Source organism: Odontesthes bonariensis, chromosome 6 (genome assembly GCF_027942865.1).
Source record: "Odontesthes bonariensis isolate fOdoBon6 chromosome 6, fOdoBon6.hap1, whole genome shotgun sequence".
NCBI classification, from domain to species: domain Eukaryota; kingdom Metazoa; phylum Chordata; class Actinopteri; order Atheriniformes; family Atherinopsidae; genus Odontesthes; species Odontesthes bonariensis.
The window spans coordinates 32,952,072-33,240,429 of record NC_134511.1 but is presented as its reverse complement, the minus strand read 5'-3'; the positions used below and the strand labels follow the sequence as shown (position 1 = coordinate 33,240,429).

At 39.8% G+C, this 288,358-nt stretch overlaps 3 protein-coding genes across 3 annotated transcripts in view; 1 reads left to right on the top strand and 2 right to left on the bottom strand.

Annotated features, from left to right (window-relative positions):
• Positions 1-6,780, top strand: part of htr7c (5-hydroxytryptamine (serotonin) receptor 7c) — a 23,271-nt gene extending 16,491 nt beyond the window's left edge. Inside the window, exon 2 of the mRNA XM_075469086.1 lies at positions 4,880-6,780. Coding sequence (XP_075325201.1) covers positions 4,880-5,618 — 739 coding nt within the window. The 3' untranslated portion in view covers positions 5,619-6,780. The remainder of the gene's footprint in view (positions 1-4,879) is intronic.
• A 64,025-nt stretch (positions 6,781-70,805) lies between these two features.
• atad1a (ATPase family AAA domain containing 1a) lies at positions 70,806-79,745 on the bottom strand. The gene is made up of 10 exons (XM_075468389.1): positions 79,676-79,745; positions 78,761-78,961; positions 78,552-78,650; positions 78,343-78,463; positions 76,663-76,863; positions 75,929-76,035; positions 75,747-75,836; positions 75,395-75,445; positions 74,985-75,157; positions 70,806-73,329 (listed from the first exon to the last, which is right to left on the bottom strand). Exons 2-10 carry the CDS (start codon positions 78,932-78,934, stop codon positions 73,200-73,202), a joined length of 1,146 nt encoding a protein of 381 aa, XP_075324504.1. The 5' UTR covers positions 78,935-78,961; positions 79,676-79,745; the 3' UTR covers positions 70,806-73,199.
• A 41,523-nt stretch (positions 79,746-121,268) lies between these two features.
• Positions 121,269-256,076, bottom strand: galnt9 (polypeptide N-acetylgalactosaminyltransferase 9). The gene is made up of 11 exons (XM_075468387.1): positions 255,199-256,076; positions 241,994-242,174; positions 212,407-212,573; positions 195,760-195,934; positions 181,853-182,050; positions 172,478-172,595; positions 143,892-144,077; positions 142,231-142,368; positions 139,302-139,397; positions 122,387-122,554; positions 121,269-122,230 (listed from the first exon to the last, which is right to left on the bottom strand). The coding sequence occupies exons 1-11, from the start codon at positions 255,437-255,439 to the stop codon at positions 122,084-122,086; spliced, it is 1,815 nt and encodes a 604-aa protein (XP_075324502.1). The 5' UTR covers positions 255,440-256,076; the 3' UTR covers positions 121,269-122,083.
• Positions 256,077-288,358: the final 32,282 nt, after the last annotated feature.

Here is a 288,358-nt window from a genome sequence, read left to right as displayed (position 1 = left end):
TAAGTAATGGCAGTAATGGCTGGCTTTGAAAGCTGACACCTAATGAAGTCCAGTTGGAGTTTTATGCTCTGAGGTGATTGGATGACACTTTTCTTTGTCTGGGCTACAACGCAGAAGGAATCACCTTCAGCTGTTGTCTTTAAGCGTAATGTGCCGTCGATATCATCTTTCATTTGACCCTAGTCTCTACCCTGATCAACACCCTGTAAAGGCTGTAGGGTAAAGACAGCCATCTCAGAAACCAACAGCTACCCATCATTACTATTGCGGTTAGAGCCAGTAAACATCCCTAAACTGACAGGTGGTGAGCAGAGCTGAGAAGGCCATAAAATATCCAATCCAGTGCTTTCCAACAATCAGGAGGAAGTAAAACAGACATCATAAAGATCTTTCAGACTTCAAGGCCAGAGCTATTTATAGAATACATAGCTGGCCAGAGGTTTTGAATCAAGCCAAGGGAGAGAAATGAACTGCATATGTATAATGCTTGTCTAGTATTGCAGAGCCTTTTCTTTGTCATACACACACTCAATACACAACTCAGGCCAATGAAGGCATCAGTGGTAATGTGGGGTTCAATGTCTTGGTCAAGAGCTCTTTAACATGTGGACTGAGGAAGCCGTGACAGAGAACCCCCAACCTTTCAACTGGCAGATGATGACTCTGCCTTCTGAACCACTGCAAGTGTAACCACTTCTATAAAAGCAGATGTGTTGGCAATTTTCTGGTCTAGACCATTAAGGTATGTGTCCAATGCCAAAGAGGAAAGACATCAGCAATAATCTAAGAGAAGCAATTTGCCGCCCATTAGTCAGGTGTTACAAGGTCATTTCGAAACAATTTGGAGGAACATAATTAGCAAGCAATGTAATGTTTTAGGGATGATTAAAAACTATCTTTGATTATCATGAAACCAAGTATGTGGAACGTAAATTTAATTCTGTTTTTGTACCATGAAGTTGTCTGTCCTTAATATACAGTTGTTTTCTGCATTTTGTTTTTCTGAATAGCACAGCTCTGCCAGGCTTTAGACAACACTATAGACAGACTCATTCCAAGGCATGCCAAGTTTTTCTGCTGACAAGTCAAACAGCAACTTGAAGCGCTAGATGAAATGATTGCTAAAGTTCCTGAGAATCTTTGTGCAAAACAATTTTGGCCAATCATCAAACACCTGAGATGTTCCAGGTTGCTCTAAGGCTGACATTGTCATCACAGAGGCTGTAAATACAAGCTGAAACAAGAAGTGTCTCCAGAAATGACACACTTTCATTTATGTACGAGTCTACTGTAAGTGAGATTTTGAAAAAGACTAAGCAGAAGTTTTGGACAACAAAAGAGAACCTGACCTACAGAGGTAGCCAGTGCGAACTACAAAAAATATGCTAGAATGCTGAGTAAAGCACAAAATTGAAATATTGAAAGAAATTACAACTCAACTAATGTTGTGTGCTGTGCCCTGTGATAGAAGCAGCTCAGTGTGTGTTGTGCGGTTGTTCTTCAGATAGAAAAGGAGAGCTGAAGTGCTCCTTCAGGGCTGAGGATGTTGTCTGATGTCGGAGAAATCCCAGAGCTCTCAGTAGAAAGCTGTTGTGTTTTCAGTGTGACTCAGAATAAATAAATGCAGTTGATAAAATGAACAGAGTTGATCGCTTTTTTTTTAAAATTTATTTCTGCCTGAGGGGCAACTTTATAAAGTATTTGACTGATTGCAAACTGATATAATCATCAAGGACTGAAGCTTTACTCTCATATATTTTTCAGATATCTGACCAACGGTTGATTGGGGAATTTTGTGTTTTCAGATTTTCACTGTTTTCAGCACTCTCAGTCACTTCATATAAAACAAACCAAGCATAAAAACAGTGACACCCTCAGCTGACTGCGGGATGAAAAGCACCCAAGCTGCACTTTTTAGTTCTTAAAGAGACAGCTCTTCACCAAAAATGGTTTAATTTCTGGCGACATCGACATCTCTGTGATCTCTGTCACTTGAATTTTAAGACTTACTTGAATTGGCCACCAGTGCGATGACACAAGATTAAAGTGAATGATAGATCTCTCAGAGGATAGTTTCTAAAGGAACAATGTCATATGACAGACTGCTTTTCCAACTTGTTACTTTTTTCTATTTTTTTCTAAATTTATCACTTTGCCCCCACAAACCGGCTGCTGCATAGTTAATATTTCATCATGTATGCCCCTCTCAGATGTAAAAGGTTTGTGAAGCACCACTGCGGATGACTGAAGACTCTAGCACACCAGGGCCGCTTACGGTCTTCAGTGCAGAAAATAGTTTACTTTACTGTGCTCTAGCTGGTAGCCTGGCAGAAATAATAACATTTTCCATTAGCCTGGGCATGCTTTTTTTTTGTGCAGTGGCTGGGTAATCCCTGGGGGCTGCTGTGGATATGCCCCAAATCCTCTGGAGATCTGAAAAAAGCCCTCTAAATTCTCTCTGTGTGCGTGTAACTCCTTCTTTACAGCTCATGTTGTTTCATGCGAGGTGATTATAATCTGATGCCACAGGTTTTAGCATGATTCTGTGCTTCTGTGATATTATATGATCCATATGGTTCTATGTATTTTGCAATGTGTACTGCAATTTAATTTGGACTTGACTTTTGCATTTGAGTCTTTCTAGTTTTCACTGTACACTTTTCTGAAAACATACTATATTCTTAAGCTTATTGTTTTTGTTTTATGACCTACAGCTGCCCTTTTCTGCCTCTCACAGCTCCCATTAACACTATTTTCATCTGTAACAAGACAGAATTTCTCAACTCTACACATCAACTGCACGTTACCTGCCTAACAATGAAATAGTTTTTAATCCCAGGGGAGCATTTTGCAGTAAAAAGCCAGCTGGATCTAAAACAGAATGAATAATGGACTTACATGAGGTACATAGAGACCCAACCCTGAATAAATTACGTTGCTCTTTCTTACCTGCACACTGGGGATATTGGGCTATTGTTGTGTCAACTTCAGCTTCTAACAGGCTGAAAATGAGTCTTAGTTATGGAGAACTGCCCTCCACAACTCCAGACACAAATATCCTTCCTCATCATTGAATAATGCTGCCAGAGAGGACTACTGCATTACTGGTAATCCATTATGTATTCCTAAGAATTCCCAAAGCTTGGAGTTCACCCATCTGTGCGTCTGTCTTGTATCTATTTGACATTGCTCATCTGGCTGTATTAAGTCACTGCCACATAGCTTAAGTGCATTTTAAGTGAGGGCTGTAGACTAGTCAGAGAAGTGGTTAAAGGCATAGGAGAATTGAAATTGTTGCACTTAGTGCAGCTAACCCGAGCCAAGGGATCTTTAAGATGTACACAACAATAGTGTATAGCACCTCAGATTAAATGGCAATATCTGCTGTGATTCCAATGTCACTTACATCCACTGGCAAATATCACTTGCAGCAATGTAAAAAACAAGTCTGTTGTTTATTTTTGACTGACATGAAAGGTGTGTGTTGAGGTTCTTGTGTGTCATTTTTTCTGTGCCACTACCACCCTACATATGTTGTCTCATATCAATTCTGGAAGAGGGATTATGCTGATGAATTCTGTGTGTCTGCATATTTAGAATTGAGCGCTTTCATCTACAATGCATTAAAGCCCTATTGTCTATTCTTTTTTTTTTTTTTTAATGTTTTTTTGGGGCTTTTTATGCCTTTAATGATAGGACAGTTGGAGAGAGACAGGAATGCAAGGGGCAGAGAGAGGGGAGACATGCAGCAAAGGGCCGCTTGGTGCGGGACTCGAACCGGGGCCAGCTGCAGCGAGGACTGTAGCCTCTGTACATGGGGTGGCTGCTTAACCCACTACGCCACCGACCACCCCCCTATTGTCTATTCTAAGTGATTCTGTTTTACATCAGTTCCACCTCCTCTATAAATTGCAGGCTATAACATGCAGTGGAGGAGTTGTCATAAAGTACTCTTAAAGTTTGAAATGGATCTCAGAATGAGAAGCATTTAACAGGTTTGACAGCCAAGTTGTCTGTCCTCAATCTGAATTTAAGAGCAGATTCCAAAGAGCACCATGCCATCTTTGACAAGCACAAAACTCTGGTGTAGACACATTGAAGCTAATCTACAAAGAGAAAGTATGGTTTTAGGACTGGATCTGACTAATTTGAATTCAACATCTGAAAACAACTTGAGAGGGCGGAGAATCCTTCTCAAGTTGACAGAGCTGAGTTTGATTCCCACACTTCCACAGAGTTTGATGGCGTCACTCCCGAATGACAAGGTGAATTGGCCAGCGCTATGCGGGCCTATTTAATTTTTATTATAGAGTGGAAACAAGAATAAAAACTTCAAGACTTAAGTGTACAACTTTCATCAATGGCACATTTGATGCTGTGTAAATCCAGCCAAAAGAAAAGTATGCACAGATTTATTGTGTTTTGAAAATAGTGGATATTTTCTCAGTTCAGTTCAAATCAAAGCTTTTTACAGTTATTTTGATTTCTGACACCTCGAGCTGCTTTTGAAACTGCTTAGCTGCCTGTTTGTTTGACAGCTCCTCCTCCCCACATTAAGCTCTAAGAGTCTGAATAAAGGAGCAATAACCCTCTAGGCTATCACAGAGCTTATGCTTTGTCATGAATATATCTGTCTTGGAAATGAGTGGACTGTATTTGATGTTACAGCTGGATGCTGGAACTGCAAGTTCCAGTGTGTGATTGCATTGCTGGTCATAAGCGATCATCCATACTTTTTTTAAAGATGAAACACCAACTGTATTGGAGACTGTTAGAGTTTTAGAGAAAATGTCAATGCAGCTTCAACAGCTTTTAGTCCTTTGTTAGAAAGCTGCCTGAAGCCTAAAAGTAACACTTCTTCTGCCTCTTTCTCATGCAGGTATCTGGGAATCACACGTCCTTTGACCTATCCAGCACGGCAGAATGGTCAGCTGATGGCCAAGATGATTGCAGGAGTGTGGCTGGTGTCAGCATCCATCACTCTGCCACCTTTCTGTGGCTGGGCCAAAAACGTCAACACAGCCGGTGTGTGCCTCATTAGCCAAGACTTTGGTTACACCATCTATTCTACAGCTGTAGCCTTTTACATCCCCATGCTGGTGATGCTTGTCATGTACTACAAGATTTTCAGGGCTGCTCGTAAGAGCGGCGCCAAACACCGCTTCACTGACCTGTCACGCCGCGAGCGTCTTGAAACAGTGGCCAACGAGGCAATGCGCATGCAGGGCCTGAAGCCTCCAGGTGTGGTGGAGGAATGCGCCGCCTTGTCCCGCCTGCTGAATCGTGACCGCAAAAACATCTCAATCTTCAAGCGGGAGCAGAAAGCAGCCACGACACTTGGGGTGATTGTGGGGGTTTTTGCTGTGTGCTGGCTGCCATTCTTTATCCTGTCCACTGCTAGGCCCTTTGTCTGTGGAGTGGAGTGTAGCTGTGTCCCCATTTGGCTGGAGCGCACGCTGCTCTGGTTAGGCTACGCCAACTCCCTCATGAACCCCTTCATCTACGCCTTCTTCAATCGAGACCTGCGCTCCACTTATCGTGACCTTCTGCGCTGCCGTTACCGCAACATCAACCGCCGGCTGTCTGCTGTGGGTGTACATGAGGCTCTCAAGATGTAAACATGCATGGTGAAGCAGTGTATATTTTGGTGTATGGTGACCCTGTGCTTGTACAATACACTTGGTGCTTAAAGGGCATAGTGTACACAGCTGGCCTGAAGATAAGACTCAGACTGACAGAATGGGAGTCGCTGTTGGTGGCTTTCAAGACACAGAGACAGCACAATTACTTCAGTTTGTGGGTGACTCAGTCATTCTATTCTTGGAAAGAAAATCATAGAGTCTGCTTGATTGGCCATTCAAGCAGACACAGCTTTTGTGCATATGCCACAATTACTTCGCAGCTCCAGATTTTTGGTGTGATACTCCAGCCACAAAGAAAATGACATATATACACAAACAGTTTCCCTAGGGCTTTTAAAGAGACTACAAAGCAAACAAACAGATTTCTGTAAATTAACAAAATTGATGTTTTATGAGGAAAAACATTTGTTGCAGTGTCTTTCGAGCATCTTCATTTCAACATGAGTGTATCCCAGATTCATTTTAACACAGGAGCTTTCACTTTGAGGTGTGTTTTTGCCAAGGTTACCGTATATATTGTTTATATCACTTTATGTTCCGTCATAGCTTTCAATTTGGACCTCTCACTAAATTCCATGGTAGCACCTTGAATGTTTAAAAATTGGTGATAACAAGGAGAAGAGAGTGCGATCACTGAAGGACAGTTTGTCAGATTTGTGATATAGTGTTTGGTTTAACCCAACACTATATCACACATTTGAATCAAACATGAACTCATTACAGTAAGTGTCAGAAACCACAGTACTATGGAGTTTACTCTTGTCATCATGCCTTGATCATCACTGGCTCCTGACCTTTTCACTTGAAAAAACAACATCTTGGCACTCTTCAGTTTCACTGGTTGTCAACTGTGTTTCTGTCTCCCCTTTGAATCAAGATGCGGTCACTTCCCTCATGACTGCTCTCATGGTTTGAACTTTTCTGTGACCTGAACAAGCCCTTGTCAAATGTCATCAGTCGAGCAGAGTGTGCTTTTTCTACCTCGATTTTGTGAAAAGACTGTACATTTCATTCAAACAGATGTCCTGCTGTATCATTTTGTAATTGACCTCTTTTTTTATTGTGTAAATTGATGTATCGACAGATGTGCATGACTGCTCTGTCTGACGGCTTTGTCATTACTTTGGGAAAACAGTCTGAGGCTGTGGCAAAGTATTTAATCACTTTGTAAATAAAGAAACACCCCAAATGTCACTGTGGCTTAAATCAGTAACATCGCATGGTACACTTCCACACAAACTGGATAGAATTCTTGGCCGAGAAGCCTTTGTATTTCCACAAATTTTCAGATTTAGCATTTTTCTTTTAAAATTCACTACACTTACCCAGCATTGATAGGTCTTTCATGAAATATAAATATGCATCTTGAGGCAACATAAAAGCTTTCATAGTATATTTTTGTGGTCATTGTGCTACTTGCAAGGACTCTGAAAAGATGCGCTAGAGAATGTTGACCCAAATATAGATGCCACACTGTTAGCTTAGAGCAAGATCTTTTATTCAAAGTCTAGCTGACAGTTCTCTGCTTGCTGTCTTGACTGAAACTGTCCTGAGAAACAAGGACGAAGTAGAGTCTAACATGCGAGCAGGTTTTAGCTTAAGGTCAGAAACAATATTTTTGACTTTCAGTTAAAAATAACAGGGTGGAACAGGAGGAAAAACAAACACACAGCATAATGTTATCAGACACGTATCTCTGCCTGTTTATGTTGAACAATAAATTGAGCAGTATCATTTGCTTATTCTATATACATTTTTTTACATTAGGTTCTGGTTTATTTGCAGCATTTCCTAGATACTTAAAACCAAGAAAGAGTTATTATGGGTTGTTATGGTGTGGAATCTGAACAAATGTGTGCTCCATCACGGTTAAATGTATTTGGTTTGATTGATAGTAAAATTTTCCATCTTGCTTATGAAATGGGCTCAATTAATCATTACATATAGCAAATTGATATTCTGTTTTTGGGATGATATTTGATCAGCTGTAAGTGCAGTGTCACACCTCCTGTTCTGCCCAGCACAACCTGACAATAAGTCTCTGACCTAAAAGTGGTTATTTTAACCCTTAAAAAGGCAGTCCAAAAATCTTTAAGATGGCTAAAACTCACATCAATTTTTGATTTGTAATGCCATTCACACTTCTAGAACTGAAATCTAAAATGAAATGGCTGAAATATCAAGGGAAAATATGCTTCTTTTTAGTCTGAAAAGGTATTTCTTCTTCCTACGCTGCTTTTATGGAAGAGCTTTTCTCTTTAATCAAAAAACTTTATACTTGTTTTAAGAAATCTTGGCAAGTACAATCTTCTTATTCTGATGGCAGATATTATACATATTTTAAGTAATACATACTTAAGGTTAGGGTTATATTTTATTCATATTTACCTGTGTTGCCATTCCAGCTCAGAGCAGGAAAACTTGAATTTAGCATTTTAAATCAAAGAAATGAAAGATCTTCCAGGGCCCAGATGCACATGCAATGCGTACACACAGAATTCATGTGTATGCTTTTTCCAACACACAAAGGCTATTTATAAAGGAAGAAATTTGGCCAAGAATATGTGACCAGGCCAGTGTAGCTCTGATATGAAGTGGGAAAAGGGTCAACATAATCTAACTTAAAACATAACAGTTTTATGGAGCTTACCCAGAGTGATATGCTTTGTTTGTTACTGTTATTCTTCATCACATGCTCAAATTTATTTGTAGGGGTCATCAACAACTGCATCACGGTCAAGTGCAATGGCTAAGGAATGAGACTAAGAAAAAAATCGGTATTGAGAGACAGTTCTGATATTTTGGCAAAGGATTAGCCCATACTCTGCCACATGCTTCAATGGGCTTTTTAATAAATCAATAAAAACACCCTAATCTGTCTGTACATGGGACTCCCTCCTGATAATATTTTATTTCTTTTTTGTACCTCTGGAGGGTCCGTTCCCTATAACGAGAGCAACATGACCGCTACTGTTACTATAGTCAGTTCAATAGCTTTTGGGAGGTTCTTTGACCTCCCAATAAAACAGATTTAATTTCACCTATTTCTTTGTTGAGTGTCTCAATTTTTTATGCAGTTGCTTTGATTTCTATTTTGTTGTGATGCAAACAAGCTTTTTGCATTGAAATGACTAATTAGTCGAGTGCCTGCTGCCTACATCTGTTGATAGGTAGAATTGGATTGAAAATCAGGTTTGTGTATGTAAGTATCGCAATGATTGAGGTTTGTAAAACAGAACCATGTATGCGTAGCTTTAAAAATCTGGAAAAAAAACAATTCATATGCACAACAAACCCAGAGTAACTTTTTATCAGCAAAAGGCAATACTTAATCTTAATATTCATGAGTCCACTATGAGGAGAAGGCTCAAAAACAATGGTGTGTATGGAATGACTACAGCAAGAAAACCATTCCGCCCCAATAAATAAATACAAGACCAAATACCAGCCAACAACAGCATCTCTAGAGTGGCTGGCATAGCCGAGGTTACTGCGGCTGTTCATGATTTTCCCAAAGAAAGCAAGTAAACGTAATTGCATTTTAATAGAAACCTTACCTTTTTTTAAAAAAAATATGGATCTTGTTGCTTTACATAATTAAATCATGCTTGTGGTAACATTTCTGCATCTTCATAGAAATTTCCTCTCTGATATTTTTCTCATATTTACAACATATTCTAAGATTTGAACAGTCATGATATAAAATAATTTGGATCTGTGCGATTAATGCCATCTGCCGAATGATTTGGTGGGAAAGTTCCCAAATGAACACTGAATCCTTATGAGGGTCCCAGACACAATATTTAATGTAATCCAGCTTTCTGGACTAATATTTTATTTATTTCGGGCACAGTTACATAAAAATGTTACTAACTCCCTGATGTAAATATAAGGAACATGGCCTAAACTAACTTGTGGACATTTTGTTTTATCACAAAGAACAGTAAACCTGGTGAACCTTGCACATTGCTCCGAACTGGTCCACTCCCCCAAGCAGCCTTGTAAACAAGCGTTACTCTTGGGGGATGAGCACCATTGTGACTGGGAGGAGTGCCTGCTCTCCCTGTCAGTGTGACTTGCCTCGTTTAGAGGCGCCTGATGTGTGTCATCACTATCAATGAACAGAAGAAGATAGAGAAATATCTATGTGTGAAGAAGTCGATAGATTCATCAAAGGGAGGAGGATAGTAGCAGATGAGTGTTTCACATTTGCTGTCACAGGCCAGTTCTGACAGGCTGTGTGGGTTGATGGGGGAATAGACACTCTAGGCTCACTGTATTATCTAACACAGTATTTAAGTGGAGATGCTTTGACCAAACATCGAAATGTATCTAAGAAGTGCAATATCATCATCTTGCAATGTCTCCCTTACACCTCAAAGATCCAGTTACTAGAACAAGGCCTTTGTGTGACACAGCATTCAGCAACTCCACTGCATTTACTGGGGAATCCTGTTTGTGATTCTTTTTTATGTAGAGAATTTCTGTACCCAAATATGGGCAAAATATGTTAAATGTAATCTAGACGTATAGTCTTTGTACAAGCGTGCTTCCCAGCAACAGTGGGATGAGACGAAGGATAATAAGACCTATTATCAAGTGAAAAATAAGAACAAAATAAATGTGTTTGAATAGAATTATGAGCATTGGTTTTAAAAAGTCTTTGGTTTTCGTTTCTCACGGCACCTTTTTTTGAAAGACCAAAAGACAATGGAAAACCTCCAACACTGCTGGCTGAATCGTATGGAATTCATGTTTATATAGACTAGTCCCTTCATCCTGAAAGGTGAAAGGTAATCAACATATACTGTATATCAATAACCACGAGATTTGAGACATACGTCAACACATGTTGACAGTAAAATTCAGGTTTTTAAATCTGAAGAAATATCATTCGAATGACGTAATGTATATTTGCCTTTGTTATTTAACTTTATTTTCAATACCTACATTTATTTGTACTCATTGTTACATGGGTTTCCTTTGGAAACATTTTAAATACAAGTCTTTTACTTGCAAGAGAGTTCTTTTGCCTTGTGATATTAGCACTTAACTAACTGAAGTGCAGAATCTGAATACGTCCAGCACTGCATGTAACATTAACACGGTTGTTCCTTCAACTACGGCTGGGATTTGCAAGGCCATATCACTCATTCTCAATTTCAATGAATTAATTTGCATACAGTGCATCAAATTAATTAGTCTATATGGCAGTGTTGGCGTAAGTATCCAGCAGTCATATCTGCAATATAATTTGACTGTGGATGTACCCATGCTCCTCACTTTCCAACTAAATGGAAGCTATAAATAAACCAGTAAATATGTCAATTATATGATAATCCGATTTATGTTGGGTGTCCTGAAATATCAACTTCCTCCCACGGCCATCACCAGCAACAAATCACAGCACGCAAGTCTGCTGTTTGTTTGTGCCCCTTCCTGCGGGGATGGGACTGAAGCAAAGGAACATGTAAAGAACTTATCTGTCCCTCTTTTATTTTCTGGAGGCAGAATTCAGTAATTATGCTCTCTTATTCGGCTGGAGAAATTTTTTTTTACTTTTTAAGGTTTCCAGATGTAAAGGGACAGTACACAAGGACACACCCCTTCCTCATGCACTTTAAAGGAAGCTCTCTGCTTATGTCATAGATTTTGCAAATCAAGTATTTTTTGTTTTCCGCGAGCTGTGAAGTTTCTAATAAATTACTCAGAGCCTTGTTTTCTCACACATGTTCACATTGCTGTCTGCCAAGAGATCCTCCTACGCAGCGAGTATCTGATGAATCTGTCTGATGTTTGACACTTTATCAGTGATGTCAGTCTGTAAGTGTGTGAGTACAAAGGGACTAACATCCATAAGTGCAGGTTGTCACCTCCACCTCATAACACACAGACTCTTAGATTGAATGTACAGGGTTTTTGAAAGGCTGCAATTTATGCTCAGGCATCATGTTTGCTTCACCGGCTCAAGACTGCTCAGCTGGTGAGTTGCCTGATTTAGGGGCCTATGGCAGAGAATTTCAGAAGTCTTGTAAGATTAACAGTAAAAAAACATTTAATACCGGCCTGCATGAAATTCACAATCCTGTAGAGTTTTTAGGAAATACCTGCTGGCAAGCCCTGAACTGTCTGATATCAACCACTTCCTCTCCAAATATACTTTCTTGTTGTCGAGCAGACTTGATTGAGAGGAGAATCTGCACTATCTTGACCCATTTGATATTTGCAATAATAACAAACAAACAAAGTGGATAAGTGAAGATGAGGAAAAAAAAAAGATCAAGAAAAAATAAAAACAAAGAATCTGTATGAGACTGGAAGAAGAAGAAGAAGAAACTGGAATTTCGTTGTACAGAAAAACCAAAGCACTTAAAAATACGCTTCAGTGGACCTGGGTATTAATCACTGCGGGCACCAAGCGATAATGAAGGGAACACAACAGCCTGGAGCTAATTTTCAATAAGGGTAATGCACTTGTGGCTACAAGAATGGACATAACTCTCTTTCTTTACAGAAACACACATTTACACACAGTATGGCCTCACATGCAGCCTTTGAAACTCACAGAAACAGCAAGCACACAAAGAAGACAAGACTGATTCATTTAATTTTTTATTACCATTTTTTCATCCCAGCCTGGCTGTTAATTCTCAGTCTCATTGCGTGGGACCAACTTCTGTGGTCTCACCAAAAATAAATTAGTCAAATTTTCCCAGAAAGTTGTGCTCTCTCAAATTGAATTAAGGGCAGCGCTCTTATGCACTCATATAGGTAACTGTCACAGGTTTGTTTTTTCTATCTTTTAATTCAAATATACATTTTCTGAAGTGGAAGAAACATCCTTCTTTTCCAGAATTTAAAACTCCCTCATGATGGAGGTAGTTGGGACAGATATTTACATCCGAACTGCTAAATTTACTCTAAAAAAATACAGCATATTGCCTAAAAGTAAGAACTATATTCTGATGAAAAAAAGACACATTTGTTGAACCCACTTTCTCGCTGGGTTTTTGAGTTACCTAATACATTAAATGTTTATTTTCGTCAAAATGTCTTCTCAGCCACCGTCAGAGAGCCATCATTTTGCTCGTACACCTTGTACAGAGTCGGCGGGGCTGGTCAGCTGCTTGTTGTCTGCTCAAACTACCTTGATGCCTCTCTTTCTGCCTCTTGAGAAAAGTGATAGAAAACAGAAGCTAGGTAAATATAACAGACTGTATTGTGCACTCAGCCGTCAAGGTATGCTGCCTATGAAATTACAGTAAATAGCTCAACCTGTAAAGAACATCACCAGCTGTCACCTCATTCTCTATCACTAGCTGTCACCACTACTATCGCTGAGGCCTGGGCTCGACTCTTAATGGTGTCTTAATGGTCTTAATGGTCTTGGGCCATCTTATTTATCTTATCTGCTTTTAAATTATGAGCCCTTGTGGACCCTGAGATCCTCTGGTACCGGCATTTTAGTTGTTCCTAAAGTTCGAACAAAAACTTATGGTGAGACGCCGTTCCACTATTATGGACCTCATTGGTGGGCTGGCTTCCTGTGTGTGTGTGTGTGTGTGTGTGTGTGTGTGCGTGTGTGTGTGCTGCTTTTTTTTGTAGTGCTATAAAGTGCTATATAAATAAAGTTTGATTTCATTTCATTAACAGGAACTGAGTTTCCAAATGCTCTTAAATATATTCTTGACTTGGTTGTTTGCCAGTTAGGTTCCAGACGTCAACACAATTTTCTAATCTCAGTTGTATGAACAGTTTTAAAGTTGAGTTTTTAATAAATGTTATTAGGAGCATGTTAATTTTGTCTCTATATTTGACCTTATTGTTGTTTCATTGTGTCTACAGACAGAATAATTGCTCTATTGCCAGCATCTGCACATTATATCTTTGTCTTAGTAAAATACACACACTGTTTACTTTCCGTTACAAAGTTTTTTTCTACTTAATTGAAAACCAGTCAGAGCTTAAGTGCTGTCAAGAACTATAAAGATTATACTGCTGAGATGTTCTTAGACACATTTGTTGAAATGGTGCTTGGTAACACCAAAAAGAATGCACAGTTTGTGTTAATCAGCATGAATGTAGAATTTTGACTCTTGACTTCATCTCACTCTTTTTTCTTTGTCATGAGACCAGGTTGCAGTGATTCCATTACCAAACACCTATAGACTTTGCCACATGTTAGAACTGATAAACACTTCTTATATGACGGTTTGAAAAAATGCCACTAGACTGCACTCCCCTTTGAATGATTTCCTATTATTTTCTGCTATGAAGACAGCTGTGAGACTGTGGTACAATTCCTCTTGCTTTTTCCCCTCTGAAATCTCCAAATTATATCTGGGCTTCATTCGTGTACATTACAGAACACAGTAGTCTGAGCAACGATTTAGATATACAGTATATTCATCACATTCGTCAGTGTAGTTTATTTTGAATGAATGCATCTAACTCAAATGAAATATACGATTTGTTAAACCTGACTGCATCCAATAAAAGTGAATTATCAATATCAATATTTGGATCCATTTCTAATCTGGACCCTGTCAATAGCAGTACAAAAGTTGCTCCGTGTGAGTGTGTGTGAAAGCAGTGTGAGATTTGAGTGAAATTGTGAAGTGTGGGTGAGGTGGGAACTAAACTGCACAGCTTGCCTTTGTCAGATTGTTAAGACTCTGGCAGTGCAGCAGGATACCAAATTAGAACTGACAGCAGTTGGTCTGAGAGAATATAAACTCCAGTACTCACTCTCAGGTGTTCCTCTCCTGTCTAAACCAGTTACAGTTAGAGCCAACCTGCACCTGCCTCTTGTCACTGCACATTGCCACTGATTTGTAAGGTCGAGCCGATGCAAGGATTTCTCATCCTGACACCTCGTGTAACTGCTCTCAAATCTCAACTCTGCTCGATCCTGTCGACTCCCGCAGAGCACTGACCCGCACTCACTGTGATATGCTGTCAGTGGTGAGTAAGACGAGCAAGGAAACATGAAGGTCTTTCTTAAAGCACCTCCCCTACATCCAATCACTACTTGTTTTCTGCACAGTAAAAAGCTTGAAGATAAAATCTCATTATTAGTCCGGTTGGTGTCTTCATTAATCTCAACCAGTGATTCACAGCCGTGATTCAAGTATTGTGTGGTAGTTCATCAATGATACTGTGTATTTGTAGGACACAATTAGATACTTTCCAGGAAAATTGTTCTGGCATTGAATAATTGTATTTGATGTTTCTGCTTTACTGTTGTAAAAATACAGTGGTTAGAATAGCATGACAAGACTATATCAACATGGTAAAAACAACTATATTAGACAGTAACTGGGTTTCCATTCGCTGGAACAGCAAATCTGATGAAATTTGCTGAAAAAACGGAAAAAAGAATGCAACTCAGGCATCTTTCTATAGAGCCGTTTCAACCAAAGCAATTTCAGCTGCTTAATGCCACTAAAGGGTGATGGTAGAATTTTGTTGTTTGTCGTTATAATTAAGTAGAAGAAGCAGTTTTCCAAACAATTATTAAACCTCAAGGAAGGAACAAAAAGACTGAAGTGGACATTCATATAAGAAAAATGGAATTAGTTTAATCTCTCGGAATAGCTGGCATATTTAATCAAATCTGGGAAGATGCTGGTCTTGTGTTTACTGTTTGCTGCCTCAGGCCAGAAACAGCTGGTGAGTTGCATATTTCAATCTTTGCCAAAACACATTCTGTAGTTGTACAGTAGAACGTGACTGGTTTACTACCTATTCTGCCTGACAGGTTGAAGACTGCAGACACTTGAGCAACTCAATGTGAGCAAGTCAGCTGTTAACAACCACCAACCACACAACAGTGAAACTTAAATCATTCTGAATATTTACAGATTATTGCTTTTAAATGATCTCTTTCTGATGAGATGTGTCATTTGATGCACACTTTTTTACCATATTGATTTTCCACTGTGTGATCCTACATGCTTTGATAGCAGTGATGAGACACCGGCTTTGTGATATAGCATTCATGACCTTTTCGTGGGCAGCAGTGCTTTGCAGAGGTTGAATTCAACTCTTGCAGGCCAAATAACCTTCAACAAACAAGCTTCAAAGGATGGCACTGGTTACTATTTCCATCTTGAGATTTCAGTGCTCACTAATACATGAGGTTTGTCCTCCTGGCCTATGTAGCATCTTATACAGCTGTCTCTTCTATGCTTATTGATTTGAAAACACGGAGGAGCAGAGCTAATCGTGGTAATTAGTTGTTATGGCTCCAGAACCAACTGTTTTGTTGCTGGGAAATTAAAAGTTCATATATGGCTCATACCACCAGCAATATTGTTTTTTCTTTTGCGAGATATCACAGAAGCTTATTGACTCACCAGAATGATCAAAAATAATTCACTGCCTCCTTGCTTGAGTGCATCACACCATCAGCAAGGTGACAGTGGTTTTTGTGCAAAGTCTTGTTTTTCACAAAATAAGTAGAAGTGCAGGTTATGATCAGTAATACAGGCAGAGACGTTTTCTTTTTCAGTTGAAGGCTATTATCTGTGCAGTCCCTAAAAATCCTTTACAGTCAATGTTCACACAATGTTTACTTTATCACATGTATAAAAGGACAGCTTGTTTCATATTGTGGTAACGTGACAACATGAAAACATGTGTCATTCTCTTTTGAGTTTAGGACATTGTCAATTTGTTGGATCAAGTCAGACACAAGAATGTTTGGAATCCATGAAGAATGTCATTATGGGACAAAACAAAGTTACACACAGATCTGGCTATGCATCTTTTGAGGTTTTGAATTTATTTCCATGTGTAAAGCTTTTTCTAGTTGGCTCTTTTCTCACACAGATTGGGCAATGATGCCACTAAGATGACTCCCAACCTGTTGTGCTGCAGTTGGTTGTCTTCACTTATTCTCACTGAACAAAACAGAAGTGGCTGTAAGGCCATCACAGCATGTGCCTGCAAACAGCGCGCCTGCATTGTTGAAGAAGAGGTTATAACACAGCGGCAGCGTGACAGGACCTGATGGGACACTCACTTCAGAGCTGATTCAAAGATGCAGTGACAATTTGTCCCCTTACATACAGAACAGCAAGGCTAAAAAGGGACTTTACTTCACTTAGTGTTGGTAGCTCTTTAAATGTTTTTTTCTCTTCCTTTTATTTAGTTATTTTTTTAGAGATCTATGTGCGTTCCCAGGTGGCCCTTTGTTTGATTTATACTTTGAGCTGCATGTATTTCTTCAGGCAGATTACATAGAAAGGCGGATGTGAGGATGGTCTTCTTCAAGTGCCTGCGAGAGGATTCTTGTGCACTGCTGATTTGAGATTGGTGTAGTCCTTCATAGAATGTGCCTCAAAATCCAGGAGTGCATAAAAGTCTTTCAACAAGTCAATCACAGCCAAGGGGTTGGGGGGGGGGGGCTCATGCAAGATTCCTGGATGGAAGTTCATATGGTTGTCAATTCATTCATCCGTCTATCTATCCATCCATTTTCTATATCCGCTTCATCCAATTCGGGAGGGGGGCTGAAGCCCATTCCAGTTGGGACACATACTGACTGGTCCCATATGGCATTGGAGAAGAACTGTAAAAATAACTTAAAAATTACAAATTTTAGACTGGATAAGGGTTTATACATTACATCATATGTACCGATGATATAATTTGCATTGTAATCAGTGGTGTCAAAAGTACACACATTTGTTACTTAAGTAGAAGTATAGATACTGCAGTTTAAAAACACTCTGGTAAAAGTTGAAGTATCAACTTGACCTCTTCACTCAAGTAAAAGTGAAAAAATATGTGCTCCAAAACCTACTTAAAGTATAAAAGTATAAAGTAACCTTTAAATAAATTTAAAAAAAACAAAAAAAACCCACACACAAAAAGGTAGATGCCACTATATGAATTGTACCGAGCCCTTAAAATGACATGGGAGAGTAAAATAAAACCCAAGGGTTTCTCGTGCCCACGCGAAACTTTCTCGTGCGCGCGAGAAAGTTCCTTACTGCCTGAAAAATTCAAAGAAAAAAGATATACACACGCACGTTCCCCCTTTGTCATGGCTGACAGTCAAGACAAAAACTGAAAGGAAAATTAGCTCTTTATCACTACATACAGACCTAAAACGCTCTGAAAATGGCACGGAGTAGGAGAGTGCAACAATTTTGCATACACATTAAGATTATGTTAGACGCTTCGCGCAGCTTGGCGTTTGCAGTTTGTAGAACACCTGCTTGCTTCTGACGAATGATGATTTCCTTGTGTGTCAGCAGCACAAATTTGACGAATAGCCTAACCAATGAGTGTTTGCGTTATATGATTCATCCAATTACACTCGTTCTCACTAGGTGTGGATGGCGCCACTGATCTGTATTGGATGGCGCACATAACGTGAAATACATTATTAAACTGAAGCCAAGAGTAACTAGGCTGTTTGTTTTGAAAATGTAAGGAATAGAAAGTACAGATACTTGTGTGAAAATGTAATGAGTAGAAGTCAGAAGTAGGCAGAAAAATAAGTAATGGAGTAAAGTACAGATACCTAAAAAGTGTACTTAAGTACAGTAACGAAGTATTTGTACTTCGTTACTTGACACCTCTGATTGTAATATTTTTTTGAATGCTTTTGTGAGAGTCAAATTGTGAACGTGCAGGTCTTTGATCAGATAGATCGGTCTTTACCAGCAATCTGGTTACTTTGGAGCGGTCATGTCTCAAACAGGTTGACAACCACTCTTTTAGAATATTGTGCCTGGTTTCTAAAGGTTTTCCAAATGTACGTGAACAGATTTTAAGACACGAGGTACTAAACTGATTCAATTGAAGAGTTTGCTCCAAAGCTGTTTAAAACAAATGGACTAACATTTTGAAAGGATTTTGTTTTATAAGGGTCCAAATTTAGGGAAAATGAACAAAGATTTAAAAAAAAGATGCACTTGTCAATTGAGTTGTGATCTCTTATGTTGAATAGATATTTTGTCAGAGGATAAAAATAAAAGGCTTAAAAAATGGGTTAATTTTAAATTAAATTTTATTTTAATTTATTGTTGTCATATTGGTTATGTCCGTAATTCTAGTATTAATTCTATCCACCATGAGGAAAATTATGGCAAGCCGGTTCAGTGAAAGAACCTGAAATGATTAGCACACAATACAAGAATTAATATGTCTGGTTTGATTGTGTGTTGTTCTAAGGTGACATCACACACATTCTTGTGACTTGTGACTGATTTATTGCATTCCTCAGTATCTTACCGTAACCTTAACCGTTCCCACTGAATGTCTAACCTGAAAAGTCAATAAAGCAATCATAATTTAGTCTCCTTTACTTCTCCTTCACACATTAGGGATCCCTGAATGACATACTGGCCTGTGTATCACCTTTGATTCTATACTCTAAACTATCAACTTGTCAGAATAAAATGGGGACAGTCATCAAGATAATTTTCTATCAAAGTCAAAGTCAAAGTCAACTTTATTGTCAGATCTGTATACGTACAGGACATACACAGGCTTGAAATGACGTTTCTCTCAAACTCAGTAGTTCAGCGCAGCGGTTGCATTTAACTTAAATTAACACTTTAATACAAGGCAGAAATAAACTATGGTAACCGGTAAACAGAGTGACAGCACAATGTGGATATATATTAGGGCTGAACGATATGGACAAAATTTCATATCTCGATATTCATGCCAGATATCTCGATATCGATACGATACGATATGACTACGGGTTCGGTGAAAACCAAGCATTTTTCAGAAAAATAAAAACATCATAAAACAAAAGAGTGCAGTTTTATTGATTAATTTTCGCCAAGCATGACCTGCACAACACCTCGCTCTGGTCGACATCATCCTTTCTAAATCCAAAATACCTCCAAATAATGGAGGATGATTTATGTTTTGGCACAAAATTAGATTCTGCACTGCCACCGGCCGAATTATCTTCCACGCTCATGTCACTTTTCTTTCGTTTCTTCGTTTTGATTTCGCCATGAATTCCCCGTGAATGTGTGTGGCTGTGTGCGTCTCAGTCTACTTCTCCCTCACTCCCACCCTCCTATGTTTGTCATTGGTTGGCTTCAGCTGTCGATCCACAGCATGCGTGAAATAAGCTTTGTGGTTGGCTGGCGGTGGGGTGCGTTCAAGCGCAATCTTAAAAGTAATGTTTATGGTGACTGCCGGAGCTGTATAAGCAGGGCGAGCGCGGGGGAAATATATCGTTTATATCGTTGCTTTTTCGAAATTACTTTCTTGAATGTTCATATCTCGATATAGATACGATAACGATATATCGTTCAGCCCTAATACATATATATACAAAGTCTCTGATATTGACATCAGAGTAAAGTGGCATATGCAGAAGTAAGTAAAATAAAATAAATATGTTTATGTGCAAATATATACGTGCAAAGTAAATGTAAAGGTCCTTGATGTATTCTACGACTGAAATTATGGTATGCAGTGGGTTGGAGTAGTGCAAGTATAACAGTAGTGCAAATAATGTTCAGTTTTGTACAGAGATGAGTGCAAAAACAGTTCTTAATGAGTATGGTGTTGAATTTGTGAGTTATGTAGAGTCATTGTTTCAGACGTGTGTTTTAAGATGAGGTTAGAAAGGCAGAGCAGGGAGGGAGTTGATCCTCCTGACTGCCTGGTGAACGAAGCTGTCCCTCAGTCTGCTGGTTTTGGCTCGGAGGCTCCGCAGTCTCCTCCCTGATGGCAGCAGGCTGAAGAAGCCGTATAGAGGGTGTGTAAGATCGCCCGCTATGCTGAGGGCCTTTCGAGTGAGGCGGGTGTTATGAAGGTCCTGAAGAGAAGGGAATGAGGTGCCGAAAATCTTCTCAGCTACTCTCACAATGCGCTGGAGGGACTTGCGACAGGATGCTGTGTAGTTGCCGTACCACACTGTGATGCAGCTGGTCATGATGCTCTCAATGGCACCTTTGTAAAAGGTGCACAAGATGGAGGTTGGAGCTCTGGCTCTTTTCAGCTTGCGGAGAAAGTATAGGCGCTGGTGGGCCTTCTTGGCCAGTGATGCAGTGTTTATACTCCAGGACAGGTCCTCCAAGATGTCTACATCCAGGAACCTGGTGCTACTCACTCTCTCCACAGCAGTACCATTGATGGTTAGAGGAGCATGCTGGGAGGGCAGCTCCCTAAAGTCCACAACTATCTCCTTTGTTTTTTCCACATTCAGAGAAAGATTGTTGTGTCCACACCACTGGACTAGGCGGCTCACCTCACTCCTGTAGTTTGTCTCATCACCGACCCACCTGCTCCTTCTGGCACTTGGGTTCAACTGAGACTTCATTATTGTTCTCATGGTTGATCAGTGTACTGGAAGGGATAGAGAACTTGATTGCAGATGGTTGCTGGTTCAAAACCAGATGAAACCTGGAATCTCCTTAACTTGGGACATGTGACAAGCAAATGAGAAATGGCAAAAGTAATATGTGGAAGAAGTAAAAGTAAATAAATAAAACTGAATAAAAGGAATTTTATATTGAAGAAAATTTCTAGAAGAAAACTGAAAATCAATAGATTGATATACATGTTATTAATTCATAAATGTTTTTGAATATATAAGTATAGACACAAACAAACACAATAACACTGATATATGAAAAGTAGCTAATAATGGCTGTATTTTAGGGAAGTAGAGAGCGATTAATCAAGCCATTTTCACATGATATCAAATTGATGTATTAAAATTCATTGAGGTATCTGAAGTTTTTCTCAAGATCAAGACTTGTTGTAATCTGATATAGTGAGAAAACATGCTTTGGTTTCTCGAGAAAACAATGTCATTCAGGTTAACTTGAAAATGAGAACGGGGTAAACACCATTTAATCATTGTGACAGCTGGGGAGAATCTATAACATTAAGTCAAGGCATGCATGTGCACCTCTGTTGTCTGTAGTGAGTCATGTAAATACCTGTCTTGAGAGACGCCTGTGGGCATATGTAAGAGTTTAACCAACTCCATTTCAGCGAGTAGCTGCCCCAATAATCGATCCCATTGGTTTTGATGATGGAAAAACAAACTTCACAAGAACAAAGTAACAAAACAGATTTACCTGTTACTGAAAAAATGAGATTATCTTGAGATAACAGCATGAATTTATCCACTGTCACAACAAAACAATCATCCCAAAGTAATTAGTTAACTTAATTAACTTATGATCTTGAGATAACAATACTGAAAACATTTGCACATTTATATATTCTCTTTGAACTTCCAAATGTATTTTTCTTGATCTTTCTTGTGGTGCTGCCTTGTGTTCAAATTTACAGCAGTGGCACCTCTTTGTCAGAAAAGTTTCCAGGAGTTAGTCTGTGAAAACTGGTTTCCAACAGATGTATAAGGGTATCCTTATTCTACTATAATGATATTATACTTTCAACCAGGCCACGGAAGCTTGGAGACAAATTTTAGTAATGGTTACAGCACATAGCTGTAATCACATGGTATCCTAATCTTAACTGCTTGAAGTGAAGGTCAGCCTGCTTTTCTTTTCTTTTGTTTAATTAAGTTATAGACAAACAACATAAAAGCCAATACAACTGATCATTCCACATTTTGAAATTCACAAAAGAAGGCAAACTGTCTTTGCTAATGCAGCACACACTCACTTAATCGTAGATCTGGCAAAATGAGTAAGGTTAAACTGTGATATGATGATATCATCCGAAGTAAGGGTTAACAGGCCAATGGTGCTGACTCCTACGCTGGTTAAAAGGTCAAATAAAAACTTGGAACAGATTTAATAGTGGAGATTTTCTCTGCTTATAGCTCAGCTTTTATTACTTATCCTCCAAAGGACAGCTCAGCATGGTCTGAATTGGTACACTGACTTGAGTTTACAGTCATGTCTGTTTGATAGATGTTTCTACTCTGAAACAAGCACTTTATTAGTTTGTGAGGTATTAAACAGGAAGACCGTAGATACAACTATCCATCACTTTTCTTTGACATGCATTTATTTGCATAACCTCTCCCAAAAGATGCTGTACTATCATTATCTTATAAATACGTTTGTAACATACAAAATTCCTTGGTGCATAGTCCCCCTCCCTCCCACCTCTCTTTTTCCACAGATTTATTTTTATTTTGTCACCAATGTGCACTTGATTTAACATTTCAAATGTTGAAAATGTCAGAGACTTTTTAATACAGATCTTGCATGTGTTTGATATGTATATTACATATAAGTGGACACACACTCATGGTACAGAAATTACTGTCTCAGTTTGGTAAACATTTGGTATTCTTTGCTGGTACTTTCATTGTCACGTCTATTTAGTTGCGGTCAAACAATGATCAAATGGGGGGAGAGTCCACATTGATTCATGCTTAAAGATGGAAGTGGAAATCAGGTGAGAGATAGAACTAAACTCATTAAAAGAAGGTATATGCATTTGTCTATCTTGTTTTAATCATTAAACTATAAAGTTTTTAAAAATCTGACCCCAGTTTGAGGTATAAGTTCTATACCTCAAATACCTAGTTATATACCTAGTTTGAGGTACAGAACTTATACCTCAAACTAGGTATAATATCTGAAAATGACACACTGGGCATCTGTGCTTTCATAACAATGGGCCTCAAGCAAGAACCGTTCGTACGCACCGATTTGTTCTTAAATCGTCCGTACGAGTGATTTAAGAGAATTCACCAATCTTTTCGTATTTTACGTTTTCTTTCAGGTACGAACAGAATTCATGAGTGATCCAGACCTGTCGTAGGAGTTTCGTAAAATAGTCCGCTGTTATTCCACCACAAGTCCAGGTCCTCACCACCCTTGGATTTTTGGCCACTTGAACCTTTCAGAGCGAGATTGGAGACAGATCGGCGGTGTCCCAGTCCTCTGTGAGTCGTGCGCTCCCCTTGGTCATCAAAGTTCTCATCAGTTTATCACCCATGGTACATCAAATTCCCATACACCGCTGTCCAACAAGTACAAATTAGCCGCTTTCGGACTGTAGGAACCTTTAGCAGTTCTAATAACCTTTTAATCCGCGGGGCCGTTTTCTCCCGTGTTCAGACATACAGGAACTCGGGGCTATCTCCCATAGTTCCTGTAACTATTTAGCTCCTTCTCCGAGGTCGGGTCTTTTCATGGTTCTATAGAAACGCATCTGACGGAGGTGTTGGTGGTCGGTAGCTACGCCCCATGTCATGCTATCACGGCTGAAATGTTTCCTCATAAGACACAGACAGAACCGGCGGGTGTTTAATAAGTTAAACTTACACTGGTCTCATTTGTCTGCAGCGCTCTGCTCTCCTTTCTTCCTTCATGAAATGAAAAAGTATCGTCTCCTGACTCTCTCTGTGAGCTCTTCCAGCCTGATATTAGACGCCTGATGTGATCGTCCATGATTAATATCACCATCATGCAGACAATGAACACGGTGGCCTCCCCGCTCTCCATGTTAGCTTCTTTGTGGTGTTTTTTCTTCTCTCCTACTTTTACGGGTTTTGTCTGGTTGTTGAATGTGGCGCTAAACGGCTAACGGCTAACACGTCACTGACGCAGACGGCTGCGCGAGGCGCATCAGTCCCTATCAGGTCCCGACTCGTGCGAATACAGACTGAAACAGAAGGACAGTTATCAGAACGAAATTCGAGTAGGACACTTCTGATAACTGCGTTCTAAGAAGAGGGACTTTCATGCCGTGGCTGGACTGCCAATCATAATTGTAGCAATGCACACATATACGCATAGGGTGACCAGATGAGGTTGGCTGAAATTCGGGACGGCGCGCGCACGCGCGGGTGGGCTGACCTACATGTACAGTAATAAAATGCTTTGTCGTCGGTGTTCTAGTGTAGATTGGGTATAATTGCAATAAAAGACGCACACTCCGGTAATATCATGGCAAGTTCCAGTGTATTGGTATAACGTACACAGTCCAAAATTCCGGGGTTCATAAAATTAACATGAAATTTGAAATTAACTTTAACTTTTAACATGACGAACTGAACGTTCAAAACATCAAAACGCATTATAGCCTATTAAATTGTAGGCTATATCGCTATTCAAACATTGATTATTGTTTAACATCAGATTCTCCTCCGTGGGAAACGCCAAACTCCTTCCTGCACACTTTACAGAACGCCTTAAATTCATCCGTCAACGCAATTCCTTCCTGTACCTGCATTGTCGCTTTTGTTTTTTTGCTTGGTGGTGTGGCTCTTCGTCTGCCATTTCGCTAGCTATTGTGTGTCAGTGAAAGTGAATTTTCGCGCCGGTCATTGTTCGCGCTTACTGTTGCAATGGAATGGAATTAGAATGTCCTAAAGATAACAAAATAGATACATTGTATAGCCGGGGCAGCACACAGCCACTTAACATTTGGGGCTGCGCAAGCAAGCAGCCTCTAGGTGGCACAGACGGCAGTAGCATTAGTTTGAGATGTGTACTTTACCTGGGGTTAAAAAGTAATTATTTGGCACAAGTTTAATTTTCGGGACAAGTACAGCCAGATTCGGGATTCGAGACAAAAGCTTAGAATTCGGGACTGTCCCGAATTTTTCGGGACATCTGGTCACCCTATATACGCATCAAAGCCCCCGTGCCTTTGTGCAGCGCACTGAGCTGAAGGCCAGGTGGGTGCAGTGTTGCCAAAGAAAAATTACAAGAAGTCGCTATTGGCTCTCTGAAAAGTCGTTAGAAGTCGCTAGATTGCGTCATGACGTCATAAGTGACGTAACCACGCCCATCCGCGTGTGACGTTAACATGTGGCCAGGCGCCGGTCACTATGCCCATTCAGTATGAGTTATACAGTGTGTGTAAATGCTGAAAACTGGCTATGGTACATTTATGAAATGTCTTGGATGTTCCAGAGTGTATTGTGACTTAGTCGGACGATCAGTGTTTGTGGAAGAAAATGGGATTTGATTTACTTAAAAGGTTGACTTGCTCCATTTCACGACATGGTGTCACTACAGCTGAGAAACGATTTGGCTTAATGTGCTTGACTTCCCTGCTCCTTTTCATGAGCTAAATGCTCAAAGAATTACTATTTGCTTGCTGTAACAAAATCGTTGGAGTAACTAATCCTAAATAAAATGTGTGAATATGGCCACTTATGGTCGAAAATACCCCCCTTGGACTGGGCAGAAGACTGCAAGGGATTCACTGCGGTGCTGCCACAGCATGCAAAGTGGTCAGTCACCACCAGCAAGATGCCATTCATTCCTCTCCAGTCTCCACACTCCGAAGGCACAGCACAGGGCAGGCAGCGACAGACTGCTAACTAATAGCTACTAGCTACATCTCCCGTAATTCACTGCTAGATGTGTTTAGCTTGTAGTTACACGTGTCATTCACTGGTAGGTGTGTTGGCTAGTAGCTACATCAGAGACGTTCTCTAATGTAGCTACTAGCTAACACACCTACCAGTGAATGCCGTGAGACGTTCTCTGATGTAGCTACCAGAGCCGTAGATAGAAATGCTCTGGTGGTAGCTACTAGCTAACACACCTCGCTTCACCAATCACCATCCCCATAGATGTGATGCGTGACGCCATGACGCACGCAAGAGTTGCAGGGTGCACCCTAGTGACTTCCGGGGTTCGTGATTGTTGTGAAGCGATGCAAAGCGCAAACTGTACTAGCTCATGTCCTGCAGTGCTTCTGTCTCGGCTTGTATGGTGTCACGGGGCAACTGATTTGTCACACACAAAACAAGTTAAATTGTCGCTAGATTCAGCCAGATTGAGCCTGAAAGTCGCTAAATCGCTAGATTATTTTTTTTGTCGCCAGAGATGGCCAAAAGTCGCTAAATCTAGCGACAAAGTCTTTAAATTGGCAACACTGGGTGGGTGTGTCTCAATACAGCTGGGGTCAAACTGCTCTGTAGCCCAGAGAAGGCATGCCAGATTTGCACAATATTGCCAAGAACGCGAGGGTCTCCACCTGAACCAGCACAGGCAGACCAGAAGGTGTGGTGCCCTAAGACCCCCCTCATGGACCACCCCATCAAAATGCCATCATGATGAGGCAACAACTGATTGCACGGCTTTAGTTGCAGTCAGAGGTGGGGACTTGGACTCGAGACTTGAGACTTGACTTGGACTCGAGTCCCGATTTTGATGACTTGAGACTTGCTTGACCAAATCAAAAAAAGACTTGGACTCTACATGGACTTGAGAGCAAAGACTTGAGACTCTACTTGGACTTGAGAGCAAAGACTTGAGACTCTACTTGGACTTAACCCTCTGGACTCGAGTCAAGTCACATGCAGCAAGCACAAATATTAAAATATTTTTTAAAAGTGTCGCATCAATACTGTAGCAACCAGCCAGAAATCCCAGCCGTCAGTGACACCTGAACGCCGCCCGCCACGTCACGTCACTACGTCACGTTACCTTACGCACAGCTAAAAGACCAGAGGCTACGAGAGCATGGACCATGTCTGTTCCAGCGATAATTGCGTTTGGGTTCAAGCAATACAAACAGGACAGCAAAGGGCGGAAAGCCATATGCAACGTATGTGGCGTGAAAATCACGGATGGCACCAAAACTACGTCGAACTTCAATCAGCATTTGGAGAGGGGACACAAAGAAATGTAAGTAACATGATGAAAAATTGTATTATGGTTATTATGGTTTATGGTGAAAACGCGCCTTTTAATAAATAATTTCCAAACCAAACACCCTGAACCATAGGCGGGAGGGAGCGGGGGGTCTGACGTCTTACAGTAAGCACACGTTTTTATTAGGGCTCGTCCGACAAGGACCCTATTGAAATTGTAATGTTTTTTATTATTATTATTATTCTTTACCCTTTTCGTGCCCCAATTTCGCCCCTTTCCCGTGCTCAAAAACTCACGCAAGTCGTGCGGCCGGATCCAAAATTCGATATTTTTGGTTGCTAGCACACGTTCGATGCAAAATGGCAAAATAGCGCCCCCTACAGACGTTTAAAATTCCCTCTGCATTTGGTGAATAACCGTATGTCGCAAATTCAAAAACTTTATACATAACCATGTTCCCTGAATAGAGTTGAAGATTTTTTTTATTGGCCACGCCCACTTCCGCCTATAATTTTACGGCAGAGGCCATTAAGGCCAAGTCATATTGATGACCCCTGCCTGTAGTTAACATTGTAAATGGGATGAGAGATAGAAGTGGTGGTGGTCTGGGAGGGAGGGAGAATGGAATTAAGATGAGAAAGTTCATTTGCAATTAATATAATGCTAGACATTATATCAATTGACATGTGACATCTGCTTTATGATACTAACAATATCGCCCAATTTTTTTCAATTTCAAATAGCTTTATTGGCACAAGAAGGCAGTCCTTATATTGACGAAGTATCTAAACACAATATTAATAAAAATAAACAAATGAATAAGTGGCAGAACATTAACAATAAAATATAACCAACTTAATTGAGGCATGGTCATGATCCGTATCATTAATTATAATCGATTTGTTAGGACTTGGTTGGGACTCGAAACAAAAACTTCGGACTTGGTTGGGACTCGAAACAAAAATCATAGGACTTGGTTGGGACTCGAAAAAAAAATCCTAGGACTTGGACTTGACTTGGACTTGAGAGCAAAGACTTGAGACTCTACTCGAGACTTGAAAGCAAAGACTTGGGACTCTACTTGGACTTGCAACATTGGGACTTTCTCCCACCTCTGGTTGGAGTCATCGAGCACCTGGCCAGGGCGAGAAGTTTTTTTTTTAAAGCCATTTTTGTTACGCCCATGGACTTACGTTTTTAGTTTCATGTTTTAGGTTATGTTTTTGTGTTTCGGTTCATGTCTTAGTTTTCCCTGCACTCTGTTAATTAGTTCACTCACTGCACCTGTTTATTCCCCTCCAGCTGCACCTTGTCCCCAATCACGCTCACTCCCTATTTAAGTTCTCAGTCCTTTGTGTTCCTTTGTGAGATTCTTACCCATGTTTCCTTACCCAAGATGCCATTCATACCTGACCTACCTGCCATGCTTCCCATGCTTCCCGTTATTCCCGTTATTCCCGTTATTCCCATGTTCCACGTCGTTTTCGTAAAGTTAAGTATTTATTTATTTATTCTTGCCATGCCAAGTCCTTTTTGTTTTCTCAGTAAAATTTTTTGAATCCGGCTTAGCCGGGCCTTCTGTTTGCTTTATTGTTTTGTGAAATAAATCCAGTTTTTCTTTTGAAGTCCGCATCCGTGTCCTACATTCCCTTCACCCTCAACCCACAACCCTGACAATTTTCATATCAAACCATTTTTTATTTTTTATTTTGGTGACATTACGAACTACAGATGGCACGGTATTAACAGCACTCGTAATTGCTTCGCATTTCTTCGCTTTAGCAGGTCCCGTAAATTCCACTGCTGACACTGCTAAAATGACAGATTTTCCTTTTTGGATCTCTGGAAGCAGGACTTCGATCTCAGAACCCGTATTCTCATGACTCAACACTCAACACTTCCTGGCACGGGAGCGAGGAAGCACAGCCTTATATGGTATAATTTTGGGCATGGAGTATGCAAATTTACTATCCTCGTGCACGTGCAATTATATACGCACAGGTGGGATTCATCATTTACGCAGGTCGTTTACACACTTTTTCTGAAGATAAGAGCGTTTGTTGAATCTGACGCGGCGTGTTCGTACGAGACCTTCTTACAAAAAAAGTAAGAGAAATTTAGAATAAAAATACGAAAATGTTCTTGCATGAGGCCCATTGTTCTTTTGTTTTTTTACTCTCCTTTGAAACACTTGACAACAGACCAACAGCAAAACAGCAGCTCACTTAAGAGATCATCATCTCATGATGGAGTGACACGGCCGATCTAAAATGTTTGGACATGTTTGAGTTGCATCATGAAGAGATACTTCAAGTTCAAGTGTGTTTCATAAGACAGGTGCATTTTAATTTCTGTTTGATCCCAGAATAGACTTGCTGTAAAGCAGCTGTCCACTGTTATGTGATAACAGATGATTCCAGCTATTCTGATTCCTTTTTAGGCTTAAAATCTAGATTTCTTTTGTGTTTATTTGACTAATGTGCCAAGTGTGGTGAACCTACAACACTTCTCAAAGTTGCAGTACTGATGTAATATGGAGTGGCACTAAAAATGAACGTTTAAAACTTGAAATCATAACACAAGTGAATCCCTCTAAGCTATTATTGTGGTAATAATGAGATTGAACTAGAACTTTGTTCCCTTGTTAATGATGAACAGGGTGAAAAAATATACATTACAGTAATCAAAGGCACAATTATGAATAGCTGTATCACTTTTTACATGAAATAAAGGAGCACGAGGAACCATCAAGGTTCTGGGGTTCTCTTTGCCTTTGAGCATGTGCTGTTATGCAAAGATCAAGCAAGCTCTCTTTCGCATTCAGGAATAACTTTGTGGAACCCTGTGATTCTATCAAGGGATTCATCTGAATTAAATTCTACTATGAATGAGGAAATTATCTACAACTAGATGATTCAAAACAACTCCCAGTTTGTCAAGGATCTAACAGATCATTTGATCCAAAACGAAATGTTCAGGAAGCCAGAATGTCATCACTAGAACTGCAGGTTACTCTTGTGTATGCTGGCAAAGTGTTTAATCTATAGTAAGAAATTATTAACACAAATATGACCTGTATGAGAGGCTTGCCAGGAAACAAGCCTTTGCTGTCCAAAAAGAAAATTAACACTGCCAGAAAACAGATGCTTGATGCATAAAAGATGCATCAAATACCATGCCTACACTTCTAGTAAAATTTCATGTGACAAAGGTAAAGTTACCTCTAGTTTTTGTGTTTTGACTTTAGTTACCTTGAATTTGGCATTTTGGGACTGACTTGGATAATAAATGAGTCAGATCAGTTAAAAAACATGGGCCCCATGAAGCCAAAAGTCCTCACAATAGACAGGACTCACTCAAATTGAAAGCAGATATGATGCATTTTGTCCACATATGTGGACTCTGTTTGAAACAAAGCCAATCAAACAATGTTTTGCTGAGTCTATAGAGAACACCAGACAAGCCTTGAATGTGGACTACAAAAAACAACAAGACAAAACTTCATCAAACTGGTGCAAAAAAATCTGGGGGTAAATTTCAGTTTATATCCCACAACGAATAGCACATATGGGTGTGATCCACGCACCATTTGACATCACTGTGTGCAATTGAGAAAGGGACAGAGACAATGGTGTAAACATAGTCTAAATGTAAGCTTTTTGAAACTAAAAAGGTTGATATCTTCCTTTTATGTGATGTTCATGATCAATAAGCCTTTTAAGGACCTTTGCATTTTGTTTATTCTATTACCTAATAAAAGCAAATTATCCTTGAAAACGGTAGCCTGATAAACCAGCCTAAATGGATTGGATGTCTAATTTAGTCTGGCTCCGATCAATGGATACAACGGAACATTGTTGATGAGCACAACCCGTTGTCTTTCAAACCGTGTCTGTGCCTATAGGCCAATGCTTTGACCAATCAGCGCAACTGACTGTGACGTAGTAAGCGCGACAGAAAGCTTTGGTGGGAGGGGACTCTTCCAAAACTGATGCCAAGGCTGAATCAAACGAGCGCTGTTCCATTGCCGCCGCCATCTTTCTTGTTGTGCTTTCGCTTCCATGTTCGCTTCCACTGCCCAACGTCGCACTGCTCTGTCGTCACTCCCTCAAAACCCCGCACCAGAACCCTCTGCCCCGCCCGCGTTGATTCAAAACACATCTCTGCGTTGTGATTGGTTTAGTTGCCATCTGCCAGATTCAGGGCAGTATTTTCAAAATGAAAAGTGGTTCGAGGCCAGACCCAACCGCAGGCAAAACATTTTGCCGTCCAGCAGTTGGCGCTGGTTTTCCAGGCTATGAAAACGGCATAATATGGGATTGAAAAGAAACAGCATACCACGTGGATTCAGATGGTGCCACGGATCATTTCTTCCAAATGTAGTCGTTTACCTTTGATAGTTCTTACTGAACTTAACAGGGGTGTCCTATGATTTAACGAGCACTTGAAAACTCACATACCTTGTAATTAGTTATGTCAAGAGACTATGCAAAAAACAACCTCAGGAGAGTCTTTAAGTATCCCATTAGTTGGCGATGATAACACTTCAGTGGGATTCAAATTTGGGCTGCGATTAAGTAATTCCAGAGTCCTTCCTTTATCTTTTAATTGACTATACTGTAGTTGATGTTATATATTTGTTCTTATGACAAATAGGACTTCTCAAGTAGTAATAATATTGTAAGTGGATGCAGCTTGAATTACTGATTTATATTTACTGGTGGAAACGGTAGCAAAACTTACAATTAGTGATAAGGACAAAAAAAACCTTGCAGTTAAAGAAACTTTAATGAAATGTGCTACAACCCTCGATCTTTCCCTACAAACTGACCACTTATTTTGAGCAAAGTACAGAACTGCTAAACAGGATGAATCACACAATTGCCTGAAAGAAGAAAATAACACCTCCCTTTTTGACACCCTCGGATTTCACACTCTACAAAAGTAGCATAAATTCGTCACATTTAGCTTTCTGGTATGTGCAGGAAATGTTGCCTTTTTTCACATTCAACAGCACTGTTCTGGGTGGGCGATTTAGACAATGAAACTCAGGGGTAGATGAGAGAGCCATTGACAAGGAAAGCAGCTGTAGCCACAAGGATATACGAGGGTTAAACTGAGAGACAGCCAGTGGTTTATCTTTCAGTTGGATTAAAGAGAAACTAGACAAATACTGCACAACTCATTTTAGTATATAATGAAGTAAGATAATAGTCTAGTTCAAGCGAATTCAGTCAAGCCACACAGACAAAATGAAAATATAACAATACTGTGTGGGACTTGTATTGACTTGGATTTTAATAGTCCTTTGGTTTCGTGGAATGCTTTTCTAGCATTACAAGGTATATAATAGGCACCAGTTTTTTTTTAAAAAATCTCTGCAAAATCACAGCTTGTTTAAACAATCCAACTATTATGATAACAGTTTTTTTGTACTCTACACAATCTCTGTGCATTGCTGTTTCCTCTTCTGAAGCTCAATTGGACCTTGTGTATTTTCCAAATCAGTGCAAGAGAAGTGGGTCACTCATTCAAAGTGGCCTGACAACATGTTCTCCAGATTAAATGACTAAATAATGCATGATAATATAAAGTGTTATATTTACACTCGACAAGTTCTATAAGAAGGGCAAAGCCTTGCCCAATTTCTCAGGGCAACCGGCATGTATTTTGTCTATAGAGAAAATCTTTAATTTGATGATCGGAGAAGAATCAACGGAGTACCAACATACCACTGATGTCCACAGCAGTTAATGAATGTGTACTCAAGATATCTCAGATCAACAGAGCAATTCAGCAACCCACACTGCTATAGAATCCAGGAGAGAGGAAACTGACTGTTTGTCAGCTGACCCTCTGCAAGCTTATAAAAGCCACTCTGTATTGCTGAAAATGTGTTGACAAGAAGTGTGGGATTCAGACACTTGTTGTGGGTTGTTGCTGTGAGTGCGTGGTCAAGTCACTCATTTTTATACACTTCATCTGACCGGTGTTTTAATTCTGGAAACACAGCGCTGTGCAGGTGATGAAAGTAGCTGTGAAAGGATAATTCCTGTTCTGTACATGAAAACATGACAGATGCAGTACTCTTTAAAGATTCAAAGCACAGGTTTACAACCAACGACTGTGCCTTTGAGAGACTGAAAAAAAAAATCTGAACAGTTTGTTTCCTGCTTGTTAGACAGATCCTGAACATTGAACTTAAGGTTCCAAATTGGTTATGCAGTAAAATGTATATGAATGAACATGTCAATTCAATTTCTGGAGGCAAGCCCTCACAGTAGTCTTGGCCCTCTTGTCTGGATCCATGGTGCTGATGCTAGTTCACATTTATATCTAAGCCATTTTGAAAAAAGCTTTCATCTAAAGCAACTTCTAACCAGTGTTACTCACCAAAGAGTGGAGTTGTAATTGCAATCAGTAGAAGCCTCCGTTAACAGATTAAGACAGAGAATATTGTACAACCCTACTTAAAAAGAAAAAAAAACATACACCCATTTAACATACAGTATAATCTATATAAAGCCGGATCACATATTAAACAGATACTTCTATATCAAGTCCAGGCTTTTGTTGAAATAATTAATGTTAGTTCCTCACTCAGATAAGCGTCAACATCGAAGTATCAACATACGCAAATCCTTCCCTCAGCTGTTTTATTCCGACAGTATGATTATGTCAAAATACTTGAAGAGAAAACATGATTTAGGTACCCAATTGGTGTCTCTAAATTGTCCGTGGGAGTGAGTGTGAGCGTGAGTGTGGTCGTTTGTCTCGTCTGTGTCACGCCCATGGACTCTTGTTTTTAGTTTCATGTTTTAGGTCACGTTTTTGAGTTTTAATCCATGTTTAGTTTTCGGTTCATGTCTTAGTTTTCCCTGCACCCTGTTAATTAGTTCACTCACTGCACCTGTTTATTTCCCTCCAGCTGCACCTTGTCCCCAATCACGCTCACTCCCTATTTAAGTTCTCAGTCCTTTGTGTTCCTTTGTGAGATTCTTACCCATGATACCTGACCCTACCTGACCTGCCTTGTTTCCCCATGTTCCATGTTCCATGTTCCATGTTCCATGTTCCATGTTTTTGCAAGTTAAGTATTTATTTATTTATTTATCCATGACATGTTTAGTTCCTTTTTTTTTTTTGTCACAGTTAGGTTTTTTGAATCCGGCTTAGCCACGCCTTTTGTTGTTACTTTGTTTTTTTGAAAATAAACCCAGTTTTTGCTTTGAAGTCCGCATCCGTGTCATACATTCCCTTCACCCCCAACCCCTCAACCGTGACAGTCTGTCTCTATGTGGCCCTGTGATGGACTGGCTACCTGTCAAGAATGTACCCCGCCTCTCACCCAATGATGGCTGGGATAGGCTCCACCCCCTCTGAGACCCTACAGTTGGATTAAATGGCGATAGAAAATGGATGGATGGATTTAGGTACCCATATAAAATAGCAACAGTGTAGCGGTATCAGGTTTTCTGTCACTTGTTCCAACCTGTAATCACTATCAGATGCTGCATTTCAACACTTAAGTTATTAGCTGCTGCACACAGAGAATGTAGAATAGGTCTCGAACCCAATCTAGTAAGGGATTGTTTAATTTCATGAAACACAAATATGAATGCACTAATGATCTCTGTCTGTTGGCAGATCTCAGCTGATTGGTATTCTGCCAGCTAACTCCAGGAGAGAGAGCTGTGGATGGATTTTCTTATCAAATTAATCATTAATTGTGACCCGCTCTGGCGAAATGAGTCGGAAGTCGCAACGTTCTATTTTGAGGTACGGGCAGATAACGTGAAAAAACAATGGATTAAAAAATTTATTTTTTTTAGCTAGTTTCAAAGAATAGACATTAAAAAAACAATCTCCCAAAGTTGTATAGTCCATATAATTGAGGAAAGGCACGTAAATGACAATTCAAATTTACAGCAAGTTGTATTAAATGCGTTAAAATTGAACATGTTGAAGAAATTCATCGATTCCTCTCCCTTTAACGTCTACCGTTCCTATTACCTCTGAGGATTAGCCTTTACCTCTGAAACGTCTCTATTTCTGCTCGCTTCATAAAACCAATCAAAATGCTTAAAAATGTACACAAACAGTGACACAAAGGCCCACAATAGGCGGGAAGTCACGTTTCAAGTGACTGGTGCACGCGATTGGTCCAGCCATCACTCCTGTCAAACTAGCTATCTGTGTTGGTGTAGCCTAAACTAATCGTAGAAAGTCTCTCAATATTCGTCATTGTCAAAAAAGTCATCGTCTTATATTACAATATTAGTATCGTGTAGTACAGTGTAGTGTGTTGATCTGTGTTTTTGTTTTAAAATGTCATTCGCTAAAGAAAGTAGAGTCGCGAAAGCTTTAAACTCTCGTGGCGTCCAATTTTAGCTCTACTGCTGGACAGCAAGACTTGCTAGCGCTATTACTGATTTTTTTGGAGCTGAGGTGATATCTTCTGAAGAAGAAAATGACAGCGATGTCAAAGACTCGGATATGGAAAAGGAGCAAGAATTCACCACTCATGTGGAAGATGACGATGAAGTCATTGAGCAACCTGTGACTGATATTAATGAGGTGACGAGGGCTATGTCGAGCTGTGAAGCAGTGTGTGTGGGAACAAAAATAAATATTTTCTAATCATTTGGGATTCAGTCTGGTTTAATACCATTTTATATGTGTACAAATAACTTTGGTAAAATTAAGCTTTAAGATAAAGAGTTTATCCCTTTACATTCACAGGATTTTGAAAGATATCAACAAAAAAACGGGCAAAAAACTTTAAACGCGATTTTCTCAGGTTTTCAATCGTAAAAAGAGGGTGGAAGATCATAAATCAAATGGCCATATTTTGAAAACCATCCAACGTATGACTTTGACTATGGTATCATTTTAAAGCTTATTTCCATTCCTTTCTTTTGATACCAAAATCTCAATTTTGACATTTGGGTCACTGTGACTCATTTTGCTGGATCAGGTAACAATTAATCTCTTTTCTTCTTTCTTCAAGAGTCCAAAAGCTGGATATTAGGTGTACATTTTTTGAAAAGTCAGAGTGGATTCACCAGAGATTTAGAATAGTTTTGCCTGAACATACAGCACATTATAATACATTTTGCAGCATGGCTTATCCTAAGTGGAAGGCTTTTTTTTTTAAACCCACGAGGTGATGTCATTGTGCCTCTCAGATTGCAGGGGTTTGTTTGATGCAAACAGAAGATGGTACATGGTCTGGCAATGGCGCCCTTCTTAGTTCTACCCAATCAGGTTAGTACCAACCCAAGCTCATGGGAAAACATGTTCAGTAACAAAAACTGTAGTAAGTTCATTTTCAGTTTATTAGCATGTCCAGTATGTTTTGTGTGTTATGCTTAGGAGCCGGACTTTTAACCAGGTAACCCAGAAAGGAGATTTTGAATCAGTATATCACACAAGTATCTATTTAAACGCTATCCGTGACAATACCAACAATGCAAGTTTTGATGACCAAACCTATCAATGTACTTTGCAATTTTAAACCTAACCAAATAGTTAAATAAAACAGAAGTAAAGAGTCTTTGGAAAGAAAACTTTGTTTAAAGATAAAGTAAGTGTAGAAATTACAGGACTGGACCACATAAAAATTCAGATCTACTGCTTGACAGTTGTGAGAAGCTCATCAATGTAATTCCGTCAAGCTCTAAATGAATTTTTTTTTTTCCTGTTGAATGTGACAATCGTCCCTGTTGTTAAAGTTTATAGTATATTTGTCTATGCGGTTATTTTCATGTCCGGAAGTATTATTTTTTTTTTGATAACATAGGATTAACTCTATTAAAAAAAGAAAAAAATCTGTTAACCTTATCTGCTATTTGTTTTTTTTTTTTGCTAATCTAGGTAGGTCTAATGTCCCTCCCCTATGACGTGTAGCTCTTTCTTTGGGAATTTAAAGTTTAGGTAGCCTTTTTTTCCTTGCAGCATGGTGATCTTCCCAGAGTCTTCCTCACGTTTGATATGTTTCGAACGCCTCCACAAAGCATCATCGGGCATCCTGATCTGATACAGAAACATTTCACCCTGCACAGTAGCTGTTTTCTGTAAGGATGAGGCCAGACATCCTTTCCAGATCCTCATTTCAGGCTCTGGTATTCTGAACCCCATATTTTTTCTTCTTCACCCTTTCAAAAAGGGTGAACAACTTGAGAAAGTTATATTTAACCAGCTCAATGACTTTCTAAATGAAAGTGGAAGTCTTGATAACTTGGTAATGTTTCAGTCCTGGTTCTGTTGGACCTCAGCGCTGCGTTTGATACTGTAGATCACAGAATCCTGTTGCACAGGCTGAAAAACTGGGTTGGACTTTCTGGAGTGGTCCTTAACTGGTTCAGGTCCTACTTAGAAGGTTGGAGTCATTATGTTACAATTGGCAGCTATGAATCTGAGCGAGTGTCATGACTTGTGGAATCCCCCAGGGGTCAATTCTTGGACCTCTTCTGTTTAACTTGTATATGCTCCCTTTGGGTCAGATATTGCAGAATTTTAACATCAATTATCACAGTTATGCAGACGATACACAACTTTATGTGTCTCTGTCACCAGACGACTGCAGCCCAGCAGACGTACTGTGTCAGTGTCTGGAGGAAGTAAACACCTGGATGAGAGAGAATTTTCTACAATTAAATGACAAAACTGAGATCATTCTGTTTGGGAGCAAAGAAAAGAGGGTCAGCGTTGGTAAATATCTTGAGACAAAAGCCCTTGCAATCACTGACCAAGTTTGTAACCTTGGAGTGTTGATAGACTCAGATCTGACTTTCAGCAGCCACATCAAAGCTGTCACCAAGACAGCTTTTTACCACCTCAGAAACATCAACAGAATTAAAGGTTTTCTCTCCCAAAAAGACCAGGAGAAACTCATCCATGCATTCATCTCCAGTAGACTCGATTACTGTAATTCTCTTTCAACTGGACTTCCCAAAAAGAGCATTAAACATCTGCAGCTCATCCAGAACGCTGCTGCTAGAGTTTTAACCCGGACTAAGAGATCTGAACACATCACACCAGTTTTAAAATCTTTACTCTGGCTTCCAGTCAGTCACAGAATAGATTTGAAAAGCCTGCTGATGGTTTACAAATCCCAGAACGGTTTAGGCCCAAAATACATCTGTGATATGTTCAGAGAATATAAACCCAGCAGAGCTCTTAGATCCAAGGACTCAGGTCAGCTGGTCCAGTCCAGAGTCCAGACTAAACATGGAGAAGCAGCATTTAGCTGTTATGCTGCAAACAAGTGGAACAAACTGCCAGTGGAGATTTAACTTTCACCAAATGTAGACAGTTTTAAATCCAGGTTAAAAACATTTCTTTTTTGATGTGTCTATGCATGAAATCTGTATGGTATCTTTGAACTTATCTAGATGGTTGCTTGTTTTTACATTCATTTAAATTATTTTATCTGTTTCTCTTTATAATCTTTTATGTATTTTTAATGCTTCTTACACTCCCTGCTGCAGTGCTTTTATTTTATGTGAAGCACTTTGAATTGTTTTGTACATGAAATGTGCTATACAAATAAATTTGATTTGATTTGAAAAACAGAAGCAAACATTCCGTTGGCTAAAGACAACCCCACAGAGCTCCACGGGTCATTGCATCTACTTCCTCATTTTCAGTAACAGCATACATTTCAGTCTTTGGTATTTATCTGCAACACATATATGTTGCAAAAGAAGTTAGATTATATTTGGTATGTCCTCTTAAGAAGATTTGATCCATTGCATCATCCTAGCTTTGCTTTTTTTTCACGCTGTAGATTAACTGTGTAGCGTTACCGGGTATTTATATACCTATTAAATATAAGGATTTATGAGATGTTCTTACAGTCTCAAATAAACCTTACCTCGAATTCAGGGGCACCACCAACCTAGGTTTTGACTTAGTTTTAAGTCACAGTCAGGTAGGAAAACTGTTCGAAATCTTACGATCCTGGTGTTGAATTAATCTTTCGATTAATATTCAATTAATATTCAGTCTCATATCTCGCTACTTTCGTGAAGTTCTCGTTTGGTTGGACAGACATTACGTAAAGAAAGCATACGACACAATCTGTGATTATAACATATATATAGATATATGAGCTGTTTATTACAATGATATGATCTTAGACATGAACCTTTAAACAAACAGGAGATGCATTGAATATGGGTGATTATATAAAACACTTAGTGAATATAAAATAAAATATGGGGAATGGGGAGATACTGGATGTATTCAAATAGTTTGGGTTGGCTGACTATTTGAAGCTAAATACTGACATTTCGGATTAATTTATCATTCTGTGAAAGCCTCGAGACATCCATCAAACCCACTTTAAGGTGAAAACGGGTCGGTCTTACTGTGCTGAAGTTCTGTTCAGTCGGTTCGGACCATGGTAGCGGCCACGCGGGTCCGAGGGGATTTCTCTTCCGCTCTCTGGGCCTTCCTGGCTGTGGTGGCTGACTTTTTAGCTTCTCAGTTGCTTCTCTTCACAGGGAAACGGGGACGATGATGTCGAGGGCTTTACTGTGGGATGATCAAATCCATCGTTGTGTCAGAGTTGGTCCGTTGCTGCTTTCTCTGATGAAGTGAACTTAAGTTCACAGAAGATTAATAAAAGGTTGCTTGGCGTTGGCTTTCTTGGTAGAAAAAGGTGATGATGGCGTGAAACAGCGGAGGTTAGGACGTGCGACGTAGAAGGACGTGGATGGCGAGGGACGAACAAAAACACGTAAAACGTGCATCTTCAGAGTATTTCAATCTGTTTCTTTGTTCGGGTCTTCCTCGTCTTTCTTTGGGTACTTCTTTGGTCATGGAGGGCTTCATCCTCTCCTCTTTCTTTGGGTCCTGCTCCGTCCTTCTCCTTCCTCCCTTCCGTCGTCTTCTCCACGGCTCATACTCATCTTTCCGTGCTCTTCAAATCTCTCTGAGCAACTCATCTGATCAATTCTCCATTGTTCTTCTCTGACCTGTTCTCCCTCTGAAACTCTGTGTTGGAAACTCTTCTGGAACAAAAAGCAAAAAGGCAAGAGGGCAAGAGAGCGTGTGTTTTCCGCTGTTCCGGGTTTTGACTCTCGGAGGCGGGGCTTACACTACTTTTTCAGCCAATGACATGCTTGAACTGTGTGCATGTCTCTGTAAGGTGATCTGTGCTAGGGGGATTTCTGGATGAGACAAAGAACTCTGTGTTTCTCCATTACTCCCATCTCAGAACATTTGTCTCGGTGATTCTGAAAACACCACATCTTGTTAAGATATGCAGATTAAAGATATAACATAGACTTGTAATATAAAGACATCAACATAACACACATTATAAAGACAATTATGACTTTCAAAATTCAGATGAATATCTATGAAATCGTGACATATGAATAGTGAGCCATAGAATATTCATTTTCTGTGTTAACAATGGGGACACTAAACAAATACCAAATAGATACCGAAGGGACATCGTTAGAAGTTACTAGTTGCATATACATTGTCCATTTTACTGAGTCCTCTGGGATTTAAATGTTCAACTAATCAACACTGCAGACCACTAGGGGGCAATGTGGTTCCATCAGGCAGGTTGGGCATTTTCCACCAAAATCAGTTCTTTGTCAATATTTAAGCCAGAATCGTACAAATTGTCTCTATATGCGTCTTGTGATCAAGCTGGAAACCTGAAAGAAATTGTACACGGTTATCAAACACATTTAATATAGTTTTAAGATTTGACTAAAAGTGAGTCTTCTCAGTTCATGTGTAGCCATCTGGTCGGTCTGATCTGTTAAAGTGTCAACTTTCGAGTTATGGTCTAGATAAGATAGTAAGTCTCCCACTTTTCCAAGAGTGAGTTCGACTCCCCAAAAGCTCTTAAGGGTGTTGTAAATTAGGCAGTTTCTGTCTCTTTTTCCTTTGTGGAAAGAAAATGAAGATCTGGTTTATATCCACATACGTAAACATCCCCCACAGGAATGTTGGTTTTGTCAAAGTTTGAAAAACTCTTAATCCACACGGCACTGTGACTGCTACAACTGTAAGGTCAACATCTAGGTATTTCCTAAAAGTGACACTTTAGTACACCCCATGAGTGACTACACAGTGTACACAGTACATTAGTTATGTAAATGTGCATTAATAAACCTATACTCTGACATACAGGATTCACACAGCTGTGAAGCAGTTTACAAGCATGATCCAATTCTGACGAGGCTGGGCAAAACTAAAGTCTCGAAAGGTGTTAGGTTGTTTAGTGTGTAGCCTGCTGGTTGACCTCAAGGAGAAACAAGTGTAGTGGACTGATGCGGGAGAGTACAGACAGTCAGGATAACATAAAGAAAAAGATTCCTGGTGTGTAAATATCCCTTTGGCCATAAAAGAAAGTAAAAGAAGGCAGAGGGAAATAAATCTGAGCTCTTGTCTCACAGTTGATCAAATGCCCCTTTTCCACCGAACATTTTTGTACCAGTACAGCTCTACACGGTACGACTCTACCCTGATTGGGAGCTTTTCCACCGCGGGTTGAAGGTGCGACCCGTTACGATTTTTAGCACCGGCTAGTACCTGCTTCAGAGGTGGGTCTAGTCGGTACTAGCGGATACTAAAACGTCACGTGATCAGTGCTGTCCACTGATTGGTCAGGTGAAATTGCGTCATACACGCAACGAAGCTCGGGGAGCTTTGAATAATCACCCGGCATGTATGAAAACACACCTGCGAGAGCAACAGAGAATAAACAGAATTGCGAAGATGGAAGACCAGAGAAGGAAAGCCAACCCATGGACGAAGAGCGAGGTGCAGACCTTTCTGTGTGTGGTGGCCGAGGACCGCATACAGAAGGAACTGGACAGAGCAACACGAAATGAGAAGGTGTTCCAGGATATAGCCAAGCTGATGGCTAACCATGGCTATCACCGGAATTCTCAGCAGTGCCGAGACAAGCTGAAGAGTGATTACCGGCAGGTAAAGGACCACAACAGCCGGAGTGGGTCAAACCGAAAGACATGGAAGTGGTTCGACCAAATGGACGGCATTTACGGTCACCGCCCGGCGTGGATACGGCGACGTCTTTGTTGGAGGCGATGGAAAATGGTAAGTGTTGTTCTTATCCCCTTGGTGCAATGCTTATATCTTAACAAATGCATGTTTTATATCGTGACAAACACATGTTCAGTCTTTAACTTGTGTAAAACGTTACACAGGTGTAAGTTGTTCTGAGTGAGCTAGCAAACAACGCTGTTTTGGAAGGCTAGCACAGTGTCTCACCTATGCGGTTACATGTATGCGTTTCGTATGTTCACACTTTTTATTTTTTTCCCTCAAGACTCGGTTTGTGCAACCGATGAGTGTTCGGTTGCTGAGGTCAGCGAAGATCCTCCAATCCCGCAGGCTTCAGAACCGACATTGGCTTCGCAATCTGCAGCTGAGGCAACAGCTGCTATCTGCATTCCACCGGCACCAACACTGGCGTCGACGCCTGTATCTGAGACAACTCCTGCTGTTTACTTTTGTACTGTCTTTTTTAATAAAGAGCTTGGTTTAACTAAACAATATGAATTGTCAACTGCATTACACATTACACTCCATCGTTGTGTTTACTTTTGACTAACCGCGGCGTAACACTTTGTAGTCACCTGAAACCGACGTCACGTTAGTGGTGACCGCGCCGACTCCGCCCACTTCCAGGTCACGGTTTGTGTGGAAAAGGAAATGGTACTGGTGTCGTGTAGTGTAGTGTCGTGCTATATCGAACCGAGTAGAGTAGGGCTAGCTCGGCGGTGGAAAAGGGGCAAGTTTCCTGGATAAAAGGATTATAGGGACATATGCATTATAAATCTAAGGAACTATATGTTAAATTCCCTTGAAATGCTTTATAAAGTGTGCTGTTAAAGGTTTTATGAACAAAATGTGTTCTGTTACATCAGCTGCTTCATGTTTTCTTCTTGAGTTTCCCCTCGGCTGCTTACAGTAGGGCCACTGAACAGGGATGAGATGGGAGTTGCTGGAGGAGGGAGGAAGCTTCCTTGTGCCCTTTTCCCATGCAGATTCTCTCAGCTGCTCTGACAATAAATGTTGGACTTTGCCATCTCCATGAAATGTAGCATTAACATACAGACAAATCTCTTTTGGGGGGTCCTTTGAACAAATTCTATAAAACAGAAAAATGGTGGACTGATACTGAAAGGATAAGATTAGATGGCTTCAACTGATGTAGATGACACCAATAAAGATGCAATGGTATGTGATTGAGTTGCAAGTCATTTAAAGAGGCATCCACCAGTCCTGTGGTTTACCTGTGCGGACGTGTACTCCAGGTCCATATGTAGGCTCAGCATCAGCTGTCAAGTTGAATCTATAGCAGGTTGCCATGTGTATGTCCCCTGTGCATTCTCTGGATGTGCAATTCATGGGAACATCGCTGTCAAACCAAGAGGTTGACTGAACTTCAGTTGACCTGAGTTTCATAAATTCATGCAATTAGATAAAGCTGTGCCACCACTGAAGACACTATTGGGATTAGCACAGTTGGCATGTTAGCGCATGTTTGGATAAGATTGGATAAATTGATGTCCTCCTGGCTGTCAACGTAGCTTACAGCTAAAAGCCCATAGCTGCAGCCAGAGGAACTGTTGGATGAAATTAAAAAGAAAGTATGTTGAAGCCTAAAGTGCAGGTCAGCACAATATGGACAACAATAGTTGAGAAATAGAGCTATTTTTCAATCTTTGAAAATGAGGGAGCAGTGATAGAAATTTTTTTAGAAACATTTTCAATGACATACACTCAGTCAAACGAGTGGAGAAAATAATTTCTACAGTTGGATGGAGAGGAATGCATTCACAATTTGAGTTTCTTTTCAAAAAATTTTAATTGTGTGCTCACCTGGACTTCTTAAAGAGAAATGGCTTTTTATTGAAAAGGTCACATCTGCAGTGGCATGACCCGGCACCCACAACTCTCTCCAAGGGGTCTTTCCTGAGGCTTTTTTGTGAGCTGCCAGTCCCACTCTCTCTTCACATGCTGTACAAACAAGCACAATCACACACACACACACACACACACGCACACACACACACACACGCAGCTTGGTAACAGGATGGTAATTTCTGAACAACCTGCTATGACATTAATGCCTCTATTTATTTGTGCCCTTTCAATTCCCATTATTTCCCATTGTTGTTTTGTGATAGCCACATTCTAATCAAATCTCCAACCTCTGCAGTAATTAGACTTCCTTTTTTTGTATTGAACAGTGAATGACTGCACAATGAAAAAGCTTTATAACACAGATCATCCATGTTTTCTTTTTTTACCCCAAGACTATCAGACATAGAAAGAAATAATAGAGGTCCAACGGCCTACTATTTCAGCTCTTTGAATTGTCATCAAATCCTTTTCTTTTAACAATTTGTGAGACGAACGTGAGTAGCACATTTCTGTATCATCTACGGCACAAGCAGTCACAGAAGTGCATGAAATGGCTTCTTAACGTCACATTGCGTAGTGGAGACATGTAAGTGTTGAAAATGCTCCACTACCTATCCCTGCCAGTGGTGATGACACACCAGCTTCTATAAAAAAGATGGAGATTCATTAATTTATTTATAGGTGATCAGAAATGATGTTCTTTTGTTTCTCCAGCACATTTAAAATCTGAACAAATATGAATATAATCAATTGTCGCTACAACAGCAATACATTAGCTGAAAATAAAAAAAGTAATGCTTGCATGATAAAAGCCTAGATTTGACACTCTATCACGTCTGAAAGCCAGCATGAAGCAATGGGTTTTAAGCAAAGTTTTAAAATGATTGAGGGTCTGAGCCGCTCTGATGTGAACAGGTAGGCAGTTCTAAAGATGTGGAGCCACAACCAAAAAGGGTCAAACAGATGAGTAGGGTGGCGCTATGCCAAAAAAAGACTCCAAAAAACAAGCAATGAAATTTTGAACTGGATCCTGTAGTGGACTGGAAGCCAGTGTAGACAGGCCAAGACAGGTGTCATGTGATCACACTGTCTTTTCCACTGGAAGGCAAGCTGTTGCACTTTGTGCAGTGATTATTGGTCAGCACCAACACACAAAGAATTACAATGATCTAAACGAGAAGCAAAAAAAGCATGAATTACTCTGTCAAAGTCGAGTGAAGAGATACAGGCTTTTAGGCTTTCGCCTTATCGAGGAGTCTTATTTGAAAAAAAGCTAGTCTATATTATTGAACAAATCTGTTTGTCAAGTTTAAAGTCACAGTCAAAGACAATGCCAAGATTATTTGTAGCCGGGTGACAGTAAAAATGTATTGGGCCAATGGCACTGTCTAAAAGGTTGCCCGAATCAATTACTTCCGTTTTGTTTTTGTTCAGATTCAGGAAGTTTAACTCCATCCATGACTGTACGTCCCTAAGACAGTTTAGCAGAGCCTGGGTGACGCATAGCTCTTAGTTTTAATAGGAAGATGGGTCAGCATATAATCTGCAAAACAATGAAAAAGATTTCATGCTTTTTAAAAATTAACCCCAGAGAAAGCACTTGATGATATGTAATATGATGATATGAAATTATTGGAGAACAGGGCCCAGAATGGAGTCTTCAGTTATCCCACAATTGAGGAATGCTGAGCCAAACTGACAGAGAAACTCCCATTTGAAAGGTAAGACTAGAACCATTTCAGGGTTGTACCTTAAATGCTGACACACAAGTCAAGATTTGATAAAAGAGTGTTGTGATCTAACGCAGGGGTCTTCAACGTTTTTCAGGCCAGGGACCCCCAAACTGATGGAGAGTTGGAGCAGGGCCCCCCCTACTATTTCTATGGCATACAATTGTGTTTTATATTTAACGGGGCCTAGTGCCGTGTATAAACATAGCTACTCTGTTGTACATTCAATACTAAGCTATTCAAATAATACACAGGTTAATATATTCATGTTTTTATTTTAAACATGTGCAAGGTACAGGGTGGCCGTGCCATTTATAAACAAACATCTTGCATACAACACTGAGCTATTCAAATAATCCACAGATTTTAACTTTAAACATGCATGTAGATGGGACAATGAATCCTCAAACCATCTGTGGATGGCACACGTTTGCACACAATTTGTGAGAAAAAACTGTTTGGAAAAATAAAAAAAAAAATGTTTTTTTTTTTTTTTAAATGTTAAAAATCGTCTAATCAACCAAAGATTTCGCGACCCCCCTGCAGTACCTCCGCGGACCCCCTGGGGGTTGCGGACCCCCTGTTGAAGACTTCTGATCTAACGTGTCAAAGGCAGCAGTCAGGTCCAAAAGCACCAGGACCGCAGCGTAACCAGAATCGACTGTTACTGAAACCCAATTGAAACGTCTCAGCAATATAATTTAAGTAAAGGGATGTCTGCAAATGATGATACATTACCTTTTGTAAGACAAAGGAGCTTGGAAAGACAAATTGGAAAGAACAGTAGAATCCAGAATGGACTTTTTGACGAGGGGCTGTAGCACAGCATGTTTGAAAGCAGTTGGAACACAACCAGACATCAGAAAGGAATTTCTCAAATCCACAAATCATGGCCCAAAGGAATGAGAAACATTCTTGAATAAACGAGATGGGTCACTTGGGCAATTAGATGGCCTCGTGCAACACCTGTTCAAAATTCTTAGAAACAACAGGGCACACAGGAGAAACAGCTAGATCCAAGGCAGAAGGAAAGGAGAAAGACAAAGTAAAAATCTAATATACTTTCTCGATTAATGTATTTTTCTCTGCAGGTGAAGGTACAACAACAGTGATATCACAGAGATGTATAAGAGAGTTAAGAGATTTAAAAAGAACACATGTTTTTGGCTATTATCAGACAGAAAAGCTGATTCTGGACTTCTCTGAATTTAGCATTTTATCAGATGAATGAAGGAATCTGTGCAATCTATCTACCATAACAGAGCTACTAATTGACAGAGTACATTGTTTTTCTGTGGAGCAGGCACTTAATTCCTCACCTTACACAGCACCGCTATGTGCTGCAAAGTTCTGCTAAGGAGATTAATCTGAATGGTGGTGAAGTGGTTAGCACCGTTGCTTCATGGTAAGAGGGTTCCTGGTTCAACCTAGCTGGGACCTTTGTGTGGAGATTGCATATTCTCCCTGTGTATGTATTGGTTCTCTTGCATGTTAAGTTTATTGTGCCTTATCTTGCAGCAACCTCATCTTGTTCTTAAATCGTGCGTACGTGGGATTTAAGAGAATTTGCGCATTCACCAATTTTTTCGTAAATTTTAAATTTTCTTTCAGGTATGAACAGAATTTACGAGTGTTTCAGACCTGTCATAAGAGTTTCGTAAAATAGTCCACTGTTATTCAAATCAAGTTTGTTTGACTGATGGATTGTATATTTAATTACTTTGAAGCAATCCTAAATAAATATATACATTGTACCCCAAAATTATGCTGACATTATTCTGTTTCACTTTAATTATGCACTAATTGAAGGTTAATTTGACTCTGTATATAACAAGGTCAATGCGAAGTGTAACCAGCGGCTGACTTGCTACTTTTGGATGCCTTAGCGCGTCAGGCATTTGGAAGAGAGCTTGTGTTCCGAGACTGTGTAGATATACTCACGGAGACAGACGAATATTCGCCATATGGCTGACATCGCGATTTAGATTGCCAAGGACTGTGCTGCTGCAAATATGCAGCTTGCTAGAGCCACAACTCCCGAGAGAAACATGCCGATCAAACCCAATTCCACCACACGTCCAGGTCCTCACCACCCTTGGATTTTTGGCCACTGGAACCTTTCAGAGGGAGATTGGAGACGGATGGGGGGTGTCCTCTATGAGTCGTGCGCTCCCCTTGGTCATCAAAGCTCTCATCAGTTTATCACCCATGGTACATCAAATTCCCATACACCGCTGTCCAACGAGTACAAATTAAGAGGGACTTTCATGCCGTGGCTGGACTGCCAAACATAATCGGAGCAATACACTGCACACATATACGCATCAAAGCACCGTGCTGTTGTGGAGCGCACTGAGCTGAAGGCCAGGTGGGTGTGTCTCCATACAGCGGGGGAAAACTGCACTGTAGCCCAGAGAAGGCATGCTAGATTATTCTGGTTTACCTAAACTCTAAACATCATGCAATCTCTACACCTCGTCACATGAGACACTCAGTCAGGTGGGTTGGTGCTGATTTAAACATAATTTAAACCTCGACTTCATCCCTAAATATTCGGGGTGTTACGATGTATCCACTGATGATAACCGTGATATAAAAAAACTGAAACATCTTTATTATGTTTATAACACACATATGATAATATCATGATTTTATTGCAATTGATGAAATAGAAAATTATTATAAGGAGATTGAGGTTTACCTCCTATTTTGAGAGTTATTCAATTACCAAGAAATAAAAAGACAAAAAAATGGTGGATTTGTCTCAGGGCCATACATTTTTCCCCAAGCTTTCTATGTATTTCTATCTAATATCATGAAAACATAATTAATCTTGTGGTCAAGATCTTAAACTGTGCCATCATTCTGATGCCTGTATAACATTAGTATTAGAAAAAATGCGCTCCCTGCTGTGGTTAACACAATTTACAAAGTCTGTATTGGCCCAAATCCTGTTTTCTGTAAGCTAACCATTTTGATACATGCCTCAATTTATCGAAAAAGCTACTGAAAGCAAGAAATGTAAAACATAAGAGCTGGAATGCTTTTTTTCCCCCCTAACACAGTAAATGTAGGGCTGTAAGTGAAGTCGTATTTTCTCCAGCATTAGACTCAAGTGAACAGTAAGTGATAACATCTGACACGTGTCTGTCATTCTGAGTCATCACTGCCATATGAGTCCCTGCGCAAATGCTTATATTTGTATCCATATGTATTATATAGTGGGACTGCTTGCAGAACAAAATTAGAAAACACTTTTTGATCTTCTAGGTGAATTTTGGAAAGCACTACAAAGAAAAAGACTGTTACATTCAAAGCATTTACCCTCAAATGATAATAATATCGATAAAGCAAATGCACTGTTGCTTAGAAAAAAAATAGAACAAATGTATAGTCACTTGGACGTGTTTTTTGTTCCTTAGTACCTCATGTTTAAACCTAAAGCTTAGAGTGTTTTTCCTATTCGGTAACTTTGGTTAAGAGCCTTTCCTATGCACAGTAAAGAAAACAGAAAATGTGTCACTCATAAATGGCAATAGATATACACATTTCTTATAGTTGCCATTGAACTGACAGTAGAAGTAAGTTCCTAGATATTTCCAGTAAATCTATGATCCCCTTTTCCCTTTTAACCACCATGAAAAATAGGAACATAACCACTCCATTAGTGCAGGTTACACGGTTAGCTCTGTTGATCTGTAATTGTTTACTGAGAATATATTTATCCCATAGGTTAAAGACTGCATTTTATCTGTGGCCTGACCTGATATTGTGATAATCTGAGTTATTACAGTTATTTACAGATGATATCATCACAACATACTTGTATCTGCAATAAGCTGAATAACCTTCCCTTAACAGCTTAGTAGATGTCAGGATCTGGGTTTTTTGGTTATGTTTTTGTACTTAGTTTTTGGTTCTATTTTTATTCAGTACTGTGTTCTCTGTATTTAGATCAGTCTTTGTTTCACCTTCTGTTCTCAGTATTCAGCTATGTTTTATTCCTCCTTGTGTATTCTTTGTGTTTGGTAGATTCATTTTCTAAGTTGGTGTGCTCTCCCTTGCCCCCTGTGTTTTGCCATCTCTCTCTCTCTCTCTCTCTCTCTCTCTCTCTCTCTCTCCTCAGTCCGTCTCCTGCCCTCTGCTCTCATTTACTCTCACCTGCAACCTGTTACTAATCAGCCACCAGTTCCTGCTCCAGTAATCACCTCCCCAGTATATATGTCTTTCTAGTTCCACCACTCCTCGCTGGATCCTTTGTCTTACTTATCTGAAATCCTAGTCTGTATTCCTTGTCTTCTAAGTCTGAATTTCCTGTCCTACGCCCCTGGTCCATGGTTTTCCTCGTCGGTCCTGTCCCACAAGTATTCATTCTGGTTTTGTTATTTTCTTAGTTTTATGTTCAGTTTAGTTTTTTCAGTGTTCCAGCCTTGCTGTGCCTTTTGTTTATATTTTGAAAATGAATCCGTTTAACTTCACTTTTTGGCTCTAGTCTGTGTCTGCACCTGGGTCCTCCCTTAACACATTATGACAGTAGAGCTGCAGGGCAGCAGATTAAAACAATCAAAGTCATAACAAGTAAGATACAAAAGGGGAGGGAAAAAGAGACACAAACAGCTTTCACTGAGGGAGAGCCAGTGCTGCTGGGTGTTCGTTCCACATCATGACTGGCCATGACTTGTGGAATCCCCCTGGGGTCAATTCTTGGACCTCTTCTGTTTAACTTGTATATGCTCCCTTTGGGTCAGCTATTGCAGAATTTTAACATCAATTATCACAGTTATGCAGCCGATACACAACTTTATGTGTCTCTGTCACCAGACGACTGCAGCCCAGCAGACGTACTGTGTCAGTGTCTGGAGGAAGTAAACACCTGGATGAGAGAGAATTTTCTACAATTAAATGAAGACAAAACTGAGATCATTCTGTTTGGTAGCAAAGAGAAGAGGGTCAGCGTTGGTAAATATCTTGAGACTCGGGACCTTACGATCACTGACCAAGTTCGTAACCTCGGAGTGTTGATAGACTCAGATCTGACTTTCAGCAGCCACATCAAAGCTGTCACCAAGGCAGCTTTTTACCACCTCAGAAACATCAACAGAATTAAAGGTTTCCTCTCCCAAAAAGACCAGGAGAAACTCATCCATGCATTCATCTCCAGTAGACTCGATTACTGTAATGCTCTTTTAACTGGACTTCCCAAAAAGAGCATTAAACATCTGCAGCTCATCCAGAACGCTGCTGCTAGAGTTTTAACCCGGACTAAGAGCTCTGAACACATCACACCAGTTTTAAAATCTTTACTCTGGCTTCCAGTCAGTCATAGAATAGATTTTAAAAGCCTGCTGATGGTTTACAAATCCCAGAACGGTTTAGGCCCAAAATACATTTGTGATATGTTCAGAGAATATAAACCCAGCAGAGCTCTTAGATCCAAGGACTCAGGTCAGCTGGTCCAGTCCAGAGTCCAGACTAAACATGGAGAAGCAGCATTTAGCTGTTATGCTGCAAACAAGTGGAACAAACTGCCAGTGGAGATTAAACTTTCACCAAATGTAGACATTTTTAAATCCAGGTTAAAGACATTTCTTTTCTCATGTGTCTATGCATGAAATATCTTTTAACTTATCTAGACTGTTGCCTGTTTTTAAATTCATTTAAATGATTTTATTTGTTTCTCTTTATATTCTTTTATGTATTTTTAATGCTTCTTCCACTCCCTGCTGCAATGCTTTTATTTTATGTAAAGCACTTTGAACTGTTTGTACATGAAATGTGCTATATAAATAAATTTGATTTGATTTGATCAAAATGTCAAGCAGGGCAGCAACAGCCTGCGCTGAGCCACAAGGTTAAAATAATGTCAGGCATCGGAAAGGTGGCAGTCAAAACGCTCCCAGGACCCCAATGTGATTCACCACTCAAAAGCAGTACAGACTACTTACAATGTATAGTCATAGGTATTCAATTCCTCCTCCAGATGTGTGCTTAGCTATAATCTACCTGAAATAAACGTGACTTTTTCTTTTATGCATTAAGCTTTTACTTGTGGTTGGCGTAGCACATTAGGTTGTCAACAACATGCTGCCATAATACTTTGTCTTCACACCACAAACTGCTGGACGGACCAGCTGTCAAGTGTCAACTCAGCTAGCAGAGACAAATGTCTTCTTGCCTGATGCTCACATTGTATCTGTGGTCTGCAGTGTGGGAAAGTTGTAAAAATGAACTTATGAGAGAGCTGAGCAGCCAGCAGCAGATCGTGACATATCTGTGTTTATTGCATATCCTGACAATTGATGCACCACCACTGGCTTTAGGGCTGGTTTAAATGAGCTGTCCAGCAGCATGCAGCGCTGTTGCTGTGGGCGGTGTGAATGTTGTCACTCCTAAGGGAGTCCAAGGATGTTTTTTTTTTTTTTTTTTCATACGTCCTTCTGCAGTCGATATGAGTGACTCATCAGCTCCAGCTTGTATTGATCCTGCTTTTGAACTGTTTTGCATGCAAAAACACAGTAGAAATGCGACTGACACAATGGATGAGACCTAAGTGCAGGGTCATAGTTCTGCTGCCTGACCTCCCACAGAGCCAGATCGATGGCAGACTCAATCAGTACACTCTAAGTTTCCTGACACAGGCCTGGAAAAAATCTCTCTGGCCTCTGGGAAATTTTAGGCTTTTCAATATTAAGACGTTGTATAAATAATGTCATCTCTTTTTAACAATGATGAAAGAATACATTTATGCCTGTATGATTAAAAAATATGAGTGGCTTGATCCAGAGCAAAGACCCAGCTAGTCTTTAGCCATAGTAGCTTCCAAGATGCTCAAACAAATTTCATGAAATTGAAGCAGTTATTTCTGTCGTTGATCAGCCATAACTATCCATTTGTTTTACCCCATTAACGCTCAGCTCTCTTAATACAAGGAAAATAGGTGTTTTGAAAGGATGAGTAATTATTTCACAGACAGGAACTTAATTGCTTGGATGTTCTGCCCATCATGCTACACATGGAATCGAAAATGTGAGTGCTTGGCCCAAATCAGCTGAAGTAAACATTTTGGTTTTCATTTGCTTTTCCAGCCTTGAGCTTACCTTTTAACAAAGTGTGATCTCAGCATAGAGCATGATTAATTTGAGATATTACATTTTCTTGTGATGTAAATAACTCACATCAAAGGACAGGTTTCCATTAGTAAGGCAAAATGCTCTGTAAGCGCCCTTGAGAAGAACATGACAACTTTGGATGTCCCACCTTTATATTTATCATCACTATTCATACATGCCCACATAACCTAAAGAAATGTTTGAAAAATGAAATACACACACATATTAAAATGAGTCCAAAATCTAGGTTATATATGATAGTATTTTGGTCCCTGAATGGACTGAGTTTATTTGGGCTAAAGCAGCGCACCAGACTTAGTAGAATTACTTTAACCTGGACTAACTCCATGACTATGCAAAGAGAGATATAGCATGGAATGAAAAAGCGGAGATATCAACACTTCTAAATGAGTAGACAGTTTAAAAATGAAAGATCTGAACGTGGACAAAAACAAAAATTTTTCAGCCCTTCAGCATAAAGTTTTCTTTACATAAGAGTGACGCTTAAAATATGTGTTGCTCCTCACAGTCGTGGCCAACATTCAACAGGTGTCATCATTATACAGCCTGTACACATCAGATATGTCTTAACCATCAGATTCCTGTCGTGCAGTCTGGCTTGTAGTGAACACAGAAGACGGCATAAGCAGACACTGTAGCTGCCTTTAAGTTGTGCTTCTCCAGAATTTTACTGCTGACCTGTTTGGTGAACTCTTTGGTCTTCATGGTCCTCCTTGCTTTCACAACAGGTGCATATAAAATGAGATCATGTGACATATTGCACATAACTGACATGGACATAACTGAACAAATTATGACTATTGAAGATATCAGCCACCTGTAGATCATAATTTAGGACTTCAAAGCAATGGGGGTCCAATACAATCAGTATACACACGCTACATTTCTGGAATGCTTTAACATTTTTTTCTTAATTTCACTTCATCAACTGAAATATAACCTTCTCAAGGCTCTCTACATCTTAACATAGCTGTTACTGTGGCTGTAGATTGTATGAACTCCTGCTGCAAATTTGCACAGTATTTCCCATCATAACGGTACACATTTTTGAATGAAAATGTCTTTCTAATCACATTTTTAAAAGCAATAGCCTTTCTGATGCTAATGAGGCACAGTGCCTAATCTTTATAAAACCCTTTACCTTAATAATTGTCATGTCTATAAGTTTATCATGTTTTATGTTCCTGTTTAGTTTTTAGTTTTTGCCATGTTTTTCTCAGTCACTCTTTCCCTGGTCATCAGCTTCACTCACGTCACCTGTGTTTCTCCCCTCAGCTGCACTCCATCACTAATCACCCTCCTTAGTATTTATTCTCCAGGTTGTCGCATGCCCATTGCCAGATCTTCACCATCACTGATGCCATGTCAAGTAAGGTTTGGCCAAGTCAAGTGCCTTCAGGTTGTCATAGTCAGTCAGGTTTTGTTTTGCCAAGTGTTTTTCATAGTTTAGGTTTTTGTGTTCTGGCTCAGCTGTGCTTTTTGTTTTGTCTTTGAAATAAATCAAGTTTCATTTTGCACATCTGCATCCGGGTCCTCCTTCACAACCAACCTGACAGAAGGATCTTGCCTAAAAAAAAAAAAAAATGGATGCGGCAGATATTGAAGCCTTCTGGGAGTTGGTTGGTACCCTTTGGGACTGTGTGGGGTTGGAAACCAGCTCTTGGGAGAAACTAGATGTAACGAATAACCTTTTGGACTCCTTTGTACAGAAACATGATGTCTGGGATGACGGAGATCTGGACGGAGGCTAGGAGGGTCCACCATGCAGCGGTGGTGGACATTTTACCTTTGGAGCCTGCAAAGGTAGCGGCAATGTACGCCTCCAGCGCCACGGCCTCCAGCGCCACGGCCTCCAGCTGCGCCAGTCCCTGCTCCGGGGGGCTCGTCTCCTGCTCCCTCGTCTGGCTGTCCACCAGACCTTCGCTGGCTCCAGGTCCCAATTCTCATTTAATAAAATAAATACACAAGACAAATGATAGTAAAGCTGAAGCGCAACATTTTCCTTTAAATGTACTCAGGCTCTGAAAATTGAGTGGTACGTGCTGAAGCAAATACACTGATGCCATTTACAGGGACTTCTGATTGTAAACCAATTTGTTACATTCACTGCTTAGTCTGAATATGTGGTTTTGCACTCGATATATTAGATATTCTGTTTAGTGTGAACTTCTGCGTCAAATAAACATGTAGAAGGCATTAATCCTCAGATACATGTGGGTAAGTTAATAATTGAGTGGGTTTGCATAAATACACGCCTTTTCCCAGAGCTGCTCACACATTCTCAACACTGGCTGAGACATACAAATGTATGTTACTGAGGCACCAGTAACTACTCATATGGCTGCCTTTCTCATGGAGCCTTCAGTGGGAAGTGAGTCATACCCTCTTGCTCCAATGTGAGTATTGAAGAAAGGAGCCACATGACCCCAGTGCATGATTAATTGGTGATCATTATCCCATCTCCGCTGCTTTCAGTGCATGCTCTGCTTTTGTCCCTGCTCAAATTTGCATAGCCAGCTGCACCACCAGCCACATTTTGACGTGACTCTGGGACGTCTGTCTCTCAGGTCTGGTAGAAGCTGTCCGATATTCTTATTACATGTTTCAGTGTTATTCTACGCCTTTCTACTCTATGAAATCTGGATGAAGAAAAAAGGCTGGAAATGAGGAAGGAAGGAAATATTCAATGGGCAGCAGCAAAGATGATTAAATAATTCAGAGGCACAATGATCACCAGTTAGAGATCAGCGGCTTTATGGAAAAACACAAAGTTTTGAATGAATATCATTTTTATATATTTAAAAAAAGAACTTAAAACATGCAGGTGTTCATAAAATGGAAATCTATGCATGACTGGCCTGGACATTTGTCACAAAATACAGTCTTCTTGTATGTGTAACACAGGTTGCTAAAGTACAAGTTCAATGATTATTTGACCCAGTTTACTAAATTGAAAACAGGAGGGATACTGACAAAGCCTTTGATGCAGTAACCTCGAGCCTCATCCGGAGGTCCGTTTCACGTAGCAGGTTTAGTGAAAACTCTGAGTAGGTTAACCCTGAAATGAGGGAAACCCTGAGTTTTCCGTTTCACAAAGGGAGGTAACTCAAACCAGAGAAAGAGGGGTAACTCTAGCCTGTTTCACAAAGAGAGGTAACTTAACCTCACGGTCAGTTACCGGAGTAACAGACTCTCTGAACCTAACCTGGTCGGGACCAGGTTTTACTCAAGAAACCTCGAGTTTCTTTCTGTCTCCGCCCTCTTTCAGCCTCACACGCCATTTGATTTCCTCATTCATTCAGTCAGCAGAGCGAGTTCTTCTACTTCTATAAGTCCATTAGGCACAGTAGGAGGCGACTTTTTTCACGAACATGGCATGTCCTTTTGACAACGATCCCGTGGATGAAGGTGCAGCATTATTGCGCAGAGAAATAAATATTCGTCGGAGATGGTTATCAGACCGTGCATAGATTTTTGCATTTACACACAATTATCTTTTTGAGCGGCACCATCAGAATGTGTTGGGACAAAAGAAAAAAAAGACATAAAAGACAAATAAATATTTGTATGAAAAGGCTTAAAAAAGACATATATAGGCCTATTATATTTTATAAAGGCTCTCGTGTCTTGGGGGTGGAGTCCCTCCGGGGATTCCCTCAGCCGCTGCCCTCCCGTTAGAGGTGGTGGTGCTGGGCACCACCCGTTTTACGGGCATCTGCCCTCTTTCTGTTGGCTCAGTAGAAGTCTGTGTTAGTTTAAATAGGCTTAATTATTTAACAGAACATGATATAGATTATGACTCTAAATTGTCCTTCGGAGTGACTGTGAGTGTGTATGGTTGTTTGTTTCGTTTGTCTCTGTGTGGCCCTGTGATGGACTGGCGGCCTGTCCAGGGTGTACCCCGCCTCTTGCCCATTGACCGCTGGGATAGGCTCCAGCCCCCCCGCGACCCGACTGACGGATTCAGCGGTGTATAGATAATGGATGGATGGATGGTATAGATGAGAAGACATAGTTTATGTGTGTGAAAACAGCATTATGTTGGGAATAAAATAACTGCACAGTCAAATAGCCACTTAATATTTATTTTACAGTGTAAAACATGATCAAAATGAGGTACCTCCATGCCGAGGTCTCACCTGTTTGAACAATGTTTTTATATTTCATCTGAAACTGCTGCCAACTGCGCTTCTCCCCTGCGGGATTGCACCTAAATGAAATAAATGAATGGGCTACCATTCAAGCAGTTTCCCTGTAATATTATTGTGATTGCAAAGGACTACATTTAAACTTACACTTTTGCTGCTGCAGCGGTGTTGCACTTATTTCTAAAAACGTATTGAAACTCGCCGTATGAGCGCATTAAGATTTCCAATTCGAGGTTGGTGAAATCGTCGAATCGGGGCTCCATTGATGCTGGCTTTTTAAAGTTGTGGTGCACGCGCAAAACTCAAGGTGAACTTACTCAGAGTTGATTAACCTCACTCAAATCAGCGTTTGTGGAACCGAAAACTCAGGGTTTTCTATCTCAGAGTAGATCAACTCAGAGATCAGGAATAGACTCAGAGTTGGTTGAACCTGCTACGTGAAACAGACCCCTGATCCAAATCTTGTTGTGGTGTCCTGCACTTTTGCACGTTGTATGCAGTGAGTTTTCTTAGATTCAATATATATCTTATTACAGACAGTTTAAAAGACAGGAGGATTTGTTAAATGAATAGATAATTGGGTGAAAAAGCAGAACAAAATTTCACAATCAATGATCTACGGCTGCAACTGAGAAAAAAACAAACGAACAAAAAAAACATTGCTTAAACTATAACTACACAACCTTTGGGGTAGGTGGTTGACAGTGAAGTCCCACCTTTAAAAATCCATATCATGTGATCAGATGGATATTTGTCATCCAGTATCTTACATAGGAAAACACCAGTGTTTACAAATCCTAAATTGACTGAATATAGAAACAGTTCAATAGAATCTACACAGATTATTCATACACTTAGGACTTTTACTTCTTTGCAGACAGTACTGTTACTGAATTACTTTTATTTAATAAAACCAAATAATTGTAAACACTTAAAAAATGTTGAGCAATTGAGATCGGAATGCATCCTACCAAGTTAATCTAAATTAAACTAAAAGAATACAAAGACGTGAACCATAGGGCACAAAGTGGCCTTGGTAATAGAAATAGCGGCACTGCCAAGAAAAGGTGGATCTAATATAACTTGGAGACACTGCCCAGCTGTCTCCACTTGCCACCAACACATATCACCTAGGGTCTTGGGACACAAAAAAAATATACCCACACGCACACACCCACCTCAGGAGTCCAAGGAGAAGGTCTGGGTCTGGGAAATTACCAACAACCTCATAAAACCTTCATAAAATACTGAAATGCTGCAGGTGTGTATGAAAGTAACCCACATTAATTAGATTTAGGGACGCTGTAAATTTTTCTAAAGTCAGAAAGGAGTGTTATCAGAGATTTCATGTTTTGTCTCTTCATCTTTGCTTCATTTGTCTCTGACCCCTCCAGGAGGCACTTTATTAAGAAACATTCTAAAGTTGATTGAGATTTTAGAGCAATGTGGTTTCTTCGAGAATGCATATTTTGGAGGAATATCCAAACTGTTTTTAACAAGACAATGCAAGCGAGCACATTCTGCACACATTACAAAGACAGCTGTGGAAGACGGCTTAAAGGTTTTAAAGGTGGATTTGCCTGCCTGGAGCATTAAGTTGACACAAACAGAAAATGCTTGACAATCCCTGACGGTTGCACACCGCAGACATGCTTACAGGAAGGATGGAACAAAATATCCACCGAATTTAGCTATCTGTAGGTTCAGTTGTGGCTTGGTAGACCTTTGGGTGATACTATTATTTAATTCAATTAAATTCATTTTTATTTATATAGCGCCAAATACAACAAATGTCATCTCAAGGCACTTAGATAATAAAGTTCAATTCAAACCAATTGGAATTCAATTAATTGTAATCATAATTATTCATAAAATAATCTAATTCGTTCATATAGAGCCAATTCAAAAAAAATGTTCCTAGCTAAGGAAACCAACAGATTGCACTGAAACTTTTTTTTTTTTTTTTTTACTGTCCTAGTTAAGTCTGTTCTGTTTTTTGGAAGTTGTTTTGGTCTTGCTCAGCTCTGTTAGTCTTGTTCTTTGATTACCTGCTCCACACCTGTTTCGAGTTCACCTGATTTTGTGGTACTTAATAATTTTGATTTACTAAAACAATGGAATTGCTTTTTTAGGTATACATTGTTCTATATATTCATTGTATTAATTCTAGTTATTGTTGTCCTTTTGTTTGTTATAATTTACAAATAAAAATAGTTTTTTTTCTTTTTTTTAGTACAGGTAGATAAGTTATGTTGTAGTTAACAGTTGCGAGTTGATCGTGCATCAATTGAGTGGTAATGTCTTAAGGCTCCAACAGGGGGAAGCACGCCTCTCTACCTCACTTATTACATATGAGTGAAGTGGAAAACGAGTGTGGTGTGTTTTTATTCATCTTCCATTATTACTCTGCCTATTTTAAGGGCACAACAATTGCACCACTGCTCTGTTCCTACCACACACCTGTTCTCCATTAATCATCTCCTCCCTCTATGCATATTGGATTTCTCTTGCTGTCTGACAGAAAGTCTTTGTTACTAGCTCTGTTCTGTTCAGATTTCATGACCTTCAGTTCTTACTGTTCAGTGTTTGAGAAGTAAATGCATTTTTTTCTTGCCTCCAATGCTGCACGTAGGTCCTCCCCACACCACAAACTGTTACAAAATGCTTCCTTGCTTGGCATTCTCAGTGCAAGAACATCTCAAGTGTTGTGAGAAGAATGGCAACGTTATTATAAAAGTTTTACTCTCCCAACATTTTTTGGAATGTGTTGCAGTCAAGGTAAACAATAACTGATTAATAGTAACAAGATATTGCCCAGAAATCTTGACATTTTTCATCTGCTTTTTTGCATTTTCTTCACCATGCCAACTTTTACTACAACTTGATATGTGAGTCCTGCACATTCAAATAAAAAAATGTTCTCATGGAAAAGATGAGCTGTGCCTCTGGTTCTGAAGTGCTGTAGGTGTGGGGAGGGACGTTCAATAACAGCAGCAGAACACCCTAAGAGCTGACCCTCTTAACACCTTTTCTGATAGACCACATACCTTGTAATTACTTTTCATATGGTGTGCTGCAGCACTCAGACACTCAAATTACACCTGTTAATGGAGCAGCCTCTTCTCTGAACTGGCTCTCCACCTAGTTAGGTGTGAAGCAGCAGAGAAGTGAAAGGAAAAATGCTGGACTATTAGAGCTGAGGAGGGTAGTTCTTGTTGCCTTACACCACAAAATTATGAATTCCTCAGGGCCAAAGGTTCTATTAAACTAATTTGACACTGAAATCAGTCAGGGGAAAAAAAGGTACTGCTGCACTGATTTGAATTTTACCCACCCCCAAATTGGCAAAGACCCAGCTGGTGTTTCTAGCTGATAAACAGAAGTATCACTACAAATGCAAACTACTTCACAGTTTCAACACAGAAGGCTGTCCAACAAAACTTCAAAGGTGTTGTTGTAGCGTGCAATTTACAGCTCAAAGCACCACCAAGTCAGAGAATGACCAAGCTCTGCTCTTTAATTTTACTCCAAGTCCACGCCACATGTGCTTGCCTTGCTCATTAAGTAGAAGTTCATTTTTAGCCTCAGTTTTTCCTCAAAGTATTTAAAACTGATGTTTCAAGGAGATATATTAAAGTTGTGCCATTTTACACTTGGAATAATTGTGAAATACAATAAGTTTTATGTTATATGTTAGCTGGTCATGTAAATTTATGTCCCATTGTGCAGTCTAACACCTAAGAGTCTTTAACACAGCCGGCAACTGGAGTAAAGATGAGGTTAGGGCAATTCTAGGTGTTTATACTGAGAAGTATCTATAAAGACTCAGGAGCAAAATGGAGAAAAATGCAAATTTTGTTTTTAATTTTACAGACATTACGATGGCATCTAAATTCAAATTGGCACCTAAATTTGAACTCAATAGAAACTGACTTAACACAGACTCTAGATGTGACATTTTATTTGCTTTCGTGACCACTTACAGCAGTGTTCCTCAACTCCACCCTTCAGTGCCACTATCCTCCATGTTTTAGATGTTTCATTGCACCAAAAAACCTGATTCAAATGAAATGCTTCTCATCCTCCATCTTAAACCGACACAGGACAGTCGTCTCTGAAGATCAGAGCTGAGGAACACTGATATAGTTTGTCATGGGTGTTGTCATTGCGATTTCTTTTTTCTTTTTTTTAAACATCAATAAAACCAACCCAAACATACGGGTCATGAAGTATAAAACAAGTTATCGACCTCAGGTGATTTGTGAAGTTGTTTTTAACATGGTGTCAACTGATTATCACTGTTATTGCCACTGCTGTAAAGCATCCTGGTTAAGGGGGAGAGTTGCTCCTCAACATTATGTCAGTGGCTTTTTCCATCATACTGTCATGCAAATAATGAAAAGCACCATCATCGTGTTCATTCTAGAGCCAGCTCCAGCAGAGATCTCTCTGGGAGGTTAATGTAAGGCCAAACCTATTCACCCAGCTGAGACCAACATAAGAGACTGGCAGAGCGTGCTCTATAGACCATGTAGATAAGGGATATACTCTTGGATGGTTAACTTTTGGATGCTTAACCAGAGCGATCAAAAGCAGTAAATGTATTAGCAAAGCAGTTTTTCATCGAAAGGAGATTGTGATACGATAAATGAATAACCTCTAAAGCTGCAACAAGACCTAAAGCGCTTATGCTAACAAAAAAAAAAGCCAAACAATGAGATTGTGACTATTTACATAATTTAGCAATGAAACAATAATTTTTCATTGAAATCAGTATGTTGAGAATGTTGTTTATTTGCTGTCTTGCTGAGAGCTGGGGTCCGTTTCACGTAGCAGGTTCAACCAACTCTGAGTCTATTCCTGATCTCTGAGTTGATCTACTCTGAGATAGAAAACCCTGAGTTTTCGGTTCCAGAAACGCTGATTTGAGTGAGGTTAATCAACTCTGAGTAAGTTCACCTTGAGTTTAGCGCGTGCACCACAACTTTAAAAAGCCAGCATCAATGGAGCCCCGATTCGACGAGTCACCATGGCAACGGGGAAGAGGAGGGGCTACGTTTTTCACCAACCTCGAATTGGAAATCTTAATGCGCTCATACGGCGAGTTTCAATACGTTTTTAGAAATAAGTGCAACACCGCTGCAGCAGCAAAAGTGTAAGTTTAAATGTAGTCCTTTGCAATCACAATAATATTACAGGGAAACTGCTTGAATGGTAGCCCATTCATTTATTTCATTTAGGTGCAATCCCACAGGGGAGAAGCGCTCTTGGCAGCAGTTTAAGATGAAATATAAAAACATTGTTCAAACAGGTGAGACCTCGGCATGGAGGTACCTCATTTTGATCATGTTTTACACTGTAAAATAAATATTAAGTGGCTATTTGACTGTGCAGTTATTTTATTCCCAACATAATGCTGTTTTCACACACATAAACTATGTCTTCTCATCTATACCATCCATCCATCCATTATCTATACACCGCTGAATCCGTCAGTTGGGTCACGGGGGGGCTGGAGCCTATCCCAGCGGTCAATGGGCAAGAGGCGGGGTACACCCTGGACAGGCCGCCAGTCCATCACAGGGCCACATAGAGACAAACGAGACAAACAACCATGCACACTCACAGTCACTCCGAAGGACAATTTAGAGTCATCATCTATATCATGTTCTGTTAAATAATTAAGCCTATTTAAACTAACACAGATTTCTACTGAGTCAACAGAAAGAAGGCAGATGCCCGTAAAACGGGTGGTGGCCACCACCTCTAACGGGAGGGCAGTGGCTGAGGGAGTCCCCGGAGGGAATCCACCCCCAAGACACGAGTGCCTTTATAAAATATAATAGGCCTATATATGTCTTTTTTAAGCCTATTCATACAAATATTTATTTGTCTTTTATGTCTTTTTTTTCTTTTGTCCCAACACATTCTGATGGTGCCGCTCAAAAAGATAATTGTCTGTAACTGCAAAAATCTATGCGCGGTCTGATAACCATCTCCGACGAATATTTATTTCTCTGCGCAATAATGCTGCACCTTCATCCACGGGATCGTTGTCAAAAGGACATGCCATGTTCGTGAAAAAAGTCGCCTCCTACTGTGCCTAATGGACTTATAGAAGTAGAAGAACTCGCTCTGCTGACTGAATGAATGAGGAAATCAAATGGCGTGTGTGGCTGAAAGAGGGCGGAGACAGAAAGAAACTCAAGGTTTCTTGAATAAAACCTGGTCCCGACCAGGTTAGGTTCAGAGAGTCTGTTACTACGGTAACTGACCGTGAGGTTAAGTTACCTCTCTTTGTGAAACAGGCTAGAGTTACCCCTCTTTCTCGGGGTTGAGTTACCTCCCTTTGTGAAACGGAAAACTCAGGGTTTCCCTCATTTCAGGGTTAACCTACTCAGAGTTTTCACTAAACTGCTACGTGAAACGGACCTCTGGATGAGATATTTGTCAGCCTCTAAAAAAATCCAGCTTAATGCTGATTTGACTTAGCATAAATTCTGGAACTGGGGGATTTAGTTTGGGTGATGGGTAAAGCTAGCCCGGTTCTGTTCTTTCATCTTACTCCTTACAGGAAAAAAGTGAAAAAATCTTTTTAATGTCACAAAATACCAAGTTAGTTCTTAAAAATACACCAAATAACTTTGATGATCAGGTAGTCTTATTAAGAAATATCTTATGAATCTCTGTCAATATAGGCACAAAGAATTGAGTATACTTTGCGTTTAATGTGAATCCTAAATAGCTGCTAGTAAAGGTGCACTACAAACCTTTTTAAGATGATTGCATATATATATATTGGAAGGTTGAAAACACTGTGACAGTAAACCTAATATATTTCTCTTCCCTTTTTTTTTCCAATTCTATGTTTTAAGGTATTAGGAAAGAATAAAAATCATCTTAAAATCAGTTAAATACAGCCTCAGATGAATAATAAAACATGGCACATAATATCATGTTCAAGAACTTAAAAGTACTTTGTTTGTGTATGACACCATCAGTCCTTCGCATCATTGTGAAAGAACTTTGGCCCTCTCTGAAATGTTGCTTATTGAGTTCTTTTGGCGTTTACTTGAGCACAAATGCCAAAGTTGTTGATTTGCTGGGGTGCGTGTCCTCTTTGCACAAACTACAGTAATTTATGCCAAGTTACATGCTGTTGGACAGAGCCTCCCATTTGACTTTAAAATACTTTTGATTTACAGAGGAAATTATGGATGATTCAAAGGTGTCCAGGTTCTGTGGCTGCAAAACAGAAAAAAATATGCTTGACAGTTGTTTGTGCTGAAATGCTGCATTTGGTTTTCATCAAATTTGGTTTTGTGCATATGGCTAAACATCTTCCATTTGATCTCATCTGTCCAGAAGTCTTGTTGTTTGTTTAGATGCAATTTTACAAACCTAAGCCATGTTGCCACATTCTTTTTACAGAGAAGGGGCTTTCTTCTGCCACCCTTCCAAACAAGCCATACTTTTTCAGTCTTTAACATGTTAAAGGATAAGACCGGTTTTTTGACATTGGGCCCTTGATTTCACATTATAACATGATGTTCTACTCACCCCTGCTTGTTGTTTGTCATTTGGAGCTGTTCCGAAGATATTCGCGAGGCGTCTGGCTGCTCTCTTGAGATATTCGGCCATGAAACGGTTTCCTATGGGCAAGTTCATACAGGCACAAACTATGCTGTTTATAATTTATTAATTACTCTACACCAGCACTGATAACGTGGAGGTGCGTCGCTTACTTAAAAAAATCCGGGTTACTAATTTTGAATTTTAGCCGAATGAATAAATAGGCAGCAGGTCTGTGGGCTGCCTGTGGCAGTAGCACGACGATGACATCAGTAACACCCACTTTACGACAAAAAAATCAAAATTACAATAACCCGGATTTTTTTAAGTAAGCGACGCACCTCCACGTTATCAGTTCTAGTGTAGAGTAATTAATAAATTATAAACAGCATAGTTTGTGCCTGTATGAGCTTGCCCATAGGAAACCGTTTCATGGCCGAATATCTCAAGAGAGCAGCCAGACGCCTCGCGAATATCTTCGGAACAGCTCCAAATGACAAACAACAAGCAGGGGTGAGTAGAACATCATGCTATAATGTGAAATCAAGGGCCCAATGTCAAAAAACCGGTCTTATCCTTTAACTGAGGCCATTTTTCAAAGCTGGGAAATTTCCATGGGAATTAACTAGTATTTATGGCAATTAACGGGAATAAACTGGAAATTTTCAAAATTGAAGGTTGGGAACTTAAATATAGTTGGTAAAAAATATATTGCAGCATAATGTTGGACTGGCACATAGCACACTACTTACTGCAGGGCTACACTCCCTACATGCATTTTGGCTTCCTCCATCACACGCAGGTGATTTCTAGAATTCTGAACCCCAAAGACAACATAAAGTCAAGTAAACTTTCATATTATGAGGTAGATATATTTGATCAAAAGTTCAACCAGCAGTTATTAAATCAAAATGTATTCATACAGATAATTGATAAACCAGATATGCTAAATGTGAGCTTGCTAGCACCATTTCATTAAAAATCTTATCGTGCTAGCTACTTCAAATGTGATGCTGTTTCTTCTGATTTCTGCTCGATAGTTTTTTGTAACCATACAAATTTTTTTGCAACATCAGTCAAAATTTTGAAGAGTAATCCATTTCTACAGCTCACTATATATCAGTGCATTGCATTAGTGTTTTTTAAAAATGTTTTGGTCATCTTATTATTTTTTTTATGTGTAAATGATCCAAATTGGAATATTTCCAAAGTTCACAAGCTAAAATTCCCGTGGAAAGTTTCTGGAAATTTTCCACTCCTTTGCAACCCCAATTAAGAGCAGTTGATCCACAGCACCTGGGTGCTAATTACTGATCTGATTAATATGGAAGCATTAAGGGTTGATTTCATTTTTCACACACTGCTTTTGCATTTTGGCTTTAATTGTGTAAAATAAAAGATGACATGCTGTAATTTGTCATGAGCTCTATTTCATCTGAGGATTTATGGACCAACAATAACCAGAATTTTCAATTATGCCCTTATATCTTAAACCTTAGAACTAAAAGAGAAGATACTTCCTTTTTCACATGATTGTAGGTAGGTACTGAATTGTCTGAAAAGCGAGAGATACTCAAATGAACTATCATCAGTGCCCTCTTCTGTGGCTTCTTTCCAGCATTGATTGAATCCAATTTGCTACTGTGAGGCTGCTCTGCTATTCAGACACTACGCTTATGAAATATGGCTTTGTGAGTTATCCACTCCTAAGCATCAGCAGGGAACAGGATATCCTGCTGAGAAACGTGGCAGGGATAACAGCTGCCGCTGATTTCACCGGGCTTGCTCGATCATGTCCAATGGCCGTGAAGCTTTCAGAGGACGGAAACAGAGTGGGGCCATTATACGCACTCTTCACCACCCCTCTCAGATGGATAAAAGGTTGAGACCATCAGAACAGCTCGGTGAGCTGCTGCATTGGCAGACAAAGTGAATGTATCAGAGCTCTCCTCTCTGTGGCAAGTCTGGCATCTCCAACCAGCTGTGCTGCGGGGGAGAGCTTCTTATCGACTGGGAGCTGTCCTCTGATTGAAAAGAGCCAGAATGGAGACTTTTACTTTGACTCCCTTTCCATGAATAATTCATTAATGGCTTTATGAATTACTAATTAATGAGTCTAAGCTCAAACAAGCACCCGAACAGAACTTAGTAGGAGGAAAATACTGAGGAATTTGCCTCATTTAAGACTACAGTGTGAATATCATGGTATCTACTATCCACATCAGTCTTTGAGATGTAAGATCAAAGGGTATGTAATGACTACAAAACACTGCTGTGTGAAAGTAAGGTTTACCTCAATCATCATGCTTTCTAGTGAGAGAGCGTTTTATTGGCATGAGCAGAGAAGAGAAAGGTCAACATAGTGAAGTCATAACTTATGTTTAGAAAAAGAATGTTGCTTTCCAGTCCCAGGCCCTCACTACATAAACTATGCACACCCTCGCATACCAACAGACAGGATCTGTGATGTAATTTCACACAGGAGTTCCCTGATGGGAATGTCATGTAATGTCATAAATATCAACCAAGAAGGGAGTGACAAAACAGGAATCTACTCATAAAGCCCCCAAACATGTTCTCTATAAATAAAAGCACAACAGATGTTTCAAGGCTTTCTAGGGAGCTAGTAAGTCATGAGCTAAATCATTTGCTGGCCATCGTATTGATCTCATATCATCATCAGTATACATTTGACTGTATTATCAGTGTGTAGGTAATATAAAAATGCATTCAAACGTTGGAATAGTGATTTTCTTCCATTTCCAGGCCAGTCACATGTGACATGTAAATGCATGTGACTGATATCACGTAAGAACTGGGAAACTTTCCTGCCTTCACGTTTTGAGCCAATCCAAACTTTTCGAACAAATCCAACCATGTATAACACAAAATTCTGTACATTGCCTACAGAAATCCAATTAATTCCCTATACACTCATAACTGAGCGTATGTGGGACCTGTGCAATGTGTATTGCATGTGCATGCACACACACACACACACACACACACACACACACACACACACACACACACACACACACACACACACACACACACACACACACACACACACACATTCATTTGCCCAGTCGCATGCTTGCTATGCAGCTGTTGTGTCGTCCTGTGGTTTCAGGCCATCCATATCCAGAGTTGTGTTGAATGTGCTTGCTGCTGGTGTTGTTGCTGCTTGTGCTTTTTTGTTGTTTTGTTTATGTTGTTTGTCTGCTTACAGGTGCTCCTGGTGGTATTCCACCTGGATTCCCCACAGAGGCCGTGGGATGTCTTCAGTTTGGTTTCTGCAGGTGTAGCGGCTGGTTGTCTGGTTTATCATTGTTTTCTCCGATCGTTTCTTTCTATTTCTTTCCAGTTTCTTTTTCTTTGCTCTCCCTCTTTCCCTGTCCCCCTGTCAGGTTCGGCACTGTGACATGTAAAGTTTTGTAACAACAATAAATAAATAAATACCTAGTACTTTGGAAACAAGGGGAGCTTTACAATTATAAAGCCTCCCTTGGCGAAGCAAATGTGTTTGGCATAAAATGGTATTCAGATTACAATTCTGCTGCAATAATGCTGGACAGGACAAGGGAAAAAAAAGAATCCAATTCATTGTAATCCAATCAGAATCCAATCAAATCCAGTTAATTAAATTCGAAATTAATCCAGATCTTACATACAGAGCCAATTGAAAGAAAGTCGCCTAGCTAAGGAAACCAACAGATTGCAGCGAGACTTCATTTTGATCCAATCTCCCATCCTGAGCGTGCACGAGGAAACTGTGGGATGCATACATATTGCCTCGACACAGGCAATATAATTCAGCAAAGCTAACACCACTGTGCTGGTCTTAAGATGATCATAGATCAAAATCAAACAAATAAAGAATGCTGGATATAATGAAGCTGTTTAACATTATCAGTAACCACCTACAGTCTTTCCTATCAAATGCCAACATGTGCTATCACAGAAATCCTTGAATAAAGCTGAGATTGATGATAATGGTATTAGTTTCGCTTGTACAAAAGCAACATTTTTAGAATAACTCCTAAAAAGACCTTGAAGACCACCTGATCTGAACGAGGTTTCACAGCAGGCCATCCAATAATGCTCAAGATATTCGACTTCAGAGTGATGCAGAAAAACTTGTCCATGCATTTGTTACTTCAAGATTGGACTACTGTAATTCTTTATTATTGGGCTGTCCCACAAATGAACTGAAAAGTCCCCAGCTGATCCAAAATGCTGCAGCCAGAGTTCTGATGAGAACCAACAGGAGAGCTCATATTTCTCCAGTTTTAGCTTCTCTTCATTGGCTCCCTGTTAAATTCAGAATAGAATTTAAGATTCTTCTCCTCACATATAAAGCTCAGAATGACCGAGCTCCATCATATCTTAAAGATCTCATCGTAAGATAATTTCATTCCCAAACTGCAGGTTTACTTGAGGTTCCCAGAGTTTCTAAAAGTAGAATGGGAGGCAGAGCCTTCAGTTATCAGGCCCCTCTCTTGTGGAATAAGCTGCCAGTAAACGGCCGGGAAGCAGACACCCTTTCCACTTTTAAGACCAGGCTTAAAACTTTCCTTTTTGATAAAGCTTATAGTTAGGGTTAGCTCAGGTGACAATGAAACATCCCATAGTTAAGCTGCTATAGAACTAGCCAGCTGGGGGCCTCATCTGTCACACCTTTCCTCACTTTACTCTCTTTTTCCCCCCCGTTTAATTTCTCAAATTATATTATGTACATTTGGTATTATTGTTGTCATTAATCTGTGTTTCCCTGTTCCAACAGGTATCCTTTGAATGGTGTTACAGTGTTTGTTGTCCCCCCTTTTCTGTCCTCTCAAACCCCAGCTGGTCGAGGCGGATGGCCACCCTTCCTGAGTCTGGTTCTGCCAGAGGTTTCTTCCTGTTAAAAGGGAGTCGTTTCTCTCTACAGCCGCCTCAGGCACGCTCAGGCCGGGAGATTGGACCGAAAAACAAAAAGTTTTCAGTGCAATCTGTTGGTTTTCTTAGCTAGGAAATTGTTTTTGAATTGGCTCTATATGTATGATTAATTTTGAACTTAATTAATTGTATTTGATTGGATTATGATTACAATGAATTGAACTCTACTTGGCTTGAATTGGACTGTATTATTAAAGTGCCTTGAGATGACATTTGTTGTAATTTGGCGCTATATAAATAAAACTGAATTGAACTATGTACAAAGAAATGACAATATCACACTGCTCCTATAGAAAAAGTCAGGGTTTGGATTATCACCAGCATTTGTGTCAATAGTTCCCTGAATGTGCTGATGACAAAATGATGAAGATCTTAGTCTTTAACCTTTAAAGCCTTTATCAAGCACTGATATGAATGACAAGTTAAATGGGATGATTCACACCTGGCTATGGTGTAGTCTGAAAATGACCAGTGAAGAGCGCTGTTGCTTTGACAGCGGCCAGGAGCAGCTTAAACAACATGAGTATAACACATGAAAAGAGTCTGGATTGTCTTAAGCGTGGTGTAGGCACTGCTAGATGACAGTCCTGTGACGACCGGAGTGACCGAGTTGTGACCAGGGTTGGGGAGTAACGGATTACATGTAATGGCGTTACGGTAAAAGGATTCAAAATAAAAGTAACTGTAATCCGTTACAGTACAAGCAAAAACGATGTACTCAGATTACAGTTACATTCAGTGAGAATGGGGGTTACTTAACAGGAGTACAATTTGTGCGAGGTTGCAGTGACAGAGGTACAGAGCGGCAGGGTCGGACTGGGGAAAAAAAAAATCGGCCCTGGCAATTTTCCCCGGGACCAGCCCCCCCCTCAGTATTAATTAGTATCTCCATGTTGTGACATAAACCTTGGCAAGAGCATTCAAGTAGATGGGAGCCGTTCCATTAAGGACTCTGTAGGCTAACATCATCAAATCTATCTATATATGTGGTATTCAGATTTTGATCAGCTACCCCTTAAAAGCCGATATTTAAAACTTTTTGGCAATCAGCGAGTCCTGAGAATTAGACCTATTCATGATGAAAGGCTTCTGTTAGAAAGTAGTAAAAGCCGATTATGGCCAATTACGGCTTATTAATAAATCTCTTATGAGTGCAGAAAATTGACAGCAGCAGCTGTGGAATTTAAAAAACGGTTTAATGGAAATTCAGGCTTCCAAATTATATAGCTCACATTAACAGATCCAAAACAAATAAACCAAACACAGGCAACATTCCTCACTATGAGTAAATAAGTAGGGGTGTCACGAGCCATTGATATTGACAATAATGTGAAGTTAGAAATACCAGCACTGCATGAATATTACAATATGATAACACTGCAAATGACATTAGTTCATTGGATCGATGGTGGCCTACCTATCAAAATATTCAATATTTTGCAGACTTCGTGTCTCCCTACATTCATACCTTATTACAATTTGATTGCAAACAGAGACAAAACCCACAATAAACACTGGCAAATTTGACTGTTATGAGGACTTTATCTTGAGATATGAGGTTTTAAAACATAAAAAAAAGAAAGGAACAAGGACAAACAGGCAGAAAACTGTACTAAATTAAATAAGCTGGATGCAAACTTAGGTTCCATTTATTGAATATGCTTAACAGTACCATTTCACATTCAATGCAAACACATTTTTGACAGTGTGAGTAACGACTACAAATGGACAAAGTGTGCTGACAGAATGAAGGACCTGATCGATGATGTTGCATTAAGAGAACACATTTACACAGGCTTTACCTTTATCCAAAGAAGGTAACTTAGACCTGCAAGCAGCACTGGATTACATGTCAACATCCTGACCTTTAACGCTCACCTCAGCTACACTAACGAAGAGCAACGGATGTCTAAGCATTACTAGATAATCCAATAAAGCAGAAACAACACAGTATGCACGTTCTCATTTTTTTCACCATAATGCAATTAAAAAGGCTCTAATTCAGAGCAGTTTGTAACAACTGCCTCAGTAACGGTATCGTGAAGCCACAGTGCCACCACATGGACCAATGACAAACACGCCCAAGCTTGCTCAGCCATGTGTGGGAGAAATGCCCGCATGACGCCCACAGTAGATTACAGTACACATGATGTGAGCATATGCTGAAAAAAAAAAAAAGAAAAAAAAAGAAAACCTCACTACTAACTTCTGACAGATGGCCGTATGAGAGCCACCCTCCCTTCAAAGAGAAATTTAAAATGAACTGACTTGATATGTGCTGCAGTGACAACTGCTGTCAGTGTCTGATTGATGCACAGAACATGACATGAAATTAAAAAAAGTGCTAAAAAAAAGAAAAAACAGGGACTCACTGATTATCGCAAAATAAATACAACATTTAAAACTGATGAAAAATACACTGGTACAATTTTAACGCCAAGATGTGTCACAAATCTACATTGTCACAAGTCTAAACTAAAGTATCAGCTCTTTACTGTGCTGTGATGCAACAGTTTATATTTTTTACATAATTTAGTAGTAGAGTATACATTATGGAGACACCAGGACTCAGAAGTCTGTTAAAATACTGCCCACGGCTGGTATCATTTGTGATCATGGTTTTAAGTGACTACCCCCTTTTCCACCTGACAACAATGTTTTGTAAACTACATGAATCATATTTACACCTCTGCAAAAATAACTGCACAGTCTACGATGGCATCCAATGTCTACACTACAGTAAACTTCTACCGTGGTTAATTTTACACCTAATACTGAAACAATTCTGCCACAGAGTAAAATGAGGATGGTTTCAAAATGTCTCTTTGAATAACAGGTGCCGATTAGCACGTTTTATTTCACCTGACTTTGCTCCGCCTTCCTCTGTCAGTTAGTGTAGATGCTGTGATTTGATGACATCTACAACTGACAAAAAAATCCCATATCAGTAGTATGATGTCATCTCAAAAGAAATATTCTACATTATTGCTCCTTGGGAGCAGAGATTGCACACATCGAGTATTGTATTCAGGTTCACAACTTCCCATTAGGGCCCCCTGTCCAATCAAATAAACAGAAGAAAAAAGTGCTGTTCAACCTTGGAAAAAGAAATACTGATGACACAACATTAAATGAAAATAAATAAACTAATCAGAAGAACAGAGTCTCCGAAGTCAAAAGGACTCGCAGGTCACGATTATGTGTGTGTCAGTTGTTGGGTGGCAGATGAAACCTTGTAGCATTTAGCATCATTTGTTCAAACAGGAAATATTCAGAACTGCTTCATGCACCTCAGAAAAAAACAGCGGCAATGCTCTTGGGGCGTAACACTGACAGTTTTCCTACGGATCGAGTCAGCATCCAGTCACGGTAGATTTCTAATATATTGCACCTGTACACATGTAAATGGGTCTGTGCTGAAAGGGAGCATGCTCACATGAACTCTATTAAGTTTAAGAACAGTGTGGCTGTCTGCTGGCTTCTCCAGCGTCACCTCTCATCATGAGTCTCTGCTCGGTGAGTTGAAACACACTGTGAGCAAAAAGGAGAAGAGAGCGCTTCCCGTCAGGGTTCAGTCCAGCGGAACCTCTGGTACGCTGGTTGACATGGAGGCTGTGGCCTGCTTGGATTCTTTCATCTTGTCCAAGCCGAAGAGGAGGTCCAACTGGGTGACTGGCCGCAGTCGCTCCTCGTCCACAGGCCTGGATATCGGGAAACAAAAGGTCAGAGGTCATGCGTAGAACCTGGGCTCCAGTTTCACACCATACATACATATAGATATATACATGCATGTGGGAGTGTGAGCATCCAGCTGTTAGCGTCTCCTTTCTAACTTGTCTGGCTTTGTGGGAAAGGCTTGTTATGTCATAATTCTACCCAAAATACACTGTATACTCCACCTACTTAGATTGAATAAAATGTATGAATTTGGGACACACACAGCGTCTTCTGGAAATACAACATATGCCAATATTTGTCTTTGCTTGCTTACACATAAATGCGTATAACATGACCCCGACGTAACATATTTGCTCCGTGTACAGTAGATGGTCCAGTGGTGATTTGAATAATCTTCTAATGACAAACCTTTTAAGACGTGCAATTTTTCCAATCTCAACCTGCTGATGACTGACAACTACACCAAGGCTGCATTGGCTTCTGGCCCTGAAGAACTATCGGACACCACATGGTGCCGCTTTGTATCATAATGGATCTTTTTTCTTTTTGTTGCACAGAGCTCTAAAAGAAAAAAAATACTTTTTTTTTTTCCTTCCAGCAGTGGTGCCTTGGGTTTCAAGAGTTGCTTAGCAACAGCTGAGGACGGGGTTACAAAGATATTTTTATAAAGGCTTTCAATTAGCCTTTTCTGTCCAGTGGAAAAAAAAAATCTTACCTAGATCCACCTTTTTAAATGACACACAGAACTATGGGATTTTGGTAGCTGCATTTGTAGTCGGGACTTTTTAATGTTAATCTTATTTAATATCATGAGCCACGTTGTGTGATTGGCCTTGCTTAAAAATGGAAAGGAAATCACAAGTAGATCAAAATTAGAAATCCTGTGCAGACAAATGACCTCGTTGAAAGATTTTCCACGGGTTTACGCTAACATCACAGCAGTCCAACAGTTCTTGTTGCTAGATCTTAGTAAAGCAATTGATATTGTGGATCATAACTTTAATTCTACATAGACTCTAAAAACTGGAGCAGATATCAGGAAAAGATATCATGTGGCTCAGAATATACTTAGAAGGCCTACATGGTCAGTATCAGAAATAATCAATCTGAACTTAATAAAGAAAAGGCTGAAATATATATATATATATATATATATACATACAAACTATGCAGATGGAAGGTAAGGGCTCAACAAGCGAGTAAGAACTAAAAATCTTGCTGTAGACATTGGTGTGAGTCTAAATGTCAGTGGCCCCATCAGAGCTGTGATAAAATCATCATTCATCTAGAAAGCAGTTGAAATGAGCTTTTGACCAAGGAGGATGGTCAAAAGCTCATTCACGTTTTCTTTTGGGTTGACCTCTGTAACACACTCCATACCAGTGAATAAAAACATCACTCCCTTGACTCTAAAGTACAGGATGTGACACAGGAAAATAGGAACAATGCAAGCCACTATGTATCCACTTGCCAAGTGGACAGTTTCAAAAGCTTGAGCATTTGCAGATATAATCAAAAGGCTTTGCTGGAATTGTCAAATGAAAAGTAATTTACCTGGATTCACATAATCAAATCAAACACTGCTCTCTGCTTCAGAAAACCCAAACTAATCTGACCATCTGTGACATGCAGTCAGAAACGAGGGCTGACAAAACTTGTGGGTAAAAATGTGTCCTACTTTTCCTCTTCTTGGCAGTCCTGCAGCTGCTGCGCTATCTGCCTCATTTGCTCCCTGCGGACGTAGTCCCGGACACGATACATGGCTGCATCGCGGCACAGCTCTCTGAGGTCACTGCCAGAGTAGCCGTCTGTCTTCTCTGCAATCTCCTTCAGATTAATGGCATTACTGAGCTGTGAAAAAAGCCAGATGTGCATTATGAGACAATTATATAGAATTTAGCTTTCACTAGTCTTTGCCCTGTGGTTGTTGCTGCCAGTCAAGAGCCAACGGCTCAAAGGTGGTGTGATTCATCTTATTGTGGTTTGACAGAAAAAATACAGGCATGACTCCTGAGAATGAGTTAAGAGAGCAGCGAGTTAAATAAATCATCCCACAGTTGACAAGGATGAGAAGAAACCCCATCTTACATTTTCTCCTGCTAAAATCAGCCTCAGGATGTCTTGTCTTTGCCTCATGTGCTGCAGAAAGACAGAAAAAACAGTGGTTGTTTTTTCATGTTATTCTATAACATGAGATCCAAGAAAAGAAATTATGTGTCAGCTAATATCTAATCACCAGTTTGCCATCAGAAAGCTGTCTAAATGTAATTTCATCTGCCTTGATATAATATATCACAATGTAGATTTATGAAAGGACAAAGGACAGTCATCTATTCTTATTCCAATTCACTCTTGATCAAACAGTATTGTGATTAAAAATGTATTTTGTGTTATCGTTTAGACAGAGTCTATGTTAATAGTGTACGTGTACACGTCTTACTGGCAGGCCAATGTGGAAAGTGGCTGGCATCCGACGCAGAATAGCTGGATCTACATCCTGTGGCCTGTTTGTAGCTCCCATCACCATCACCTAAAATTTCATGGATTACAACCAGCTACATGTCAAATGTGTTTACTCTGGTCGGCACTTTACAATTTGAGGAGGAACTCTGATGGTGTTACCTGGGTAGTTGTAGAGGTGTCCAGTCCATCCCACAGGCTCATAAACTGGGCTTTCATCATGGCTGTGGCCTCATGATCCAGGCTGGAGCGATTTCTCAGAAATGACTCTAACATACAGGAGGCGAGCAGTGAAACCAAGCATGAAGAGTGAGTACATAAAATGTACCTGATTTTTTAGGATGCGTTGCTTCAATCAAACTCAAGATGAGCTAATAGTTTTCATCAACTAATAAAATGTCTCACTTTCAACATTAGATATGTTCTCTATATTCTGTTGTGAATGAAATATTAGTTTAGAAGATTTGCATTCTGGTGTTATTTACGCGGCACAACTTTTTCCGGTACCGAGGTTGACCTGTAATGACAATCAGATAATAAACAATAGCTACATTTTTGACAGCACCAATATGCTTTCATATAAATAATTCTGTCAGATATGCGGTCTTTAATAGAGTGCTCACATTGCACCGCATTCTAAATCCCCGTCCTGCATTTATTTAGTTGAGGTGACAGAGGGATTGGCACACTTAAAAAGACTTTCTCTGTAAGGAACGCCATTATTCTGGGTTCCACGCTGTCCCTGATGATTTCCCCTGCAGTAAGATTTTATTAACAAGGAAAACACTTGTTTTTGTAACAGGTTCTATTATTTCATCTTATAAGAATAAAGATCCAGACAAATGAACATCTTACAAAGGGAAAAAATGATGTGAGAGATTGTTAGAGAAACTTACCAATCTCATCAATAAAGACGATACAAGGCTGAATTTTGACAGCTAAAGAGAAGACTGCAGCAGTCAGCTTCTGGGATTCACCGTACCACATATCAGTCAGCGTGGAGGCCTGAAGGTTGATAAATTTGCATCCTGAGGCCTTGGCTGTTGCCTTGGCAATCATGGTCTTTCCGCATCCCGGTGGACCGAATAATAAAACACCTGGAGGGACAAACAAAAAACAAAGACAAACAAAGAAAGATTTTCTTTTTAACTCAAAATTGTCTTTTTTACAGACCTCACTCACATAAAACATTACCAGCAGATGTGGTAGGATTATTTCTCTTTATCTTTGTCTTCTCTGGCAAACATAAAAGATAAATCTGACACTGCTCAACCGATCTGTTCCCATAGCGATTATCTTCAAAAGTTGTGCGATACAAACAATTCCTCAAGTCTAGGAGTGGAGCTGGATTCCCAGAGCAGCTAATTTTGGAGGCCGAGACATCCTGAGGCTTAGTGGAAAGCTTTGTGCCAAACAGTAAAACCTCTCTGTAGACAACAAAGTATCCCTCTCAAGTGATGCTCCGCTGTCACACTCCCAAGTAGATAAATCTCCTCCGAATCTCTTTTGGCACATCGTTGTAGATGGAAGCATAATTGACTGGATGGCTTTAAACAATTATAACAGCTGAAAAAAAAAGAACTTCCAGAAGTTATTAAACTTTCAACTTGCTGGCAGGTTTTTGACCCACCCAATTTACTCATACTGATATTAAAAAGGAGTGTCAGAAAATGTAAGTGTGACTTTGTCGCATGGTTTTGGACGGTTTCGTAATGAGGGTAAAAGCCTTTGTTGTGACCACTTTGGGGGTTTTCATATCCATGCTGCCTCACTCATAACTGCTCAAGTCTGTACGCTGATCTCCATCCAACTTAGAGGCAGACGCATCTCAGTCACTGCTTGACAGGCCTCATTGCAGACTGACCATGGCTCTTACCCAACTAACCAATTGTTTCATCATGGTTACATTCTAAAAACTACTTAACTCATCCCCAAATTCAAACTGCTGCTATCTAAAGGCAAAACTTAGTTTTTCTAATGATTGTGTTATAGTTGTCCTGCGAAATGGAGAAATATATGTTAGCTTTTTTTTTTTTATACTACTCCCTTTTCTTCATAAAATTGTACAAGTTAAATACAATTATTGTACATAAGATCTTAGAATTTGTGATTGAATACTGGCTGTAAGTGAGGACTGTGGACACTTTTAGTCTTCCATCAGTCTTCAGAAAGGAGTTTCAGTTCTTATACAGTGAACAAACTGTGCATCAAACCCCTTAAAAGTGCTGAACATAACTTGCGCTTGCATTAGAACTGAATCAGAGTCCAAAAAGAAACAGAGCCAAAACCTAAAGTGAAACCAAATTTGTAGACAATGGCTGCAAGTCTGAATAGTGAAATTATTAATTTCCTGTGTGTGTGTCTGATAACAAAGCCATTAAAGCATTATCCTAAAACCCGCTGGAAGCACTGAAGCCAAAATAAAATCAAATTATTTCATTCTTCACAAAAGCCTTCAGAAGGTTGATCATATCTGGTTTTATTATTTATCTAGGACTGTAATCTAATATAAATTGAAGACTGCAATTTATATTAGATTACCGTCCTAGATTTAAGCAAATCATATACTGTGGTACCTTTAGGTGGCTGGAAGAGTTTTGATGCGGGTAAAAGATGTCTCTTCTGAAAGGGTAGGATAACTGTGTCTTGCAGCTCATTTATGATTTCATCCAGACCTGCTATATCTCTCCAGGACACCTGAAAAATGGTAGAGTAAGGTTTAAATAAAAACATTCTCGTCAGGGAAATCATAAAAGTTACAAAGACCGAAGACTACAACACTTACCTTCATAGTATGTGGATCAACGAGGTGAGATGCAATATTCATCTCATACTCTGTTAGTTTGACCCCCTCGACACCAATCCTCTTCATCAGCTGTTCTGCCTGGAGAGTCGAAACACGCAAACCCCGATGAAGGCACGAGAGGATTACAGAAGCGACATTAAGCAAAGCACCATCCAACTTGAGCTTACAATATTGAAGCATCTACAAACCCTTTTCTTGGCTTGATTTTTCTGTTTAGAAGTAGGGTCCATCGCGTCAACCACCCATTTGATACTGTAGTATGTAGCTGCCCCAAAGACAGTCAGCCTCACCAACATGCCAAGCACTTCATTCCTGGACAATGGCCGCATCAGGGCCTCTCTGGGAAGATCTTTCAGAAGCATCTCTGCTGGTTGATGTCAGTCCATTGTCTGAACGAAGAGTTGGGAAGCAGAAACAACAATATAATGATATGGTACAGTTACATTAGATGTTGATCATAAGAGTCACAAACAGCAGCTAATCTAACAGCCTGCTAATGTCTGACACAAAGTATAAAGACAAGTTTTGACTGCAGTGGGGTGTTTTTGGGCAAAATATTTAAGAAAAGCATTAATGGCAGTGACTAAGTTGAACCAAAGTTTATATTTCACTTTCATAAGTTGTATAGAATACATGACGAATGAAAGAGTTGTTATAAGTCAGTCATAAATAGTACAAAATATATTTGAGGCAGAGACTTCAACATAAATTCAGCAGAACTTTACTTTTCAAAAAATCTTAAACACGATCAGGCGTTATTAGCTCTCCAACTCAAAAGCTAAAAGGCTTTCACTTGAAGAGTTTGCAGTATTTGCTCATTTGCCAGATGCAGAGGGTCAGAAACATAGAGACGCAATGTCCCCTTTTTTTAATGGCAGTTACGCCCATTTTTTGTGTTACCAAAGAGGACCCTTGCATGTTAGCATCTTCCTCCAAGCTAATGCTGCTCCTAGCTGCTAAAAGATAGCCCTAAACTACCTCCTTAACATCGTGTCATTTTTGCCTATCGGCTAATTACAAACATTTGACCCCTTCTCTGTATGCTGGCGCACATATTTGTGACATCATTTGCTGGATTATTAAATAAAAACAGCCATACTTACTGAAATTGAAATGGGCAACGCAATGAACGCAACGTTAGTAAACTGCATTGAAGGTGCAACACATTTTGTGGTTCGGGTAGGAACAAGTACCTCACTTCCTGTTCGCATGTTTGTAGAGAACCACTAGATGGCAAAACCTCCACACAGCTGAGTCACGGACAGCATCTATATCAGCGCATCAGAAACACCAGAGGCTTCACAAAAAAAAGAGTGAACAGATGCTGCACCAGCAATTACACTTTATTGTTCGGGAACAACAATTATTGTTGTAGGTTGTGTAGTTTTAAGATGAATTTTATTTTAGAGAGATTTATTCATGTTGTGTCCAACACTTCAGCCACTAAAAAAATCACATAAACTATTCCTCATTTCGTGGATTTAAAATGATCTGGTTTGTATAAAAATCATGGCAACTGTTGCGATTGAATTTATAAGATTTTGGCCTCATAATCAGTTTGAGCAGATTTTTTTTTCTTGGGAACCTGTGTATGATTGGATACCAAACACTCCAGCATGTCCTCAGGTAGACTGCATGCAAATCAATGGCGATTTTAGGTGGTGGCCAAGGGTGGCCAGGGCCACCACTGAAATGTCATTGGTCACCCCGATGGCCACCCTAGATCTGATAGGTAATTTAAAAAAAAATTTTTTTTTTTATGTCGTAATTTGCTCTGAGTGTGTAGGGGAACTTTATTCAGCAAACTTTATGTAAGAGGAACAGCTAAAAGACGAGGGCACAAGACATTTCACAGTCCAGAGCAGCAGGTCCTACACAGCCTCATCTCAGCATTTTCCCACGAACCATGCAAGGAGACAGGAAGAGGTCCTTCAAAAGCGAGTGGTATAAACAGCACCCATGGCTTGAATACTCACAATGTCAAAACGCTGCCTACTGTTTTGCGTGCAGACAGTTTTCTTTGCCAAATACCCAGGAGTTACTACCCTTCTCTCTCTCTCTCTCTCTGTGTCTGTCTGTCTATATACATGTCTTTCTATATATATATATATATACATACACACGTGTGTGAGGTGTGTATAATTCCGTGATTCCATGGCCACCTCAAGACTATTTTTGTGCCACATCTTGGCCACCCTAGTAAAAATGTTCTGGATACGCCACTGATGCAAATGAACCCCGGTGTGAGGTAGCATATCTAAAACCATAATCTTTGTTTGGTTTCCACTCTTTTCCAGCACTGTCTGATAATGAATAATTCAGTCTTCTTAACAGCAGCCTCAAAGATAAGACCATAACAAATGGCCCTCTTCTACATGCAATTTATCACACATGGGCCAAAGGGATTGTTAATTGTCACAGACTGTCAGCTAAATTTGATGATGCTGTTACAGCTTGTATGCAGACCAGTCTTGACTGTAAGTTTTCATCAATAAAGCACTGCAGAGAAACAAACAGAAGATTTGAAATGTAAAAACTGTAATGCAGTTGATTTAATGCGCACACAAGTTTCAGTTTGTATGTGTCTTTCAGTCTCACATCTCCTGCATCAACTTGCAGCAAAAAAACCCAAAAAACCAAACAATAACATATTTCACTATAATATTTGCCTCACAGTCAACAGAAGAGTACAATCTGGCCCAGTTTACTACACCTCTCTGTGAGCATAATTAACTGGATGTTGAACAATAGGGTAACCCCCCCCAAAGCCTCTGTCCCTTGATAGTCCAATTAGTTTGGATGCAATTGGATGCAGAAATTCCATCCTGCACCGCCCCGGCTTTTACTATCCAGTGCATTTAAGTTCACCTTTGTTGTGGAAAATGGCACACAAGCTGCTATTGCACACATCTTTGGCTGAGAAAATGCTTCATAAAAAGCTTTAATCCTCCTATACTGCAGCAGTGAGTCCCAGGAGATAGCAGCCTGACGGGGCCATTTTGATGGGTCTGGGCATGAAAGCCCAGGCTTGTGTATCTGAAAAGAGCAGCTGAGGCTTCACACTCCCACAACACCTCACACCTTGCCCAAACAACCACTGTCAAACAGGTGGGAGCAGAATAATACATCCATCTTCCTGTGAACCTCCACTATCCCCTTACTGAAATAAAACATTTACTAGCCAAAGCTGCATAATTTTGAGAAACAAGACAGAGTGGCAACTGTTTCAAAGAACAAGATAGAAATCTAAAGTGAGCGGTGGCAGTTGTGCTGTGCAATGTATACAGTTCATCTACCTTCTACCTTCTCAAGAGAAGCTGTTGAACACAAAGGTAATTGTTGGTCACACTTAACAGTTAACTTCCTTTCAGTCCGGGGAGGAAAGGATTAGTTTTGGTGTGGATCATTTCTTTGTCTGTTTTCAGGAATACATCGGATTTTATTTAAATAATAAAAAAAAAGGAGTGTGGGAACCAGGCCACTGACTCATGCCTTTTAAATATGCTGTGCAGACTTTTTAGGTCATTTTATTGTGGGCTAAAAACTAAATAACTCTACCTTCTCATTGGTTTTAAGCGGTTTAATTAATGAGAAATACATCAATTAAAGTCCATGATTATTGATAATAATGCATTATTTTTTATCTATTAAGAAATTTCTTTTGATGCACAGGGTTCTGCTGGTTAGAAGGAGGTTGACACTTTTAAACAACATTATCATATGGTTAACCAATCAACCCCTACATTTTCTTTTCAACTGGAATGCTTGTTTGGCTTACGGATAGAGGAATGAACAGGATATAAGGATATCTCCATGAGACCGGTCAGCAATGGAATTTCACAAGATGGCGAGGGGATCTTGGGCCTCCCGCACTCTTTGTTCATTCTGCCATAGTAACTCAAGCAAGTCAACAACCCACCGCCTCTGCCAGAGGAAGATGTTTATAGCTGCTGCTCCAGACTCATCTCAGCAGGCCTCACCATGGTTACGGATGCACCAACAATTCACAAAAAAAGGTTAAAAAAAAAGATAATTTGAAAAAAAAGAGCTTGATAATTTGTTTTCTTCTTCTTCCCCTCAGACAAGTGAGACTATACATTCCCAATGGCACATGAATCCACAAATAGATATCTGGGTGATTTCTGACCTCTATAAATCCAATTTTGTTTTGTTTCACTGGAGTAGAAATTCATGGTAAAATATTCTGCAGATTTGAGCTGTTCTGAAATATATAAGGTGTCCAGTTTGACAGCTGGCTGATTATGATGGCAGTTGTAGACAGTCAGTGTCAGTATAGTCAACACCTGTGAGGTTGATGGTGGGAAGTGGGACCCAGTTTCATCAGAATAAAACACTTCATGGTTAACAGTGACAACGTCAAGAAGACAGATTCTACCAGTGAAAAAATAAGGAATGTGCAAATACCATAACAAATGTGAGAACTCAAAACATAATGTTTAATCATATGCAGCTCAACAAGCTGTAACAAACATTAGCAACTGACATGTGGACGTTTTAGGTAATCCTTTCAACATAAAGTGATTTTCTAGACACAGATATATAGATACTCAACTGACATTATGTTTGTATTATTCAAAACATTATAACACTTATTTCTCCAACTTGCATCATGACCTGTCATCATAAGTCTTCATTGTATCTGTCATCACACATTAGGGAGTTGGTAGGATGAGATAGGTCTAATTTAATGCTAGAATTTAACTTGACATCTCTTGACTCTTCCAGTTCGATATTTACGTGCTGACCTTCACTCCTTGTTTCGTCTTTGTCAATAGTAATATTTTCATGCGAGTAGTTTTCTCGCATAGTTTACTCCGATGAGTTTGTCTTATTAAACTGGAATCCAATTAAACAGCAACATGGGTAATATAGTAGCATTACAGACTGGCCTGCATTGGGTAATGGATATTTCTGGAATACAGTAGCACCCATGTTTTTCTTGCCCTTAAGTTGTTTTGAAAAGCCCTACATTTTAAAAGTATTATGATAGTGTACATAGTTTATTTTCACTGCAGGGTATGAAAGAGTTACCGGCTCTTTCATGCTTACAGAAATTATTTCTTGAAATATTATCACAAATGGCAAACTTTTGATAAAATTCTTTGGTGCAAAGCACTTGATAAAAAAAGTTTTTCCAGCTACACTTGTCCAAACCAGTCAGGTTTGCTCTCTGCATCAAGAGTCGAACTGAGTCAGCAGCTCCAAGACTTCAACACCTCCTCATATCCACCATAGTTACATCCTCACCACTAAGGTGAAAAGCTGGACAATACTCCTCCTTGAATGCAGCATCCTGTGAAGTGGGGATGAAATTGAAGCAAACAGCTGAAATTCCTCTAGTAGACTCTTATTAGAAAAACCCCAGGGAAATCAGGTGCGGTAGCCGGTGCGGATGAAATTGACAGTAGCCCTCATGTTGGCTTCTAAAAAGCATGGGAATGGCAAAGCCCTCCTGACAAGCAGGATGTTTAAGTTCAGAGCGTTTGAGACTTGTACCATCAAGTGAAAACAATTGGCCAGTTACAGCACCACTTCATCAAAGTGACAGCTCTTGGCCACATGGAAATGAATGAATAAACAAAGGGGAACACGTTCAGTGTGCAGATAAAGAGAAGCCTGCTGAGTGGACACCTTCAAAGAGAACTGTCACTATGTATACTATTCAGCCCTTGTTGGCAAAAATATATCCACCAACACTGAAACACTTTCATAAATCATTTAGAAACGATGTTTGATGGTATGAATAATATTCAATCTTCAAAAAGCTCTTTTTCACTTCCCATCTACCAATACTGCAGCTCCTACTGGAATGCTGCCACAACTGTTGAACGTTGTCTGACCATATAAAAATGGGACCTCAAACATCAACAAATCCTTTTTAACTTTGACTGTTAGAAAGCATCTTTATGCAACCTGTGTTGATACAGAAAAAAAAATTAACATTACTTCATGCTTTGGTTTCATGCTGTTGATCATCATCACTGTCCATTGCAGCTGAGTTTCCATGGTTACCTGTAAGCCACTATGCTGTCCCTATAATGGAAATAGAAATAGAATAGAATATAAAAAATCTTTATTCGTCTCCCATGGGGGAAATTCAAATTGTCACGTAGCTCAATTAAAATATTTACAATATTTGTATATTAGAACAATAATAATAATGATAATAAATAAATAAAATAAAAATAAACAAATAAATGTAATAAGAACAGTCAGCAGTCACTGTTAAAAAGCCTTATAGCTGTGGGGACAAAGGACCCCCTGAACCTCACAGTCCTGCAGCGCAGAGAGATATAGGGATCCTTCCACCAGTAATTCACTAGGTATAAGAAAGTCTCATGTCAGGAGGCAGTGTGAGGGGCTGAGGTTGTACCACAGACACATTTGGGTCATCTCACCATCTTTTTTCCCTTTTTATCTTCAGGGTGAAGAGATGAGGGAAAGCGAACATGATCCATAAAAACTGTATTTTTCTAATTAAACGCATGCCAGTAGTTCAGTTTTAATCTTTTTATTTGGTGAGAGGGGAAACATGCAACATGCAACGTGGTGCATTTAAGGAAAAGGCTTATTTATTTTATTGGTGGCAGTTGGATGAATGATCTAAACTATCTTCATGTCTGTAAGTTAAAAACAAAGCTACAGCAGGCGGGTAGTTCTCCCAGTATACTGCACTGACATTCAAATTATACACTGCAAACTGTGTTGATCTTTCTAACTGTGTTTTGTATATCAAAAGCAAATTATCAAAGCATACAAAGCACACACATTGGAGAGAAAATCCCGCAAGTAAGAGGCAGTCAGTAATGAGTCAGTAATCTTCGGCAGTTCAAATAGTGTAAGCAAAGCAGCCCTCTGTCCGATGATGAAAGGAGGAATAAAAGAAAAAGACTCTGGCTGTGCTGAAAGGAGAGCAGTCATGAAAGTGCTCTGTGCAGTTTACCTTCTTCTGTGAGACAGGTTAAATACAGCTGGCGTTAAAGAAAAGAAAAAGAAAAAAAAAAGCATTTATAGTGCCAGCAGAAAAAGGAGTCCACCTCCTGTTTTTTTCTCTGTGCAGATATGACGGGTTCATCTGCTCAGTACAGTGAACCTGGAGAGCCCAACGGCACTTCACTGAGGGACATGCTGCACGTCCAACTCTGCAGACACATTTAGTTGAAAGCTTTCGTCCTCAAAGAACATTTCAGGCATGGATAGTAAAAGAGTATTTCATTATCATATTAATTGATAACATTTTTCCTTTCTAGTGTGGAAATGTGCAAATTTTCACTTAATTGTTCTCTCACAATTATTCAGCGATGACAAGTGTTGATTGGAGAATTGTGTTGATTGGAACTAATTACGACAAACTTGGAGAGGAGAGAAGAAGGGCACAATGCCAGCTGTGCCCAAAATATGCTCCAAAACACAAAAAAGCCTGTGTTGCACTCCTTATCACTCTTTAAGTTCAAATTGATTGTGTTGCTTGGGTTTTTCATTTTTTTCATGTCCAATCAAAGTCATTTATTTAAACAAACACTGATATACTTTTAGGAGAGCTAAAGCTGAGATTAATAGAAGAAAAAATTCTTGAAAAACCACAAATTCAGAATATAAATGAACTTAAAGGTATAAAAAAAAAACTCTGTTTAGTCCCTTTAATGTTTTAACTGTTAAAATCAGATCGTGAAATGTAAATTATTTGGTGGTTTGATTTTACTCTCAATTATAGTGAAGTATTTGGAAAAAAAGTGCCCTCAGTTAACTTCAGAGTTGTTCAAGATACAAGAAAGCGCACGAGTGTCTCAAGTAAAGGGATACTGATTTAACATTGGACAGTGTTACAAGTTACCCTCGATAGTGATGATGAGTGAGCATCTAACATTTAAAGGGAGTGGGAAGAGGAATATGCTGCTCTTTGGAAAACAACTACCTGAGAGTGAGAAGTGTTTGGGCTATTTTTGTGGAGTATCATATTTCAGCTCTCCACTTCATTAAACAGATGGGAGCATCGGACCTGGCAGCATATTTGCAGGCTTTGCAGGATTCTTATTTTGCTCCGTAGCTTGTGGAGACAAATAAGCAAGTATAGGAAACAATCAAATAGGTGCAATCAAAAGGAACATGATTATTAAAATGTTACCATCTTCATCCTAGTTATCCTCCTGAGAGCATGTCTTATCCATGTCATGCTCCTAGCTATATGCTGGATTTGCTTTTTATTCCTGATGTGTACCTGTCTGTTTTCCCCTGTCTTTCTGTTTGCTGTAGAGTTGGTCTCTGACACCCTGGCTGTCATCCCCCACATCCATGTGCCATGAGCTCATTATCCCGCCACATATCCTGGCCATTCTTTCTCTCCTCGCCAGACTATTGTTTACACCAGTCCAGTAACAACAGTCACGGCTGCCCTTTGTACTCAGTGCAATTTTGGATTTTTGCCTTTTTGATCTCTGGCCTGTCTAATCCTCCCTGTCTTTATCTCTCCCTGTTCCTTGTTCTTGATTTCAGCTCCGACCAATCTGTCAGTTAGTTAACCTGCCTGCCTGCCAACCTGTTATCTGTCAGCCAGTTTGAAAATGACTCTTGGATCTTTTTGTTCTATTTCGACATGTTCATATCAGCTTACCCACTGGATCGGTGCAATGCTTCCGTATACTTTTCCATGTTCCCTGTTGGCACACGTCTTTGTCACTCCATCACTCTTAACTTAGCTTTAAATCTTTAGCCAGAAATTGGGCAATAGATGCTGTAGTAATCGTTGACTCTACCAGGTTGTGGCGAAGCTGTGGTTGGAAATAGTCTTTAATGTTAGTATCTTTACTTTAACTTTAACATCTTTATCATAAAAAAATTGATAGATAAAATGAAGGCACATATCAGATTGACTAAATACAAATATGTCTTTATCTCTAATTTGTGTTTACGTCTGTTAATTAATTCTTGTTGGTTCTACATAAATTGAAAAAGAATCAAATGAACTAGAACAACATGCATTGAACCAATGAAGGGGAATATATCAAACCAATGATCCTAGTGCAAATTATGTTGACAAGCATATTTAGTGAATCAAACATGTGCCTTTGTTAACTATTTGAGTGCATTTAACGCACATAAACGTAATCTTTTAATGTTATAAAAGCACATTTCAATTTAGTCAATCAAACATCAACTTTTGTTGATTTTTCAACTGAGGTTGTTGTTTAATTCTGTTTGATTGACTTAATAGAAATGCTCTTGTACAACATAAATGTATCTAATTCATGTCTATTAAAGGATTCATTTTGTTGGCTCTACATAATCAATGAAGTATAAGATGAATGAGCTCAGGAATTATTGAACCAGTGAACAAATTAAAACCAATGTCCTTGTTACTGTAACCTATTTGTGCAAAGCTTTGACTTTAACTCTCACAAGCTGTGCTGTGATCATGCTGCTAATAGTTACAGTGTGGAGATTGTGTTGTGCCATGACTGAATATGTATGATTGGTAACATCCCCAGGTCAAGATTCTTTGTATTGTAGCTCAAAAACAATAATAATGAAAATAAAAAAACCTTTCTATGACTCTGCAAAGCTCTAAAAAAGACCTTGTTGAAGGAATTTTAAAAAATAGAGAGAGTGACCTCACAGTTAAATAGCTTTCTTTCTTTCATCATCAATCAATTGTGTTATTTCATCCTAATAAACTTGGATTGGGTCAACTGAATCCATTACGGTTGATTCAAGCCATTTACTCGGGTTGCGTCTGCTTCAGTTTATTTGGGCTGGTTTAACTCTTTTCACACTGGTACAATTTACACACAACACATTAAATTGATTCTATCCAATTCAAGAATTTTGCATCAACTAGTTTGGCACTGAATATGAGCTTGAGGCAGGTCAAGCTGGTAAAAGTGGGTATTCCTAACCCTAATGTCATCTGTTTATGAGTAGATGTATATGACTGGCCTTCAGTACTCGATTCAAATTGTTTGCCAAGTATATTATTTTTAGTTAAGACACTCCCAGAGTTTTCTAAAACACACAGCAAGCAGTAATCTTATATTCACTGTTGCAAGAAACTAGATAATCTTTAACTGGCCTAAATATTGAAATAAAACATTCAACCGTAACAATTCAAATCAGCTTGATATGCGCTGTTAAGTCTCTTTTTGGTCTGGGTAAATTATTTAAAAAAATAATTCTGAAAAAATTTACTATATTGTTGACATAACAGTGCAAGTGGTCAATATTCCTTCAAAAACTTCAATGCAATGCTTTATCAAAGCAACAAGAGATAGAGAGGCAGTGCAAGGACCTCTTAGAATAGCTCCAATCCACTTCCAACTGATTTTAGACCAAGTACATGATCAGAAGCACTTTTCACTGTGGTGACCCTTTGAGAGTGTAATCACACTGTGTAAATTTGTTCCTTTAAAGATCAGCAGCCAACCAAAGATCACAAGCATCAGGATACAAAACAGGGTCTCCAGTTGTGTCAGAAGTATGCTGCTTCTGGAAAATTCATAGCACAGAGATTTTGAACAGAGGATTCTTCTCTTTTCCATCTCTGTTGGGATAAAATTTGGCACTCACAGCTCCAGCATTCAGGACTTCTATCTTTCTTGTAAAGACAAGCCATCAATTTGTGGTCAATGCAATGTTCCTTGTTACTCTAATTGAAAAAAGATATGCTGCTTCATCCAAACAGTTCTCATGCCGTAGATTCCTATATAGGCTGAGTTCTGTGAACTATGATCACCAGCAGCTCTCACAGAAAAGAGGGGGTACTTCTTCCAAACGTTATAAAAAAACCATTAAAGTTCCCATTATGTAAACATGAAGGTCATGGTCGTGTTGACAACCAGGGAAAGATAATCTGGACCCTTAAAAATGTGTTTCTGGGGATGCAGGAGCAGTGTGTCTCTCTCTGGTATGGATTTTGGGCTTCACAACCAAGCAGTAATTTTTAATACCCCACACACATTATGATCTCTTAAAAGATCTAGCTTTTGTTTGTTAAAATCAAGAAATGTTGTGCTTAGCTTTTCCACGAGGGGAAATATTTTGTGTTCCACCTGTTTGTCGCCAGATTAATTTCTAATACAAAAACTTTAACAGCGAGCTAACTGTTGCAAAGTAAAATGGTGCTGAACAAAAAGGTACACGACTTTGCAGATAAATGCTGTTGTTATACCTGTGTGAATAAAAACATAGTTGCTAACATGTAAAACATATCGGGTTGCTAATGTGACATTGTTATGTTCACAACTTCTTTGTACTTTGTACTTTGTACTTCTTTGTACTGTAGTTGGCTAAAAAAATAAGCCATGGCATATTTCAGCTATCAGCTATTCAGCTTTTTTCAGCCATTGCGTATACTAAATAGTAATAGCAGGTAGTTGATTGATAGATGATAGCATGAATACAGACAGAAATATGGTGATAGGAAAAAAAGGCATTGTACGTAGCTCTGCTACTTTTCAATGGCCCTCTTTACTTTAGTATTTCTAGCTAAGTTTTTAAAAGGTTGTGATGAAGGTAATGCTGTTGTTTCCTCGCTTTACTTTTTGCTCTCATAGAGAGCTGCAACGTGATCACATTTTTCAACTAAAACAAAATCCTACAGTCTAGCTAAAAAGGGGAAGTCCAGACAGCCACTGAGCATAGGCAGGCCCAAGGAGGGAGCGCAATGGCAGAGAGAAGAAAAGGAGGGGGAAGAGTGAGCTCATTTGGGCTGTCAGCCAGTGTCCTCCAGGCTACATGAAACACTGATGGACTTGATAGATTGGCGGAAGCACTAGGGGGTTTAGGCTGAGCTGAGCACTGACCGAGCTCCATTTCTGAGAGGAAAAATGAATCTAGCTGACACCAGCTGAGTGAATTCCGTTTCCCCACAGAGCCTCAAATCAGCATCTCCAGGCCTGTTGAGGAACAATCAAAAGTTAGATTATATTGGAGAATAAATATGCAACGTTGGTGCTGGCAGGAGGGTGGGGATTTTGGATGGCAGCTAAAATATGACGTTATGATACCCTGTCAAAGCGCACATTAAGAAAATATGGAAAGACATGAATCATCTCTGGAGTTTGATTAACATAAAAATGTGGTACGTCAGATTTGCCTTGAGATAGACTTGATACATTGGCTGTCAAGTGATACCAGGGGTTGAATTTAAGGGTTGCATTTACCGAACCAACAAGGTAGAAATGTTGTCTCACTACATATATAGGGGTACACTGTAATATCATGTATTAATGGCCGTCTATTTTCTATATATGCTTAAAGGGATACAAGGTAGTTTAGCGGCAGTATAGCGATCTCTATTGGTCAAACTGAAATTCTACACTGTCGTAAAAATGCCCACCTGTACACACCCACTAACTAAACATCGTGGCGAATGCTGCCGTTGTGTTATTTAGTCAGTGCAGTTAAGTCATCTGATTCACAAGTGTAGACTGCCCACGTAAGCTACTATAATCATAGATTTTCTGAAGAGAGAACTCAAGATAATATGCTATAATACTGTTGCTGGAGGAAGTGGCCGGGGACAGGGACGTCTGGGTTTCTCTGCTCAGGCTGCTGCCCCCGCGACCCGATCCCCGGACAAGCGGCAGATAATGGATGTATGGATGTATGGATGTTGCTGATCTTGAATGGGATTCTTCCCTCATCATGGTGTATTCGTGGAGTGATTCCTTTGTATTAGCAGACACTTACAAAAGTTACATCTTAGACAGATGCGCGCAGGCACTACCAACACACGCCGCAATAAACGCAGACTAGCGCTACACTATTACGATTACAATCACAAATGAATCCATTTTCATTTGTAGATAACAATTCTTGTTCGGATCAAAACGCTATTCTTATTCTAATCAGGTCAGTCCGTGTATTTCTGAAGCTAGGCTACGTCTCGAACTCAGGGGGGAATTAGAGCACCGTCATCACCTGTCTCTTTACGATCTAAAACGCAGGTCACTATGGTAGATGAACAAGATCACGCTTGGAGAAATTTCACAAAGATGGGAAGTGCCAACATCGAACGTTTCATATTCAGTCTGTGAAAGGCAGAATATGAAACGCTTGGTGTTCGCTCTTCAACGCAAGCGAACACATAGCCTTCAACTACAGCTAGCATACAGTACCTAGCTAAGTGCCGTAAACACAAACGACTCTTCTCACGCATCACAACACTTCAGAAGCGGGTCGCTCCTGCCGAAGTTACATATGGGATTTTCAGCATACAGACCCCTGTTGGGAGCGAGACAGGCTTCATTCGCTTACCATTGACTTGTTTAACCTTCGTTAAACTCCTGAAGGCTATAATTTTTAGGTGAAAATGCTACCTAGTGCCCCTTTAATCTAACTCAGGGCTGTGGGGAGGCTGGAGCCTATATCAGCTGTCATTGGCCGAGAGGTAGGGTACACCCTGGACAGGTTGCCAGTCCATCACAGTAATGGTTAAACAGTAAACAAAAGAAATTAAAAAAAACACATCACCTCTGAATAGTTTGAACCCAGGGTGTTTGGCAGGTTTTTTAACTGCCAAAGTAAATGTTGTTGTCTCTGGATCCCAAAGGCGGTACATAGAGGAAGGTTTGGGTTGAGGATTGGGGGTTGCAGCCAGTGACAGGGATGTGCCTCCCTTCATTTATCAATCCTGGTGGTGATGGAGACAATGCTAAATATCCTGAAGGAATTTCTGCAGTACTTCAGATAAGCCTCCTACATGCAGCCAACTGTCTCCATCATCTGTCATCTCTGATGGAATATAATGGAGTAAATAGCCAACAGGTGATGGAGATTGACTCAAAAGAAACATGAGTGGTAATCAATATGGTTCCATGTGCAGCCAACCAATGTAAGATTCCCCAAACCACCCACTGCCAACCTCAGGCTAATGTTGGTGCCATCAGGCTGCCTGTATGTAATATATGATGAAGATGTCATGCTCAGAGTGATGTGCCACGGCTGAGGGAGCCCAACTCATAAGAATAATAAAAGCCTTTTGTCTACCCAACTGAAAAAAGTTGCTTATGCTTCTCAGTTTTGTTTTGTTCATCTGATGATGGATTGATTCAAGGCATCCCCAAAAAATTAAGTGAGGTATTCAAAAATAGTTTTGAAGAGAGAACTACTTGTTGGCTGTAAGTCTATGCTGTTGTTTTTAATCATTTAATTCATTAAAAAAAAATTTTTGTTTCTCTTTTTGTTCTTTTATATATTTTTAATGCTTCTTACACTCCCTGCTGCAATGCTTTTATTTTATGTAAAGCACTTTGAATTGTTTTGTACATGAAATGTTCTATACAAATAAATTTGACTTGACTACCTACAGACATGAAAATGGTTTAAATCATTATTCCACCTGTCACCAACAAAAGAAATAAGCATTTTTCCTGAAATGTGCCATTTTTGCTCCTCTCACCTTAATTAAAAGACCAGACTGTATTTTGCTTTCGCCAAATGGCAGCTAAGGCAACCAGCCCCCAATTAGATTAAGCGGGTATAGGTGGATAGATGGATGACCCCAATGTCTTTGAAGTACAACCTCAGCCCTTAACACTGCATTCTTAAATAGGACTTTTTACAGGTAACCAGTTTTCAGTGTGTAATTTGAATAGCGTTGCAATGTACTTTTTTTTTCTTCTGTTCGGTGATTTATAAAATTGGTTTGTTTTGTTTGTCTGGCCCTGTGATGGGCTCACGACCTTTCTGGGCTGTACCCCGCCTCTCGCCCATTGGCCACTGGGACAGGCCTCCCCCCTCCCCCCCAAGACCTGATAGTTGGATTAAGCGGGTATATAGAAAATGGATGGATGGATGGATAAAATTACTGATCAACATTTATCGTAATAAGTAAAGCAGCATTTTACTCGACCCTTATGTCATCGCTGTGATTTCCACCTATGAAAGCCACATGGTTTGCACAGTGCAATGCTTTTGTTCCTCTCTGACAGTGCATACAGCCCTTTGGGTAGCTTCAGAGACAGAATGGCTCTTTTCTGAGAGCAGCAGCTGATGCTCAGTCCATGTCACTGTCAAACTCAGGGGACCTCGCTTCTTGTCCTGGAGCCCACAGATCAAATGCTTGGCACGAGATACAGATACAGTTTTGCTGGTGAAAAAAGGGTAACCAAATAAGACTTTGCTATGAACTTCACTAAAAAACTCTTAAGTCAGCAGTTTTTTGTGTGTCTCTGCATGTTTATAAATGTGTCCTACTTACTCTCCACGCATGAACAGAATTGAGAGCTCTGGGAGCCTTCTTGTAGAACAGTGCATTTCACACAACTACATGCTTTGAGAAGTTGGGAGTGCGTATGTCCTGGATACGGTTTGCTTCCAATCAAAAGGGGAAAACTTGAGGAGACAATGCATGAAAGCAATGTATAGCGATACAGGAACAAATAAACAGAAAACAACATGGCCTCAGGCACGAAGCAGCATCTTGGAAAGATTAATGACGGTTCCCAGGATCCTAAATTAAAAATAGCATCACTTTGCATGTTATTTTAACGGGAGACAATTAATTATCTGTACATTCAACTGTTTTCAGACAGGCTGTCATCAGTGTGCATGCACAAAAAGTTATTGATTCCATTAATAGAATTAGCCACTTGAAGAGTTCTTCATTGATGGTTGGCCAGCAGGTCAGGAAAGCCTAATTTGGCCACCACGGAACTGCTGGCTCACTTACTCACACCTCAAACTGGAACATGGAAAATAGGACGAGTGATCCTGTTTTAAAAAAAGTGCCCTGAGGCCAAAAATACACTAAAGTAACCAACAAGGAGAGTCTCAGCTATTCAAGAAAGGTGGTCTTATAGAACAACACAGATTCTATAAAGCAACCTGCATAAATTATGGAGTCTTTTTCACAAGAGATAGAGCTCTCTTAGAGAGTGAATAGAGTGCATTTGTTTCACCTTGTCATCAATCAAGCATGGAAAGCAATCTAAATGCTGTCGATACACAATGGTGAATAACATTGAGAGGTCTGGTGAATGGGCAGAGAGGGTATACAGTATGTAGGCACTATGCCAAGATGTAGGCAGACGTTGAAGCAGAGCTAGATATCAGCTGTTTGATGTCATCCTACAGTAAATCTTCTCTCACTGCTTGGCAATATTTCTGTGGTTCCATCCAAGTAGAAAAATGAGGGCATCCATCCCTTAATTAAAAAAAAAAAAAAAAAAAAAATTGGATTTGATTTATTTGCTACATTAAAATTCTAGTATAGAAAACTCCTTGCCTTAGAGAAAAGCTGATTTACAACTTAAAAATGCACAAAAACAGTGGCATAAACAGCAGTAATTTCAGCAAGAGAACAAACTAACAGTTGTTTTCTAAAAAAAACCTCCTCTTTCATATTTTCACAACCTGCTTATGTATTTATTCATTTTGTCATCAACAATCATAATAACACTAAACACAATGTAAACCTGACACTAAAGGAACCCCTAATCATTTATCAAGTATTCAGTAATAAAAGTAATTGGAATATTAGTCAATGTTCAAATGTGGCTTGCTGTTGGATGAAAAATTACAGAATCAAAGTTAGTCCAGAAATGAGCATAATAGACAGTAGCAGATTTTGTGGAAACGTTCTGGCGAGGAATAAAAAATGTTCCCTCACAGTTTCTTGAAAGGAGCTGATGGATTGACCAAAGACTGATACTGGTATCCCTAGACCCATCCTGTCTGAGTAGCCTTCTGAGTAGTATCTCTTTTAATTTAGACTTCCTCAGTCTGTAAGATTTTACAATAAATGTTAAGGACAGGACCATGTTTTTCTTTTAAAATATTCTTTTGTGGAAAATTGTGCTTTAAATCATAAATCACACTGAAAAAGGTGTCCATCTATGGAAAATACTAAAATCTGTTCCCTTTTCTGTAGGTGATAGAACTGCAGGTTTTGTGTTGAAGGCATCTGTATGTCAGACAATGCAGACAAATTGCTGCTATTGACGTGTCAGTGTGTATGGATTTATATTGTGTTTAGCTCTTTGTTAAAGACAATCTATTCAGAAAAGCTACAAAGTAGATTGGTCACTACTGTAGCACGACCTAATGAAGAATCCATCCATCCATCCATCCATTTTCTATACCCGCTTAATCCATCGGTCGGGTCGCGGAGGGGCTGGAGCCTATCCCAGCAGTCATCAAGCGAGAGGCGGGGTACACCCTGGACAGGTCGCCAGTCCATCACAGGGCCACACAGAGACAAATGACCACACACACGCTCACACTCACTTTTAGACAATTTTAGAGACACCAATGAACCTAACATGCATGTTTTTGGACAGTGGGAGGAAGCCAGAGTACCCGGAGAGAACCCACGCATACACGGGGAGAACATGCAAACTCCACACAGAAAGGCCCCAGCTGGGAGTTGAACCTGGAACCCTCTTGCTGTGAGGTGACTATTGAAGTAAAAAAAGGAATTTCACCTCCCCAGTATAGTGGCTATTCAGCACCAGATTATTTCAGCCATGTGTTTGCATATAATATGGCCAATGTGAGCAAATGGACTTTTTTAGTTTTTTTGAATTTGGGCTCCTATTTGCAAATGACAGTGTTCTGCATGGTTAATCCTACCAATAATGCCTATCTGTCTGAAAATAGTGCTGCACATATATGACTTGGACCTAAAGACCATAAGAATAAAAAACAATTCATCACTGAGGTCAGCAAGTGCATTTTCCAAGATCAGATACAGATGATTCGAGGCAAAAGCATCCAATGCCTCGATTGTTTGAGGGGATCAGTGGCTACCATTTTCCAACTCTTGAAACAAACAAGCCATAAATCCCTTTTGATTGGATGAAATGTCCAAAATTTTCTTCACTGCAGCCAGTTCACAAAAACCAGGATTAGTGAGCCAAATCTGATAAAAAATAAACTTTGTCATGTAAATGTTGTGAATGAAGCTGTTATTCTTTATACACTCATTTCATGAATATCTAAAGCATCAAAATTCTACTAAATAATCAGAGCATTAATGAATGAATGTTCTTTCTAGAGTACAATCAAAATGATGGCTGTTGTCTGAATTAAACCCACAGACTGCATATAAAAGATGGATGTGGCCTCTGTGTCGGACAAAGTGACATTTTTCTCAGACAATAGTTTAACTTCTTCTCTGAAATGCAAATCCTGCAAATTGTTGTCCCATTTAGAGTAAAATACACAATAAAGACTTGCATTAGAAGAGGAAAACTTTGGGACTGAAAAGTCTTGCTTTGGGGCACGTGTTATTTCTATAGTCATGTAAAAGGAAGTACACCTTCTTTGAATTTTAAGGCTTTATCTATATGGACATCTGGGACTTAACAGGTCTTACAGTTAGGTAAATATAACCTTAGACGAACAGCAGCACATAGACATCTACTTTAGACAAATAATAAGAACTATAGACTGCGCTGATTTAATTTGTATTGCATCTATTCAAATAATTATGCTATTTAAAATAGTGTCATTCCTGAAGCATATCCCATGTTTATACATACTGAATTGGGGCTACAAACTCAGGAAAAAATGCTGTTGTCTGTATGGATCATCAAATATCAGAAATGCTCACTTACTTACACATACCCTTGCCTTAGCAGGAATCATTTAAAAGTCAGATGGAGGTGGCATTTGCCACTATCATCTGCTGACAACATTAGTGTGCAGCTAGATAGTTGCTGAACTCTTCAGCAACAAATGCATTTCTGAAAAAAATGTCCACATTAAAAACCAATTAAACAAATGATGCCAAAATATTGTTACCCACACAGTCAGGAAAATGATCTAGTGTTACCTAATGTTGTAATACTGTTGCTCCTTTTTGTTATAAATCATGCTCAGAACTTGAATGGGAAATTTCCCAAAAATGTACTTTGTTCTCTTACATCATTGTTTTGTAGAATGACTTGTCTGCATGGTTTCATTGTCTAACTGTGTGAGCCATTTTCTCTTGTGAGTCAGTACACAGTAAGAAAGCGCAATATGAACCAAAATTCATACCGTGGCATTGGACAGGATGGCAATGTATAAATGTATAATTTTGTTTTCGATTAGTAATAGGTATTCCAATCGAATTTTAAAATACTAAACATTTGAACTCTGAATGTTGGTGACTTCACAAGCTGAGCAGGGCAGACATAGAGCGGTATCAGAGAAAAAGCCTCAAAGAAACTCCTCAATAATAAGTAGCTACGGTTTGTCTGAAATGTTGATGGATTACTAATGTTGCCACAAAGTCTCAAAGTTGGCATCGAAGAGGAAAAGTTGTGGGCAAGTCGGCCGCTCACTTGCTCTGCTCGTAGACACAAGGGAACAGTGAAGGTGGGCTGTGCTGTGAGAAAGAGAGATCCAAATGCTGACTCATCTTCACAGAGGAAACCAGGAATCTTATCCAACATCAAACTATGTTGATGCAAACAGTGTAGTCTAATTTTACTGTATATCATCTCACATATAAATCATATTAAAGTCATAGTTGACAGTCAATTTGCAAGTGGGAGTCTCCCATGAGAAAGTCATGGTTTTAAAGCAAATCAGGTCCTTTCTTTGTAATAAAATCACCTGGGAGATCAAGGGCTCTTGCATACACTGAGTAGTTCTATGAAATTCCATGCTCTCATGCCACATGATGCTCAAAATGTTATATTCCTGTTGGTTGTCAACATATGGAGTAAGTAGTTAACACATGAGTGCCACCAAAGAATAACTAATAATCAAAAACATATGCATTGTGATTGCACAAAAGAGGAAGCCATTCACACTTTCAGCAGCTTGCGTTTCGTGCATTTGATGACGGAGTGGTGAAGACTGAAGAAAACATATTTACAGTCATTAAGTTAAGAATAAAGCTTGCCCACATCCAAATATGTGTCTGAAACAGCTCTTTGACAGATATATATTTTTCATAAGCTAGCATTGTTGAATAGTATGATAATCGCAGTAGTGTGCGTTCTTGAAATATTTTACTCAAGACAGCACAGATAATAAATGGGTACATTTCAATTCTAATCTCTGTTCACGTGTTTCCCACTGGAGATAAACATCGGTGATAAAGCAAATCAACGATGATTAATTGTTGATTTGCCATCAGAGGGGATGCGAGCGACATATGTTATACACCAATTCCCCCGAATACAGTGACCCATGCACTGATTGCAAAGGTTATCGAGTAAGACACAAGCTCTTATTTTTTTCCAGGAACAACCTTTAACAGATGGCCCCTCAATTTGCAGGACTACTATTTGGACTTTCTCTCACAAGTCTGAAGCTGAGTATATTTTTTAAGAAAACTGTAGATGTCTTTCTTGACAGGAGTATGGAATAGCGTAGTCATTTAAGTTGTGCAAGCGTCCCCTTTAAGAAACCATGAAGGGCATCAGCAGCTGCCTTCATTTGAACAGACACACCTGATAATGTAGATATATAAAAGAAGAGGGTTCATTTGTATTCAGAGATGAGGAATGAAGGAGAAGTGAGTACATGATGCCTGGGAAGGACTTGTTTTTTGCAAATGAAAGCAACCTAGGGTTCAAATCAGTACTCTGTCAGTGATAATACTATGAAGTGGCATACCAAGGCCATTTAAACTTTCATTAACACTCACCTTTTCAACAATCTAGCGAATGACCACAAAAGAGAATGGGATGGACTCACAAACAAACAAATACACAGCCCCAGACACTCATTTATCCCATGCTCTTCTTTGGGATAAAAGAAAAATAAAGCATCAGAATGAAAATTTGATTACACATTTCAAATTCAGTTCTGAGATGAGTCACATCTGCTGAGAATTGTTCACTAAGCTTTCATTTCCATTTGCCACTCAGCCAGTTTCTGATTGGCATTTAAACAAAGCTCCTAGCCTGAAGAGGATTGACATTTACATTACTCTCTTCTTCTTTTGCTACTTTTCACATTTGCAATGATAAACAATTCCAAGATGAATTCAACACCTCAGTCTTATGCAATGCTTTTTCCATATACCACTTGCAAATACTTGCAATCAAGTAAACAAATTTCAATCTTGTTTATACAATTAGGAGAGCTCTGTGTCCATGGTTTTTAGTGCTATTCATACTTTGATTATTTGGGCTCAAATATATTAGTAACATATAATATATTAACATATAATACTGGTCTGAATCAGAGGGACAACTTAAGCCCCGTACACACACGTCGCTGCTATTTACTCGCTACTCGCTCACTCACCTACTCGCCACTCGCTTGGGTGCTTTTGCTGACTTGGTTGTCATGGTTCCCGCTGTTTGCATAATAAAGACATTATTTATAAAGTTGTTATGCATGCTATGCAAGATTTTTGTTAAGCTTGCTTTTTAGCACGGTGATGTTGGCGCCTAGCCCCGTCAACATTTCACGCACGTAAAGTTAGCATATTGGTCAACATTATTTAAAATAACTACATAAGCATGTAATTTGATATTATATAGGCATGATAGACAACTGGGAAAAAAGTTATTATTTACAAAGTTGTTTTTACTCATGTAATGTGCAAGGCTTTTGTTTAGCTGTCTTCGTAGCACTGTAGGGATGCTGGCAACTTGTCAACATTTAACGCGGGTAAAGTTAGCATATTGGTCAACATTATGTTAAATAAGTACATAAGCATGTAACAGGTAACAGTGACTAAATTACACGTGTGATTAAGTCACACAATACACTTAGTTTAACATACAGTTCGTTTAACGTCGGCTACAGGCAGAACATCATAGCAACAGTTAGCTGCGGTAATTCCGCAAATATTTATAACATAACATAACATTAAAAAGATATACTTACCAGGTAGACCGACAATTGCTGCCACCCGGGTCCAAGCATCGTGCTTTTTGTTTTTGTGCTTGTACGCCTCGCAGGTCTGATCGTACAAGCTTGGCTCGTTTGAGACAGCTATTATTATTACTTCATCTGACATGATGGCAATGATAATGTATGTGGGAACCAACGTGTGATGGTGTGTAGAAATTGGGTGGCCACTGTTTGGAGAACACTGGGGGAACGTCACCTGTCAATAATCTGTATTCTGCATTTTAATTGGCCACTCGCTTTTACTCGCTTTATTCGCATCGCTCGAAGTTGAAATATGTTCATCTCGGAATCCGCCCACATCGCATCGCTTGTACTCTCCTCGCCTACTCGCCTCGCGTGAACACATAGACATTCTATTGACTTCACTCGCTAAGCGAGTAAATAGCAGCGACGTGTGTGTACGGGGCTTTAGTTGTAAGTTCTGAAATCAGTACATCTAAAACAATGTGAAATTGTTGCAGAAAATCATCTGCCTATAAACATCAGACATCAGAAAGCTTTCAATCTTTTCAGCCTTTCACTAATGCGTGTGGCTTTAAGCAGTCTATCCTTTCCTTTTTTTGCCATTCTTTTGTGCTAATGCATGTGCACATAGGAATGTGTGTTATCTTACCCAAAAGCTGAAAAATATGCTCTAAAAGTTCCTTGGTTAACTTCATTATTCCTGTTCATGCATCTAATGCATCTAATTCCTCCACTGCCATAGTGCGCCAAAGCAAGCCCATAGCAAAATAAATCTTCCACTGAGTTTTACTAAAGGTAGGCTTGTTCTTTTCCAGCTCTTTGAGCTGCATGTAGAGTTCACTTTCTCCAGAAAAGCGTAATAATAACCAATTGCCACAACACAGAATTCACGGGCAGGAAGATATGAACAAATCATTTTTTTGTTGCTGCATTAAAGCTCTAGTTTGTCATATTTAGGGTGACTATTGGCAAAATATCAATATTATATTTATTAATATGCTTTGAATAGCATAGAATCAATTAAATATCAATGAATGAGTTATCTTTAGCTTAAAAAGCAGTTTAAACCCAAGGACACGGTTTGTCACCACGACATTACTACAGAAGCGAAGAGGGGACAAATCAAAACACTGGCTCTTGAGTGGGCCCTTTGCCTTTTTGACTAAATGTCCGTTTATCCCATAGATGTAACATTTGAGGTTTAAAATATTGAGTGCTTCACGTTTAAGGGCTTGATTTTATCTTAGTGAACAAATTGATCTGTTAAATTTCCCAAGAGTACGACTTTGGTTAGCCCTAAGAGCATTACTCCAGAGATACTGAAGCTTATCTGGAAACCACTTACATGTGGGGCCAGGGGTGGGGTTATGGAGACCAACCAGACCAACTAAAACGTTTTGGCCACCACGCTTAAAAAACCCACAGCCAGTGTAACCAGTTCAGTCTGCTTAATTAAAGCGAGAACAAGAAAAAAGATAGAATGAGCTTAAATTTGGGTTGTGAAGTCAAAGCAGTGGTGCAAGTGCAAGGGCTCTCTCTCTCTTTGTCTCTCTTTTTGTTATTGGCAACTCTGTTTGCAGTGTTTGAATTATCCACCGGGCTTCGGGGGGGGGGTGTCGGACTTTTTGCGGATCAATTGATGACGTCATCATCTGGCAACCCTCCAAAATCCGTGCTGCGCAGCCGCAGGTGAATTCAGCTCAAATCTGCACGCAGCACTGTCAAGTTCAACCACCTAGCCAAAGTTTGTCTCACACACGTTGCTGCAGCAGGACGTTGCTAACTTTCCAGTTAGAAACAAGCACAGCAGCAGAACCAACATATGCAGAATAATACATAAATATTAAACCTAGCAACGACCCAACTTCAAACAGCTGTATGGCTTACCAAAAGCCCACTAGCAACTAGCCTACATTATGTAGTGCCCATGAGACGCAATCAAGAAATGTCAATCAGCAAAGTGAACCCAATGACGCATACAGAATCAAGCTGTAAATTATAAGACTACAACTGCCAAATTCAACATAGCTTGTAATGTCCGCTGTAAACAGTGTGCGCTTTTCTTGAGATTGAAAAGTGCTATCAGACAGCCCCGTGGTGCTAGTAGTCATGGTATACTGCTAGCTGCTACATGAAATGGCTTCAAACACAGTCAAATTATGATTAATCCTATATTTGTCACGGCGGACATATGGTAAGGAATCCCATTTTCCCTACCTCTTTGTGGGCATGCTATCCTTTTTGCCTCCTTGCTAGACACAGCCTTCTTGCTCGACACAGCTATTCTTGCTTCTTGCTTGGTGGAGTCACACTATCCATTTGCCTTCTTCTAACTTAGTTAAAAAATATTATTCCAATTGTGCTTTAAACACATGATAAGCCTTGTACTTTATTTTCTGACATCAAGTATGTTGGTTGGTGTATTCTGGATTAGAGCAGTCCGCCTCTGTCTTTGAACTGAGACTACTTGTGCATGTTGACTCGCGATGGAATTCTGATGTAGGCTATCTTTTTTTCTCATGGGAGAAAGGGAAGGGCGGTCACCTGTCTTGAATGTTTGTAAGTTCAGTGCTTTAAAGTTGAAATAATATTAGTCTGATTTGTTAGTTTAATTTAACAAATCACGGGAAACCTCCACCTTGACAGCTTAAATCCACGCGCTCGCATCTCAAACATCATTTTAACGGGCATCAAAACCCTGCATCTCAGTGCTGCCGATGTTTTGGACTATGCGCGTGCGCGAGCTGCCTGCGAACATGCGAAACGCCCGCTGGTGGTACAGTCCATTGAAGGGGTGTTCCAAAACGCATTTTATTTGGTTATTCATAGTACACATTGAAAAATACTAAGTAACAAGACATTTTCAACACCTGATTTTAATAATAGATACAATTTTTCAGTACCCCCCCAAAAGTGTAATTTAGTCCCATTTGGGGGGTATCAAGTCTCAATCGGGGGGGTCAGACCCCCCCGGTACCCCCCGTAATTCGAACACTGTCTGTTTGTGAATGTTTGTGACTGAAAAACCAACTGTTTGTGAGAAGTGGACAAACATGATTTCATGCATTCAGATGTGAACTGGGGTTTTGAAGCCTCCAGCTTTGTTTATGGATGCAGAACTTGTGGGGCAAGGTCTCTGGAAAAAGTCCTCTCTGCTCTGACTGATCAGCTCAACTACTGTGATCTGGCACTGCCTACCAATTTGCCTCAGGTCTGCTTAAATTCTAATCTTTATGTAAAAGTATGAAGAAGAATTTCATTGGATTCTAAGTTAGCACATGACCTTAAAGGTGGGGTATGAGATGTTTTCTGGAGCATTTTTTATCATATTTTCTGAAAACCTCCTCACGACCCCATTGCACCCACTAAAATAGAATGTTTGGAAAAAAAATTAATTTTTAGTCCATTGTAGAGGGTGTAGCAAGAGGAAATGTCTGACCAATAGAAGTAATGATGAGAGTTACTTCTATTGGATTCTGACATGCCAATCAACCGTCAGCCACCCTCACCCCTCCCCCCTGCGCGTTCACAGACTCCTGACTCGTTCATGTGTTTTGAAGGCGTGGTTTCGAGGGGTGGGCTGAAGGGAGAGGCAAGGTTGTGTATTTTCAAAAATATAGCTTGCAGGAACCGTTTTTCCAAGATCTCATACCCCACCTTTAAGTGTAGGAAGAAGGAAGAACTGTTTTTTTTCCAGGAAATTACAAACTCTACAACAATTTAAAGATGACCTAAAAAAACTACTTTTTCTTTTAAAGTTTTTATATTTATATACTGGTGTACAGGTGGACTACAAGACATAAAACCCCTTTAACATCTAATTTTGTTCATGGGGACATCAAACTGTAAAGCCTGATTTATACTCGGAAACCAGGTCGTCTGCGTGTGTGTCGCAGTTAACGCAGACACTACGCAGACACTATACGCAGACACTACGCAGACACTACGCAGACACTCTGGTGCACCTCCTCAAAATTGTAACTCACCGCAGACAGTGCCGCAGACATCGCCGCAGGGAGGAGAGAAAGGAGGCCTCTGATTGGTCAACTCTACATCCGCTCTACACTATGCGTATTTCCGGTTTGCTAACCGGCTGACGCTAACCGTGCTAACCGTGACGATTCTTTCGCCTCTCTGCCAGCTCCAGTAGTAGCAATATTTCTTCTATTTCTAGATCGATCAGCTGCATCTCAATCAAAGTGCGCATTCGTCCAGTCGCCATTGTTGTTGAATGACCTCCGTAACCGTAACACCCACAATCCTAGCTTGTTCGTGATTGTCCCTCTTGCGTTGTGGCGTGGGATTAACATAGCGCAGACAGCGCTTCAAGGCATAAATCAAAAATAACTGCGTCGTGTCTGCGACAAGCTCACTGCGACACACTGCTGCGAAGTATACACGAGCCTTAACACTGGTTCCTCTTACATTGAGCATAGAAAGCGCTATCAAATGAAAAGATAAATAGAAGTTAGAATCTATCAAAGCAATTATATATCCATCAATCATGTAAAAAGTTCTTGCTGAGAGGACTTTTTACGTGTTTGCGCAGAAATGTAAAATTGCTTACAGACTATATTGAGGGATGGAAGTGTTAGTACACGGTCCTCAAATTGGTAAGACAACTTTGAGAGCAAGGTTTCTTTTTGGGTGGGTTGAAGGGGGGAGAAAATTTTAAGAATACAATATTTGTGTGAACTACTAAAATTCCACTACAAGCAAAAATGACAACAATGACTGTCAATACAGGTAAAATTAGCAAAACAACTTAAAATAAACAGCATGACAAATCTACATACAAGAAAGATGGATAATTAAGTCACCAAATAAAAAGAAAGTCCATCGTAAGAACAGTAACATAGAGTCATACGAATTCAGGATGAAGATAGGATCCCCCCCTCCAAGAAACATTTGAAATTAGTTAAATTCTAAAATCTTTTTAGTTCATGATAAGATACTAAAATGGAAGGTATTACTTAACCACCTTCCTCTTCCAAAGGCCTCGGTATGCTTCTCTGTCGCTATCCGTCAATCGAACTCCGTTCCACTCCTCACAGTGAACGATGGCGACCGAGAGAGAAAGACTGTTGTTGGAGTTGGAGCTTATTGAAATTGAAATGCAAATACTTTTGACCAAATGTTAACCGGCACACAGAAAACTCTTTCAAAACTGGCGGTGTTGTTGTTGTGAGAGGAAGGAACTAACTAACTGGAAAAGTGATTCCGGAAAGGATGTTGTTAGCCGACCAATCGGATAGATAGGAATTTTGGCCAACGCACGCAAGCGATGGAGAGCGTCTCCTGGAGGGTCTCTGTCGGCGGAGAGGGCCGTAGACGACCATAAATCAGGCTTTAGAGAAAGGTCTTAATGAAAAGTAACTTGCATGTAAACAAGGAATAAAGTTAGAAGCAATTATAAACAGATTTTACTGGCAAATGCAAAGAATTTAGACTTTGTTATCAAAAACTCAAAGCTTAAAACTGCAACAAGCTTTTAACGCAACTCTTCATACGTTATTATAAAAGATACGACATGTGCAGCTTTGAACTAGTTTCCAAAAAACAAAGCACTGCAGTAATGGTATCCTTATGACATTTCAGACGTGTCCTCATTGGCTATCTCAGTGCTTACAGTCTGTTGCATGTGTCTATAAGTGGATGAGAAAATGATGTGTGCCCACTTGCAACCCTCCTGAGGTAGAGGAATATTTCAGATTCCAAAAGTAAGAACTACTCAAAGTTCTACATCAAACTCCTGCTCTCCTCCTCCTCCTTGGTGCGGTGCACAATAGGAGAGCCATAAGAGAGAATATGGAGGTGGTCTGACCTCAAGGTGAATCAGGCAGAGAACATTGCTTTGAGCCTCTCAGAGAGAGACGGGGCTTTACATTGTTGAAAAGATTGTTGAAAAGCAACAAAGAAGTCAGGGAACATGCTTTTTATCATGTTTCCATAACTCTGTGGATGGGTGGAAACCCTGTGGACAGGCACAATAGAATGTTTGATAAAACGTCTTTACCTGTGAAGGCTGATAATGAGGCGATAAGGCCCTAACCAGGAATATACAGCAAAACAAGTTCAAGGTGAGAATATAAGATTTAAAAAAGATAAACAACTTTTTGGTTGAGGAGGTAATATATTGGTCAATTCCCTGGGTCAGTGGCATCCACTCTACTGGATTGCATTTTAACTCCTATCAGCCCACCGTACGCTGTTGTGCATGAATGTTTGAATGTCCCATTACTACATCACTGCCTGGTAAGACTGATTCCATCCATCCGTGGTATTAGAGCCCTGGAGGGCAGCCAGTGAATAGGCGGTGCAGTATAGCACAGCACAGCTCTAGTGACAATTCAATTAGCTGCCTTCTTTCTTTGCACCACCTCCAGATGACCTGCATCAGTAGGTTTTGCTGATCATCAACCTACGTAAAGTGATGACATCCTCTGGTTGTGCATTGAATGCAGCGAACAGGCTGATTGGTTAGGATTTGAGGTTAATGGGGGGCTGTTATTTCCAGTTCTATGATTGGTTTTGGCAAAAAAGCGTCTGAAAATCAGTCATGGTTCCGTTTCAGAAAACACAAAGCAAATTCAAATTACAGCTCGCTCCTCTGTTCTTTCAGACAGTGACTTGTGTGCCATCAATGAATGTATTAATTTATCCTACAGCTGCAGTGCTACACTTCTAACTTGTATTTTTTCTTTTTTATGGGTTTGTGTTACAAGATTTGCTGGAAGATCCTTTTTTCTGAACACTGTTAACTCACTGGGTTGTGGATTCAGATTTGCTGACTGACCTTGACTCACCAGTGCACATATAGTGGCTTACATTTACTCTGCCACTTACCATATTCATGGGAAAAAATATCAGTCCATGAAATGTTTACAATTCTCTGGTTGTTGAATATGTAGTTATTACCTTTTAATTGTTCCCATTTTACCAATAAATCTTTATTTGCTTTAAGGTAATCCACGTTGCAACTGATATTACCCATCAAACAGAGAGGGATATAAAATTCAATAAGCAATAGAATTAAATGAAAAAAATTAAAGAAACTAATTCACATAGAGCAACCGTTTTCAGGGCAAAATGGTAGTGTACATTTCAATCTTGCTGATCACACTTGAAGACATTTCTGAATAATAGAAATTATACCATTTTACAACTAAGCTCACAGATAAGTCCACACTGCATTATCTTTTTTTCAAGACTGTATTGAATGCACACCAAATTGCAAAGTGTGCTCACTGTGAACTTATTTACTCTAAAAATAAGAACCTATATCCTTCGCCACGAGAGTTTATGACCAAGATTCATAAAGAAACATATGTACATTAGTCCAAATGTCTAAAAAGTAGTTTGGTCACATATCATGTTTGAAAATCATGAGATGGAAACGTATGTGAAGGCTGCTTTTTGAGAAGGGGAGTGTCCATATCACATTACTGTAACAGCGATCCCTGAATACTTAAACATATGAGCTCTAAACATGTGTATTTATCTAATGACAACCATCCTTTTAACTCCTAAACCTAACCATTCATGAGTGAAAGTGAAGTAGAAAAGTATAAGGAATGTTGAAAACCTTTTGTCGAATAGGTCACAATGCTGTGGTCCATCTTAAGAGAGATTGTGGCGTAGCTCCCATATATAAATGAGCAAATTGAGTTTGTTAGTTTGTAAAAAAGGTAACATCCACAGCTAATTCGAACTACAGCTACAGCTCGGTTTGGCCAGTTGATTGGACCACTGTTCCTGTATATATGGAAGGAAATGAGTTCTTGTCTAAAATATGTCCAAAATATGTCCAAAATATGCCCTGGACTGTTTAAGAAAACATTCAAGACATTATTTATACTTCAAGTTGTCTTTAAGTTAATTGAATGATGTTTTTGTCAGATGACAGCTGTGGTTATAAAATGCAGAACAGAGCAACAGTCTGGATTCTAATCACACTTTCTGAAGCGATCAGCAATTGCTTAATTAGTTTAATGATATACTCATGCACTTAAATGTTTTCACAAAAAGATGCAAAAAGATGGAACTTTGGAGGGTGCACACCACCTTTCACCCAATGACAACTTGGATACCCTCCAGCTCCCTTGCGGCCCTGAATTAGATTAATTAGATTAGATTAAGGAAAATGGATGAATGTTAACATGCATTTTAAAAGTCTGATTTTTGTCTGGCTAAAACAATCATTAGCCTACTTTTTTCTCACGTCATGTTAATGATCTTTGCATGTTGTCATGCTGCAAGGTATTACAGGTAAACAATGTCTTAATGCAGTGACAGTTGAACCTGATCATATTGACAGAACATGGTTGGGTTAATGAATTGATCATTGACACCTCGAAAAAAGCAATTTTGGAAAAGAAATAAAGATGATGGAACCATTCCTCTGTAACGTCTATTTCAATTTCAATCTATTTCAACGTCTAATTTTAACAAGCCGTAATGTGGTTTCCTTAAGGCTTTTACCAAGACCAGTTATTACAATCTCATAATGCTCAAAATTTGACAAACCTTAAATACATACAGATTCAAAGTCAATTTATACTGCTTAACATTGACAAACAGTATCACTATTTACTCACTATTTACTATGTATGTACATGTCATTGTACATACATCAAGAGCAAGATTTTTGTGAACAAATTATAGGCCATGTAATGACAACTGTGGACTAAATTACCAAGTTGAATAGGGAACAAGATGTGAGATGATAGCTGATGGAGTGAAAAATTTAGCTGATGAAGCTGGCCCATTAATGTAAAATGGTAAACACTATGATAGACAGTTTTCCTGTGAGAACCATGACTGGACTTTCCAAATCTGAATTGCTTATACGTCCATATGCTTAGTATAAAAAACTTCTTCTACTCACAGTAAAAGTTTAAACTGCCCCAAGAGCAAAGCCAGTCTCTGTCTGTATCAAAGGTTAATTAGCTTGAATAATTACAGTATTTGGGGAGAAACTTTGCTAAGACTGAAAACGTATAAAATGCACCTGTGGCTAAATGTCAGCAGTTACATTTTAGTCAGGTTAAAGTTCTCTGCCTTCTTTTCACTAATTTGACAAAAACTTTAACATAATTCAATAATAAAGATGTTCAAATATGCTCTTTCCCTTTTCAGTCAGTCATCGACAAAGTGTCACTGCCTAAAAATCAAAGCTTACTAAATAAACAGCACAACCTTTTAACATACAATTTATTTGGCTCTAATGAGCTTAAAGTCTGAATGCCTTTTCAGCTGGATGCCTTTTACCCTAAAGTTTGCACAATATCCTTATTTCTGGCTTTTAAAACTTACGGCAAACTATGACAGATTTATTTAATCTAATTATCACAGTTGCTGCAGGGTTAGACTGAGCAGACCATATTTGAGCCAAATGTCGGATCATCCATCATCATTCTCAGCCCTACAGATCTGTAAAAGCTCTGCATTCTAAAAAGTAAAGTCAAAAGCAGATTTCAGACACGCATTGTACCAAAATAAATAGGGAGTCACTTGAGGGGTAGAAGTCACATGAGTTGCAATGGCAGCATAAAAAAAATCCAAACTAGCTACTAGTTTAGTGATGCTGTAATTGGCAAAGAGCCCCATAAGGTAGCAGGAATCCATCTCCCGGGAGGTTCCAGATATCCTCAGAGGTTATGTCTGCCTGCACAATGCCCCTTGTGGTTCTATTTTGGATGTCAAAGACTCATATATGGAGCTGCCTGCACATATACTGCAGTTGGAAGGAGATGTTGACATTCACTTCTCTTTGCTAGAGGGAATTATGTCAAATTCAAACTGCGCAGCATCCAATGGAAGTGTTGTTAAGCCTTTGGTCTCTTTTGTTCTTTTGTGTTCATGTTTACATTGTTTGCTAAAACCACAGAAACAGCTCTCTGTTTCACACTATGTGTCAGGGAAAGGATTTTTAAGCACAAAACATAAAAACAGCAATCCCAATAATCCCTCCTACAAAAATTGGACTGTATTTTTGATCATTATTGTCTCTTGTTGTGCTTCCCCTATCGCCTCAGCATGCAGTTCGCAGTTAATAAAAAAAGAAAATCAGAACTCCACATGAATTTATCACTCAGTATGCTACTTCATTCTGTCCTGAATTTGTCTTAATCCCAAACAGTATTTCAGAATTGATCAATTTGCAGCATGCAGAACTCATAACTTGGAAAAGCTTTTGTCCTTGTCAGAAACCAGAGCAGGAAAAGCATATTGAGAGATTTTTGCTGAAATGAAGCTAGAGTAAGTTCAGAGAGAACCTTGCTGTGGCAAATAACCTCAAATGCTGTTATGGGTAATACATGCCCTCTAAAGTCATTGCACCGTTCTGGGAAATAGTGCCATTAAAGTCATCATTGTCTACAGCGTGGAAAGAACATGCCGATGTGGAAGCAGCAAAAAAGACTGACTGACCTTGATGGAGTTTATTAGCATAAAGCAGCCCTGTGGGCCCCACATACCGGGTGGTGGCGATAGTGCATGTGTGTGTAAATCTGGTCAGCTGTGCAAGCTGTTCCCATAACCTTGCACTACACAAACCCAAAGAATAGAGGAGGATTATATTAGAGTCGTGATCACTCCACACTTAATGTGCTGCTTTGAGAAAAAAAGAAATTGAATTCTATAAAACAGCATTTCTGTTATCTTATAGAAATATTTCTTACACTTTTTTTAACACTTAGTGTAGCTGTCAATCACTTGCCTTTATCAAGGGATTTTAGAAGTTTTTCAAAAGGGATTTCAAAAGTTGGAAATTGTTGTTGTGATCATTTTACGCTGTAGTCATTATACTTTGTTAATAAGTTAATAAGACGATAAGGAGGCACGGCAGCTTGGAGGATGCTTGTGATTGGGAGATGCAGGTAGATTTAGGAAATAAGCTTGTTGTTCCCCAGGAGATAGCCTCTACAAATTAAAGGCCTGATATAGTTTTGTGGTCTAGGAGTAGAATGAGAGTCTATTTCATAGAGCTGACTGTTCCTTGGGAGGAATTAGTAGTAGAAGCATATGAAAGGAAAAAGCTTAGATATGTGGAGTTGGGGGCAGAAGCAGAGCAGCGAGGATGGAAAGTTAGAATCTGTCCAGTGGAAGTAGGATGTAGAGGATTTGTTGCAAAGTCTGTTGTCTCATTGTTGAGGGAGCTGGGTGTAAGTGGACAGAATGTGAGGAAAATAGTGAAAGAGCTGTCAGATAAAGCAGTAAAATCCAGTCAGTGGATTTGGATAAGAAGAAGTAATAGCAGCTGGGGGCCCAGCAGGGGGAGCACTTAGGGTAAACAGACTCTTGGAAGAAGCAAAGAAGAAATTCAGGATATTTAAGTGGAGGGTTTGGCCCATGTGATCCTTTTGAAATCAGGTGGCCATTTTGGGTGAGTTGGCTTTGAGTGAGTTGTATGGCTTAGTTTTGCTGGCATTTTTGCTGATTATAGGACTGTTTAGGTGAGTTTATCTGTTGAATCTGTTAGTGTGTCTGCTAGTGTGTCTTGTCCTGCCTCCACCTCTGGCACCCTCTATACTTTCATTACCCCCTACCCAAACCAGGGTTTGAATCCCATTCCCGCTTATCTTACGTCTTTTATTTCTCCCCCTACCCGAACCAGGGTTTGCATCCCCACCCCGCTGTGACTGGTGTGCAGTTGGTGAGAGGCTGAGGTAGCTTGTGGCTGTAAAAGATGGTTGTTGTGGTGTGAGGAGCAGTGATGGCTGGCATTAGGTGGGTGACTCTGGGACGCCAGTGGTCATTGTCTAGCCTCCTGGAGGTGTCGCGGGCCCAACTAGACGAAACACTGATGAAAGGAAGTCCCCACCCGATGACCCCAATGATATGTTGGTCAGCACTGCTCACTGATTTATATAGGGAGTATAGGGAATTACTCACTGAGTCTGGTCCTTTTATTTATTTTTTCTTTAGCACAAGTTTCTTGTGTTTACCTTGAATACTTTGTGTTGTGCTTGTTTTACTTTTGTCCTCCACTTGTCCAGTTTCTTTGAAAATACAAAGAAAATGGTAAATGTTGTGAGGACTGGACTGAAAATGAGTGAAAAAGCAGCCAAAGTCCAAGAAAATTTTGAAAGACCTCGAAACTCTAGACCATTTTAAAAGGTTACACAAAAGCCTGACTTCTTGAAAGAAAAATATAATGAAAAGCGAGGTGGCTTAAGACTTTTGGATGACACTGTACTCTGTTCATAAAGTGGCAAAGTAAAAAGGCAACAACTGTAATCATTGGTAGATTTTGTCCGACTACCTAAAATTGCCATTTTAAATGGAAAATGAAAGGAAGGCAAGTGAAAAAAAGTTTCTGTCCATCCATTTTCTAAAGCGTTTTCTCCTCTGTGTATACGAGTTGCAGGTGCACATAAAAGAGAGAGAAAAAAAGGCTTTGCCAGGAATGAATATGTTTACAGCCACTTTGAGTGAGTGCATTTTGTCCTCATGTTTTTTAGTCAGGTCTAACCCTTATACACCAGTTCTGGCTCTGAAAAGCCAAGATCGTGACAACCAAATGACAAACTGCAGGCTTTAGAAATGTTTTTCTCAAAGCAGTCAGTGATTTTTGGTGGCTACATCCAATCTTTCATACACAGTCTATATGCAATGGTTTCTATAAGCAATCCCATTTGTTCGGTGATTTCGTCAGTTGTTTTGTCAGATTATTTTGCCAGATTATTTTGCAGTTTTACGTAAGTAATGCTCATAAAAATTAAATTCCCAATGATTTTTAGAAACTAATCAACATTTTAAGAAATTTTCAGAAACAGGGCTTACACTCACACTCAATTTATTATGTTAAATCCATACAGTTTAAAGGAACAGTACGCATTATTTGGAAAATTTGTCTCTCTTTGCATGTCTCCTCCTGCTCAGGCTGAAAGCTACAAAGCTGTGAGTTTTTTTGTGTTAACTTGAGAATTAGGGGAGGCTGCAGATCAATACATTATGTTTCATTTGCCAAGTTGCTTCTGATTTTTTTAGCCTGAGTTTATGGTGGTATATCCACAGGTAAAGCTTTCATACCAGGAACCTCTGCAGGGGAAGACAAGGTTTATAAATATTGATGTAATTTCTGCTAGTGTTTAAAAGGTCACACATTGTTTGCTACACTCTGTTGCCAATTAATGCAACTTATTCTCTTTTTATTAACCTGTTAATGGTTGGTACAATACTATAATGGTTATTCCTCCCCTATTTTTTAATAACTGTCCCTTTAACCTCTGTCATATTAGCTGTAGTACACTACACTACACATCGAACATGTTTTTCAATGATTTTTTTTAATATATCAAGGCCTAAAGGCATCTTTTGATGTTTATAGAGGAGTGATTTTTTTGCACCCTGGAGCAGTTTCTTTCTCAGCTGAATTTGTTTGAGCATTAGGGACCACTGCATTCCAAACCAATGGACCAGAGACCTTGCCGAAAAGCTGTTTTCTTTCAAACCAGTCTGATGCTTTGTGTTGAAACAGAGTTTGACCTAACAGAGCAACAGACACTACATTTAGTATCTTCTAAATTCTTAGCGTCATGTGGGTTGGTGTGACCGGATTGCGACACACAATTAAGTGAAGACCAAACACTTGATTAACTTTAAATCAAACAGAATGAGGGAAATCACCCAATACACTGTACAGTTCAATCAGACAAGTCGGGTTATTACATGTGGATGCAAAAGTGTTCCCTCCAAAATCAGTCCATTATTTAGTGTAATGCTCAAATATGTTAAAAAAAAAATCAAACTTGCCAGAAGGTGATTCCACAACATACATACACACACTTAGTCCTTCATGTACACATAGCACCTCAATGCTGAATATACCATTCTAACTGGAAGGTAGAGCAACACTAGGCCTAATTGTGTCTTGGAGATACTTTGCTGCTAATCTCTGGAGATCTCATTATAAGATCCACAAGCTGTTCAAGCACGTTCTCTCTCTCCTTTCTCTCTCACACCAACAGCTTGTACAGCAAAAATGTCTGAGGTCTACATCGCCTCTTTCCACTATTGACAGAATAAAGCAATTATTGTTGATTAGGAAACTGAACCTACTACCCAAAGCAAGACTCCTGAAGACAAAGACATAAACTGCTCTACAAGAAGTTTGATCTTGCTTTCGGCTGTCAATATTATCTCAGATGTAACACATGAAAGTGGTGGGTTTCAAGGTATTACAAAAGTTTTGTTCATTTAACTGCTGATAGCGCTGTTGAAGTGATGAAAGCACAACTTTTTTCAGACTCTTTGGCCCTTGCTGCTGTGTTCTCCATAGGTACACATGAAAGTAGCTTTTTAAAAGGATGGTTCTCTCATCCTGATTCCCCAAGAAAATGGTTGGGATCTATATACATGCTGGTTGTGAGCCTTTTCCAAATCTATGAAATATAGATCGGATAGTCAAACTCCCATTAGCCCCTCAGTAACTCTGCAAGGGTAAAGATCTGGTCCGGCATAAGACCGATGTAGCGGCACCTGTGTGAAAGAGCCATCCCCGAGCCGGGGGGGGTAGCTGAGCCTCAACCAGGTGTGGCCCAAAGAAGCAACAGGAAGCCACCTTCGCAAAGAGGAAAGAGGTCGGTTGCAATGTGAGCTGGGCAGCAGGAGAAGGCGGGAGCCTGGGCATGCTGACTCCCGGCGTTGCAAACTGGTTCTTTCTTTGCTGAAGTGAAATAAAAATGTACTTTTCCTGCGCTGCCCCTCGGCTGTGGAACGCTCTGCCTCCACATCTGAGGGCTCCACAGACTTTAAAACAGGCCTGAAAACCTTTCTTTTTACCCAATGTTTTTAATGATCTCCCTTTAAATGCTCTGTCCTGTTTTCGTTTATTTTTGCATTTAAAGGACTCACTACTTTTATTTGTGTATTTTATTTGCATTTTACTGTCCCTGCTTTTTATCTTAATATTTGTCTTCTATCCCACTGTAGCGCTTTGAGATTTTGTTGTAAATGTAAAGTGCGTTATAAATAAAATGTATTATTATTATTATTATTATTATTATTATTATTATTATTACCAAACATAATTAGAAGGTCAGTTTTATTGCAAGCCCAAAAGCCACGCTCAAGTTTAGTCAGGTAATTTAACTTTGAATAAAAATTGAAAAAAGAGGGAAAGCACTCTAGTAGCGTAGCACTCTCAAATGTGCAAAAATATCTACTAGAAGATGATGTCCGCAAATCACTCCTTAAAGAATCTGCTTAACACTTACATTATTTATTACTCACTATGCATTTCATAATGCTTTTGAACAAGAGAATATCTCTGAACAAGTGGATGTCTCTGAAAAGCAGACATAATTTTTCAACCTTTTGGTAACAAAATGCAGGTGCTGGGCCATTATGTTCTTGCACCTGCATTTTGTTATTTCCCCTGAGTAATTTCCAGTAAATCCACCAAAACTAAATTAAGTTACCAGAGTTGCTGGACTGTTTGTGACAGTGTTATCACACACAATGCACATAGTACATGCAGTTTCAACTCATCAGTCACCATAACATTGCAGCTTACACCTTGCTTAAACATTAACTGCCTGTCAATGGGGCTCTTTGTATTGGCAAGCAGTTAAAAGGTGAATGAATCAGCTCGCTGCTTTTCTGTTGCTGACACCACTTAAGCTCCTATGCTCTGCGACACAGCCCACACCTCCTGTCACTATAAAAGTTAACAAAAAAGCCAAAAAGCTAACGCTAGTGTTAATTAATGATTGTAGCCAAAGGTTCCTCTTCTCGTCACAAGCAATTTTCTGAAGCTTATAGCTGTGTAAAAATATTTCAAAACAGCTTAAGCTATTTTTATGGCTTGAGTTGTGTATGTGGGTATTCATATCCAACATATCCAACACTTGATTTAATATGACAGTTATAGCAATGCTCAATACAACTGTTCAGTGACTATATCAGCTGCTATACATCAACACACAGCTCTCCACCTCGAAGGAACCAAATAGCCTAAAAAGTAATTGGATTCTGTGTGTGCAAGACAGACACTGATAATAATTGAAAAAGAGAAAAGCACCTTTTCAGTGGGGTTTCCTTCCTATCCCTATAGTAATGATAATGGACAGCCCGGCTTCTCGGCAACAAAATCACATAAATTGCCCAATGACAAGATTTTGGCTGCTTTTTTAATGTCACTGAACATAAAAATAACTCCATAGAGCAATACAGTGTTAAAGTAATCTGTCAAATAGCCACATTTTAACTATTGCATAACATTTATTAGTCAGGGGTCAAAAGAATGGTGATGGCACAATACATCTGTCTGCCAAGTAGGAGAGTCAAGATCAAGTTGTGTCTTGAGCATTGAAGGCTTTCCTTGTGCTTTCACTGATTGTTTCAGGGTTGATTTTACATGTCAACATTGGTGAATGTTAAGTATTTAAAAAGAGATGGTTATGGTGAGGAAAACTTTGCATTAAAACTGACCTTCTTATTATGTTTGGTATCAAACTATCCTTTTCCTGGATTACTGGCTGCCGGATCCCACCCACTGTGCTAAACAAACAAACAAACACAACAGACAATTTAAAACACACACACACACACACACACACGCACATACACACACGCACGCACACGCACGCACGCACGCACACGCACGCACGCGCACACATGCACATGCACATGCAGGCTCACACCACACATTCTACTGAAATGTATTATTTTGAAAGACAAGCTGTTTTTCTCCTTCATGAGCATTATTCTTATTCTTATAATTATAATTATTATTTCATACATGTTACTATTTCACTTTTTTCTATCAAACTGGGCTGTGATAGGTGAGAATATTGCTGTTATTTCTTGTTGTAGTTCTTTCTCAATGACTCCCCACTCATCTGCAGTTGTCAGGCAGCTGCCAGATATTCTGTGAGATACAGTAAATGAGATACAGTAGCATCTGTTTCATCTTCTTCCTCCTCAGAGAGAGAAAAGCAAATAGTTGTATTTTGCAAAAAAAAGCAGAATTTTGTTAGAGTTACAGGTTTCAGAATTCTTTTAAAATCTTTTCAGCATCAAAAGTTGTTTTTCAATCGAAGAATTAGCGTCCAAAGCTGCTCTTGCACATGTCGAGTTTGTTGAAGTGTTCTTTTCCATTCTAATTTTGTGTCTATTTTAATGCTTCATAATCAAATAGGCATTACATTGAGAAGGAGTTTAATATGACAAGTCCTTCCTGTTATGTGAGCCCAGAATAGAGCGAAGATCGGCTGCCTCAGATGAGGACTAATAAAGGAGCTGAATTACTGTAAAGAAAAATAATCATCTCATCTTAAGAAGGTCTCATAAACTGCATGACATTAAATTATGCTGGAATGACCCACTGGCAGTTACCATAAAGTTGGCTGTTGTCCAGACAGTAGGGAAATATGAGTTTTTTTTTCTTTTCTTTTTTTCTTAATTATTCTTCGAGATTGATTCAAGAGGAAAAGGCAAAAGGTCACACTGATGCTAATAAAAAGTTTTTGAAACAACTTAATGATTACCTGCAAAGAAAACATCTGCCATGCAGGCCCACGATATTTAAGACAAATCTAACAGATGATTACACAGGACTGCACGTCTGCTCCTCAAAGTTTGCTCATTAAAACTTTTGCACTTTTGTGACTATCTGTCCAGATTTTTTAACTTTCCAAACAGAAGCACCAGCAGTAATTGCAGGCAGTTTCAGTGCAGATGGATGAACATCTCCTGGCTCTCTCATAGTTATGCATATATATGTATACCTTGTTAATTAATGGTGATCCAGGGAAGTATCGAGTGGTTCCGCAATAGAAATGCTGCATTTTGAAGCACTTTTATCAGGTAGCCTACTGCTGATCCAGGGAAGCAGCATCTGCTGAAAGGAAACTCACCAGCTCCTGCACCCCCAGCTTACAGCTGTCTGAATACTGAAGTCACCTATCCCTCCTGGCAGCAGCCCAGACATAAAAAAAGGATTGTCAGCATCATAATGAAAAAGAATGAGTCTGGGCTCAGGAAACAGATCTGGTGTCCTTGTTCATCCAACCCCATCCAACCCCCAACAACACAGCCCCCATCCAGCCCAATGACACACGCACACAAGTACTCTAGCCCTACCGTCCCATCCTCCAACAGCTAATCACTCACTGTCTCTTTCTGTCATCCACCTGGAGGGGAAAATGAAACCCCTAATCCAGCCTAACTCTCCCTTTCACCTGCTGCGACAAACCCACTACTGCCTCAGTGTCCTGTACGTGCAAGTGCAATTGTGCCACTGTACCTGTGACAAGACAGGAGTTGGTTTTTGCACACGAGCGTTAATCTTTTCTAATTTTCATTGGTGGCCCAAATTAGAAACTATAATCCACCCAAACTTTAATCTTTAAGAATGAAAACGTGTCAGTCATGTTGACTTCTTCATGCAAAACAGAGGCTTGGATTACAAGAATGACTGTTATAATGCAAGGTTATTCTTCATCAGTATGGATCCATAGTTTCCATATTTGGTAAAGTTTATCATGCAGACCACTTAATCTGCAAAAAGACAACTTAATTTGTGATATCTAAAATATTCTATTTGTAAACCACAATCCTATTGCCTTTATACTGTGTATTATAATTTTTGCACGAGGACATTTGTTTCTTTGGCCATGTACAGTCATGCATACCAACCAGTTGAAAAACTCAGCCCTACACAATACCGTATCTCTCAATTTCTGCTGTCTTCACCGCAGTTCACAGCATGTTGTAAATGGACTCAGCAGGTGAGCCTGTGGGACACAGAGCTGTAACCTTCTGAATCCACTCATTCTGCCAGGTATTGTAACATTATTGTGCAGGTGTTAGGTCCAGAAAAAAAACATTTTGTTGGAATAATTTCCCGGTTCACGCTTTTTCCTCACAAAAGGGCTGTGAGACATTGCCCTGTCAGTGTGTTTGTAAACCTTGTCGGAGACCAGAATAAGATATTACTTTGAGAGGGCAGGAGCAGTCTTTGTTTAGAGGACACATAGATGATGCATTGCTCATATGAAATGATTAGAGCTGAAGAAGCATGACGCGATGGCAAGAGCAGGCAATCTCTCAGGGTAAACCAGCTGGAAACCAAATTAAAAAGGGCCTTTGGAACAGGCAGGTTGAAAAGCATGGCTAACCCCAGTAAAAGGGACTTTTCACTTTCCATTGCAGCCTAAAATGTATATCCATGCTGAAGGATAGTGGAGAACAAGACTGGACACACATGGAATCCTAGCATAAATGCAACTAATGTGTTTGATTTGCAGGACAGATAGCACTTTATTGCTTATGTCTTGCTGTCCATAATAACAAGTCTATATAGAAGGCAGAGAGGTTTTGTCAGTAGAACTGTGAAAAGAACATTTCAAATACAGTAGATGGGAAACATTTTTTTCCACAGCATATATTTGGGCGGGTAATAATTGATACTGTGAATGAATCACAGCATTTAATTCAGGTATTGCAGTTCCAGTGTTCTAGTATAAATAATGTAGATATTTCACAGTGTTCAGGATGCTGGATTTGAGCCCCATGCTGTAAGGACTGCTTTATCATTACCACTAAGGACAACTGTTTGATGCTGTGTTTGTTTTTACTTTGTTTGGCTAAAAATGGTCAGATCTGATGGAGAGGGAAAGGTCTACTAATAAGCTGGTATTGGGGTGAAATATAATCCTTCTTTCTTTTGTCAAATTTAATAAAAGTTTAATAAAGTAAACAAATTACAATACCTCAAAATAATTTGAAATATATGTTCTGTGCCTTAATGTGCAGTGAGTTTTACAAGTCACTACATTAATAATAAAGATATTCTATTGTTAAAATTGATTGAAAAAAGCTGTGGCTAGATATGTTTAGCATTTGATTATGAGGAGTTGAAATGCATTGAGATATGATTTCAGAGGCCGTTCCTGCACGTTGAGTGACAAAACACTGTTCTGAATTCAGAGTCTGTGCAGATAATAGGCGTCTAAACAAGCTGACGCACGTCATCAGCTTCACATTCTCTATTGTGCATGCTGGTTCACCGTCATTGTTTAGTAGTCACTTGATGGAACTGAGCCATCGTTAATCCTATGCTTTTCTAACTATGACAGGTCCATAAAGAGTATGCAGCTTGGAAAAAAAAGACTTGACAATTGAAAAGAATTGTCATAATTTTTTAGTGAAGAACATCAGGTTAATGAAACGGTTAAAAACCCTTTTCTTTTATCAATTCAATTCAATTCATTTTTATTTATATAGCGGCAAATACAACAAATGTCATCTCAAGGCACTTAAATAATAAAGTCCAATTCAAGCCAATTGGAATTCAGTTTATTGTAATCATAATTATTTACAAAATAATTCAAGTCGTTCAAAACTCAAATTCATATTTGAAGGCAGAATTCGTGACATTTCGCCAAGACTGATGCTAGGGCTACCCTTTTCAGACGTCTACGACAGGTTACAGGTTGCTGTTCTAAAATCAGTGCAGAGCCTGCAAGTTAATTACATCCTTCATTTAATTAAAATAGATTTAAAAGGAGCATGCTTTGATATTCAGAGGTAAACGCAAATTCTTTAAAACCATGTCAAAAGACTCAGTCAGTCACAATTTTGCCTTTACTTGGAGTAAAAAAAAAAGGAAAAAAAGACTGAGGTAAAAAGCTTCTTTGCGAGCACAATCATTGGAAAACTTTCTTTCTGAAGACCTGTTTTCCAGTTGGCTGGTTGGAACAATTACAGTGCACGGGGCCAGAAACCCGATGGAGGCTGGAGTTTTTCGTAAGAGCAGGCACATCAAAAGACGAGCAATTGTTCTGGCATTATTAGCAGCAGGCTCAACAATTGTGTGTTTTTATGTAACAGCGAGGGAACGAATGTTGACATCAGATCTGCGAGATTTGAAGATGAGAAAGAGAAAGACAGGAAGGCACCTCATAAAAATCATTTTAATATCCTAAACATTATCAGAGGACAGATATCAATTTTCCACTTTTTTACAATATATTACTATAATCAGACTGTTTTGTACATTGTTTCATAATTTATTTTCAAATATCTTTATACATGCGTGGGGCTGACATTCCCTGGTCAGGTGAAGCAGAAAATTAAGAAAGAAAAAAGGCACATGATTGCTCTTGTCCACATTGAGCAATACAGTCCAAAGAAAAGAAGAAACATGGTGATTTGAGTGAGTGTGGGGGAAATGCCTCAAATCCAGAGCATGGCGGGCCCCTTTAAAGCCTATTACTCATTTTGCCAGGGCAGCACATATTGCCCAAAGCTATTTCCTCAAGTCACCGTCAGAAAGAATAACTTTGATGTGGCCATTGTGAACAATTATCTCTTCTTATTTGCTTAAATCCACTCAGAAAAGAAAAGTCAATAGACACATATATCCACCCATACACCACTTTATCTCAAGTGATCTGAGACTTTTTTAGTGGAAACACTGAAGTGTTCTGTACATGTAGTTGAAAGTCAGAAATGTAGGTCATGTCAAACAGTGCAGCTCGCCTTAAGGTCCATTGTAAACGCGTTGCTCAGTGGAACAAATTAATTGATCATATTCTTCTTTAAGACTGAGTGTTGGCAAAGCTCTAAGGCTTGAGGGGAGCTCAGTGTGCTTTGCAGTCTGTTGTGAGTTACCACACACAAACATCCACCAATTCCTGCTCCTCTCTGAACTGCCCACAGTCTGAAAGCCAATTACAACTTGAAATGCTACCAAAACATCCTTTGAGGTTTCCTCAGTGCCTGAGATGCTTAATCCAGTTTCGTATCATCCACTTCTGACCGGAGCATCTCTGGACCACCAGACGAAGGCCAAAGTTGGCATCTTTAGACATCTCTACCTCCAGGCAACGACCTGTGTCTCTGTTGATGATCGGTCCATTCTGCAACAAACATCCATAAAAATAAGACTAAATTCAAACTGTATTGCTGAAGAAAAACATATTCTGATGTCGGTTATGGCATCCACTCTGTAATATTTTACCACTGTTATATGTTTAAAGATGATCAGCAAGATAGGACTGGAACATTCTTCTCACCTGTGTAAAGTCCCAAAGCCTTTGCGAAATCCTTGTCACAACGTCACATTTTTTCAGACTGGGAGTACGTCCTCTGCCATCATCAATGAGGCATTTTGTGTCAGGCAGGAAGGTGGTTGACCCCAAGGGTCCAAGCTGGAGAAGGCCTTCAGTTGAATAGCGGGCGAGCTGCAACAAAGTTAAAAAGTGTGTTACACTGCTACGCTCAGGCAATGCTGTAGGAAACATAGCTTCAGCACACAAACACTGCAACATTAGAAGAACTTCAGTGGAAACCAAATGTGGGAAATGTGCTTTAGTGGGCAAACAAGGCTCTGAAGCATGAGCTCAGAGAGCATGTGTTGCCAGAGTCTACTGCTTCTCAGTTCAATATTCATTTGACATACATCAAACCTGATGTTGTTGTCCATCCAACACTTTAAACCTTCAACACCCCTCCTTGCATCCACACACAACCCTAACTCACACCCTCCACCAGTTCATCACTCTTTGTCTCAGGTCCAATATGAACAATTTCAAGCTATTTTTTAATTCAATAATTGCCTCAAAATTTGGACTGTAATGGTTATCCCTCATGCAAGAACAAGGGAACATTGAGGACCCTTTATAATGAAGGGAACATCATCAGAATCAGAATCAGAATAACTTTATTAATCCCTTGCGAGAAATTCTTTTGTTGCAGTGCTCTCATTACAGGAAAAAGAAAAGATTAATAAGAATAAGAAAGGGAAAAAATATCGATATGTACAAAAATACAATAAACAGTATTTACAATGCTACTCAGTAGCTAATTATTATTTTTATTGCACATGACCGGGTTATTGCACATGGTTAAATAATGTCAGACACTGGAATTGTACAGTTTGATGGCCACAGGCAGGAATGACTTCCTGTGGCGTTCTGTGGTGCAGCGTGGTGCAATCAGTCTCTGGCTGAAGGTGCTTCTGTGGCTGACCAACACATTGTGAAGAGGATGTGCAGGATTGTCTGTGGGAGAATAATGTCATGACATTCTCTTGACATGTCAGAAATACATCGTGTGCCTTGTTGACTGGTTCATATGAATATGGGTAAAGGGTAGAATGCGTGTTTATGATTACAGCAGAAGCTCGGCGCCGCCGAGGAAGATTGTGGGCCGGATGACGCATGCGTGTTATGATTTAGACCAGTATAAAGTTGGTTCGCAAGATGAACCTGGCGGACATTTTGTACATTCTGTATGCATATTTGCTGTGACAGTTTGTTTAATAAACTCCCCAATGGACGGCTGACCGACGCGTGATTCGACTCATTTTCTCCACAACATGTCCAGCATGGATTTTATCCTGGACAGCATCCTTCTGTCTGACACTGCTGTCAGAGAGTCCAGCTCCTCTCCGACAACGTGGCTGGCTTTGCTGATAAGTTTCCTCAGTCTGTTGGCGTCCTTCACCTTCAGTCTGCTGCCCCAGCATGCAACAGTGTAGAGAATGGCGCTGGCAACCACAGACTCATAGAACACCCGCAGCATTGTCCGACAGATGTTGAAGGACCTAAGCCGCCTCAGAAAATAGAGACGGCTCTGGCCCTTCCTGTAGAGGGCGTTTGTGTTTTTAGTCCAGTCCAGTTTATGGTCCAAGTGCACCCCTAAGTATTTATAGTCCTCCACCATGTCCACATTGACCCCACAGATGGAGACAGGGGTCACTGGGGCCTTACTCCTTCTCAAATCCACCACCAGTTCCTTGGTCTTTGTCACATTGAGCTGCAGATGGTTCTGCTCACATCAAGTGACAAAATTGTCCACCACACCCCTGTACTCAGTCTCATCACCATTGCTGATGCATCCAACTACTGCAGAGTCGTCAGAAAACTTCTGAAGGTGGCAGGTCTCTGTGGAGTAGCTGAAGTCTGTGGTGTACAGGGTGAAGAGGAAGGGAGAGAGGACGGTCCCCTGCGGGGCCCCGGTGCTGCAGATCACCTTGTCTGACCCACAGTGCTGCAGGCGCACGTACTGTGGTCTGCCAGTCAGGTAATCCACAATCCAGGACACAATGGGGGCATCCACCTGCATCGCCGTCAGTTTCTCACCCAGTAGAGCCGGCCTGATGGTGTTGAATGCACTGGAGAAGTCAACGAATGTGACTCTCACAGTGCTCGCTGGCTTGTCCAGGTGAGCGTAGACACGGTTGAGCAGGTAGATGATGGCGTCCTCAACTCCTAGTCGGGGCTGGTATGCGAACTGGAGGGGGTCCAGAAGTGGTCTGACCATGGGCCGGAGCTGTTCCAGGATGAGTCTCTCCAGGGTCTTCATGATGTGTGACGTCAGTGCCACGGGTCTGTAGTCCTTATGGCCGCTGGGGCGCGGCACCTTCGGCACAGGAACGATGCACGACGTTTTCCACATCACGGGGACCCTGTGAAGACTCAGGCTCAGGCTGAAGATGTTGTGGAGGACTCCACATAGCTGGGGGGCACAGGCTTTGAGCACCCGGGGGCTCACACCATCCGGGCCTGCAGACTTGCCTGAGTGGAGTCTGCTCAGCTGTCTCCTGACATGATCAGGGGTGAAAGTCAGGCTACGGCTACACGAAAACGAAACGAGGTTTTTTTTTAAAACGGGTACGAAAATTCTTGCGACCACACGGAAACGCGCTGCTGTCCAGACGAGAACGGATGAAAACGATGAAACGATGCAGTACACACGCCGCTGTGTCACGCCACGCTGTGAGACAATAGAGAAGTGTTAAAATTGGCTCACAGCGTCAACGTGTGACTGACGCAAAAACGTTTTAGCTGTAACAATGGAAACGAAACGAGGCCGTTTTCAAACTTTCCCACTCTGGAACCCGTTTTCAAAAACTATCGTTTTGGGGTAGTGGGAACGCCGGCTCCGTGTGGCCGCGACAGCGAAACGATAAGAAAAAGTATCGTTTACAGTGAAAAACGTTTCCGTGTAGCCGCAGCCTCAGTGTAGAGGTGACAGGAGGGGGAGGGGTGGAGGTGTTATGCTGGAGAGTGCAGTCAGCCTGGGAGCCGGGGGAGGAGGTGTGAGGGGGGCCATCACAGGAAGATGAGGGGCTATGGGACGGGGGAGGGAGAGAGTGAGGGGTGGGTGCTGGCTGCAGGTGAGCAAGGTTCACAGAGTCGAATCTGTTGAAAAACAGATTCATCTCGTTGGCCATGTCCACACTGCCATCCACTCCTCTGTTGCTGGATGGTCTGAAGCCAGTGATGGTCTTCATTCCACTCCAAACCTCTCTCATGTTGTTCTGCTGGAGTTTCGACTCCAGCTTCCTCCTGTACTTATCCTTGGCCTCTCTAATCTTCACTCTCAGCTCCCTCTGGATCGTTCGCATGCCAAGAAAGTTAGAATTATTCCATTTGAGCTTCAGGTGATGCAATCCAAGGCCATCTCACTTACTGAACTTCTCCTTACAGTATAAATATGACATAGATTTCTTAGTTCACTATACAAGTAAAAGAGAATATGAAAGGTTTAGAAAAAGACAAAGAATAAAAAATAGTATTCGGTTGTATGAAAGATATCTATGAAAAAGTAAATGCCGGAAAGTCTTATTTCGATCCAGTTTTGAAAATTGAAATTAGAATAATTGAACTGATTAAACAATACAAGTCTCTGTGTCTTTTCTCCATGTTTATAGAATTCTTGCTCGTTAATGCTACATTATTTCCTCAGACTAAAACACCATCACATTAGATAAAGTAGAGATAGCATCTATTATTCATCGGTGCGATCCTTTCTTAAAACGAAGATGCCAAAGAGAAGCTCGAAGAACTGCTGCTCCGATACTGATCGAAAAAAGTCAGACAAAATAATAGCAATATTTTTACCCATGAAGCTTTAACAGTGTTTCATAACCCTGTCAACAAAGGCACCTACGAAGTTTTAAATGTATGCAGATCTATTTTTGCAATCAACATTGATAGTCTGTCTTCCAGCACTCAGCTTCAACATGTAAGAATATTCCCACCTCATACGGTATAATTTTGTCTAAATTGCAGATTACCGACAGATGAACCAAAACTACAGTAAGTGGCCTCAGTGCGGTTGTATTTGTCAGAGGAGAGAATGCAGGTACTTTTTGATCCAGTATTCTAACCTGAAGAGCCACTCAGAACAAACAGGAAAAAAATAATAGGCATTTTGTTTTTAGTTCTCAAGGTTTACTTGAGCAAATGGGCTGCTCACAATGGTGCAGATCAAATATCTTGTGTAAGGATAGATATTTACATAAACATATTTCAAACTCACTTTGATGCGCAACACAATTACATTTTCCACAAGGCGACAACCTAAAGGTCATAATTGGCAGTTTCATTAGGAATTCTTGATGTAATTTTGTATAGCTGTCTTGTGTCTCTCGAGGTTGAGTAGATTTACCAAGGTGTTAACTATGGTTGGGCAAAATGCAAACCCTATATATTCCACACTAATACCCGTTTACAGCTCAGTATGGCAAGTCTTTTATATGCCAATAGATTTAAAATGAGAACTTGACAAATAATTAACACAAGGAAATGATTGTGCCAAGTCAATTAACATTAGACGGTCCATTAACTTAATGCAGTTATAAAAGTTTTGCCGTCACTTTTTGGAGGTCAAACCAATCACAAGTTTCAAAGGCAACTCTTGTTTTCACAGTGACATTGTGAATACAAGATGGAGCGTTTGTGCACTGTATTTGGTAGTAACTTTTCTTTTACCTTCCACCAGAAACTTATGCAACGGAGCTTGGCATTGCCTCAGCGTTGAACTGAGCACATGTGATCAGAGCATATCAGCATGGGAATTTGAGTGAAATTCCTTCAGATGCATTCAAGTATAGAGATTTATGAGCTCCCTTACAGTCTCAGGGACATAGTAATAATAAGGTACCGCTCCTAAAATATTGTGAATGCTGAAATACTGGAAAAGGTAGGGATGGCCCGTTTGACACGGACGCTTCGACGCTTGTTTTATCTTGGTGAAGCAGAGTGGTTCGGCACAATGTTCCGGTTTGTGTACCAAATGGGGCTGATCACATGACTGATTACGTCCAAAGTGCCAAATGCATTATTTGCTCAAACCACGGTGCAGAGGTCTCTCATCGTTTGAACACTTGGGCGCGCTATTCTCTATAAAGATAAAATGAATCCCAAGCGAAGTTTCCCGACCAGTTCAATTCATTGCTCTTTTCCATGGCTTCTGGCAAGAAACGTTCTGTGGCTTGGGATCACTTCACCTTGGTTTCTCCTAATAAGGTAATACTATTGTACAATATTTACTATTGTGTGATGCAAGATGTTTGCCTGTTTTTGTTTTTCCAAGTATAAATATATGCTTTATTATTATTGTGGGTATGCATGCTAATATACTTCTCTTCTTAAAATAAGGGGGCAGCACATTTAAGAATCTAAGTTATGTAGGACAATACATTAATTTTGGACTTGTTTATTTAGCGCATATCACAAACAAAGCGCTTACGGCCACAGCTGTATCCCGTGTATCAAACGCCTCTCTGTCTGTGTTCTGACAGAAAGGTGTGTTTATTACGCAAAGTGTCTCTGAATTATTTAAAACAACTAAAGTGTACTTTTATTCTTAGCCATTGATGATGTCTTTAAATTGAAGTAGGTTTGTCCTTAACTTTAAAAAGTGATTGTTTATCTCTTTCTTTTCTGTCTGTTGAAGGTGCGGTGTTTGATTTGCCCACAAGAACTGGCATTTCATGACAACACATCCTCCATGATGGGACACCTCCGGTCCATCCATCATGTTGAAATCCCCTCGGACAACAAACCAAACCTTCAATCCTCCTTCTGCCGGTAATTATTTATTGTATAATGTGGATGGTGGGTGCCAACAGTCACATGACAGATAGCTCAGTGATTAGCTTAGTGGCCTTTGCATCCAAAGGTTATAAGTTCAATTCCAGCATTTTACAAGTTTGCCCTGCGTTTATTTTCTTGATATACTGAATTTTATTTTTGTAGTGTAAAGGAAGCAAAAACTTGATTCTGGGTTGGTGGATATGATTATAATGTATTCGCAACCATTTTCCATAGTGAAAGATAAAGGTTTCAAGGTACGGTGGCTAGTAGTTCTATAGCATTTATTACGGTGGCCGAGAAGGGCAAAACAAAATTACAAACTCTGAAACACTTTTACATTTTGGAAAACAAAATAACATTTCCCAAAACAAATTAACATTTCAGAAAACAAATTAACATTTCAGAAAACAAATTAACATTTCAGAAAACAAATTAACATTTCAGAAAACAAATTTACATTTCGCGAAACACTTTTACAAAGTCGACAATATTACGGAAAGGGAGGTTCCAAACCTCCAAGCTCCGAGGTTGACCCGGAAGTTATAACGGAAGCCTTCGATTTGAATTCATAGTGATCCAAGATGAAAACGCTGCTATATCGCTGTTCATATTGTTTTGGGAAATGTTATTTTGTTTTCCAAAATGTAAAAGTGTTTCAGAGTTTGTAATTTTGTTTTCTGAAATGTTAATTTGTTTTCTGAAATGTTAATTTGTTTTGGGAAATGTTATTTTGTTTTCCAAAATGTAAAAGTGTTTCAGAGTTTGTAATTTTGTTTTGCCCTTCTCGGCCACCGTAATTTAGAGTATCAATACATGTTTACCATACTTGATCAATAAGTTGTTTCCAAGGGCAAAGATATTTAAAGCTTTAAATGTAAACAGAAAAATGTTAAATGAATATGAAAACCTGTGAAGAAATACAAGCACAGGGTGGTGTGTTCATGCCTCCTTGCCCCAGTAATCAGTCCAACAGCAGCATTTCGGACAAATGGGTGCAGGGAGCCCTTGACAGATATCCGAATAGAGTGCGTTATAATGCCCAAGGCTAGATAAAAGTCAGCATACTTTTTGCTAGTCTGCTGCTGAAAGACGAGACCAAATTTGTAAAATTCTCTTAAACTCTAAACATGTTTAACTGCAACTTCGAAACTGAAGCTGGAATCTAATATTACTCCTTACAGACAGGTATTATTTAACAGACTAGTAACAGAGCTGTTGGATTTAAGGGGACCAAACAGAATTACCCCCAAGTAAGCGTGTTGAATTTAAGGATATTTTGGGCCATTCAGGATTCTTACAGAGAGAAACGTGTGAGATTTCCAAGAATACTTGGATCTGTGAGGGCGTCACTATGTCATGAGTGTAGGCGGCGGCAAGGGGAGGAGCTTTGGAGGAGCCAAAGGCAGACTAGAGGTAAAACTAGATTTATTCCAAAAACTGTAAAGCAAAAAGTGGCTGAGCCGGAACACCAAACAACAAAAACTGATAAAACAAAAACCGAAGAATAAACAGATCTGACTAGACACGAAGAACAAGAACTTGAACAGACCGAGTTGATATAAAGGGTAACGGTGAGGATCTGGAAAATGATGAGGAGGTTGATTGGTGAATAACTGCAGCTGAGGATTAGTGAGCATAGGTGAAAGGAGTGGAGCTGATAACTAGGCAGGAGGGGAACTGAGACTTGACAGAACACACAAAATACAGATTGTGAAACACTATGCGTCATCAGCATAAATATGTACATTGTGATCTTGAATAAGATGGCCAAGAGTCAACATAAACGGAGAAAAGAGAAGGGAGCCCAGGACTGACCCTTACGGAAAGAATACAACTCAGCAGAGCCATTGAGAAAGTACAATTATTCACAGTAATGGAAAACATTCTGTTGGAGAGATATTTGGGTAAAATAAGAGACCAAATCAGGTCTCTAAATAACATTAGAGATGTAAGAGAGATGACATTTAAGGTTGCACTTTTTCTAAAAGAACAAAAATTTGTGGCCAGCAGTATGCCATTAGTCACTCTGGTAATGTCTGTACAACACTGAAAAATCAATATTGTGTTAATAGTGATCTCAACTGATAAAGTCAAAACATTATTTAATGTGAATTGTTTTCTGTGCAAGTTTTAAGGTTCTTTACTTTTCATTTTGATAGAATGAATGTTTTCTGCTGAAAGGTGACTTTCCAAAGTGAATTATTACCACTCCCCTAAGTGGTTACTTTAACTCAACTGCGTACAACTGACACTGGGATCTTACAAAATACCCAAAACACATCTGCCTGCATTGGATCTGTTTCGACCTCACTCTGACCGTCACTACGGTCTTAAAAAAGGAATGATCACCTTCGTTCTGCCTATCACCGAAACCATATGTCAAAAACGTCACGCCCGTGACCTCCGGAAGCAGAACAACCTGCGTTTACAAATAGCAGGGATTGCTCCCGGTTCAGTCTCTCACCTTGATCGCCTCAAAACCGGACCAGGTAAGAAGCAGATATTTTTTGCATAGGCTACACAGTCACAGAATTCACTACCCGAGGGTAACAGGTGCCTTGTGTCCCTGTGAATTGGACTGTGCAGTTAAGCTAATATCACGTTGCCGTGAGCCTGCTTTAATTGCGTTCGCGCTCTGTTGCAGATCACCGTAGCGCTTCACTTGTTTTGTTATTTATTGTTTGTTATACGCTGCGTGCCCTATACCGCTGTTCGCAGCCGTGGGGTGCGCCTGTTAGTGTGCGCCTGCTAGGTGCGTTCGCGCACTGGTGCAGGCCGCCAGAGGAAGATTATTAAGTGAATTTTTTGTTGCTGTTGGTTACCACTAAGTGAGCCTTCTTAACGCGTTTGCATACGTACAGGCCACCCTAGCGCTACACTTGCATATATTTTGTATTGCTGGTAGCATATTGTTTTCTAAGGTAGTGTGTTGTTTAAGTTTCACATTACTCTACCGCTGTTGTAACTGGTTGTGTAAGCCAGTAGGTGAATGCGTGCACTGTTGTGGGTAAGCAAGTGCATTTGGGCATTTTTTGTTGTTTAAAAAAAAAACAAAAAAAAAAACACTCAGTTCTGCACCTGCATATTTGTTTGTTCTGTGTGTTACTTTGGCCACTGGAATTTTTCAGGTAAGTAGCCAGATAAGGTAAGGATTATTGTTATAAATAAATGAGTGTTGTTCAGGTAAGTACAGATTGGTGCTTACTGATTATTGTTTACTGTTTCAGTGGTGACATAAATAAATAAATTAATTAATTAATTAAGTGGTTTATCAAACAGCACCCTATAGCCGCTGTTCGCAGCCGTTGGGTTGAGTGTGTGCCGGTTAGGTGCGTTCGCGCGCTGTTGCCGGCCACCAGCTTTTTTCCTGCAACTCGCCATAATGGCCTCGCACCACTGCAGAGTCTGCATGGTTGCGATGAGCACCGCAGACGGGCACAGGGAGTGCCCTACTTGCCTTGGGGCCGCCCACGTGTTGGAGGACGTGGACAACCCCTGCAGTGCAGCAGTTGACCTGCTTAGGGGGGAACGACTTCGCCGTGCCAACCTGGTGTCTGGTCACATGCATGAAGGCAGGGCGGAAAGGCGACGCTCACCCCATCGGTCGGCCCGTAAACATGGGCATAAGCGTACGCGCAAATGCTCAAGGGACCGGCAGCGTGAGTCCCCCCATAGGTCTGACCAGGAAGGGGCCTCCAGAGCTGCGAAGCGCCCTGTTCCAGCTGAGGCAGCAGAGGGCGGCAGTGCGGGGTTAGCCCAAATCCTCTCAGCTCTTCAGGGGCTATCAAGGAGGATGGACAGGCTAGAAGGCCATCAAGGCCCGCCATCCCTACCGCCATCCCTACCGCCGGGCCAGGAGGGTCCCCCCTTACGCAGGCCTGAGAGCCATGGTGAGGAGGAGGACTGGGCCGATACAGACGTGCTGTCCCTCCACGCGTCACAGACCACTGACGCCACAGGTGGAGGCAGCCGTGGTGGTGAACTACACACTGGCTCTAGAGGTGAGCCCACAGTCGTGGGGGAGATACCGGTAAGCCATCTGCTGTCAAGGGTATTGCGTGCCTCTAAAATTCTAGGCCTTCAGCCCCCCACACCAGACCCAGCTCCTTATGGGGGTGTTTGGGAGGGTGTATCTCACGCTAGCCCCCCACCTTCTATTCCCGTGGCGGAGGACTACACCAAGATGCTGAGGACCGCTTGGGGTAAGACCTTGCAGCGGCCCCAGTTTAACCCAGGCTGCCGTCAGTTGGCAATGGCTGTATACCCTTCTGAAACAGGGCTGGGAGACATGCCACCAGTGGAGGCGTCAGTTGCCTCTTGGACGTCACTTGGGCCTGCGCGGGCATCCCCTAATCCACGTTGCCCGCGTAAGGAGTGTGCAAAGACAGACCGCCTGGTCAGTAGGTCTTTTAACGCTTCGGCACGAGCAGCCCGTATGGGAAATGCCCTTGCTATGACGCTGGCGGCTCTGCGTAAGACGCTAGACCCGGCAGACGGAGATGCCATGGCCCTGGTGGAGGCTGCGCTATCTGCTCACTCCCAGCTCACACGGGATGTAGGAGACTCGATGGCCTCGGCAGTGTTGTGCCGTCGTCAGGTGTGGCTTGCGCAAACCTGTCTGCCAGAGGCTATTAAAGCAGAGCTGATTAACCTCCCTGTGGCACCTGGGTGTGTTTTTCATCCAGGATCCCAGGAGGTGCTGGACCGTGCCGAACGTGCCGCAGCATCAAGGGAGGCTGTCCAACGGGTAGGCGTTAGAGCAGCTCCCGGCGTCTACAGAGCAGCAGTGGGTAGGTTCAGGCAACGGCAGCCCGGCCGGCCTCCTCAGGCTAGTATCGCTCAGGGCCAGCGCTTTCAGGCAGTTACCCAGGGGCCAGCCCCACATCCCCAGTTCAGGGGGAGGCGGGGATCAAAACCAAACAGGGGCAGAAACGCAGGCCGGGGCGGTGGCCCGGCGTAGCAGTCAGGGGCTGCCCGTCGGATGCCCTTCCCAGCTGTCTCGGATCTCCTGGGAGGGGATTGTGCCAGACCCTTGGGTCGTGACAATGGTTGCCCACGGGTACTGGCTACAATTTCGACGGCGGCCCACAGTTTTTTCAGGGGTCAGAATAACAGCTGTAAGAGACCCAATTTTAAAGTCCGTACTCGACAACGAGGTTCGAGAACTACTTTTAAAAGGGGCTATCTCGGAGGTACCACCCAGCGCACAGCGAGCTGGGTTTTATTCCAAATATTTTATTGTGCCCAAAAAGGACGGCGGTCATCGGCCTGTCCTCGACCTCAGGCCCCTAAATCAATACCTCAAGGTGCTGCCATTCAAAATGGTTCACACCGCAGTGGTAATACGATCAATCCAGCAGGGGGAGTGGTTTACGTCACTGGACCTGAAGGACGCATATTTTCATGTCCCAATCTGCCCAGAACACAGGCCATACCTCCGTTTCGCCTTTCGAGGCAGGGCGTTCCAGTTTCAGGTCCTTCCTTTCGGCCTCTCCCTGGCCCCAAGAGTTTTCAGTCGTGTGGTGTCCGCTGCACTAGCCCCCCTCCAGGCACAGGGTTTGAAGATACTACCGTACTTAGACGATTGGCTCGTTTGCGCCCATTCTCAAGAGCAAGTGGTGCGCGACACGGAGACACTGCTGGCCCACATCCAGTTCCTGGGCTTCGTGGTAAATTGGAAGAAATCCAATTTGCGGCCCCGCCAACAGGCAGAATTCCTGGGTATCCTCCTAGATTCAGCCCACATGAAAGCGTCTCTCACTGGCCGGAGAGTAGACAGCCTAATAGAGGCCCTGAAGTGCTTTCGGCTCGGCGGACTAGTTACCGCCCACAGAGTCCAAAGGTTGCTGGGCTTGATGGCTGCGGCAGCCGTCGTGGTTCCTCTTGGCCTGCTGAGGTCACGTCCCTTCCAATGCTGGTTCAATGCGTTCCGACTCCACCCGAGAGACGACAGGCAGGTCAGGCTGCGTGTTTCTCGGGCTTGCATTCGAGCCCTGCGTCCTTGGAGGAGCAGGGAGTTCCTGCTCAGTGGCGTCCCCCTGGGGGGTCATCCTCACAGGAGACAGGTCATCTCGACGGATGCATCCCTAACGGGCTGGGGGGCTGTCTGGGAAGGACGTTCAGTGTGGGGCATTTGGCAACCTCCATGGACGTCGGAACATATCAATGTTCTCGAACTGAAGGCCATTCACCTTGCGCTACAGCGGTTCCTGCCAACATTGCAGCACAGCCATGTTCTGGTGAGATCGGACAGCACCTCTGCGGTGTATCACGTCAACCACCAGGGGGGGACAAAGTCCCAGAAATGCCTCCAAGTGGCGGAGGAGCTCCTAACATGGGCATGGCCACGACTGGCGTCACTGAGGGCTGTGCACGTCCCGGGCGTGGAGAACGGCACGGCCGACATGCTCTCCAGGACTGGTCCACTCCCGGGAGAATGGAGACTGCACACAGATGTGGTCAACCAGATCTGGATGCGGTACAGGGTTGCGCAAGTGGACCTGTTTGCGTCAGCAGAAACGACCCACTGCCCGGAGTGGTACTCCCTCAGGGGGCAGGGGGGCAGTTTGGGCCTGGATGCTCTATCGAAAGAGTGGCCAATAGGCTTACTGTACGCTTTTCCTCCACTCCCTCTCATCCCTCAGGTTCTACAGAGGATCAAGGAGGGCCAACACACAGTCCTGCTGGTTGCCCCACGTTGGCCAGCGAGACCCTGGTTCTCGGACCTGCTCCAGTTACTGCAGGGTCAGCCATGGCGGTTGCCAAGCAGAGCAGATCTGCTGTCACAAGCAGACGGGAAGGTCTGGCATCCGAACCCAGCCGCCCTGCGCCTTTGGGTTTGGCCGTTGCAGAGCCGGTCGCTGATCGCTTAGGTGAGTCTGTACAGGAGACACTCAACAATGCCAGGGCCCCATCTACTCGAGCCAGTTATGCGCTCAGATGGGGAATTTTTTCTGACTGGTGCCGTAGTATGGATATTGAGCCAGCAGCAACTTGCCCTGTGCCTCATGTGTTACGCTTCTTGCAGTCCCAACTGGATCAAGGCAAGGCGGTTAGTACGGTGAAAGTCTATGCTTCAGCCATTTCCGCTTTCCACCAGGGGGCGAACAACGGGCCTCTCGGAAGGCATCCTTTGGTTGGCCAGTTCTTGAAAGGGGCGCACCGGTTACGTCCAGTTCGTACCCTACGGGCACCAGGCTGGGACCTTCCGATGGTTTTAACTTCACTCACGGAGGCTCCGTACGAGCCCATTTCGGATGCCGATCCACGCTCTTTGTCTCTCAAGACTGCTTTCCTTCTGGCTCTCTGCTCAGCAAGACGAGTCGGGGAACTGTGTGCCCTCTCTGTCAGTGACGACTGCCTCAGATGGAGGGAAGGCGGCACTGGTGTGTCACTGTGGCCAAATCCAGCCTTTTTACCAAAGGTTATTAACAGGCAGTCCATCAACCATGTTCTGGAGGTGGATCAGTTTCAGCCTGCCTCTGCCTCACAGGCAGAGCAGGAGAAGTTACTCACCTTGTGCCCAGTGAGATCCTTGAGGGCTTATCTGGCCCTTACACAGCCACTGAGGAGAGCACACTCCCAACTGTTTGTCTGCTATGGGGCAGCAAAAAGGGGGTTGCCTCTTTCAAAGCAAAGGCTGTCCCATTGGCTAGTAGAGGTTATTTCCCATGCCTATAAGGCACGGGGGATGCAAGCTCCTCCTGGTATAAGAGCTCATTCTACCAGAAGTATGGCAACGTCCTGGGCTGCCCTCAGGGGAGTACCAGCAGACGATATCTGTGCAGCGGCCTCATGGTCTACGCCATGCACTTTTACTAGGTTTTATAGGGTGGATGTAACTCGCCCAGCTTCGGTCGGCGACGCCGCCCTCATGTCCGTGACCGAGCGAGGTTTTAATAATTAGCTTTTATGTTCTTCGCGACCATTTTGGTATTTGTCATCCCTTTTTAAGACCGTAGTGACAGTCAGAGTGAGGTCGAAACAGATCGTAAGTTACGAATGTAACTACGGATCTGTGAGACCGAGGGATGACCGTCACTATCTTTTGTCGCTCAGAACAGCCTGAGGCGCTCAAGGTAGGAGACTGAACCGGGAGCAATCCCTGCTATTTGTTAACGCAGGTCGTTCTGCTTCCGGAGGTCACGGGCGTGACGTTTTTGACATATGGTTTCGGTGATAGGCAGAACGAAGGTGATCATTCCTTTTTTAAGACCGTAGTGACGGTCATCCCTCGGTCTCACAGATCCGTAGTTACATTCGTAACTTACGTTATGACTCAACATTTAGCTGTTCTATTAGATGATAAGACCTACACTCAGACCTTAACTACAGGAAAGTCCAGGGAAAAATTCACAATTTGCTTGAACAGACAATTGCTAAGCGTGCATAATGTTTAACAATTGTTCAAGCTTCATGCAGGCTCTTCCACAGGCTTTCATCGCGACGTACTACTGGACAAAGGTGAGCTGGGATCTAGATTTCTAAAGGGTGAGCTGGCTGAGGTTCTCATTGCTCAGGAGTAGAAAGATTTATTCTTGACAATTTTTTTTCGTAAGTAAATGGAACAAAAGCAAAAAGGAATACAAAATCACACTGTTACACAAATTGAATTTGGTCCACTCTCAGTAATGTCGGTCATCACTGTAATCTAATGTTACAAAGACGCAAAGTTCATCTCCATTTGTTTATATCCTCCAGGGATGCAGATAAAAAGGGCACACAGAACTGTCTAAAAAGGAGCCCAGTGAGCTGCTGGCATCCTTATAATACTCCGTCAAAAAACAGATAATGAACATGTCACTCACAAGCGAATGCAGTAGTTAGGAAAGTTGGGAACATAAAAGAAAAATAATGCATGAATTACATTTGCATGATTGTATCCAGGACTGGCTTTGATTTCACAAAAAAACAAGTAGAAATCACAACAATGGCCTCCTTCCCACAGTGCCATTTGCTCAGGTATCTGTTCAAGAGAAGGTTGTGCTTAGCAAATACATAAATTTTTCAGCAGCATCCCACTGTATACTCATAATTACATGTTCTGTCATCTCGGTGGATTTCAGTTTTTAGCCTGTCCTTCAGATCCTAACCATATTTAAAATGATCATGATGCATTTTGGGATTTAGTATAACCGTAACTGTCATGGAGCCTTCATTCTGCTCTTTCTTAATGTTAAAGAAAAGAAAAACAAATCACTAAGACTCCTTCTGTTAAACATACTGATTAACTTGGGCTCTACATTTTCAATGCTCCATGTCAATGTTCTTTCTGCTATCCAAGAAAAGAAGACATATTTATTAAACATTTATGCTGTACCTTTATTGATCATGTGAGCCCAACACTATATATCCCACTGCATTCTGCAATCTGTCATTTTATACTCTAATTTTAAATGCACATGTACTGTCTGCAGTCCAGATGTGCTTGTAAACTAAGGTTTTCAGACTTTAAAATAAGACATATCTGACATATCATCGATGTGCGTTTCAATCTCATTTCATACCCTACTATTTTGCTGGCATGCATTTGTTTGCTTCTCCTCCCCTGCATTTGTCAAGCAGGACAAACACTAGACCTATTTGCCTAAGGTTTCTGTTTGGCTCTAAATTAATTAATTCTGCCATGTGACAATGACCCAAAATATTCAGCAGAGATATCAAGAACCATGCTCAGCAAAAAGAAGAAAGAAATGCTCTGTAACAGATGGGCTTACACAGGTCTGCTTTCAATACTATGGTCTCTGTTTGGGACAATGTGAAGAGACAGGAGAAACACATACAGGCTCAATACACAGAGGAACTCTGAAAAAATCTAATCACCAAGTTCTCTGTTGGGATTAATAAAGAATTATTCAAAGTAGAATCAATTTCCATTGTTGATCACTGGGCACGGGCTCCGACAAATGCCTATTCGAAAAGTATCCTATTCTCTTACGAAACATAATTGTCTGGACTGAAAGCTTAGCCAGCTTCAAAGATATGTGTTGAGGTTTGTTGATATTGGGACTCTTGGGAAAATGTTTTTGAGAGGTACACCTATAAACCTTACAGATTTGTCTGTGCTTCTACATTCACGTAGAATCTAGACAGTAATTAAATATTAATAACTAATGACAATTGGTAGGACTATTGAGACTGGATATTTCTGCGGCCACCTCCAGGGCTGAAAAATAAAACCAGTGCAGAGGGGACATAACTGCATCTCCTTCAATAAAGCTTGGCTTTAGCTCCTATCAACTGGCATGGTGGGGCCTAAATTTCCCTCCCATGGTTTGATCTTGTTTTCAAGCCCTCACTTTTCCAAATAAGCCAGTTTGAAATTAGTTTAAGAAACTGGCCTTTACACACTCATGCAGAAAAGCTGACAATTGACACGGTGGCAATAAAAGCAAAAGGCATTGATCCATCAGCATTAAAAGGGAAATTTTCAGAAAAATGTCTTAAAAAATACTTTTGAGAATTTTCTGTGTATGTTGACAAAAGGTTAATACATCATTTAGCATCAATACTGTGCTTTTACAGGCTCCTCTCCTGTCCACTGGCAAACTTAACCACACACAATTTGGTGACCATTATGATTTCTACACAGTTCAGCGCAACTTCAACTTAAAAAATGAATTTTCATGGAAGTGTTTGTATTCCTTTAAGACTAATGAGCAAACTGATCTTAATTTTTGTTATATTTCCACCAGCATTTTTGTTAAAATTAGATCCACCTCCTTCATCAGTTAATAGCTCCAACAGATCTGTGTGGCAGTCTGTAGTTCTGTAAAAAAAAAAAGTACATATGCATACATTTTTCTCTTTCCGCCACTCTTTCTGTGGATTTTGATTAAACTTTTATGAAGAATAAAGAGGAGAGTTGTACTTTATCATCTTGAGGGGAGCTCTGCAGTGTTGTAATTCAAATTATAATTCTTAAATCTCACGCTGAGTATTCAAATTTGTTAATTGGGCAAAGGAAAAAATCTTAAAAGAATACAACTTTTCTAAGGGATATTTTGGCAGATGCATTGACTAAATCCATTGTGGACTTAATTGCTGCTTATTGAACAGCAGTCAACATGGACACACTAACAGCTGATAAGTTTGGTCTGACCTGGGAGGACATGCCGTGACAGGGATAGAGGATGGCTTTGTCGTCATCTTCTGAGCCCTGGTCCAGGCAGTAACCACTGGCCTTGCTGTTTCTCACCTGAAAGAAAAGGGTGCTGTGACTTTAAAGGTGCTGTACATTCAATTATGGCTCAATTGACTGAATATGTGAAAGACTCGCTTCGTTTAAACATTATGATTCGCTCTCACCACTCTGAACAGCTTCATCTCCAGAAGTAGGTCTTTGGCAAAAAAACTTTATTAAAACCACTTGAGCCATTTACCTCAGCACAGCAGGCGGAGTTAGCAGCTAGCTGGTAAATTTGTAGAGTTGTTCAGAACTTGTAAGGGTAAACATTTCCATCAGGAGAACTTACATCAGAGGCAAATGGAATTTGGGACAAACTAAAATCTATTAATATTGTTTTGTAGTAGCTGGATGTATAAATGTGTATGGCTTTTAATGCATTATTAGCTTGTTTCTGATGCCTAGCAAGTGTCCTAAATCTTTTATTGAAGGTTTCATTTTAGGTTGTTTTTCTAAGCAGAGAAAGAAAAATAGTGAAGAAGAGAAAGCAGATGGTTTCAACAAGGTTATAGGGGATGGCAGAATAGTAAACATTCATGAGAAAAGTGGTATTTGTAAGCAAGGACGCATTTTAATTTGACCGTTGGGTAGTTATTGTCAAATTATATTATATATTCACATTCCAAGGATGAACTATTCTTTAATGTTGCTTTGGATGAAAGAAGAAGCTCAAAAGCAGACCCGAAAAAATGTTGAAAATACAGTTTTTATACAATAAGAATGTTTGATGTGCATTTGTTCGGGACAATGGTCAAATGTAATTACACCATACTAAATTTAGATTGCAATATTTTTCAAGTTTTAGTTTACCACAAACATCAGAGATATTCGTCTCTTTTACATATTTATAAGTTGGTGGTGGCAAATCAATTACTTGTTCCTCATAACAGATTTCTCTTGCCCCTTGATTTTGGTAATATCTATTTTCCTCTGTACAAGTTGCACTACCTCCTGTTGATCCATTGTGGTTTGTTCACCTAATAGTTTTTCATATACTATTATATTTTAACAGTTTTTTTTTCATTAGCTAAAAGGGACCTTGGCCTTGATAGAATATCATCATGCAGTGACCAGTCAGTGTTCTGTTTCTACCTCTCCTCTAGGCCAGAGGATAGTGTGCATAGAGCATGAGCTTCAGTTCTGTGAGATTTGAATGCATATGGCTTCATTTCCAGGTTGTGACATATATCATGTGCTGTTGTCATGGATGGTTCCACTTGGCCGGTCTGGTCAGCATGGCTGAGCGAAGCGCTGATGCTCAGTGACAGATGAGTCTCACTTCTGCTGCAGTGGCTGTGTGGCAACACAAGGCAACCAATTCCCAGCTTGTCAACCAATCTGAAATAGTACTATGTAAGTGGATGCCACTCTGAGGAATCCATTAGCTGCATACCAGAGCCAAAACATACGGCAGGGGAAACACAGGGGGTGGAAATTTACACATCTTTTATGAATTTTGAGGTAAATTCTGATGTTGCTGACATGCAGGGCTTTCTAAATTTTCTTTTTTTTTTCCATTATTTAAATTGATATGAGGAAAAAATGGAGCATTTCAGCAAGTCTCCAAATAGTATCTGACTCACTCAAGAGTGTGCTCAGTTCCTCAACCGAGCACACTGCCTTGAGCCTGTTCTTCCTCCCCCACTGTGCTGAGTGTACAGTCAAGCCCAAAGCAATCAAGTTGGAATGGAAAACAAATAAGTGTTTAATTAAATCTCATTAAAAGGAAATTACATCTAATACTGTGTGGTGATGTTGCACTAGTATAGCAAAGTTATACATTTACCCCAGACCGGCTACAGTGAAGTCATTCTCTCTTCTTTCATGTGTAAAGTGTTTGATAGAGAGGGTCACAGTAGCCCCTTTCACACTGCCGAATAACCTGCGTTTAATCCGCGAATTTAGCGTGTCCGCTGTTGCGTTCACACTGCCGACCCGGGCTGCCCCGTCAACTCAACTCGCCTTTCGACCCGCGTTGGACCCTAGTCTTTTTGCCGAACCGAGTTTGGTGTGAATGCAATCGACGCGGGTCGGACGTGGGCGTGGCGTGACGTGAGGAGTTTAAAAGACAGAATGGACAGCTGATTCAGAACAACAGCGACAGGTAAGGACAAGTTTCACTCTGTTTTACATCAAGTTCGAGACATTTTTTAATATGGCCAACTGGGGAGACAAGGAGGTCCGCGAGCTCCTCAGCCTCCGAGCAGAGGACGTTATTTACCGCCACATTTCGGGGACTATAGTGCTCTTGTACTCTCCGCATATGTTCTTCGGCGGCATCCCACGTTGTAACCATCCACACCCCGTAAAATAACATCTCCATGAACTGCCTATACAATTGCAAAAACGAGTCCTCAAGGTGTTTTTAACCCTACCTCCGACGCATGGCTTGTGCCTACGTCATTGTACACGCCCAGCATTTTCTGTGTTTCGTGTGACGCTCTGCCACTAGGCAACGCCCCCTGAACTCGGCTTCAGGCGACACGGGTCACCAACACGCCAAGCGTTCACATTGCTCGACGCGGGTCGAAGGTGCAATTTGGACCCGCTAAGGTGGCGGGTCGCAGTGTGAAAGGGGCTAGTGATAGTCTCTGGCACTTTATCTGCACAAATCAGGCGCGATTAGATCTTTCCTTTCTTTAAAAGGCATGTTGTACAAATTAAAGATGATACATTTTTCAGGGAGATGTGACTTGTAAGCAAAAGGTTCAAATAACTCACCACTTCAAAAAATTTTCTCTATTTTTGCATTCATGATTTGGGAATCTGCTGTACCATCTCTAAAAGAATGATGGTGTCTAAATTAATGTGCAGTTTATTTCCTTTCATAAAGTACTTCTCTCACCTCGCCATATGTGATGGTGTTGTTGTAGATCCGCATTTCTGGGTAGACGTGTTCAAGGTACCAGCGAAAACTCCGACACTGCAGCCTTTTCCTTAAGGCCAAGCGCTCCGAGACATCCCCGAAATCAACCCCCGGATTCTGTCAACAAATGATACAAAACAAAGATGAGAGAAAAAAGAGAGAAAAGGACAGCAGGCACTTCACTTTCTGGAGTGCAAGCTTCTGCAGAAATAGAAGATGCAAGAGTGCTCAGGTGCTGAGAGGACGCAATTAGCATTTAGTTAAAAGATGGATAGATGCACCTGTCATGTGGGACCTTCATTGTTCCTTCATTAGACATGATCTGTGCTGAGCAAATTCTAATCAGCTGCTTAATTATGAGCCCTCACGGCCATGCCTACATTATGGAGGACGTTTCCCAGATTGATTGGGGAATGCCTAATAGCTGTGGTGCCTAAGGCCTTACTCTGATGCTCACACACACACACACACAAATATTTGTATGTGCATATACAGTGCACTAATGCACACAAATAAACTAATTCTGTATAGTCACAGATAATAGCCACTGCATGCAAATCAAAAGAATCTGTATAAGACAGTTTGTGTAGGTGTGTCTGTGTCTGTAGACCTTTGCATTTATTACCAGACACTGTTTCCAGGCAAAAAATCTTTTCCATCATCAGCTGTTTAACTTGAATCCTACATGTATCAAAAACTAATTCAAACCAGAATTCTCCACTTCTCTTGGTCCTATCACAAAGTAACACAAACAAATGCATTCAATTTTGGCGAGATGTTGTTTGGCATTTGGACTTGGGGCTGCCTACTGTGGAGAATCATAAAACCTCCCCCATCCAAAGTAATTGTGCTCTCAGCAGGCACTTTAGACAATAACAAGAATCTGTGAGTGTGTATGGGTGGGTTTAGAGGAAGATTAAGTCTTTACTGTACACAAAATAACTCTGCATCACAGGAAAGCTGGGATAATAACATGCCATGCCATTGCGTTTGTAATAACACTGAAGGAATGGCCATTTTCTCACCTTCCCCCACCTCATCATGACACCCCTGCTCCATGCTGCACACATGCAGCCACCTTTAGCCTGCTGGCACAGAGTTCTCTTATAACGGTCTTTTGGTCGGCAGCATATCAGAACTGTGTGTGACTACCACACTGGTTATTATTTTGTTGGGAACATCAGTGTGTTGTTTCTTCCAGCATCAAGAGGCCTTCGCTGATGTCCTTCATTGACAGTCATCTCATTCTGAGTGGCTAAGGAGGAAATTAGCATCCAATATTAAGCTATTTAATGATAAAAGCAGCTGTTTACTATTTTGCAACTCATCTCAAAAGACCCATGAAACTAATTAAGCTAAAGTGATGTGCATGAAAATTTTGATTAAACACGAGGCACATCTCCTTCGCGTGGTGTACCGCTCTCATCTGATTGGACTGAGATTCAAATGCTTTCTCGCTCTGCCTGTTGCCAGTGTGAAGGTCAAGTGGGATGAAATCTTAATTTTGAGTTTCTATTGACTAGTGTCTCTGGAGACATGGGCTGTAAGGGGCTGAATGAGAAAGTGAGATGTGAGGAGAGGGGGCAAAAGGAGCTCAAGGGATTGAGAGAGGGAGTGATCTAAGGAAGAGAAATTCTTACGTTCATGGGAATATTCCAGGCCATGTAGACGTGAGATTTGTATTCATCCATCCACACCTCGGCTGCCCGCAGGGCATTGCGCTTAGCATAATAATCTATGTCATTGTTGTAGGGTTTCTTGGTGCGCTCAATATGGGCCACTCTAGCACATGGCAGGACTTCCATGCTTCCTCCACACTGCCACACCTACACAGCAGAAAGAAGGAGAGTTAGTGTTTAAATCAAATGTGGCTTTGCGCTGCAGTTCAACGGTCTTTTTGAATAAAGATAAACCTATTGGAAATGCAAGTGGAGTCAAATCATCCTAGAAACATAAGAATGAATAGATAATTCTGGTTTGATGCAAAAAACTACGAACAAAGGGATCCACTGGTTTGTGGGTTATTGTTTTGAAGCCTCAATCTCCTCGTTAAACTGAAGAAAGGCCCACCCGAAAGCACGCCATTCTGTCTATTCCCTATTTTATGATACTTTTCTCTGATTTATTTTCTTTATATCATATCTCATGTTTCTTGCAATTTATCTAGTCAGTGAACTACTTCATAAATCTATTTGATAAATGTTAAAAAATTAGCAAAATAGCTGCCGGTAAGCCAATTGGTCAATGGTCAGCCATATCTGTGAAATTGTTTGACTTCATTGTGTAAAATTTTCAACAAACATTTACTACAAGTAAATACATTAATTTTTTTACTTTGTGAATACAGTGATGTAATCTCGCACAAAATTGTAGCCAGTGAGCAAATTTGATATTTTAAAGACTTACTAACACTGACTCAGTACAATACTTCCTTTTATATATATATATATATATCTATATATCTATATATAGATATATAGATATATATATATCTATATATATATATAAGATGGACAGAAAAGAGCTACAGCTAATACATATGAACACAAAACCGATCCAATCTGCACAAAGCAGAAAACCCCGATACCTTGAGTGCTGTGCCTTTAGCACAGGGAGTTATGTACAAAAACCAAGCACTAAATAAATGTCATCTTTAACAACATCAGTCAGTAAGTACTGACTGACTGCAGACTGAGAGACTTTGTGAACCTGACTACAGGAAATAGTCAGGCAGTCGCATGGGAATGAAAAAGTCATTTCTCAAAACATAGTAAAAAAAAGAAAGAAAGAAAAAAAACAACCATCAGCAAAAATAATGACTGCTTTTGTAAAAACAATCTGGATATCTGCAAATGTATGCCATGCTGTGGGAAGGTGGCCCAGCAGTCACATTCTGACATGAAACCAGGATGCCACAGCATATGGTAATATCTCTCCTACCGTACTGCCGCCGCCACCACCCACCGTCTCCTAATGATGATCACCACAATGTGTAACAGATGTTCCCATCTATTAGCTTTTTCCTGACCCCAAAATGATACCTACTTCATGGCATTTGGGGAGAGTACCGCTGGAGAACCCTTTTCTCAATTAAATGCAGAAAAAAAGGGAGATGCCTGTGTTACAATTTCTGTGATGATTTAAGGACCTGGAAGTAAATACAGCCTCTGGTCTAAGGCATTTCCACAATGGTCATGTTTGGAGCTTTCTTTCCTTCAAAAGGCTAAAACAGAACTACACAACTTTGTTCTGTTCACTGCCCCACATAACGACCCTGAAAAAACCCAGAAATAAGCAGATGTTGGCACTGTGAGATTCCCACTGTCTCCAATTAATCACTGAAACACTAACCAGGCACTTTTAGGTTTTATGAGGTCAAAAATTGTAAGAGTAAATTAACTGCATTTAGAGCATTTCTTGTCTCGTTGATCACTCAAAACACTTTCCCACAAAAAGTCAGATTCACCACTCACACACCCATTTTCAGCTTCTTAAACATCTGCCAAGTTAGGCAGTACATTTTGGCCAACTTCAACATGTGGACTAGGAAACCTGGGATCAAATCACTGACTTTATGATTGGTAGACATGGTGAGCTATGGATGTATCAGGTGACCAAGGCAAGGATAATCGTCCTAATCAGGGTTTAAAAACGGAATAGTTTATAATGACTGTGTGACTCACTGTGCAAATAAGGTTAATTACAATATTAATTTACAACCACTGGGCTACTCACTAGGATTAGGATCCCTCCAGTCTAACAGACTACCACCAGCCTCTCTCAGTATCAACATGCCACCTAAGCAGAAGCTGGAAGTGAAGCCTGAGGAGGAGTCTATTACGCTCACACAGGTAAATGAACTAATGCAACAGCAGAGAGAGATGTTTTTAGCTCTCCTGCAACAACAGCAAGAGAATTTTAAAGGCTTTGTTAAAATAATCTTGGACTCAACAAACACACGTCTGGATGATATTTCAAAGGAAGTTCAAGAAATTAAAGCCAGCATTCACTTCACACAGAAGGAGGTCGATGACATTAAAATGGGTAATATTAAACAGTCTGATCACTGTAAAGACATGCAATCTGAAATTTTTAAGATATGTGAGAGTCTGTTGCCTGTCACTGACAAGATGGATTATCTGGAGGGTCAGTCCAGAAGACTCAATTTAGTCATAGATGGAATTGAAGAAACACCGGGAGAAACATGGGCCGATTCAGAGGAAAAGGTCAAGAGAGTCTTCATGGAGAAACTACAACTGCAGGGGGTGATTGAGGTGGAGCGGGCCCACCGTGCAGGGAAACATGTGCCCAGGAGTGACAGACCCAGGCCGATTGTAGTTAAGTTTGTCAGAAAAGAAAAGACTTGATGCCTAAGTTGAAAGCTGCTCGAGAAAGAGGGGACATCGCTTTTCTGCGTCATGATAAGTTGATAATACATCCCTGCAGCAGCACCCCAAGACAGCAGAGAGATGTTTAATCCCAGCAGGTATGCGCTGGAGCTGATTTCAACCTCATTTGATTCACTTCTATTTTTTTATTGTTTGTTTTTCAGTTTTTGACATGATTGAATCTTTTAACCCATTCACTACAAATAATTATACTTATATGGAGTGCATTGATTCTCATGACCCTGATGTTAATTTTTTTTAACAGATTTAGCAGAGAGTCTAACTCAGTGGTTCTTAACCTGGGTTCGATCGAACCCTAGGGGTTCGGTGAGTCGGTCTCAGGGGTTCGGCAGAGCCTCCGCCGCGGAGGTCCGGACACACTTGAATTATCGTGTAAATTCGTGATGACACCATCACTGGCTGCAGATGATCATGCTACACTGCTTGGCCAATCAGCGTTGCGGGGAATTTAGTGCGCGCTCAGTAGTCAACGTGTGACTGTCGTTGTAGTACGTCGTGTGATTTCTTTAATATTTTATCCATACTAACTATGTCGGGCAAAAAAAGAAAGTAGTCGGACGAATATGTACAACATGGATTCTCATGTATCACGGAACGTGATGGGAGTGAGCGTCCTATCTGCATGATTTGCAACGCCAAGTTGAGCAACTCTAGTCTCGCACCGGCAAAACTAAAGGAACACTTCTTGAAGCTGCATGGAGACGGGGAATACAAGAACGCAACACTTGCTGAATTCAAAATGAAGAGAGCCAGATTCGATGAAAGGGCCACTCTGCCTGCTCTTGGATTTGTACCTGTTAACAAACCGATCCTCACAGCATCGTACGAAGTTGCTTAACTGATCGCAAAGCAGGGCAAGCCACACACCATTGGTGAAACACTCGTGAAACCAGCTGCGTTAAAGATGGCGAATCTGATACTCGGAACAGCGGCCGAAGGTAAATTATCCCAAATTCCTCTTTCAAATGACACCGTCAGCGACAGAATAGAAGACATGAGTAAAGACATCTTGGCTCAAGTAGTCGCGGATCTGATTTCAAGCCCGGCAAAATTCAGCCTTCAACTAGACGAGACCACAGACGTTTCTGATCTAAGCCAGCTTGCTGTTTTTGTGCGCTATGTGAAAGACGACATGATAAAAGAAGAGTTTTTATTTTGTAAGCCTCTTACAACAACAACGAAGGCAGCCGATGTGAAGAAGCTTGTGGATGACTTCTTCAGAGAAAACAATCTTTCATGGGATATGGTTTCTGCAATTTGTACGGACGGAGCTCCAGTCATGCTGGGAAGAAAGTCTGGTTTTTGTGCGCTAGTAAAGGCCGATGCACCACACATCATTGTGACGCATTGTATTCTGCACAGGCATGCGTTGGCAACAAAAACCTTGCCTCCAAAAATGGCAGAAGTATTAAAAACTGTGGTGGAATGTGTGAACTATGTGCGAAGAAGTGCTCTGAGGCACCGCATCTTCAGTGAGCTGTGTAAAGAAATGGGCTCTGAATTCGAGGTACTTCTGCTCCATTCTAATATTCGGTGGTTATCCCGGGGAAAGGTGCTGAATCGTGTTTTTGCCATGCGTGTGGAATTAGCCCTGTTTTTGCAAGAGCACCAACACTGTCATGCAGATTGCTTCAAAAATCCTGAGTTCATTCTCATTTTAGCGTACATGGCTGATATATTCGCAGCTCTCAATCATCTCAATCAGCAGATGCAGGGTGGTGGAGTCAATATCATGGAAGCGGAAGAATACCTGAAGGCTTTTCAAAAAAAGCTACCGTTATGGAAACAACGAACAAAGAACAATAACTTCGCAAACTTCCCGCTTCTGGACGACTGTGTAAGTAAGATCGAAGATGTGTCTGGAATCGGAGATATTTCTGTATCCACGGAACTGAAGCAAACAATTGCTACGCACTTAGATGAGCTTGCAAAGTCTCTCGACAGATATTTCCCTACAAGAGACTCATATCCAGCATGGGTGAGACAGCCGTTCACGTTTGCTGTTGAGACAGCAGATGTCAATGATGAATTCCTCGACGAAATCATTGAAATTCAGCAGAGCCAGGTTCAACAGCAACTCTTCAGAACAACAACGCTCTCAACGTTTTGGTGTCAACAAATGAACAAGTATCCAGTTATTGCTAAGAAAGCCCTGGATTTTTTTATACCATTTGTTACAACATATCTTTGTGAGCAATCCTTTTCGAGGATGCTGGACATAAAAACGAAGAAAAGGAACAGACTTTGCTGTGAAAATGACATGAGAGTGGCACTTGCCAAGGTGAAGCCACGCATATCTGAACTGGTCTCTCAAAGGCAACAGCAGAAGTCACACTGATTTGCAGGTGTGTAATTTGTTGTGTGTTTATGCATTGTGTAGGTTTTGTTCTTTGAACAAGGTGATGTTCTTGCACGGCTCATTTTGTGTACCAGTAAAAAACATATCTATGTCTTGAATTTGAAAAAAATCATATTTTATTTTTCACTAAAGAGGGGTTCGGTGAATGCGCATATGAAACTGGTGGGGTTCGGTACCTCCAACAAGGTTAAGAACCACTGGTCTAACTCATGTAACTATTATAATGAAGATGAATTTCATATGTTGATTGGCAATGTAACCAGCAATTCCAGTGTCTTTTCCACAATTCACTTAAATATACGCAGCCTTCCTAAGAATAATGATCAATTTATGCATTTTTTGTCAACACTAAAACATGAATTTTCAATTATTGCCTTGACGGAAACTTGGCTTTCTGATGAAAGTGTTGAGCTTTATAATATGCCTCAGTACACATTATTTTCAAATAGGAAGGAAAGAGTTGGAGGAGGAGTTGCTGTATTTGTTCATGATAAATATCAGTTCAAAGTAAGAAAAGATTTGGATTTAATCTCAAATGAAACTGGGGTTGAATCTATCTTTTTGGAATTAATGTCTTGCCCTGTTTTTGGAGGTAGAAATGTCATAATTGGTTGTATTTATCGTCCACCTCATAGTGAAATTAATTCCTTCAATGAGATACTCACAGCTTCACTTGATGTTGTTAATAAGGAAGGTAAACTTTGCTATTTGCTTGGTGACTTTAACATCAATCTTATCAATACTGAGAATCATTCGACTGTTAATTTTCTAAATGTGTTATATTCATCCTATTTTTTTCCTCTTATTGACAAACCAACTAGAGCAGTGGTTCTTAAAGGGGAACTCCGGGGCATTTGAAGCGCATTTCCATTGCTAGAGGTTGTCAAATACTGATAGTAGGACACAGAGAGGTGCAAATCTGCGCTCCCTGTGTGGAGATCGCGCTGTTCGCACACCCTGTCATGCGAGGCTAACAATTATCTTCTCTAGAAAAACTGCGTTCAAGTATTTAAAACATTACAAAAATACATGCCCAGTAATATTGTTTTAATGTTTTAAATACTTGAACACAGTTTTTCTAGAGAAGATAATTGTTTTGTATATGTGATTATCGTCCATCGACTCTTTTGGGCTTTCACATGCGCGAGCGTACAACTAACCGGTGAGTTACATGCTGTTTATAAAGTTGTTTTGTAACGTCCCCATGCCAGTAATGTGAGAACCATGCATATGGTTTTGATGATAAGGCTTGTGACTTTATTGTCGGATGGTTTATAAAGTGGTGTGACGTTTCTGCTGTGTGCAAGTTGTTGTTTTACGTGGAAGGGTTAGAATTTGCCCCTTAGCCACCACGTATTAGCCTCGCATGACAGGGTGTGCGAACAGCGCGATCTCCACACAGGGAGCGCAGATTTGCACCTCTCTGTGTCCTACTATCAGTATTTGACAACCTCTAGCAATGGAAATGCGCTTCAAATGCCCCGGAGTTCCCCTTTAAGAACCACTGCTCTAGTTGGTTTGTCAATAAGAGGAAAAAAATAGGATGAATATAACACATTTAGAAAATTAACAGTCGAATGATTCTCAGTATTGATAAGATTGATGTTAAAGTCACCAAGCAAATAGCAAAGTTTACCTTCCTTATTAACAACATCAAGTGAAGCTGTGAGTATCTCATTGAAGGAATTAATTTCACTATGAGGTGGACGATAAATACAACCAATTATGACATTTCTACCTCCAAAAACAGGGCAAGACATTAATTCCAAAAAGATAGATTCAACCCCAGTTTCATTTGAGATTAAATCCAAATCTTTTCTTACTTTGAACTGATATTTATCATGAACAAATACAGCAACTCCTCCTCCAACTCTTTCCTTCCTATTTGAAAATAATGTGTACTGAGGCATATTATAAAGCTCAACACTTTCATCAGAAAGCCAAGTTTCCGTCAAGGCAATAATTGAAAATTCATGTTTTAGTGTTGACAAAAAATGCATAAATTGATCATTATTCTTAGGAAGGCTGCGTATATTTAAGTGAATTGTGGAAAAGACACTGGAATTGCTGGTTACATTGCCAATCAACATATGAAATTCATCTTCATTATAATAGTTACATGAGTTAGACCAGTGGTTCTTAACTTTGTTGGAGGTACCGAACCCCACCAGTTTCATATGCGCATTCACCGAACCCCTCTTTAGTGAAAAATAAAATATGATTTTTTTCAAATTCAAGACATAGATATGTTTTTTACTGGTACACAAAATGAGCCGTGCAAGAACATCACCTTGTTCAAAGAACAAAACCTACACAATGCATAAACACACAACAAATTACATACCTGCAAATCAGTGTGACTTCTGCTGTTGCCTTTGAGAGACCAGTTCAGATATGCGTGGCTTCACCTTGGCAAGTGCCACTCTCATGTCATTTTCACAGCAAAGTCTGTTCCTTTTCTTCGTTTTTATGTCCAGCATCCTCGAAAAGGATTGCTCACAAAGATATGTTGTAACAAATGGTATAAAAAAATCCAGGGCTTTCTTAGCAATAACTGGATACTTGTTCATTTGTTGACACCAAAACGTTGAGAGCGTTGTTGTTCTGAAGAGTTGCTGTTGAACCTGGCTCTGCTGAATTTCAATGATTTCGTCGAGGAATTCATCATTGACATCTGCTGTCTCAACAGCAAACGTGAACGGCTGTCTCACCCATGCTGGATATGAGTCTCTTGTAGGGAAATATCCGTCGAGAGACTTTGCAAGCTCATCTAAGTGCGTAGCAATTGTTTGCTTCAGTTCCGTGGATACAGAAATATCTCCGATTCCAGACACATCTTCGATCTTACTTACACAGTCGTCCAGAAGCGGGAAGTTTGCGAAGTTATTGTTCTTTGTTCGTTGTTTCCATAACGGTAGCTTTTTTTGAAAAGCTTTCAGGTGTTCTTCCGCTTCCATGATATTGACTCCACCACCCTGCATCTGCTGATTGAGATGATTGAGAGCTGCGAATATATCAGCCATGTACGCTAAAATGAGAATGAACTCAGGATTTTTGAAGCAATCTGCATGACAGTGTTGGTGCTCTTGCAAAAACAGGGCTAATTCCACACGCATGGCAAAAACACGATTCAGCACCTTTCCCCGGGATAACCACCGAATATTAGAATGGAGCAGAAGTACCTCGAATTCAGAGCCCATTTCTTTACACAGCTCACTGAAGATGCGGTGCCTCAGAGCACTTCTTCGCACATAGTTCACACATTCCACCACAGTTTTTAATACTTCTGCCATTTTTGGAGGCAAGGTTTTTGTTGCCAACGCATGCCTGTGCAGAATACAATGCGTCACAATGATGTGTGGTGCATTGGCCTTTACTAGCGCACAAAAACCAGACTTTCTTCCCAGCATGACTGGAGCTCCGTCCGTACAAATTGCAGAAACCATATCCCATGAAAGATTGTTGTCTCTGAAGAAGTCATCCACAAGCTTCTTCACATCGGCTGCCTTCGTTGTTGTTGTAAGAGGCTTACAAAATAAAAACTCTTCTTTTATCATGTCGTCTTTAAGCGCACAAAAACAGCAAGCTGGCTTAGATCAGAAACGTCTGTGGTCTCGTCTAGTTGAAGGCTGAATTTTGCCGGGCTTGAAATCAGATCCGCGACTACTTGAGCCAAGATGTCTTTACTCATGTCTTCTATTCTGTCGCTGACGGTGTCATTTGAAAGAGGAATTTGGGATAATTTACCTTCGGCCGCTGTTCCGAGTATCAGATTCGCCATCTTTAACGCAGCTGGTTTCACGAGTGTTTCACCAATGGTGTGTGGCTTGCCCTGCTTTGCGATCAGGTAAGCAACTTCGTACGATGCTGTGAGGATCGGTTTGTTAACAGGTACAAATCCAAGAGCAGGCAGAGTGGCCCTTTCATCGAATCTGGCTCTCTTCATTTTGAATTCAGCAAGTGTTGCGTTCTTGTATTCCCCGTCTCCATGCAGCTTCAAGAAGTGTTCCTTTAGTTTTGCCGGTGCGAGACTAGAGTTGCTCAACTTGGCGTTGCAAATCATGCAGATAGGACGCTCACTCCCATCACGTTCCGTGATACATGAGAATCCATGTTGTACATATTCGTCCGACCACTTTCTTTTTTTGCCCGACATAGTTAGTATGGATAAAATATTAAAGAAATCACACGACGTACTACAACGACAGTCACACGTTGACTACTGAGCGCGTACTAAATTCCCCGCAACGCTGATTGGCCAAGCAGTGTAGCATGATCATCTGCAGCCAGTGATGGTGTCATCACGAATTTACACGATAATTCAAGTGTGTCCGGACCTCCGCGGCGGAGGCTCTGCCGAACCCCTGAGACCGACTCACCGAACCCCTAGGGTTCGATCGAACCCAGGTTAAGAACCACTGAACTAGAGTGACCTGTAATACAGCCACTCTCATTGATAACATTATAACTAACACACTTGATTATCCAGCAGACTCAGGTATATTATACTCTGACATTTCTGACCATCTTCCTGTATTCCATATCATTTCAAACAATAGTTTTAATCATAGGGTTCTAAATGTCAGAACAAATTTCCGCAAGTTTAACGAAGATAACGTCAAACGCTTTAGAGGATTGCTTGAAAAAGTAAATTGGGAAGATGTCTATGGTCAACAGGACGCCAACAAAACCTATCAATCTTTTATTCATCTGTTTAAGTCTGCATTTAATGAGTGCTTTCCACTTGTGAGCCTTAAAATTAATAAAAGACATGGTTTTAATAAACCTTGGTTCACTACTGGATTCTTAAAATCCTCAAGAAAGAAAAACAGATTATATAAAAAGTTTATTTTTAATCCAACTCCACTGAACTCTAGTACATATAAAAAATATAGAAACAAGTTTACTTATTTACTCCGTATGGCAAAGAAGAAATACTACTCTGATAAATTGAAAGAATCTACAAAAAACATAAAAAATACATGGAATATTATTAGCGAACTATTAAACAAGAAAAAGGCACCTGCAAAATTCCCATCTCAATTTACAGATGGCAAGTCCACATTCTCCAATATCTCTGACATAGCAAATGAATTTAATAACTTCTTTGTAAATGTTGGTAGCACTTTTGCCAAGAGAATCTCTCCATCTAATAAATGCCCTATAGATAATATCATTGGTCACTTTCCTACCCTGCAAAACTTTGAACCTCCCACAGTTAAGGAAGTGATCGACATTATTGTAAATCTTAAAAATTCAGCAGCAGGTCACGACGAAATCAAGGCCAAGCTGCTGAAGGAAGTAGTTCTCTACATTAGTAAACCGTTAACACATGTCTTAACTGTGTCACTAAAGGCTGGGGTAGTTCCTAATGATCTTAAAGTGGCAAAGGTATTGCCTCTCTTTAAAGAAGGTGAACCCAGTGTTTTTAACAATTATAGACCGATTTCTATGTTACCGTGTTTTTCCAAAGTTTTGGAAAAGTTAGTTTTTTCCAGAGTTATTAAACACCTTAATGATAATAATATTCTCTTTAAACACCAATATGGGTTTCGAAAAAAGCATTCAACATATATGGCTGTTTTGCAACTAATAGATCAAATTTCTACTGCTCTGGATAAAAATATGTTTGCTATTGGTATTTTCTTAGATCTCTCAAAAGCATTTGACACAGTTGACCATGATATTCTTTTGTCAAAACTTCACAGATATGGTCTTCAAGATGTTGTGTTCAAATGGTTTACTGATTACCTTAGTAACAGAGAACAGTATGTTTGCTTTAATGGTCAAGAATCTATGAAAGCAAAACTATCCTATGGTGTGCCCCAAGGGTCAATTCTTGGCCCCCTTTTGTTTTTAATTTTCATTAATGATTTTGCTGTAATGTCTGACTCTTCTTTGTCCATTTTATTTGCGGATGATACCAACATTGTCATATCTCACTCTGACTTTGTATGTCTAATCAGAAATGCTAATACCACACTGGAATACGCCTCAAAATGGTTTCAGATGAACAAGCTTTCTTTGAATGTGAACAAATCCAATTATATACTTTTCAGAAACAAAACTTTTCATACGTTCTTTTTGTTATCATCAGATATTCACTCATATTCAGTAAGAGGTCAGAACAATTTTCTTTTACCTCTTTGTAGAACTTCCAGACATAAATGTTTTATCAAATTCCATGGTCCCCAGCTCTGGAACTCCCTAGACAGAAGTCTCAAGCTTTTATCCTCCTACAAAATGTTTAAGTCTAGTTTGGTGAGGTATCTTCTGTTCAGGCAAAATTTCAATTGAAATGAAATTGTGATTTTGTTCTCTCTCTGTATTTTTCCTTGTCTCCTCCGCTTTTCTTTTCTTTTCTGCCTTTTCTTTTCTTTTATTGGTTGATTTAATTTAGTGTTTTGTATTTGGGGGTGGGGGGGGATTTATATAAGCCCTTGGGCTTCCTTTCCTCTCCTGCACATTCTTTTGGCCTTTGTATTAATAAATGTATTTTAATGTTTTATCAATGTGCATATTTAAAAAAAAAAAAAAAAAAAAAAAAAAAAAAAAAATTTAAACAATAAGACTGGCTGTTAAATCTGCGTTGTACTTTTATGTTTGTCAAATATTCTTACTTAATTTCTAATAAAAAAAATGCTCTTAAAAGAGCTGGACAAAAGTTTTTTTTTCCTTTTTGAAAAAGAAAAGTAACTTAAAACTAGTCTAAATAGAGGTGATATTTTAAAAGCCTGCTCATAGTTTACAAATCCCAGAATGGTTTAGGCCCAAAATACATCTGTGATATGTTCAGAGAATATAAACCTAGCAGAGCTTTTAGATCCAAGGACTCAGGTCAGCTGGTCCAGTCCAGAGTCCAGACTAAACATGGAGAAGCAGCATTTAGCTGTTATGTGGAACAAACTGCCAGTGGAGATTAAACTTTCACCAAATGTAGACATTTTTAAATCCAGGTTAAAAACATTGCTTTTCTCATGTGTCTATGCATGAAATCTGCACACTTGTTTTTAAATTAATTTAAATTATTTTATATGTTTCTCTCTTTTATGTATTTTTAATGCTTCTTACACTCCCTGCTGTAATGCTTTTATTTTATGTGAAGCACTTTGAATTGTTTTGTACATGAAATGTGCTATTCAAATAAATTTGATTTGATTTGATTGAAATCTTTTGAGGATTATTGGAAGTGATGAATTATTACAGTTTTGGGTGGTCCTCTATACATATTTGGTGAGTATTTCTGGCTAAAAAGGCAGGATATGGGACTGACTCTGTCATGATCTGAATTTAACTTGGAACCCAAATGCAGGACCGTAAAGAGAGGAGAAGACTGGCAGATGGTATGTGAGGCTTTAACAAGAAAAACTGAAAGCGCTGCTGGAGCAAACTGAACAAAGATGAATGACCTATTGAAAGACTGACCGAAAAAAACCCAGATAGACCACTGACAAAAAATGACAAAAACAATGGCCTCGCACAGAACAAAGGAAAACCTGGAGGTGAGAAAACCTGAGGGAGCTGAGAACAAATGAGGATCAGGTGTGGCAATCAGACACTGAAAATCTGGTGTGAAACAAGAGTGGAAGTAAACTCAAGAGAAGAGAGAACGCACAAGGGGGAAGCTCAACAAAATGAAACGGGACTTAAGGAACCTGATATACAAGAAGATGTAGAAGACTTTCAGAAATTAACTAGAGTACAAAGCATAACATAGAAACTGATAAACCAAAACACAAAAACAGACTGACTGAGAATAAACTGCTATAAAGTTCCCACGTTCATTTTAACAAGGGGACATGTAAAACAGGGAAACTGTGACTAATTAATATGTTTTCTCATAGCTACAACAGCTGGGCTATAAAGCACAGAGAAGAGGATACATCAGGTGTAGTTTTTGTAATTTCAGTTATAGTGTTGAAGGGAATGATTTGACAAAAGAAAACTGTGAAAAAGGTGTGAGCGAGGAAGGTGATATGTCAATTCACGAACAATATGTCCAGTCATCAATTTTGTTTCATTTTTTGTATTTCCAAGTCTGTCCATAATTATCTTCCATATTCGAGTATGTTATGAACAGGTTGAGATCAAAGGATGTCAGAAAAGTAATTTGACTTTAATACGGTTTTATTATCAACACTGTTCAGATAAGACACACAAAAAAGACCAAAAAAAAAAATCAATTCACCAGAGTAAATTATATCAACTTGTGAGCAGATGAGATTTTTGAAACTGTGGGCCTTGAGCCATCAGTGTGCAGCATAAATGAGCCACACTCTCTCTAACAAGTCCCACTTAATTTACATGTTTCTGTAAAGCTCAAGGGGCGTATGAAAGCTTGTTTAATTGTGCGTTAATAAATGCATCTGACTCTGTTACTCTGTCCCTGAAAGCCCCTGTTGCTTCGTTTGTATCAGTGGTGAAGCAGTCTGCTGGCTCCGACCTTAGCTCAAAAAACTCTATTGACTGGCTAACCTCTCATCTTCACCGCTGATCAACCGCGATGCCCTTAGCGATGCCCTAGAGTCGACTTTACCTGCGTTGCCATTGCCCCATGACAAGTGCAGTTTTTAACCCACCAGCCTTCATGATTGGTGCCTTTGTATGGGTGTATGTGCAACACAAATTTATTGGTTTTTAGTCCCTACAGTTCCCACTTATCACCTCTAGAAACTCTTTATATATGCTGATTTTCTGCAGTTCTTTATCCATGTTTCCTGTGTAAAATCAATAGATTGTGCGTGTGAGAGAAAATGTGAAGATATCTATGTGTGTCAACACAATGTGTGCTCACGCATGTGTGTGAGGAGCACTTATGGATAACTGTATATGCGTAATTGTGGTTAGCAGTTGGCACCAACAGCAAATTGCAGATCGATATTTCTTCAACCATTTCCAGAAGCCAGAAACCTATCAGCTAACTAGGCTTGTGAAACCGACAGCAGTTTCTCTGCATCACGTTAAACTTTGTGGAGTGTTACTGGATACAGTATCATACTTTCAGAAGTGCACAATAAGGCTTTACAGAGTTGCAGTTACGGATTCCGTAAACTATATCTAATCTCCCGAAGCATAGTTTTATCTTGTGTACAGCTCTCTGTCATAACACTATGGGGTTATTATAGCAAATATTTGGAAGATTAGGGACATGAGCTGGCTATTTTTAAAAAAATAAAAAAATTGAAATCCCCCTGTTAGGACTTATCAATCTAATGGTGGTGGTTTTTGGACCATATGCCCTTTTTTTTTTTTTATCACATTAGCTGTCACATTGAAATAAATGAGGACGATGTATATTTTGAGTTTGTTGTTTTGCATTTGATTTCTGTTCTGAACAAAATTGAAATGGCTTCCCTGTTCACTTAAACATGTAACAGAGCTAATGGACTGTGTCAATGCAACAGATATCTGGTTACGATGTGACATTCATTCTTCACGTTCAAAGACCGTCTAGTGATGTGGAAGGCTAATCACCCACTGCTGACTAAAGAACAAGGGGAGAGATTAGGGGAGGCAAAGGTACATTTCCTACTTAATTTAACAGGAAATAACCTGGTACAAGACATCTGCAGGGAGTCACCTCTGCTCTCGAGGATCATCAGTGCTGATTAAACCTTTCCTCACACATGAAAGAAAAGCAGGTGGTACTCAACAGACTGGCTAGAACTGTTTGTTACATTTCAAAACTGTGCACGGCGTTTCCAAATGAAAAAAACATTATCCAGTCCCTTCAAACCTTTTGTTTTTCACAGGACAGGTGATGTCTGGTATTTTGTATGAACAGACAATTGATCTTACAGAGGAGATAGATCTTCAAGAGGTGGATGAAATGTTACAGTTAACAGACTGTGCCTATAAATGTTCTAAAATGATGAAAATTCAACAAAATCTAAATATCAAATAAAATAGCTTTTATCTATTACCTCATATGTCATCCCACTCACTGGTCCTCAGGACTGTATTTTTGTCCATTTGGAGGTGACCTTTCATTAGAGTGCAGCATGCATCATTAAGTGGAAGCACTTAACATAGAGATCTTTGATGTAGGGCTAATGTAATTGCTAATCTAATTTAATTGTCTCTGTACATGCAGTTAGTTAATTGCACCTGGACCATTTGCCTAATAAGCTCCACGAGGCTACAGAAAACATCAGCATAAAGGCTATTACCAGCAATAAACAGGCTTCAATCGGCACCATTACACAGCCAATAAACTGGGAAAATATAACATGTACATGCTCACGATGAGGGCGCGGACAGGTGTTGGATTCAACTACTTACATTTACTACATTTTCGTGACAAAATATTCTCATGCAAGTAGAAAACGCAACTGTTTGAAAATAGTACAGAAGGGGTATGATCAGTTTGCTCTGGTTGGAATTCCTCGAGGACTTGATAAACTTTTCAGTAGTGAGACATGCAAACTAATCAAAGCTGCTCAAACCACCTGCTGCCTGAGGCTTCAAACTACCAGACTCAATTGGTTCTCAGCAGGTGTTTGGCAGACAAATATGTCATGCATATTCTGCAAGGCTGGACAGCAGGGGTATGCTGTAACACAGCATGATATATGAATACCTGATATGCCTACTGTTACTGCCACCGTCATCTGCTGCTAAAACTAAAACAACTACAGTTAAAGGTAAAAATGTAAAGGTATTAATTCACAAATATGTAAGTGCAAGAGCAAGCTCCTAAAACACTTGACCAAGGCTGCTCATTTTCAGTACCAGCAGTGCAAACCTTTTCGGTAACTGCAGGGAATATATTACCCATTTGAATCTTTTCTCCATCAGTGGTCAAAAGGGAAAGTAGAAAAGGGCCCAAGCAACCAGTGAGCACATAAGAAAATAGAAGAAGATGATGAAAGGTTGCACAGAGCTCATGCAGACTTCATACTATGCCTCATTTAAGAAGACAGCTGACATGTTTGACAGGCAGGGAGGAAAGCTATCCTGTCCAGTGATGAACAGAGGCTTCGCAGATTGCCCAGATGAGTGTAGCAGCAGCAGTCACGGGTCAGTCGGAGTTCATCTCTACTTGCCTCGGCCATTTACTGCACATGACTGATACAGCTCAGCTACAAACAGATACTGGCAGGTGTCAAGAAATGTGCGAATGTAAAGAGATTTTGAACATAACTGAGATTATCTATTAGCTACCAACCGTCTCACTGGGTGTATTGATGTTTTTATAAAGAGGACACAGCTTTATGCCACTTTCAGCAACACAAACATAGAAATCTGTGTCTGTAGTTTAGGTTTCCTCTTCTAGGGTGACATTTTTAGGCTAAAAAAACCTCTTGATATTCATTATTGTGCTTTTGATATTCTAGATGAACATATATTTTTGTTGAGAAATGTATAGAAAGTTCAGGCTTGTCGTGTTCTTCAATGTAATATTACCATATGTCTCTTTACAAGAGTACAGCTATTACCATACGGTTGTGTCCTATAGCGACTCATGTTTACTGGCATGTACATTATGTGGCATATAACCTACTAATATTAGAAAAACAAAATGGAAAATTTAAGAGTTTAGATTTTTAAATTCAGATTTTTTTTCTGTGTTCACTTGTCCCGTCAGCTTGACAGTCTACCTGCAAATTGCTATTACTTCAAAAAACAAACTGAAAATGCTTCAGTTTCTCCAATGACTTGTTACTCTCCAAATGGAGCCAAAGTTAATTACTGTGGTGTAATAATTATTGGATTATTAGACACTAGGACTTAATTCAATATAAATGATCATTTTACTTTCAAAGCCTTAATTATTCAATATTTTGCTCAGCTAGATGGAATAATAATAATGGAAACTTAGGGCAACTCCATAAAGTCTATTTTCCATGTATTTAAGAAAAAAAAATCACCATAACTACTTAAAACTCAATAACTATATATTTTCATTTTGTAGATATTCAATAGTAGATTCAGTTTGCAGACAGATAATATTTCAAATCCTGGACACACTGTCGTTTTGAAGTGTGACTAATGCATTTGAAAAGGACTGTGCACTTGCATTAATCAAGCAGCTCCACTTGAGTACACAGTCAAAATAAGTATCCTATTCAGCTTCTAAAAACCAAAAATATTTGCGTATCATCAGTTTTCTCCTAATCAGCAACAAGGTTGCTTGTTCAATACTTGGCTCCTCCTGCCAGCATACCATGTAATTATCATTTATTAACTTTGACTGCTAGGTGGATTACAATTTAGACCTGTGTGCAGAACTTTATTGAAGTTAAAATGGAAATTTTTCCAATTAACCTGTAAGAACATCAGCCACACATTTACTGTATCCTCTTGATATAAATTGTGTGCCATCAGTTGCATCTGGGGAATTCTACACACCCCATTTTTAATTGAAAGCTCCCTTTTCCCCATTTTTTAAAGTCAAGAGATGACATTTTGCAGGATGATATTGCAAGGTTTCAAAGATATGTCATGGAATGCTGATTGGGGGTTCAAGCTAACCAGAGTGTGCATTTAAATCTTCTCATTAAGAAATTATTGGGTTCTTTCTAGCTCGGGACTTCTACCAACGACCTTAATGCTTGAGGATTCAAGCTTAGCTTAGCTTAGCTTAGCTGTTCCTGGGACTGTGCATGGAGATCTGTGAGGTTTTTGGGCTCTGTCGTAGCCACTCTCCCAAAAGTAGGGATCACAACTCTCAGTTGCACTAAGTTACCTTCACTTGCTACATCTTTATAATTTCCTATTTCAGCCCAGGGTATTTTTCAAGTTTCAGTTAACATATTAAACTTATCAGTCAGCACAGAACATACTACTCTTAATTACATACAAATTACATACTCTTACATTATCAACAGTTCTTCTCAGGTAATTATGTTTGGTGTCTATATGTTTTTATCTTATTACATAGGATCTCATACACTCTTGTGATGAAGCAGGATCAAATTGGGGGATCCAGTAAAAACCTCAGTTATGAATTATTATGTCTCAGTTTAGTTACTTCTATTAATACATTAACATGTGTACTCTATACTTTCATGCCAAGTCTGCACTTTTCACACTTTTCATTTGCTATCGTTTGCCGCTTTAGCTTCAGGATTTTCTAAATATTTACAAAATTACAGGCCTCAGTTCACACTGTGAAGGTCATACCTATGACTATAATACTTATGACTGCTTATGAGTAGTAAGTGTATTTCCTGCAGAGGACAGCTGTTAGTGTGCTCTTTGGAGAATTAGAAGCTTTTAAGAGCTAAAGTTAAACGCTACTCAGAGTGGGCGATAAAGAACTGAATGTTTAGCTACTCAATTTTATTTTTTAAATTCATAGTGGTGTGAGGGAATACCATACTGTCAATATTTACACCTTGTCAGCTTTGCATCAGAGAGTTATACAGAGTGGGTCCATGTAACAGTGTTGATATAACTATCCGGCGTTGCTACTGGGGACTGTTTTGGAAAGCACAGTTGATGTTCTGCACTAGAAGAAGTCTAAATACATTTTCTATGCAGAAGTGTTGTGGTGCCAATACCAATGATATAGCTGTTGCTCAAAGCAGTATTAAATTCTAAGTCTACTGCAGGTAATACACAGACTCTGATAAGTAATTCATACAACCCACACTTAAAAAAAACTTTTCAATGTTTTGACTCTTAGTTCCCATTTTCACCTGCTCATAAACTGCTGACGACTTGAGATTTGCATTAGATTTATCTTTTTGGACAGAAACGCCAACATCCTCATATAATCCTTTCTTGTCCTCTAAAGTCTGGTGTCAAGATGAGTGATGCTTCAAAGTGTTGAGAACTGAGGGCCCCCTCCTCTGTTGGCTGGAAAAGAGCCTGAGTCCCTAAGGTCTATCACTTCATTTCATTCTTCTTACTTCTTTTGACATACTTCTTTCATACATTTTTCCTTCCTTTTCAGTTCATACATCAATAGTAGATGGTGTTGATAGAGAGAGTGATGGATGTAGAGGCCTTTTTAACTGTGTGAGTCAAAAGCTAATTCCACCCAGTCACTGCCCTCCGTCTTTGATATTCCTGCCAATATGCTGGTGCAACCTAATCAGTGCAAGCTAGTACTCTTCAAATACTTTGGCCTTGTCAGATCATTTTAAGTTTTCAGCCAGAGTGTTGGACATCCAACAAATGCAACTGCGTGGACAGATTAACTAATGCTCTGAGACTGACTGGGTTGAGCCGGACTATTTGTCAAGTGTTACTATATTACACATTACAGTCTACAAAGAGAGTATGTCTCTCTGTCAGTTGTCTTGGATGGTGGAAGTATGTGAAAGGCATGTCATGTGAAGTGCATTTAATTGCTTTTAACATGATGTCTTCAAATTTAAGAGGGACTATCTGCAGTCATTCTTGAAAGAGGTTTTTAATTAAGTTTATGATTCTCATCAATAACAGTTAAAATGTCAAGCCTTGTCTAATTATCTTCTCCTCTGGCCCTGATCACCAAAATGGCACCAAACTCTCTGGGGTACACTTATGCTCAGGAAGTCCCAGACAGTGCAGTATGTTACATGCCTTTGTCAAACACCAAAGAACGCTTCTCAAATCCAATATGTTGTGATGTAAATCATGAATATTGCCTGGATCAGCAGAACGTGAAGAGACAACAAGATAATATACGTTGTAATTTATGCATACATAGGACACAGTGATGCATAAATGCAAATCATTAGCATGTTTGTAAGGTGATGCTAACGGATTTGATGGAAACCCTGAGATAAATTTCACCACTCCGCAAAGCATATGCAGAGCAGTTTCACTCTGCCATATGTTGGCAGTCATGCCTTCAGCAGCTGCAGTAATTCCTCAAACAATACCGAGTCTTTTACTGTTGCATCTCATTTGTCTTTCTCTGGAACACAGATTCACATTGAAATTACATTAATGAACAATGGAGTAAGTAAAACTGAGTCCATTAAGCTTGAACACATTGATTCAGCCACTGAATAATACAGGCATTGAAAGAGACAAACCCTGGATCGATATTCAATGCTGTTGTTACTGTTCCGTTGACTTTATTGATGTAGAACAGAAGGATCTTCACATGTTGTAGCTCTGCAAGTCCTGTAATTGGGATGCTACAGTCTGTGCAAAAAGAGAAGTGTTGACAACAACTTCCAACATTTCCAAACGAAATCAAGATCAAGACTGCCAAAAGTAAACTAGCATCTATTCACAACTCCTAAACTTACCTTCTTTATTTTGAGATGAAAGTAGCTGCACCATATGGAAGCACCAGATCGGTTGGTATATTGGGCCTTGCCCAACTTTCCTCATTGTGGCATTTATCCAGTAATTCTTCACATTTATCATCTTCCATTCGCTAAAGTATAACATTAGCCTCCCTCATAGGTTTTAAATAGGTTCTCATCTTTGGAATGACTCAGTTTGTTGAAAATGGCTCCCATATGGTGAGTGCCCACTGTCATTTACAGTTTGATGGACGTGGGCACGCTGTTGACTTTGAAAGTGCCAGAATGGCTGCTGTCCACAGATGGCTGCCACTCATAACGATGCTCATGTCCTTTTCAAGGTGACTGCTTTCGCTGCAGAGGGCTGCAGCTTGGAGGTGGAGTCAATGCAAGCACAACTGAGATTCACCCTGCCCGTGGTATGGGACACACGTTCAAGAATCAATCTGCGGGATCTAAATATCCCTGCATGTTGAAAATACTGACCAACGGTCTAATTAAAAAAAAAAAAGAATTTTACAAATAACTCTGTGTATTATATGTTATGAATTGAGATAGAATTGCTTTTTAGAGCAAAACTGTCTTTGACTTGCTTACCACCTCAACACTGCCTCCTGCCAGAGGAAATTCATGAACAGATTATTTTAGAATAGTAAAGAAACGAAAATATAGAGAAAGATAAACATTTTCATTTCTAGTAGAGATCTCTCTGCATTCATACAAATGGACCAGACCAAAAGAAAAAACAAGTTACACGCGTTAAATCAAAGTTATATCGTAAAATCAGATATTTAGTGGTTAATATCATAAGATGTGTTTCATCATCCTACATTTAAAAGGCAAACACATCTGGAGAGTTTCAGCTCCTTTTGAAACCATTTGTATTTACGAATCCAGATGGCTTGTGAGGCAGTCAGCTGTGTTAAAATGTCCATGTTCTGTTTTTGTATTAGTTTTACAGCTGTTCAGAATAAAACAAAAGTGACATCTGACTCAATCTACCAACTGTTTTGAAGCTGCACCTGTCATCATGTCCCTTGAAATAATGATTATCAGCTCATCTTGACTGTATTCATTAATTATCACCCTGCTTTGTTTATGCAAAGTGGCTATTAAAAAACAAGGATTGTGATATGAGAGGAAGAGGCAACTTTTTTAAGAAAAGTCTATTTGGAACAACCTGTGGCAAACTGCATGTTTAGCACAAGTTGTAATACAGTTCGTTACGATCGGTGAATAGGAGTCATTTCAACATCCTTTCATTTGGAATACCAAAATCAAAAAGCTGGCAGTTACAGAAGAAACACAGGCCCTGAATGAATATAACTGAGTGGAATGATACATCAAATTATTTACATTAAAGTTTTTGAACAACATGGAAAAGGCCTAAATCACAAAGCAGAGATTAGCACTTTCTGTTCTGTCACTCAAATGCCACCATGTTATAAAAACAGTTTGGTTTTGTAACTTTCCGAATGGAGCAGACCACGCATTGTTTACATTTTGTAAAATGTCTACTGGGACTAAAAATACAAATACAGGAAAGCCCCAAAAGCAAAAGCAGGCACTGGAAAAGGAACAATGTTAATTCAGCTGCTTAATTTCTTGGCATCACTACATATGACAAGCCAGGGTACCAGTGAAATGACATTATGCTGAAATTTCATTTCGGGACAGAGAAGGTAAGCTCAGCCTGTTAGGATGAGAAAAGCAATTGCTCGATGACCGAACATATAGGCAGCGAATCTTTTGTGGAGTATTGCCACTTTCATTTAATGCAGCAAATATTGATTTTCCAGGTGACAAAAGGGCGTTATTCTATTTTCTTGTGAGCATACTTCTTTAGTGATTGCTTATTAGTGGTTCAATACATTTCAATCTTAATTTCAAATAACAGAAATTCTAAAGTCTCTGATTTTTGTTTTTAGCAAGAGGGTTCCTGGTTCAAATCCTGGCTGGGGCTTTTCTGTGTTGAGTTTACATGTTCTTGGGTTCTCTCTGGGTACACCGGTTTCCTCCCACCGTCCAAAAAAAACATGCATTTTGGGTTGATTGGTGATTCTACATTGACTCATGGAGTTTGTGCAAGGTTGTCTGTCTCTTGGTGGCCTTGTGAGAGACTGGAGACCTGTCCAGAATGTACCCTGCCAAGTGGCAGTTGGGATAGGCTCCATCCCCCCATTTGACCCTGAATTAGACCAAGCAGGTATAGATTTTTATCAAATCCTTTTGCCTTTACGACATGAGCATGAGAGAAAAGGATTTTTTTTTCTTTAATGTTAAATTAGTTTATGCTGTTACATATATATTATATAATGTTGGCTGACATCACACAGTTAGACTTAGTATTAAAATGGAGAACTATGGATTTGATCCTCCCTAACACACAGCGCTGATAGGTCTTAATAAAGGGGGTTAAGTTAGTAATGATTTAATCTATCAATAAGAGCATAATGTCCATGTCTGATGGAGTTTTAATCAACTAGGGGCGTTGATAAATCTAACATGAGGCACTGTGAACTTTATTCCACTTGGTATGCTGCACATGTCGAACAGAAATACAAAATAATTAAGGTTACATCGGCTCCATTGGGATTTTGAAATTAAACATGTTGTCATATTGTAAGATGAAGTATTCATTCATTTATATTGTATTGTCTAATCTTGTCCTTTTTGTTTGGAACACTAATTTTGCACTGTTATGTATATTTGAATGTTTTCTCAATAAAGATGACTTTTATCTAAAAATAGATGTCCACATCATGCAGATTTCTGACTGGAAAGCAAAGGCCAGCTGAATTAGTTGTGTCTTGTTTAGGTAAGCTTTTGAAGTGGCCACTACTGTATAAGTGCACGCAGTGGTGGTGATGAATTTCCTGTGAAATGAAAGCCAGCCAAGTCACTTCGAAAGCTCTACACCTTTTGTGATTGTGTTTGTCAAGCATGCGAGTATATCTACAAAAAATAAGTTTAGATTTAAACAAACAGAGCACCACACATAGTGGAATATTGCTTTATGTCTTGTTTCAACATTTTTTGTATAATAAAGAACTTTTTTTTAATGATCTGTAGCATTCAGCCCTTATAGTTTCCTTCCTTGTCATCAAATCTTTGTTTAAAATCGAGATTTGAATATAATGTAAGGAACATCATATTTGGGATTGTAAATGTGGATGTAGCTGAGGACTTTTTCCTCTTTTGTCACCAGCTTATGACACGATTCTTCATAATGAGACTAAAAATGCTCTTGGGTACCCTTGGAAGTGATTGAACTGGCCTGGAATGAGGAAAAGAGAGTGGATAACGGCTAATGTATGGCCAGCCGTCAATCTTCACGTTGGAATTTTTCCACAGTCTAGCACAAAATGAGCGACAAAACAGTATAGTGCTTATCATTGCTTTATGCAGAAACAAGAGATTTTCTGGTTATTTATAAGACTCACTTAAAAAGAATGTAATTCTGGTTTGATGGAAGGACCTGGGGATTGGCATGTCTTTATATTATGTTATTAAAAACCTGCAGCTTCTTTGTTACCTCCAGTTCCCCATGAGTATCCAACTGGATGCATTTTCTCATGTGTAATCAGAAGCAGATTCACTTAATAAGTTATTCATAGCTATTAATTATTCTGAGCTCAGTTTTATACTGTAGGTAGTGTATTATTTGCTATGCATCAGTTTTCCTCAGCTTGAGTCGTCAGCTCCATCATAACTCTTTTACTCTCCGTAGTCCAACCTATCAATCCATTTTCTGTACCTGCTTCATCCTTTAAAGGTTATGGGGGACTGGAGCTTGTCCCAGCTGTCATAGAGCAAGAGGATAAATCGTCAATCCATCACAGGGCTCAGAAACAAATAACCCAGAAACAAGCAAGACAAACAACCACACAAGCTGACAATCACACCTAGAGTTAATACAAAATCATAGATTCATCTAACATACACGCTCTGAACAGTAACTGTAACTGTTACCGAACAGAGTAACCAAAGAAAATGGATGCAAAGACACAATGTAAAACATTCTAACTGTTTGTTCTTGGATTCTCTTTCTGTCATTGTCAATTTTGTTTTTGCATTAATTAAAAAGAAATGGAGATTTACATTTGTATGATCATTTCTGCACTTAGTGAGGAAAAGAGAAAATCTTATATTCAGCTAGTTTTTCATTTGCTACTTTGGATTTAATCCAATAAGAAACCGACAAATCATCCAAGGACCCAATAGTGTGGCAGGTTTTACTCTTAATATCAATGTAAATGAACTAACTACCATAAAAGGGAACATTCCCCCCCTCATGGATATTACAAAGAATTTAAGAAAAAGCAAACCTAAACCAAAAATTATAAATGTATCTAAGTATCTAAGTATCTAAGTGTAAACTGTCATCACACTGTAAAAGCTCTGCCTGGGATGAAGTAAGGCTCAAGTGAAGTAGAAATATGTCCTACTCCTGCTTAGCTGCTGGTACTGCTAGACTTTAATTAGCTTCATTCTCCTCACTACAGGGAGATTATGACCAGATGCCTCAAGGCCCGGCCCAGGTGGTTATGGAGACAGGGCTTCAAAGGGAAAAGAAAAATACTTCATTACCTCTGCAAAGAGTTCCAGAAGAGTTGATTAAATGTTATCAAGAGAGACCCCGTAAGATCACACTTGGAATGATTCATCAGACTTTGTAGAAGTGAGACAGACTTTGTAAAACAGCTTGGATGGTTTCGTGATGGCTATATTAGCTCCTGGGTGAACTCATCCAGACTCAGCTTTTGGTGGGGAAGTGGTAACCATTGTAATTTGGTGAAACAGCTAGAATGTTTGAGTGAAATGTGTGCAAGCCATAAAACGTTGTGTCAGAATAGCATTAAATTAGGAAGTGAGAGAAAAGCCAAGACTTTAATTAGTGATATTTCATACAGCGGTTATTTTAAAAATGGAATGACAGTGTTCAGAGTTGTACTGCACTTTAACATAAGCACTTTAATATTGTCTAATACATTTTTTTTTCTTGCTATCAATAAGATACATCCTAATTAGTAGATTTGTATCTGCTAACAAATCTACTTCTATTCAATACCAGCCCATGCTGTTATTATGTTCAGAACTTTTGTGACCTATCAGCAATAAACAGCTTGAGAAATTGCTTTATTTAGAGATAGATTTCAATTGTATATGATAAATAGGAATACACAAAGGTGAGGTGAGGATTTCCAAACACAAGGATAACCATGTAGCGTTGCACTGACTTACTACACCTGTCTAAATCATGCCTTCAAGTTGTCATTCATTTGTGCTTTCTGTCTTATTTTGATTTTAGGCCAATGTTCCTGTAGTTTAGTTCATTTTATGATGCGTGCATCACTCTTTCACCTGACTTTTTGTAACATTCCTAAAATGCTCTGTGAGTTTGTGTAATGTAGACATGAAATGAAACTGAGGTGCTATCCAATATCACAACCTTGATTCAAATAAAAAAAAAAACTCATTAAAAAAACAAACATTGATGGTTTGCATACACAGTAATTCTCTTTGGCCTATGTGCTCACTTTTAAATCTAAAAAACACTACAACTGTATTCTACATGTATGTAGACACATAAGACACATATGCACAATTTGCTTTAGTGGTTTAGTGGTGTAGTAATATATTTGCAGACAGATGTACCACAGTATTACAGAGAAACTTTGAAATAAAAGGCAATACTATAGTCTCCTGAGATACTCTATCAGCAAAGAGTCCACAAGGCAGGAGGGGTGGGAGACACATTACAAGATAAACTCATATTGACACTTCTGGCAGAATTCATCATTTCTGTCCCAAGACATTTTTCTCTGTTTGCAAATGGACCCTCACAGTAAGCAACAAGTGTAGACAAGCCATTTACAACACTATACAAAGGTAACCAACTCCTTTGTTGCTTATGAAGGCTGGAAATGAAGATTATTCTACATGTTAAGCAACATCCTTTTATTTATTTTAATAATTTTTTTAATGCTTTTAATGGATAGACAGTTGGAGAGAGAGAGAGGAAGCAGGGGGCAGAGAGATGGGGAAGACATGCAGCAAAGGATCGTCCGGTGCGGGACTCGGACCGGGGCCGGCTGCAGCGAGGACTATAGCCTCTGTACATGGGGTGGCTGCTTAACCCACTACGCCACCGACCGCCACATCCTTTTATTTATTGATAACAAAGCTTGAAATCTATCCAGATGTAAAACTAGGGACATGTCATAGTGTGGGTGTACATATATCTATCCCTTGCTTCATGATGCAGGGAGCATCTTTTGGCAGTCGCTACATACTTATTCCCAATTCTATTCATCTAAGATCTGCTTTATGAACTACTTAATGCTGGTCCAAAAGAAAATTTCAGTCAGATCTTTGATTAATTATTCCATCAATTAGCTTTATTCTATTCTTTTCCTCACTGAAATAACATTACACGCAGTGCTAGGCACTGCATAATCAGCTGCTGCACATCTGGGCCTCATTGCTTACACAAGAGGCCAGTTCTTCGCATCCTGGAAGCCTTTTTACCCAGATCAAGCCAGCAGGGTCCACAACTAACAAATAAACATGCAATAACCTTTCATGGTAACCTTGCCTTTAATTTACTTGCTTCAGTCAGATTATACTGGGCAGACTCTGGTATTGTGAGTTGCCCTGGCTAATTGTTAAACATGTTCACGTCAATCAAACCTATCCCAAATGGCAACTCTTCAGCTCACTACAATGAGCTGCCTGAGTAATCTTAGAGGAGTAATTGCAGTCAACTCGCCAGAAGCCTGACTCCATTCCATTAGCGCTTGTATATTGTGAATGGTTGAAGCTGGTTATTGATGGTATTCTATTCAGGCTTGTGCATGTACTGAATGGCTCCCTTTTTTAAAATGTAGCATGTATTTAATTTCTGGACAGACATGCCAAACGGGAGTAGGGATAATTACATTTGTGGTTGCATTGTGTTTGCAGAGAGAGCAGGACATTGTCTTCAATTCATGACTCAAAACACTGAAAGTAAATTTTTTTAAAAAGTAATTTTTTGAAAGAAAAGATATTCAATGAGGAGCTTGTATGTGAGAGAGCCAAAACCAGCTCACTGTTACACTGTTTCACACAGTTCAATAGACTTGTCCTAGGTTTATTTAGCTGCTGTCTCTGAATTGATCTCGGCTACAACCCTCATCCAACACAGCAGCATGGTTTGTTAGGTCCCTATAAGCAACTTCACTGAATGACAAAACACTGTGTAACCTTAGGGGAGGCCACTGGTGGTTGAGACATAATAGAGTTTGCTGAGTTATCACTCTATGGTAACAGCGGATGATTGTCTCATTACTGTACCTGGCAGTAAAAAAAAAAAAAAACTATTTATATTGGTGGGAAAGCTACTCAATGTGGAATAATAAGAGGCTTTGAAATGGTAATCAACAACCATAAATGTCTCTTGCTTCAATAAAGCACAGCAGCAATTTGTAAACCAAGATCCATTCTCCAGCCTCCGTTCAAGTGCTTTCTGCAAAGGGAGCCAAAGTGTCGGTGAAGATATTTCAAGATTTCAAAATGAACGTGGGGACGACGTTAAATGAAGAGTGGGATCTTTCAAGCATTTCTCATTCCAATAAGCCCAAGGAGTGCGTTTGGATTCAGAATGGTTCCACACGGCTGGAGAGAAACATTTTTTGAATTTAAACGCTACCCAATTCTTCAGCAAGCCCTTCGGTCGCATGAAGCGTTAAATTCACCTCAAAGCAGCAGTAAAAGAAATTTACATTTTCCGTATACAGGCTTAAGAGCCTTCGGGTTGGCTGAAGATTTGCATTGGGGTATTCTTTTTTTCTCTTCTTCAATCTAAGAAAACTGCAAAGTTTAATCATGGCTTCTGTTGACGCCCCTGGGTTTTGTATCTTAAGCTTATCCCACCAGCTGGGGAACATAAAAAAACTCCATCATAAGCTGTGCAAAAGTCTGAAAATAGATTTTGCCAATCAGTCTAAACAAGACTGTTCATCTAAGCATTACCCTCCAAAAGTCTGAATTTGTAATTATAGCATTTTTAGTAGCTTGGCATACAAGCTCTCAAACAAAAATCATGCAGCATTGAATGAAAGCTGCGTTAAAATAAAATTCCTCTTCCATGCAGTTCTCTGAACGATTTCTTCTTTGAAATCTCTGAACACAGTGTGCTCTTCTCAACTTCTTTATCAAAATCTCATTCTATTTAATATGAATTTTAGCAGCTGATAATTTAGTAAATGATAATGTGGCCTTACCCGCATGCCCAGCTCGATGTTCTCTCCTCCATACACCTCCATGCCAGGATCCAGTAGACCAATCTCACCAAAATATTCCCGATCTACCACAAAGGAGCAGCCAATCATTGCTGGAGTTCTGGATAAGCAGAGAAACAGAATTTTCTTTTTCAATTTAGCCCAAAAATATATTCATATTGGCCAACACATGTATACTGTATATGTATGCACCATGGAGACTCTGTTTCCATTAATTTAGTATAGTTATAACAGACAGCGAATGCAGGAAAGAATTCAAGTCTTGCTTTTTCTTCAGCATAGGTAACACAGAAAAATATATTAATTAAAAGAAAAGTAAATTTTAAGCACAAAGAAGATTACTATTTACATTTAGCCTTCTGTATCTCTTACACTGGGAGGAAAAAAAATATTCATGCTAATTTGCAAGAAATGTCCACTTTGCTTGTGTATACATAAGTGCTCTTGGATTTGGGTTAACTCCCCACAGGTTTAAGTAAAAACAGGTTTTAGGTTTTGAGATCCTCTTCAGGCTGAGATTCGGGATGTTTACTCATGATGACGTGTGCGCCCACACTGAAAAAAAAGGCTGTCATTTGTCACATCACAAAGGTCAAGTGTCTTTGGTTTAGCTACTGCCTGACAAATGCATTCCTTCACAGCAGTAAAGAGGAAAAGATGGAGCATTGGTGGCCAAAGAGGGTTTCCTTACAGTTGAATCACTAAAAAAAATGAATAACAAACAAGCTCTTTTTCTGTTTGGTCTCGGCTTCTTTTCTTCTGAAATATGACTGTTAACTAATGAAGGAATTAAGGATTTGTGTAACTTTCAAGCAACAAGGCGATAATAATGAGCTGAAGCTGAGCTTTTGCCCCAGACTTCTGTTCACTGCTGTCATCTTGTCAGGTCTTAAGTGCTTAGGATGCAGCCCTTATACTTGGTCCAGAGCAGGATTATTTTTGTGCATTAAGCAATGAGCAGCTTAATTCATCTTTCTAGCCTCAAGCCTGTGGTACATTCACCATACATGTTATTACACACACAAAAAAAAACCCTCACATACACAAAAAGCAAATGCCCTGCAGCTTCTCTTTGAGAAACACTGCAGCAGGTCGTACTTTTAAGTGCTTCTGAAACTACATTGTGATTTATTGACTCTGTTTCAAAACTCTGAGCCATACAGTGTGTGACGAAAAGAGAAAGGTGATTTTAGGTTTAGACCTCATAAAACACCATGTGGACCATCACTTTTGAGTGGTATTTTGAAAATTCTAGATCAGTAGATAAATGAAGCTGACGCAGGGCTGCAAACGTCCCTGAACCATTTCGTGGGAAAGCTTTTTCATGCATTTTTCTCAGAAGCTGTAGATGGCTTTAAACCTTGACATCAGTTTTACATGTTAAATGCGTCGTGTTAAGGACCTCAAATTTACACTCTTTAAAGAAATTATAATGCAAAGGCATAAGAAAAACTTTGGACACTGTTCTCTTTAATTCATTGTGATGACTCACTTACACATAAGACAGCTTACATCAAAATTGAGAAGGCACTATGATTATTCATGCTTGGCAATACATACTTTTACTTCCTGACATACTGTAGCTACACATAGTCTTGTTTAAATCATAAGTGGGTGACAGGAAGGCTTTCAAGTGCCATTATGTGCACTGGCTGTGTAGATAAAACAGAGAGGCAGAGCACACATTCTGCCTTGTTCGTTTCATCTCTTCTCTTGACAAGTGACTTACCTTGGCTTTCTGTTCAACACAGAGTTTTTGCAAATCTTTTTGTGAGTTTGCTTGGGGAAAAGCTTCCTGATGATGTAAGTACTGTTTCTGTGTTCAAGCACAGACTCAGGTTGGAAGCATGTGACAGTGAGACTAAAACCTCCACAGCACCTCTGTGTTCTGCTGCACTTCCACCACAGGATCATTTTTCAGAGCCCAGTGTCTATTAGGAGGTTCTTTCCTCAGCCCTTTCCATTTCATTTCTGCCCCAAAAAGAGCCCTGATAGGGAGGTAGAACATTTGAGTCTTCCTTAAATCTTTGCAGTGGAGTTGATTATTTCTGGTTGGTTTAGTAGTTCCAGCATTCTATTTGCATTTTACTTCCTTTGTGTCTCAGTCATCTCTAGTTTAATATCCACAATTAGTTATAAAATCTGTTCACGTTAGGCTTTACTGCAGGAATAGTTGTAACTGTTTGTAAAACCAACATTCAAACTCAGATTTATTTTGGGAGTTCCAGAATGAATAAGGAGCAATAAAACATTTCTCATTGATTGACAGTGGTTTTGCTCCAAAGCAGAAATAAAACACCTAAAATCCTGTGTGTAACACTAACAGAATTCAAGTGGAGCTGACGAGCACTTTCTTGTGTTTCTACCTTGGATTGAGAGACAGCTGAGAAGACACAGCATGGATTGCAACCCGTGGTGGTCGAGCAGCTCCAGATTGAGAGGCTGTGTGTAAATCTTCATAAAAGTGTGTAACATGGAGAGACTTTGAGTCAATAGAGCTAAAGCTCACTTTCTTGTCTGCAGGCTGGTTTAGGCTGTGGACAACAGAGGCAGCCACGCTTGTGACAGCAAATGGTGATTTTGCTTTGTTATTGTTTTTTTCCTCACAGCCCAACACTCAAATCCCCACAACAGTGTGCAACATGGAGAGATTTTCAGCTAAGGCAGCTGAAGCACTCCTCCTGGTTTTACTGCTTAGTCTGGCAGTGCCGACACTACGATTGTTTGTATTGGAGGGACAAACTTGAGCGGACTTAATTGCTTAATCTATCCTGAACCTTAGAGCTCAGTGGGAATGCAACAGACCCAGGGGTGAAGTAATCTTTTAGCTCCTGGAAAAAAGCCCAGGGCCATTAAGTTTTGGGGGGTTGTTGGTCAAAATGCACTTCATGCCAGTTTTGTGTATGATTTATATTTTCCACAACACGTGTGCTATGTATGTATGAAAGAAATGTCCTAACAATGATTAGGGTTTGTTCTAGATGCTGATATACTGGCAAATTTAAGTGGGGGGAGGGGGTAATTTATCTCAAAGTTTAGAGCTATAGCATTTTTATTTTCATTTGTCTGGTGTGCAAAGCGATCAACTAATATTAAAGTAATTCCCCTACTGAAGCCAATTAACTGAGGCTAATTACGTGAAAAATTAGAGCCAGCTGTTCCTTCTAAAATGCTGAAAACAAAGCTTAATACGATACATCTAAATTTACTTTAAAAATCACTTCACAACTTTTTAATTTTCAGCAGAGGTGTTATAATACCTCTGCTGGCAATACAGAGATCTCACTTTTAAGGTTAATCAAAAGCAAAAATAACTAAATATCATCAGACAGATTAATGGTGAAATCTCTCTCTGGTTTTCTCATATAATGTTACAAGGTTCAGTTATTTTTAGCGTGCAGATGGTCCTCCCGCAGGGCTCATCCGCCTCTTGCACCCTTTATCTTTTGTATCCTTTGCAGTATGAACATCTAATACAAGCAAAATAAGCAAGATAAACACTTGAAGATGCTGACTCTCGCAAATAAAGAAATTGCTCTTTTTACCAAAAGCAGAAGGTGATATCATTACACAATAATATCAGCACTTTTACTCATTTTTTTTTTCATTTGACGAGTGTAGGTGAGTATCCATTTACTGTGTATCTCTTAATTATTCATGTTTTTGAGACTGATTTTAACTAAATTTTAAAGCATCTTTTAGGTTAGTAATTTTCCAGACACACAACTTTCTCCTTTTAAAATGCTCTTCATGTGATTCAGCCGAAGATTTCACATTTCTCCATACCAGCTGGTGGCCATTTCCACTTTATCTTTCTATCTTATCCTGTCAATAACGATGCTAGTTGCCTCAGAAAACCTATATTTGCTACATTTCCAAAATAGTTGGAATCCTCTGTACGTTAAGATATGTGACAGTTTTCTGCAGTCGTGTACCCTTTCACTATCTTTGTTTTTGAATTCATCCAAACTGCTGGAAAAGGCTTTGAGACACAGCTCAGAGGGTGTCAGTGCCTCAGCTGTTGATGGGTGCAAGCCTTGAGGAAACAAGCTGGGCAATGATTTCCAATAGAAATCCACACAGCCGACACACTTCAGCCGGCCCCTCAGGCGATCTGTACATTGGCAGCATAATGTCAGTGGGAAAAAAGGGACAGACTATGCAATATCTGTCACTCTTCTTTTGTTGTTCTCCTGTCACAGGTGTAGCAGCTGTTACTCTGTAATAAATGATTTTCAAAGAGATTTGAGAAGACATCCTATATTTATGGCCACAGTAAAAACTGTCACAGTATTCTTTGTTTGTGTGTGACACCTTGTATCATATGAAAGTATTACCACAAAATGATGAAACTGGTTAGGAATTCAATTTCAGTTGCCCATGGTCAAAATGCAAAAGTATGCAAGTGTTTAAATTGATAGAGGCCCTTCAGGAAGTAGTTGCTGATCAGTTTTAAAGCATGACCCAAAATACATTTCATGCTTGCTCTTGACTTTTGGTGTTGCAGGCCTTTGAAGCTCACATTAACCATCAAACACCCTCAAATCTTGAAGCAAATAATTTAGATCATTACTGACCAGATTTTTGGCTTGGCTGAATTTAGATACTTTTAATATTTAAATTCTTATTTTGTTTATTCTTTACATAATTTTTTAGATCGCTTTTGATTTCGGACAGTAATTGTCCGCAGTTGTTATAATCAGTTCAGAGAATCTAATTCTGTGTTTTTAAGCTTAAGTTTAAAAGCTTAATTTTAACGGATTGAACAGTAAAGTTAATTTCCACATCTGTTTTATTGGGATGAATTGATCAAATTTACTAAATCAAATTCAATTAATCTATCTTATTATTTGCCTCATACATAGAAAACGACTTCTGCTAATTTACCAGTAAAACATTTGATGTGTTAAATAAGTATTATGAACTACATCAGACTGGATTGAGTCCAATTGAATCTAAACAATAAAAATTGTTCTCTTTAAATCCCTGAATCACATCATACCATGTACAACAATTGTAATGTTGACTCATGCAACACAACAGAAAAGTAGATATTCTTTCCTTTAACTTGATTAAATCAGAGCAGAAAACTGCTAAGTTCAGATTTTCCACTTGTTCACTACGTGGTGAGTCAGACATTTTGTATCACTGTCCAAAATTACAATTAAATCTTTTCATTCACCGAATTTTGCACTACAAACTCACCCGTTTTGACATATCAAAAGTTGTGTACAGAAGCTGTACATGGCATTGAGTGAAGTAAATCATCATGCATTGCACTTAGCAGCTAAGAGCTAAAGGAGCATGCTAACACCAGCTAACGCTAACAGCTCAATATTGTGGCTTCCTGACCTGTTGAGAGTTTCTGGTGAGCAAATAATACTCCTCAGACATTTCACCTATTAATTTCGTCTCTTTTTCTACAAACACCACATTTGGAAAATTACCATATTGATGTTGATTCAGCTTGCTTTTTAAATATGTGAATGCATTTATTGTGACTCTAAAAACATTTGCTTACCAACAATTGATACATATTTCATTGATTTTTGTGGGTAGTAATAATTCATTATTAGTATAATGAAGATTGTTAAGTAGTTACAGCTGGGGTCAATGCTTGTGTAGGTGGATACAGGTCAACTGAAAAAAAAATTCAAAGTAGTATTTTTTTTTTTTTTTTTTTTTTTCTGTTGCCTTCCAGATACTCAAGCTTGTCCATTTTATCTACCAGTGATCTCACACTTCTACGGAGCCCTTAAAATGACATATGAGAGTAAAATAAAACCCAAGGTTTTCTCGTGCGCACGCAAAACTTTCTCGTTCGCATCTGAAACTTTCTCGTGCGCACCTGAAACTTTCTGGTGGGAACGTGAAACTTAATGAATTAGGCCCAGGATACTTACTCTTAGTGTTTGATATCGGCAGAAAGTTGACCTGCGTCTGACATTAGACCTACATCAGTGGCGGCTGCTGACTTTTAAAACAGGGGAAGCCCATATTACGCCATTGTGACAAAACTACTAGCTAACACGACAAACAAATGCACAACAGGAATATGATTGACAAAACTTCTAAACAACAAGGATGTGTTTCTTATTTACAGTGTAATATTTACAAAAGTGTATGTGTGTTAGGATGGAAATGGAAACGATGGGAAATGAGTGAAACTCCGACAGCACTTTCACAGACAACCAGTCTCTTTCGTATCCGCTTTGGGACTGAAGTTCCAGCGTGCTTCTGCCCGCTTAAAAATTCTGCTGCCACAAGATCTGATGGACAAACACTCACTCCAATCATCCCGACACAGCCCCTCATATTGACACGCCCACCCCACGTCTACCCCCAGAGACGCCGGGCTGCCTCGGAAGCCTGGCTGTTAGTGGCGGCTTCATAACATTATTTCCTCAGTGAACGGCGGTGATTTCAGAACAAATCCCTTCATTAAGCTACAGGACAACATGTTGTAGTTATGAAAGTAAATGCAGTATTGGGCATATCTTGTGTTTTGTGAATAACTGTTTTATCGTCAATTTAACATTGAAGATGTAGCAATTTCACCAGAGAATGGGAGAGGCTGTCCGGCTTCCCGTGTTGTCTCTGAATAGCCGTGGCTGACCTACATGACGATTCTCTGCCCGTCCTGCTGCCTAACCTACACTGTTTTACAATAAAGTGTAAGTTTCTCGTGCGCAGTTTTTTTTTTTTTTTTTCTTTTTACTTAGTATTCTAAGTATGCATATATATTATATTTAATGGACAGAGATGTCAAATGTCAAAATGTCCATCAAAAACAGCAAATTGTGTCCATCACTTCAAATTAGGCGTGTACCTATCCTGCCAGTGTCTGTTATGCCTCAAGTAACTGTGAACAGTGCATAATCATGAAGCACTGTTGCATTGAAGTAGTGTCTGAAATGCATTAGTGCTTTAGTGGGTCCTCGAGGGCCTCTGTCCTGCGGGTTTTAGATGTTTCTCTGCTTCAACACACCTGATTCAGATTAAGTAGATCTATTCAAAAGATTTATAAATTCTGCACAAGCCTGCTAAGGATGCACTGATTTGAATCATGTGTGTCGTAGCAGGGAAACATTTGAAACCTGCAGGACAGCGACCCTCAAGGACCGAATGTGGACATTCCTGCCCCAGACCTTTCAGGAGGGGAACCTCAAGTAGACAGAAGCTAAAACTGGTGATTTTGGGCAGGCAGTAGGCCACATGAGGTGCTACTGCAACATTCAGCATGAAGAACTTTGGTTTATCAAATCATGCAACCCAGAACAACTTATAAATGAGTATAATATGAGCTCTTTAATTCAAAATTAATCTTTAGAAAGGGACCGTGTTTGTCACAGTGACAAAGGTAAAGCAAAACATTGTCAGCTCATGCTCCCATACTAAGTTGGACTTTTTAGTTTGTGATAGAATAGTGTGCCTAGCCTGGAACATAAAGACCATTTCATATCAACCTCAACACTTTTCCATTTCAGGGCGTATTCAGACCAGGAAAGTCCGATAGTTCACTTGATTTGGTCCGAACCTTTTTTTTTTCAATTTGGTGCGGTTTGCTTTCAGACTGTACATTTCAGTAAACGGACCAAAATATGTCATCAAAGCCACGCGCCCTGAAGTCGTTCGGCTATTGGTCAGAATCGACACGCGCAACACAAAGTGCTAAGTTCAAAAGTGAATGTAGTCATGGACGCTTTTCGTGCCGTTATTGCTTTTAATATAATCAAAACTATATGTTTTTTTTTTTAACGTTTTGCTATTTTCACAACTGTGTAATTACTATGCTGCTGTACAAGTAATTTATCAACCACGACGACAAAGGGCAAGGCGGCTACGGAGGATAAAGGCTCTAGCATGGTTGCCGCGTCTGCTCGCGCGAGCGGTGTTGATGACGTCACGAGTTCGTGCCTGCCATAGGACCCTATATAGTGGCGCAAGTCGTTGTGCGCCAGTAGTTGCAATTTTCTCCGTCACAGAGGTGGCGCTGCTACGTTAAGGTTACCGCTACTCTACAACCACGAAAGTGGAGAAGAAAACAATGCCGCTGTCAAGAGCAAGAATACTGTAATTAATGATACTGCTGCAGTTTTCGGATCATTTTAATTTTTTAATTCAGTTAATAGAGGTGAAGGTTTGAAGCCCCCGGCATCAACAGAGTCTCTGCCCTCTTCTTTGCCTTCACGTATCTGTCCTGTAGCTTCCTCCACACATTCTTACAGAACTCTCCCTCTTTCCCCAAAGTTCTGCCCATCTCTGTGCACCAGTTTTGGGAGTTTACGTGCTCCCCGTGCTGTTTCACTGCAGTTTCGTACAGCTGCCTGTACAAACGCACCTCCTCACTGAGCCGGTCTCACATCGGTCCATCCGGTTCGTTGTGCTCGGCGCCGCCAAGTTACAAAAATCGACTGGTGCACGACAACGCGCTGCGCCGTCTGTTCAAGGGAAGCGCCATGCCTGAAACGTCATTTTGACGTCACGGTCCACCACCGCCGTGACAGACGCGGCAACCATGCTACCGCCTTAACGCTGATGTGTGCTCAAGCTGAGACAATTCGGGCTCTTCAAGCAAGACGTATCTGCCCAAACGTCCACAAGAGCACGAGTCTCCTCTTCGGCCCACGTTTGTCCCCTACTCATTTTCGGTCTAGAAATATTATTTTCGGTCTTTCGTTAGCTTTACCACAGCCGGTCTAGTAATTAGAAGAACGACGCTTTGATCTATTACCTAACAGCAGACAAACGACGGATGCTCCCGAGGTACAAAAAAGCAAAAAGTCTGGGATTAGGTCCGGTCTGCTTTCACACCTCCAAAAGATCCGCACCAGGGTTCGTTTGATCCGGACCGAGTCCGACCTTTCAGCTCGGTCTCGGTCCGCTTGTTTGGTCCGGACCAGAGTTCGGTGGTTTGTATTCAGACCATCCCAAAAGGTCCGAACCAACGGAAATCTGGTCCGTTTGGTCGTTTGGTCCGGACCAAACGAGGTAGGTGTGAATACGCCCTCAGTCTTATTTTTACCAGTTCTCTGTTATTTAGAAACATAATACAAACTTGTGCCATTCTCCAATCAGAGGGGGTGTAATGAAAGAACCTGCTCATATTCAACACACAATTATACTGATCACACCACATCGCCACGGCCTTGTGATTCTGCATCGAAATGAAGATTCAATGATTCATCATGTTAATTAGACAGTTTACCACAGGCAGGTTTATCTGTGTGCGCACCACATTATAGAGCACCTGAGTTTGATGGCTCCATACATGAATAAGTCATACCCAAAGGCCATCCATATTTCATCAAACATCCTAATCTATAATGGATGCTGGTCACCAGCTGATACACTCACCTGATAGGGGCTGTCTCATCCCCCTTGTCCAGCCACTCCTGTGGAGGGATGATGTACATACACCACAAACCCCAGTTGTATCCGTGGGCAGCGTTGGCATACTGCTGCACCTCAAAGTTGTTGTATTTGATGTTGTCTATGGCAGGTAGGATAATGCGAGTGTGGTCCTCCTTCATTCTGGTCAGAATAGGTTCAGCCCTTTAGAAAAGAAAAAAAGAGAAAACAGAGCAGAGAGCTGACTTTCTGAATTACATATGCAGGTGCTTCATTACACATGTCCAGAAGATGATTAAAGAGAGTGAGGTACACTACTAGGCAAATAATAAAACCATGCCAATTTTCATTCTACCCTGTAGCATTTTGGATCAAGAATATTACAAAAATATTGGTCAAGACAGGCTCAATGATTAATGTAGCTGTTAATATAAAGTGAAAGCTGTGAATGTGTATTTGCAGGAAATCAACCAAAATATTTCCTAAACATACTGAACAGAAAGTCATTTAGTCACGGACCAGAAAGTAATGTCAGGAGCAGCTACGGATAGCTAGAACTTTCACTACCTCTGAATTTGCATGCGTTTTCAGCGGCAGTGCAGTCTGTCAAATCAGCAATTATTCAGCATTCAAAAGTTTTTTGCAAAATGAATTTTCCGTGGAAAAACAAATCATAATACATTTTATATCCCCTGCTCGTGAAAACAAAATGTCAAAAAGTGAGACTTTTCCCTGAGGAGACTTGATAAGAAATTTAACCTGATGAGGCAAAACACACCCGGTGAAAAAGACAGGCTTACAGTGCTCCTGGGAAGACTGTTCATCTTAAAACTATGTGCGAGAAGTTGTAACTTTAGTCGTGTGAGAAGTTTTGCTTGTCAGACTCTGGCTGGCTTACACCAAATAGAGAACGCCTGCTCACACAATATTCTGGAGTTTAAGAGTAAGTTTAAGAATGGCTCTTATTTGGCCAAAGGTACAAATATTTAAAACCAAGGGGTTTTATGGCAAGTTAAAATGCTGTATCTTGGACAACAGGAAGTCACTTATTAATGTGTAAGGCAACTGGATCCTCGAGATATGTGCAAGATGATAAGAGAATCCAGTTTTTTCAGGCTTCATGTTATATGTTTGTGACCAATCAGCTTTCTATCCTGAGAAGTTTTACTTTTTTTTTATTATTATTTTTTTGGGCTTTTATGCCCCCAATGGACAGGAAAGTCCAGAGAGACAGGAAGCAGGGGGCAGAGAGAGGGGGAACGACCCGCAGCACAGGGCCGTCCGATGCAGGACTCGAACCGGGGCCAGCCGCAGCGAGGACCACAGCCTCCTGCACATGGGGCGCCCGCTCAACCTACCACGCCACGGACCACCCCAAGTTTTACTTTGTTGAAGAGTAAAGGAAAAAAAAATAGGCATTTCTCTGTGGAAAATATATTTTTGTTCTTCGCCCAAATGACTTGAAGAAGAGGTTCATTTTAAAAGCTCGCTCCACTGAGTTGATCTGATTAAAGCTAAAATGGTAACAAATAACGGATCATCCAACAATCTGCCAAGCATTTCTATTACTATTTGTTGAAAGGGCCCTCCCTGCTTCTGCTCTTTCCAGCTATGACTTCTTCGGTGGGTTGTCAGATTAAATAACTGAGTCAAATGCATTCAAACCCACAAGTTGTCTTTTTTTTTCCATTAAAACAAGAATTTTAAGCAAATAGATCAGTTTCTATCAGTGTTCTCTCCTCATTTTAACCTAAACCCACTGCCTTTCAGCTCCATTAAACACAAGGGCAGGATTGCGTTAGGCTATATTCTCTTCCTAGCCCGAGGAGAGTAAATTATTTCCTGAAAAGCCAATTTATACAATTATCAAGGGGTGCATAGTTTTACCCTCATCTCTAACGACAGACACCTTCACAAACCAAAGCTCTGAACCACTCAATAGATTTGACACCCTAAAAGATAATCACCAACCTCTCTTTTCATTAAAAAGTTTCCCTCATGCTGCTTCAAATGATTGCTTATATTAGATGCCTGCATCTTGTGGAATGTTTTTTCACCAATGCCAGAGTGGCACAAAGGCTCCTGGCACCAACTACATTTGAAAAATCTTCAAGCATGCGGATCTTCGCATGATACATTTCTACGGCTATAAAAAAAAAATGAAATAGAAACAGGCTGCAATCATAGCATGATAAATGCGTCTCTCAAGAAAACTCCTACAGCCCAACTTTTTTTTTTTAATCTCCCCACCCACTGACTAATTTCTCTGTCTTTGCCCTGATTCTCGTCCTACTCCCACTGTCCCCCATCTACTTCTCTTCAAAAAGCGAAAACCATTTATCTCCCAAAAGCAAAATGACTTCTTATCATATGAAGGTAGAGGACAGAGACTACAAAGGAAATGGATCTAAATTTAACTGTATGGGGGGGACATCAGTTAAAAATGAGGTGGTACTCATTTAATGCCATGATTTAATAACTTGAGAGAGATTGGTAAAAGTAGTGCAGACACTATTCTGAGAGGCTGACCGATGGGACTCTCTATATTTACTCTAAAGTCATTAATTGCTATGGAGATGAGTTTTTTCTATAATTTGATCATAATAAGGCAAACAAACCATACAAACAAGTAGGTTTCCATGTGTCTTTTGTGCTTTCTTTAAAGCAGACATACTCAGGCTTTGGGATGTGCAGCTAAAAACAGGTAACCTTCATGACACTATGAACAGTTTTTAGCCTCATTTCTTTAGGTGTTGGGTCATTTGTGTTGGTGTTTAAATGTAGTTTGCTCTGTGCAAGGAAGTGTTTCACTTCCCCCTGGACGTTATTCAGTGCTTTTGATTTGTCACAATTCCAAAAACTGAGGCATTGCATGGACAGGGGTTCCATCTAAGATAATTTTTCATTTGTGAAAGAATCAAAGACTTGTTTTCCAGTAATTGAATAGTAACTCTCAAACTAAAAAGTTCTGACAGCTTTCTGGCTGTAAATAAAAACTAGTGCTTAGTGCCCATATAGAGAGAGAATGAGCCTGAGGGGAGAATTAGATACATTACATCCTGTCTGGGAAAGATAACCACAGCAGAAATGGATCTGAAGACCCAGCAGTAAAAATGTATCACATGGAGCACATATCAGTGAAGGTTTCAGCCAATCATGGCAGAGTTGTCTTGTCACCGAGCAGAATCCCGGCTGGTGCAGTCAGAGGAGAGCAGCTTCAGCGTGTTTTAATGTTGTGTAGCATGGCTATATTCTGCAGTGTGGGCACAAGTCAGATAAGATTTCTAACAAGCACAAGTTGCTTAAAGACCATCATGTATCAAGTTAAGTCAGTGTTGTACTTAAGCAACTGCAGTTACACATAAGTACTTTAAACCCTGTGGGTATTGTGGGATTGTAGATGGGGGACCAAACCAATGAGGGACGAGTCTTGAGTCTTGAGCCTTCAAAATTTGAAAAATGCTTTGTTTTGCATCTATTACGGGCCCATATTATGTTATTTAAGATTATGTGGTTGAGGAGATAATTAGATAGAGAGGAACAGCTTTGTTTTCCCTCTGGAAGGAATAATTGTACCTCCCTGAATATGTGCATCCAAATACATATGTTTACTCGTGTTTCCATTGCTTGAGCCATTCACATAGTCCCACTTAGCACTATATACACAAGAAATAGTAAAAATAAAGTATAAAAGTTATTCATATCAAATATTTATTGATATTAAATGCTGTTGGGAAGTTTTTAAATTCATAAAATCATTACAGAATATATGAATGACAATAAAAGTAAGTCCTTGCTGTCAGCAGTTTCATGGATGACCTCAGTTGATTAGGTTGGACAAAAATGCCATTAGGGATTTAGTGGAATCTGTATATATATTTTCCTCTTTTTTTATCCTTGTGACTTGAGTGGCCAATTTGACAAAGTGGCAGCAAGGCTAACAGGCATCGGACCCTTCAGTGTTCGACAGCATGCACTTTAACATTATTTTCCCCCAGAAAGCCTGTGTAATAACAAATTTTGGTGTTTGAGGTTGACCTGCTGTACGATGACCCCTATTTCATAGTAATGTTGGTGTTTTAGAAACTAAATCCAATTAAATTTAGTCTGTGAAAATAAAAGCTAAACGTTGTGGACAAAACAAACTAGATCTCTGCACACTTAGCTAAATATTGATGATGTAATAATATAAACTAGATATTCTAAACCAAAACAATGTTAAACACCTGACAGTTTGACTAACAACCATTTGTTAAATAGCCATTTAACTCAATTTGTTTTCTAACTGAAGACAGTATGAGAACATCTTGCTGACCAAAGGCCATCATGCAGTATGTAAAAAGTAACAAAGGGTTTCATTAAAAACTGAATAGCAAAGGGAGCAGTGTTCCTGACTGCTAAGTTGTTGCTGCTTCTTGAACTTCCCCTAAACTCCCTAATCTTGAGCAGATCACCCTGTCATCCCAGACTTTTCTATTCATCTCCCAGTGTCCAGGAACACTCATAAATCCTATCACAACCAGCAATGTGTCTGTGTCCTGTGTGATCCATCTTCCTGCATTTGCAATTTCATTTCCATAATAATGATAAGACCATTCATCCACATCAAGCCAATCACATTCAGGTGTATATGTATATTAATATATATATATATATATATAAAATATGATATCAAATAGAGAGGTTTGTTGCAATGACTGATAACTATCAAAATGTTTTTTACAATCTTCATTTGCAGCTACTTGATTTGACACAACCGGAAGATTCCTCAGCATTGGTTCTCCCTTTGTCCAGAGTTGACATAAAAACCCTGAAGCTCTCCCATTTCAGAATTACATTTTTAATTACATTTTTTCAGATGAATTAATAAGTTGGGAATCATTCTCTAATAGGGAATTATCTGATAATTTGATCTATCTGCGCTTAAAATGATGCCTCAAGAGCATAAGATCGTCTTTAGTTCTACCCTGGACTAAATGCTGCAAAACAAATGAACTACCGATACTGGAAGAATGAAGTTTTGGTGCATTGTGGCTTTCAAAATGGCCCAAAGAATTTCATGTGAGAGAAAGTACAAGAATAGCAAAGCAAACTGAGTTACACTGTATACTGTGGGGGAACTTTCAAAGAGCACTGTATGGATAGTTTGATGAGCTCTGCTTTGAATGAAAACTATTCATGTAAAGCATTAACAAATATCTGCTAATAAATATGTGGTGAGTTTATCTCAAAACATATTAAAAAAAAAGAGTTTGTTTTATCCAATACTATTGCGTTATTCATGGAGTCTCGAATGCACAGTGTAGATAAATATTTTGGTTACATTCCATCTTTGGACTAAGTTACGAGGAGTATTTCAAAAACACACCAGGCAATTTACACTCACTGGCAGGCATATACTGCAAAAATATATGCAGCATCAGGTGTTGGCAGGAGAGAAGGATGGAGGCTGTGGAGGGGGAATATTTTTTCAGCTCTATTTGCCAATTACAACAGTTTAATCCCTGCTGTCGCCAGTCAATGTTTTGCAAAACTACCAGTTATAAAATGTTCACTTCAAAGGCAGGTGCTAGTGATGGTAATCATCAGCTGTCAGTGTTGCTTTTCATAAAATCCATTAATTAAGCATAACTCAAGTATCTCAATTCTGTATGTGTGTAGTCTCACGAAGCATAACTCCAGCTCTCTGAGTGGGTGCTTTGTGTTAGCTACTCACATGCAAATGCTTCAACTAATTAGATCATTGAAGCAGAAGGCAGGAATCTTGGATGCATGGCCATCAAGTCATGATTTCTTACTTGCTTTAAAAATGGTGAAGACAAAAATTGTAAAAAAATTCCTGTAATTCTCAATCTTCTCAAATATTTTCAGCAAATTTAAGTGTTTTGAAAAAAGCTTTGAATTTATTTACACAAACTTTAACTCTATATCAATGTAATTTTTTTCTTACATGAGACTAGAAAGAGAAAAGTATTATTGTTTTAGTCCCACTAAAATCGGACTTTTAAGATGTGAAATGTGAAAATATAAGTTTGACCCAAACCATGTAAAATTATGAGACTAACACACTAAATCTGATTACTTTTGCACATATATGTTTAACTTGCCTGGAATGGGCCCAGGCACTTCTTTTAATATTTTTGTCTATTAGAACTATGTGTCAACTCAGTCTCAGTTTTAATCTCAGCGTCATCTGACAAACCTTTCAAGTAACTTAATGACAACGTCTGTGCAGAGAATTCAGCCATACTTCTGTGTATAGTGATCTCCCGCAGAGAAAGGAAGAAGCAGCAGAATATCTTTACAGTTCACAGCGTCAGACATGCGTCAGTCAATAACTGGATTCCTCTCCTGTATAAAACAACAAAGATGGTAGTCCAATCAAATGGCCAGGGCACATTCTAACCATAGCCTTACTCAATTGTACATGTAAACATGCTGAGTGACAAAACAAAAAAGGTTTTTCTCTAAAATGTGATAATAATCAGAAGTTAACGATTGACTGAAACGTTAATCTGACATTAGATAGTTGTATGTGTTGAAAAAGCACATTAACAAATCCTTTACTTATCAAACTCAGAGGAAAAACACATCTCATGACCTAAGTTTATCTCAAGCTGTTGAAGTGTTTTTACTTTACCCGCAACATGTTTCCCTAGCTGTTTCTTTTTAAAAACCCATTTTTTCCAGTCTTTTGTTGCCCAGTCCCAAATGTTTTGGCACATGTTGCTGCCATGACATTTAAGATAAACTATTATTTAACATCAAATGAAAAAATGTAATATTTTTTACATTTTGTATGTTTTCCACATTCTATTGTGTAAAAAAACATTGATTTATGGGATTGGAAAATCATTGTAGTCTGTTTATATTTATATTTTGCACAGCTTCCCAACTTTTTTGGAATTGGGGTTGTAGCTGTATTGCATTTTAATATGTATTATATGCATGATATTGTTTGAAATGTATGTAAAACAATTGATTCGTTAATACAGAGGCAACACCTTAGCTGACACTGACTCGTTTAGACAGTTTATGTTGAAATTAAGTCTTACCGTGATCATTTGCATTTGTTGGACACGCACGGTGAGGCATCTGGTACCATTTCTAAGTACATTAAATTATTAAAAGTATGCCCATCCACTGTCCTTTTGCCTGGCAGTTTCACAGAACAGCTCAGACATGCATATTTAGAGCACATATCAATGGTTGCCAGTCTTTTGTCTCCAATAAATGATTCCGAATTTTCAAGAAGGTAAAGGTAGCCATAGAGAATTTCCATTCATTAAGGCCTCTGGTCTTACTTGATATACATGGTACGCAGCAGAGGCATAAACTGGAAAGGTACCTAATGGCATAATGTGAGATTCCCCTCTACCTTTAAACTAATTTGCTCAGGATGTGGTTAATATAATACAAATGTAAAGGAGCATGAATCCATGTATTTTCTATGGCTTTGGAGGTCTGCCTGGCCGGTGCTCTGATGCTTTCAGTGTGACCACAGCCTTCCCAAAATTACAACTATTATGTCACTGCCGGATGCTGTGAGAGATGAAAAAACAACAACAACAAACAAATCTATGATAATACTACTGTGCCTTGTGATAATAAGGAGACAGAGTTAGAGATAGAGTTCTATGATATTAACAAAGATGCAATATATATCATTAATATGACAAATATTACGTATTCAGTTATCACAGGAGGACTGTTTAATCAGTTTCTCAGTTTTACCAGTGTGTTTTATTATCAGATATCCTCTGCAGGTCACATAGCAATAGAGCATTCAAAATTCATGAAAGAGCTGAAGCATGTCTTTCATTACAAACTCCCCGCAATCACAATCTTATCTTCATCATACACTCAGCATGGAGCAGCTGTTACTCTGATAATCATTAATCGCTAACAACCTACGACTGCGACCAAAAAATCATGTTAATCTCCCTGTACCTCCTCTCTGTAACTGTGTGTTTGGGTTTAGCATGCAGCAGGCCCAAATTACAACACACTCCTATTTCCTGCTATCAGTCCTGTTTATTTACAGCATGCAGAGATAAATGGAGCATCGCGTTAGTTCTGGCAGACCACGTAGTCAACGCGCCCTTTGCCTATTGGCTGATGCCGACCCAACCCCTATGGCTCCACAACCAGTTGCGCTCAATGGGTAATCAGCTCCTGCTCGCAATTGGATGCTGGCATTTGGGGCACTTCATTTAAACTTGGTTTGCTGCCACTGCTTTTTTTTGCTTTCTGCTTGCACCCACCACCTCCCCTGCTCCACCAATTTTTCATTGCCAAACAATGTCATACTGTTGTTCATTGTTGCTTGCTCTGTTCTAGGGGGTTTGTTGCCTTTACAGCAAATGGAAGGCACTCCACCTGAGGATGCTGCTGTTCCCTGTCTGGCTTCCATGGAGCTCATGGAAAAGTCGGGAACTTCCTCGAACAGAGCCATACCGCCAAACACAAATTGTATGCATTCAGAATAAGCTTCTGAAATTCATCTCTGTTTACGTCTCGTTTTGACGAGAGTGGTTCTGACAGAAATGGGTGTTATTGGGATCGCAATGGACAACCACTTCCCAATGCATTTGGGTGGTTAAAGTTTTAGTGGGGATGGACTGAACATATAGTTGACGAAATACAACATTACCGATGAGCAGCGATTTAATTTCCTCAAATTAAACTAAAGCAAAGGCATGGAAATCAGGCTCTATCACTCATCTTACCTCTTACATTCTCATAAACCAACGTGGTGTGAGGGAATGGAATACTGCTTTCAAGTTCAATGCAATTCATTTTTATTAATATAGCGCCAAATACAACAAATGTCATCTCAAGGCACTTAGATGGTAAGTCCAATTCAAGCCAATTGGAATTCAATTAATTAATAATAATCATAATTCATAAAATAATCCAATTCGTTCATATAGAGCCAATTCAAAAACAATTTCCTAGCTAAGAAAACCAACAGATTGCACTGAAAACTTTTTGTTTTTCGGTCCAATCTCCCGGCCTGAGCGTGCCTGAGGCGACTGTGGAGAGAAACAACTCCCTTTTAACAGGAAGAAACCTCTGGCAGAACCAGACTCAGGAAGGGTGGCCATCCGCCTCAACCAGCTGGGGTTTGAGAAGACAGAAAGGGGGGGAGGGCCGCAGCGGCGGCGGCACTGTAACACCATTCAAAGGATATCTGTTGGAACAGGGAAACACGAGTTAATGACCACAATAATATCACATATACATAAAGAGAGTAAAGTGAGGAAAGGTGTGACAGATGAGGCCCCCCAGCAGTCTAGGCCTATAGCAGCTTAACTATGGGATGTTTCCGGATTACCTGAGCCATCCCTATTCAAGGTAAACACAAGAAACTTGTGCTAACGAAAAAATAAATAATAAAATAAAGGACCAGACTCAGTGAGTAATTCCCTATACTCCCTATATAGATCTGCTCCTCACACCACAACAACCATCTTTTTACAGCCACAAGCTACCTCAGCCTCTCACCAACTGCACACCAGTCACAGCGGGGTGGGGATGCAAACCCTGGTTCGGGTAGGGGGAGAAATAAAAGAGGTAAGATAAGCGGGAATGGGATTCAAACCCTGGTTCGGGTAGGGGGTAATGAAAGTATAGAGGGTGCCAGAGGTGGAGGCAGAACAAGACACACTAGCAGATACACTATCAGATTCAACAGACCTAACTATAAGCTTTATAAAAAAGGAAAGTTTTAAGCCTGGTCTTAAAAGTGGAAAGGGTGTCTGCTTCCCGGACATTTACTGGCAGCTTATTCCACAAGAGAGGGGCCTGATAACTGAAGGCTCTGCCTCCCATTCTACTTTTAGAAACTCTGGGAACCTCAAGTAAACCTGCAGTTTGGGAACGAAGTGCTCTGTTAGGAAAGTATCTTACAATGAGATCTTTAAGATATGATGGAGCTCGGTCATTAAGAGCTTTATATGTAAGGAGAAGAATCTTAAATTATATTCTGAATTTAACAGGGAGCCAATGAAGAGAAGCTAAAACTGGAGAAATATGATCTCTCCTGTTAGTTCTCATCAAAACTCTGGCTGCAGCATTTTGGATCAACTGAAGGCTTTTCAGAGAATATGTGGGACAGCCCAATAATAAAGAATTACAGTAGTCCAATCTTGAAGTAACAAATGCATGAATTAGTTTTTCTGCATCACTCTGAGACAAGATGTTCCTGATTTTAACAATATTACGAAGGTGAAAGAAGGCAGTCCTAGAAACCTGTTTTATATGCGAGTCAAATGATAAGTTCTGGTCAAAAATAACTCCAAGGTTCCTCATTGTAGAACTAGAAGCCAAGGAAATACCATCTAGAGTAACTATATAGCTAGACAATTTCTCCCTGAAACGCTCAGGTCCAAAGATAAGTGCACTGTACAGCATGATACAATTATGTTTGCTTTAACAATAATGTGAACTAGCAAAGCATTTCAGTTGCAAATGTATAGCCCCTCTGGGGGAAGACCATGCCAATGAATCACAGTGCTGCAGCAGAGAGCTGGCAGTGCTGGCTCCAGCTCAGTATGCACAGGCTGTGTGTGCAAGGTCATTGAGGGAGATTCACCACAGCATCTACAGCAACCATCCATCTCACTTATCACTGTATACGCCATGGTGAGTAATCATATCATGATGAATAGGTATTCTTTGCATTCTGACAAATAGAAAGTGTAGATAACACAAGTAAATTTATCGGAATACTGGGGAGCAGAATGTTTGAAGGCATAAATTAGATAACAAATATGCACGCACGCACACACAAACACAGACATAGGTATCACTATACACCTCTACTCAGCCACCACTTCAAGAAAAATCACAGCAGTAGTGCTCTACTTTTTATTGACTGCTGTAAATCCCACCTCAAACCAAAGAGGATCTGAAGGGGGAAAAAAAAACTTTGGATAAACGCTGTCATAAGAAGATGAGAACGATATGTGAGCGTGTGAGGCAGAGAGAGTGTGTGTGTCGGACAGAAGGTGAGCTAAAGCCTCAGCCTGTATAGTAAGGGAAGGTGGGGAGGGGCTGGCACCGTTACTGAGAAGGCAGGAACGTGTGAGAACGAGGTGAGAGGAGTTATATGGGGACAGGAAAGGCGCTTCTATTTTTAGACAAGAACAGATGTGGAAACAGATGAGGGAACCACAAGGGTATCAATTATCATCTGTAATGCACCTAGAGGCAATAATACAGCTTTTTGCCTGAGTGCTGCTTGTTGGCTGGGTGACCTGCCTTTAGCTGCCTCTGGGCCGGTAGTTCAAATTCAAGCCATGCGCAGCCAGCTGACAGACCGTACTGAAAGTTCATCAAAACATCTCTCTGCAAAGGTCATGAGATCACTGTCTGGTTGCTGACTAATCTCTAGTTGTATATTTATGTTTGTTCTTTTTCTTTCAAGGTCAAGCTCACTCTGTCCTTTAGTGCTCTCATTTTGGCTGTGCATCTTATAAACTATCAGCTTGCCTCATCTGTTAGCATGGCAGAACTGTTTTTTATCTAGTTTGTATTAACATAGTATTTGTATTGAAGCTTGCATAAAAATAAACCTATGAATAATCCATTCTGCATAATTTTGTTAAAAGAGCATGGGTTTTTAATGCATTTTTGTCTTTTTCTCTTTTTTTATGTGCAAGCAGAAGCAGAGAAATAAAAGGTTTCATTGCACAGTTTTAAATTTTCATAAAAAGAAAAAAATCCTGAGTTGTTTTTTTTAACTAAGCCTGAGGTTGTTCTTGGCTCAGAAACTGAAGCAAAATATGGAGCTTTTTGGAGTGAATGTGAAAGAGGTCAGAGCCTAGAGCAAATTTTGCAAGATGTGATAGCACTATCAAAAGTTTCACATAAGCCATAACATAAGCCATAAGATAGAGCTTGTAGCTTAGGAGGAAGAGCAGTCATCTGCCAAATGGAATGTGAGTCATTCTATCAAAACTTTCCTGGACCACATGTCGAAGTTTACTGTGGCACTGAACCCCACATTGCCTACAGATGTGTGTGATAGAGAAAAACGCACTATGTAGCCTGTAACACTGTATAGACTAAGACACACTGTATGAGTGTGTGTGTGTGTGTGTGTGTGAGAATGGTAAAGGTGGCTTTTAGTGTAAAAGCACTTTGGGTGGTCAGCTTGACTGGAAAAGCGCTATTCAAGTACTGTTTTACTAAAAGTTGTTCATTTTCACTTGTATACAGTCTTCTAAATTTTTTCAGAAAATGCAAAGAGTTGGACAAGGCAGGGAGGCAAATGTCATCTGCTAACAGGTGGACATAACCAAAATGCTTTCTAAATTTTTTTGGTGGCAAAGAAGCTCAAATTGTACAATTCTGTACAATTTTCTACAAACACAGAGGAGTTTTTAGGGGGTTGATAACTGCTGGGGTGAGACTTTAGGAACTGATGGATATATCAGTTGCCATGATAAGAGGGTGCCCCAGGGCTTGATAACACATTTCAGACATGTATCTGACACAATCAAATCATTCATAAATAACGATTGGTATATGAAAAAAAGGAAAAAAAGAAAAAAAAGAAAAAGAGGAGTTTAAATAGAATAAAATCGTCTCAGTGTGTTACTGGTTATGAAGGTTAAGTATGTGTCAGAACTACATTACAGTATAACCCACTGGAGGTTATATCAAATCTGAAGGCTCCCACATGATTGTGAACAATGAAAATCGCACAGAAAAGGGCCTTAATAATTCATTCGGCCCATTGCAATCTAAATAGGAGGAGAGAAAGAAAAATGGGAATAACTCTCTTAGCCATTTCATAAGCCCACTTGAAACTGTCAGCTCATCACATTCAGACTCCGGTCATAACAAAACCTTTATAGTATCAGACTAAGAGGTACCGTAAAATAGTAACACGAGTTAGGAGTTATTATAAACTCCAAGAAAAGCTGGTGAAAATCCTTACGAACATAGAAGAGTTTAAAAAAAACCTACATACGTGTCCTGTTTTCAGTCTGATTTATTTGGTTAAATGTTTGACTACTGGCAGTTTCTTTTCATGGATGCTTCATTTGGAAGCATCCAAATGAAGAGAATGTTGAAATCTGATGATTAGTAAGCCAAGGTCTTACTGTTGGATTTTTTGGTCAATTTCCTATCACACTAAAGAAGAGGTTCTGTTGATTGTAGAGATCTTTTTATGATATCTGTACCTCTCCATTTGAGTTATGACCACAAGTAGGAGTGGCAAATTGTTTGCATTTCTCACATTTATCTAGCCAGAAAGGCTTTATTGCATCCAGAAGCAATGTTGCCAATTTACAACCCAACCGTCTCTCCTTGCTGTCCTCCTCCATCCCAACCCATCACTTCTAACTTCATCCCTCTGTGTTCAACTCTTGCCTCCCAGGCATCTTCCTGGGGAACAAAGGCTACACTTCTTCTTCAAACACTGACAGCATGACAGGTTCAAATTAGGTGCCAATTACATCTATTTGAGTGACTTGTTTGCAGTTAAGCTTTAAGCAGGACTGAGACCCCCAGAAGCAATTACAAATCGAAAAAATGAGCCCAAAGCTCACAGATGAAATAAAATTGTGTTATTTCAATTGAGATGCATTTTTATGTTAATCAAAGTCAGTTATTTATAATCTAAAACAGACATGCAAGAGAAAAATGCTTACTATCAATAACTCCTTCCCAATAATATGGGTCATTCTGCTGAAAAGTGCTGTCTCTGTGAAAACTTGGCATACCTGCACTGTAGGTGAAAATGCTTAGATCAGACCGAACTTCATACCTAAAGACTAACGGTATAACATGACCTCTCTCTGTAGTAAAAACATAAAGAAGCAGAGCTCAAAAGCAAAGGTGAGAAAGGACTGAGAAAGAGCTCACAGTTTCTCCTGTTAAACATGACCTTTTCTTACCAGCCCGTGTTGAACTCGACGTGAGCATCAAAGAATCCGACAACAGGAGCCGTGGCTGCGTTCCAGCCGTGTATTCTGGCTCGGATCAAGCCTTCCCGCCTGCTGTTCCTCACAATCTTTACCAGGCCCGGGTAGCGTTTGTTCACATACTGGTCCAAGTTGAATTTCAGCTCCACTAGGAAAAAGCATATAAGAAAATTCTTTCTTTTAATGACTGTAAGAAAATTAACCAGATAGCAGTAGGAAATGTCGTGGTTTCGACATAACTAATAACTTTTCTTTAAATTATAAGACTATAGCAAAAAACAGTCATTATTTTGACAAATAAGTTATTCATTTATAGCTTAAAAATGTCTACACAGCCAGTGAATGACATGTTATCCGAATTATATTATATTATCAGTTATCAGTCATTTGTTACATTAATTTGGGTTACTCAGCCCAGCTTTGTCAAAAACCCATTTAAAGAAGCCCATAATCTCAACAAACACACACATACACACCTTATTTATTGGAAACTTTACACTTTCAGAAATGGACACACCCTGCATCCCTGTAAGAGTATGAAGTGTGAACCCTGCTAAGTCAACATCAGAGACGTCAAGAATTCCATTTAGCTCCTGTATGCCTCACCACAAATCTGTTCAATAAACTAACATAGTTCTGTCAGAACCACTCTAGTCAAAATGAGACGAGAAACAGAGATGAATTTCAGAAGCTTATTCTGAATGCATACAATTTATGTTTGGCGGTATGGCTCTGTTCGGAGGAAGTTCCCGACTTTTCCATGAGCTCCATGGAAGCCAGACAGGGAACAGCAGCATCCTCAGGTGGAGTGCCTTCCATTTGCTGTAAAGGCAACAAACCCCCTAGAACAGAGCAAGCAACAGTGACAACAGTATGACATTGTTGGCAATGAGAAGTCGGTGGAGCAGGGGAGGTGGTGGGTGCAAGCAGAAAGCAAAAAGAGCAGTGACAGCAAACCAAGTTTAAATGAAGTGCCCCAAATGCCAGCATCCAATTGCGAGCAGCAGCTGATTACCCATTAAGCGCAGTTGGTTTGTGGACAGCCATAGGGGTTGGGTCGGCGTCAGCCAATAGGCAAAGGGCGCGTTGACTACGTGGTCTGCCAGAACTATCGCGTTGCTTCATTTCCAATCCAAGCTAACTGCAGCAAACTGCCAATTCTGTCATAAAAAGGTCAGATTCCCTTGGTTGGAATCCTTCCATTGAACAGTTCTCAAAACACAAGCAAGTGGATTTGCTCTACTCAGCAGAGACTTGTCGAGCAAAACAACCTGGAGCGACTGTTTAGTTGCAACGAAGTCCGTGCCTCAAATTTCCATCAGAACAGTGCTTATTGAGTAACTTTTTGATGGGGAAACATTGTATCAAATTAAATGAAACCGTCAGTTTAGTAAAACTGTTGTTGACTAAGGATGGGCTTTCTGAGCATTCTTATGTGACCAATCACTCAGAACACATGTGACTGCTCTATACTGATGTTAACTTTATGTAAAAAAAACAGTCAGTTCCAATCAGCGAAAGGAAAAATCAAGAGTGAGCTTTGCTGTTTAAGGATCTTTAATAGAATATTAGTGATTCAAGACGGTGATTCAATTTAAGGTGTTTATTTTTGGTTGTTTGGATGTGAAGTTAACACATAAAAAGCTTTAAGTCCATTACAGACAAGAAAAACTAGATCTATCGTATCAGTCTAAATGAGACTATGCTAAAGGTTATCATATGGATATTGATGTCGCTCTCAGAAGGCCTCATGGGGTGAATGATACAGCAGAAGCAAGCTCACTGTACCGAATATGCTCTGAAAAGCTTCAATTAAATCTCCAACCAAAACCAGTGGTTAGCGAGTGTCTCTGCAGGCTGTATCTGTGGATGGATGTTTATTATGCCACTTGCATCTGATGAGGAATATTGCCAGCAGCAAACAGAAAGAGGAGATGAATATCATTAAATATGATTTAAATGAAGCTCTAAGTCAGTATATACATAGGTGATGGTTGATTTGATATTAAGAGTACTCTTCTTTACAATAGAATCACCAAATTAAAGATGTATTCAATCATCAAAAGAACATATAATGATGGTTTTGTTGACCAATGTGGAGATATAAAACAAGTCAAAAAGTAGATCATATGTATATATATATTTTTTTTTTCCCGTGCCATCTAGCATGACTCTCAAAGTAATTCAAAAAGACTCCTTGTTTGTGTTTGTGTTATTTTTGGGGGGGGGGGGGGGCTTGGTCACCAGCAATCCAGGAAAAGGATATCTGATGCAGGGTCATTTTAATGCAAGTCACGATTTTTCCTAATATTGATCTTGTCTTGTTTTTTGATATCTGACTTAAGTAAGTAGGACAGTTAGTCATGTGTAAGGTTGAAACAGCAAGTGAATGCACAGTAAAACCCCATCTGACTGAAAAAACAACATCTTAAAGTAAAGTTATGTGAAGGTGCTGGTGGTCAAGACAGAACTCAAACTTGTCAATGCTACTTGCCACGAGGCTGGATCAATTTTTCTGAATCAAGTTTGGAGCTGGAGACGATTAAATAAATCTAATGTTTGTGAATTCCTCTGTTGAAATGACATATTCAGCATGTAGCTGTTATGCTGCAAACAAGTGGAACAAACCTCCAGTGGAGATCAAACTTTCACCAAATGTAGACATTTTTAAATCCAGGTTAAAAACATTTCTTTTCTCATGCGTCTATGCATGAAATCTGCACGCTATCTTTTAATTTATTTTGACTGTTGCTTGTTTTTAAATTCATTTAAATGATTTTATTTGTTTCTCTTTATATTCTTTTATGTATTTTTGATGCTTCCCTGCTGCAATGCTTTTATTTTATGTAAAGCACTTTGAATTGTTTGTACATGAAATGTGCTATACAAATAAATTTGATTTGATTTTGATTTGATATTTGTTATTATTTACAATTTGAGCGAGTGTTTATTTTAACAAGACAGCGAGGTAATGAATAACTTTACTTACACAAACTCTGAATCTGTTTGAACTGTAAAATGAGTGACCTTTCAGTCTTGGTCACATCGTCTCAACCTTCGTGTGGAGCAAATGATGTCAGAAATGTTGCATTTCAGGAGAAAAGCATGGTACAAAAACTGTAGGTGAGCACCAGTGGGAAACCGCTCATTAACTCATCAGCAATAATTGACTATGATGCTTACCACACATTTTCATAACATCAAATCAACAAAAGCTGTGAGCAGAAATTGAGAATAGATTCACAAATTATTACAGTGTTAAATCAAGTTAAAAGTCCAACTACAAGTCCATTTGAAAAAAAAGGGTAAACAGCCTTTTCTCAAGGATTTAAATTTACAGACTTGTGTCTAAGTCCATTGCATACAGTAGAGAGCCTTTTCAGTTGATCTAGATGCTGAAATTTACACTCCTTTAGCAATAATTTAAAAAAGTATACTAATATCTGAAAATGATATTCATCACCCACAGCTGTCAAGAAGTGAGGTGTTTACAGCCAAAGTGATGTCAGGACTGGCTCGTATGAATGATGTTTTTGGAAACACAACAGTCATTTGCTGGTTGAATCCCCATCCCTTTATTTTATTTATGATTAAAATCTTGCACTGCAAATGAATCCAGAACCTTTCATATGGGGACTGAAGAGAGCCTGTGCTGGAGTTCCTAAAGAACAAACACTGTACGGTCTCTGTCTCATGCATTTCTCTGCTAACATATTTATTTCAGATGAATTATAACATCCCTGTTCCTCCGCTCTCACAGATGAAGCTGGCAGTCTTCACTGGAAACTCAAGTTTGTCGGGTATATAGCAAGATGTGCAAATTGCAGTCTGTGTTTCATTGGAGGATTGATGGTTGTTTGAGCTTCTTCTCTGGGTTACTGCTGAGCGTTCCACTTTCTGAAGGAGAGATTAATAAGGACGCTTGTGGGACACTGGCTCTGAACAGCATCCACACCTAGCTGCTGACTTTGGCTCACAACATAAATCAGCCAGTGAAGGTATATAAAAAAAATAAAAATGGCAGTCTAATCCCCCGTCTGTGTGATTGAGGAGACGTAGTGAGTGGAAGCATTGTCAGGAGTCTTTTTCTATCTGAAGGTCTTAATATATCATGGTGCCGGTTGCAGGGAGAGAGGGTGAATTTAGCAGCATTGACCCCTGAAGCAAACAAGTGTCTGCATTTAACTCCAAATTAAAGTCACAGGAACTTTTTTCTGTCTTTTTCTATCTGAGGATTTTTTCTCTTTAGGTGGCACTCTCATGTTTAACCTGAACAACTGGGCAGCAGGATGACTACGTGCTCAGTACAAAGTACGTGGTATCACACTTACCTGTATTAGTGTGTATGAACTAGGGCACATTCATGCCTCAGTATGAAATAGCTAAAGATAATTGCTATATCTGTCATATTTAACATTTCTCTTGCAAAAAAAATCCTTTAAAAAAAACAAACATATTAACATTGTGATTACAGTGTTCCGGCACTTTTAAATGAAAGCTTTAGCTTGTTCCACATCTGTCTAATGTTACAGCAGTCCATTCTTACAGTTTATTTTAAATTCAAATCTTTTCCACACACAGGAGGGTACAAACTGAAAGAAAGGCAAAAAAAAATAAAAAATGAACAAGCCTTTTCTTTTTTCCATCTCCTTTTTGTACTTGAAGAATCAGTCAATTTGTGTTATAAATGAGCACGTTGTAGACATTTAATGAGGAACGTCACACACAACGATGGATTATTAGTTCATCCTTTTCCCATGTGGATCATGCCACTGTTAGAAGCTGCATTATGCCACCCTAAAAATAGCAAGCGCCTCTATATGTAGCTCTGTTTGTGCTCTTTGCAGATTCTGCATTCGTACATTGAGACTCTTTAATCATTGACCTACACTAAAGAAACAATACAATAAAAGCCATTAGAGTGTAATAATTACTGGGCTTCACAGGGAATGAGAAAAGTTATGATGCTCCCTCTGATCCTAGCAAATAAAATGTTGGACTGATTCCACAAGAGGAGAGTTATGGAGTAGGGAATTTTCGTTACAGGACTTACTGTGTAACAAAGAGGAAAAATAGCTATCCATCATACTATTCATACTATACTACTATAATTAGTTCAAATTAATATTTACTAGTCTGTATATGGAGGGCCTCTTCTGAGAACACAAAGAACTATGGATTCTGCTATGTTACGACCAGATGGCAGGTAGTGAATGAACAATTGAAAGCCTTAGAGTTCATGTTTATGCAGCTGTGGAGGCTACTCACTGCCAGTGTTCTTTTTTTTTTCCAAAATAACCTGCAGGACTTTTCCAGTCCAAAAAATTACCTTTAGTACAGCTGGGAGTTATGTATTTTGTCTGCTGCAAAATGATCCCCTCAAAGGAAAAACATTTAATTTTGGTATAAAGCAGAGGCCACGCTCTGCAGTGGGTGGATATATAGACTTGTGTCAGACACTGATCTGGAAACAGGTTAAATATTGATTGGTTTCATCGATGATGGGCAAACTAGTAAAGTTACCATACCTGAAAATTGGTAGCCTGGAAAACCAGCGCCAACTGCTGGACGGCAAAATGTTTTGCCTGCGGTTGGGTCTGGCCTCGAACCACTTTTCATTTTGAAAATACTGCCCTGAATCTGGCAGATGGCAACTAAACCAATCACAACGCAGAGATGTGTTTTGAATCAACGCGGGCGGGGCAGAGGGTTCTGGTGCGGGGTTTTGAGGGAGTGACGACAGAGCAGTGCGACGTTGGGCAGTGGAAGCGAACATAGACATCATATAGAACACTAGACTGAGCATTGGCTGCTGAGACGCGAGAAAAACGGCCGCCATCTTGGAGTGGTGAACATCAAGCTCACGATAACGTTTGTCATTGAATTTGCAACTAGAGACTTGTCAAGATGCCTGGCTGGTGTTCAGCATACAACTGCTCAAACGAGCAAACCAAGGAAAACAGAAGTCGTGGGATTACTTTTCACAAGTAAGATTTAACATTACCGTACTATTGAATCTATTTGTTTTACCAGAGTGTTGTAGTATAAATAGATGCTCCTGAGGCCGTGGCTAGCTAGATTAGCTCACAAGATGAATATGAATGGCTTGATGATATGATAATGAAATTAATGAAAATGAAAACATGACATAGGCTACTTGAACAACAAATTAATAGCGGAGGGCAACGGCAGAGTAATATTGGCGTATTAACACTATGCGACCACATCGTAAATGAATGACCGATCAGCTAACAGCTGACAGATGACAGCTGAGAGCTGACAGCTCGGCATCAACCATAGCATCCTATTATATAAATGGCTTGAAATTAAGGAAATGAAAACATGACATACTTTAACAACAAAGTTTAAAATAAAGATAAACAATAAAAAACTGTACAGCATTTTATGAACTTCATTTTAGGCGAACGTATGCTAAGGTTACTGAGTCGTATCACTGTTGATATGGGTGGTGGGGTGCGTGCATTACATTTGTGACTTGATTTCACACTTTTTTCCATGGGTTCCGTTGTCTACAAAAATTGCACATCGTTGGTGACGGGCAGAAACCTCGTATCTTTTACATTATCACATTGCATTATACTTGGCAAACACCTTTATCAAAAGTGACCTACAATCAAGGAAAACTATTTCGATTTATATTTAAACGCTTAAAAAAGGAAAAAAAATGGACACACAAGTTTTCAACCTGTCACTAATGACATCACATGGTGCTTTCAAGAGGAGTCTTGTTTTGCTATGATCAGAATAATGAATGTTTTTGTTTTTCCAATTGCAGGTACCTGTCAGTCATGGGGTTTGTTATAAACATTGACACACTGATGCTGATGATTCCCGAACTGCTCCAGGTTCAGAGAACCAGAAAAAGTAAATGTATTGCCAAAGCATAAAATATAATGAACATGTAATGATTAATTTATACACATTGTTTTTGCTGCAATAAAGTGCAGTGTGTCTGAGGGACTTGTTTTGAGGTGCATCCAAAATTGTAGTGCTCTTTTTTGTATATTAATGGCCAGTGGATATCTTCCCTATATATATATATATATATATATATATATATATATATATATATATATATATATATATATATATATATAAAATTGTGGGGAAAAAAAGAAGTGTGAAAAAAACCAATATTGTAATGTTGAAGGTCCGTGTATGATTCACTTAAGAACTAAAAATAAAAATAAAATGAAAAAATGACTCGTTATCTCATTGTTTGTTTTTCAAAGGTGAACCATGAACTATTAATGACTCATGTAGGCCTATATTGTGTTACGTTATGCCAAGTATGAACAATAAATCCCGCCAAACCATGTTTTTTTTTTATCAGTGCTTCACGGATGACATTTAAAACGCATAAACACGAGTGTTATTCAGCGATATATTATTAATTAAATGCGCTGACTGTTCATTGCTCCTATCAACCCGGTTATACTGAATGGAGCGAATCACCACTCCAATATGGCGGCCCTGCGTTACGTTCGGCCCAAGAGCGGTTACGTTCGTTGCTCAGTCTAGTGTTCTATATGATGTCTATGGAAGCGAAAGCACAACAAGAAAGATGGCGGCGGCAATGGAACAGCGCTCGTTTGATTCAGCCTTGGCATCAGTTTTGGAAGAGTCCCCTCCCACCAAAGCTTTCTGTCGCGCTTACTACGTCACAGTCAGTTGCGCTGATTGGTCAGAGCGTTGGCCTATAGGCACAGACACGGTTTGAAAGACAACGGGTTGTGCTCATCAACAATGTTCCGTTGTATCCATTGATCGGAGCCCGACTAAATTAGACATCCAATCCATTTAGGCTGGTTTATCAGGCTAGAAAATTGGCTCACCATGTAATGTGATGGTCAATTCAATATTAAGAAAAGCAAGACTGATACATCTCATCCTGGTGTAGCAGCCTCTCAGAAGTAACACTGAAGCACTGTGTTACAGTAGATTTATTCTCTCTAAGCAGGAAACATTTTGTCAGAGGATTCTTCTATATTTACTAGAAATAGGACAATTATATAATGGTTAACGTTTTAGTCTTCACTGACCTTAATAAGCTCTTAATGTCATTAGTTCTGATATATATTTTCAACGTTATTCCATCAACATTACACTCGCATACCTGAATGAAATATTTTTTTTGTCTCTGCTCTTTATGGCAAGGCAAGGCAAGGCAAGTTTATTTGTGTAGCACAATTCAACTACAGGGCGATTCAAAGTGCTTTACAGATACATTAAAACAGTAGAAATAAAAAGCGTGATTTAAATTTTAAACAAAAAAGAAAGAAATAAGAACAATAGATAAAATCAGATAAAATCAGAAGTTAAAAAGTGATTAAGTTTTGAAACTCAAGCTTCAGATTCGGAGCTTTATTCAAATGCAGCTGAAAATAGGTGTGTCTTCAACCTGGACTTAAATACACTGAGGCTGCGGCTACACGAAAACGTTTTTCACTGTAAACGATACTTTTTCTTATCGTTTCGCTGTCGCGGCCACACGGAGCCGGCGTTCCCACTACCCCAAAACGATAGTTTTTGAAAACGGGTTCCAGAGTGGGAAAGTTTGAAAACGGCCTCGTTTCGTTTCCATTGTTACAGCTAAAACGTTTTTGCGTCAGTCACACGTTGACGCTGTGAGCCAATTTTAACACTTCTCTATTGTCTCACAGCGTGGCGTGACACAGTGGCGTGTGTACTGCATCGTTTCATCGTTTTCATCCGTTTTCGTCTGGACAGCAGCGCGTTTCCGTGTGGTCGCAAGAATTTTCGTACCCGTTTTAAAAAAAAACCTCGTTTCGTTTTCGTGTAGCCGTAGCCTGAGTGTTTCAGCTGATCTGAGGCTTTCTGGGAGTTTGTTCCAGACATGTGGAGCATAGAAGCTGAACGCAGCTTCTCCATGTCTGGTTCTGACTCTGGGAACTGATAGAAGACCGGATCCATGGCAGTGATAATGCTGAGAAATATATACAAATTATAGAGTTGTCATCCTGACAACATCTTTGTAAGGGAAGGTTTTGCTTATTTCAGCATGATATTACATAAGTTCATTGATATTATTGACGACACTGAATTTGAAATCTGCACATTAGATTCCTTTTCTACCACAAAGAGAAGAGATGTTTTAGTGACTTGCCTGTTTGTAAATGCTACTCCAGAAACTGGTCATGGTTTTCTACTTTTATTTCATTCTTTTAATAATGGGATTTACCCTCTTTTTCAAACCAACTGTACTATTTTGTAGACACTGCAAAATGACTAAAAAGCCACTGCTGTTTTTCTATTTTACTGTAAATTACTTTACCAAATCACATAAAGCAAATTACAACACGTCCTTCAGTCAAAACCCAAAAATAAGTTACTTGTTCCTAATATTAAATGATAGTTAAATATGACCCTGAAGTGCTGCCCTTACAAGCAGACAAGAGGGAAATGTGCCAAGTGTGTTTTCACATTGGTGCAAAAATCATTCTGAAGTGTTCCCCTTAACAAGCCACAACGTCCGCATGAGGGGAGGACTGAAACTGCCATAATGTGTAGAATATGAAATGAATAAAATTCTAACTTTGTTTTCAACTTCATTCATTCAAATTTATCCAAATACCCCCATTTACTTTGCCATTCAGCTTTCAATTTAATTCATATATACAATAGGATGTTTTTCATTTCTTTCTTTACTTTTTTATCCCAATATTTATTGCTGAATATTTTTTCTTTACGTCTTCTTGCTTAATCTATTCTGTCTAGTTTATTTATCTCTGTATTTATTTGAATGTTAAAATACATTTTTCATTTAACTTTTGTAACTTATTATATCTATAGATATACTTATTTCTCTTATATTACCTGTTTGCATTTCCCCCTCTATTTTCTTTCTACACCAAATTTATTTTCATGTTTCTTTTATATATTACTCTCTCATTTTCTTAAAAACTTTTCTGTATTTAATAATGCTTCATAATGCAAATGCAATTGGTTGATCATCAAAGTGTAGATTTTGCATTTCACTTAAGATTGGAAGTGGCAAAAACAGTACCTCCTGTAAAAAAAAATCATAATAGAAATAGTTTGTAGTTGTTCCCAGAATGAAAGCAAAGCTACATTACATGGCTGACTGCTTCTTGGCCATTGTTTTGACAGCAGTTTTAAGCTAACTGCTAGCATCGTTAGCCTTGCCCACTGCTGTGCGGCAGTATTTACATCAAGAAATTCCCACATGTATTAAACTGCAAAAGACCTGTTCTGGTGCATCCTTCCTTTATAAATCTTTATAAACCCTATGTTTCCTACTTACAGAGAGTATCCTTTATAAATCCTTTATGAAGCACAAGACAGCAATCCTGTCTTTGTTCTTCCAAGAAGAAAAAGAATACCAATCTGAAACCAGAATAGAAAGTTCACAGAATGTGACATCAAAGTTATGATCACAAAAGTAAAAAGCCAGAAAAAAAATGCATTATTTAGTTGTTTATCCTTTGCATCAGTAACAAACAGAAAATGATGGCGAGGCAGACCTGTCAACCTGGCAGATAATGCATCCAGTTTGAAGAAACCCACACATGCTGAAAGTTTAAAAAGAAAAGTGGTCTGACAAGCAGATATAAAGAAGAGGTCGCATCAGCAGTGTGGCTGACGGCAAATGAACAAAGGATGACTGCTATGCTACATATAAAAATCTAATTCCCATACAGTAAGCAGCCTAAATGCAATAACACAATGTACATATGTTTACTGATACACCAATTGGAGACCTAAAGAGCCAGAGACAAGAAGCGACTATCAGAGTGTGCTCAGCTTCTCCACACCATCGAACTATGCGCACCAGCAAAGTCTCACTGCTTTTCTCTGTGTCTTGTACCTAGACTGCGGAGGACCAGTCAGGTTCACAAACGCTGTGATAGGATGAAACTATTTGTGCTATGATAGACTTTTGTAATGAGTTAGAGAGAATGATACACTTGAGGACACAAGTTGCTCATTAAATGAAGCGGTTAAAATAAATGCCATGTCTAAGCTTACAAATTATGTTTATTTATTCTTTTTGTTTTATTTTTAAATTGTGTATCACATCCAAATGACTTCATTTGTCATGGGGTTTCCTTCTCTGGAGAGATGGATCGGTGCACCCCACTTTCTGTGCAGCCCCAGCATGCCATCATATGCTCCCCTTGCATAAACATAGAGCTCTCCAGTTTTTGGCACATCAGCTGTGTGAAGTAATGTTAAGCAGGTTTTTAGTGCATGAATGGCAGAATACACCCATGATGGGTTGTCAATCCATCACAGGGCAGTTCTACATATTGTGAAACATGCAGTAATAAAATGTTATAATATAAGTAAATGATAATCTCAAAAGATGACCCCAGGTGGGTTTTAAACTTAATCCACATTCTGCTTACATAAATTCGGATTTGTCATAACACAGTATCTGGAGTAGTGAGGATATTTGTATTAGAAAGCACTTCTGTAAAGAAATGTATCATTTTATGCTGGTAACTGAGAGATTCAGAGTTTGTAGGATGGTCTGTGCGTTTTTCAACTGCTCAAGACTTTGTGGCTCATCATGCACATTGTCACACCACTTTCATTTTTATACACGATAAATTGTGCATAAAAATACGAGGCCCCTGATCTCTGTAGCTGTGTTGTGAAACAGCCCCGTCATTTGTTTCATAAAGTAGAAATGCACTCAGGGATGCGAAAACAGAGACAAGAGTATAAAAACGAAAACACAAAAGCATAGACAGTTGGGGAAATAAATAGAGACTGAGAGGGTAGGGTGGAAATAATACGAAGATACATATTCATCTGTTGATTAAAAGAAATACAGTGATATAATAAGGAAATACATTGTAAAATGAAATACAATCGATAAAATAGTTCAGCAAAATGAAGGAAATACAAACAAACAAGTAAATTGAAAGATTAACACAGAAATATATATATAAAATAAATAATGAAAAAAATGAAATGGCAAAGTGAATAAATAGGGGTAATGACACATAGTTAAAAGAATAGTTGGAAATCAAAGCACAAATATCACTTAGTTTTACATTTAGTACATTTATTTTTGCATAAACTATTCTTTCTTAAACGTTTGTCACATTCTGGTTGGTTTTAGATGTTATCATCTCTTGGTTGAATCAAGAAATCAACAGTACTTGGTTGTGGCGGAAAGGTTCCTGATTAGATCTAAAAAATCTTTGTGTTCTTCAATGCAGTCATTTTATTTTATTTACTATTTTATTGGTTGCCTTGGTTAGATGTAAATGCAACAACGCACAATAGCAAAACATTGTCCCTTCCTTGGCTTGGTTTAGGCAAAAGAATAATTTGATTAGACATTGAAAACCTATCTGTCCTACAATCAGTCTATTTACTGGAAGCCAAAGGTAATCAATGGGCTGGCACGTGTGATGCAGGATTCACTACGCTATGTGTTGTTCTCATGGGGGAAAGAGGAAGGGGAGGATGTTACAGACTTGATTGAAGTTTCTGATGGCAACTATTTCAAAATGTCCTAAATCAAGGCACACTGGATCAAAAAATGCTACAAGTGAGAGAAATTGGAGAAGGCATCCATGACTCAAGTTGCCGATAGAAGGAGAACAGGAAATAGTCTAACCACAACCAGTGTGCGCACAGGTTTAGAAATCAAAACTACTTGGTTAGGGTTTAAAAAACACAATACATACTTTGTATTATGCCACTGTAGCCTTAATAGACACAATTTTTAGACTTTGAATGCAATATTTGTTCAAAGAATATTCTGTGCATAGTCTTTGAACATAATTATAGGTTGTTCTGCCCGGATGAACAAACGCCCATGGGATCATTTCTGGGAGGACAGCCTTGTAAATTATGGTGTGTCTGCTGCCAGTATTTTATGGTGAAATTCTTTATAATGCAAATGTTATTACAAGAGGAGCTGATGCAATAGAGTGGTAAATATGTTCCTGTCCACGCTTTCTTTTAGTGTGTTGCTGACAATCACTTCATATTGAACATGTAATCTTTAAAATACAACATTTCTTTGCCTGAAAGACAACATTCCATGTGATTCTTTCAATTTATATGTAGGGATAATTTATTTAGATTATTCTATTTGTATTGTTTTACTTAATATTTTGAGAGAGAGAGGTCTGTTTAGGTGGGAACATATTGTACACACTGATTTTGCTGGGCAAATAATGAATGAATTATATTTTCTAATCATTGAGTGTCTTAATTTACTTAAATGCTCCTCTCTTAATTAATTAGGTCTTTCATAAAAGCTAGCTAAAAGTGAAATAAATGAAAATCATTGAACAATGGTATTTTCTTAATCATATTTTGTTTAACTGTATGTTAGACTAATTTCCTCTTCTGGATTAATGAGTAATCATACATTCAGAGGCTTAATCAGATTTATTGTATACAATGTTTGAGATATTCATCATCACTTGATAATAATACAACTGTACTCAACTGGTGCTCAGTTTATATACTATTTTCATTATATGAATCGTTAAGTTATCAATTTGGTGGTAGTATTTGCTGAAATGAATCTTGTAGGGTTCATTAAGCCTTTCATTGCTTTAACATTATGTACAACAATAACCTGGAGTCACCCTGGTTGACACATAAAGGCAAAGCTCATTAATTGGAGTGCAAGTTTTAGTCGGGCTTCCTGGAACTGTTGTTGTGAATAAACCTCTCGGCCACCAACATATGTCATTGGCTGTCCCAGAAAAGGAAATGTTTCACAGTGACAAAGCAAACATGCTTCGTGTGAGTAAATCACTTTGCCATGCATCTCACTGAGCCCTGTTTAAATGAGGGTAGACATACAGATCCATCAAGGAAAGGTCAAGGGGCTCAGCCCACATTTAATGGTCTAATGTCAAGGCACAGCAGCCTCCAAGAATCAGCTCTCACATCAGTACATGTTGAGTCCTGGCAGCTGACAAATGTGATAACGACCCGTAAGTTACCTTTTCTCAAAAATGCATGATATAAATGAGCAGGGAAAACACCTTGCTGTTATTTACTGCTACGTTAGTGAACTGGACCCAAATGTTAACTGCCAGCACATCTAGGTTCAGATCATTTCATTTTCATTGCATGCTAAAGGAGCAGTTTGTTGGATTTTGGGACACTGATGGTTGAATTGCAACCAACTTAATACCCATTGCCTTAAAACTCCAATGCAAGTTATAGAAGCTTCGGTGATCACCAAAAACAGGAGCTAATTGAAAGGATATGCACTGTTTGAAGATGTAACTGGTTGGTTCATGTAAGTCTGAAATCCATATGAAAGTATAGGTGTCATTGTTCATATCACATAGAATTTATGTCATCTGATCTCCCTAAACTGTACACACTGGAAATTTAAACCTAAATGTGACACTTGAAAGTTGCATGATCTATTTTGCTTCGCTGGGACAGTGAACTAAAATAGTAAAAATGAGGCCAGAAAACAAAATGATCTAAGAGACTGATTTTTTCCTCATAATGAAAGCTTTAAATGCATATTACACAAAGACATAGTTTCCTTTACTGACAAAAATATGAATCATTACTGCTTTAAAGTATCCCTGAGCAATAAAACCAAAAAATAGCCCAGCTTCTTCTTGCTCACAAATACTTATCAACAATTTCCCTGAACATTTTCTTCTTTCCCTGAGGCAAAGGCAAAACCTTCTAAGATAGGGAGAAGTAAAGGGGTTTTATCAATCACAAGATATCTATTTCAGTATTAAGACTCACAATTCCAATTTAACCAAGAGTCATATAACATAAATCTATGTCTGGTTGTCAAAAACTCAGTAAGTTGCTCTGAATGTAATTACACCTATACCTGTTTGTCCACATGTCCAGTATGTAGTAGTTTCATAATCCAGGCTTATAAATAGGGGGTAAATGCATTGTTATAGGCAATTGATTTGTGTAGGGAAGCATTCATCAGAGAATGGTAACCACAACCAATGAATACCAAACTGGGCAGTCGGTGATAAGCTGTACTTTTCTAAAGCTGTATTTTTTATTTTTTTTGGTCTAAACCTAACCATGTACATTAATTCCAGCATTAATATCAACCCTGAAAATGTAATTGTAGCTCCTAACTCTAACCATTAGACAGGTGGAACCAAAGTAAAAAAAAAGTTAAACCCCTGAATAAAGGTCAGGGGTTTAACACCATCCACCTGACATGAAATCTGTCATTAGACTGTGCTGTATTATGAGACAGGGCTGCAATTTAAGAACATGCCAGTATGGAAACTATTTGATGTAATAGAATTACAACGTTTTATCAAATTGACTGGTTGAGTAGAGAAATATTTGTGACGCACTCTTTGTTTTTTGCTAACCTTCGCTAAGTAGCGAAGATGCTACTTACTTGAGCCAACCCACCATTGACACACTGTTGGGTAGATTCACATGCAAGCAGACTGCCACTGTGAAGTCGCTCATTGGTTTGAGAATGGCTGCTGTAAAGCCTCACATTTGGCATTTGGCCATTGCCATTTTTTTTTAAACTAGACGTAAAAACTAGAAGAGGATCTAAATTGTCCTTCAGTGTCACGGTACCTTTGCAACAATAACATTTCATGGAAAGGAGGAGAGTTATATTATATAAAAAAAATTGAATGCTGAACATATTACAGCCCTCAGATTGAAAATAGGGTTTTTCTTTCAAAAAAATCCATTTCAGAAAAAGAGTTAAATGTGAGGGGTAGATTGATATAATGAGGAGAGGAGGTCGGTTTCCATTTGTGTCTGCTCACTGGCTTTTAACAGCTCCCTCTTTAATGGAAGGCAGTTAGAGCCCCAGTGGGGAGCAGAGATGAGCCAGTGGTGACTCCTGCTCTGCCTTCTTTCAGTATGTTATTTATGCACCCTTTTCCTCTGCCAGCCTGAGGGAGGTAGGTTTGCTACTCTGTGCCAAGTGAAGAAGGGCCAAATGTGGTCTGTAATCTACTTCACTGTCCCTCTCTCTCCAAACAGGAAATCTTTTGGGATGTGGAAGCAAGCATTGTCAGCAGCATAGAAGAACGGAAGGATTTGCTACATCGCTATGGAGACAGTCATATGCGGGGGTTTAAATAAGGATGAGACAAATCCCATCACCTTGCTTCCTCTTTTTAAATCTATTTCAAACCCTGGTGATCAAACGTCTGCCCTCAGGGGTTCTCCATCACTTCAACTGTCACTCACAAAACCAAACACATAAGAAACTATGGCACACATACATAAATACTAAAACATGCTCAGTCATCATACAAAATCATTTGTGTATGATTCCTTAGTTTGCATTCTATCAGAGAAGACAAAATGAATAAACTGAATGAGCAGAGCGGCATTCGACAATGTGAAACAGCAGGTTTTATGATCTAGAATCTGAGGGAAGACGAGAGATAACTGAATAAGAAAAAGATATGGGATCTGTCCTTCACGGTGTCTGTCAAAGTCTCAGGTTCTACTGTCATTTAGTATCAAGCAGAGTGTATGAAAGACCAGAAGTTAAAGGCTGCTGATGGCACCTGAAAGTAATTTCTGAAAAGGATGTGCAAGTGATGAGTCTTTTTAATATTTCCACCCCATTAATGAAGCCGTTAAAGGTCTTACCACTGTCGCTGTTGTCGTCCACGAGGATGATCTCCTTGAGCAGGTGTGCTGGTGTGTGGTTGACCACACTGTGGACAGAGCGCAGGATCACCGACAGTGCCTCATTCACAAAGATGAAGACCACTGAGATCTGAGAAAGGTCCTCTGAGTAAGTCAGCTGCTTACACCTGAGGAAATAAATTTAAGGATATTACCCAGTGCCAAAGTGATTCAAAATGTGTCATTTTGCTTTGTAGCATTTCATTTGAGCAGTCACAGCGGGAAAAGAGCAGATGAAATCAAAAATATAATGTGTCCCAGTAAACCATGACAGTGAATCAACAGCAGATAATGGAAAGCAACAGTCTTTAATATACCTGAGCATTTTCATGCTCAACATTTTGACATGTCAGTTAATATAGCTGTGGTGAAAAAAAATTGTTTGACTCTTGCTGAAAGATGCAAAGATTAATACTGCTTTTAAGACCATAGTAAAGATAAGACTACAACCAAGAGACAATTAGGAGCTGAGTATAGAGTGGCATCCTCCATTGATAGTCCTGAAGAACTTCTGAAGCCACCTTAAAAATGTTACTTTTCATCCAGTACAAACCATACTCACAGCATGCAAACATTTTGACCAGGCTGAGATCCTCAACCATGGCCCTTGTCCTGTTTAGGTGTAGTAGTGAGCACATGCAAAGCAGGGCACTGGCACTCCTGCAGTAAACAAGTCGAAGTGTGCACATAAACAGATGAGATGTCCCTGTTGAGAAACAAGCCCTGAAATTTCCTTCTGCTAGTTGCATCTCATCACAGTGTGTAAAATGTTTATTAACACATGGTATTCCCATGGTGCAAACAGCCTTATAATTAAAAAGCATAAGCGTAAATCCTAAACCAATGTTTCTCTGTGCACCAGCTAACAAGATAAAAAATAGCACACTTTGTACGATTTTATTTGAAGGCCCAGTTCCATTTGATGGTAAGGCTGCAGCACAAGTTGGATTGTGCTGCATTATATAGAGACAACGGCTGCAGTATAGCTGCTATAATAAAGGCATGTTTCTGTGGAGGCAAGCAGAGTCTATTTTTGCTTGGGGTTTGACGTGTGCGTGAGCTACCTTGAAAATTCTTCCTATTCTAAAAAGGGGGAATGTAGGCGTTGCAAAGGCAGTGCTGTGACAGTGGCTTGTCATTTGTGACGCTCTGAGCATGTTAGCATTTAGGCCAAGAGCTAACATGCCTCCAATGCTTCTGGTATAACCTTAATATTTTTGCCACCATAGTTTACTGTGTTAGCATGCAAAGGAACTCAGGACGCAGATGCAGGGATAAGGTATTCCAATAACGAACTTTATTGAAAAGCAGAGGATCAATTCTCCGAGAGAAAAGTAAATAAAGGCTATGGAATTATCTTAATATAGGCCTACTTCTTCCAAAAATGGAAGAAGCATAGCTATAAAAAGGATCAAAATAATAGTCGCTCCACTACAAGGAGGAAAAACACAAAAGACTATCAAAAAGTTACATGTAACACAAAATGACTCCCGCTACGGAGGAAAGACCAAGTAGACTATGGTAAGTAATATCTGAAAAACACTCCTGAAAACTGGAGGCACTAGACTATGAAAAATATCAAGAAAACAAAGAATCACTCCACTCGGAGGAAACAAAAGAGCTATGAAACATATACTATGCCATGGATTAACCAATCTATGATATAAAAATTACAAAACCAAAATCTCTCTCATGGAGGAACAGAACAAACCACGAAGGTTGCTTGGAACAAGTCTGTGCCAAAACTTGGAAAGGCTAGAGTGAACGCACTCAGATACTGATGAATACGACACACTGGCACAAGACTAGGGGAGACGCAGACTCTTATACACTGGATTAACAGGGAACAGGTGGAAACATTCATCAGACAATCAGACCGAGACACACGAGGAAGGGCAAGTGACCTGAAACGAGAGGAGAGTTACTCTTTCAAAATAAAACCGGAAATGACAAGCCAAGACATGGGGACAGGACAAAAAAAAACCCTTGACCTGTGACAAACAGTTGTTGGCATCAAGTACAGTTAAGTCTGATAGGGATGTCATTCATTTTGAGGGTATCATGGTCACAAACCAACGAATGGATGCATTTTATTTAACCGGATGACGCAACATGAAAGTCTGGAAATTTGATATACAGCTGGCAAAACGATCTTGGTATTAAAATAAAGAAAGAAAGATAATCCCAGAATCATCACATGGAAATGAATTAACAGGTTTTTCTAAATTCCATGTAAATATAAGGCAAGATAAATACAAGATAAACCAAGAAAAATACACAAAACCAGGACAGAAGAGCACTATAAAGAGCACTCAAATAAGAATATTTGAATTAATGTGACTAGTGTCTGACATATGGGTTTGTTTCTTGATGGATATATATCTTTTCCTTTCCTTATGGCTGAGTGGACACAAAAATTTGATCAATTCTAATTCTTTACAATATGATCTGAGATCAGTAATATACAGAATCTGATGTGTGGTGATGCAACAGGAGTGAGGACACTTGTATTGAATTCCAAGCAGCTTTTTCCTTGCATGCATATACTATGGTAGTAGTATGGTACCATGGTATGGTAGTCATAAACCTTCAGAACTACTTCAGTACTACCCATAATAGTTTCTAAAACAGCAGTCTATCCTTTCTTGTCCATCTGAATCTTTTTCTATTTAGCTGGATGAAGGTTTGCTATCCTCTAGAACTGAATGCCAACCACCAATTTGCTGCCGTAGGTTCCATTTTAGAATTGGTTGTGTGTCTCCATCTAATCTCTGGAGTGGTCTCACAAATATGCAGTTCACTGTAGTTGCTGCATGCAAAAAGTCAGTGTCATTAGCAAGTTGCATTCACAATAAATCACTTGTAAGACAACTGCAGTTATGATTTTAAGCCATCAAATCTGATGTGTATTAAATTGGTATTGCACAATGCTGCTGGTAATGTGAACATAGCCTAAATGTGTTCAACACCCCCCCCTTTACCTACTGTAATATTCAGCCGAATTTCTTCCTTCATAAACTGAGAGTTCTCTCCCTATTCATCTTAGTCTCTCCTGCCTCCTCATTTTGCTCTCATACATGGGCTCCATGGCAACCTCTTTTGTATGTCTATGATTGGAATCAAGTTGCCACTTAAACTGACCCAATTAATAAAATTAACTGTACACTGCTACACTCAAATAGATATAGTATATAAACTTGGCTCACCTATTTAATAAAAAAACATTGCCACTCTTCTCAGCTGAAAGTATTTGTTGTCTGCCCAGCTTCCCTGTCAGTTACAGAAAAATACAACATTTTCTCAGAGACATTATGAAACTTTGAAGACAAAAATAAAAAAAACAGAAAAAAAAAACCCTGACCCATTGACTGGACCCAAGCCTTCAGCTGATACCAATAACAACTGTGAACACACACCTGCTATCCAGTTAATATTTCCCTACCACTCTAATTAGGCTATGAATATTTCAGCTGAAAAATGTTTTCAATCTCATCTTCCTTTGTTTCCCCATATTTCCTAATTCACTACTCAATAGGTTGAGTTATCATGTAGGAACAATGAGGTGACTATCATTATTGTGGCTGAATTGTTTACAAGAGAATGAAACACTTATACTGTTCTGTTGAGAATTGATATAAATTTCTGTGTAAACAAATCTGAGATCCATTAAATTTTAGTAAATCCTGTTCAGCCCTTGGCATCTGTTATCACATGAAAACAGGAAGTAAAAAATCTAGCATTGCTATTCCTCTTCGAACATAGTTGTGTAAATATAACACATTAGCTGCTCTTCCTATCCTGCTGTGAGCCATCTGAACTCTACCGGTGCTTGGCACCCAGATACCCCTGAGAACTGGGATGTCAGTTGCATCCATGGGGTCAGGCCGCAGGGGGACGCCAACAGCAGATGGATCTCAGCATGGTGCTAAAGTTACATCCTCCTTTCCTCACCAAGTGGAACCTTCCTGGTGCTGTGCATTCACTGGTTTGTGTGGGTAAATGCGTATGCGTGTGTGGCAGGCTGGCGTAAGACATTTCCCACCTTCAACAATGAGCATTAGCAAAGGAGGAACCAGCAAATATGTAGGCTCACACAATAGATGGCATCACATTTGCTTGTGAAATTATATGGTATATGTTTTGCACATCACAATAAAGATGTGAAAGAATATTTGTAGATTCAGTTTCTTCACTTTGATTCTTGTACTGTGCAAATCTGCCTTATATATCACAACTGACCAAGGCACACTTGGCCAGTGTGAAGTGTTGGTTAAAGGCCTGAACTTTAACTGCAATTTGTGTGCTGGCCCTGGACCCTGTTCAAACAAACTGTAACTGAGTAAATTTAAAAATGAAGTTTAGTTTCAGACAGACATTTTGCTAGCTCACATGTGAATCAATATGGAACTGATAAGGAACGACTTACATTAAAAGGGTCATTTTTTTCCAGTAGTGGTTCTGGTTTTAAACCTAATTACTTTTCAAGCCTTTTTTGTGGATCACTTGCTATAATCACAATATGATCTTAGCAAGTCAAGATCTTAGCAAACATGTCAGAGAATAATCCCCCATTAAAATGAAAGAGCTGCTTGTTCTACAACATAACTATGTTTGGTAAGGTGCATAAACCTGACATCCACTTGTAGATAGAACATGCTGAAAAACACTGATTCGCATTTTAAAAGTTGTGGAAGTATAGAACACTATTAGCATTAATTTTGCATTGAGTTTCTGTCTACCTTTGCTTTCTGTTTATAAATGAAGCATGATTGCTTAAATGAGTGATACATTAGCCACTATAAGAAAAGATAGAGAGCAGGGAAGGGGATTGGCTTAAGCGCTGCAGACCATCTCTGTCCCTAGTGTCCTCCAATCAGCCACCCAGAGCTGCTGGATAAAATCTGCTGCAAGTAAAGTGATTGACCCCAAAAAGAGAGGATGAAAGTCAGGATAAGAGTTAAGCTAGGTTAGCTCTCCTAAAGCAAAAAAATCCCGTATTTTTTTTTTATGATTCACAGCCCACCTGGAAATGTGTACATGTAGATTAGAGTTATATTCTGCCTTCTATGAGCTAAAATTGAAACAGAAATGCTCAATGCAACACACATCATGAATCAAACAGTTTGTTTGCTAACTGGTGGCTCCTGACAATGAATCATGTTAAGAACTGACATTGAGAAGGTGAAGAAGAACGTAGGCTATCTGATACAGATGCTGAAGTGCACACAGGCCAGGAAGTACTTGTGATCACTTTCCTCTAACAGTGTCAGTGGAATCTCTATGAGAATCATGTCCAAAGAGAAGTTTCACAAGTAAACACTACTTATTTCCGTATTTAAACTGCTTGTATTTTGTTGAAGTTGATGTAGACTCATAATGAAGAAGCCCGCTAATAGTGCAAGAGTCGTCACATGATACATTTTGAGATATGGTGTCGCCATGACACTGAGTTCACGTCTGTTTGCCATAGCAATTTTACCATCAGAAATTAGATGACAACTAAAAACATACTTGGTGGCTTACATGCAGTTCTAGAATAAGGCAAGGCAAGGCAAGGCAAGGCAAGGCAAGGCAAGGCAAGGCAAGGCAAGGCAAGGCATCTTTATTTATATAGCGCATTTCACACCACAGGCAACTCAATGTGCTTTACATAAAGACAAGGCATTTAACAGCATAAAGCAGCATAAAAACAAGCAATTTAAAGAAAAAATAGAATAAAAATTAAAGCAATCAAAGAAGAGGGGAAAAAGAAAAATATAAACTCAACCATATGCACACCGAAAGAGAAATGTTTTTAACCTGGATTTAAAAGTGCTTACAGTTGGGGCTGATTTCAGTTCTGCTGGTAGTTTGTTCCAGTTGTGTGCAGCATAACAGCTAAAAGCTGCTTCACCGGGTCCAGTTTGAACTCTGGGCTCCACTATCTGACCTGAGTCAGCAGATCTCAGAGCTCTACTGGGCTTATACTCTGCTAGCATGTCATTCATGTGTAGCGTTACCGGGTATTTATATACGTATTAAATATAAGGATTTATGAGATGTTCTTACAGTCTCAAATAAACCTTACCTCGAATTCAGGGCACCACCTACCTAGGTTTTTACTTAATTTAAGTCACAGTCAGGTAGGAAAACTGTTCGAAATCTTACGATCCTGGTGTTAAATTAATCTTTCAATTAATATTCAATTAATATTCAGTCTCATATCTCGCTACTTTCGTGAAGTTCTCGTTTGGTTGGACAGACATTACGTAAAGAAAGCATACGACACAATCTGTGATTATAACATATATATAGATATATGAGCTGTTTATTACAATGATATGATCTTAGACATGAACCTTTAAACAAACAGGAGATGCATTGAATATGGGTGATTATATAAAACACTTAGTGAATATAAAATAAAATATGGGGAATGGGGAGATACTGGATTTATTCAAATAGTTTGGGTTGGCTGACTATTTGAAGCTAAATACTGACATTTCGGATTAATGTATCATTCTGTGAAAGCCTCGAGACATCCATCAAACCCACTTTAAGGTGAAAACGGGTCGGTCTTACTGTGCTGAAGTTCTGTTTAGCCGGTTCGGAACACGGCAGCGGCCACGCGGGTCCGAGGGGATTTCTCTTCCGCTCTCTGGGCCTTCCTGGCTGTCGTGGCTGACTTTAGCGGACTTCTCAGTTGCTTCTTTCACCGGGAAACCGAAACGATGGTGCCGAGGACTGTGGTTAGCTGATCGAATCTTTTGAGTGTCAGTGGGTCCGTTGCTTCTCTGATGAAGTGAACTTAAGTTCACAGAAGATTAATAAAAGGTTGCTTGGAGTTGGCTTTCTTGGTAGGAAAAGGTGATGATGGCGTGAAACAGCGGAGATTAGGACGTGCGACGTAGAAGGACGTGGATGGCGAGGGACGAACAAAAACACGTAAAACGTGCATCTTCAGAGTATTTCAATCTGTTTCTTTGTTCGGGTCTTTCTTTCTCGTCTCCGGGGTCTCACTGGGTTCTGGAGGGTCTCCTCCGGTCGTCCGCTGCATCGTTATCCTCACGTCCTTCCGCTCTCTCCTGAGATTATGGGAAAACTCCCAAACTCTGGTGAGCTCTTCTCTTCTGCTTAAACCATCTCCAAAACTCTCTGAGCAGCTGTTCTCTGCTCAAATCTCCTTCTGAAACTCTGGGTTGGAACCCTTCTGGAACAAGAGGCAAGAAGCAAGAGAGCAGACGCCTGAAGCGAGCCAGCCAACGAGAGAACTAGAGAGCGTGTTTTCCGCGGGTTTCGGGTTTTGACTCTCGGAGGCGGGGCTTACACTACTTTTTCAGCCAATGACATGCTTGAACTGTGTGCATGTCTGTGTAAGGTGATCTGTGCTATATGGGGATTTCTGGATTTAGACAAAGAAAACTCTTATTTCTCCATTACTCCCATCTCATAGAACATTTGTCTCGGTGATTCTGAAAACACCACATCTTGTTAAGATATGCAGATTAAAGATATAACATAGACTTGTAATATAAAGACATCAAAATAACACACATGATAAAGACAATTATGACTTTCAAAATTCAGATGAATATCTATGAAATCGTGACATATGAATAGTGAACCACACAATGCTAATTTTCTGTGTTAACAATGGGGACACCAAACAAATACCAAATAGATACCGAAGGGACATCGTTAGAAGTTAATAGCTGCATATATCTTGCCCATTTTACTGAGTCCTCTGGGATTTAAATGTTCAACTAATCAACACTGCAGACCACTAGGGGGCAATGTGGTTCCATCAGGCAGGTTGGGCATTTTCCAACAAGTTTGTTTCTTCGTCAATATTTAAGCCAGAATCGTACAAATTGTCTCTATATGCGTCTTGTGATCAAGCTGGAAACCTGAAAGAAATTGTACACGGTTATCAAACACATTTAATATAGTTTTAAGATTCGACTAAAAGTGAGTCTTATGAAGTCTTCTCAGTTCGTATGTAGCCATCTGGTCTCTTTCTCTGGGGGAGAGGGTGTTAACATGTCAATTCGATTCATGGTGAAGATAAGATAGTGAGGTCTCCAACATCTCCAACAGAAAGGTTCTTTGTTTGTAAGAGTCTATCCCAATTTTTATTGCAAGTGTCTGTTGCTTATTTTTTTTTTCACTCCCAAAAAGCTTTTAAGAGGGCAGAAGGTGAACGTAAATTAGGCAGTTTCTGTCTCTTTTTCCTTTGTGGAAAGAAAATGAAGATCTGGTTTATATCCACATACGTAAACATCCCCCACAGGAATGTTGGTTTTGTCAAAGTTTGAAAAACTCTTACTCCACACGGCACTGTGACTGCTACATTCCCCCATTCGAATCGGATCTGAACTCGTGGCTGATCCGAATCGCAGGTGAAGAAGTCCAGTGTGTCCGAGTCTGGTGGTTGCTAGGACTCTCAAGAGGGTTATGGTGGGTGTCTCGAGACAGCCTAATACAATTCTGACACAACAATGGCTATAAACGTACAATGGCTATAAACGTAATTTTGTTAAGCTTACTTAACCTACGTAGTAAATGTCTAATAGCTAAAGATAATGTTCATAAGTAAAGGTTTCTAAGCCTATATAATTTCAAATGGAAAATCCTAGTAAAAGCATGCAGATTTCTTTTGGAAAAAGATCAATGTTAGGGGAGAATTTTACTCATTGTTAGAGTCATGATCTAGGATGTGGTATTTCTTAATAGTTAGGAAATGAGCACGTTTACTACCTGAGTGTGAGCATATTCGCAGGACTTATACGATCAGTAATGTGTAACATATTTGTCGCGGCGGCGGTCCTGGACAGGGCTTCACTGTACAGCAGTAACGAGTGATATTCTAACTAAAGGACCCATGGTGAAAGCTGTTGTCAGTATTTCACTGCTAATTTTGCTTTTAATTCAGTTATAGACCAGTTTCCCCCATTTGTAGATGTCACATGGGTGAAATAAGGTAAGTTGAGTGTGTCACCAGATGATGATAGACTTGAAAATTGAAGTTTTGAACACTGAGGTGTCCTGGATTCAATCTTGAGGCATCATGATACTACGGAGTAGTTTTATCGTGATTAGGTAAGTGATATTTTGAGGGTAAGCTTCTTTGCTTCCTTTAAGAGTTAGCTATGGTTAAAGGTTTGGTATTCGGGGTTACTAGAATGTTTGTTGGAGTGTATGGTCCTACCTCCAGGAACAGGCTAGCATTTCTAAGTCTCTGTTAGCACGGTTGGGTTCTGAACTTTTTCTTTTCTTTTAGTAGCAGACTTTTCAGGCTATCAATATCATCTTGACTGATGGCACTTATTTCACTAGACCATTGCTGAGATTTGATGTGGTCCTTGTCGATGACTCTGCTCATCTCAGTTGTTTTCTGATCTGGTGATGGTTGTGACCATGCGGTGTGTGATGGTTTATAGCGAGACCGAAGTCTATAATTGCAGTTGCGGTTTCGAGCGGATTGCTGGTCATGTCGATTTTGAAAAGACATGTCTTTTTGCGGGTTTGAATGAACACTGTGGTTTTCACTGTGGCAGTGAGTTGGTTCATGGCTGGGCCATGAGGATTTGGAATAGTTGTGTTTGGAGCCTTTCTTAGGCCGTTGAGAATGTGGCCAGTGGGGGACCTCTGCTGGAGGTCTGCCACTTTGTCCCACTTCTAACTCTGGGGACCAAGAACCAGGGTTCTGGGTCTGTGTGGTGATGGGTTCTGGCTGTTTAGCTTGTCTATGTTTTTGGAAACCTAGACTGGCCCATTCACGTAGCTGCTGAATGGTAGCAGTGTGAGGGTTAGCTATAACTCCTAAGTGATAGCTGGTAGTTGGATGGAGGTTTTGAAGGAAAAGAGTTTTGAAACTCATGTCTTCTTCCATTCCTACCTTGTTGCTGAAACCAAAATAAGCTTTGAGGAGGCGGTAATAATACTGCTGAGGCAGCTCATTCTGTCCTTGTTTAACCATCATGGCAGCGGTTAAGCCAGATGGGGTCAGCTCGTCTGAAAACTCGCGTTCGAGTGTTTGGCAGAGGAGTGTATAGTCGTTCCGGATGTAATCGGGTTGACGTTCAATGAATCTACTGACTTCGCGGCTAGATGTAACCTTAATCAAGTAGAATTTGTTGTTAACTGATGCGTTTGGAAACCTTCGCAGGAAGAAATCAATGTCGTCCAAATATGCTCGGGTGTCATGTGGCGTCCCAAGAGTCGGCTCGAATCTGGGCACATGGCGAGCAATTTTGTCAAGCTCTTCGTCAGAAGGAGCTTGTGGAACTTGGGGTCCTAGAGTAGGAAATGATTGATCCGGTTTACCTGGATCATAAACGATCTTTTCAGATCTGAAAGAATTTGTTGTCGTTGAAGACGGGGGTGAAATAATTGAGCTCTTGTAGGCTGTTTTCACTTCAGGAAAAGGGTCCCCTGTGTCTTCCTGGGGGAAGCCATGTGTTTCCTGTTCATGTCCCGTCTCCAAAGACTGACGTAGGTCTATCTCAACACCTTCTGGTTTATCTGATAGGTGTTCCTGCTGTGGATGAGCGGCGTTTTGCTCATCCTTAGCTTTGCTTAGCTGTTCTGTCAACAGCTGCATTTGTTCCTGCTCAACATTAAGATGCTTGTCATCAGTTGGCACTTTGACTGTTAAATCCTGCATTTTCTGCAGAACCACGTGTAGAGATTGCTGGGACTGTTTTTGTGCTTGGTCCACCTTCTTCAGTTGGACTTGGGTTGAAATCAACTCTTGTTGGCAGTTTTGAAGTAGCTGTTCAAGCTTTTTGTTGTTTTCATTGAGTTGAATAATTTGTTGGTTTGAGTTCTCAACCTGTGTTGTTAACTCTGTTACTTGGGCATTAGCTTGGCTGGATGCCCTCTCAGTGGCTTCAAGTTGGTGTTGGAGGAATTTGGTTTCCTCCTGAAACTGTGGCCTTTTCTGTGACCGAGTTTTAAGTTTGTCAGCGGCTTGTTCCATCACTTGGTGTGCATGTTTAACGAACACCACAGCTAGACTACTTAACATTTTGGTCAGAGATTCTTCTTTGGGCTTTTTAGCTTTTGTCTCAGCCGATGGCTTTAAACTGATTTGCTCTGTTTCAGGTCTTTTAATGCATCTTTTCTTTAAGGCATAACCCAGTATCAACTGTTTTGTTAAGTCCATCATCTTGTTTTTCACTTGTCTCAGAAAGGGTTCTTTCTGAAAATAAGTTTGAGTTTGGAACAAGGGAAAATAGTTGGGTTAATGTGAAGGTAGTTGGGAATAAGGATTGTTCTCCTGAAATTAATTTCTTCCTTTTGAATTTGTTTACTTGAGAAACAAATAAGGAAGGATGTTAAAATAAACACGGCTGTGTTATTTTACTCAAAACTGGAAGAAATGCATTTAATTTAGAAGCTTATCATTAACCGTTATGGTAAAAAGAGGGAAAACATTAATGCTAACACAAAAGGGAACATACAAGCTCTTGGCTGTTGTTTTCTTTAAGCCTTAGTGTCTTATAATCAGTTCCTGTTAAGGTAATCTGATTTGGTGAAAGACACACATTTGAGATAAATTAGCTTCAATTAATGTTTCCAAATAACAAAGTTGGTATTGTTTATGTCAAACAATTAATTCAAATGCATTAAAGAATATTCAAATAAAGCTGGTATTCGTTAGTACCAAGCAAAATGATCAGCTTTCTTTGTGATCCTATTTAATGTGATCCTGAGCGGCTCACATGTCAAAAAGCTTCAAGTGGGCGGGTTTGAGAGAAGGGAGTGAGGAGTTGACGTCACTGGTGACGATTTCTAGCACCGCCCACCAATAGTCCTTCAAGGATTCAGTGAATTCGCCTCATTTCCCCTGGGGAACGAGAGGGTTAACTTCTCTCACAGACAGTGCACAAGCGATGTTGTAGTTTGCTCACAAACTTTTAAACACAGATTTGCAACATTCACAATGCTTGAGACACGGCGGCCTCAGTTCAGAATGCTTCTAAAAGTCACCAACTTTGATAATAACAACGAATAGAGTCACCAACTCAATTTTTCTGCAGCAAAATTGGTCTGTCCACTACTGCCGTTTATTATTTTAGTTAGGGCTTGTAAGCATTTTTAAACAAACACACCCTCAGTTTTTTCTTTCAACTGGGTTCAACAGACACGGCGTTCCGGTCATTTATTTAATAATACAAAAACAATTGACTGTTTAAGTAATTCATGCGATCACGTTTTGTGACCGTGTGTATTTTATTTATTTATTTTATTCATTTATTTTATCAGGAGCGACGGCTCTGACTCATTCAGTTAAGCTCAGCAGCTTTAACTTTCAATAAGTAATCTGTATTACTTTATTTTAGGCGTCACAACGCTCCGTTAAACAACGTTTAAACTCGCTCCCCCACTTCATGGGGTTTCAATATAGCACCTTGATGCTTTTTTTTTTATGTCCGGCTGCAAGATTACAGCGGATCAAAACTCCTGTGTTTGAGGAGGCTCTGAGTTGACTAAATTCACCGGGACTCGCGGCTGAATTTGTGATACTCATAAAAATCAAATCAACCGTGTTGGAAACTCGCAACTACGGCCAGGCCTTTAAATTCAGCGTTCTTGCGCTGTGCATGCAATCTTTATTCTGGGAGGAGACAGCGACAGCGGGACAGCTGGCTGCTCTTCTGCGGTGTGCAATTAATATTGCGCACCCACGGATTTGGAGAGTTATCATGCGTCCACGATTACTCTGATAAAGTGCTTTTAGTCATTCTAAGTTTATAAAGACAGACACAGCCACTGCTTGCATTGCTCACACCCAGATAATGAACCAGCCAATATCATGTTTATGCTTTCCTTCACGTAAGTCAGTCTACCGTAAAACGCCTCACACGGGGCACCAAAAATATGTAGCGTTACCGGGTATTTATATACGTATTAAATATAAGGATTTATGAGATGTTCTTACAGTCTCAAATAAACCTTACCTCGAATTCAGGGCACCACCTACCTAGGTTTTTACTTAATTTAAGTCACAGTCAGGTAGGAAAACTGTTCGAAATCTTACGATCCTGGTGTTAAATTAATCTTTCAATTAATATTCAATTAATATTCAGTCTCATATCTCGCTACTTTCGTGAAGTTCTCGTTTGGTTGGACAGACATTACGTAAAGAAAGCATACGACACAATCTGTGATTATAACATATATATAGATATATGAGCTGTTTATTACAATGATATGATCTTAGACATGAACCTTTAAACAAACAGGAGATGCATTGAATATGGGTGATTATATAAAACACTTAGTGAATATAAAATAAAATATGGGGAATGGGGAGATACTGGATTTATTCAAATAGTTTGGGTTGGCTGACTATTTGAAGCTAAATACTGACATTTCGGATTAATGTATCATTCTGTGAAAGCCTCGAGACATCCATCAAACCCACTTTAAGGTGAAAACGGGTCGGTCTTACTGTGCTGAAGTTCTGTTTAGCCGGTTCGGAACACGGCAGCGGCCACGCGGGTCCGAGGGGATTTCTCTTCCGCTCTCTGGGCCTTCCTGGCTGTCGTGGCTGACTTTAGCGGACTTCTCAGTTGCTTCTTTCACCGGGAAACCGAAACGATGGTGCCGAGGACTGTGGTTAGCTGATCGAATCTTTTGAGTGTCAGTGGGTCCGTTGCTTCTCTGATGAAGTGAACTTAAGTTCACAGAAGATTAATAAAAGGTTGCTTGGAGTTGGCTTTCTTGGTAGGAAAAGGTGATGATGGCGTGAAGCAGCGGAGATTAGGACGTGCGACGTAGAAGGACGTGGATGGCGAGGGACGAACAAAAACACGTAAAACGTGCATCTTCAGAGTATTTCAATCTGTTTCTTTGTTCGGGTCTTTCTTTCTCGTCTCCGGGGTCTCACTGGGTTCTAGAGGGTCTCCTCCGGTCGTCCGCTGCATCGTTATCCACACGTCCTTCCGTTCTCTCCTGAGATTATGGGAAAACTCCCAAACTCTGGTGAGCTCTTCTCTTCTGCTTAAACCATCTCCAAAACTCTCTGAGCAGCTGTTCTCTGCTCAAATCTCCTTCTGAAACTCTGGGTTGGAACCCTTCTGGAACAAGAGGCAAGAAGCAAGAGAGCAGACGCCTGAAGCGAGCCAGCCAACGAGAGAACTAGAGAGCGTGTTTTCCGCGGGTTCCGGGTTTTGACTCTCGGAGGCGGGGCTTACACTACTTTTTCAGCCAATGACATGCTTGAACTGTGTGCATGTCTGTGTAAGGTGATCTGTGCTATATGGGGATTTCTGGATTTAGACAAAGAAAACTCTTATTTCTCCATTACTCCCATCTCATAGAACATTTGTCTCGGTGATTCTGAAAACACCACATCTTGTTAAGATATGCAGATTAAAGATATAACATAGACTTGTAATATAAAGACATCAAAATAACACACATGATAAAGACAATTATGACTTTCAAAATTCAGATGAATATCTATGAAATCGTGACATATGAATAGTGAACCACACAATGCTAATTTTCTGTGTTAACAATGGGGACACCAAACAAATACCAAATAGATACCGAAGGGACATCGTTAGAAGTTAATAGCTGCATATATCTTGCCCATTTTACTGAGTCCTCTGGGATTTAAATGTTCAACTAATCAACACTGCAGACCACTAGGGGGCAATGTGGTTCCATCAGGCAGGTTGGGCATTTTCCAACAAGTTTGTTTCTTCGTCAATATTTAAGCCAGAATCGTACAAATTGTCTCTATATGCGTCTTGTGATCAAGCTGGAAACCTGAAAGAAATTGTACACGGTTATCAAACACATTTAATATAGTTTTAAGATTCGACTAAAAGTGAGTCTTATGAAGTCTTCTCAGTTCGTATGTAGCCATCTGGTCTCTTTCTCTGGGGGAGAGGGTGTTAACATGTCAATTCGATTCATGGTGAAGATAAGATAGTGAGGTCTCCAACATCTCCAACAGAAAGGTTCTTTGTTTGTTAGAGTCTATCCCAATTTTTATTGCAAGTGTCTGTTGCTTATTTTTTTTTTCACTCCCAAAAAGCTTTTAAGAGGGCAGAAGGTGAACGTAAATTAGGCAGTTTCTGTCTCTTTTTCCTTTGTGGAAAGAAAATGAAGATCTGGTTTATATCCACATACGTAAACATCCCCCACAGGAATGTTGGTTTTGTCAAAGTTTGAAAAACTCTTAATCCACACGGCACTGTGACTGCTACACATGTATTCTGGACCTAAACCATTCCGTGATTTGTAGATGAGCAGCAGAACTTTAAAATCTATTCTGTATCTGACCGGGAGCCAATGTAAAGACTTGAGAACTGGGGTGATGTGATCTGATCTCTTTGTTCTGGTTAAAACTCGGGCTGCAGCGTTCTGAATGAGCTGCAGCTGTTTGAGACTCTTTTGGGGGAGTCCAGTCAGAAGACCGTTACAGTAGTCAAGTCTGCTGGAGATGAAAGCATGAATCAGCTTCTCCTGATCTGTTTGGGACATGAAACCCTTAATTCTGGATATGTTCTTAAGTTGATAAAAGGCTGATTTGGTGATTGATTTGATATGATTGTTGAAGGTCAGGTCTGAGTCTATCAGCACGCCAAGGTTCCAGACTTGGTCTTTAGTTTCTAGAGACAGTGACTCAAGATGTTTACTGACAGCAAACCTCTTCTCTTTGTTGCCAAACACAATGACCTCAGTTTTTTCTTGATTTAACTGAAGGAAATTTTGGTTCATCCACTTTTTGACTTGCTCTAAGCAGTCGCACAATGACGCTATAGGACTGCAGTCATCTGGAGACAGTGCGAGATATATCTGTGTGTCATCTGGATAGCTGTGGTAGTTGACTTTAGAGTTCTTCAGAATTTGACCCAGAGGCAGCATGTATAGGGTGAACAGAAGGGGTCCAAGAACTGACCCCTGAGGAACTCCACATGTCATAGCCACTCGATCAGATTGATTACTTCCAATGGTCACAAAATAACTCCGCTCCTCCAAGTAGGACCTGAAAAAACTGAAAACTGAAAACCTTCTACGATGTGCAGGTTCTGCAAGTCTTTTAAGCATTTCTGGCATGATGCTGGATTTTTTAAACTATTGATCATTTAATCAGTTTGCCTCAATAGGGTTAACGCTCAATATCGTGGAAAGATGAGACATACTTTTCTAAATCCTGTTACATCCCGTGTCATCCTACATTTAAGCAGCTGCAGTTTCACATTTGACTGAGTGTCAGTCCAGCCTCTCCTCTGTGCCTAGGGGGTTTGGAAGTTTAATGAGACAGCACTGATTAAAGACGAAATGAATTCAGCTCACTACCCCATATATGCATCTCAAATCTCCCATCTCAAAAATGTTCATATGCACTGGCCAGAGTTTGCATATATGTGTGCACATTTTATTTGGAAGTGGAAGAGACAAATACATCATTCAAGCAAATGTTTGTGCATAAGGAACTGTTAAAAATAACACGCCCAGTTTAATCAAACCCTATCGCTGAGTTTGATCATATGAATCAAGAATTACCTCCATCTGGAATAGTAAACTGAGGGCTCTTATGTTTGATTATGAGTTACACTTAAAATCCACAGGATATATATTCAGTATTCATGATTATTAGTCAAACAGAACTAGAACTATGAAACAGAACAATCTAATCTTGGGCCCCTCCTTTTTGACCTGCACATATTTCAGTTTTTTGCTGTACTGAAGCTCTTTACAGTGAGGTGATTTATTGAGAATTACTTAACCACACTTATGTGATTTCTTACAAGATGCTGTAGCCAAATATTGACTTCTCTTCATGAGTGGTAATGATAATCTGCAAGCCTCCGCTCACTGGCAAGTGTTTGCAGCTCTGAAGAGGAAAAGCTTAATTTCATGCTCTGTTATCAATCACTTCTATTACCACAGCCCACATGCATTTGACAGCAGAGCTAATAAAAGGAAAACTAAACCACAGTGAGGGCTTTTGATGGAGGACATGGCGTCCATTTACCTATACTTTAAGTTCTGCTCTCCTGCTCTATTCGTTGGAATAAAATGCATGCGTTTTGATTGATATACCCCTCCGCTGTATCGTTTCAGTCTTTCCCCGTTCATTTATGCTTTCCCTCAGCAACTCTGTGTTCCCTCTCAGAGCTTTCTCTATTGCCTCTCTCAATCAAACTTGCCAGGTCTATAAATACAATGACAAATCTGGCAGCGAGTTTCAGAGGGGATTTTTTGCACCACAGCTCCTCTTTGCAAAGACAGACTCATGACGTGGCAACTGTGTAAAAACAAAGTAATGTATATTTCATTGCTGTTCAGTTATACAACTGAAGGGGAGGCTGTGTTTGATGAATATTACCACAGTGATGTCTTTAAAATGTCACCACGAGCAAGGAAGCCTGAATTGCTTCAAGTTGAGAAGTGGTGCCAGAGTGGATTTCAGTGTTGAGATCATAAAGTGATATTGTAGTTCCATTGCTCTAGTTATGGGATCCAATTTAGAGCATCACTCAACCTTAAATTTGTACCTGTCTACAGTAGCGGGGAAGCCTTGTAAAGCCGTAACAGGATGAGCGATCGACTCATCTGTTAGTAATGGGACTGAGCTCACTGGCCAGCTCTCATAATTTGATCCGGAACAAGCTTTGACAGAAACAGAGTGCTAGATTAAGATGTATTCCTATCACACCTCCCCCTTTCTCCTCCTCCCGCAGCCTGCAGCCCTGGCCACTCTGTCTGACTCTTCCCCCCGCTGGCTGCTCTTATTTGCTGTAAAATTTCACATTAACCTCCCATAACCTATGCAGTGCAGGCACCACCAAAGCAACTTTCCAATCTGCAAGCACTTCTCCCCGAAAGATAACCGTTTCCTTGTCACCTCCCCCTCCCCCAACACCCTCTCCCGCTCCAAGAGATAAACTCTGAAACAGGAAAGAGCAACAATATGCAGCAGGAGTTTCTGCACCGCTGAGACCTTATGATCCCATTCTGCAGTATCAGGCTCTTAGGAGATGAGGTAAGCTTGTTTCCTCAACCTCTTTTTCTGGTTATCACCTACCCACAGGCAGACAAACACAGACTAGGGGTCTTCAGGGGAGCAGAGCATGTGTTGTTCTTCAATACAGTTTTGGATTGAACTGCTATTTTGACAAAACTGAAATAAAATCTTCGGAAAAGTGACAATGGAGATAGAGGTGAGATTAGAAGTAATTGAATAGGAATCCTTTTGAAGGAGGAGAACCAAAAGGTGAAAAGCAGGTTTTATGTTTTGAATTGCATTTTTCTATTTCTGAGTGACACAAGTTACATTTTAAATCTTCTTGTTTGGTTTGTGGGCATTTGTAATCCCACCAGCCTTCCCGCCTTTATAGTTTTTCCCCTCCTCAGCCAAATGAGCCTATATCGTCCCGTATAAGCCTCAAAAGAACATTCAATGCCAGGCCCAGAATCACAACAATATGGATCCTACTTAAGACCTTTTGTATCCAAGTTAAGAATGTCACTTACAGAAGTGAAGGGCAGAGGAAATAAATACAGGCTAGCAGGTGGTGAATGAGGATTAAAGGCTTTTGTGCAAGACACAATTGCAGCAGTTATTATCATGAATTGGTTTTGCTGCAAGGCAGGTTGAAAAAGGGAGGGGCTTCACAATGTGTGGATTTTTCAGTCATGGTGATGGACTTTGCCTCTCTGTACTCATCATGGACCTCTCTGCTCTCCTGTTCAATTAAAACCCCATTAGACACAAGGTGCCTGGCTCACTTCTATATATGCACACACACACACACACACACACACACACACACATACATATATATGTATATATATATAAATACATTTTTTGAGTCAAATTAGCTTTTTTTTCTCATTTCGGCTACATTTGTGAGTAGGTTTCATGAGCAAAATTGTTATTAAACAATAAGAATTTGTCCATTCAAAAATCAGCTGAAACCTGGAATAACTAAAAGAAATTAATATAACAGGTGTCAGCAAAGTGTCAAGAGAGCAGCACTGCATGCACTTTGGTAGAAACTGTTCTGATGTGACTTTGGATTCTAAAAAAATTTAGCTTTCTGAGGCAAAGCTGTAACTACTGTCGAATGAAGATGAGATAGTGATAGATAGTGTTAGATTTATTAGACCAAATATTGCCAGGGCCTGAAGGTGATATTAAACTATTGGGTGCTGTTGAAGGTGATACTGGAAAGCCACAGAGAGACCTCGAAGAAGCTGATAAGAGTGAGAAAGCTTTTCTTGAAACTACTAAGTTGTGTATGCGTGATTAAAAAGCCAATGATAAAGACAAAAAACATTATACCTGAAAGGATTGTCATGATATTGTGAATGCAGTGTTAATTCGGAATGAAGCAATGGTAGATTTGTGAAAAGCTCAACAAACTCTTAGGGATGAGATCAAGGCAAGATAAACTACTGTGGTATATTATATTATATATATTGGCATACAATAATGGTAAATATTAATTCTGTAAAGGAGGTGAAGTAGCCGTTGAGCCAGATAGTCCATGTAAGGAGGATGTGGAGGTGGATGGATCAGTCAACAAAGCAGTGAACTTTGACACAGGAGAAGGGGGTGTTTGGTCCGGATGCAGTTGCTCTTCACACGTGTTTCACAGTGGGAGGCTTTCATCTAGAGATGCGCTCTAATGGCTGGAAATGCAAGGGAGAGGTTACGTTGGGAGCATCTGTCTACAGCATACAGGAAGCAGTACAGGAAGCAGAAACTAGGCTGAGGAGATCACTGGGTTTTTCATACAACACATTATGTTTGAGGCTCCCTGCTACGTTGCCATCAATACTGCATGTATGTGTATGTATTAAGAAGTAGAAAGCAGCAAACATGTCAGCAAAAAGGAGAATGACAGAGCAACTCTTATCAGCACGCACACCCACTGGCACACAGGCAGTAAATTCTCCAGGATATTTGCTGCCACGTTCGTACACTGTTTCACCAGATGATGTTCCAGAGATTTTACTGGGAGGTTCGAGGAAAATTTCCATAAGAAGTCCAGAGAGAATGATATGGATATTTGTCTTCTCACATAATAATACTTCAGGATACCAGTGCATGTGTGAAAATGGCTAGAATTGTTGGGTTCCGGGAGTGTGTTATGTTTTTCCTTCCACAAGATGACGTTGTGAGCATGGTGGCTGAGTCCGGAGTCTAACTACGAACACCTGCAAGCAGTTTCCCTTCATCAGGGAGAAGCATTTAAGGAGCATGCTGCTAGTCCTTCGGCGCCTGAGTGTTAGCCATACGTGGTAACTTCAAGTCTCAAGCATCGAGCCTTTTGTGATCCTTCCATGATAACTTACCTGTCATGTTTTTGTTTCCCGAAGTTACTCTGCTTCCTGGTTGAGCCAAGCCTGGTTACCTGCATCTCAATTCCTCACCTGAAAACTCCGTTATTCCGGATCAAACCCATGACTGGCAGTAGTGATGGCAAAACGAGGCTTTTTGAAGCATTGAATCATTTTGAACCATTGTGTCATAAAGTGGTTCACTACTCGAAGCTTCTTTCAATTCCCTTGGGTGACATCTACTGGCGTAGAGATTGTTGCACCATATGAAGCCCTGCGAATGTGATGCATATAATAACACGATAATAACACGTATGTATGTGTGTTGTACATATGGGTTTGTAGTACCTCATTAAATATTGATTAATTTACCCATGAAATAATAATTTGCCCTCTCCGGGTCGGGAATGAGATTCTTCCCCAAGTGGAGGAGTTCAAGTATCGCGGGGTCTTGTTCACGAGTGAGGGACGAATGCAGCGGGAGGTTGACAGGCGGATCGGTGCGCCATCAGCTGAGCCAGAAGGCGAAGCTCTCGATTTACCGGTCAATCTGTGTTCCTACCCTCACCTATGGTCACGAGCTGTGTGGGTAGTGACCGAAAGAACGAGATCGCCAATACAAGCGGCCAAAATTAATTTCCTCCGCAGGGTGTCTGGGCTCTCCCTTAAGGCTGAGTTATACCTCTTTTAACTGCCCTTGCGCTTGCGTCTTGCGCTTGTGTTAATGGCTCGAGACGTTTATGCTTCATTTTGCTGCGTGGCGATTCACCGCCAGGACAGTAGGTGGATAGGGTGAGAAGCTCGGTCATCCGGGAGGGGCTCGGAGTAGAACCGCTGCTCCTCTGCATCCAGAGGAGTCAGATGAGGTGGCTCGGGCATCTGGTTAGGATGCCTCCTGGACACCTGGTGAGACATGTCCCACTGGGAGGAGACCCCGGAGAAGACTCAGGACACGTTGGATCTCTGGCAGGGGAACGCCTCGGGGTCCCCCCAGAAGAGCTGGAGGAAGTGGCCGGGGACAGGGACGTCTGGGTTTCTCTGATTAAGCTGCTGCCCCCGCGACCCGATCCCCGGACCAGCGGAAGATGATGGATGGATGGATGGATGGAATAATAATTTAAAAACAATGTGAAAATTTTTGGTTTGTCATTCATATTTTCTTTGGGAGTGTGCTTGGTGTAATAAAGAGGGTGCTTGTGTTACTTCAGGTGTTTTTATTCAAGAAAAACAGTTTTTGCACAGTAGAAGGACTCAAACGGGTTCTTTTTTTTTTTTTTAGTCAATTTCTCCAGCTTTTGAAAATACTCTGTCACAGGGAACAGGGGAGGCTGGTGTGCTGAAGGAACTGTTTGGGTCGAAATATTCCCACACTTTAGAACGCTTCCTCGATGGTTGCTCCATGAGAGAATAATCCAAAACTCCGAATATCAAAAAACGAGAGCTGTTCGTAACGTATAATACGTGTAGAACGGGGACATGAACCGGGGCTTCAGCCATCTTGAATACACTGAATCGCGGCAAATGTTCAAAGCTCCGCACAGCAACTCGAAGCAGTCAGCTGACTCGGTCTGAATGAAGCAGTGAAGTGGTTCAAACGTCATCAGTGACGTCACATGAAGCAAGCTCCGGCCCACTGCTTCACTATAACTACCCTGTCGAGTTTGAAGCGTGCTTCGGAGCTTCGGTGTTGGAGGTAACATCACTAACTGGCAGCCCTGACCTCCTTCCGTGCTCACAGTAAGAACCGCTGTCTGGATCCAAGCTGCTAATCTTCCGGAACCCCATTGTATCCTCCCTCCGGCCGTAATTCTACAACTCACCTGTAAGTCTATGATCATCATTTCTGCAAGACCCGCTTACAACTCTATAAACCTGTGCTCCCATCTTCCAGAGTTCCAGCCGTTTCCCTGGTTTCCAGTCAGCCGCCTTCTAGGGGATTTCCAGCCTGCAATTTCACTTTGTAAATAAACTGTTGAACGTTTACTTGCCTCCTGAGAGTTTTCTGCATGTGGGTCTGAAAATTAGAGAAAACCATGACAGAACACTCAGGACATACAGACCCAGCAGAAGCTCTCAGTAGAACATTAACAGAACAACATCGGTTCATCTAATCACATGAAGGAATACTCCACACCCTTCGTGAGCAACAAAGCGCCTCTAGTCAACGCCTGGAATATCTAACAAGCCTTGTACAGAACCTGCAATTTAACACGTCTTCTCCAGCAGATGGCGCCTCCGCTCACTATTGGGCCCGACTAACCCCGGAAGAACGACAGAGACGAAGAGTTTCTAATCTATGCCTTTATTGTGGTTTCTCAGAACATTTAATTGTAACCTGTCCAATCCGCCCAAAAGAGGCAATCAGTAGATATGGGGAAACTGACGGACCAAAAATTTCTCTCCCCATCTCCCCGTTTAACACTTCCTGCGATCATTCCATTCAACAATGATTCCCTGCAACTCTCTGTGCTCATAGATTCTGGCTGCGAACAAAGCTTGATAGCTCAAAATCTGGTAGATCAAGCCAAGATCGAAACCATTAAACTTCCAACTCCGCTGAACGTTACGGCCCTAGACGGAAATGAACTCGCTAAGATCACTCAACAAACCAAACCCGTTCAGCTAATAATCTCTGGTAATCATCGGGAAACAATTTCTTTTTTTGTGTTTCCCAATTCTCCTCCTCCCATTGTCTTGGGGTTTAACTGGCTACAACAACAAAATCCCCATTTAGACTGGACTAAACTTCGAATCGAGTCCTGGTCTACCAACTGCCTCTCAACCTGTTTACAGTCTGCATTTCCGCCCAATCTGTCTCCGGCGTCTCAGGAAGAAGCGGACCAAATCAACCTGATCTCTGTTCCAGAACAATATCACGATCTCAAACGAGTGAGCATTAGTAAGCATCAAGCTTTGTCGCTCCCTCCCCATAGGCCTTATGACTGTGCAATCGATCTTTTTCTGGAGGCCCCTCTACCTTCCTGCAGGCTTTATATAATATCTCACGTCCCAAACGCCAAGCATGGAAAACTATAATAATGATTCCCTTCTCGCTGGAAAAATTCGTCCCTCATCACTACTAGGAGCAGGTTTTTTCTTTGTAAGTAAGAAAGATGGTTCTCTAAGGCCATGCATTGACTACAGGGGATTAAATCAAATCACGGTTAAGAACAAGTACCCTTTGCCCTTGCTGTCCTCTGCTTTTGATCATGTTCAACGTGCCACCATCTTTACAAAATTCAACCTTCAACGCTTATCATCTCGTCCATATCCGCCAGGGAGACGAATGGAAGACCGTATTTAAAACTCCCCTAGGCCACTTTGAATATTTGGTCATGCCTTTCTAATGCACCAGCTATTTTCCAGGCGCTGGTTAACGATGTTCTCCGTCACTTTTTGAACGTCTTTGTTTTTGTTTATCTCAACGACATACTAATCTACTCAGTTTCAGAACATCAAAACCATGTCCGTCAAGTCCTACAACACTTGCTAGAAAACCGACTATTCGTCAAAGCCGAGAAATGTGAGTTCCATATAACCTTGGTTACCTTTTTGAGCTACATCCTTGAGAGCGGACAGGTTCGATCCGACCCCGAAAAAAATCAAAGCAGTTCTGGACTGGCCCATCCCTGAATCACGGAAGCAGTTACAAAGGTTTCTCGGCTTCGCTAACTTCTACAGATGATTCATAAGAAACTACAGTCAAACTGTTGCCCCTCTAACAGCTTTAACCTCCATTAAGGTCTCCTTTACTTGGAATGCTAAAGGTAACTCTGCTTTTTCCGCCTTGAAACAGAAGTTTTCTCAAACTACTATTCTTGTCCAGCCAGACCCTCTGAAACAGTTTGTCCTGGAGGTCGATGCCTCTGATACTGGAGTCGGAGTCGTCTTGTCTCAGAGTTCAGGTCCTTATGAGAAGTTGCATCCCTGCGCGTTCTTTTCCTGCAGTCTGAAAAAAATTATGATGTTGGAGACCGCAAGCTTTTAGCCATAAAGTTAGCCCTGGAGGAGTGGTGTCATTGGCTGGAGGGGGCGGAACATCCAGTCTTGGTCTTGACTGATCACAAAAACCTGTCTTACTTACAATCCGCTAAACGTCTGAACTCCCGTCAGTCCCGCTGGTCCTTGTTTTTCTCCCGTTTTAACCTGTCTATTTCTTATCGCCCAGGATCAAAGAACACTAAACCGGATGCATTATCTCGTCAATATTCATGTGATGATGCCGACAAGACCCTGGCACCTATCCTTCCACCTGCCTGCACCATCGGTTCTCTGACTTGGTAGATTGAAGACATAATCCAACAGGCCCTGCAGACTGAACCAGATCCCGGAAATGGTCCACCAAAGAAAACTTACGTTCCATCCGCAGTCTGTTCCCATCTTATCCACTGGTTTCATTGTGCCAAGTTTTCAGCCCATCCCGGTACCAGTCACACCATTTCCCTCGTTTCACAAAAGTTCTGGTGGTCGTCCATACATAAAGATGTCAAGGAGTATGTTGCTGCATGTTCAGTGTGCACCCGTAACAAGCCATCTCATCGTCCTCCTGCTGGACTACTTCAACCACTGGCAATACCCAAACGACCATGGCCCCACATAGCGATCGATTTTTGTCACCGGACTCCCTTATTCCCAAGGTATGACCACAATTCTAACCATCATTGATCATTTTTCTAAAGCCTGCCATCTCATCCCTCTTAAGAAACTCCCGTCAGCCTTCCAGATCGCCCAGCTTCTCGTGAAGCATGTCTTCCGCCTTCATTGTATTCCTCAAGAAAAACTTTCAGACCGTGGCCCTAAATTTATCTCTCAGGTATGGAAGCAATTTTGTCTAGCGCTTGGTGCGAAAGTTTCACTCACTTCTGGTTATCACCCCCAGTCTAATGGCCGAGCCCCCTCCACCCGCCCGGGTTTTTGAGGGGCACCCAGTGTATTCGGTCCGACGGATCGTGGACTCCTGTCGGCGGGGTAGGGGCTAGCAGTACCTCATCGACTGGGAGGGTTATGGTCCCGAGGACCGTTCCTGGGTGCCCCGCTCCTTCATTTGTGACCCCTCCATGATTACTGATTATGAGGCCTCCCTTCTTTCCACTTCGTCTGGGCCGCCAGGAGGAGGCCGTTGAGAAGGGGGTACTGTTGGGTTCCGGGAGTGTGTTATGTTTTTCCTTCCACCAGATGGCGTTGTGAGCATGGTGGCTGAGTCCGGAGTCTGACTACGAACACCTGCAAGCAGTTTCCCTTCATCAGGGAGAAGCATTTAAGGAGCATGCTGCTAGTCCTTCGGCCCCTGAGTGTTAGCCATACGTGGTAACTTCAAGCCTCAAGCCTTTTGCGACCCTTCCATGATAACCTGTCGTGTTTTTGTTTCCCGAGGTTACTCTGCTTCCTGGTTGAGCCAAGCCTGGTTACCTGCATCTCAATTCCTCACCTGAAAACTCCGTTATCCCGGATCAAACCAATGACTGGCAGCCCCGACCTCCTTCCGTGCTCCATTCCCTGATCGAACCCTGTCCGCTCTCCGCCGTGCTCACAGTAAGAACCGCTGTCTGGATCCAAGCCGCTAATCTTCCGGAGCCCCATTGTATCCTCCCTCCGGCCGTAATTCTACAACTCACCTGTAAGTCTATGATCATCATTTCTGCAAGACCCGCTTACAACTCTATAAACCTGTGCTCCCATCTTCCAGAGTTCCAGCCGTTTCCCTGGTTTCCAGTCAGCCGCCTTCTAGGGGATTTCCAGCCAGCAATTTCACTTTGTAAATAAACTGTTGAACATGTACTTGCTTCCTGAGAGTTTTCTGCATGCGGGTCTGAAAATTGGAGAAAACCATGACAAGAATTGTATTTAACCTTACTTAACACAATCGCATACGTTTGCCTCTGCGTTATAAATACTATTTTAAGTCAATATTGTACACAGGTTGGAAGAAGGGCCCAAATGCAGAACACAGCAACAGCAGGTGGGGAAAAATGAAAGTCAGTCTTTAACAGAACTTGTTAAAAACTAACAAACAAAACAGATAGTGACAATGAGCAAATATCAAGACACAGCTGATAGAAGTTAATGTTTTGTATCATCATTTTATTCTTTTTACTTGTTTTTATTATTTTATGTATGCGTATGTATTTTGTAAATGTATAAAAAGAAAATAGGAGGTGGGTTTGTCCAAACAAACACAAATATTTTGACAGTTTCACCCCTGTGATATATTTTAGGTTTCTACTGACATAAAGACGCAACATCTTTTCTTTGAGATTGGGCTAATTTAATCTGGAACGCTGAACATGAACTGCAACAAAGTAGGTTACTATGATACTCTTGCTAGCCAATTTAAAAAGAATAAGCCACCTTCATGACACCAAAACCTCTGACTTTAGGCTCAACATATGTGACTAACCCATTAATCTCACCTCATAGCACCCACTTAAGAACAGCCACCAGAAAAGGTCAGGCTGTAAATCACCCAAAAGGTCCACGGGATGTAGTGCCACAACATGCTAAAAAAAATATTATTTTTACTTTTGAGAGTTTTGCTTTGTTGTTTATTTAGTTCTAAAAAAAATTCTACTTTGGTGACATCAAAATGAACCAAAAACAAAAAAGTTTCCTATGTGCTGATTGAATTTATAATAACCAAACAAAATGTGCCGCATGTCTGTTTATTTGTCCAAAAAAAAAAAATCATCTTTTATATTAGGAAATTAGAGAATGGTGGATTAAAGGTTGGACAGAAGGAAGAGGTATTCCACTCTATAAAAGTCAGTGGAGATAAGCCAAAAGTCACAACAGCACAAAATCCATACACAAATACATAAGTTGGCATTATTTAAAATTAGAAACCAACACCTGAGCAATGCCAACTCTTTAGTTTTATTCACTTCCTTTTTTATTTAAGAAAAATTGAGAGTTCCTAAAACCCTTTTCATTACTGAAACACTCTTGGCTGATTTTATTAATTAGCAAATCTCTCTCTCCCCCCGTTCCAATCTTGTCTAATTTTCTGGGTGTGACAAAGAGCTCAGAACAAAGCAGCATGGATGAAATGAATTGTTATCCCCTCTAAAGCCCGCAGAAACCTCTCTCGGCTGTCAGATTTCCTCCCAGTGCCTCTGCCTGTTGCCATTGTTCTTTGACACGGTGTAATATAAACGCCACTGGCAGCCCTGATTATCCCCAAACCCCTGTAGCCCTCACTGCTGTAGTTCACATTTTAAATATAACATTTCTTAGAAAAAGGACCATTAATGCTGCTCGCTGGGTGTAAGCTGGGACTCTTATTCAAGAAAAAAAAAAAAAAGAAGCATTTTCCTTTCATTGCAACATTAAAAACAGCTCAACTATCACCACCCTCTTTTCAAAATCCTTTCATGTTGGGATTGGGCATGTCTAAAGTAATTTGCTTTTGTGCTATTCCACATGGACAAGTCCCTAAAGTACCCTGCGGCCAAACTGCCTGAACTACAGTGACAGAAGAGAGGAGGAGGGATTAAGTAGAGACAGACAATAAGTCAGATGTGAAAGATGAAAAGTTTTGAACTAGAAGACAGGGGGAAATTCTCAAAGGAATTTTACAGTTTGTAAGATCTCCTGTCTTGTAATAGACGGAGGCGGATGAAAGTATCAGCAAATGTCACTGTTAAAAAGGTCATCAAGATGAACAACTGTACCTTGAAAATGTAATTAAATTTCTAAATATTATATTATTATCAGCATTATTATCATTATACTGAAAATTATTTATTGTATATGTGTGTCACCTGACAAAACCCTTCCACCATCAGCTCAAATTTTATCAGCACAGATAAAGACAAATAGGTTTCTTTATTACACACTCTATATTTGGGCCTTTTTTCAATTGAAACTGATATGTTAGAACAAATGTGATTCTTAACTGTAGCAGGTGTAAGGACTGTCAAATATGTTTTAAAACCTAAACCTAACAAGGTGCCTGAATCTAACCAAATGCTGAACAAAAGTGAAGTTTAAAGTAAAAAGAAAAGTGCAAAAAGTGCTGGATCAAACAGGAGATAACCTTTACTTCTTGTTTTGCAATCATGTAAGTAACTCCACCATTACACTCTCCAGCTTCTCAATTCCCCTGTTTTCTTTTGTTAAAAGTGATAAACACATGTTTGTAACAGTTTCTTGGTATATCGTGAGACCAACAAATTCTCATTTCGAAGACCTCAAATCCTAACTTTTTGTCAAAGTCCCTGGCATCCCTGGGATTTAGACAAAGTGTATTTTGATGATGGAAAGTCATGGAACTTTCCAAAATATGAGGCTTGCTTTCATCAACATAAAACTCATGTGAAACCCCCATGGAACAGGTGCTTTTCCCCACTTGTTTGTTTAATTAATGGGTCATTTCTTTAGGCACTCATGGTGCTTGTTTGGGATTGGGAAAAGATCTGATTTAAAATACACAGATTCATGACTTTAATCCAGTGTATCAGAAAAAGATCCAGAAATGCGACACTTCATTTGTTTACCTATTCAAGTTTACATTTTGCATTGAGTTGAGGGTTCTGACAAAGCAGCAGTATGTGATACTGAGTGCTCCAGGGATGATTAGATTGTAGTCCTGTGGTTATCATTTACATGTCTATGTAAATTGAGAAGTTAGTAGAATCAATAGACTGTGTTTTATGATAGTTTCATGAACTGCTGGGAGACTGTATTGAATGATATGGTGATATTAGCTTGCACAGTCTAAGGTGACTAAAAGGGCTGCCAACACCCTCTTTTAGAGTACAATTCACACTTTTCTCATACCACACCTCCATTTTCTCACATAGTAAAAAGCTAGTTCACTACTGATGAATTTTATGTGTTAATATGGGAGACTGACACAGATACAGAGAGGACAGAGCAGTGCACCGTCAGAAGTGAGAAATATCAAGAGTAAAAGAATGCCGGTTCAATCTACTATCTGGTGTGAGAATTATGGGATCTGTATGATCTGAACCTACATAGTTAATTTATAAGAGCTGGTCTTGGCCGAGTTGTAGATTCTAAATAGCAAATTACGAATTTACTGCACATGTGCAATGTGTCAATTTCCGAGCAAAAGTTTTGTACTTTGTGTGACTTCACAAAATAAAAAACAACTACTGGGACTATACTAGCAAACTTTCCAGTTTGAACCCCTTTAGGTTATTACACAAGCCCGCCAGTAAGACGAAAAGACATGTGTAGAGCTGCAGTTGGAAGAAAAATGTACATAACAGGAAAAAAAACAAGATTCTCATACTTTTTAGGCCTGTAGTCAGGGATGCTCCTGTCAAGGGAAATGCGATCACTGAGCTGAGCATTGTAGCCGTACTCCTCGTACTTCCCCTCTGCATCATGACTCTCCTCTCCCAGAGTGGCAGGAGCTCCCCCCTGGCCAAGGCCCCCAGGTCCCTCCACCAGTCCCATGGGCTTTGCTAAACCTGTCAAAAAGATGACACACCAGAAAGACAGTCATACAGATGTAGATGGCCAAGGGCTTAAGCAGACTACCAGAAAACAGGGGAGAGAAAGGTAAGATGAGAGGCCATGCAGAAGGACAGCTTACTGACACTCTCTAGTACTGTGAGGAACTGGTGTATGGCAGCACCAAGACCCATTGGAGCTCATCCATAGGGCATCATTGCACTGCCTGTCAATAAAAAGGCTGCAAACCCACAGGGACACAGACGCCACTAAGATGAGCAGAGGCTGAGGGACACATAGGGACAACACCACAATAGCGACCAGAGAGAATTTATAGTGCACAGCTGTAAGACACATTCTGTCATTTCAGTTTAGACTCAGTTCTTTTATGTAACGTTTTACATTCACCATAGGCTGTGGTCACACTACCAACCACATTTTTCAATTCTGACTCCATTCAGATTCATTACAAATCAGATTTGATGGTTGATAGACACTAAAAGTGTCTTGCATGTGATATTAGAGAGAACGTGATTACACATTAAAACAAAACGCATGAGAAACATTTATCTATTTAGGAAAAGATTTACAAGAAGAAAAGATAGATGGACAGCTTGTATTGTTTTAGCACTTATTGCTAGTAGTGCTGCAGGTTTATGACGACAACACAAATGTGTACAGGCAAAAAGCCACGGGGATTCCGATATGAGTGTCCACGCTCAAGTTGCATTACAGGGGTGCCCTTCTTCCTGAAGTGAAATAAACAAAACATACAGAGCCAACCTAATGACTGCAATATTTTTTTCCACTTTTTTCATTGATTGAAAACAGATAAAATAGACATGGTACCAATTTCTGACTTCACAACTTGGTAGTACATCAAATTTTGCATTAAACCTCAAGTTTGTCCTCTACTCTTTGAAGATTCTGTTGCCTGTTTTTTTAATCACGGTTCTCCTTGCTTCATTTTGTATTTTCTTATATTGAATCTTTGATATTTGCAGCAGACAACCATTTCAATAAAGCACATTGCAGCAATGTTACCAAAAAGAGATTACTATTTCTCTCAAAGGTAGATGTTTCTAAGTTTTTCCTCCATCAGTCCTCTTTAATTGCTGGTTAAACAAGGACAACAAATTCCCTCTCTCTGTCTCTCTCTCTCTCTCTCTGTCTTTATATATATATATATATATATATATATATATATATATATATATATATATATATATATATATATATATATATATATATATATATATATATATATATATATATAAACAGAAAAACAAGTCACTTCCATGGTGGATAAGCTTGACATGTTTAGTATGAAGCACAGTTTATAACTGTTTGTATAATACATCGTGCTCCAAATTATTATCCAGATTTACTTTGTTTTCCCTGAAATTAGTGCATGTGTTTTTTTTCCCCCTCAATATGTGCACAACAATGACAGATCCTAACAACGGGTTTCTGTTATATATATTTTGAGAAATACCCAGGATATTAAGCTCCAAACTGTTGTGCAGAATGTATGAAAAAATATCAAACTCACATGTCATAATGGACTCACTTCTCACCTTTTCGTTTACTTTCTGTATAAACCAAGGAGTCTGTGATATTTGTGCCCTATGGAATGGTGCAAACTCCCGCTTGAACACGATGACAAATTCTACGTCTTATACCATAACAGAATATAATGAGTTAGATACTCCAGGGTGATCATGTTGACACCAACAAGGATTCTTCGGAGATCTACTGTTTTGCCTCTCAATATTCCGGCTCCAGGTTGTCACTCAGTTGTTAACGTTTGTTAACACTGCAGTCTTGTTGGGGCACTAATTGCCCAGAACCTAATCCATATGCACCATCCTGGGGTGTGTGGCATTAATCAGTGTGTAAAGCAGTTTAGAAAATGAGTCTTTAAGTATTTCTTAGCTCGTCTGACAATGTTCATCTTTGAGACATTTTACTGGTTGCAGCAGTAATACAACTTCAAAACCAGCTGCCAGGCTTCGGAAGATCCTGCATTTACAAATTCAGACCTATAGACTTGTTCAAAACATATGCTTCTGAAATCAAAGTTTTTTTTTAATACTTAAAACTGCCTAGTGATGCTTCTATTTTATTTCTCAGCCTCTGCTGAAACTAAAAACATTAACAAAAATCACTTGCAAGGTTACACCCTCAACTTTAGTTGTAAATTATTAATGTCCCCCTCATCTTTAGGAATATTCTTAGAAAATTAATCTAGAGTGCCTTGAAAATGTTGATGCAATGTGTGTGTTTCTCTAGGCTTCAAAGGTAAATTGACACATACAGTACATCACCTCAGGTCATGATGGGTAAGGCAGGACTTAGTTAGTGAAAAAAGAAATCAGTGCTTTAAGTTATCTAATCTTCCAAAACATTTGTGGGTCACTTTACTTCCTCAAACTACATGAAGACTCTGTGGAAAAACCTCTTAAAGTAGATTTTCTTTTAAGGTTGCACAAATGGGAATCCAATTAAATACTTTCTAATGTAGGACATAAGATATAAAAGATATAAAGAAAACAAGTAAAAGCTTAATAGATAAAATAAGTCTTTATTTTCCTCTTAAAATTGATATTTAACTCATTTGAAACTCATTGCTGTTGTTCTGCTCAATTCAGAAAGGTTCAATGTGGAGTAATGGCTTTATGAGTGTGCGTCCAATTGGTTCAAATCACTGATAAATAGCGGTAGTGTGGATGTAAACAATGATAGCAGTTTTGAGAAAATTATTTTGCAAATGGTTTGTTTGGATTTGAGGACAAGTTGACATTCAAAGGTTTTAAAGCTCTGAGGTAGAAAAAAATCTTTGTGATGAACATGTTGTTGCAAATATGCCCACCGTCATTGCTAGGCCTTTCCAACATAAAAACGGTCTCAACCCTCAAAGGTCAAACAACATTGGACTGAAGACACATTGAATTTAGGAGTATTCAGATACGCAGAAATTCTTCGAACAAGTATCATTACACTAGAGTGAGATTTAATTAAAAAGAAAACATTTGACCTTTATAAAAAGAGGACAAGAAAACTGGTAAACCAAGGGCAAGGACAATGGGCTCCAGGGGGGAAGAGGTTAAACTTAATTGATATAGTTCATTTGGTACTACATTCAATATGTACTGTAGTAGAGAATGATTGGGTCCCCTTGGACGCAGGTCTTGCTTTTCCAAATGGACTCTCTTGGGGTAAAGACTACAGTTTTCTGCAGGAGTATCTGTCTTCCATCCATTACTAGAACACTAAGAGTTGTGCAGAAAATGCCTTTTTGGAACTGATTAACTGTAAACTGTACACTGAACTTCCCTGTGGTAATACTGTAATGACACATTTAAAGGAAATGTGAATTTTGGCCAGTAAAAAAAATCCAATAAAAAAGAGCACCATGATTATCTCAGTTCCACACATGATATGAATATCTGCAATTTCTAAATATTGTCAAATAATTTCTAATACTTATTCATTGAAAATTAAACCACATATTGAAGAAACCTTTAACTTCTATGTATCGCACAAAAAGAAAAAAATTCCTTTTAAAAAAAAAATAGGCGTTTGTTTAGTGCCTACACTTTTAACATTTTGTCACCAGAGCATGATGTCATTTGTCCCACCAGCCTTCACCACAGCTTGCGATTTAAAATGCCACGAAACTGCAAGATAATGTCAGATCATTGTTATGTGAGCCAAGCTTCCCGTGTGACCTCAACAGAATAATCGAACTTCGTCTGTTCTCCACATCAACAGATGGGTTCACAGACAGTAAGTAAACAGAGCATACCAATGAAGAGCTCAGCACTGAGCTTCACCCCTCCAGGAACTGTTGAGTAATCACCATATTCGGGTGGCCTCAAATCCTCGGGTGCTACTGAAGATTTGTAATTGGAGCTGAATGGTTGCAAACTGGCTTCTCCCAAAAGGGGGGATTTAGCATGCTCTGCACCAGCCAATGCAGTGGCATTTTGTCAAGTAAGGGTGGAGTTCACATCATGCACTAGCCATCTGGCATAGCTGCCCATGTGGCACAATACAACAGATACTCTGAGAGTCGAGTTCGGAGGGCTTTGCTGTCTCTGCGTGAGTCTTGGAAGCTGGACAATGCCCGCCAGCTGTGTTCTCCGGTGGCTGAGTAATTCTACTTCCCCCTCTCTTCCACTGCTTCTGATCCCATCCATGATGGGATGAGATCTCCATCACAAGTTTTAAGATTCAGTAGCAGTTGCATAATATTAGATAACAACTGTGATATGTAATCAGCACAGCCTGGAAGCTGATACTGTTTACAGGCTGTCACTGTAAACTTTTGGTTTATTTTCAATTTTTTTTTTCTTTTTTGATGGGGCTGCTGATAAAACACTGTTGTGATGGTGCTTGATAGGTCAGTTGAGGTTGTGACTATGCTCTGCCTGACTTTGATTCCTCCTTTATGTTTTGTCTTTTATTCTGGGTAAAAAAGTGAAAAAAAAAGAAAAGAGGAAACTTGTTTATGCACAAATTCATCAATAGAAAAACCCAAATACCTCTCTTACACAGCAACGTTTCTTACAAAACAAGTGCATTGCCTACAAAGAAAAACAGATGCTTTTTAATGCATGCCTTGAAAGGAAGAAATGGACAGAGTTTGCCTGGAGGTAGTGCATCCCACCAGCAACAGCTACACTGAGGATTAAGAGCTCTATTCCCACTGTAACCATGGAAGTTAAAAATGCATGTACCCATGACCCTTTCAGGCACTTTGTATAAAAGCATTAAGCAAGTCGGCTGTTATGTTGTGGTCAAAAAAAGGAGAGAATAACTCAAAACTTGTGCTGAAGCTGTAACACAATGGCAGGACAACGTGAAGCAGAGACGCAGTGTGTGCTGATAGAAATTTGAATAATAATTCAAATTACCATGTATTTCCTATGGTGCACGTCTGCTTTCACTGCTTCCTATTTAAGTCACACCCCACACAGCACTGTGGCTCCTCATCATTTCACTATGAAGCAATTACTACCAAGCATCTGTTTTGTCCACTGAGGCTTCATTCCTATCCAAACAGTTAACTGGATGTAACATCAGGAAACAATATGAATCTCATCGTGTCAAAGTATGCATCTGTGCTTTTTTCTGACAATCCATGACATGATACAGTAAAACTATAAACCGCTATAAATTACACAGATAACCCTTAGAATGTGTCTGATTTCTTTGTATAACAAAAACAATCCAAAAAAATTAGAGACGACCCAATTTTGAATATTGTTTAACAGCAAGAGTGGATTCATGTGTGTCCAAAGTGATGCAGCTGAGATCTGAATATTGATGTTGAGGGGAGGTGGGGGGATTCAGTAATCTTTTGAAGAGGAAGAAAATAACTTGTTGGTTTAAAACCTTCAAGAGCCAAAACAAATCTATGAAATATTGAAATCCGAGAGAAGAGCTGCATTAAGTCGAGCACTGCCACTCATAACAGCTGCAGGCACATCAAGGGGATGGCAAGTGTGATTAGGAAAATACAGCACTGGACCCCTACATTATATAAAAAAAAATGACATTGTTTCTTTTCCAAAGATTTCCAAAAAAGGCAAGAGTCTGCAATGTAGAGCAAGTACACCAAATGAAGAGCACAGAGCAGAGGTGTGACATTTAGTTCATTTTCTATCCCTTTGGGATATTTGTGACCAATCTGTATTCAATATGATATAAAAGCCAAATTTTGCATGGAGTTCAAACTGTAGACAGGAAGCAAGATGAAAATGATTGAATTAAGGACCTAACCGACCGTTGTCTTTACTAAACACTAACTCATTTACTGGACATCAATTGTCTTCATCAATATTTACATCAAGCTGACAAGAGTATAAATGCAGTGGTGCTATGATATATGTGTCAGTTCATTTAACAAATATTCTCTGTCTAGTTGCTCTTTCATGCCACTTTAACTCTACGTATGAATTACAACATATTGCTTAATTTGCTTTAACACACTGTGAATAAAGCAATTTCACACTCATATTCACACAAAATCCTACATTGTTCATTTTTAGGACAATCCCTAGTGCAGCATGTGGGGTTTTTGTCTATTATCACTTCTTTTAAGTGTCAAGATTTAATACGGGATTGATGTAAAGCTTATTTGTCCACATTTTGTTGCATTTTGGCAAATAGAAAGCCATGCTGCCATTGCTCCCAGTTGTTCCTGTTCACTTCACTTCCTCCCTTTTTTCTCTAGGTTTTAGTTGCTGTTTGCTCATTAGAAGAAAAATTGTGTCAAGCAACATTGTTTCCTGGTTAGCTTTAGGCACTGAAAGGTTAGGAATAAAAAGTGCCTGGGTAAGGGTAGGAGAAGACAACGGTTTGGTTCAGATCTATTATTTCATTACAATATTCTAATTCTACTTTATACTATTTTGTTGGTTGCTTAGGTGACGTGTCCGCACCAGAATCAATGCAGAACCAGTAGGCACCAGTATGCTTTGACTACACATAAATGAAAATAATGTGTACTTAAAAAGCTGAAAGACTGATATGAAAACAAGATTGAGTGAAATATTGCATTTGAATTTGCTAACATCTATAGTATTGGTTAACCTGTACTGATAGGCATGAGTATCATTTTGTAAAGACACTTTTTAAAAAAAGGGGAAAAGAAGGATAAACAATCAAAGTGTGACACTTAAATGAAACACTATCCACATAATTAGTTATCCTGTCTTGCAAACAAGCACATCCCCCTCTGTTGTTAGATGTCACCAATACCTTTTGGTAATATAATCACTCCATGACTCTATGCCAACAGCATTAATAAGAAGAATGCTCACTCCATGTGAAATTGACATTATTGTCTGTGGCTGCCTGCTGATTGTCAGGTGAGCCACCGAATTCATTATCATGATTCTTCAAGGCTGAGCAGAATTGATTTTCGTCTCTTTTTTTTTGAAGCTGTGTTGTCAACCAGCATCTCATCTGCATATTATTATTAGAATATATTTCATTTCATCAGGCTTTAGCACTCTGAGATATGGTGCTCCTGCAGACACCACCACCACACACACTACACAACAAACACGCGCACCTTGATATGTATCATTAAGATACAGTCCAAGATTCAAGCGAGTGTCAGCATGGAGACAGTGAGTGTGACATTTCTTCTTTCTCATCAAGCCTTTGCCCCAGCAGGCTTAGCATATAAACAGCATTAGTTTCTTTGCCATAATTGGGCATTATAGATAAGAAGCATATCTGGTGCTGCAGCTGGGCCTTTGAGGCTGCCATCCCATCAGCACCCATCAGGGATGGGAGTGACACGCGTGGCTGATGACAGGAAGCTCAGTGTGACCGTGAGCTGTGGGACAACAGCCACGATCAAAAAATCATACATCTTGCGCTGGTCAGAAGAGTAAAGTAAATACTAGCACATTCATTTACTAACAGCAATATCTGTTTTTTGAAAAACCTATTTTTAGAAGATTTCTGCTTCGAGTGAGAAAATGCAAAAGGTAAATGCAGTCAGTGAAATAAGGGTCAGGTTGTTGAATGTAAGTCTAACCCAATTAAAGTTTAGCTGCAGTTTCAAGTGAAACTTTTTTTTTTCTATTTACATGGATGTATTCAGCATACAGGGTCACAACCCACTGCAAACGTTTCCTGTTGGAAACAACAACAATGACAAAAACCTTTGTCTCAAAGTTATTAAGGAGACAACAGTCAAACTATTGACATCCAAATTCAAACAAGGAGTTTTTAGATTTTACTCTGTTTAATGCCCCAATCCATGATGTTTCAAATTTGTAAAGCCTACACCAAGCCTTGCGACATCAACCTTACGTAAAGTCTATGAGCTTATGAGCGTGTGGGACACCACCTGAGGGCATTACTGTCTAACTGCAGTGAGCAGCAGAAGAGAGGAAGCAAACTGACTAGTTTTGCAGACTGCAATTTCCTTTATAGAATCAGTCATAATTTTCAATTAAAAAAAAATGTTAATTTTAGTTTTGTTTTTCTCCCCTCTTCAGTAAACACTTGTCAACCCATTCACCTTCTATCATTATTTAAAAAAAACAGTATATGAAATAGTTTAAACTAGTTCTACCTGTATCATCTACAACAGATCATGCTAATAATGGTTTGGTAATAATGATTGTAACTTAGCAGCCTATGGGATCAAACACATAGTTTTACTTTGACAAATTGCAGAGGATTTTTTATGCTAGAATTTGACTTTAAGATTAAGATTACTTTATTGTCATGTAGTCACACGAAATTACTCCTCTGCATTTGACCCATCCAGGTTGGCACCTGTTGAACACACACATGCATAGGATCAGACATGGAGACAGATGCTATATACTGGAGCGGTGGGCAGCCAATCACAGCACCCGGGGAGCATGGGTGTACTTTGCACAAGGGCAAGGAGGTGGACTGCCACACCTCCAGCTGTTAGTCCACCAATCTTTTTGAGCGGCGAGAGTTCTTGGACGACCCACTCTAACCACTGAGCCACGGGGGGCCCAACTCGTAACAGATTACATGTACATTGGTGGGTTTGCACTAAAACACCCATAGATAACTGATCTGAAGACCTCTTCCAGCACTTCCTAACCAATTAGTTTTGTTGTGGAAACTGGAGCAGCACGTTAAAGCAAAAGCGAAGAAGCAATAGTCTGACATTTGCATTGAACTTGAGTCTGTAAAACAAAATTCATGCCACTGTATCTACTTAATCCAAGGCAGTGTTTGCCCTTAGTTTAAAAAATTGCTGGCATGGGACACTTTTGCATCTCCAGAGACAGTGGTTGGTTAGTTTACTGTTAATAGAGTGGAAGCAAATAATTAACACAAAACAGTGATCGTGAAGCCTTCATTTGCTCATAAAATCTTAGAAATAGTACCCCTGCTCAGCACCTGAATAAAAGGCAATAGCAAGAACCTGCATTTTCTAGATAAGATGGTGGTTGGGTCATCTCTTTCTTATTTATAATAAAGCTCCATATCTACCTTTCAGTAAACTATTAATACATTGATCTAACTATGTCTACCCTAACTCTAGTTTGAAAAATGTGGCAAAGGTGTGATGGTATACATCTCAACACCTTTGAGGCATAAAGTTTTCAGGATCTTGTACTAGTCAAAATGACTCAACCGCTGAATTTAAAGAGTAGGAAAAATCGAACACTTGCTGTATTTGATACCACCTACAACAAAAAGCAAACCAACACAGTATGTAGTATGTATTACTGCAGGAAGAAACTGTGAAATCGACGACGGGCATGCATATCAGAAATGTCCGAAAAATCCGCATATGCTATAAAAAAGTCTGCGACTTCAATAAGAACTGCAAATGAAGTTTGGCAGTTTTAAATATGGCCTCTTTGTTGCTCAAAATGATAAACACTACACCAAAAATATGTTGTGGTTTAATATTTTACATGGAACATGGGGTTAGCAAAGATCGAATTAGTTCTGTGATCCTGATTTGCTGTTGTAATTGAAATTACATTTTGTTGGACATCTACGTATGTTAAGTTCAAACTTCCATATAATTATAGACCTTCAAAATCTTTATCAGTCTTAACAATGTGCATCTCCATCACTTTCCAAATAATAGCAGCTTATCTTATATGTGCACAGTGTTCATTTAGGGCCCCTCAGCCTCTCAAGGCTTCAGCAGGTAAGTACCAGTGAAGAGGTATTTACAGATTCTAATACGGTACTTAAGGGTCAAAACAGTGCTCCATAAGCTTGTTAACAACCCTAAACTCCCCTCATCTGATTATTCCAAGGCTGATGGCATCAACAGTGGAGCAGAGCTGCTGATAACCCCTCACATTGCTTATTTCTGTGCAGAATGGGGCTTCTGAAAAAGCTTGACCATTGTTTACTCATTGGTAGTTCAGTGATCGTCCATCAGACAACTATAAAAAAGGGATTTTCAGACTTATTTATGTCCTTCAAATCTAATTGGACCCTGCCGCAGCTCCCGTGGCACGCTGTTTGTAAGCTATAAACAACAGAGGGAATGGGCAATTACTTCATATTGCTCCTGGACATGGTAATAGTTATTGGCGCATTGAGTCCTCCCCTCACAGTAGTTATTCCCTATAGCCATAGAATACGATTTGTGGTCTGTGCGTGATGTAGGAAAGAATGGTCACCTGCAGTATGAGGATATGATGAAGTATGCTATTAAAATGCTTGAGACAAATCTCGGAGAGATTGTGTCAACAAGCAAATGTTTCCATGCACAACTGCCTCCGTCAAAGATAAATTGCACAGATGCAGTTGACTGCCTTTAAAAAAAAAAAAATAATTCCTGACTTTCAATGCGTGGAAAAAGACTGTTTGCAAACTGTACATTTGAATTTGTCAGAGTCACACTGAATACTTTGATTTGTTGAAAGACATTTAGGGACTTGTTACGTGAAGCCCTTTTTGAAATTCAGCATAACAGCCTGAAACAGAATGAAATCATTCAGAATGAATCTAATTCATCAAACATGTATCGCATCTTTCTGAACAGCTTTCAGGGACTCACTCCAGGATCCAAAGTACTTTTATTTTTTTGTATCTTCACTTGATAACTGGAAGGCAGGAAACTGTGCCAGCTTTGCACTTAGTTTGTGGCCTGTTTCTCTCTTCACTCCGGAACTGACTGTTACATTCTGCACTTGTGGGAGACCATGCCCCAGCTACTTGGATTCAACCATGCTGCAGAGGGAGAGTCAGTTCTGAGAATAATTAATGAAGCTGACTATGTGGACTGTGTAAGTCTAGCCTTAGAGGAAGTGAATACCTTCCAGCCAACACTCAGGGGGAAAAGTCAGATACATTGTATAAGGACTGTACTATTATTCACAAACACTCTCAGCTGGGTTAAGATCACTGTATGATCTCACATAGAAGTTAAGTAAGTACAAATTTTCTTTTCAGTCCATGAGAGCTGTGCAGACATGGTGTGTTTTTCTCCCACACCAGTAATACTATATGTGGTTCACTGATATACTTTCAATGTCTTCATATGAAGCTAGTGACTAAGAGGATGCATTGTACTCTTTGAAAGGCAGTGGCTGTTGAATGGATGCCAGATGCCAAACATAAATCAAAGTGACAGAGTGACCCTCAAATAGCTGCTGAGGCTCCAGCTTAAAAACAAGATCCTGAGGAAACAGTCCGCAGTCGCAATGTTTTGGAGGCAACTAAGCCATAAAAAGTCCTGCTAAGAGTGTCAAATGCACTTTCAAGTCCTTTACTGTGGAACTTTCAAAATGATGTTAGTGTAAGATTCTTCATCTTTAATAATGAAATGTTTTCGCTTGCTGTTCTGTATAATTCTTGAATTTAACAGCTTACAGGGGCCTGAATTGTGAAATGGATATTGCAAGATTCCTGACCTCTATTGGTGACAAACATGAAATATAACACAAGCAGACAGTGTCTCCTCCTGCCCAGCCCACCTTTTCAACTTTGCTAACTGACAGGCAGGCTGTTGGTAACACCTTACAAACTGGTAACAAATCCTCTATGATGTCTTTGCATTATTTTGCTTAAAAACAAGATGTTTAAGCTTTTGAAAAGGAAGCATTGGTAGATCAATGTGAATAAGTGTCTGAATGCCTGTAAAGAACAGGTTCTGACCAATTTTAACTGGAATGTAGTTTTCAAAAGGTCGTAACTTACTATATCACCAAGTCTTTTGATATGCAAGTCAAGTCATGCCAATGCTTTCCAACATGCTATAGAATCTCTGCATGATTTTATGTGCAAGCGATAAAACATTTGTATGGTAGTCCCAAGTTTGTGCATGTTCTTTTTGGCATCAATATTCTATGAAAGATAGCAGTGGAAAAATACTTTTTAATTCAAGAAGTATTTTTTCTTTTATCCTAACAGTGACCTGAACAAAAGTCAGAAGGGCGCAATATTATTTGCTGTCTCTTTTTTTTTGCCACAAGTGAAATAAATTCTTTATGCCTTGGCAATCGTTTTTTGGCTTGGAGTCACTTCCACGACAGCGTATGCTGCTGAGAGCTGTAACCAATGTAACTAGATACAAAATATGGCAGAAAATTGGCAAAAATAAAAAAGAGAGCTGCTGTAAAATGATCTATTGATTGATTTCCCTAACATAGATGTTAGTAAGTAGTATAGAATATCAGGATCTAGAAAATCATTCCTAAACTATTCAATAATTAATTGAGAAAATAATTGACTAAATGTTAATTATAATTAAACTTTCAGTCACAGATGTCGTTAATTTAATGAATTTACCTAAAGCTTTAACATTAACTTTGAGCCTTTCTACGTTTTCATTATGAGGCGTCTGAAGCCTCTGGCATCTGTGAATAAAAACCAAACTGTCACTGTGAGGATATGCAAAGTCAAATGTTTGCTGACTTTAAAGAATGGCTCTGCTGAGTGGAACAGATCACAGAATGTTCACAGGCCTTCAAGTCTGTCTTACTGTTGCAGAGTCATTAGCCTGCTTGTTAAATCTCATGTTTCACAAGCTGCTGCAGACATTGCAGACTTTTACTAAAGAAGAATATAATGTGCAGAGAAGTACAGACACAAATATTTGAAGCACAGGTTCACGTGAAGTTTACAACAAGTCTTTAGGATGGGGGATGTTAGAGTCTGAAAGGCTGTTAAAGGATATAGCCCAGTAAAGTATGACTAAAGAGACAGCGTAAGCACACAGAAGGTATTGCACTATAAAGCATCACCCTGGTTCATTAGCCTCTTAACAAGAAAGTTCAAGGAAGCAGACTCTCATTCACCAACACATTTGACATGTTTCTTGTGTGAAAGGCTGAGTTGTTCAGTTCCCTACCAAGCTGCAAACCGACAGAAAATGATGCATGAGTCATGGTCCAGGTCTGAGAACAAACTCACCTGAGTGCATCACGCATTTCATACTACAGACTGGCTATATGCTATATATAACATGGTTTATTTACAGTGGTCATCTTCCAAAATGTCAATGCCAATTTAGCCACTTTTCATACCACGAAGAAACGACAAGCCGTATCCTACCGTTTAACTGGTTGTAGACCACATCCTCCAGCCTCTCCAGTCGCTGAAGAATAGACTGCCTGTCCACCAAGTTGGAAACTTTTCCATTCCTGGCTCGCAGCCTCTGGTCAGAAATACGTCCTATCTGAATGAGCTCCTCGGATCGGTCCTGGATCCTGCAGTACACCGAGAACAGAATAATCCCCACGAATACCAAGATGTTGACGGTCAGCAAAGTTTTGATTTTGCGTGCCACAGCCATGAAAGAGAATATTGTCTGGCTGACTCAGTCAAGCCCAGCAGCTGTCCACGTGTGCCTTGCTGTCTGTTGTATGATGGGTGACTATTATGATTTTTTTGTTTGTTGTTCGCTGCAGAGACGGTAGATCCGTGGAGCGGACTGGTCTGTTCAGCACCACGGACAGCTCAGGAGGCTGAGCTCACTTCGTAGCAGGGCACCAGAGTCGTCTCGTGGAAGTTCGAGCTGGGAAAGGTTGCTGCCGTCCACAATGCTCTGCTCCAGCTGGTGAAGGATGCTTTTACGGGCTTCATTAGCCGAGAATCAGCTTTACTTGCTCCCTCGTTGATTCAGCTACATATTACAAGCGAGAAAATGACGTTTGGGAAGGCATCATCATCATCATCCTCCCGAACAGCTTCCGACAGTTACTGAACATCTCTTCCCTAAACGTGGTTAGTCGCCAGTTCCTTAATCCCAATATGTTTCGTCCATTTTACAGGAGATGCGCTGCTATAACTGCTTGTTGTGAAGCATTTTCCTACTATCACTGCTTTTCTGTCACATCTCCTTTGACAGAGACGCTGTGGCTACTTGTTCCGTCCCGCTCTGCAAATATGCACCCGAGGAGCGTCCACAAATATGAGCTTGCTTAAAAAAAGAGGCGGTGTTTCACTACCCCCCCCCCCCTCCTCTTTTCTTGCCCCCTTTCTCTCTCCCTCCGTCTCTCCTCCCGTCAGTCCACCGCTGCTGTCCTTGTCGCAATGTAAGACGAGTCGAGGGCAGATTTCTCCTAAAATGCAGTCAAACGATGCTGTCACTCTGTTGGTGGGAAAGATGCGACCTGGCTCTGGCATTCCGTCTTTCCTCTCAGCCTCTCCGCTCTCGGTCAGAGAGAAAGAGCCGCCGCTGCGTCCTGACGTTTGGAGGCACTATCATGAATATTCAGCGGCTTTGTTGGGCTGGCTGGATTAATAAACAGCACAAGTATGAAAGCAGCAAATACTTCCACTCGGTAGGGTACCTCTGTCAGTTAGTGAACTGCGAAAATGTGAGAGTTGTGTTGAGAGATTATCCGTAATGCGTAAAGGTTAACGTTTTCTATCTCACTTCTTTTGTGCTGGGACACTTAATTTGCGTTTTAATTCGTACATTATGCAACTGCCCTTGCACACATGCATGGTCAGCTTTAAAAGTATAATGATCATCTGACAAATCTTATGCTTGACTAGAGTTGAAACTCCCTATCATAATAAAGCAAACATGCTGCACACAGTGCATGGCCTATTTTCATAAAACATCACCGGAAAGACAGCATTTATTTAAGGATTTAAAAGAGATAAGCTCACCTTTTATCATTAGAAAATTCACAGATTATGTAGCCTACATTACTATCAGCCTCAAACGCAGATATATTTAGGGCATCTGATTCGCACCATCAGCTATTTTAAATGACTTTCTACCGTAGCCTACCTGTCATGGCTAGCTACTAATATCCAATTCTTAAATGATTATGGCTTAAAAGAGCCTCAGTATTTCCATGTACTTGACTGGGTGAAGTCAGATGTATTACAAGCTGCCCAAAGCACTTTGAGCCCACTTCACAGCCACCAGAGGACTGGAGGTGTACCTTTGTCAGTTTGCTTACTGCTTTACTTTAATCAAATGGTTACCAGAACCTTAAAACCTTTGTAGCAGACTTATTTGTCAGAAGACATCAGCAATGACATCAGCGTCTTTACAGTGCTTTGACGGTACGCATCTTCAAGATTATACAAGTTCTTGTTTCCTGAGATCAGAATCAAGAGCTTTTATTTTTCTTCTTCACAGATATTTGTTTTGAAGAGTACTCAGAGGTCTGGTGGTTCATATTTTCTGTGCTACAAAGCCCCTGCAGAGTGCATTTGTCAACACTTTAAAAACAATAATGCTTATTCTGTGACTTTACTTTTCTCTGTATTGTGATGACAAGCAGTTTTTCTAAAATAATTCCTCTTTGTTCTTTTAAAGAATGTAACACATTCGATTCCAGCCCTCCATGTCCCATACTTCCCTGCTCTGTGTAACAAGCATATTGAAAATTAAATTTGCTTTGTGTATATGTAGTGTGTAATTAGAATTCCTGCAGAACATGAGTCTCATTACAAAAGTTGCTGATTTGATTCAAGGTCTGCAAAAACAGACTGTGGGGAAATTACAGTTACAGCCACCGCAGCCTCAGAGCAGGCCTCAGTACAGCTGCTTCTACACCAGCAACAGTGTCACACCCTCCATGGACTTCTGTTTTGCTATTTGCATTCAGCATCCTGTACATCTCTGTGACTGCAAACAGTGGCACTCAAGTGTTTTAACCATATTAACCTGGGTCACTGCCAGCTGCACCTTAGTCATCCCACTCAGTGTTGCCTCTTGAACATACTCAGTGGGAGAACACAGGCCAGACAGAAATGTGTGCATGTAGCACTGCTGTAAGGCAGCCAGATACATTTACATATTCATCTAATCTGTGTTCGCAGAAAACATGAAGTATCTGCTTCCACGTTAACTACCACATACAGAGGGTGAAATGTTCTGCATTCAATTGAATAATCAGTCACTGGCCATTAGTGCTTTGATAAACCCAATTTCCAGAAAAGCAAGGACATTTTCTATAATGCAATACAAAAATCTCTTAATCTTTATCAACATTTATTTAAGAGACACAAATTTACTGACCAACTTCATTGTATTTAAAATATTCTAGAATTTGATTCCATCGACACACTAAAAGAAAAAGTTCGGCGAGGGCATGTTTACTACTGATTTATATCAGCCTTTATTTTGATTACACTTCCCATTGCTTGGCAACTGAGGATACTAATTGTTTCAGCTTAGGAAGGATAGTCTGTATCCATACTTGCTGAACTACAAGATTTCAGCTGCCCAACAGTCTGTGGTTATTGTTTTTGTCTGATTCTCCTCCTCATAACGCACCGTAAGACACAGATCTGTACTACAGGCAGGCCAATCAAGCAAACACACACACACACACACAGAAATAACCTCCTGTCATCCACGGACACCCATTACATCACAGATCTAGGCTTTTCAACTTAAAAAAAAAAAGAAAAACTGGATGGTCTATCTCAGAATCAGACCTTGCCTTCTTTTTTAATGGTCAATTGTAAATTGTCAGTCGGTTCACTATAATCATGAGGAACTTTCACTTTACTCACTTGATCTACCATCAGTGCACCTTGATAAATGATAACATGTTGTAAATGCAGATGAGATGGACTCCAGAAAGCATTTGCTTTGAGGATAGTAACTACTTTATGATACAAGGTAGTAAGTGCTGTGTTCAAGACTATTTACACTTCAGTGATTCTTGTAAGCTCAAGCTGCCTTTCTCTGTTTGGTTCAAAAGAGATGAACATGACTGAGCTGAGTGAATGTATTCAGACAAGATGTTATAAAGTAGCCACAGTTAGAAGTCAACAGATCACACACTTCCACAGCATTACAAGTTATCAAAATAACTTGTCTTTTTTTTGGCCTTTGGTAGAGACCCTGCTGTGTTCAATATCTTTTCCACGTTTCAGCAAACTACATGCATTTCTGTATCCCTACCAAGGGAAAAAAGAATGTACTATGACATCCAATATAGTGTCTTTATAGAACTAAATGACAGAAAAACCTTGTTTCTGTAATACTAAAGTACACTGTATGCAGAATTATCAAACAAACTGCATTTATTTACATAAATGTGAAACAAATATAATGCTGTCAGTCAATCCAAACGCTTATTGAACATCACACCTGAATGTTTGCATTTGGAAAAGTGAGTTTTGTATCTCTCTAAGATATATATCAGTGTGCCTATAAAGCAAATACAGTATGCATGATTTGCTAGGCAGCCACAATACAGAGATCCTTTTGAAATGTCTTTATATTTATTTTAACACGGAATGCGGGGTGGTCTTAAAAATAGAACATGAGCACAAGTCTAAACACAGCATTATTTAATAAAGGCATGTAATGTGTTACACTTTAAAGTGACATAAAACTACCAAAGAAAACACATTTCCCCTCCACTGACTTGATAACCAAGGAGACAAAGCTGACCCCAGGCAGTGGGTATGACCACCACCACTTCTGTGAAAAAGTCAGAGATTTGTTGAGTCAGAGGAGAGCAGAAGTCAAGTTCAATTATTGTTTTCCAGGCAACATCAGGCTGTCCAAACAGGTATTTTTCTCACCCTAACCAATAAGGTTTGTTTGCCTAAACCTAACCAATCAGTGATCAAAAAACACCAAACCACTTAGTATAAGTCAATGGAATGACGATTCTCTTGATCAAAGGTTTTGCAGTGTTACTATCCCAGCTGAGAAAGGCAATTTATGTGTCCCCCATTGTCATCATTTATGAGGGTTTCAGTTTCACGATTCAGTGTCCTGAAAGCTCATCAAAGAGGTGTGCTGTCTTTCCTAACTGTAAATTTCAGTTTGAGAAGGAGGGTTTTAACAGGATTAAATTCAAATGATGGATTATTTGTAATCTCTGATTCATGTGTTGGGTAGCTAAACAGTTGAGTGCTTAGATACATTTGATGGGGCAATTTCCTGCGAAAACATCATGGCCTTCCGGACTTTGACAGACTTCTCATAAGACTACGTGCCATTGTTTTTTTAGTTAGTCTTTAAATTGAAAAGGTTTGACTGGTTGATCCCTAATTAAAACAATCCATACCAGTACTTCTCCTTTCCCCTTCAGACTTGAAGTGGTTTCAATTGTCTATTAATTTTACACTGTATGGAAGTGGTCAGTGAGGTCCCACCCGCTCCCATCCATAATTAAATATTCAACTGTATGTGGTTCAGAATGTTGTCTGTCCTTATAAATGTGCATACAATATAGTTTTTCATGTAATGGAGGCAAAGTTTAAAAAATTGTGTACTGAGCACAAATCAGAGTAAATAATTAAGACCAAACAGTAAACTCAACCTTGCCTTAATGAAACTAAATCCGTCCTCCTGTGTGGAAAAAAAAGCTCTGCTCATTTGTATTCATGGTGATTACTATATAGGATTTTAGCATAATCACAAAGGCTCTAATACACTGCAAGCTACAACAAGGTCAATGTGACCACTGTGAAAAATGAGAAACAAACAAGTGACGAATCTGATTAAGTGAGAACATTGGGTTGTGATGTAGCATAGCAAATAATGTATGTTTATCTTGATCAGCTGATATGCAAGCTTGCTGCCTCGCTTTCAGTATAAAGGAACTGCCCAAAGACACTCGTTGGTCACTAATGTAGTGCTGCCTGCTCGCCTGCCAGAGCTAAGTTCATACATTATCACTTTGACCCTGAGGCTAACAGCTAAGCCCCAGTTCTGTCTGCCTTAACTTAGCTCAGCCACATAGCCTACCACCTCTGGGCACTTCTCCCCACTGTGCTGCTGTGGAAGATGTTGATTTGGCTAATGCCTTAACTAAATTAGAATGATAACCCTGCGGATATGAATTAGTGCTGTTCAGCTTTGGGCTAAGCTTTTACATGTTTACAGATTTTTGCATAACAGTGATGAGGCAACACTTGGGCCTGCCAGCTGAATGTTTATCAGAGCAGAGGCCTCATTAATACACAATGCGCTCCTTAACCTTGGTGGACATCTGTGGCTTTTATCTGTGATTCGCCACTCAGGGGCATCCCAATCACATATGTAAAGTGCTATTTACTCAAGTGGGAAAAACGCAAATCTTGACCCTTTGAATGACACGAAAAAACGAGCAGGCATGGCATCTGCACACTTGTTGTCAAGTAATCAATGACAGGAATATCAGAATAAAACTAACAAAAACACTCAGCTGGAGTCGGAGAACAGGAACCTTCAAAATGTCAAAATGAATGATAGGATTTGTGAAAAAGTACATAAGTCTGGTTTCTCAGTGTGTTTGTATTAATGGAGCAGGGGCTCTTGATACGCCCCAAAATGTTTCTTGATTTATGGCAGAAGCAATTATATCTTGCCAGTGTACCGATGCTTGATGGGCGAATCGGTGCAGGTAATTAGAAAGAATAATGAAACAGGGCGTCAAGGGAATGAATCCCTGCATCACAAAAAAAACTAATCAAAGGTAAATGGATTATCCATATTAGCCAGTCATTATGCTGGAAAAATTGTTGTTTTAAATCCCCGTGTGTAGCAGCTATAGACTCTTTCCTGAATAAAAAATCCATTACTCTGCTGACACCACCAACTTGTTTGCTGACTGATTGATATTCCATGGCTTGTAAACATTCCTCCAGTGTATGTATTTGAATTTCTGAATGAGACAATAGGGTGTCTATCATACTGAGAAAAACTGTTGTTGATGGATTATCTAAAGAGTACAGGAATGCTGTCAAAATGCTCCCAAAAGCTGTCAATGCTAAAGCCTTTGAGAGGAAAGAACAAAAACCAAAGCAAATAATAAGAGACTAGAAACAAAAAGGCACATCAAATATTAGCCCCTTTCACACTGCGACCCGCTACCTCAGCGGGTCCAAATTGCACCTTCGACCCGCGTGGAGCAATGTGAACGCTTGGCGTGTTAGGTGACCCGTGTCGCCTGAAGCCGAGTTCAGGGGGCGTTGCCTAGTGGCAGAGCGTCACACGAAACACATAAAATGCTGGGCGTGTACAATGCGGCGGAGGTAGGGTTAAATACACAACGATATTTTTATTTTGGGTAACATTTATGGTTACAATGGTACTGTGAGAAACAGGAATTTGTTTGAAGAATTTGAGGAGCAGATTCTGGCTCTGACTAATACCTTTGTTAATGCTAAACTTATATTTGGAGGAGATTGGAATTCTATTAGTGACCCCCTTAAAGACTGTTTCCCACCAAGACCCATAGGAGGTTCTTACTGTGAATTTAGAAACATATGTCTGCACTTGAACTGCTGTGATATATGGAGAACAAAAAACCCAGGGCAAACAAAGTTCACATGGAATAACAAAGATATGTCTAGAAAATCGAGGATTGATTTTTGGCTTGTGTCAAATGAACTAATTGACAAGGTGACCGAAACAGAAATTAATCCATCAATTTTGTCGGACCACAAGGTTATCTCTCTTTCTTTACAAATGGATGATTCTACAACTGTACAAAAGTTGAACATATGGAAATTTAATAATACCCTATTGAAAAATCCTGTGTTTATGGAAACAGTAAAAGATATTGTCACTGATAACTGGAACAAGGCTCAAGAAGAGCAAGTTTTTGGAAAATACTGGGAATATACTAAATTCCAGATTCGAAACATTGCAATTATGAGATGTAGCGTTTTTGGTTATCAAATATAAGGATTTATCTTAAACCTCGAATTAAGGGCACCACCTACCGGTATCTTAACTTTACGTTACAGTCAGGTAGGAAAACTGTTGAAATCTTACGATCCTGGTATGTTAAATTAATAATCAGTTAATAATCAATTAATAATCAATTAATAATCAGTCTCATATCTCGCTACTTTCGTGAAGTTCTCGTTTGGTTGGACAGACATTACGTAAAGAAAGCATACGACACAATCTGTGATTATAACATATATATATAGATATATGAACTATTTATTAAAATGATATGACCAAAACATGAACCTTTAAAACAAACAGGAGATGCATTGAATATGGGTGATTATATAAAACACTTAGTGAATGGAAAATAAAATATGGGGAATGGGGAGATACTGGATGTATTCAAATAGTTTGGGTTGGCTGACTATTTGACGCTAAATACTGACATTTCGGATTAATGTATCATTCTGTGAAAGCCTCGAGACATCCATCAAACCCACCTTAAGGTGAAAACGGGTCGGTCTTACTGTGCTGAAGTTCTGCTTAGTCAGCTCGGAACACGGCAGCGGCCACGCGGGGTCCGAGGGGATTTCTCTTCCGCTCTCTGGGCCTTCCTGGTTGTGGTGGCTGACTTTAGCGGACTTCTCAGTTGCTTCTTTTCACCGGGAAACGGGAACGATGGTGCCGAGGGCTGTGGTTAGATGATCGAATCTTTCGAGTGTCAGTTGGTACGTTGCTTCTCTGATGAAGTGAACTTAAGTTCACAGAAGATTAATAAAAGGTTGCTTGGAGTTGGTTTTCTTGGTAGGAAAACTTCATTCTGTTCTTATCTTTGTTCGGGTCTTTCTTTCTCGTCTCCGGGGTCTCACTGGGTTCTGGAGGGCTTCCTTCCGGTCGTCCTCTGCATCGCTCATCCTCACGTCCTTCCGCTCTCTCCTGAGATTATGGGAAAACTCCCAAACTCTGGTGAGCTCTTCTCTCCTTCTCAAATCATCTCCAAATCTCTCTGAGCAACTGTTCTCTGCTCAAATCTTCTTCTGAAACTCTGGGTTGAAACTCTTCTGGAACAAGAACCAAGAAGCCAGAAACAAGAAGCGAGAGAAGCAAGAAGCATGTGTTTTTCGCGGGCTCCGGGTTTTGATTCTCGGAGGCGGGGCGTGACGTAAGCTTACACTACTCTTTCAGCCAATGATATGCCTGAACTGTAGTGAATGTCTGCCTGGGTGTCTGTGTAAGATGATCTGTGCTATATGGGGATTTCTGGATGAGACAAAGAAACTCTTATTTCTCCCTTACTCTGTCTCATAGAACATTTGTCTCGGTGATTCTGAAAACACTACATCTTGTTAAGATATGCAGATTATATAACATAGACTTGCAATATAAAGACATCAAAATAACACACAACGTAATTGATGATTATGACTTTCAAAATTCAGATGAATATCTATGAAATCGTGACATATGAATAGTGAACCACACAATGATAATTTCTTGTGTTAACAATGGGGATACCAAACAAATACCAAATAGATACCGAAGGGACATCGTTAGAAGTTAATAGTTGCATATATCTTGTCCATTTTACTGAGTCCTCTGGGATTTAAATGTTCAACTAATCAACACTGCAGACCACTAGGGGGCAATGTGGTTCCATCAGGCAGGTTGGGCATTTTCCACCAAAATCAGTTCTTTGTCAATATTTAAGCCAGAATCGTACAAATTGTCTCTATATGCGTCTTGTGATCAAGCTGGAAATCTGAAAGAAATTGTATACGGTTATCAAACACATTTAATATAGTTTTAAGATTCGACTAAAAGTGAGTCTTAGTGAAGTCTTCTCAGTTCGTATGTAGCCATCTGGTCTCTTTCTCTGGTGGGAGAGGGTGTTAAAATGTCAATTCGATTCATGGTGAAGATAAGATAGTAAGTCTCCCACATTTCCAACAGAGAGATCCTTTGTTCATTCGAGTTTATCCCAATTTATGGAGAGCGTCTGTTGCGAGTTCGACTCCCCAAAAACTCTCAAAAGGGTAGAAGGTTAACGTAAATTAGGCAGTTTCTGTCTCTTTTTCCTTTGTGGAAAGAAAATGAAGATCTGGTTTATATCCACATACGTAAACATCCCCCACAGGAATGTTGGTTTTGTCAAAGTTTGAAAAACTCTTAATCCACACGGCACTGTGACTGCTACATTCCCCCATTCGAATCGGATCTGAACTCGTGGCTGATCCGAATCGCAGGTGAAGAAGTCCAGTGTGTCCGAGCCTGGTGGTTGCTAGGACTCTCAAGAGGGTTATGGTGGGTGTCTCGAGACAGCCTAGTACAATTCTGACACTACAATGGCTATAAAACTACAATGGTTATAAACGTAATTTGGTTAAGCTTACTTAACCTACGTAGTAAATGTCTAATAGCTAAAGATAATATTCATAAGTAAAGGTTTCTAAGCCTATATAATTTCAAATGGAAAATCCTAGTAAAAAGCATGCAGATTTCTTTTGGAAAAAGATCAATGTTAGGGGAGAATTTTACTCATTGTTAGAGTCATGATCTAGGATGTGGTATTTCTTAATAGTTAGGAAATGAGCACGTTTACTACCTGAGTGTGAGCATATTCGCAGGACTTTATACGATCAGTAATGTGTAACATATTTGTCGCGGCGGTCCTGGACAGAGCTTCACTGTACAGCAGTAACGAGTGATATTCTAACTATAAGGATCCATGGTGAAAGCTGTTGTCAGTATTTCACTGCTAATTTGGCTTTTAATTCAGTTATAGACCAGTTTCCCCCATTTGTAGATGTCACATGGGTGAAATAAGGTAAGTTGAGTGTGTCACCAGATGATGATAGACTTGAACATTGAAGTTTTGAACACTGAGGTGTCCTGGATTCAATCTTGAGGCATCATGATACTACGGAGTAGTTTTATCGTGATTAGGTAAGTGATATTTTGAGGGTAAGCTTCTTTGCTCCCTTTAAGAATTAGCTATGGTTAAAGGTTTGTTATTCGGGGTTACTAGAATGTTTGTTGGAGTGTATGGTCCTACCTCCAGGAACAGGCTAGCATTTCTAAATCTCTGTTAGCACGGTTGGCCATTACAGGGTTCTGAACCTTTTCTTTTCTTTTAGCAGCAGACTTTTCAGGCTATCAATATCATCTTGACTGATGGCACTTATTTCACTAGACCATTGCTGAGATTTGATGTGGTCCTTGTCGATGACTCTGCTCATCTCAGTTGTTTTCTGATCTGGTGATGGTTGTGACCATGCAGTGTGTGATGGTTTATAGCGAGACCGAAGTCTATAATTGCAGTTGCGGTTTCGAGCAGATTGCTGGTCATGTTGATTTTGAAAAGACATGTCTTTTTGCGGGTTTGAATGAACACTGTGGTTTTCACTGTGGCAGTGAGTTGGGTCATGGCTGGGCCATGAGGGTTTGGAACAGTTGTGTTTGGAGCCTTTCTTAGGCCGTTGAGAATGTGGCCAGTGGGGGACCTCTGCTGGAGGTCTGCCACTTTGTCCCACTTCTAACTCCGGGGACCAAGAACCAGGGTTCTGGGTCTGTGTGGTGATGGGTTCTGGCTGTTTAGCTTGTCTATGTTTTTGGAAACCTAGACTGGCCCATTCACGTATCTGCTGAATGGTAGCAGTGTGAGGGTTAGCTATAACTCCTAAGTGATAGCTGGTAGTCGGAGGGAGGTTTTGAAGGAAAAGAGTTTTGAAACTCATGTCTTCTTCCATTCCTACCTTGTTGCTGAAACCAAAATAAGCTTTGAGGAGGCGGTAATAATACTGCTGAGGCAGCTCATTCCGTCCCTGTTTAACCATCATGGCAGCAGTTAAGCCAGATGGGGTCAGCTCGTCTGAAAACTCGCGTTCGAGTGTTTGGCAGAGGAGTGTATAGTCGTTCTGGATGTAATCGGGTTGACGTTCAATGAATTTACTGACTTCGCGGCTAGATGTAACCTTAATCAAGTAGAATTTGTTGTTAACTGATGCGTTTGGAAACCTTCGCAGGAAGAAATCAATGTCGTCCAAATATGCTCGGGTGTCATGTGGCGTCCCAAGAGTCGGTTCGAATCTGGGCACATGGCGAGCAATTTTGTCAAGCTCTTCGTCAGAAGGAGCTTGTGGAACGTGGGGTCCTAGAGTAGGAAATGATTGATCCGGTTTACCTGGATCATAAACGATCTTTTCAGATCTGAAAGAATTTGTTGTCGTTGAAGACGGGGGTGAAATAATTGAGCTCTTGTAGGCTGTTTTCACTTCAGGAAAAGGGTCCCCTCTGTCTTCCTGGGGGAAGCCATGTGTTTCCTGTTCATGTCCCGTCTCCAAAAACTGACGTAGGTCTATCTTAACACCTTCTGGTTTATCTGATAGGTGTTCCTGCTGTGGATGAGTGGCGGTTTGCTCATCCTTAACTTTGCTTAGCTGTTCTGTCAACAGCTGCATTTGTTCCTGCTCAACATTAAGATGCTTGTCATCAGTTGGCACTTTGACTGTTAAATCCTGCACTTTCTGCAGAACCACGTGTAGAGATTGCTGGGACTGTTTTTGTGCTTGGTCCACCTTCTTCAGTTGGACTTGGGTTGAAATCAACTCTTGTTGGCAGTTTTGAAGTAGCTGTTCAAGCTTTTTGTTGTTTTCATTGAGTTGAATAATTTGTTGGTTTGAGTTTTCAACCTGTGTTGTTAACTCTGTTACTTGGGCATTAGCTTGGCTGGATGCCCTCTCAGTGGCTTTAAGTTGGTGTTGGAGGAATTTGGTTTCCTCCTGAAACTGTGGCTTTTTCTGTGACCGAGTTTTAAGTTTGTCAGCGGCTTGTTCCATCACTTGGTGTGCATGTTTAACGAACACCACAGCTAGACTACTTAACATTTTGGTCAGAGATTCTTCTTTGGGCTTTTTAGCTTTTGTCTCAGCCGATGGTTTTAAACTGATTTGCTCTGTTTCAGGTGTTTTAATGCATCTTTTCTTTAAGGCATAACCCAGTATCAACTTTTTTGAAACGTCCATCATCTTGGTTTTTCACTTGTCTCAGAAAGGGTTCTTTCTGAAAATAAGTTTGAGTTTGGAACAAGGGAAAAATAGTTGGGTTAATGTGCAGGTGGTTGGGAATAAGGATTGTTCTCCTGAAATTAATTTCTTCCTTTTGAATTTGTTTACTTGAGAAACAAATAAGGAAGGATGTTAAAATAAACACGACTGTGTTATTTTACTCAAAAATGGAAGAAATGCATTTAATTTAGAAACTTATCATTAACCGTTATGGTAAAAAGAGGGAAAACATTAATGCTAACACAAAAGGGAACATACAAGCTCTTGGCTGTTGTTTTCTTTAAGCCTTAGTGTCTTATAATCAGTTCCTGTTAAGGTAATCTGATTTGGTGAAAGACACACATTTGAGATAAATTAGCTTCAATTAATGTTTCCAAATAACAAAGGTGATATTGTTTATGTCAAACAATTGATTCAAATGCATTAAAGAATATTCAAATATAGCTGGTATTCGTTAGTACCAAGCAAAATGATCAGCTTTCTTTGTGATCCTATTTAATGTGATCCGAAGCGGCTCACATGTCAAAAGCTTCAAGTGGGCGGGTTTGAGAGAAGGGAGTAAGGAGTGACGTCACTGGTGACGATTTCTAGCACCGCCCACCAATAGTCCTTCAAGGATTCAATGAATTCGCCTCATTTCCCCTGGGGAATGAGAGGGTTAACTTCTCTCACAGACAGTGCACAAGCGATGTTGCAGTTTGCTCACAAACTTTTAGACACAGCTTTGCGAAACTCACAATGCTTGAGACACGGTGGTTTCAGTTCAGAATACTTCTAAAAGTCACCAACTTTGATAATAACAACAAATAGAGTCACCAACTCAATTTTTCTGCAGCAAAATTGGTCTGTCCACTACTGCCGTTTATTATTTTAGTTAGGGCTTGTAAGCATTTTAAAAATAAACACACCCTCAGTTTTTTTTTTTCCAACTGGGTTCAACAGACACGGCGTTCCGGTCGTTTATTTAATAATACAAAAACAATTGACTGTTTAAGTCATTCATGCGATCACGTTTTGTGACCGTGTGTATTTTATTTATTTATTTATTTATTTTCAGGAGCGACGGCTCTGATTCATTGAGTTAAGCTCAGCAGCTTTAACTTTCAATAAGTAATCTGTATTACTTTATTTTAGGCGTCACAACGCTCCGTTAAACAACGTTTAAACTCGCTCCCCCACTTCATGGGGTTTCAATATAGCACCTTGATGCTTTTTTTATAGGTCCGGCTGCAAGATTACAGCGGATCAAAACTCCTGTGTTTGAGGAGGCTCTGAGTTGACTAAATTCGCCGGGACTCGCGGCAGAATTTGTGATACTCATAAAAAAATCAAATCAGCCGTGTTGGAAACTCGCAACTACGGCCAGGCCTTTAAATTCAGCGTTCTTGCGCTGTGCATGCAATCTTTATTCTGGGAGGAGACAGCGACAGCGGGGCTGGCGCTGCTTCTGCGGTGTGCAATTAATATTGCGCACCCACGGATTTGGAGAGTTATCATGCGTCCACGATTACTCTGATAAAGTGCTTTTTTAAGTCATTCTAAGTTTTATACACAGACACAGCCACTGCTTGCATTGCTCACACACAGATAATGAACCAGCCAATATCATGTTTATGCTTTCCTTCACGTAAGTCAGTCTACCGTAAAACGCCTCGCACGGCGCACCAAAAATATGTAGCGTTTTTGGTTATCAAATAGAAGGATTTATCTTAAACCTCGAATTAAGGGCACCACCTACCGGTATCTTAACTTTACGTTACAGTCAGGTAGGAAAACTGTTGAAATATTACGATCCTGGTATGTTAAATTAATAATCAGTTAATAATCAATTAATAATCAATTAATAATCAGTCTCATATCTCGCTACTTTCGTGAAGTTCTCGTTTGGTTGGACAGACATTACGTAAAGAAAGCATACGACACAATCTGTGATTATAACATATATATATAGATATATGAACTATTTATTAAAATGATATGACCAAAACATGAACCTTTAAACAAACAGGAGATGCATTGAATATGGGTGATTATATAAAACACTTAGTGAATGGAAAATAAAATATGGGGAATGGGGAGATACTGGATGTATTCAAATAGTTTGGGTTGGCTGACTATTTGACGCTAAATACTGACATTTCGGATTAATGTATCATTCTGTGAAAGCCTCGAGACATCCATCAAACCCACTTTAAGGTGAAAACGGGTCGGTCTTACTGTGCTGAAGTTCTGCTTAGTCAGCTCGGAACACGGCAGCGGCCACGCGGGTCCGAGGGGATTTCTCTTCCGCTCTCTGGGCCTTCCTGGTTGTCGTGGCTGACTTTAGCGGACTTCTCAGTTGCTTCTTTCACCGGGAAACGGGAACGATGGTGCCGAGGGCTGTGGTTAGATGATCGAATCTTCTGAGTGTCAGTGGGTCCGTTGCTTCTCTGATGAAGTGAATTTAAGTTCACAGAAGATTAATAAAAGGTTGCTTGGAGTTGGTTTTCTTGGTAGGAAAACTTCATTCTGTTCTTATCTTTGTTCGGGTCTTTCTTTCTCGTCTCCGGGGTCTCACTGGGTTCTGGAGGGCTTCCTTCCGGTCGTCCTCTGCATCGCTCATCCTCACGTCCTTCCGCTCTCTCCTGAGATTATGGGAAAACTCCCAAACTCTGGTGAGCTCTTCTCTTCTGCTCAAACCATCTCCAAATCTCTCTGAGCAACTGTTCTCTGCTCAAATCTCCTTCTGAAACTCTGGGTTGGAACTCTTCTGGAACAAAACTAGAAGCAAGAGGGGAGAGAACGAGAGAGATGTGTTTTTCGCGGGCTCAGGGTTTTGACTCTCGGAGGCGGGGCGTGACGTAAGCTTACACTACTCTTTCAGCCAATGATATGCCTGAACTGTAGTGAATGTCTGCCTGGGTGTCTGTGTAAGATGATCTGTGCTATATGGGGATTTCTGGATGAGACAAAGAAACTCTTATTTCTCCCTTACTCTGTCTCATAGAACATTTGTCTCTGTGATTCTGAAAACACCACATCTTGTTAAGATATGCAGATTATATAACATAGACTTGCAATATAAAGACATCAAAATAACACACAACGTAATTGATGATTATGACTTTCAAAATTCAGATGAATATCTATGAAATCGTGACATATGAATAGTGAACCACACAATGTTAATTTTCTGTGTTAACAATGGGGATACCAAACAAATACCAAATAGATACCGAAGGGACATCGTTAGAAGTTAATAGTTGCATATATCTTGTCCATTTTACTGAGTCCTCTGGGATTTAAATGTTCAACTAATCAACACTGCAGACCACTAGGGGGCAATGTGGTTCCATCAGGCAGGTTGGGCATTTTCAACCAAGATCAGTTCTTTGTCAATATTTAAGCCAGAATCGTACAAATTGTCTCTATATGCGTCTTGTGATCAAGCTGGAAACCTGAAAGAAATTGTATACGGTTATCAAACACATTTAATATAGTTTTAAGATTCGACTAAAAGTGAGTCTTAGTGAAGTCTTCTCAGTTCGTATGTAGCCATCTGGTCTCTTTCTCTGGGGGGAGAGGGTGTTAAAATGTCAATTCGATTCATGGTGAAGATAAGATAGTAAGTCTCCCACATTTCCAACAGAGAGATCCTTTGTTCATTCGAGTTTATCCCAATTTATGGAGAGCGTCTGTTGCGAGTTCGACTCCCCAAAAACTCTCAAAAGGGTAGAAGGTTAACGTAAATTAGGCAGTTTCTGTCTCTTTTTCCTTTGTGGAAAGAAAATGAAGATCTGGTTTATATCCACATACGTAAACATCTCCCACAGGAATGTTGGTTTTGTCAAAGTTTGAAAAACTCTTAATCCACACGGCACTGTGACTGCTACAGAGAGGAAAGGAAATGGCCAGAATAAAAAGAAGTCAACAGGATAACATTCTTAAGGAGATAATGGCCATTTATGAAAAAGACTCTATGTGTCAAATGGATGTTGAGAAGCTATCAGATCTGCAGTTGCAATTAGACAATATATATGAAAACTTGGCGCAAGGTGCCTTTGTTCGCTCCAGGCGTAAATGGCTAGAACAAGGTGAAAAGAACACTAAATACTTTCATAATTTAGAAAAAAGAAATGCCAGCATTAACAACATACACCAATTAAAAATTAATGATTCTATTTCTGAAAATCCCCAGGAAATATCTGTCTTTGTTGAAGAATTTTTCAGTAAATTATACACAGAGCCAGACCCAATGTGTAATGCACTTCCCTTCTTGTCGTCCTTGAGGAATGTTAGGCAAATAAACCAGATACAAAAAAATATATGTGACCAGAATGTATCTTTGAATGAAATTAAGAAAAGTATTAGTCAACTTAAAAACAATAAATCCCCTGGTAATGACGGTATTACAGGTGAATTTTACAAAGCATTACAAGCAGGGCTGGACTGGCTATCTGGCCGTTCGGGCATATCCCTCTGGGCCCTCCGAGGGCCGTAAATAAAATATACATATATATATATTATATTTTTTATTGACTGCGACGGTAAAAAAAATGACACGTCGGGGCCCATTGGATGTTTCTCCTGACGCACAGAGCGCTAGTCCAATGAGAATGCCTAACGTTGTCAAAGGCCCGCCCCTCCCTACAGGCCCACTTGACCCAAGTCTCTTGAAGTTTAGCTGACTTGGCTATATTCGGCTAAAGCTCTGGTGGAAAGAGGACGCGAAATGGAGAAACAAAAGAGTGGCCATGACAAACGTAAAGAAAAGAGAAAACAAAAACTAAAAGACAACGCAGTAAAATGTGCTAAATTCACCGATATGTTTTTTAAAAGCACAAGCTCGACCTCAGGTTGGGGCAGCAGTGGGGCCGCCGCCGGTACATCATCAACGAGTGCACAGGTGGTGGAGAATGAACAGGAGGGGGAGGCGGAGGAGATGGTTCCAGCTGGGGAACCAGAGGAGGAGGAGACGGAGATAGGAGACGTGACCCAGCAGGGAGAGATTGAGGTTAGAATTCATCTCAACACACCCGCTAGCCAATGCAGTGTAGCTATTGGGCGCTTCAGCGTTTCGTTTCCCATTGCCTGAAAGTTTGAAACCGAGACCAAGTTGTCATCCTGACTTCATCAAATCAGTCACAAAAATACCCATTTGGTATAATTTTTTTGGTTTTGCTGTAGTGAAAAAAATGACGTGTCCGAGAAAAAATACACAGACATAAGCACTATCTTAGGCTCTTTTGATCAGTCTCAAGCTGCATTACAGTTTATGCCTGGGGGGCGGGGGTTAACATTCCATTCAGTAAGCTCACTGACAGTATCTGTGGACTGGAGCAATTTTGAGCAATAAATAAAATAATTGAACCCAGGAAATTATTACTACATGTTTAATTTGATTCAGTAAGACTTAGAACATACAACAATGTGTGTGTGGTGCTGGTGCTCCTTTTCTATACAGTGTTGTGTGTGCTGGTGAAATATTGCTTTGCTTATCCCTGGCTTGGGTCTGTGGGACCCATTTTCAGGTTTTGCTGAAGGAAAATGGTATGAATACTTTTTTCACAATGAGATTCACTTGCCAGGGCTCATCATCTGGAAAATAAAGTTAGTTATCCTCCTCTCTCTATCTCTTATCCTCAAAAACAAAGATACTCAGAACTTCACAAGCAGGATGAAGGGAACATGAGGGTGCACAGCAGCTTTTTTTCCCTCCTTTAGTCCCAGGTCCACTGGGCCAGAATATCTTCTATGTAACAAAAACATGAACACCTTACAAGGATTAAATGAAGGATTAATGATAATTAGACAGAAGTGTGTGTGTATATAATATACATATATGCGCGCTGGGCCCTCAGTGATCAAAAAGTGCCCGGGCCCTTTTCAGATGCCAGTCCAGCCCTGATTACAAGATAACATTGTTGAATTTCTGTTGCAAGTATTTAAAGAAGCTATAGAGATAGGAAAACTCCCTACATCTATGTGCCAAGGTCTAATTACTCTGATACCTAAGCCTAATAAAGATTGCTTATTGATTGAAAACTGGAGGCCAATCACTTTAATTAACAATGATGCAAAAATATTTGCACATATTTTTGCACAACGTCTTAAGCTTTGTCTTCCTTCAATTATAGATGAATGCCAATCTGGGTTTATGAAAGGTAGACATATTAGTAATAATATTAGATTAATTTTGGATTTAATTGATTATCGAGAACTTTTGACTGACAACAGTTTTATTTTATTTATTTATATATATAAAGCTTTTGATACAGTAAGACAGAACACGTTATTTGATGTTTTAGATTTGTCAGAGTTTGGTCATTTCTTTAAGAAGGCTATCAAAACTTTATATTATAGTAATTGTAATAGCTCGGTGAAACTCCCAGGTGGTACCACTCACAGATTCAGCATATCTAGAGGTATAAAGCAAGGTGACCCTGCTGCACCATTTTTATTTATTTTAGTAATGGAAATGTTGACCATGCATTTATTTAACAACCCTTTTCAGGGCATTAATATCTCTGGTAAAGAAATAAAATGTTGCCAATTAGCTGATGACACAGCTATTTTCCTCAAGGATGAAATGCAGATAAAAAAGGTCATTAATTGTATCAAGGAATTTTCAAATATATCTGGACTGCACCTAAATATTAAAAAATGTGCTCTCTTCCCACTAAAAGACAATTATACTGTTACTGAACTTGAAGGCATTCCCGTATCAGATAAGGTCACCTATCTGGGTATTAACATCTGTAAAGATCAGACAGAAAGAGTTAACTGCCATTTTCATCCTCTCGTCCCTAAAATTAAAAACCGGTTTAATTTATGGTTAATGAGAGACCTTTCTATTAAAGGACGCATATTACTTTCTAAAACGGAAGGTCTGTCTCGATTAGTTTATCCTGCTAGGGTTCTCGATACCCCAAAATCTTTTGTCAAAGAAGTAGACTCATCCTTATTTAACTTTATCTGGAAAAATAAACCACATTATCTAAACAGACAAATACTAAGTAACCCTTATGATCGTGGTGGACTAAATGCACTAGATTTTCACTCCTCTAATATAATGTTCAAAGTAAATTGGATCAAAGACTATATCAAAAACAAGAACAAGATATGGTACCTTATTCCAAACCTGATCTTCCAAAAAGTTGGTGGTTTAGAATTCCTTCTTCACTGTAATTTTCAGGTCAATAAGCTCCCCATAAAATTGTCTAATTTTCATAAACAAGTCCTCCTCTGTTGGCTTTTCACCTACACACACAACTTCTCACCTCACAAACAGATTATTTGGAACAATCATCTCATTACTATTAAAAAGAAATCTATTTTTTTTGAAAATTGGATTAGTAATGACATCTTGTTTATTTCTCAGTTAATTAACAATCAAGGTTTGTCCCTTACATATTCAGAATTTTTAAATAAATTTGCCGTCCCAATTCAGCCTAGAGAGTACAGTATTGTATTTGATGCTATTCCTAATGGTTTTATGAGAATACTATCTCAAGCTCCCTGCGAGCAGTCTAATCCACACATTTACAGTAATCTATTTCTTAATGGTGTAAACATTAGAGATAGAAAATGTAATAATAAATGGTTAAGACAGATGATACAAATACCTGTTACTCCAAGGTGTAAAAGTTATTGGAATGGCTTGTTTGCCTATGTTGATTGGGATAAAATTTGGCCTGGCCTTAATAAATATGTACTAAATAATAAAGTCAAGGAAGTTTCATTTAAAATATTACATTTAATTTACCCCACAAACACACTTTTACAAAGATTCAAAATTGATCTGCCAGATTTATGTGTTTTCTGTGGTATTACGTCTGAATCTATTTGTCATTTAGTTTACGAATGTTTTTACTCAAGATTTTTTTGGATTGAGGTTGAGCGTCTGTGTTGTGAGGTATGGTCTTGTCATGTTTCTTGAAGTATGAAAGATATTTTACTTTTCTTTGAAAGAGATGATTTTTGTGTACCGTATATCTTTATTTTAAATCTTTTTATAATCCTGGGAAAATACCATATTCATAAATGTAAATGGGGAGGAAGGAAACCATCTTTTGTTGCTTTCAAAAACGAACTCAAATTTTATTTGAACTCTTTAGAAGGACTGAACAGCCGAAATGCCGAAAGGACTATTGATTTAATAGCAACTTATAATTTTTTTTCCTCTTTTGATTAGTTGTTGCACTGTACCCCGCCTTTACAATGTTTGTTTTTGATGTGTTGTTGCAATAAAAAAAAAAAAAAAAAAAAAAAAGGGTTAAATACACCTTGAGGACTCGTTTTTGCAATTGTATATGCAGTTCATGGAGATGTTATTTTACGGGGTGTGGATGGTTACAACGTGGGATGCCTCCGAAGAACATATGCGGAGAATACAAGAGCACTATAGTCCCCGAAATGTGGCGGTAAATAACGTCCTCTGCTCGGAGGCTGAGGAGCTCGCGGACCTCCTTGTCTTCCCAGTTGGCCATATTAAAAAATGTCTCGAACTTGATGTAAAACAGAGTGAAACTTGTCCTCACCTGTCGCTGTTGTTCTGAATCAGCTGTCCATTCTGTCTTTTAAACTCCTCACGTCACGCCACGCCCACGTCCGACCCGCGTCGATTGTGTTCACATCAAACTCGGCTCGGCAAAAAGACTAGGGTCCGACGCGGGTCGAAAGGCGAGTCGAGTTGACGCGGCAGCCCGGGTCGGCAGTGTGAACGCAACAGCGGACACGCTAAATTCGCGGATTAAACGCGGGTTATTCCTCAGTGTGAAAGGGGCTATAGACTAATACAAACAGAATAAATCCTATTTCAAACTTCCAACTCCAAAATACTAAGAACACAAACAAGACAACATAATCAAACAAAACACAGCAAAAACCAAGAGAAATAAATATAACCCATAGTCAGTAAATAAAACAGAAAACCCACAAACCCTTATAATAATGTGATGAACTGTAGAATGCTGTGTTGATGTGAGTCACTAGCCCCTTTCACACTGCGACCCGCTATCTTAGCGGGTCCAAATTGCACTTTCGACCCGCGTCGAGCAATGTGAACGCTTGGCGTGTCAGGGTGACCCGTGTCGCCTGAAGCCGAGTTCAGGGGGAGTTGCCTAGTGGCAGAGCGTCACACGCAACACATAAAATGCTGGGCGTGTACAATGACGTAGGCACAAGCCATGCGTCGGAGGTAGGGTGAAATACACCTGTCTGCATCAAATTTTTCAAACAAACGATGGCGGGACACCTTGAGAACTCATTTTTGCAATGCAGTTCATGGAGATGTTACTTTACGGTGCGTCTTGCTGCGTGGGAAACCGCGCTCTCCCATCTTTCTTGCCAGCCCTTCCAGCAGAGGTCCATCTTTCACCGTCCCCGAAATGTGGCGGAAAATAACGTCCTCTGCTCGGGGGCTGAGGAGCTCGCGGACCTCCTTGTCTCCCCAGTTGGCCATATTAAAAAATGTCTCCAACTTGATGTAGGCTAAAACAGAGTAAAACGAAAGGCGAGTCGAGTTGACGCGGCAGCCCGGGTCGGCAGTGTGAACACAACAGCGGACACGCTAAATTCGCGAATTAAACGCGGGTTATTCAGCAGTGTGAAAGGGGCTACTGAGGTCACAGTACTTATGGTGAACAGTGAGATTAGATCCAACCAGTACACACACAAAACAAAACACCACAGTCATTACTAAAATTACAAGCAACCTGATACAGGATTCTAATCAGTTAGCCCACTCACATTTGACTCTTTACAGGTGTTGACTTTGGAACAAGCTTCACTGCACACCAACACCATTAGACATTGGGTTTTGCATGGCACCTTCAGTTTATCCTCATGAAAGCACAATGTAAGTTATAAAGTATAATTTTGCTTCTCCATATGGACGGAATTTTGGTCTGGAGGCCCAAAGTCTAAATAAGCATTGAGATAGACCACAATGTAACCACAACAATGTCCTATATGTGCCTTTTTTAAAGCCATTAGGCTGTCTTTATAAACGCACTGATTTAACATATCACAGAATTTGCTGGTGTTCCAATACAGTCAGTTAGTGTTTGTTATTGTCTTGATCCATGATTAATCCAAGATGAGACAGAAATAAAACTTGGTTTGGCAAAAAACATGAAAAGAAATAAACATTTGTTAGGCAGACAAGCAATGACAACAATCTAATATCTTTCAGTATTGCTGCTACATTTTGTTGCTACCAATAGCAGCACCTTTATTATTACTTAGTCAGAGAAGAGGGCTGAACTAGACTGGGATTGGGCATATGTTAGCCTGGCATGGATAGTAATAGTCAGAAATCAACCAAGAACAGAACAGGAATTAAATTATAGAAAAAAAATGAGAATTAAAAAAATATTAAGCACAGAGTTCTATTTGGTTGTAAATATAATGAGGGAAGTGATGACTGACACAGCGCACGTGTGTGTAGTTTTCACACTAACTCAAACCTGGCATGGAACAAGGGAGAAAGCAAACCTCTTCAAAATAAAACAGGAAGCGAAGTTCATTCAAGATAAGTAACATGACAAAACAAAAAAATTAGTGATCATGACGACATTGTTACTTTGGAACACAATAACATATGAATCTATAGCCAATATAAGCCTTAACGCAAAAAAGTTGAGCATCATATTTAAACAAACAGCTGTGTGCTCTAAGTACGTGATGTATTATTCTTTGCTCACTTTAAATCAACAACTGTACAATGTTTGCAAATGCACCTCCAACAAGATGGAACACAACCACCTCCAACAAATTATAGATTGTGATTAAAACAGTTCCAGCTACAAGGATGCGCCATCCATTACCTGTGTAGCAGTCACAGTGCCGTGTGGATTAAGAGTTTTTCAAACTTTGACAAAACCAACATTCCTGTGGGGGATGTTTACGTAAGTGGATAAAAAACAGATCTTCATTTTCTTTCCACAAAGGAAAAAGAGACAGAAACTGCCTAATTTACAACACCCTTAAGAGCTTTTGGGAGTGAAAAATAAGCAACAGACACTTGCCATAAAAATTGGAAAACTCGAATGAACAAAGGATCTCTCTGTTGGAAAAGTGGGAGACCTCAATATCTTATCTTCACCATAAATCACGGTTGACATTTTAACACCCTCTCCCACCAGAGAAAGAGACCAGATGGCTACATACGAACTGAGAAGACTTCACTAAGACTCACTTTTAGTCGAATCTTAAAACTATATTAAATGTGTTTGATAACCGTATACAATTTCTTTCAGGTTTCCAGCTTGATCACAAGACGCATATAGAGACAATTTGTACGATTCTGGCTTAAATATTGACAAAGAACTGATTTTGGTGGAAAATGCCCAACCTGCCTGATGGAACCACATTGCCCCCTAGTGGTCTGCAGTGTTGATTAGTTGAACATTTAAATCCCAGAGGACTCAGTAAAATGGACAAGATATATGCAACTATTAACTTCTAATGATGTCCCTTCGGTATCTATTTGGTATTTGTTTGGTATCCCCATTGTTAACACAGAAAATTAACATTGTGTGGTTCACTATTCATATGTCACGATTTCATAGATATTCATCTGAATTTTGAAAGTCATAATCATCAATTACGTTGTGTGTTATTTTGATGTCTTTATATTGCAAGTCTATGTTATATCTTTAATCTGCATATCTTAACAAGATGTAGTGTTTTCAGAATCACCGAGACAAATGTTCTATGAGACAGAGTAATGGAGAAATAAGAGTTTCTTTGTCTCATCCAGAAATCCCCATATAGCACAGATCATCTTACACAGATACCCAGGCAGACATTCACCACAGATCAGGCATATCATTGGCTGAAAGAGTAGTGTAAGCTTACGTCACGGCCCTCCTCCGAGAATCAAAACCCGGAGCCCGCGAAAAACACATGCTTCTTGCTTCTCTCGCTTCTTGTTTCTGGCTTCTTGGTTCTTGTTCCAGAAGAGTTTCAACCCAGAGTTTCAGAAGGAGATTTGAGCAGAGAACAGTTGCTCAGAGAGATTTGGAGATGATTTGAGAAGGAGAGAAGAGCTCACCAGAGTTTGGGAGTTTTCCCATAATCTCAGGAGAGAGCGGAAGGACGTGAGGATGAGCGATGCAGAGGACGACCGGAGGAAGCCCTCCAGAACCCAGTGAGACCCCGGAGACGAGAAAGAAAGACCCGAACAAAGATAAGAACAGAATGAAGTTTTCCTACCCAGAAAACCAACTCAAGCAACCTTTTATTAATCTTCTGTGAACTTAAGTTCACTTCATCAGAGAAGCAACGGACCCACTGACACTCAGAAGATTCGATCATCTAACCACAGCCCTCGGCACCATCGTTCCCGTTTCCCAGTGAAAGAAGCAACTGAGAAGTCCGCTAAAGTCAGCCACCACAACCAGGAAGGCCCAGAGAGCGGAAGAGAAATCCCCTTGGACCCCGCGTGGCCGCTGCCGTGTTCCGAGCTGACTAAGCAGAACTTCAGCACAGTAAGACCGACCCGTTTTCACCTTAAAGTGGGTTTGATGGATGTCTCGAGGCTTTCACAGAATGATAAATTAATCCGAAATGTCAGTATTTAGCGTCAAATAGTCAGCCAACCCAAACTATTTGAATACATCCAGTATCTCCCCATTCCCCATATTTTATTTTCCATTCACTAAGTGTTTTATATAATCACCCATATTCAATGCATCTCCTGTTTGTTTTAAAGGTTCATGTTTTGGTCATATCATTTTAATAAATAGTTCATATATCTATATATATGTTATAATCACAGATTGTGTCGTATGCTTTCTTTACGTAATGTCTGTCCAACCAAATGAGAACTTCACGAAAGTAGCGAGATATGAGACTGATTATTAATTGATTATTAATTGATTATTAACTGATTATTAATTTAACATACCAGGATCGTAAGATTTTAACAGTTTCCCTACCTGACTGTAACGTAAAGTTAAAATAACGGTAGGTGGTGCCCTTAATTCGAGGTTTAAGATAAATCCATATATTTGATGCATATATAATTGCCCCATTACGCTACACCTGCGTACAGTTTTCATGCTAATTTGAAATAATCCAAATATCTTTTCTTTTGAGCCATTAATTACAAAACAAAGAGTTAAATGAGTTCAGGGCATCATTTGGACTCTGGGAGGTGGCAGTCTCAAAGTGGCTGAGTCAAGTCAATTTCTTGTCCATCTGTGGGCAATAGAAGCAGCATTCAACACTTCCACCAGCGTTCTAATCACAGGCTCATAACAGCAATCACAGATCCAACTGCTAATCTGTCACTACAAATATGCACACACACAAAAAAAGGCATGCATCAATGCAGGTGCAAAAATGTGCCAGCATGAATGGTGTAAAATATATTAACATGTGGGGAGACTCAGTCTGGCTGTGTCATATGTGCACAGAAACACAATCCTGGGTGAAACAGAATGTTGAAATGTTTGCCCCATAAACTCACTATAATATAACTTGGTATGCACAAAGTTGATGCAGTAAGAAAAGAAATTTCTCAAAACATAGAGCAGAAGATAACCAATGCCCACACTGTTTTTACACACATTCAAATCCCTGCTGGCTGTATTTCCTCCACAAAAACATAGCCATTGTTGGCAGTTGTGATCAAAGCATGCAGATGGCCAGACAAGATTTTTCTTTTCGGTGCAGAATAACACACTGGCCCTGTTAAGCTTACGTGACCGCTCAAAACCAGCCGTCCCGAGTCCAAGCTCTCACAATCTGCTGTGGACACTGTGCTTATATCCCATCTCTGTCAGAGAATGTGAGGCTGTGTGGCAAGCTTGGGGTGGACATAAGTATTCTGCCATTTGCCAAGATATAAGAAAGCAAAAACGTGGAGGGCCAAGAGCAGACAACATCAAAGCTGACTGTCTGGCCCCTTCTGTTCAAGCTCCCTTTTTGCATGATTGTAATTAAAGATAGAGATGCATACAAGCGGGATGTCTCCCAGAGAAAATAATTATGCGGCTCTGCCAGTGAAGAGGGCATGTGGGTGGTGTAATGAGGAGGGGAGTAAAATGTTATGCTGTGCAGTGTCTGAGGTGAGTGAGGAAGAGCCACGGAGGATTGCAGCGGCTGAGGTCAAAGCACTTGCAGAGTTCTATGGGTCGTTGCAAAGAAACACACAATCTCTGATGGCTGATTAGAAGGTGGAACGACAGAAACAGAGAAATAGGTTGGGGGTAGGATCGTTGTGTGTGTGTGTGTGTGTGGCAGAGGGTCTTTTTGACCACTCTCCACCAGGGACCCCTCAGGTTAAAATGTTCGAGGGAAGGATAGGTTGAAATTATGGTCCATCAGCACATCATGCAGCTGTAGATCAGGGTTCCGTGTATTTCGTTTTCTCAGAAGCATTAATGTGAGGAAATCTGCCCCCATGACACAGCACCAGATTAATAAAGTGCATATCATGAAATCACAACACACACCAGAGCTGATTGCATGTGCTTATGGCTTTGAAAGTTACTGATGTTTTTGTAGCATAACAAAATTGTGGACAGAAACCATAATGAAAATGCAGCCAGATAGTGATCTATGATGGTACACAGTGATCCATCAAGCAGCCATCAAGCAGCCAGGATCCCAACAGATTACAGCTCATGCATTTCACATTGCATTCTGGACTTTAAAAGTAGTTTGGATTCGCTCCAGTTTATATTAAATTAAATTCAGTTTTGTTTATGCAGAACCAAATACCAGTGCATCTCATCTCAGGGCAAGACAGTACCTATTTATATATATATGTATGTATGTATATATATATATATATATATATATATATATATTATATAAATCATTATTATTATTATGTTATTATATCATTATTGAGAGAAACAAAGCTGGTCAGTTGCAAGTGCACTCCAATAGCATAATATATTCTTGTTTTTCTGTGTTGATATGTTACTCCAGAGGAAGCCTTTACCGTCTTTATCCTGTTCAGTGATTTAACGACATTAAGCACCGCATCTTAAAACCCAACAACAATCTTTCTCTAAACCTACACAATCAAACAGTGAAAAACTAAATGCTGTCTGTGTGTCTCCAACTCAAGTCCAATGTTTCTGTGCAGCAGGTACTGTGTTATTTTCTCTAGCAGGAGCTTCCAGGTCATTGAATAATGTACCATGGCAATTATTAGGCTCTGTTGTGATACCCTGCATTTACATTTCAAATTATATCTCAAAGGTACTACTTGACAGTTTGAGAACTATACACATTCATCATCGTGCAGAGAATTATATGAGATGTTTCACACCATTCCTTAACTCAGAAAACAGATGGTTTGGCTCTGGCCAAACATAATAAAACCAGCTAATAAAAATACATGACATTTTGTTTGTTACTAGTGATTGTCCGGTCAGACAAGCAGTTAAGATAGCAACATTTTGCATAATCAAATCTATTCCAGTGCTACTTTAGTGATTTTTTTCCACTGGTATAAGGTTCAAGTTTATGCAGTGTCTTTGTGGACCAAAATGGCAGATGTTATGAAAGCTTTTTTTTTTTTGACAAATATCTTTATTGATTTTTTCTTTTAATTAACAAACAACCGCATACAAAAACAAAGCAACAAGAACAAAAACAAAAACAAAAGAAGGCACATTAACAGACATATTCATCAAGCACAACAGTAAGTAGATACAAAATCCGGAAATTAACATTAGTGAAGAAAGTAAAAAGAATAACATGAGCAGAAGAAGAAGAAAAAAGAAAATAAGTTATACAATCTCAAACCCCCTCCCTCCAAAAACTCCATAAACGAGTCCCAGATCTAACAAATCTGTTATATTTCCCCTTGATCAAGTATGTCAATTTCTCCATGGCAGTGTGAGAGTCCTTCAGCCCACATTTGCTTACTTGGCCTATACATAGATCTCCATGAGAGAGCGATTTTATGTTTAGTTTCAAGTATACAATATATGACCATTGATTTCTCATACTTACTGAGTGTACAATTTTCTGGGAAAAGTCCCAGTATACAAAGCTTAGGGCATAGTGGAAGATGTGTATCAGTAATCTTAGACAAAGTCGTAATTATCTCCTTCCAAAATTCTTGGATAATGTAACATTCCCAAAGACAATGAAATAGAGTCCCTTTATGTGTACCACATTTAACACGTAGATCAGGTGTGTTAGGATCAATACGATGTTGTACTACTGGAGTAATGTATGTTCTCATCAGCCATTTGGACTGAAGTAACTTAAATCGTGTATTTATCGTTTGAACTTGGCTTTGTAAGCATACATGCTTCCATTCTTCATCAGCTTTTTCTTCTTTAAGATCTAGACACCAGGCATGTCTTTTATCATCTGAGGACTCTATTGATTTTGCAATGATACTGTGATAGAATCGAGAAATGAGTCCAGGGGTCCGTTTCACAAAGCAGGTTCAACCAACTCTGAGTCTATTCCTGATCTCTGAGTTGATCTACTCTGAGATAGAAAACCCTGAGTTTTCGGTTCCAGAAACGCTGATTTGAGTGAGTTTAATCAACTCTGAGTAGGTTCACCTTGAGTTTTGCGTGTGCACCACAACTTTAAAAAGCCAGCATCATAGAGCCCCGATTCGACGAGTCACCTTGGCAACGGGGAAGAGGAGGGGCTACGTTTTTCACCAACCTCGAATTGGAAATCTTAATGCGCTCATACGGCGAGTTTCAATACGTTTTTAGAAATAAGTGCAACACCGTTGCAGCAGCAAAAGTGTAAGTTTAAATGTAGTCCTTTGCAATCACAATAATATTACAGGGAAACTGCTTGCATGGTAGCCCATTCATTTATTTCATTTAGGTGCAGTTGGCAGCAGTTTAAGATGAAATATAAAAACATTGTTCAAACAGGTGAGACCTCGGCATGGAGCCTCATTTTGATCATGTTTTACACTGTGAAGTAAATATTAAGTGGCTATTTGACTGTGCAGTTATTTTATCCCCAACATAATGCTGTTTTCACACATATAAATGTCTTCTCATCTATATCATGTTCTGTTAAATAATTAAGCCTATTTAAACTAACACAGACTTCGACTGAGCCAACAGAAAGAAGGCAGATGCCCGTAAAACGTCAGAGGTGGCCCAGCACTGCCACCTCTGACGGAGGGCCAGTGGCTGAGGGAATCCACCCCCAAGACACGATCCTTTATAAAATATAATAGGCCTATATATATCTTTTTTAAGCTTATTCATACAAATATTTATTTGTCTTTTATGTCTTTTTTTGTTTTGTCCCAACACATTCTGATGGTGCCGCTCAAAAAGATAATTGTCTGTAAATGCAAAAATCTATGCGCGGTCTGATAACCATCTCCGACGAATATTTATTTCTCTGCGCAATAATGCTGCACCTTCATCCACGGGATCGTTGTCAAAAGGACATGTTGGTGAAAAAAGTCATCTCCTGCTGTGCCTAATGGCCTTCTAGAAGTAGAAGAACTCGCTCTGCTGACTGAATGAATGAGGAAATCAAATGTCGTGTGTGGCTGAAAGAGGGCGGAGACAGAGAGAAACTCCAGGTTTCTTAAGAAAAACCTGGTCCCGACCAGGTTAGGTTCAGAGAGTCTGTTACTACGGTAAGTGACCGAGAGGTTAAGTTACCTCTCTTTGTGAAACAGTCTAGAGTTACCCCTCTTTCTCAGGGTTGAGTTACCTCCCTTTGTGAAACGGAAAACTCAGAGTTTCCCTCATTTCAGGGTTAACCAACTCAGAGTTTTCACTAAACCTGCTTCGTGAAACGGACCTCTGGTCTACCACAATAGTTCACAGCTATCATTTAAATAGTGTTCAGGGAAGGCATGTTTAAGGAGTTTTGAGTTTGTTTTATGAAATGTCTAATCTGCAAGTATTTGAAAAAGTGCTTGGCATCAATGTTAAACCTTTGCTTAACATCAGTAAAACTTAAAAGAACATCTTTATTATAAAGGCATTTTTGTAGTTTGCTTTTTATTAAACTGCTTTACTGAAAGAAAAAAATAACAGTAACAGGACAGGGCCACCTCCTGTACAGCACAAATATTGCTTTCTGAATAAACTGTGGACATTTTTTGCTTGTGATTTCAGTATCCAAACATCCGTAATGTCAGATAGCTTAGTTATGGAGACAATAAATGTCTCTTCAATAAACAATTTTGATTAAATAAATCATGCACAATACCTAAGGATGAAAAGGCAGAAGAAAGTAGGGTTACAGGGTGACTGTTGCCAGCTACAGTGCTTCCTATATCCATACTATGTGAAGAGAAACTGGTAAAATATTGCATATTATTCAGATTTTGGAAACAAATGGACTGGCTGTTCTCCTTGTTCCTTGACTTAAGCTAAGTTGAACTCTCCAGTTCAGTCTGTGGCCATAAGCATGATAGATATATTGATCTGCTTATTTGACTCTCAGCAAGAAAGAAAAATGAATGGCATTTTCAAAATGTGAAACTGCTTTAATGCCTCCCTGTCTGTTAAGCAGTGAGGATAAGAGGATAAAATGGAACTGATGACTATAACAAACTTATAGAAGTTTAACACCTTTGCTGATTTGGTGAAAAAAAGCAAAAAACTCTTGATCAATGACAGAATATTTATACAAATGAATTTACTGTTCATCAAAACATTTTTGTGAAAAGTCATAATGTTGCCATTAAAATACAAAAGTTCCCTTTTTTTTCTTAAATATGCAGCTTCCTAAAAATGTTTAAAGAATGACTTTGATAACATGATAAATCAAATTAGCATAATGACTCAATCACAATGTACTGCTGCTAAAGCTTGAGAGCACCACTGGGGCTCCATACAGTTTTATTAGTTTTTAACATAATTAAAATTGAAGCTTCTCCCTTGTTTCTTTTTTTCTTTTTCCCTCGACTGGTGTGATAAACTGTGTTTGAAGTAGACATTGCATGCATACACCATTTTTCAGCCATGGCATTTATTTTATGCGGAAGGGTAAGAAAGTCAATTGAAAGTTAATTCCAGTGTGTTTGATTAATGGGCACTGGAGGATGCTTTCTAATCTGTGCACCATTCAGCTGTTCCATTTCAAGCCACAAGCAGGTAATTATTCCCCACTTTCTCATAGAGTAAATGTTTTTGTTGCACATTCTCATCCTTTGACAACAGCTGTCTTGTTCTCAAGCATCTGCTAAGGGAGGTGGGTTAAGTGATATGCTGGAGGTCTAATGTGTCTTTCTGTGCACAATTACATTGATCTATATTAAAAAGGGAGCTAAATCTATACAGAAAGATCTAGATGGATTTCAGCCGTCGGTGCATGCTTCAAGTGCTGGAGCCTTGCTTAATCTACAGTACATAAGAATAGAATTTTAAAACAACGTGTAATGATCAAAGATAATATTAGTTTTCTTTACTCAAACTAGTCCACCGAGTTGTATGCATGGAAAACTGGAGACAGGCTGCTTCAGACAAACAGAATAAATATTTTATGTTTCACTGTTGGATGAAGGTACAACTGATGTGCATTTTGTTTGGAATAATCATTTTAGAAAAGTATAATTTATCCCTTTAAATATATCCGCTCATAAATCTGCCATTAATCTTTGTTAAGCTCAAAGAGAAGGTAAAATTATCTCCTTTTCCCCCCCCACTGGTGACACTGCAAATCCACACTGCACTTAGTTGTATTCTTTGTCCTTTGTTTTTGTTCTTTACAGGTTTTCCAACCTGCAAACATATAATGACTGAAAAAGCTGGGAAACAAATCAGTCAGAAAATCTGCCAGAAAAAGGTCCAGTTAATGTCACAGTGAGCATTTGTAGTGGTGGCTACACCATTTGTAGTAGTGGCTAGTGGTGTCATTATCTAAATATTACTATTCAGTCAAGTCACATGAAATAGCATCGTTATATCGTGATTTTTGTGTGTATTGTAGACCATATTATCTCACATATTAAAACCTGCATTCGACATATTTTAATGACATAAACTTACATCAGAAAAGCTTGAAATGCAAAGAAATAACACAGATATGCGATAGGTACCATTCTCTTTATACACAACGTCACAATGTCAAAGCTGCTCAGTGAGATTTTTTTTCTCTATGGGATAATAGAGTTGATCTTACTTATGATTTGTATGAAGGGATTAACAGATAATACTGGCAAAGAAGGTCAGTTAGAGGCTTTATCATAGTGTCCACTTAATACTGACTTAATTTAGGTCGTGTAAAGACCAACAAACACCTACTTTTGGAAGCAGGGAGGGTGGCAGCCAGGGGAGATGTGTCAGATTATGAGACCCTGGTTCATGTTCTGAGTGGAACCATTATCAGTTTCTTATTATTTTCAGTTCACTCACTTTTAGGCAAATAACATTTACTTTCACTTTCATTCTGCGTATTGTTTTGGTAGGCAAAAACAATCTATCTGTTATCATCAGTAAAACCTGATTTCAGCCCTTCTGACTTAATGAACCTCTTCCTTAAAGTAATGGGTGAGACCCATCATTATGGTAACCAAATTATTAAAAGAGAAGCTTTTTACTTTCATGACTTTGTTTACTTGCATGATGGTGTTTACAATCTGAGCTAGCGGGCC

Bases quoted from the DNA above. Each gene is read 5' to 3' on its own strand.
- galnt9 (XM_075468387.1), bottom strand. From the start codon at position 255,439: ATGGCTGTGGCACGCAAAATCAAAACTTTGCTGACCGTCAACATCTTG. The intron at 142,369-143,891 runs GTAAGAATTTCT...ATTTGTTGACAG, and splicing joins CCTGGAATATTCCCATGAAC to AATCCGGGGGTTGATTTCGG. The intron at 122,231-122,386 runs GTGAGAAGAATG...TGTTTGTTGCAG, and splicing joins GGCTTTGGGACTTTACACAG to AATGGACCGATCATCAACAG.
- atad1a (XM_075468389.1), bottom strand. From the start codon at position 78,934: ATGCTTCTGAAAGATCTTCCCAGAGAGGCCCTGATGCGGCCATTGTCC. The intron at 75,446-75,746 runs GTAAGACGTGTA...GTCTTTCTGCAG, and splicing joins CTTTCCACATTGGCCTGCCA to CACATGAGGCAAAGACAAGA. The intron at 75,158-75,394 runs GTAAGATGGGGT...CTTTTTTCACAG, and splicing joins TGATTTTAGCAGGAGAAAAT to CTCAGTAATGCCATTAATCT.